The sequence below is a fragment of the Mchenga conophoros genome, linkage group LG9, assembly GCF_057382185.1.
Source record: "Mchenga conophoros isolate Kocher_MC1m ecotype Shallow Benthic linkage group LG9, M_conophoros_male_GT1.1, whole genome shotgun sequence".
Lineage (NCBI taxonomy): Eukaryota > Metazoa > Chordata > Actinopteri > Cichliformes > Cichlidae > Mchenga > Mchenga conophoros.
Window position 1 is genome coordinate 10,363,848 of NC_140534.1, and position 211,188 is coordinate 10,575,035.

A 211,188-nucleotide genomic window follows, 5' to 3' on the forward strand; every position below is an offset into this window, starting at 1 on the left:
TTTTTTATCATCTACTCGAACTAAGGAAAACGTTTGACTAACTCAAAGACAATTTCCACGCCTCCCCTGCCTGACTGCAGAGGCAGTTTTGAATTTAGGAGCGCCAAGATGGCAGCGGCAAACCCTGGCGGCTCTCCGGTGAGTATATATATATATTTTTTTATCTTCAAGTTTGTCTTTTGAAACCTTAATTTTATTTAAATCCGTTGCTCACGTATAAAGTACACAGACGGGGTCTTTGCTCAACTCGTCTGAGGCGTGTCTCACTAAGCGCTACATGCTAGCATCCTGCTAACCGAGCTACCCTTTACATGCTGTGCTTTAGAAAATAGGATACTCGTTAAAAAAAATACTCCGCAGATATTGATTGATAGATAGACGAACACTGCAAATATAATGTTGGAAACGAGAACGGCCTTTAGTGAAGGGGTAAAATACACCATGAATAAAGCCATAGAGTGAATGGCTGCCATGGTTGCAGAACAGCCTGATTTAATGACAAGAATGGGGAAGAGTGAGGTGAAGTGAACCACAGCCACAAAACACGGTCAGACAAGGCGGCAAAAGGGCAGTGATCTGTCCGTCAGTATGAAGTTGGTGTGTGCTTTGGTGAACAAAAACTCCAGACTGGTAGCAGGAAGATGGGAGACTCGTGTTTCACTGGAATAGTGGTGAATTAAAACATCCTTTGTTGGGGACATTTCGGTGTAAATGCATCCATACAGGCAAGACAGAGGCAGACCAGACAGTGAAGAAAACAAGGCAAACATTAGAAATATAAAAACGGAAATATAGGATGAGTCGGGGATGAGTTCCTGCCCCAAGTGGAGGAGTTCAAGTATCTCGGGGTCTTGTTCGCGAGTGATGGGAGAAGGGAGCCGGAGATCGACAGACGGATTGGGGCTGCAGCTGCAGTAATGCGGACGCTGCACCGGTCCGTCGTGGTGAAGAGGGAGCTGAGTGTAAAAGCGAAGCTCTCAATTTACCGGTCGATCTACGTCCCTACCCTCACCTATGGCCTTTACATGACTAACGTCCCCTCTTCTCCCTACCTCACATTAGCCCCCATCTTTCTTCCAGGTGGAAAAGACCCGTCACCTTCTGGGAGTGGCGGCTCCCGTGGGAACAGCTCCCACCACCAAGTCCCTGAGTGAGTCTCTGTCCCCCAGCGTGAGCTCCAGCACTCTGTCCACGTCCACCTCCGCCTCCTCGCAGATCTCCAGCACCACCTTTGAAAGCGTGAGAAGGAGCTGGCCACCAAGGTGAGAAAAACGTGGGCTTAGTGGGCGTTCTTGTTGCTGCCTTCTTCCTTCTCTGCTCGGTCTTGTTCCTGTTGTGTTGTAGTGCCTGCGCCTTCTGACACACACCTTCAATACTGAATACAACCAGCTGGTGAACAGCATCAGTGACTGCAAGGTGAGAAATAATACAAAGAAATAAAAAAATAGCCTTTCTGTGTCACATCAGGGAGTTCCTATATTGACGTCTACCTCATCCTGCTGTTGTTTCACTTCAGCTTTCTCTCATCTCACCGATCGGACGTGATCCATCCGTGACGAGCTTCAGCAGTGCCACCCTCACCCCTTCCTCTACCTGCCCCTCTCTCTCGGACTCGCGCTGTGGCTCCATGGGCCAGAAGTAAACATATTTTTAGGAACATTGACCTCGATCTGCAAACGGTTATTGACAGGTTATCTATTTGATTCTAACTTGGTGTGATTTGTGTTAAAGGACCCCTGAGAACAGCTCACGTGCCTCCAGTCCCTCCTGCTCAGACTGTGAAAACTTCCCGATGGTTCCCACTCTGGAGACCTCCTACCTTGCGCGGGCTGCAAAGAACGAGTTCCTGAACTTGGTGCCTGATATTGAAGAAATGCGACCAGGGTGAGTAATGCCATATTAACCCAAATACTGTCACTATGACATGTGTCTCACAGACCAAATGTAAGTCGACACTCATGTTCTCTAGTTCAAGCAGAAATGATGTGGATCGATTCAAATTCCTGAGCCTGGATGATTTCAGCTGGAAACAAACCAACTCTGCTTCTTCCTCAGATAATTCAATTCAATTTTATTTATATAGCGCCAAATCACAACAAAAGTCGCCTCAAGGCGCTTCATAGATACAGAGAAAAACCCAACAATCATATGACCCCCTATGAGCAAGCACTTTGGCGACAGTGGGAAGGAAAAACTCCCCTTTAACTGGAAGAAACCTCCAGCAGAACCAGGCTCAGGGAGGGGCGGGACCATCTTCTGCGACCGGTTGGGGTGAGAGAAGGAAGATGGGATAAAGACATGCTGTGGAAGAGAGACAGAGGTTAATAACAGATATGATTCAATGCAGAGAGGTCTATTAATACATAGTGAGTGAGAAAGGTGACTGGAAAGGAAAAACTCAATGCATCATGGGAATCCCCGGCAGCCTACGTCTATTGCAGCATAACTAAGGGAGGATTCAGGGTCACCTGGTCCAGCCCTAACTATATGCTTTAGCAAAAAGGAAAGTTTTAAGCCTAATCTTAAAAGTAGAGATAGTGTCTGTCTCCTGAATCCAAACTGGAAGCTGGTTCCACAGAAGAGGGGCCTGAAAACTGAAGGCTCTCCCTCCCATTCTACTTTTAAATACTCTAGGAACAACAAGTAGGCCTGCAGAGCGAGAGCGAAGTGCTCTAATAGGGTGATATGGTACTACAAGGTCATTAAGATAAGATGGGGCCTGATTATTTAAGACCTTGTATGTGAGGAGCAGGATTTTGAATTCAATTCTGGATTTAACAGGAGAAATCTGCTCTCTCTTTCTAGTCCCTGTCAGGACTCTTGCTGCAGCATTTTGGATCAGCTGAAGGCTTTTCAGTGAGTTTTTTGGACATCCTGATAATAATGAATTACAGTCGTCCAGCCTGGAAGTAATAAATGGTAAATGCCCTGTATTTATATAGCGCTTTACTAGTCCCTAAGGACCCCAAAGCGCTTTACATATCCAGTCATCCACCCATTCACACACACATTCACACAATAAATGCATGAACTAGTTTTTCAGCGTCACTCTGAGACAGGATATTTCTAATTTTAGAGATGTTGCGCAAATGGAAGAACGCAGTCTTACATATTTGTTTAATATGTGCGTTGAAGGACATGTCCTGGTCAAAAATGACTCCAAGGTTCCTCACAGCGTTACTGGAGGCCAAGGTAATGCCATCCAGAGTAAGAATCTGGTTAGATACCATATTTCTAAACTTTTCAGGGACGAGTACAATAACCTCAGTTTGATCTGAATTAAGAAGCAGAAAGTTAGCGGCCATCCAGGTCTTTAAGTCTTTAAGACATTCCTGCAGTGTAACTCATTGGTGTGTGTTATCTGGCTTCATGGACAGATAGAGCTGGGTGTCATCTGCATAGCAGTGAAAATTTATGCTATGTCTTCTAATGATGCTGCCTAGGGGAAACATGTATAATGTAAACAGAATTGGTCCTAGCACTGAACCCTGTGGAACTCCATAATTAACCTCAGTGTGTGAAGAGGACTCTCCATTTACATGCACAAATTGGAGTCTATTAGATAGATATGTCACAAACCAAACTGTACACTGGTAAACTGTTACAATAAAAAAGACCGTAATTTTCTTTACTCTTCTTTATTTATGTAACTTTTGTTTTCACTGGCAATTTAGTATTAGGTTAGGACAAAAAACAAATTAGGAAGGTTAAAGACAGAACATTACTAGATTGTGGTTTTAATTAAAATGTAGCCTTTGACAATGCTGAACACATGAGAAGCTACTTTAAGGCATATCACCCAATTTGTAATATTGCTAAACATTTCTTAAGGCAGACGAGTCATGCTGGCTGGGTCAGTGTCATTTTTGTTGTAATTGATGTCTGGTTTGTTCTGTTCCCTAGTGATGGGTAGGGATGGGTACCAGTATCCGGTGTTCTGACATAATCCTTGAAATAGTAATAACACAGTATCCTCAGCAAAGATGAATTAAACAAGTTTTATTTTAATGGAAGTTTACTTCAAGTCTTCAGATTTTTACTGTCTTTTATTTGATTACTTTAAAGTATATGATTACATTAGAGTAATTAAATAAAGACAGTTTTGATGGAGCTCCTGAGCCAGCCCAAGCTCTCTATGAAGACGAGGAAAAACTCCCCTGGGGGGGCCAGACTGACGGGAAGAAACCTCGGGAAAGCCCATTCAAAGAGAGATCCCCTTTCCTGGGATGGCTGGGGGGGGTTTACAGGAATTCCAAAACACTGAAATTTAAAGTGGGCCAATTAAAAAAAATTATTTCCTGAAAAAAAGAAAGGTAATTCATACATCACACATAAATGATAACGTCTGAATTGTGTGTGTGTTTGTGTGTGTGTGTGATAGGCTTATCTCAGCCAAGTGTGATGCTGTAGCTCCTCCAGCGTCGGCCGCGTCTCCGGGACTTTGGTTAAACACGCGTCCAAGAAATCCCGGCAGTCTGGAAAGAAAGGAAAGAGAAAAAACATGAAGATGATAGTTCCAGTGGTCCAAGCCATCAGTCAGTCTTGAAGTGTGACGTTTTCTTACTTTTGGACAGATGTCTTTTGAATTTCAGGCGCTTTTTGAGGAAGCTCGTGGTGTTAAAGTCCCCGGCATGAAGCGCTTCGTACAGAACCACTCCCATTTGCCATACCGTGGTGGGTCCACACCTGTAGCAACTGCGCCCGTACCACTCGGGAGGGGAGTAAATTTCTGTACCTAATAAACAGACACAATTGCAATTTCTTCTAAAACAAAAGGCGAAAATTGTGACATCTGTGAAGAGCAAGAGCAGAATATGTTACCATAGAAGACGCGGTACTGCGACTGCTCCTTAACAAAGCAGCTCAGTCCAAAGTCGATGATACGAACACGCGGTACATCTGAGCCGGTCTCAATTAGAATGTTCTCACTCTTGATGTCCCGGTGAAAGATGTGTTTATCCTCCAGGTGCTTCGCAGCATCAACCAGCTGCTTCAGAATGACCTGGAAATAGAGCAGGGCGATATGACCAAAAATATTTATCACGATATACATTTGAAAAGTTGCGATAACGATATAACTGACGATATAACTGACACTAGACAAAATACTTTACAACGCCACAACTTTATTAGTGCAAAAAACCCCATAAATGTATTTTCACTTAAACAAGCAGCTGTTTTTTTATGTGCATTAAAGTTATATAAAAATGTAACAGTGCAAATGCAAATTCCTCGCTGACAGTTTAACCAAAAGGCATTTCCAGTGGAAATTGGCCGACATATCCTCAGCATAACCATGTAAAATATCCACAAAGCTTAAAAAGAGGTTATACACACACAATACGGTAATATCACGTTGAGGTGCAGTACGTATCACTCCGCGAGGCGCCTGCCTACGATAGCCGTAATGCTCCGACAATCCATCGAGCGGTGCGGCTTTGTAGCTTAGCAAAGTCGCCGTGTACATAAAATCGTTTTGAGGTCAGTAAACACAACCAGAATTCATACATAAGGCACACGGGATTATAAGGGGCACTGTCGAGTTTCAGAAAAATCAAAGGATTGATTTTAAGTGTGCCGTATTTTCCAAACAACACGGTAATAACGGCGGCCCGCTAGCATGCGCTACCAAAAATCGTGCTTTGTTGTGTATCTGACGGACGAAAGCTAAACCAGTTCCACACCACTAAAGTTGCAGCATTTTTACAAACCAGTTCTGGTTCATCCGTTTCATTCAACGATCCACTTTTGCTCTTCTCTTTCTGCGTCACCGCCATCTGCGTATGTAAACATAGGCACTGCGCATGCGCGTTTTACCTATTCTAGCGCGATATTTCATTTTCCTATCGTTGCCCAAAATTACACCGGTATTACCGTGAATGGTATGATATAGCCCAGCCCTACCTGGAAACGATGAAAAAGACAATAATCAATCAATGGGTTAATGTTTCTCTAATACTCTGTGCTTTGATTGAATGATGTACAGTCTAAGACTCTTCTAAGGCAAGTCAACTTGCCTTGGCCTTGTCCTCTGGCAAAAATCCTCCATTTTCTTCTATGTATTTATCCAGGTCCACAGCGGGGACAGGTCTCTCCATCACCAGGATCAGCTCTCTGCCAAAGTCAAACCACTCCAACAGAGACACTGGGGCTGATGTTTCCACTGATCCATCTGCTTCAGCTGCAAGCTTCAGCATGATGGCAACTTCCACTGACACATTCTTCCCGTTATCATCCTGAAATATTTCAACAAAGTGGATGATGAGGCACAGACGTTCCACAGGTGAACGCTGCATGCAATCCACTAATGTAAAAACAATTCAAGTCTTGCACATTTACCTTCACTTTGCAGTACACTTTCCCCTTTGGGATGTGTTTGATGGCCACCTAAAAGACACAGGGCATTGATGAGCATTTCCTCAGTATGACATCATTAAAGGTGTAAAACAGCATACATCTCAGCTTACGATATTATCCCTTATCTGCATTACTGCCTGTCTTACTACCACCATCTGAACACTTACTGGTAAATGATCCTTTATGCGGTAGCCAGCAAACACTGCTCCACAGCCTCCTTCTCCAAGCCGGTGCTCCTCCACGTATCTTGCTTGGAAGTCACCTAAACAGACAAACACAAATTGGGTTTTACTACAGCTGTCACACAAATTACTCTCTGCTGTACCCTAAATGTTCATTTTGCTCTTCACCTGAATATAAAAGCTAAGCTGCTTGCTACTTACGTTTCTGTTCAGCCACTGACTTTTTGGCAACGGTTTTGGTTTTGTCCTGGTCCACGTTCTTTTTCTTAGGTGGGTCCCTGGTGTCTCCCGCAGCTTTCCTTTTGCCAGCCTTTTTGTTTTTACTGCAGCTCTCTGAAATCTCTATGCTGCAGTCTGCAGATGTGGAAAACACCAAAAGCACATCAGCTTATTAGATAATAGACACAAATATCTCCCAAACACTAATATCTTCAAACTAGCAACCAGATGTACACTTAATCTACCCCTCACTCAACTAATTAGCCTACCTTTACCAGTGTCCAACCAGGAAGATGCCTGCCCCTTGTCACCGCTCACATGCTCAAGAAGTTTACGCTTTTTTGCTGTATTGGTTGTCCCCGCTTCATCTTGTTGGACCTTTCGCTTGACTCCCCCGACCACATGAGCATCTGAGCTGGTGGAAGGACCAGCCTGCTCAGTGACCCTCCTTCTTTTTATGGGGGTCGTTTTTTCAGGACTGGCCTTTCTTTTAGCCATCCTGCTCTTACAATCTATAAACAACAACAACACATTAGTGAAAAAGAGCGCTCGACATCAGGACTAGAAGGATTTTGATGTCATTGAATTTTAAATTAGTATTGCTTACAATATAATAACAAGTTTATCCTTTTGATAAAAAACACACCAACACCATACTAGGTCTACTAAGTCTAGATACTGATGACACTTGTTGCTCTGTTTTCACTGCTCAGTCCAAGAATAAACTTGTCACATTATTTTACCAAAAGACAAAGTGCCCCAGTAACCTTTCTTTGATTAGACATGTTGCACTCAGGTTAGTTTCAATCAAAACCAGGATTTAAATCCTCTAAAAATGAATCATTTTATACACAGAGCCTCAACATTGTTAGAAATGTACATTCTGTTATTTAGGGGATTTTATTTTTTACTTACTTTGATCTCCTGGATCTTTCTTATCTGCCTCAGTCGTAACTTTTCTTGTTTCCTTTTTCATCTTAATTTTTAAAATAGAAAATGTCACCTTAATGAGTGAATAGTCCTTCAAATGTCTGGATGCTTGACTTTTCTAACTAAGCTGTATAAGTCAGTTCTGTAAGTGAGCTTTAAAAGTAAACTCCGGAGTCTATGGCAACACAACATTAGAACCTTGCCTTTTAGTGACATCACTAAAAGGCAGTGTCCCAAGTAGTTTAAAGAAAAACACTCTGGCATTTCATATAATTCAGTAATTTCACATTAAACTTTCTTTCATTATCCTTTCATTATTTGTTTAAAGACTTGATGTGTGGATGCTACTATGAAGACTTCTAGTTGAGCAAACACTAATAAACACTGACTAGTTTATCTGAGATAAAATATAACACTTTTTTATTAAGTCAGTGTTAACTCTGTTTTTTTCTGTTAGGATCATTCAATAGTATCAGAAGAGAAAAGAAAAGTATGTTTTGTTTTGTTTTTTTTCTTCAAGATCTGTTCACATGTACTTAGCAAGAGTGAGTACACAGCGTTAAAAAATGGTACTTAGTGTAGTGAGGAAGGCGAAAAGCAAAGAGGGCATATGAAGGTAATATTGAAGAAGGCGCAGTTTTGAAGTGGTGAAAGGCAAAGGCATGAGTGCAAGCGTAATAAAAGGTAATAGGAGAGATGTCGAGCAGGCGGAGGACTTGGCTGGAGCAGGAAAAGGCAAAAGGGGAAACGCGAGTGCACGTCTGAAACTTCTTCACTGTCAGTGAATCCTAATTCTTAAGACTAACTAAGAAGAATAAATCTATGTATGAATGTCGTTTTGAGCACATCTCCTCTTTCTACTGATCAATTCTTCCACCTAGTGGATAGATGATAGTATTGCAGCTTGTCTCGTCACCTGTTGTGTGTTTTGTGTGCTCCAGAACCTGCGTCCTGTTGGAGTACTGTACGTAAAACACACAAACACTGGAGTGAACACAGCTGCTGAACATCTCTATATTCATAACTTCTTCCTGTTATCTCATATCTGTCTCCCTTCATCTGTGTAGGAACGGTGTACAGATGTATGAGTATGTCACTCCTGCTCCTCCACCTAACACCTCCACTCCAAACTAAGTTTGCTCTGCTGCTTTGGTTCACTGATCTGCAAGTATCTGTCATTTGTTTGCAGATGTCTGCAGGAATTATTGTAATGATCCATTAATGGTGCCTGATTTCATTCAGTTTTACAGCTTGTCTCGTGTTTTTGAACTGCTTCCCTCACAGTTGTACACAGTGCTAACATGTGCTCTTACTCTGTGTTTTATTCCTGAAGAAAAAGAAAGTGCCCAGCCCAGCAGGATGAAGATGGGCCATACGTCAAGAAGCCTCCAAATGCCTTCATGCTCTATCTCAAAGAGCAGAGGCCAAAGGTCATTGCTGAACTCAACATCCCTGAAAATGCAGCCGTAAATGCAGTGGTGGGACAGAGAGTAAGTGTGTAACTCTGCATACATTTATGCATCTGTTAATGTTGTCTGCTCATGTTTTTGCATGTGTCCCAGCTGTCCTGTAGTTATGTGTAGTAGCAGTGCTCACAGTGTGTTCTTATGATCTTCTGTCCACAGTGGAAGTCGCTTTCAAACGACCAGAAAGCCAGATATTTCAAGCAGGCTGAAACAGAAAGACAGAATCATGCCAAAGAGCATCCAGCCTGGTCGACCAAAGAAAACTATGTATGTCCAACAATAATTTCATTATAGACGATTGGACTGATTTCAATTGAATTAAACTGTTACTCCTGTTATTTCAACATCTGTCTTTGTGTAAATAAATGAAAAAACAAACAAAAGATGCTTCTGTCATAAGTTACAGCAGGATGAAACAACCTTCATGTAGTTCTTGTTTTTAACACTGCAAACCTTCTTTAGTTCTTTTGTTTCCTTTCATATTCAGCACACATCTGTCAGTGTCCACTAACTGTCAGGGAAAAGCCAGATAAAAACACTGTGGGGTCTTTTGGGACACGTGCTCGTTGGGTTTACTCATAGATATCAGAAATGATCTGTTCTGTATTCAAAGGATACACGAAGGACGTTTGTATTAAATGCAATATAGCGACTGATCATATGCTGCTTTCTTTGGGGGCTTTTCACCAACATGTTACACAAATCCAGTTTCTAACTGAAAAGAAAATCCTTCACCATTTTCTAATCAAATTCCCTGGTTTCCCATGTCAGAGATGTCATGGCTGAAAGGATCATCGCATATTGAGCTCAAAGCTAAACTTTTGTGTAGGGCCTCTTTCCATGTTGCACCATTCATTTTAAAAAGTCCTGGTAACAAGAGACAGAGGTGACTTGATGTATTACAGTTACTTCCCAATTTACAGAAATGATGTGACTTCTGACATTTTCCTAGCAGGAAATGTGCTACTGTGGGACACTGAAAGAATAAACAGCAAGGCACGTTTTGTTTTAATAACTTTTCTTTACTTCATTTGTATGAACTAGGTTTACCTTACAAAATCTTATACTGTATATAATGTTTTATGTTTAATTCATGTCAATGTCAGCTCGTGTTTACTCGGGTGAGCAGTACCGGCCCACAAAGAGAATGCTCTTGGTGGGTTTATGTCAGATGAAGAAGATGAAGTGATGGTCAAAGAACATTTCAAAGCCCACACTGAGAAGTTGTTCAGAAAAAGAAGTTGAACCTGACCAAGATGAAATCCAAAATTGGGAATTAATTGTTTTATTGTATTATTTTTAATGTCACATATGGTGTTGTGTAATCCGTGTATGTATTATGTGTCTCTGCTGATGTGTTTCATGCCTCACTTTCATTTTACTGTAATTAGGCTAGTTTTAAGTTTCTTGAGTATTCTGATAAGGATACTGTGTAGTATGATTTGCAAATGAAGAGGAATCAATTAGTCTTAAATTAATTGACTAAGAGAAATGAAGCGTTGGAAGAATGTTATGTTGATGACTATGAGGTTTCTGGGGTTTATTCAATAGAGCAACAACTGTGTGGGATCTTTATACAAATTCTTATATTCTATTTAGAGCTTGCTTTAAAGTATGTTAGCAAAAAAACAGCGCACGCATTCGTTTTCACGATTTTTGTTCTTCTTTAGTCATTGGGTCTTTTTAGGTGGTACCTCCAGGTACCACAAGGGGAAATGTGGTGGATTTTTGTGTGATATGTATAACTATACACTATATATCTATGTGCACTGAACATATATATTTTAACTTTCATGTAGAGTCTTAAGCACAAGACATTTTGCTTCACCATGGTTTATTAAGGTGGTGCAGTAACAGGGCAGTTAATGCTGCTGAGAGTTCTCCTGCCTAACTCGCTCTCCAGCTAACTAACCTTCCCTAACGTCTTTCATGCAGCACATGTCTGTATCTATTTTTTCTACTCTTTTACAGAGCATCTTTTTGACTGTCTTGATTTTAATTGGATCTAAAAGGGTTGGATCTCCACATCGTTGGTGGAAGAAGATTATCAGGATGGCTTCAAAATTTGCGACTACAGCCCCTCTTCTGTGGAACCAGCTTCCAGTTTGGATTCGGGAGACAGACACTATCTCTACTTTCAAGATTAGGCTTAAAACTTTCCTCTTTGCTAAAGCATATAGTTAGGGCTGGACCAGGTGACCTTGAATCCTCCCTTAGTTATGCTGCAATAGACGTAGGCTGCCGGGGATTCCCATGATGCATTGAGTTTTTCCTTTCCAGTCACCTTTCTCACTCAGTATGAGTTAATAGACCTCTCTGCATTGAATCATATCTGTTATTAACCTCTGTCTCTCTTCCACAGCATGTCTTTTATCCTGTTTTCCTTCTCTCACCCCAACCGGTCGCAGCAGATGGCCCCGCCCCTCCCTGAGCCTGGTTCAGCTGGAGGTTTCTTCCTGTTAAAAGGGAGTTTTTCCTTCCCACTGTCGCCCAAGTGCTTGCTCATAGGGGGTCATATGATTGTTGGGTTTTTCTCTGTATCTATGAAGCGCCTTGAGGCGACTTTTGTTGTGATTTGGCGCTATATAAATAAAATTGAATTGAATTGAATTGTGTTAACTTGTGTAGTTACACAAGTTACACAGGCAGAATGCCGTGTGAACACTGTCTCCAGGTGGAAAACAGAATGAGCGATACACCTGCTGTCAGGCCTGCAGGGTTTCTCCCTGTGATGTTCTTCTCTGTCTTGTGGTTGACATTTTTTTTTTTTACTGGCACAAATAATTTGTGGGGCGTCTTATTGTGACACCTGATTGTTGTAGTATTTTTAAAATGGCTGTGCAAAAAAATAAAAATAAGAACCCCAGATGCATTGCCTGCATTTTTAGATGAATAGTTGTATATAACTTTATTATTTACAAAATTTTTGTTTAATATTAATTTAAAAAAAAAATTACCACTTATATTTGCATTTCAAGTTATGAAAATAATTTACTAAACATGTCTGTGGTTTTTATAGTAAAGAGAAAATATAACTACTACTAGGGTTTTATGTGTTTGTGTGATTTCAGACCAGTTGTTTTAATAACTGTAAATTTGGACGTGTGAGGTTGTGCTGAAAAGAATGATACCAAGAAAGACAAGGTAAAAAAACAACAACAATCAAAAGCAGCCAAAAATGGCCAATTATATTTTGGACCTCAGAATATTGACCCAACAAATCATGAAAAATTAGGTTTCAATAATTGTTTGTGACAGTGCAGCTTTCTGGCAGTAGTAGTCAGTACAATTTGATTTTTTTTCTAACAAAAACAGTATGAAACTTAAGTTAGACTTGTGTTTGGAAATGAGCCCCCGCCCAGTGTTGTGTAGCTTTCTGGATTTTATACTTATTGGTTACATATTTATTTATTATACAGGCTATACAGTACACACATTTTATGTAACTGAAATGTTTAATTATGTGGGCTATAGAAAATAATTAAGTTATAGACCATATTTATATGAAACATATGCTTAATGTATATTAATCATATGTAACACCTGCATATGTCTTTAAAACAAGGCTTTGATTTTGCCACCCCATTTGATTTCCATGCCAGCCTGGAAAAATTTCTCTAGATCCGCCCCTGGACCTGTCCTGGACCAGCAACACCAAATCAGTGACTAAAAGAGCTCAGCAGCGACTGCATTTTAAGAGACGACTGAAGAAGGTGCACATCCCCAAACCCATCTTTAATACTTTCTACAGAGGTACCATGCAGAGCATCCTAACCCGCTGCATCACAGTCTGGTATGAAAACTGTCATGCGTCCAATCGCAGAGCCCTCCAGAGGATTGTGTGGACCGCACAGCGTGTTATTGGCAGCTCTCTACCCAGTCTACAGGATATTTACACCTCACTGGGAAAGCCACTAGCATCATGGCTGACCCGCATCACCCTTCCCATCAACTGTTTACCACACTTCCCTCCAGAAGACGACTGCGTCATCAGGAGCAGGTCGGCAAGATTGTGCAATAGCATTTTCCCCCAAAGCAGTTTGGCTCCTGAACACCATGGTTCCCTCCTCCGCACTGAAAACTTCTTCACACACTTCTTGGACTACATAATACTCTCCTCTAATTATTATTACTATTATGATGTGAACATTTTGTGCACTTAAATCTTACTGTGCTAATGACCCCTGCATCAGCACCTTGTTTGGAATAGCAGTGGAGAAGACATAGATTCAATGCTGCAGACGTCTGAGCAAAGAAAGCTTCTAGAAGAGTAAAGACTAGCTAGAAGAATGAAGATTCACAGAGTAAATGTGAAAATTCATCACAGGGCTCTATGCACTTGATTAACTGACCATGAGCAAGTTTGCTAGTCTGGAGCATTCAGATCCACCACAAAGACTGTTCAGTGCTCACAGAAACTGCACAATACCCAAGAGCTGCATCTGAGCCTCTACAGGCCTTAAACAGCATGTTAATGTTCAAGACAGTTTAATTAGAAAAAGACAAAACAAGTATGGTTGGTCTGGAAGGGCCGCCAGGAGAAAGCTTCTTGTCTCTAAAGAGAACACAACAACTCAGTTGAGGTTTGCAAATTTGCCCTTGAAAGCTTCTGGAGCAACATATTTTTAAAAGATGAGACTAAAGTGGAGGTTTGGTCATAATGCACAGCAGTAACTTCAGCAAAAATCAAACACAGCACAAACACCTCAAATCCACTGTCAAGTACGCTGGTTCAATTGTGGTGATTTGAGCTTGTTCTGCAGACACAAGCAATAAGCACCTTGCAGTCCACGAACTCCTCTGTATGCCAAAGTTTTCTAGAGTCAAATGTGAGGCCGTCTGTCCAACAGCTGAAGCTTCTCCTAAATTAGGCCATGCAACAGGATAATGAGCCCAAGCACAGCAGCAAATCTACTGCATGGAAGTCCAGACCTCAACCTGACAGAAATGCTGTGTATAAAGAAATGCTTGCAAATGTTGATGAATTGAAGTTATTGCTGCTAACTGCTGCTTCTGTAACCGACTCAATCATAGAATGATTATGATATTGAAAAAGACAAATGCCTGAATCCTAAATTGTGGATATCCTTTTGTTGTGATCTAAAATGTAACACTAAATGTGATTAAAACACTAAAAATCTGGACTCTTGGGCTCAACAACTGCAAGGATCACCAGCCCGAGGAAAACACAAAATACACATGACCCGGTGACAAAGACAATTCATTCTTGAATGAAGACATTGATCTGACTTTTTAAAATTTTGCCAATTGTGTTTATTATTAAATTATTGAGGAAATAGAAAGGGGGGAGGGGTTTTAAAGAAGAAGGTAAAGGAAAGGGATAGAAAGGAGGAAAGAGATAGAGGAGAGAAAACCCCAACAATCCCCTCTGAGCAAGCACTAGGTGCGACAGTGGATAGGAAAAACTCCCTTTAAAGGAAGAAACCTATGACAGAACCAGGCTCTAGAGGAGGCAGTCAACTGTCGGGACTGGTTGGAGGGTGAGGGTGAAAAGAGAGAGGGGGGGGGGGGGGAGATGGGACAGGTGATAGGAGTTAAAGGGAGACAGGGGAGGGAGAGGTGTCAGGAGAGAAAGGGAGAGAAAGAGAGAGGAGAGGTGAAAATTAAGATGGAACAGAGGTGGAGGAAGACGAGGTGACATTAGCAGTAGAAAAAGTAGAAAAAGTAGAAAAAGCAGGAGTGTCCCTCCTCCAGAAGAAGCAGAAGCGTTTTTTCTTCTTTTCCATGAGCTTTTCCACGAGCACTTTTTTCTCTAGGATGAGGGTTCTCAACTGATCGATTGTTTCTGCATTCTCCTGCTCAAGTCTCTTGCATGTTTTCTCCACTTCTTCTAATTTGGCTTGTTTGTCTTCGAGCCTTTCTTTCATTTCTTTAGATGTTGCCTCCTGCATTAGCTTTGCCTCGTGCAGCTCTGTATAACTCTGTTGTAATTTGTTGTGCGTGTCTTCCAACTGCTGACTTCTGCTCTCGATTTCTTGAAGTGAACACTGCAGGTCTTCGTTTGTTTTCTCTAGTTGTTGCTTTAGCACCTGTATCTCAGTGTTTTTGCACTTCACGTTGTCTGAAAGTTCCTCGACTTCTGTGTTTTTTCTCAGCATGTCATTGAGCTTACTCTGCATCTCTGAGCATTGGTTTTGCAGTTTTTCCTTTTCCTCTTCCAGTTCAGTTGTTTTGTAGTTCAGTTTGTTATAAAGTTCTTGCAGGTTTTGGTTTTTCCTCTCAAAGTCCTGGAGAATTTCTTTGTCTTCTTTCTGCTTTATTTCCTGTTGTTCTTGGTCTTGAAGCAGCTCTTGATATTTGTGCAGTGTTTCATCAAGCTTTACCTGCAGCGCTCCGTATTGTTCCTGCACACCTTGGAGTTGGCACTGCGTGTCTCTCTGGTCCAGTTTTTCTTTCTCTTCAAGGATTTCTTTATTCTTTTGCAGAGCTTCATCAAGCATTACTTGCGAGCCTTCGTTGTGTTTCTCGATGTTCTGAAGTTTGCAATCCAGATGTTTCTGTTTCATGTCTTGCTGTTCTTTCTCTTGAAGGAAATCTTTATTTCTTTGCAGTGCTTTATCAAGTTTCATTTTCAGCGCTGTGTATTTTTCCTGCACGTCTTCAAGCTTGCAGTCCGTTTGTTTCTGTTTAATTTCTTGTTGCTTTTGTTCTTGAAGCAACTCTTTATTTTTGTTCAGTGTTTTATCAAGCTTTACCTGAAGCGCTTTGTATTTTTCCTCCATGCCTTGGAGTTTGCACTGCTTCATGTCCTGTTGTTGTTTTTCTTGGAGGAGTTCTTTCATTTTTTGCAGAGCTTCATTAAGCTTGATTTGCAAGCCTTTGTTGTGTTTCTCCATGTCCTGGAGCTTGAAATCCATTTCCTTCTGTTTTATCTCCTGTAGCCTTTTTTCTTGAAGAAACTCTTCATTTGTGTGCGGTCTTTCATCAAGCTTTACTTGCAGCTCCTGATTCTTTTTGTCCTTCAGCACTAGTTTTTCTAGTGCTTTATCAAGCTTTGCTTGGAGCTCAAAGTTTCTTCCCTGTCTAGGAGTTCCATTTCTTTCAACTTTTGAATATCTTCCTTTTCTAGAAGCTGGTTGAATGATTTGTCTACTTGATCAGGAAGTTGAATTTTGTCTTCCTGATCACAAAGAGGAGAGTTGGGCTTTACTGTTTTTTTTCTGTTTTCTCTGAGACATGTTTGAATCTGTAAACTGTCACTCTGTTTATATCTGAATTAACTAATTTCAAGAAAGTGTTGAAATTACCTGGACTGCCTCAGCCCAGGTGATGTAACATTAGCAGACAGAGGGTTTGATGTTGCAGAATCTTTGGAGCTGTGCCATGCTGAACTGAAGAGCCCAGCTTTCACCAAAAGGAAGAACTAACTGGGCCCTAGATTGCCCAATCAAATCTCTTAATGCCACCTGCCCTCTCCTACATTAACTGTGGGCTCACCTTGTAGAACAGAGTTGAGTGTGGAAGAAATGGCAAAAAATATGGAGCTGAAAAGCTGAGAGAGAAAAAGAAATGATAAATAAATCAATGTGTCAAATTAACTGACATGTTAGCTGGTAGAGTGCCCACTGCATTATATATATATCATCTCTTTTTTATAATAAATAATCAAAAACTTTATTTAAACTAAGATTTTAAAAAATATGTGCAGTGATTGATGTGCTCTCAGACATGTGCTTCAATCCACACACAAATACAAAACAATCTGACCACACGTACAACTGTTTCACAAACTCTATAAAGCATTCACACTCCAATGGATGCATCAGAAAGCAGCTTGGGATTACAATCTTGTCCAAGGATATTTCGCCTGCAGACTGGAGCAGCCAGGGATCAAACCAGAAAACTTTCTGATCAAAAGCTGACTTGTGCTAAATGCTGAACGGCAGCCAACCCATTTTAGCCATTTAATGAATGTGCCATTTAATCTTGGCTGCAGCCAAGATTAAATGGCACATTCATTAATTACAGAGTTACGGATTGTTACATGGAACTCAAAAGAAATAATGAACCCATCTCGTGTCCTGTGTCTTCTATAGCTGTCTGTACTTTTACTTCCAAAGTTGATCAGCAAACAGTTTGCAGGCCTCTAATTATCAGGCTGTACTCAAGCGCTTGAATTCAACCTAAAAGCTGTGCTGTCATACAGAACCAAGTACCCTCCGCGGAAACTATAGCTAATGTCACAACTGGATCTGATGAGACAGCTATGATTTCTGGACTCGAAGTAAATAATCCTGAATCAATTTATACAACATCAGTTTGTTTGTTTTGCTTTCATAACAAATAGTTTGAGCCATATACAAATACAGAAGTGACAAATGGAAACATATTTACAATCCAAAGTCAGACTAACAGTTTTCAGTAGCACAGTCTTTTATTTACAGTCTGCTTCTCCTGGTGGTAAACCTCTATCACATGTTTGGATTAAAAATTAGGCCTATATAGCTGCTGGTTCCAGCTTAAGCAATATGTTAAAAATACTAAATTCTTCATTGATTTGAGCTGTGGGGTTTGCTATACACTGGCAGAAAATTGTAGAGTAAATGGTGAAAACAAACAAACCAAATAACAAGATCCTTGAATTCCATCTTTTTTATTAACAGAAACTCCAACAAATTTGTGCCCAATTGATGATGTTTGGGACATGAAAAGTCCAGTCCAGCAGGTGGCGGTAATGCGCCTTAAAGCTTTAACCGCCAAAAAATACAAGAGCAGAAGAAGAAGAAGCCGAGTTCCCGCTTTATGGCGTTTTTCCCTCCGATTATTGTCAAGACTGATTTAACACTTAAAGGTAAGCACCGAGCTAATATTAATCCGAGTCTAGTTAATCTTGAGTTTAGCTCCTGAATGAGGCTTTCTGTTGCTCTCCTCGGTGTCTCTTCTCAAGTTTTTGTGAACAAGTTGGAAAAAAAAATCTGACTAAATTGACTCAAGCTGCTTTAAACTAATTTACAGAAAGATATCACCAAAAGGTTGTGAAACACAGAGAAGAAAATAATTTATTAGAAGAAAGCTTTTAAATGAGCTCATTGTAATCAGAGTTTCTGTTGTTTTATTAGCCTGTTATTAAGGCTACTTAGCATCTCTGTGGCACCTGCACAGCTTATGAATGCAGCTTGCTAACTAAGCTAGCTAGCGCCACCCTTCTTCCATATAAGGTCACTTCCGGCTCCAAAAGACCCAACATGTTGGCGGTAAAAGTGCTATAATGAAATACATTTATGAGAAATGTAAAAATAAATGTGTTCCAGGCTAAAACACAGCTGCCTTTATCAGCGCAAAGTTGTGATGAGGCTTACTCAGATGATGGCTCAGATTTCTACACCCACTCGGATATACAGATGAAATCAAGACAAGTACATCAATACAAAAATTCACACGACTGTTCAAAAAATAATAAATTGCATGAATATAGGAAATCTTCCTCTCAGTGACTGAGTTGTCTCATTGTGTCCTCATTTTTTATAAATCAAGGCCGGAGTAACCCAACCTTAAGTGTTCATTAAGGTTTTTGTCACATAGATAGAAAATAAACTCAGAGATTAAGCGGCTGTTATAAACAGAGTGATTAGTTTATGTAAAAAATGTAGTTTGTTGTTGTTCTGGTTTATGTGCTGAAAATGGTTTTATTTGTGTATGTTCAATGTGTTAGACTTGTACATAGTTAAATATATGATCAAATAATGTTGAATCCTGGATATGGATTTGTAAGCAATGAAATTTGAAATAAGGGGGTAGGAACAAGAAAACTTCATCCTACTCCTTTTCGAGCACACACATTCTGTAGACATAGATATTTACATGAAAACTTGATGATTTTTAAGTTTTGTTATTTTTATTTTTTTCTGTTGTTATTTCAATTATATTTGCATGTTTGAAATAGATAGATAGATAAAATTTATCTATCTATCTATCTATCTATCTATCTATCTATCTATCTATCTATCTATCTATCTATCATTTCTCACGGCACACGTATATTGTCGGGTTTTTTCTTGGCCAGGGCATATTTTAAAGAGGAATTGCTCTCCTGGTACTGGTGTGCCATACTGCTGAATTTGGTATCGGTGCTCAAACCTTTTGTGTTTGTTTCAAATAAGTTGTCCACCCAGGGAAGCTAAAATGTGTTCTGTGTGTTCTCAGATGAACATATGAGACACTTTGACTCTTCAGTGCAGTGTGGAGCTTAACAAAGTTCTGTTTTGTGTCCCAGCTGATCAGGAGGAGGAGAAGAGTCTGACGGAGCAGCAGAGGAAATTTCAGCTACTTGGACTCAGCTCAGCCACTGCAGAGAAAACAATGAGCTCAACACAGAAGGTGACAGATACTAGTGTTAAGAAATACTCCATTAAAAGCTGAAGTACTGATATATATATTTTATGCTAAACTAAATGAACCTTGTGCAATATTAATGTAATGTAGAAATAATGTATACAATGTATACAATGCCTACATCTTAGACGGTGACGTTGCCTCTAAACATCAAAATGAGCAGGAAGATGTTAAAGTGGGATTCAGCAGGATTCAACCCTAAAATCAGCTGTAGTGGCTCAGTGTGGGGAAAAGGGTCACAGCTCACAATCATTTCTATTGAGAGCTCCAGTAGATTTTTTTAATGTGCAGGCTGTGATCAGCTGACCTGCTGCTCTCTGTGAATTCAACCAGATGTCAGCAGATGTTTCACGAGTTGTCCTGGCTGATTTCCTTTCTCTACACTGACAGTACACTGTCTTTATATTAGACACTAAACTGTTGGTATGTGGGTGGAGCTCAGTGAATGAATGTCAGCATCATGAGCTTAAGTTTAAGTTAATCTCTGCTACACTTGATGTAATCTAACTCTGACATGAGCACCACAGTCACTGTGCACCACTCACACACTGTTCTTTACTTAAATCCATCACATTACAGTAAACTTGCCTGCTTATCCTGCACTAACCTGCAGAGGATTTTACTGCAGTCTTTACATCACATTGTGAGACAAACTGCACACAAACAGTTTGTGTGTTTGCTGATGTTTGTTGGGCTGATAGAATCGCTGCATTTGAAATTACCTGCCACATAAAAAATATTACTCCATTTATTCTCGCTCGTCTTCTGTATTGCTAACTAGATGTTGAAATACCGCGACCGCAACTTATCAGCACCTGCAGTCGTTCAGGTTCTGGTGGTGTTTGGTGCCACACTCCACCTTCAGGTTTAAAACTAGTGTTAATGGAGGGAGTTTGAAGCTTCAGTTTGTTTAATGACTGCATTTCACTCACTGCCTCTGTTTGTATCTCTGTCACTGCAGGACCAACGTGGACCGAGAAGTCAGCGCTCTCAGGAGGCCGACAAACCTCACAGAAGAAAGAGAGAGAAAAAAAACACCTGTGACGAGTGTGGGAAGGATTTTACCTGGAAGTTTAAACTAAAACAACATCAGCTCATCCACACTGGAGAGAGACCGTTCAGCTGTGACTTGTGTGGAAAGTCGTTTTCCTGGAAGAATTCCCTGAAAAGACACCAAGTCGTCCACAGTGGAGTTAAAGCTTACAGCTGTGATCAGTGTGGCAGAGCTTTTACTCGAAGTAGCAACTTACAGAGTCATCTAGTTACCCACTCTGGAGTTAAGGCATACAGCTGTGACATCTGTGGAAAAACCTTCAGCCAGCTAGGGTACCGAAATATACACCTACGCATTCACTCCGGAGAAGATGTGTACTGGTGTGATCAGTGTGGCAAATACTTTACAACAGACGCACACTTACAAAGCCACATGTTTACCCACACTGAGGAGAGACCTTATCAATGTGACCTGTGTGAGAAGACTTTTAAAACTCCACAGTACCTGAGACAACACCAACAGATCCACACCAGAAAGAGACTCTACAAGTGCAGTTACTGTGAGGTTTGTATTTTTATTTTATTCTTGTAAGTTCAGTCTGACTGTTTGGAACAAGTCTGCTCATTAAATTGTGTTAGCATGTTAGCACTTCTACTGCACCGAAGAGTAGCTCTGAGCCATTATTCAGGTTTTCATTTCATTTAAGTGTAAGTCAGAGGTTACTGTAATATTAAATAAGTATTGCTGTAGTATTATGGTGGTAGTATTGTAGTTATTGTAGCCCAGTAAACTGAGTGTGTTAATTGAAACAGTAAAATGTAATTGGACGTCTGCAGAGATGCTCTTTATTTCAGGCGACTTTCAGGATAAAAGTGTTGAAGGACTGACTTACACTGTCTTTGTGTCTTTGTTTAGAAGCAGAGCGACACAGATGGATCCACTTCTCAACCCTGTCATCGCTGTGGTGGTGGGAAAGACTTTCGTTGTGACATCTGTGGAAAAACTTTCAGTCTGCAAGCCGGCCTAAAAATACATCAACGTAAACACACTGGAGACAAACTGAAATACTGCAAAGAATGTGGGAGAAGCTTCCCCACATCAGCTAAGTTAAAACGACATGAACTCTTTCACAGTGGGGTCAAAAAGCACCTCTGTGATCAGTGTGGGTCATCCTTCACCACTGCAGGTCACCTTAAAACACACAAACGAGTCCACACAGGAGCGAAACCATACAAGTGCAGACACTGTGACAAAAGCTTCTCACAGTCAGGTCATCGTAACGAGCATGAACGTACACACATGGAAGGAAACTACAGCTGTGAGCAGTGTGACAAGAGCTTCAGTAATCTCAGTTCATACTCTGCACACAAACGATCCCACGTTACTAATAAACTGTTTCACTGTTACCACTGTGCCAAAACATTCACTTCATCATCTGCTCTGTGCAAACATCAGCGCGATCACGCAGGGCTGAAATCATTCCCATCACAGGATCAGAGTGAATCTGAAGAGAGGGAAACATCCTCTGGTTTCAGAGTCCAACTTAAAACCCTGGAGATCAGGCTCCACAGAGCTCAGGTCGGCTCTCCTTAAGTTTAAGTTAAAGTTCAAATGAGGCTATGAATCAAACTTCCTGTAGTTCCATTTTAATCTTTATAAATTGTTCTTCTGTTTGTGTTCAGTCGTTACCTTTTTTTTTCAGTGGTTGGATTAAAAATCAGTTTTCTGTTGTTTAAGTTTTTATTGAATGTATTTTGTTAAATAAAGTTAAAAAAATGTTAAATAAAGAATTGTTTGAACGACAAAGATTTTGAGCCATGATGTCATTTCCTGTATTTCAGAGTAAAGACTGAAGTGACGAATGGAAACATGTTTACAGTCATGGAATAAACACTGATGGGTCATCTGTAGGAAGTTCTATTGCTGACCTGACAGACTCGACCTTGTTTACAAAGAAAGAAAGGAACTGATGACATGTGTCAGCAGAGGCTTTCAGGGTTGTTTAGAGTAGAGCTGATAGTCTTAAAGAGAACACGGCGATTATGACAATTTAACACAATGATCTGAGAAAAATGTCTGTTTCTCTCATTTTTACTGTATTCTGATCAAATTTCCAACATTCTTTTAACATTTCAAAAGAATTTGTCTTTCTTCCACTTTCACACTTGGCCCTAAAAACACCAACATCTGTGCATCACCCTTGTGTCAGTCTAATGAACCTAACATGTGAGTGATACATAACACACATTCACACTGGCTGCATATATCAGTCCGGGGGGGGCAGAGCAGAACTCTGTATGAATCAGACGCGCTCACATATTCAGGCTTTCCAGAGGCGTTTACCATCAGAAGAAGCAGAACAATGAATCATCAGCACCCCGCAGAAGAACACAGCAAGCAACAACTCTAACAATAAAGACGTGCTGGAGCCAAAAGATGCAGATAGCGAGTTTTAAACGATAACGCACAGGATCAAAGGGGGAGAGGGTAAAAACCCACTGCCTCCTGAGATAAAGATCAGCAAGTCAAGCTGGCAGCAGACGACACAAAACGCTCTCTGGAGGAGGCGGCGACTGTGGAGCAGGCCGACGGAGAGGCGGATCGGCAGACAGGAAGCTCCCGGGGTCCCACAACAAGATGTTGCACGTCAGACTGGAGCAGGATATCCCCATGTTGGTGACACTGCCCATCGAGGTACAGCCCAACTTGGCAAACCAACCCTTCCCTTTCTTGGACACCACACTGGCTGATCTGGGCATCCAAGACTGAGTCTCACTCCGTGTGGGGACGTTTTTTTGTTTTTGTTTGTTTTTTAAGAAGCAATCATGTGTATATATTCAGCTCAGAGCTGAAGGAGAGGGTGGTTTGGGTTGACACCAAGAAGACCCATCCTAGAGGTACGGCGGTGGGATCCAACTGCAGGGATGTGGTCAGATGGCAGTCTGTGGAAATCAGGTGACAGTGAGAGCAACTTGATTTTCCTATTTTGTCCTTCAGATACGAGTGAAAGCCCAGATGCCAGGAGACAAGCAGCTCCAGGAGGTCCTGTACAGCACCGAGGTCCACACTGACCGCTCCTTCTGCTGCACTGGAATGGATATCCTGCCCTGGAAACAGACGTGTGCAGGTCTAGAAGCAGTTTAAATCCCATACTTTTTTGATCTGTGAGGCTCTTAATGTCACGTCTGCAGCCATGAAAGTCAGCTCAGGGTTTCTTGATTCTGATTTTTCTTTGCTGTGTCACATTTAGCTCATATCTGTATTGCCATGCCCTGAAAACAAGCTGCCGGGCTTTAGTCAGGCTCAGGGACAACGGGAGATCTGAGGAGCAACACGATGAGAACAACTAAAACTGAACAAACTTAACATCTGATTACCTTTTTTATTTGTAAGAAAAAGTTTAACATGAACGCGTCAACTGTCCACAGCAAAGCTTATTATGACAAGACTGCTTTTATTCAGTGATGTCAAAGTGTCATCACTTCATACCTCTGAACTGACATTAGATGTATTGCATACCTTGTTAGAATTACACTGTTGAAGCATTTGTAAAAAGCTTCTGTCCTTGTTAATTTATGTTTTAGGATAAGTTTTTGGGCTGTGTAAGGTCACAGGTTGCATTTCTGAGCAGAGTAGTAAAGGTAAAGTAAGTGTTTTCAAAACTAGCCACTCAGCATGTGTACAAACAGTGAGAAATCTCTGAAGAAAACCGTTTGAAGGAGCAAGAGCACACGCTTTTCTCCACAGGTTAAAGCCCGCTGACTCCCAAAGAGCAATGGGAATGAAAAACTCTCCTTAGCAGATTAAATCCATTACTTCACACTCTTGAGAACAAAGCAAGAAGTGTGTCCAAACCGCGTAAAGAACAGCAGCAGCGATTTATAGTGAAGCAGGAAATCAAAATACAGAACACAGGATGGTGAACCCGAACTCCTAACATAAGAAAAAGTAAACACGGCATGCACGTTAACAAGGGTCTCTGCTGTGCAGGAAGTGAGGTCACAGCTGCTTGGACCTCAGCACTGTGGTTCTGGGCAAACTTTCTCATGAGTGCTACTGAAATGTTCTGGCTTTCTGTGGAGGAGAAACAAACTGAGAGTTAGAGGTCAACACTGGAGACAGATCACTACAAAAGAACCAAATACTGATGAGAGTGCTGTGCACGATGCTAAGAGACATTAGATATGAAGCTCTGAGTCATGAGGGTTCATTCAAAGGAATTTTAACATGCAATCTGATGAGTTATTCTGCATGTGGCCATAGAAATCTTCACCTTTATCAACATCCTTGTTGCCCACGACATGACTGGAAGCAGCAACTATGGGTTTCATTAAATTCACGACCTGAAAGAGATAAAAAAAATAAAATAAAAACATTTAAGAAAAAAGTGTAATTAAAAATATTTTTAAAATTTAGGGACAAAATGCACAATGTGAAGTAGTTCAAGATTTACATCAGAGCATGTCAAAGTTTCTGCATGTGTTGGATTGTAAGAATAACTGATTTAACATTTAATAAAAGAAATGATTGGTTGGAAGTTTTTCCTTTCAAAGCATCTTTCTAAACATGTGAACAGCTGCTCTTTAATAATCAATATGAATCAAAGACTTCTGTCAACACAAAATAAATGTAAGGAAACACACTTTCCTGTGCAACATCCAGTTTCTATAACTGACGACAAGCTTGGACCACAGTGATCTAAACTCATCCTCTACATTGGAAATGTAAACAAATGTAAATGTGGTTTTTACTGTACCAGAGCAGGGCTGTGTGTGTAGAGCACAGCCAGGCAGCTGAACACTGTATTGTTCTCTTTTTGGTCCTCTTCGAGCGGGAGACGAGCCACCAAAGCTGGCAACACCGGTCAGTGAACACATTCAGTTTTCAGGCCCCTCTTCTGTGGAACCAGCTTCCAGTTTGGATTCAGGAGACAAGATTTCAAGATTAGGCTTAAAACTTTCCTCTTTGGTAAAGCATATATTTAGGGCTGGACCAGGTGACCTTGAATCCTCCCTTAGTTATGCTGCAATAGACGTAGGCTGCCGGGGATTCCCATGATGCATTGAGTTTTTCCTTTCCAGTCTCCTTTCTCACTCAGTATGAGTTAATAGACGTCTCTGCATTGAATCATATCTGTTATTAACCTCTGTCTCTCTTCCACAGCAGGTCTTTTATCCTGTTTTCCTTCTCTCACCCCAACCGGTCGCAGCAGATGGCCCCGCCCCTCCCTGAGCCTGGTTCTGCTGGAGGTTTCTTCCTGTTAAAAGGGAGTTTTTCCTTCCCACTGTCGCCAAAGTGCTTGCTCATAGGGGGTCATATGATTGTTGGGTTTTTCTCTGTATCTATGAAGCGCCTTGAGGCGACTTTTGTTGTGATTTGGCGCTATATAAATAAAATTGAATTGAATTGAATTATCTGAGGAAGAAGCAGAGTTGGTTTGTTTCCAGCTGAAATCATCCAGGCTCAGGAATTTGAATCGATCCACATCATTTCTGCTTGAACTAGAGAACATGAGTGTCGACTTACATTTGGTCTGTGAGACACATGTCATAGTGACAGTATTTGGGTTAATATGGCATTACTCACCCTGGTCGCATTTCTTCAATATCAGGCACCAAGTTCAGGAACTCGTTCTTTTGCAGCCCGCGCAAGGTGGGAGGTCTCCAGAGTGGGAACCATCGGGAAGTTTTCACAGTCTGAGCAGGAGGGACTGGAGGCACGTGAGCTGTTCTCAGGGGTCCTTTAACACAAATCACACCAAGTTAGAATCAAATAGATAACCTGTCAATAACCGTTTGCAGATCGAGGTCAATGTTCCTAAAAATATGTTTACTTCTGGCCCATGGAGCCACAGCGCGAGTCCGAGAGAGAGGGGCAGGTAGAGGAAGGGGTGAGGGTAGCACTGCTGAAGCTCGTCACGGATGGATCACGTCCGATCGGTGAGATGAGAGAAAGCTGAAGTGAAACAACAGCAGGATGAGGTAGACGTCAATATAGGAACTCCCTGATGTGACACAGAAAGGCTATTTTTTTATTTCTTTGTATTATTTCTCACCTTGCAGTCACTGATGCTGTTCACCAGCTGCTTGTATTCAGTATTGAAGGTGTGTGTCAGAAGGCGCAGGCACTACAACACAACAGGAACAAGACCGATCAGCTCCGAGCAGAGAAGGAAGAAGGCAGCAACAAGAACGCCCACTAAGCCCACGTTTTTCTCACCTTGGTGGCCAGCTCCTTCTCACGCTTTCAAAGGTGGTGCTGGAGATCTGCGAGGAGACGGAGGTGGATGTGGACAGAGTGCCGGAGCTCACGCTGGGGGACAGAGACTCACTCAGGGACTTGGTGGTGGGAGCTGTTCCCACGGGAGCCGCCTCTCCCAGAAGGTGACGGGTCTTTTCCACTTGGACGAAAGATGGGGGCGAATGTGAGGTGGGGAGAAGAGGGGAGGTTAGTCATGTAAAGTCTGTACTCTAAGAAAAAACTTTTTAGAATAGCACTTTGGTCTTTGAGTTGAAAAGTCATTTTTCCCTCTATGATATTAAACAGATTTATTTCTTTATGAATCTTTTAAGGCCCCACCTCCTGCAGCTGCTCCATCTTCTCCAGCTCCCACTGGTGCTCTAGGATGAGGCTATCTCCTCTGGGCCTCCAGCCGGCCAGGTTCTCCTCTCCACGCACATAAGCCACTGATGTGTCCAGGACCTTCCTCCTCCTCCTCTGCATCCCTGCTCAGGACATGAGCCCTCATTAGGATGAAGCTCTCCACAGAATTATGATAAAACAGCTGCCGTTCTTTAAACATGTTTCATGGCCGCTCACCTGGGCTTCCAGTGTCAGACATCTTACACAAGCTCAGCTCGTAGATCCCAGTCACTCGGTTGCTATAATGAAGCAGAAGTTTTGAACAAGGAAACTTTGTAACAGGGCAGATATCTTTGATTGTGAAACAGAGATGGCCACAGTGCAGCAGCCCAGATTTACCAGTCAGGAGTTTTGGAGTATCCAGTCCCAAAGAGGTTCTTGAGAGAACGGGGTGGGGAAATCTTGGCGTCTCGGGAGTAAAAGACCGTGCAGATGTCTTTGGTGATAATGGCAGGCTGGATGCAATGGTCCAGCTGCAGAGAGGAGATAAAGGGTGTGTGTTAGACACGATGACATCAAGAGACTTAAAAACACGTACAAACAGGTACAACACGGCGGAGCAGCGGCTGACCTCCAGATACGCAGATAAGGTCATGTAGATCTTCTCTCCGTAGGGAGTGACGCGGTTGAGCAGGAGGGAACCTTTTAAGGGTGTTTTTATTTGTGCTCCCTGGCCTGGAAATAAACGGTTTCCGATCAGACCTGCTTCATCTTTGTGCCCTTGGTATCTGACTCGCTTGCTCCCCCATGCATTTTAAAAGAATCCTTCTCTTCAACATGAAGTTCTGGCTCAGCTTTAGTGTCTGCGTTACATGTACACAAAGACAGAAACATTCAATGATAAAAACACACAGTGGAATAAAATTGTAAGACGTCATCAGTTGATGCAGTTTAAGGACACTTGTTGTTCTGTGCAGTCTCACCTGGAGCTCACGCTTCTAGTTCATGCCATCATCACCAAAGATTCTTCAATTAATAGTTTAAAGATGTCCATGAATGCACTGCTAACTGCTCTTCACCCTGATAAAAATCAACATGCATTTAGAATAAGAAACACTTTTACAAAACCAAAAGCTTCACTGTACTTAGTGATTTATACGTCTACAAAACAGGTTCAGTTTGTAACTGAGAGAGCGGCTCAGTGGTGCTGAATTATATTTCCAATAGAAACACAATTTCATATGTTGTAGTAACAACACACTGCCACAAGATGTCAGCCTAGGCCTACTTTACCATGCTGTTCCAGTACAAAAGAAAAAGTGACAGAGCCTTGAAAGAGTGACAGAGACACTTTTTATGAACTCATCTGTAATGTGTCACCTTTTCTGTAGGATGAAGAAGTGCTTCCCTTCTTTTAAAGTAAATACAGGCTTACAAAGATCCTCTAAACATGTTTCTGAAATAATCCTAAACACAATCATTAAATCAAAAATGCAAGAAACTATTTATTTAATCACTCTTCTTAACTTAATTCCTTAACTTAGTAAAAAAATAAATAAAATAGACAAGAACTTTTCTTCTGTCTCACCTCTGTCAGTTTTCATGCTGTTGCAAGAACAGGTGGAGGTGCAGGTGGAACTTTGACTTCAGTGTGGTTTGTATGTGCAGGCAGGAGTCTGACATCTCAGGACAGCAGAGGGTTGTCGAGCACGGTGACTCCTGCTGCGACGCCCCCGTCTGACTGTCCTGAGCTCTTGGTCCTCAGCGTCTGCCCACACACTCATTCATCACCATGTCTTTACCCTGCCTGTAAGAAAACCAAGAAAAGGCTAACATTAGAAACAGCCACCAACCAATCCCTTTTACTCCACCACCCAAAAACCAGTGAGAAACACTAGTTAGTATTAACTTGGAATCAAAGTGCACTAATCCCCAGGCTCCCAGCATAACATACAGTCCAACACAAACTCCACAAACTGTCTTGCTTCAGCTGACTTTCCTTCACCTTCTCTCCAAACAATCTGTTGTGCTCTTTTCAGCACAAAGCCACACTCCTGCTCACTGATCCTCACCTCTTTTTAACCTAGTCTCAGCAACTTTGTCCCATAGCTCGCACATCCTTTCCACCTCCATCTTTCTTCCCAGCCAACTGATACATACCTTTTCTCCTTCCTTAAAAGCCAGCCTAAGAAATACGAGTTCATAAACGCCACAGAGAAATAAATCAGAGGAATAAAATGCAAATAATATTGCTTACACTGAACAGCAACACCCAGGTGAGGATTATCTAATGCCAAATTTTCCAAACAATGAACAAACCGTGCCCTTTTTCTCACCATGTCTAGAGTGTAGAGGTCAGCCAATGTCGCTCGGATCTGCTGCACAGCTTGAGGCTGGTCTGGGAAGAATCTGTCCAGGACTCCAGGTCTGGGGAGCACTTGCTGAACCTTCTTGGTACCAGCCAGGTGAGCGCTGATATCTGGACACAAAACCATAGAAAAAAAAAAGAAAAAAAATGCATCTATTAATCACCTGGATCACCTGTTGAGAAAGAAAAAAGAAAACAAGCAGAAGAGAACAAGAGTAATAGAATAAACAACATCACAATGATATATGGGAATATGACAGTAAATACTAAATATTAAACATTATTGTGCAGCACATAAGATCAACAGAACACAGTGTGCTTTGAGGTAGGAGCCAAAAAGGGTGAAGTTTGTGTGTGTGAGCACCTGTGAGCATGGACGCGCTTGTTTTTTAAAAAGGTTCCTTCATGTAATGATCTGCTAGAGGGTGTGGGGGGGCCACAGCCCCGTCCTCCAGGGCATGAAGCAGGTATGGAGGAGATCAAAACTCCAGACATCCAGAGGCCCCCAGAACACAACAGACCAAGGAAGACCAACAGAGGGGCAGCCGCGCCACTGTCCCAGAAAGAGCTGAGGAGAGTCCCAGATGAGGGCTCACTCAGCAGCCGCGGAGCAGAAGCCAGGGGGAGTTGCAGTGACGCGCCCGTGAGCTCCGCCGGCAGCCAGCCGTGCCTGAGTGACCGAGCCCCAGGCCGAGAGGCCGGGGGCACCCCCACCTCTGAAGGGGCCCGAGCGAGCCCCAGGCTCCAGGCCCCGATAAGCGGCCGCCAAGGAGTGAGCCGGTGTGTACCTGGACGCGCATCCCCGGACACAAAGAACCACCAACGCACCGATGTCTGAGGGAGTCCGCCACTGGCAGGGGAAGTGGTGGTAGGGGGAGATAGGCCTCCAAACCTTGGAGGGCCTGAGATGTCCCCAGAGAGGTGGCGTCTGATACCCAACCTGACATATAGACACAGACATACAGGCACACACAGACACAAACATCCATTCCCACCCTCATGCTCTCATATGTACTTACTTCACACTCAACCAACGTGGAGACAGACATAAAGAGACGCTGTACACACGATCACACTCCCCAAGCGTACTCTACAAACCGGGTCTAGGTACCCTTGCCCCTGGAGGGGGAACTGCACTCAGACCCAGGTGGTGTTACCCTTTTCCCTGCGGTGGGGAGAGGCAGACCACCCCAACTCCGCAGCAGCAGGGAGGCCCCACACTCCAGACCGCAGTCGGACGGCCAACTCCTCCTCCTAGCCCCCCCGCTCCAGCAGGCCGCAGAGAATGGGGGTGAGAGAAGACTCCAAACCTCCCTCAACCCGCTCATTGTAGTGTTGATGCATGTGTGTTCTAAGGTGCATTTAAAACCCAGGAGGGCATGGAGCTACCTGCCAGAGAGCAGCAGGTAAGCGCATAGTCCCTCCTGATAGCCCTCAATGTCTACGTGTATTTAAAATTGAGAGGTGGGCAACGACACCAGGGGTGGGGTGTACATGTATCGTGTATCCATGTATCCATGTATTGTGCCCACCCCCAAGATCCTATATGTATGTGTAATGAGAGTGTGAGTAATGTGAATGTCTAAGTTGTGGGATAAAATTGAGGCAGAGGCAGCCAGAAGGGGACAGAGGGGGGGTAGCCTCCTCTGCACCCTGGTGACACCCCCATACTCCGCGCCCCGCCAGGGAAAGGGGGCCCAGGCCCATCCAGACCGGGGCCCAGTGCAGCAGCGCCTCCCGGCCCCACAGAGCCCGGGACAGTCCACCCAACCCCACCACAGAGAAAACTGCACCCACCCCACCATCCACTCATCTTCCAGACTACATAAGACAATAGACGCCCAGGCTGAGATCTTCCTCCACCTCTCCTGTATCTCCCCCTCCTGCAGAGAGAGTTCCTGAAGAGCGGAAAGCTCCAGAGAGTTGCAGCATGGCCTGGAGGTGTCACTATCACAATCTGCGGGGAGTATGATCATTTGTTATGAAAAAAGAAGACCCAAATGCAGACTCACAGGCTGGCAAGGATAAACTAAAGGCAGCCTGTTTATTTTGGACGGAGAGAATGATATGAAATATCTGACAGGGAACTGAGAAACTCAGAAACCTATACTGGGGGATAACACTAGGAAACATGACCAGTGAAGCTGGGTGACGAAAGGAGAAGATTAAACAATAAACACACAGGACGGTTATTAGGGAAGAGGAGACGGCAGGGACAAATCAGGAGTAATGAGACAGTTACAGCAAAACTCAACATAACCAACAAAATAAAATAGGAAGCACGTGTTTTGATCGCTGGCTCCAGTCTGCATGCTGAAGCTTCCTTTGGTTACAAGATACAGAACCAACGTTAGTGTGAATGAGACTATGAGAATGTTATATAGCATTTGCTCCACTTTGAATTCAGTTTGAAGAAGTAAAGAGACAAACAAACTTAAAAGAGACCATAGGATTAAAAAAAACACAGACACCGCAAAAGGACGAAACACGGGCAAGAAGCAAAGTAAACAGAAAAGGAAGCAAGGAAATAGAAAGATAAGATCCACATGAATAGAATAGACAAAATATGAGTGCTTCAAGCAAACTGTGCAGGAATAAAATATAAATAGCAAACAGCAGAAATAAATAACAAATGGGGGAAAATATGTAGGATGAACAGGAACAAAGACACTGGAGAACAAAGTGGTGAGGGTTACTCAGACCACCATTAACTGATTAAATACATGGGAACTGGCAAAGTGAGACGCGGTCACAGAGAGTGACAAGGTACAAGGCGCACAAAAAGAGGGACTGGCAAAATTAGACGTCTATCAGAAGTACAGAATACAGAGACAGACAGGCAGACAGTGAAACAAACATGGAGACAAAACCTGCTACACACAGAGACAACACTAACACGGCCTGAACATGAAAGGAAACAAATTTAGACCAGCAACTAAGAGGAAGCACTAATTTGGAAGGGAAATAATACCAGACATATGGTGCACTCTGAATATCACCAGTCTGTTGCAAAGCTAACAGAGAGACAGACAAGCATTCACACCTACAGCTAATTTAAAGATACCACTTCAGCGTCACAGCTGGGTCCTTCTCTGTGTTATAAACGACACAGAGAAGGCCCCAGCTGTGACGCCACAGTAGTTCATTTGTTGACTGATACATCGATGTAGTCTCTCAGGAACGAGGGCGAAATGCCAACGACCGCCTGTCTGTTTTCAGGGCTGTATTTGAAGCCATGCTCCAATCAGGCAAAGTTTTAAGTGTTGCACATTTCGATGGGTTTCTTTCAGCTGACATAGTTTCCATTTGGGTCATGTGGTGTTAGATACCCCAGCGTGTGGTCATAGGGTGAAGAGCCCGGACGATTAGTGGGATTTTAGGTGTGGTGTAAAAATGACGCTGCAACTTTAAAAACGTTGTTGCTTTAAGGATTAACGTACAACCATACTTGGGCTGAGTTTGACACTGGTTCTCTTCAGTAATTAAAATAGCTTTAACACATGATAAGATCAAATGTCAGCTACACTGTGACAGTCGAGGGGCCACACTCAGATATATTTATTCGCTTGTTCTCTTTGTGTGATAAGAGTTTCCATCTGAATTTAACCCCTGTGTGGGGCTGATCTTTCATTTCATTTTATTTCAAGCTCAGATTCTTTGCCTTTGGCACATTTTCTGTGACGAGACTTCAAACCATTCCCACCGTCCTTATTAATCAACATGGTGAAGTGATTCTTCGCAAGGTGATGGGATAGGAAGAGTTTCAGAAAATGAGGCCTTTTGTCTTTATTGGAGAGGTCAGTGCAGACAGGACGGATGGGGGGAAGGCGAGGGGGGAATGACACACAGGAAACGGTGTTGGTCAGACCCAAAGACAGGCGTGGGCAGTGAGGACTCTCACCTTCAGACTCACTGTCTAATCAGTCTGACAGTGAGTCTGAAGACAGAGCAACCCAACACACGTTACTATGTTCATCATCATCATCATTGTTTATTTATATAGCACTTTAAAAACACACAAGGCTGACCAAACTGCTGAACAATAGAAACATAATAGATACCATAAGAATAATAAATACGATACAATAATAAACATAGCGAAAAACAATAAAATACAAGTCAGTCAACCACTGAGTCAAAAGCCAGTGAATAAAAATGCTTTTTCAATCTGGATTTAAAAACCAGCACTGATGTCGATTGCCTAATGTGAAGAGGAAGATTATTCCAAAGCTTAGGAGCCACGATAGAGAACGCTCGGTCTCCTCTCAGTTTCAGCCGTGATTTGGGGACTGAGAGCAACAGCTGCTCAGCTGACCGGAGCGAACGAGTGGGGACATAGGGCTTCAGCAGGTGCCAGACCATTTAAAGATTTAAAAACCAATAAAAGAACTTGAAAATGAATCCTAAATTCAATTGGAAGCCAGTGCAGGGAGGCCAAGAGTGATGTTATCACTAAGCAGGACATTAAATCAAATTAATGAGACACCAAAACAAGAGCTGGAGCCCAAGACAGCCATGAAGTCACAGTGTACACAAATACACAAGAAACACAGAAACCAGCTGGGTGGATGTGGCTCGGGAACCTTCTGTTACCTTGAACGTCGGTGTTTTGAACGCTGGCTGCTCCAGTCTGCTTGTATTTGTCCAAGATTTCCCCTCATATCTTGGTTATGGTTATTTTTTCTTTTATTAAACTGATCACACTCCTGTTCATGAATAGAAAAAAACCCCATCAGTGTATTTTCACTTAAACAAGCAGCTGTTTTTTTTGCATTAAAGTTATATAAAAATGTAACAGTGCAAATTCCTCGCTGACAGTTTAACCAAAAGGCATTTCCAGTGGAAAGTAGCCGACATATCCTCAGCATAACCATGTATAATATCCACAAAACCTGAGAAGGTTGGAGAGAAGGTAGGCGAACTCTGCTGGGATCTGCGTTTAACAAAGTGTCTAAAGACGAAACAAAGAAATCTTTCTGTAAATGTTCAGATGCACAGACTGGACTGAAAAAGAGTGAAAAAGCAGCTAACGTCCAAAAATAAGAAAACTTTGAAAGAACTCCAAAAAAACCTGGAGAACTTTTGCTCAAAAAACAGTTTTGTTTTTTTTTTTTATTACAAGGCAATCTGACAAAATGTCATCAAATGAGACTCAAGACTTCTGCAGGTCTCTGCCATGACTCAATTTTTTTTTCTTAACGGCAGAAACAATTGTTCCTTTTTTACTTTGTTTCTATTTTCTCTTCTTGTTTTTATCTGTTGAACAACAAACAACATTCATGCTGATTCACATAATATCCTGTCTCTACTCTCTGGGATTTCCTCGTAGCTCTTTGATGCAAAGAACATCCATCAAACGCTCCAGCTTGTGCTCAACATCATCGTGAACGGTGATGGTACTCTGACGAGAAAATACTCAGTCGACCTTTTGGTTGATTTGTTAAAGAACCCCAAAATAGCTGATTACCTAACAAGGTATGCAGATAATTCACAGCTCTTTTCCTGAATAGCTGCTTTAAAACTCTGCTGAAAGCCTTTGTCCATTTCCAGGTATCCCCACTTCTCAGCATGTGTGTCTCAAGTGTTAGGACTGCTGCATTGGAAAGACCCAGACCCTGCAGCCAAGGTGAGAGACGACAAATATGATAACCCACACCAGCTGTGCTTAACTCTGTAAGTTCCCAGTATTCCCTGAAACCATCACGTGTGACACAGTTTACATCAGACGTGATGCAGCTGACCTCAACACTGACCTTCTTGTGGTAACAGAGACTTAAAAAAATAATAATAAAGCAACAAAGTGGGTCGCTCTTTGACAGTAAATTCCAGTGCGGTCCGCTCCAATCTCCTCAGGCTGACTCTCTTCTAGGCTCTCCTGACTGTTCCCTTTACATGTTGATGATGTGTCTTGTAAATCTGGATCCCTTTCCAGCAGGACGCTCCTCTTTTTCAGACAGTACCTGAGCTGCTCTCTCTCCTGACAGTCAGCTGTCCACCTCTGCATGGCCAGTCGAGCCAGCGCCGAAATTTGAGGCAGAGCTCGGAGCAGAGCGGGCAGCCAGGCTGAGCACGGAGCAGAGGTTGAAGGTCGCAAACTGACATCCACGTCTTCCAGAGAGCCCAGACCTCCTGCTGCAAACAGACTGCACCAACCGTTGTCTCCCACCAAGCTGTTGTAGGACAGATCCAGTGCACGGAGTGAGGAGAGACAGCCCCGTCTGCACACGGCAGCTGCACAGAGGAAGAGGACCCATTGATAACTGATCACTTTATGCCTGTTCACTTTACTGTTTTGTTCACAATGTTTCTGATGGAGACAAAAATAACACCGAATAGTTTCATTGTTTTGTTTTATACGACAGCTACAGATGCTGGCAGCATGAAATAAATGAAAGAAATATCAATTTCCTTCAGGCTTTACTTGTCTTAATATACATTTATGCAGCCTAATGATCCACTACAGACCAAAAAAGAAAAAGTATAATGTCATTGTGTGTTAGTTACCCAGATGTTGCATGTCATCAGTGGTGAGCTCGCAGCTGCAAAGACGGAGCTCGCTGACGACTGATGGCTGCAGAGCATCCAGCAGGAGCGCCAAGTGACCGCCAACCACTTTACACCAGGAAATATCCACCGTGCGCAGATAGGACACCGCCAGGGCTGATGCATAAACACAAAGTTTTCACCATTTCAGGCTAGAGGGTGGAAGAGGTATTCAGGGAGAATGACTTGAAGGAAAACTTCTATAAATAAACAAGTGTGTGTGTGTGTGTGTTACCCAGAGCAGTGAAGGACTCGTTGCTCATGTAGCAGCTGTTGAATGGCAGCCTCCTCATTTGTGTCGCAGGGAGGGCGGAGACCAGCAGGTGGACCACACCTCCCACTTCCTTATTGGATGACACATCAAGCTCGGTCAGTGCAGTGAGAGAGGGCAGCACCTGGACTGAAAAACAACGAGTCACATGACTGCTGCAGCGAGCATGCGATTAGTGTCCGGCGTGTGAGATTGGTAGCAACTGACTCAGAGCCTCTAGATCATCTCGCGTGAGGCAACACAGGTGGAGGTCGAGTCTCTCCAGGTGTGTGACGTGAGCCAGGTGAAAGGTGAGGCGGCTCAGTCCACCAGCTAGAAGCAGCTTTACAGTATATTAATTAGAACAATGCTGCTCTCTAATGTATCTTGGTAAAGTGCAGAAAAATCTAATGTTTTATATGATACAGTGTGATTTCAGTAACATATCATAATGGAGGCTTCAGCAAGTACTTACGAAGGAAATCTTTCCTCTGCTCTTCAGTTAGTTCATCAAATACCTCCCAAAACATCTGTATGGTGGGGTGGCGGTCATGATATCTCCAACCATAACTTGTGTTCTGAAAACAGTGAAAATGACTGTTATAATCATAGAGTTTGTAAGGTCAGGCATACACTATGTTGCCAAAAGTATTCCCTAACACATCCAAATCATTCAATTAATGTGTTCCAATCACTTCCATGGACACAGGTGTATTAAATCAAGCACCTAGGCATGCAGACTACTTCTACAAACATGTGTGAAAGGACGAGTCGCTCTCAGGAACTGAATGAATTCCAGCATGGTAATGTGATAGGATGCACCAGTGCAACAAGTCCAGTCATGAAATTTCCTCGCTATTAAATATTCCATAGTCAGCTGTTAGTGATATTATAACAAAGTGGAAGTAATTGGAAATGACAGCGAGTCAGCTGATGCTAAGGCTCATAGTGCACTTAAGTCACCAATATCTGCAGTCTGCTGTTGTTACAGATGTCCAAACTTCATTGGTTTCCATGGCTGAGCAGCTGCATCCCAGCCTTACACTGACAAACACAATGCAAAGCGTCAGATGGAGTGATTTAAGCATCTCAACACTGGACTCTAAAGCAGTGGAGATGTGTTTACTGGAGTGACGAATCACACTTCTCTGACTGGCAATCCGATGGATGTGTCAGGGTTTGGTGGTTGCCAGAAGTACTTGTCTGACTGCACTGTGCCAAGTGTAAAGTGTGGGCATGTGTGCACATGGCTGGGCACCAGTGCACAATACAAGGTCCATAAAGACATGGATGAGTGAGTTTGGTGTAGAAGAACTGGACTAGCCTGCACAGAGTCCTGACCTCAACCTGATAGAACATCTTTGGGATGAATTAGAGCAGCAACTGTGAGCCAGGCCTTCTCCTCCAACGTCAGTGTCTGACACCACAAATGCACCTCTGGAAGAATAGTCAAAAAATTCCCATAAACACACCTAAACCTTGTGGAAAGCTTTTCCAGAAGAGTGGAAGCAGTTATAGCTGCGAAGGGTGGGCTGACTATTATATTATACTATCATACAAAAGTCTGGATTAAGACTGAGATGTGACACAAGTTCATATTTGTGTTAAAGCAGCCGACTGAATGCTTTTGACAGTATGCAGTACACAGTTATTGTGCTACAGGACAGCTGTGAAACTACAGCCTGTGTCTGTTTGGCTGACTGTACCTGTTTGAACATTTCCCAGTCATGCACGTCCTGGCCGACCAGCACTCCCTGCAGCTCCTCTGGTCGAAACAGCCTCACCAAATCCTGCTCACACACCAGGAAGAAGCCTCGCTTGAACTCCTGGAACAGATTCTCCACTGATGTGTTGAAGGCATGATTCACATAGGCCTCCACAAACTCCTTCCTGTTTAGGAGGGAAAATGTTAAATTAGCAAACATTTCACAGAGACAAAGGTGCTGCAGATGAACCTCACAAACACTTCATGTTTTATATTTACCTCATATTAAGACCTACTAAGGACCTGATTGTTTTTAATTATGTCCTGATACATAAAACCTGAGAGCTCACATAACTGCATATGCTCAGAATAGACAGCACACATGGATACAAATTACTGCCTTGCAGCAGCAATCTTCAGACCATCACTATGAGCTCCATACAAGGTTACACTGTTCCTGTTATTAACAGCAGGGGGCACTATCAGCCACAGACTGGGAGCCAGATATGCTCTGCTGGTGCCTCATTGTTACAGAGGAAAGACTCTATAGTGAGAAACAGCTGAGGGGGAAACACTGATCTGGAAACGTCTGAGTGTTACAGAGGATATACATAGCACTGTGGTTCAGTGTCACACAATCACAAACAAATACAGCAAAGTACTAAAAAGGGTGTTGCCTCCAAAGATTGCTTTTACTGGTTTGGAGCTTAGGAGGCTTAATAACAACAGGCATGAATGAAGACAGATCAGAACAGCTGTTTGATCACAGCATCCAGTACCAACACAATCATCCACACTCAAGAGCCTGTTGGCTTCAGAGTCAGCAGCTGAATGTCTAAAATATCAAATGTCATTTTTGGTCCATCAGCTACAGCATGAACTGCTTAAAGTGAGAAGCAGCCTGAAGCCCGACAGATTCATCTTTCCAGACTGAAAATATCTCAGAGTGAACAGAGTGGTGCGTTTTCAGGGTGATCTCACAAAGTCAAATCCCTTTAATGATGTTCTGTCCTGTCTTCCTCTATCAAAAGCACACAAACACTATAAAACATTGTTTCGGTGCTTTGGGGTTTTGTTTTCTACACAGAGGTATAGCACGACTAGACCCTAAAGGCAGGCTGCTCACCTACAACCAGCTCACGAACATCTTTCCAATGGAGCTCGCTGCCTTTCTCGTGGATGAGGGTCACTGTGATCCTCCGCTGGATCCCCTGCAGCAAACATAACAGGAGCTCAGGATCACAGTGAGCACAGCTAGAGCAACATTACGCTTTAAAAGAAGATATTCAACTGTGTACAAAGGAAGCAGTTACCACTGTGTGAGTAATAAGGAAACAACATGTGCACCAATCCTGTACCTGGTGCAGCAGGTAGGTACCATGACAGGGCAGGCCTCCACTGTGATCCACGATGGCTGGGATGTACCTGTGCATGGAGGGAGGAGGTGACACAACATCCCAACTTATAATATTCTTCCTGGAGATCATTTTATGGTTCCTTTAAAGCTTGTGCGTGAATATAACACTCCAGATGGATACTCACTCTCCAGTGGGCTCCAGCTCGCTGATCTCAAACCAGACCAGCAGGTCGTACTTGCTGACACACTGACCCAGGTTGGATTTGGTGATGGTGTTCAACTTGGAGGCTGCAACTGGCACACACACACACACACGCACACACACACACGCACACACACACACGCACACACACACACGCACACACACACACGCACGCACACACGCACGCACACACACACTCAACGTTAACAAGTGGGAATTTTTCTGGATTTAAGAGAAGGTGAATAAAAGTGAGCAGTATTTACTACATGCTTTGGGTGACTAAATGGAGGATGGATAGGTGACATGAAAACACTACTGACCCTTTATACTGAGCCAATAGCTCACACACTTCTATTAAATCTGTCTAAAGAGCCAGTAATCACAGAGGATAGATACTGGAAGAAAACTGAAATGTTAGGAGGAACTAAATCACACATTACAACACCAGTGGCAGCACCCTGCTGTCTCACACATCGGGATCACGGTCCTGTTGAAGCGGGATAATTGCTAAAGCTCACAGTTGCATTCCTCTATACTCAATATGATCGAAAAAACTATTTTAACAAACAATTAAAAAAGGAACAAGTAAAAGATCTACTATAGCCAAAAGAAGACCATTTACAGACTATAGCCCTGTGAACAAGTATTTGCCTCCTTTCTCATTTCCTATCTTATTCCATATTTGTCACACTTACACCTTTCACATCAATACATTTATAACATTAGACAACAATGTCTAATATTCAACGGCAGTTTTCAAGGGCAAAACGCTATCCAAACATACTTGGTCCTATATGAAAAAGTAATCACACAGAAAACCTGATACCTTGTGTGTCACCTCTGACACCAACAGCTGCAGCAAGCGTTTGGTGCTAGAGGTCACATTTGGACTCTGGACCTCTGTGGAGTGTGCACATGATCTCATTACTGTCTAAAAATCCAAGGAGTGCTGAATCATTGAAAAATACACAGTAACAGGTGTGTAGCATCGCTAACTAGGTAGCAACAAGCCTCTAATTGGATAATCCAAATTGTCACTAGGTGTGAATGTGCAAATGAATGTGAGTGCGAATGGTTGTCTGTCCCTATGTGTTAGCCCTGCGATAGACTGGCGACCTGTCCAGGGTGTACCCTGCCTCTTGCCCTATGACAGCTGGGATAGGCTCCAGTGACCCCCGCGACCCTGAAAAGGATAAGCGGAAGCGAATGGATGGATGGAATTTTTCTTCCTTTATGCTTACAGCCACGCTCTTGACACAATCAGGACAAAATGCCATGGCGACTGTCCCTTGGTGACCTTCTTGGTTACCTCATTGCAGATGTTTTTCTATATTGCATAACTACTTTGGAATGATGCATCAAAAATAAATAAATAAATGAATACATGCCAAAAAAAGAAACATTTGTTTTAATGTGGGGTTTGAAAAAGCCCACCTTTTGAATTATAAGCCGTGAAAAATGACAGACTTTTTCTCATTATTTGGTAAGGATTAAGACGCACAAAGAACCAGTAATTCTTGCCCTTCAGCAGTCACAGAGGTTTAAACCATGCTGGTGAAATTAGTGCCATTATCTGACAGGGAGAGGAGCTGCAATATTTTCTATATGGCTCCAAGAGTGATAAAATGCCTCACAGCGATGTTCATAAATGTCAGTCATGCCCTGGCAGAGAACTCCACTGCTGAATTAATATTATATGTCAAACAATGCTCCATCCAGTTTTATGGGTTGCATACACAGTCTGAGCCTCCAGTCACGCAAACCTGTCCTGGCTTGTAGAGTGAAGCCAGACTAGATGCTAATGGAGCTCTCTAATACTTGAATTTTAGTCAAGCTTGCAGCTTTCTTCACTATGTTGTATAATGCAATGAATAACATGAACATTTTTAGTAAGGTTTGTTTGCTTGTTAACATTTTTCCCTTTAATGTTTTCATTAATAAAATCCAACCTTGAAGCATAACAAACCAACCTTCTACTTTCTTAAGTTCAAGCAAGTCTACAGTTTAAATAAAGGTCTAAAGTCACAAATATTATTCTGACAATAGAAATCCTAGAATAGTGGTAACACTCTGAATACACATGCCAATATAAATTTATCTCGCTGTCATGTGTTATTTTGCCGGGTTGTTTCCTCCCGTTGCCATGTAAACACAAAATAGTGTATATATATGAATATTTTCAAAAAATGCTCTGTGAGTTCCACATCATAACAGTTATTTACTGAGCAGCTCAGTTAGAACTTGCCACTCACACACTGAGCAGCACTCACTAACTTTCTATTTCTAAACAATTTGTTCACTTTTTATCTCAGGCATGTCTGAAAAGACATCAAATAACTTTTTCCATCGCTTTAAAGATTTGATTCAGAGAAAGCGCACAGGTGGAGATGTAAGTAACTAAACATACTCATTCTTGACTTCTCTCCTGATCAAATGTAAATGTTTCTGAGAGATGTGTTATATTTTGCTGCTTTGCACAGTGTAATTTTTGTGTAAGTCACTGTAGACAGAGCAACTGTCAGCGCTTCACCACAGAGTCCAGGATCCTGGACTTTCACAAAGCTCAGAGCAGTAAGACAAATGTGTTCTTTCAACAGGCAGACACATTGCATATCGCACAGAGACCCAGAGATTATGCTGTGCATCTCCCACCTTTACCTGAGCAATGCGCAGGCTCTCCACAGAGAGTCCAGGGAAGCTGGAACTGTTTGGATGACCCCTTTTGGAATCAGGAGGACCCTGAAAGAAGTCTGAGTAGCCTCAGCTCTGCAGACACACACACACCAAGTGATCTGAGGGCCATTCCTTTCATTGTTAGTCCTGTTGAGATGACACCGCTCACTCCAGTTCCTCCACCTCCTCGAGCAGCTTGTCCATCGCAATTGCCTGTTTTCTCTGCTAAACATTCAGGAGCAGGTCGGTTCAAAGGTGATGCTTTTCTTTAGTGGTTACACCTGCTGTTAATCAGTTAGTTTAGATTTTAAAATTTGACACTGTAGATTATCTATTTTAATGCTAAATTACACATTCTTGCTGTCCATTCATTTTATATGCTTTTTTGAAGAAAAAAAAAATCAGGAAGAAAAATGTTTATTGTTGTTTTTGTAAGATGTCAATTTGTAGTTATTTAGTTATTTTTTTGTCTAAACAGACACGAAGGTCATTCGTGGAATAAGAGTCTTGACAGCAAAAGACAAATTTGGGCCTATTTTGGAAAAACTGCAGCATTTCCAGGATGGGATTGTAACCTCACCTGGACACACAGTACCAACCAAAACATTTACTGCAGTAAAGCCTTTGACTCCAAAACCTCCAACAGTTCCCATACCGCAAAAACGAGGACCTCGGCCTGGGACGCTGCTGCGCCGTGCAAAAGTCGTCCCTATAGACGGTAAGTGGTTTTCCTCAGTAACTGTAGAAGATGCTGAATAATCAAACTTTAAATTAAGAGATTTTTTAAAAAGATTTTAATGAACAATTAATCACTGCATCATGCTTCGAATTAGAAGAAATGACAGTTTCTTTTTACTAACCTCGTTGATTATCAGACAAGAAAGCAGACAGTCAGTGCAGTCAGAATAATCCAAGAGAGAGCAGGGTCAAACTCCCGCCTGTAGCTACACCTGTAGAGAGCCTGTCCCACAGCTTTAGTCTGCTGTCTTCAGACGACTGGTAAGAAACGTAGTAAGGAGACATTAAATACTGCACAGAAACAGTGCTGCATAATGTGGCTGTGTTATTTGTGGTGTTCCTGAAGTCGTGTTCAATGTTGTGTTGTGTAAATACAGGATTAAGAAAAGACACGCCTTGCAAACTATTCAGTCTCTGGCAAAGCACCACTCGGACATCCTGAAGACTAAACTACATGAAGTGTGTCTGGTCCTCATTGAGGAGGTATTGCACACTTTATGTTTCTTATATGCGTTTCATGCAGCTAGTTTCCCTTCAAGTGCATACTACAGCCTCAACTGATGATTTTCACTCACATTTTAGGTGAAAAACCAACGCTCAGCAATAGCCTTTGAGGCCATACATGCCATCAATGAGCTCTACATTCAGCTCCAGAGAACAATGGACCCAGAAGTTGAAACAACAGGCCGAGCTCTATTGCTGAAGCTTGCAATGACCAACAACAACTTTCTACATCAGGAGGTCAATCTGGCGCTTGATGCCATGGTGGAAAATTGCAGCCATGGACGGATTCTGAGCGCTCTGTTTAACACAGGACTGACGTAAGAGGAGAGAAGAAGCTGTAGTGATTTTATTAGAAGACATGAAAGAGAGATCATGTTCACTGAGTTGTGTGTCTAATATTGTCCTTGCTCAGCCATCGCTGTGTTGCAGTGAGGAATAGCACGGCTCAACACCTGCACCAGCTGGCTGACAAACTTGGAGCAGCCGTCACCCTGAAAACAGGAACCTTCACTGAAAGATTTCTAATTGCTGCCTCTAGAATGGCAGGGGATGCTGCACCTGAAGCCAGGTGGGTACTTTTAAATGGGTTTGAAGTGCATCAATGTTTTATTTTCTGTGAGTTTACACAATTAATGAAAATTAATGACAACTGTAATCTTCCACAGGTACCATGGGCGAACAATCATTGAGAAACTGACCCTTCACAAGGACTTTATGAATTTGTGGGTGAAGATTGTCCCTGAAAAAGACAGGCGTCCTGTGGAGAAGAGCCTGAAAAAGACAGGCGTCCTGTGGAGCGCCTGAAATTCAAAAGACATCTGTCCAAAAGTAAGAAAACGTCACACTTCAAGACTGACTGATGGCTTGGACCACTGGAACTATCATCTTCATGTTTTTTCTCTTTCCTTTCTTTCCAGACTGCCGGGATTTCTTGGACGCGTGTTTAACCAAAGTCCCGGAGACGCGGCCGACGCTGGAGGAGCTACAGCATCACACTTGGCTGAGATAAGCCTATCACACACACACACAAACACACACAATTCAGACGTTATCATTTATGTGTGATGTATGAATTACCTTTCTTTTTTTCAGGAAATAATTTTTTTTAATTGGCCCACTTTAAATTTCAGTGTTTTGGAATTCCTGTAACCCCCCCCCCAGCCATCCCAGGAAAGGGGATCTCTCTTTGAATGGGCTTTCCCGAGGTTTCTTCCCGTCAGTCTGGCCCCCCCAGGGGAGTTTTTCCTCGTCTTCATAGAGAGCTTGGGCTGGCTCAGGAGCTCCATCAAAACTGTCTTTATTTAATTACTCTAATGTAATCATATACTTTAAAGTAATCAAATAAAAGACAGTAAAAATCTGAAGACTTGAAGTAAACTTCCATTAAAATAAAACTTGTTTAATTCATCTTTGCTGAGGATACTGTGTTATTACTATTTCAAGGATTATGTCAGAACACCGGATACTGGTACCCATCCCTACCCATCACTAGGGAACAGAACAAACCAGACATCAATTACAACAAAAATGACACTGACCCAGCCAGCATGACTCGTCTGCCTTAAGAAATGTTTAGCAATATTACAAATTGGGTGATATGCCTTAAAGTAGCTTCTCATGTGTTCAGCATTGACCTGTATGCATTTTCCCCTTCTCAACCTCATACCAGTGATACTGAGTGGGGTGAGGGAGGAGTAGCTGTCTCTCATTTTTATAGATCCCATACTGGCCCATCAGGCCATTGATGGCAGAACTAGCTTTTCTGTTCCACTACTGGCCATGACCATTGCCTTTGAACATTGACTTGGCGTGATTTTTTTCTTCCACATCCCAAATGGTCAGCACTCTGGGCGTGGCACACGAGTGGCTGATTTAAAATGAAGCAGGTCTCTCTCTGAGAGTCATTGTGAACATTCAGAATGCTAGATCACTTTCTACATGCTCATTTTATGAAGTATTTGAGAGATTCCTTATCTATACTCTGTTTAGGGATGGGTATCGTTTAGGTTTTATCCGATACCGGTACTTTTGAAACTGTGCGGGTGCTTAAATGGTGCTCTAACCGTTGCTTCCTTCTCTCACCCCAACCGGTCGCAGCAGATGGCCCCGCCCCTCCCTGAGCCTGGTTCTGCTGGAGGTTTCTTCCTGTTAAACAGGAGTTTTTCCTTCCCACTGTTGCCAAAGTGCTGCTCATAGGGGGTCATATGACTCTGTATCTATGAAGCGCCTTGAGGCGACTTTTGTTGTGATTTGGTGCTATATAAATAAAATTGAATTGAATTGAATTGCTTAAAGAATGGAGAACACAAACTTTGTCCAAAAACCTCTTATGTTTTTATTTTTAGCAGTCTCTTTTTTCTGCAAAATGATAACCAAGTTAGCCTTTTCTTTTGATACAACATACCTACTTTGTTTGGAACCGGTGAATAATGGAAAACATGTTTAGCTGTTTGTTTTTTTTGTAAAAAGATAACGGTGTTAGCTTTTTCTGCAGCCCTATCAAACAAGAAGACAGTCGCATGTAACTACGACGGTGTTTGCTAGTTCACCTTACATGCATTAATGTAATAACGTGGTTAGCCTACTCAACGTAAATTACACACGAACAACATTAAGCTCCTCACGCAGAGAAGAACGGTTGCTGCTGCATCATCATCCGTCTGCTACACTGGCAGGGCTAGGGGCCAGGACTCTCCTCTTCGGGTTTTTGGGGGATGTTGCTAACTCCAGGTCCAATAACAGGCAACCCACCTGCAGCAGATGTGCTCGGTGTGAAGTCTCGCAGCAAGCTATCAAATACGGCGCATTTCTCTGCTTTTAAAAAAACGCTATTGCGTTGCCAGGTCTTTCATTGGATTCGAGGTGTTACTTCCTTTGCACAGTATCACAGTATCACCTTAAAGCACTTGTTGCTGCTGAGTTTGCATATTTTGCTGTGAAGTACAGCCAGACTTTTGACCGCTTTGCCTTGGACATTTAATCTGTAGCTCTGCTCTCAAAGAACATACGTACCTGGACCCGCCTACTATCCTCGGAAACGTAAAATGATTGGCTAGAATCCAAAGTGTATGACATCTCAAGAAAAAAAAAAGCCACCCGTATCCGGTATACCCGCACCCAATGTTCCCTCTAATTTTTCATGTGTCTGAGCGAACACAGAAACTCCCTGAGCGATCCCTTGGACCACTGTGAGCAACAGCAGACGTGTGCACTGTGGTGACGCCAGCATTGAATCCATGCAAGTTACATGGTTTATTAAAATAATAAAATTACAGCATTTACATTTATGTTAGACTACTTTTAATTAACTATTTTAGCCCACTTACAATGAAAATTTAAAAAAACAAAACAAAAAAATCTTGTTCATGACCTGTGTAGCATGTTAACACTATTGGAAGTAAAAATAACTTGAACTCCAATTTTGAAAACACAAGTTTCTTTTGTTTTTTTTTCATAAAGCTCTGACTTGTATTATGAGTCTGTGGTCTGGGAGAGAGTCTGTAACTCTGTCTGCAAAATACAGTAAATAATGACCAATGTTGGGTAATTAATTATATAGTTACTTCTTCAAAAAAGTAACTGAGTTATGCAAACAACAAAGTTTTTTGCAGCTGTTTACCTAAAAATGCAGCCAAGGCGTTTTTTTAAATAAACATTTTAAATTATTTAGAGAACAATCATCAAATTGCATCAAATCTGATGCCACACAAATTATTTGTGCCACTCCAAAAATAATTTCTGTCAACTATGAGATGAAGGAGAACAACAGCCTGATACCTGCAGGCCTGACAGCAGCAGATGTGTCACTGCTGTAACACCTGTAACACTCAGCAGTCGCCTCATTGTTCTGACACACACTAAACGTCGCCACGCCGCTTTGCTCGCTAAAACACCGGTGTCGGCACATAAGGACGCTGTCAGAGCCTGTCAACGACATTGATTAGCTGCGTATATACGAATGTGAATCGCATTACTGGCTGGATCCCATACGGGAGCAGCCAGTCACTGACTAACACTGCAAAACAGACTTGTTAAAGTATTGATTTTAATTTCAATTCAGGTTAGATTTTTTTTTTTGTGCGCAACGCAGATTTTCTGTGCGCAGAGACCGTGCCAGCAGTGCGCAATTGTGCACACACACAGCTTCGAGGGAACATTGCCGGTACCCATTCCTAACTCTGTTCCACATGTGTTATGTTTCCTTCAGGATTAGCTAAATAAGAGAGGATTATTTTCCATTTATTAAACTGCATTTAGCTACTCTTTCGTATCACATTTACTTTGGGAATGCACCAATTGGTCCACATCCTGTTTATGCAGGGCCCACTTTTAAACGGTAAATTGCTGAAAATGTAGCCATATATAGCGCTTTTCTGTGTCTTGCACTCCTTTGCATAGATTGAAGCATCTGTGTGTTCCTGTTTTGTTGAGTGTATCTGTCTGTGTGGCTGTTGAAGGCTACTGAGAGTGTGACCTTCACAGTTCACCAGAGGACCATCTATTACATTTGTTAGGTTATGCGTTTTTGATATTATTGCATCCTCACTGGCACACTCAGTCCTTAGTGTGGGCTTACCCTGCTCCATACCTTGTTAAGGATAAAGAACTTACAACCTGGAAGTAGATTATATCTCCCATAGTGAGATACAGAGAATGGTTGCTTACCAGGGTAACTCTGGTTTTCTGAAACCCAGGTGATGTTTGGTTTTCACCTCCAAACAATCGCAGTCAGAGATCAGGTGAAAGAGGAAAGAGCAGAGAGCGTCAAAATAAAAGGGAAATTATGGGAGCAAACACCAGAGTTTAACAATTGTTCATCACTAAATACAGTACAGATATTTTAATAAGGAGAGGTTATTTGAAAGAATGAAATTGATTTACTGATGAACAGAATTTAAACAGGTGATTTGCCGTTAGACTCAGATGGCCTATCTCAGCGGAACAGAACCCCGTCTGTGAAAAGGATTAGAGCAGGAGCCCCGAGAGCCTGGAAGCTGGTGGTGGAATGGTTGAATGGAGCATGAGTGATGAGATGAGGCGTGTACAAGGAAGAATAACCGAGGACACAGCATGAATGTTGATTGGCCTGGAGAAGGTGATTGGACTAGACCACTTCAGGAACGCCTTTAGCCACACCTCACCAGGTGTAGACAATCGGCAGTTAAACCTAGGCAACACCTGAAGACAACTGCATTTCCACTGTAAGGAGTGTAAGGGTTGCAATGGGCTGTAACAAAGGACAAGCACAGATGAGTCCACTATCATAGACTGGAACATCATTCATAACTTTTTATGTTATAAAGGGGGTGGCAGTAGAGCTTCTGTGATTGGTCACATCAGAGAGTGCTTGGTTATCAGAGAGTTACCATAGTAACCAAAGGTTTTAAAGATTGCAATATAGCTATTGTTGTCCAGAGGGGCCGATGGTGCGATATGGCAGCCTCGCTTCTGTCAGTCTGCCCCAGGGCAGCTGTGGCTACAACTGTAGCTGCCTCCACCAGTGTGTGAATGTGAGAGTGAATGAATAGTGGCATTGTAAAGCGCTTTGGGTGCCTTGGAAAGCGCTATATAAATCCAATCCATTATTATTATTATTATCAAATCAACAAAATATTAAAGAATCATTAAATATGTGGAATAGTTCATTCTTTCCTTTTTTCATCAGTGGTTTACACACTGGCTTGCAGGCAAAATGTCACTGGTTCGATTGCAACCGGAGATACAAATCAGGGTTGTGCCTGGAAGGGCATCTGGTATAAAACTCTGCCGTATCAAAAGATGCTGAGCTATCAGGTGTGGTGACCCCTTGTGACAAGGGAGCAACTGAAAGTGAAACACTGTTTTGCTTTGTCTTTGTGTAAAGTGTCCTTGAGTGTTTTGAAAGGCGCTTAATAAAATGTATTATTATTATTATTATTATTAATGTTTTGTATAGAATCATAACAAAATGTGAAAAGTTCAAAAGACTATGCGGCTGTTTAGCTGTGCCTGTCCGTCTGCCATCAGCTGAGAGAGATGCCGGTCAACTCTCTGGAGAAGCCGTGGACGGTAGACCCCTCTGAGGTGGCAGAGCGGCGGGATCTTAGGGACAGTCGCCTGGTGTTCAGCATCGATCCACGCGGCTGTGAAGATGTAGACGACACGCTGTCTGTACACAAGCTCCCCAACAGAAGGCTGGAGCTGGGAGTTCACATTGCTGATGTCACTCACTTTGTCAAAGAGGGTTCGCTCACAGACTTGGAGGCACGTTCAAGGTGAGGAACTGGTTGGAGTGGTTGGGTAGAGTAGGTGGGATATAAAAGGATAAAAGAAAATTACAGCATCTTGCATAAGTGTTCAGAGGAACTTTCAGAAGTACAAAGAGGCAAGAAAGTTGTTGCCTGAATTAATGTTGCATCAGCAGCATGCCTTGTAGCGCAATTATAAATAACACAGAGCCACCTTAAATAAGGCTCGTGTCTGATGTGAAGCATTAAGCCTTAAATGTCTATCATTTAATCACATGTAGAAGGACTTCACAGGGTCCATGATGGCTTTGAAAGTATCACTGGCACCAGGAATTGAACCAATGGTCAGCACGTTGTTGGTTCAATCCCTGGTGCCTTCGGGCTTCATGTTAAAGTCACCTTGCACAAAATACTTAACCCCCAAATTTCCCTGGATGCATCCGTTAGTGTGAGTGTGCATGTGAGAGAAAATGCTTAAAGGTATAGACTAACGCGCTGTATGAATATGTGTGCGAATGGACGAATGCTGGTCGTGCTAAAAGGTGGTTGGGGTTCTCACAGTAGAGAACTGCTACACACAGAACACAGTGGTCCATGTTGTTACGAAGAACTTGTGCTCATTTTGAGTACGATGCCATTAACAGGACAGGGGAATGTTTCCGCTGTGGGAAAGCCTGAGTGATTTTCACTGTGGCCTTCATAAACATATATTACTACGGGACATGGCAGCCATACTTGTACACAACATTCAACCAGAAGGTCATGCAGCAAAAAAAGGAAAAATGAGTCCGCTTCCAACTAAATTAGTTTTATTCTACTGAGTGGTAGAAGTAAAGAACAGTGTGTCACACATCATTTGTTTTCAGATCCCCTTTGTACAGTTACGGGTGTCAGGAAAACACCGGAGGTCACATGATGGCATGTGACCTTGAGTACCTGATGTTAATGGTTTGTCTATAATTGGCTTTCAGTGCATCTTATTAATAAAGAGGATGATGATACAAGACAGTTGAACCACAGTAATAGAACAAGAAGATATTCATCTGTGTTTATGTCCAGATATATGCACATGTTCTGATTTATTTATTTATTTTGTGCTGTATTGTACAAATGAATAAAACTGAGTTTAAAATATCTGCAGTAAATGAAGTGAAGGTCGGGGCTGCAAAAGTAATGCTTGCACTTGATCTCCACAAATTTTCCTTCCTGGGAACATGCAGCGATGACACCATGTGACAGGGAAGCAGCCCAAAAAAATTTGTGTCACAGCTGAACGGCCGACAAATCTGCAGCAAATGCATTCTGCTGTCATCTCGGTGTAATCTCGCTATAATCCAAAATCTCTACGGAATTCTTTCAGCACCTTGTTGAGTCTTGGAAGTGAAGAAAGGAGTGTTCAGAAGGCAGAAGTGTCTAACCCAGTGCTAATAAAATGTATCTGATAAAGTGTAGTCTGCAGATAAATTAGTAAGAAGGTCCATGAAGTGCATGTCGTTTTTTAAAGGCAGCAGCAGCAGCAGCAGCAGCATGTACAGAAGATGATTGAGAGCCGAGTGAGGAGAGAAACTCCGTGTAGACTGTTAACAACGTGCACTTATAAAATAATACTGAAATCTTACTATATATTTTTTATGTTGTGATTTTTAATGTAGTTTTGGTCCTCTGCTTTCTCTCTGACTTACTCTAAAATTCCATTTTACATTTCATAGCTGTCCACAAAGCAGCGTGCAGATCACCCACCTGTCCAGCTCGCCTCCACACTTTAAAGAAGTAAATTAAAATCTCATGATTGTGGTTTGAAGCCTTAAATTCTATTTCAGAAAATGGGGAATATTTATTAAATCATAAGAAAAACATTTTGCTTATTTATTTCATCCTTCCTGACTTATTAATAAACAGAAGGATGAAAATGACAAAGGTGGAACAAACTCTGAATATTTAGTACTTATTTTCAAATTATGTCTCACTTTTGATTAGAAAGAAGATGATAAAGCTGCTGCTTTGATCTCATTGCCTTTTTATATTTATTATGTCACTTCTTAAGGGCTACAACCTACTACCTGGCAGACCGCAGGTACGACATGCTGCCTGCTATTCTCAGCGCAGACCTTTGCTCACTGCTGGGAGGTGCTGACAGGTTAGTAGACTTCCCATCACACGTTTCATTTTCATATGCTTAAAATGCATGCTAGTTGTGTAACTGACACTTTCAAATTCAGGTATGCAATGAGCGTGCTTTGGGAGCTTGACGCAGAATCCCTTGAAGTCCAAGAGGTCTGGTATGGTCGTACACTCATCCGCTCCTCCTATCAGCTCCACTACGAGCTGGCTCAGGCGCTCCTCAACGGAGAACAGGTTGAGGTAGCGGAACTGGCCAACCTGGGTCCTCAGGAAAAGGGTTCTAAGCTAGCTCAACTCACTGAGGCACTTGAGATGCTCACACATGTAGCCAGACATCTTCGGGCAAAGAGGGACAGAGGAGGAGCGCTGGAGCTGGAAGGAGTGGAGGTATGATTGGTTTCTTGTATCTTCATAGAGTATTTTGTGTGTTTTGGTAATGTGTGTACTTAACAGTAAGACTATATAAATAAAGACTGCAAACATTTAAGGTTCATGTTCTTAATTGAAAGCGTAAGCATGTTATAGCTGAGTGTCTAACCCTAACACATCGTCACTACTGACGTCTAACATACGACACAAAATGATTCAATGAATCTGAAGTGAATCAAACAAAGTAAACCGTGCACATAGCTTCAGTGGAGAGAAATCCATTCTGCACATTAAAAACTGGAACCACTATCTTTCTCGCACATTTCAGCTGCAGAAGATTCTCCCTTCTAAGCTTCTGTCTAAGTGAAAGTTTGACTTAACCTCTGTGTTTGGTCATTTTGTCAGATGACATCATGGTTAGAAAATTCAGTATCAGTCACCCCGAAACACTTCATACAGCCGAGGGGAGGAAATCAGGTCAAAAGACACCTGTGGAAAAGGGCCAGGGATTAATGATAACTAATGATTAAATGGAGATTGGTCTATAAACATGTAGTCAGTGATAATGATGACAAAGAGGTGATGATGATGTTCGGCGTCATCATGAGAATCCCCCAGCTGCCACGGTCTATTGCAGCATAACTAAGGGAGGATTCAGGGTCACCTGGTCCAGCCCTAACTATATGCTTTAGCAAAAAGGAAAGTTTGAAGCCTAATCTTAAAAGTAGAGATAGTGTCTGTCTCCTGAATCCAAACTGGAAGCTGGTTCCACAGAAGAGGGGCCTGAAAACTGAAGGCTCTGCCTCCCATTCTACTTTTAAATACTCTAGGAACAACAAGTAGGCCTGCAGAGCGAGAGCGAAGTGCTCTAATAGGGTGATATGGTACTACAAGGTCATTAAGATAAGATGGGGCCTGATTATTTAAGACCTTGTATGTGAGGAGCAGGATTTTGAATTCTGGATTTAACAGGAAGCCAATGAAGGGAATCTGCTCTCTCTTTCTAGTCCCTGTCAGGACTCTTGCTGCAGCATTTTGGATCAGCTGAAGGCTTTTCAGCGAGTTTTTTGGACATCCTGATAATAATGAATTACAGTCGTCCAGCCTGGAAGTAATAAATGCATGAACTAGTTTTTCAGCGTCACTCTGAGACAGGATATTTCTAACTTTAGAGATGTTGCACAAATGGAAGAACGCAGTCTTACATATTTGTTTAATATGTGCATTGAAGGACATGTCCTGGTCAAACATGACTCCAAGGTTCCTCACAGCGTTACTGGAGGCCAAGGTAATGCCATCCAGAGTAAGAATCTGCTTAGATACCATATTTCTAACATGTTCAGGACTCAGTACAATAACTGAATGAATTTAGACGCAGGAGTCTTCCAGGTCTTTATGTTTAGTTTGGTTTTTTGCTGTGTTATTTACAGAATTACAGATGGATACCATATATTTCTTTTCATCGATAATAAATTATAGTACGGTCTAATAGAGACGTTATTTTTAAAATCAGGCGTCTAAGCAGAACACGTTCCTCAGCAGAAAACATTTTATCAGAAAGTCATTTCAGTGAGAATATTGGAATAAAGAAACCAAGCACTCCACTGTGAAACCACTGACAGTTTTCACATTAGATCACAGCCATTTATCTACAGCGGCTGGTCGGCCATCTGTTAAAACCTCATATGGACAATTCCTGTTGTTCTATAAGATGCTCTCTAATAGGATGTCTTGGATTTATTTATTATTCAGTTATTGCATTCCTGTTATGGCTGTACGCACACAGAATATTGATATGAAGTAAAAATGATTCTCTCGGGTTGCTTCTGGGATAGTGGAAAAACCAATATATTTCTAAAAGTGTGTTTAATGATTGAGCTGCCACCCAAAAATCAAGTTCTTATCTTGACAAAGCTGGATTATTGACTGCTGGTGAAACATCAGTTGTCCTGAAGGATAAGGACAACAGATGTTTCATCTTGATCTATTATATAAAACGGCCAAAACTGTGTTCAAATCCAAACTTTCTGGCTTCTTTTGGTTCCTGCTGAAGTGCTTTGGGTCCCCTCAGTTCATCCTTAGTCTGAGAAAAGTTTTGTTCTCTCTTTAAGGCACATTTCCTTTGAGCTAACTTAAACTCTGATTGGCTGTCCACTATAAACAAAAAGCATGAACAGCAGATCGGTGGAGTTTCTGTGCCCATGAGCAGAGCTGTGTGCCTGTTAGGGATATGTGTTCTTACTGGTATGATAGAGAGCTGAACGTAGGAAAGACAGTAGACTGTTTTCAGGTTGAGATTCATTCACATTTGGTTCTCCGTGCAGCATTTGTTCCGGTGGAATGGTGCATATTCAACTGAGTTAAAGTAAACTGTAGTAAAATGTGGCCCACTGATGCATTTTCATATTCTTTTTCATTGAAGTCACGTTAGAAGCATTTTCCCTTTTCAGGTGGGTGCCCAGCTGGATGAGGAGAGGAACATTACGGCCCTGGTCCCTCGTCAGCCCCTGGAGGTCCATGAGACCGTGGCAGAGTGCATGATTTACGCCAACCACTGGGTGGCCCGCAAGATCCAGGAAGCTTTCCCCAACCAGGCCCTTCTAAGGTGTCACCCACCACCACAACAGGAGCTATTCAACCAGCTGGTGGACACTGCAAAGGCCAAAGGTTTCACCATTGACACCAGGTAATGTTTTTGACTGTTCAGTATAGAAACTGAGGAAATGCATATTGTAGTCCAACGCACATCATGTTCAGACACACAAGTGTGTGAACCTGAAATGTTTGATAACACGGGGACACACTCAGGTGTCACATGAGCAGTCAGACAAGAAGAAGACATGTTCCTTCAGCTCAGGTTGAGGTTGAAGCCAAATATGCTTCCAAACCAAAGACTAGAACATATGATGAAGCATATCTTGCCTTTGGCTTCAGCTTCACAACAGCTGTCGTGGCAAGGTCGGTCTCCCCGACAGAATTAGTTTCCCCTGCGTCGGGAGCACACGCTGGGCTGTCCAAATCACGGACAAACAGGATCCCACATTCTTGATTTTCAGTTCACAAACACTTCTTATAACGACTAACTACTCCTGAAACTTTGGAGGTTTTAGCTCTTTACACAGTAAAGTTACAGGATAAATATAATTATCAGGCAAAATGTCCTTCGTTTGTTAAAATAATCCCGTCTGATACCACGAGAGGACAATAAATATTTCATTTTCTGTTGTAACCCTTAAACTGAATGGTAATGTAACGACACTCAGGTTTCACTTTTTTACAAAACTAAAACATCACTACTTCCACGTCTGACTGTTTGTAATGGAGGCGGCGTAACCTGGATCCACACTCCGTGCCCAGCGAACGCTCGCCACGCAGGGGGAACACATGCTGTCGGCGATGCCGACCTCGGCACAACGCTGATCCTGCCGCAGTTTGTTCCCCGGTTCAAATCCCGGACAAACAGGATCCCACAGCTGTTTATGCTTTTAAACCCGTTTTGCACAGAGAGCAGTGTTGAATATTCTCACACGGGAACAAAACAAACAACTCAAATAATTAAAGATGGTTTGTTTTTCTGTTTTTTAAAAGAGGCAGTGATTTATTTAATTACAACCTGTAATCTATTACAGTTAACTTTTATTTGTTTAACTGTTTACAAAAGGTCTGAGGATCTGAGGCGTGGAATGAACTGCAATGGAGTTTGAAAACAAAATATGAATGTGCGGTTGGAGGATTGTGGGGGGGGGGTTAAACCAACAGCAGAACCGGTCCCAGGACAAGAGACATGGTGATGCAAGTAGCTTTGTGTCACTGACTGCTGAGATGAGAGGCCTCACTCATCCCTGGTTTCTGGCTCTGTTCCTTCAGGTCCAACAAGGCTTTAGCTGCCTCACTGGACCGAGCTGTGGACCCACAGGACCCCTTGGTGAACAGGTTGTTCAGAATGATGGCCACCACTGCTATGTCACAGGCTCTGTACTTCTCCACTGGTGCTCATCCTCAAGACCAATACTACCATTATGGTACGATACCGCTGCACAGCTTTTATTGGCTGCACTAGAGTTTCAGTGTGACTGTGGGTCAGTCCATCCATCACACGTCTGCACACACTTGTCCAACGTCTGTTGTTTGTGAAGAATTATTCGACTGAGAACTAGAAAGAAGGCTAACGTGCTGATATTTGCTTCGTTGTCGTAGGTCTGGCTCTGGATCGCTACACACACTTTACCTCACCCATCCGTCGGTACGCAGACATTGTCGTGCACCGCCTTCTTACCGCAGCCCTGCACATGCAGAGGGGCGTTGTATCTGGTAAAGCACCAGCCAGTAACAAAGAAGTGGAGGAAATGGCTCACCATGTCAACAGCAAGAACAGGGTCAGGGGTGTTTTATTGTTTGTGTTTTTCAATGATTCACCTCTTACTCTATTAACAGAAGCTGTGCTGACGTCTGTGTTTCATTTGCAGGCAGCACAGGCAGCCCAAATGCGATCCACAGCACTGTTTCAGTGTCTGTTTTTCAGAGAACGAGACCCTCAGACAGACCCGTGCTGTGTGGCTGACGCTGTTGTCTACTCCATTCGAGACAACGGTGTCTTGGTGTTTATCCCAGAGTAAGAACCTTCAGTCCTGTGTTTTGTTCTGCAGTCTTCTTCTTTTCCTTTGTTTAATGGAGCTGTACAGCAGCTCACAGACGGCCAACCACTCGTGTATTTTTAATAGACGAATTCAAAGTTTATGACAATGAATGAATTTGTTGGAAGATGTAATTGCACGCTAATCAATGTATATTTAACAGTATACACGCTAGTTTTATTTTCTCTTAAAAAACCTCAAAATGAGTTTTAAATTGTATAAATTTACTAAACTAATTCCTTAAACATTTATTGTGAGCAGGGAAAATCGGCTAAAACCCCGAATCTTTTCTCTACCAGGCTTTAAATAAGTTAATTGCATTGCTGAAGTTGAGTCTGTGGGGAGGGACGGTGCTTTGGAGCCAGCCTTGTGTTTGTGGCACTTCTACGTTAGCTTAGCTAACCTCTGGAGGTTGCTGCTTGTTTATTGCAAGGAAAGTGTAATTTAATAACATCAGTGTTCTCCATGCTTGTGGTGTTACAGGGATATGCAATATTAACAGTTTATTAAAATGTAACCTGTGGTCATTTTGAGAAGGCTGTAGAATCCATGTAATGATTAAAATCACAGGGCGCAAAGCAGGTTGAGTAATATCACTGAGTAAGTAAGGCTGCCTCTGACCACAGCCATGTTGTTCACAGGTATGGTGTGAGGGGGCCTGTGTATCTGAAGAACAAAGAGGGCCTGGTGGTGGTAGCGGGACAGGACGGCAGCTGTGATTGGCAGGGTGGCACTGTGCGAAAATACCCGGACCGCATTACCACCACCTCCAGCTGTGGCACCTCCACCTTCAAACTGTTTGACCACATCACCGTAAGTCACAGAAAACGCTAATCAATCATTTTAGAAGGTTTCCAGCAATGCAGCGCCTAAAGGCGACGATTCCAAATATATATGCATGAGTGTATATGAATCACAGGTTCATACGACTACTGGATCTTTTGTGGTCCAACATTAAGAGACGTTTTATGATCTTGTTGTGATAAAGTGTTGTGTGGTTGCTGCTTTGTTAGCTAATCTCAAGGTAACAAAACGTCAGTAAGATGAATGAGACGAAAATGATTCCTGAAAATAAATCATTTAAAGTTATTCAGTTTATTGTTTTTAAATATTATATGAAAACAAAAACATAAGTGTGGGGGGGGGGGAGGCTCTCCTCCAAGACAAGAAATGTAATGCTTCCAGTTTGTGGCGTTTCTACACAAACCTTTTTGTAAAGGGAGATAAAAAATGACAGTGGGCGGTAATTGTTTTCACATAAACGCCTTTAAACGCTGCACGGTCGCACTCTCTCTCTCGCACTCGATAAATGATCCATTGTTGCTCTGCACACGTTTGTTACCACAAACGTCGCATGCACTTATGTCATTGTCATGAGACACTCTTGCAAACAAACTCACGGTTTAGTAACACAGTAGAGCAGCGTGTTTACGGGACAGTAACAGTAATCTAATTACCTTTTTTGCAACAGTAATCCCTTACTTTACTCGTTACTTGAAAAAAGTAATCTAATTATGCGTTGCTGCCCATCACTGGCGTCAAGTTATATTAAGTTCAGGCATGTTACACACGATGATTGTGAGGAATAAGTGCATGTGATTTAAGCAAAAAGAGCAGGAAACATTACCCTAAGGTTAGCTAACAAAAAGAAACTGAAGTAACGGTGTGTTATTCTCACATCTTTGGCTTTAAGACATGAAAAAGTGACAGAGTACTGCTGCTTCCACTGTTATCAACATCTTTTCTTTCTTTCATGGACTTATCCTGGGGTCATAAATGTCAAAGGGCAAAGGCAATGCTAACAACATAGCTTACTGATGGATGATGATGGATGACACATGTGGCCAAAACAAGATAGAAAGTGAAGGATATAAAAAAAACAACAACAGCAATAGAATAATATTAAACACAAAGTGAACCCGTCTTCCTTCATTAAATAGGTTCTTTTAGATGTTAAGGAGGAATTGACTTAACCAGGCTGGCGGAGAATGAAGACAACCGGACACCTGCGGCAGATGGGGAATCAGTGAACTTTTATTGAGACAGAGACAACCTCTCAACACAGCTCACATCAGGAGATTCCTAATATTTGCTGTGAGGATGGGTATATATTCTCTAAAACTTACAGGAGGGGGTTGTGAGGAAAGTGCTGCATTAGCAGAAAAACAACTCCATAAAAGGAAAGCGGCCTTGGGTGTTCTAGTCTCTTCGCTTGCAGATATCTTTCGCCTGCAGGATGAGGCGATCGCTTCTTATCGCTCTCAAGGCCAAAGTCGTGAGCACATTTTTATTACACAGTTGCACAGTAACTTTAAAGCTGAACAATATTTAAAGCTGAATAATGTTTGATCAGATTATATTTTCTTCAAATCCCCCTTTTGACCCATCTTAAATGGGTCAACACACAAAAATAAGTAACATTCAAAGGAACACAGAGACGTGTCGAAGCCTGGCTCGAAAAACTCCTCGGGTCTTATCATTTGTCTTTATCTGTCATTGCAGATGAGGAGAAAAGAGTCCAGGCACCACCCTGCCCAGGGGTCGGCTGCAAGCAGTCTCGGTTCCCGACGAAAGCAGTAACAGCTGTCCTGCACACACGGATACAACGAGTTAGTGCAACCAGGGTAGAGACACAAAATTAACAGTTCCTGTAACTCAGCAACCAAAAAACATAAGTAATGATAAAAATGTGGAGAGTACAGAGTATACTATAATAATGAGAGATATAAACGTGAAAATGTGAAAGAATAAATCAACCGTAAAATAAACTCAGAACGGTAACTGCTAAGGACATTCAAAAGTGAATATGGTAAAACGTGAGGAAGGGGTGTGGAATAAAACAATTCATATCCAGTGGTGGGAGTACACATTCGCTCAGGCTTAAGTCCGGAGACCCTGAGAACATCGCTTAACCCTCACAACCCGACCAGACACAGTTCAACCAGATATATCCTTCAAGAGGAAGTGGGTGAGGGAAACAATTAATAACAAGCCTAATACAAAACACCACAGAGAAACAACCATTCTAGAAGCATTTAAACAAGAGAAAGACGATAATGTTCGTCGCCCTCACGATCAGAGTTTTCATCATCCGTTGGCGAGGAGGTAACCGTGTCTCGTTTCTTTCTAAATGGATCGGGCGTGGGCAAAACTGGAGAGGAAGTGGTGGGCAAGACCCTAGGGGCTACATTTGTCAGATTGGGACTGTCAGAAGGGGGCGAAGCTTTTGAACTTGAAGGTGTCAGAAGTGTCGGGGGCCCTTCACAGATCAGGATTATGCCAATGGGAATGAGACCCAGGGCCAGGAAGCAAACAAAGACGCAACATCTTTGCCTGCCTGTCATTTCAGGGGGAAAGGGCCAAGACATGTTTACTTAGCTTGGATGTCTTCTAATAGAGGATGATGGGGCAGAGAAAGGTGGTCCAGTTCCCCCCACCTCGCCAAGGGCGTGTTCTAGGAGTTAAAGAGCAACAACCTGCAATCTGTACCAAAAAATCTTCATAGTCCCACCGGAAAATCATAAGAGTAATAAACGATTCAGCTCAACAGACAAGTATCATGTTCAGGTTTCTCCAATCATTAAATCACTATTATTGCCACAATTTGCTTTATTCACCCTTTGGGCAATGTTATTCCAAGAGAGAGAGAGAGAGAGAGAGAGAGAGAGAGAGAGAGAGAGAGAGAGAGAGAGAGAGAGAGAGCGAGAGAGAGCCCCTAATGGCCAGTTAGTGGGCTCTAGGTCAAACTGTCCCCAAATTTGTTATTTGTTATTATTACTTGTTTTCATGTCACTTGTCTGTTTTCTACTGCACCCCTCTCACCAAAGCAAAGCAAACATTAGCAGCACATTGACCGTAGTCAGGCATCCTCATTCCATAGGTGCTATAAAACATTTCCTGTAAAAGAATCACAGTTTTCAAGACAGGGTGTGTCTCCCCCAACACTCTCACCAGAATACAGTGTAATAGCATCCCCAACTCCTAACCCATAAACACCGTTTCTTCACACATCCGCCCAGAAATCCTGTAATAGAAAAACATTAAAACTGTAACCCTGTAGGGAAGAAAATGTAAATGGTAACGCTGCGCAGTTACCTCTGTAAGCAACACAAGACACAAAAATGGCATTTACAGGTTCACTCATCCTCGAATATTTTGTCATCCTTCTACTCCTGTAAAAGAAACCCACATAAATTCATCCACCCTTTTATCCTATCTAGGTGGAGGTGGTTAACCTTGAGTCATGGTCAAGTCTTGTCATCTTTTACCAGTCAGTCCGTTTGTTTTTATTCCCAGTCTTTCATCCATTCATCCGTTCTTTGCTGATAGTGAAACCTGTCGTCGCATCTAGTTTCCACACTCAGCAAAATGACGTCATCTCAAAAAGAAACAAGAACTTGAGTTTGGATTACCTCGCTGAATCCTTTTTTAAACAGGGACTCTCGTTTCTAATTGTCCCCACAAGTGTTTCCTCCAGGACCCATTTCAATGCGGAGAAACTCACTTACAACAATTTTCTCGCCGACGTGTAATGCTTGTAATTTCCGATGTGCAGATCTGCTTAAAGAAAAGATTCACAAACAAAAATCAGTAAATATAAAACAAAATAAAATGAAAAATAACAAAAACAAAATGCAGACGCCCGGGTCTTAGGACTTGTCACTGAATATTCTTCCCATCAATAAAAATACCAACCTAAACCTACACAGAGTCAAATCAACACCACCTCAACCTTTTCATATTCATAAACCTATATGTTTTGCGTTCGTGAAACAAAATTGAACCATTAAGTAAGTTGAGCTCTTGAAATGTTTTAATTCTCTTAATTCTGCCAGTTTATTTCAACACTTATTCAATGACTTTTATTCAACTGCTACTTGGTCACTCGACTTTTACCTGTTCAAATTGCCTAGGGTTCAACAAAGTCTAGATCCCCGTTATCATGAAACTTGAACGGTGTACGATGATTTACTTACAGTAATTTAGAATCATCACTCAACCTAGCTCTACTACTGGCACTGCGTGACTTTTCTCACACTGGAAACCAGAATTTAGTACAGAACTTTAATGCCTCAGGCAATCGCGTTCAAGGGCTGCCCCCCCTTCTCTTCTTCTTTGTCCGTGTGTTCCTCCTTTATTAAATCTCCATCACAATGACGTGGCGCTCTGAAATAAAACTCACACTGTTAATTCCTCGTTTTCACTCTGCCCCACTGCTCAGAGTGTTTTCTTTTCTTTTTAGTGTAGAGTAAACAATTAAGTCGAGGCCTTAAGCCCCAGATATCTCGCACGGGCATCATTTTCATAACCAAACCGCTCCGGACTCTGCTCCCCAGACCACACAAATGCCCTCTGGGCTTATTATTATAGCAAATTCTGTATTTGACTTTGTTGTGTGCAGCATTGAGCCTTTGTCAGTAAAGCATTCTTCATTGCAGCAGCTGGAGCATTGTGTGTCACTTCTTAGTAAATTAAATCAACATTTTGATTTTAGTGCATGGGTATGTATCAGTTTTTACTCCCTCAACAAGTGCATAAGTGTTCATGTGTGTGTTTCCCTTCATTCTAAGTAGGCGCATGCAGAAGTGTGTGTTCGTGTGTTGGTATATGTTTGTGTTCATCACCTTCCTGTTCTGTAGTTTAGGTAAACCAGCGGCCTGACGCATGGCCTAGGGTCCTCCCCTCCTCTTTGGGTCTGTTTTCATCCGTTGTTGCAGCTGCCTGCATCTTCTCCTTGTACCTTGACCCTTTTGCTTCTGTATGGTCCACGGCCTTCTGCAGCTCTGCTGTTCGGCTCTTCTCAGAGGTCAGCATCCTTCTGCTCACCGTCCCTTTTCCTCCGGGCTTAATGCGCGTCTCGTCACAGCTCTGTCAGCTGACGCAGCCTGGGAATTTCCCCCGTGTAGTGAAACGGGCTTTAGGTTTAGTGCTCTCCGTCTCTGCTGCATGAGATCACTCTTTTGCAGCACTGTTGACATCCTCAAGTTGTTGTTGTGAGTCCAGCTGCTGTGGCCTTCAGGGGTCAAAGGGTCAAAGATGGTCGCGGAGAGGGCAACGATGGTAGAGGGGAGGGTAGGAGTCCAGGTCAGCTTCGGCTCTCAGAAAAAACAAAAACAAAACAAAACAGGCGAACAGGAAAATGATGTTGTGTTGGCTGTGCTGTGTTGGCTGTGTTATCCCGAGAGGGGAGAAACAACGAGATCTCGTCTCCCCCCTTTTTTGTTTTTGTTTTTTTTTTTTTTTTTTTTTCACCATATAATCAACTCATAACCCCTCAAGTTGACAGGACAACACAGGTACGTGTTAAAATTCTTAAGATCCTGTTTAGAAACCTAAAAAGGAATTTCCTATCATTCAGTAGTCATTTGTCTTAAACAATCAACAAAAACATGTCCCAAGTCGACCCTTTTAACCACTAAATTTGTCGTGTCCTCACTTAATCCTCAGACCAGTGTCTTTGTCTTTTGACGTTACGTTGTTGTCCTGCAACCCAAAGCGTTTAATTGTCAGTAATGTATAAACTATATCATTTAAAAACAGGTGTATGTTAAGTGTCGCTACTTTAACCTTGCATGTACGTGCACATGTATGTAAGCTGTTTCTTCATTGCATGTATGGGTGCGTCTGTATATGGGTTACTTTAACTTTTTCTCAAACGAGGCATTTCTCTAACACGCACATGTGTCTGTTCCTCACCCTTCTCATATCTTTCTCTGGTTGTGTGTGGTTTTATTTGTTTCAGTGATTTACCAGGAACATCTTTTCCTTTTCTCCATGTCTTCCGCCAGAGGTTAACACTGGTGAGATTCAGGGACACAGCACCCAGAGCAGTTCAGCGAGAAAAACCCGCCTCAAACTACATTCTCTCTTTTTTGTTTTACCGGGAGGGGTGAGGACAACTCTGGTGTCCAGCCGTGAATTTTAGCCAAAGCTTGGCCTGTCTTCTGCTGCCGTACTCAGGCTTCCAGGTTAAGAAAAAACACCTGTATGAAGACACTAAACATACATTTAGTATTTGTATAAACATAACTGCCTAAATCATTGAACTCTTGAGGAGGGTGTATTTCAGAATCAGAATCAAAATCAAAAACTTTATTGTCATTGTCATGAGACCGACGACATTAAGAATGGTCCCCGATCATTGCATCATCCCTAGTAATATCAAATATAAAAAAACAATAAAATTCAATCAATAAAATAGATAGAATACTTAAAATACTAAGTATTCCCACCGTCATGCTTCAGACCGTGCATAGATTAACACAAGAGTGGCATGGTGGACATTTTTGTAGTATTCACATCTGTTATTGCAGTTGGATAACAGCTGTGTTTGAGTCTATTAGTCCTTGCTCTGATTGCCCTGTACCGTCTGCCTTAGGGCAACAGTTCGAACAGGGAGTGGCCAGGATGTGAGGTGTCTTTTATGATGTTTTGGGCCTTTTTAAAACAGTGGGCGTTGTTTGACTCTTTACTAACTTTAAAACCCCACCATAACAATTTCTCACTGACAAACTTCTATGCATCCATTTAAACATGCGAAGCCAGCACAAAATCACACACATACCCCTACAGCAAAGCTTTAACATAACCACAATGCAACTCCTCCCTTAAACGGGAGAAATCACCCTGAATCAACCAACTCTATATAAAACGTCAAACAAAGATAAACCACAAACATTTCTACACTTCTGTGTCTTCCACGCAGCACAATAGGCAGAAAAACACCGATTACTCACAGTCTACAACAAAAGAAAAACCTGCTCTTTTCACAACTCTCACAGCTAAAGTCAAAACTCTTACCCAGTGCCTCTGAAATAATAAAAAAATCACCAAATACTCGATTACTCTTTTCACTCGCTCCCTCTCACTCCCTTCTTCCTCATACAGCATACACGCTCGCTCCCGCGGACCCGCTCGGCCCCGCGGGCTCACTCGGCCCCCACCTTTTTCCTCTCACAGAGACAGAGAGAGAGACCCTTTTCCTTTTTTTTTTTTTTATTTCTCCAGCACACATACACACACAGAATCCCAACTGAGAGAAAGAGGGAGAGAAGAGAAAAGAGTTGTAGAGAGGAAGTTTTTTAGCAGGAGTTTCAGATCTAACAGATTTATACAACTTATTTACACACACCGGTAATTTATGTTCTATTTATTGATTTTAAAGGAGAATTTGGGCCAGCTGGGTTTCTGCCTCTGTTAGGCACTAACAGCTGGGGCGCTGCTTTAAAGGTGAGTCAGCACTGAAATATCCCTTCAGGTGTTACCAGGCTTCTACCAAACCGGAGTCTGGCGGGTAACCTTGCCTAGAGCTTCCTGATAGGGGTGCTAGTTGGTTGTCACCTTGTTCACACGTCTCATTCACACTTCATACATTACCTGCAGTCACTCATTACCCTCCTTATGTATGTAATAAATGTGTAAAAAAAATTCTATGTGTGGTGTATTATTTTAACCAAAAGAGGAACCTAGTTCCTTTAATTGTGTAATCTGTGAACAACGGAGAACCAAACTGTCCTGCCCAGTGTTCCACAGCAAGCATTCAGCGTGTATTTATGTGTGTCCAATATCAAACAGAACATCAAAACATTTAAAACACTAAAATCATCGGGGTTTTAAGAAGAGATCCGTTTTCTCCTATTGATCAAAGGGACCCCTCCTTTGGACTCCAACCAGTACTTCTCCTTTTTAAGTTTTAGAGGATCTTTTCTAATAAAGTCCTCTGGGCCTTCCTAACCCTTCTGTAGTTTAGAGAATATTACTAAAAAATATTCTCAAGGCCTTTAACCTTTTAATTTGTTTAGAAAGGCGTTACTAATAAACCCTTTCAAGGTCCCAGACCTGCACTGAGGTATTTATCCGACACCGGAGAGCAACCCGTCGGCTGCAACCGTGGTCAGACCTCAGTTCACTCTTATCTTTATTCACTTATTCACTTATTTCTTATTCACTTATCTCTTATTCACTTGTCTGATTCTCAACAAGCCTTAAGTAAGCCAGACAATTTTGGTTATGAATTACTAGGAGTTTGGACACTAAGTATTTTTATAATGTTCAATATAGCAGAAATAAAAGGTCTGCTTACCTTGTTTTTGTGTGCACACAGCTTTTGTCCAAACTCCGTTCACTCAGACCACGGCCGATTTCCTCCCATCCGTTCCAGTTGACCTGGAGCGCATCCTGTTCGTGACGCCAATTGAAGGATATAAAAAAAACAACAACAGCAATAGAATAATATTAAACACAAAGTGAACCCGTCTTCCTTCATTAAATAGGTTCTTTTAGATGTTAAGGAGGAATTGACTTAACCAGGCTGGCGGAGAATGAAGACAACCGGACACCTGCGGCAGATGGGGAATCAGTGAACTTTTATTGAGACAGAGACAACCTCTCAACACAGCTCACATCAGGAGATTCCTAATATTTGCTGTGAGGATGGGTATATATTCTCTAAAACTTACAGGAGGGGGTTGTGAGGAAAGTGCTGCATTAGCAGAAAAACAACTCCATAAAAGGAAAGCGGCCTTGGGTGTTCTAGTCTCTTCGCTTGCAGATATCTTTCGCCTGCAGGATGAGGCGATCGCTTCTTATCGCTCTCAAGGCCAAAGTCGTGAGCACATTTTTATTACACAGTTGCACAGTAACTTTAAAGCTGAACAATATTTAAAGCTGAATAATGTTTGATCAGATTATATTTTCTTCAAAAGAAACATTAGCCCAAACACAAGTTGTCCACCACAGCATTGACTGCTGTCAAGCTATGATCATATCAAACAAAGAGATGATGATGATATTCAACAAACAAATCAACAAAACAACAACCTCACTGTGACACTTGACCGAGGTCACAGTGTTAATGAATGTTTTTCTCCCCCTCTGCTCCAGTCTCCACGTCGTGTGAATGTTAGAAAGCACAGTAAAGAAAGTTCGTGTACGGATGGATGAACGTTTGTTACATTGGATACGTGTGTGTAACATACGTATCCAATTTATCCTATTTATGAACAAAATTGTGGCACAGTCGGAAACTTCTCCACTCTACACCACTGTCTACTTAGCTGTGACGCTGCGCACAGTGCTGAGAGGACTGCTGTTATATATTACGTCACAAACCTTAAGTGGGCCTGTCTTTGCATAGCATTCCATTAGACTATTTTCAGTAGGTGCCATTACTGTGTAGTGATCGAACTGAGGAATACTGTGACTTACGTTCTCTGCTCTCTTCAGGTTCGTATTTCTGTCCACTCTTCAACTTGCCACGCTGACCGTCTAAACCTCGAGGTCATCAGCAACAAGCCTCACCACAGTGCCAAGTCCCAGCAGCCCAGCCCTCAGGGCCGCAGTCAGCTGGTCAAAGAGGTGGTGCGTCAGAATGAAGAGGCGCTGGCTCAGGAGAAGACAGCCCGGCGCCCCAAACTCTCCAAAGAGGAAAGAGAGTTTCGTCAGAGCAAAACTCCCAGTCTGTACTCTATTCTGGAAGAAATCAGAGAGTTGGCTCTGATGGATCTGGAAAGGGCTTCACGCCTCCCGGCAACAACAGCATAGAAACGCTGTAGCCCAGCTTTACCTCCAAGCAGACACTTGTGAGAACTGCACGCTGTGCGCTAACAGAACGGTGATCATTGAAGATCACTCGTGCTGAGTCATCCAGGTCATTCTTGTAGCTCCAGATTGTGTGTGGACAAACCACACGAGTGTGTGAAGTCACAGGAAAGCAAACACAATATTAAGTAAAAACATGTCCCGCCATCTTTTTAGAAACCAGAGTCAAACCGAATCAGTGGATACGTTTTGTAAAAGTTAGTTTTTAAAATCACATCAAGTTAAACTTAGTTGTAAGGAGGATAGGGAACGTGTTAATGCCAGTGAAGTGTCAGCAGTTACTTTGACAAGACCTAGTACTCACTGCAAATGTGGTTCAATCCTGCAGGAAACTAGTCAACTGCAGCAGGTTAAAGAAGTCTGGTAACAAAAGGCTTTTCTCTCAGCACCAGTGATCTCAATATCTCACTGGTGGGATCAATGTCTTGTGTAAATTAAATGTCTTGTGTTATAGAACCATTTTTGGTGAGTTCACACATATTGTACTACCTGTGACCACTTCATACAAAACCCAGCACGAGTATTGTTCTGGAGATGATAAAACGTCCACTCGTCCATTTTCTTCTGCACGTCCTGGAATCTGTCCCAGCTGTCATAGGGTGAGAGGCAGGATACGCCCTGGACAGGTCACCGGACTGATAAAACTTCATGTCACTCATTAGCAGACTTTAAAATAAACCCGTAGAGTAATGAAATACACCTGAGGTTGGTTGTGTTGGAAGTGATGTATAAAACTAGGATGTATTTATCTTATAGTTTGTATATCAAGAGCCTGTATAGAAGACACCAACACCAAGGACATTTTTATTGTTTGAACTGGTAAATAATCAGAAGCGTTTTTTGGTTTGTGGATTTTAAGATCGTTTTCTAGAACTACCAACAGAAATATGAACTGTACATAACTATTTCAATATGTGTGCAGTGGCCTGTAATTAAAAATGGTGTTTTCATTAGCGCAGATGGAGCCACTTCATCGTGTTGCGTTTCATGTCCCTGCAGTAGCTTAAGAAAAAGAACTGTTCATAATTGAACGAGCACTTAATGCTTGGAAGAGGGTGATGGTCAGTTGACAGCTCACATACTACACACACACAGAGGCCTTTTATAGAAACATGTTTGCAACCAAAATTCTGCCAATAGTGAAACTGGAGAAAGAAGATGCATCAGAGCAGGAACTGTGGATCAGTTCAAATATTTTTCTGTAACAGATACCAACACATGGTAAATACGTTTAGGATTTGGACTTTTAAAAATAAGAAAAACATTTATTTCCATTGATTATAAATGTCTTTGCTAACCCAAAGCTGACGTCACAGTAGGAACATGTGCTCAAGATATAAACCACCAGAAATGCACAACATTACTCGAATGAGCAGGCACGAACATTGGGAAACCTTTAAATCTGCTCACTGCCAAAGCTTTTCAGCAGAAACTGCTGCACGTGAACTTTAATCCCCCTCTACACAGTCGTTGCTGAGCTGTTGCTCAGGGCTGAGGCCGGTCTCAGCCTCAGCGGGCTCAGAGTCTTTGGGGGGAAGCGGGCTGGTTTGTTGCGTGGAGGTGTTGTTGGAAGGCTCGAGGTCAGGATCTTCTACAGTTTCATCTCCATCAGTAGAACCTTTGATGACATTTGGTGAGGATGCAGCTGGAGGTTTGTCTCCTAACATGTCAGCAGTCTGAGAGGCTGAAGGGCCTGAAAGGGTTGAGAATTAGAAACAGTGATGGTTTCAGTCAACACAGACACACTCAGTCTACTACGATTTATAAAAGACAGGCAAAGCTGAGATAATGAAAAATGAAACTGTAAACTGCAGGGTTCAAACTCATTGTTCAGGGTCAAATTTAAGCACTTTAAGCACTTTCAAGGTCCATTATCAAGCTTTTCCAGCACATTACCAAAAAAACAGTTTGCATGTTCCACTTTGCATCACCTCAGTAAGACCATGTAAAAATTAAAACAAATCGTCTTAGGTTGACTTAAATGTTCTTTGTTCCTCTTTTGTTAAAACAGAGAAAAATGCACCACACAAAAATACTGAAAAAGGAAATGGTTGTCTTATATGCATATAGTGCACAAACTCAAAAAACTCATTTCTCTCAAAAATGCAGATGTGCAAATGTGAACAAATCAACTTGTTAGAGATGCTCATCTCCACTTGGAAAAAACAACCACACAAAAGAAGAAATCTGCACAAATGAACAAGTCTGCTCATCAGATATTGATGCTTCTTTCCTACGTGACACAACAACAGGAGACAGATGTTTGGTACTTTAACTAGTTAAGCACCCACACCACCAAAAATGGGGGAAAAGAGAGGAGATCACATTTAATCGGTTATAACACGAGGTCAGAAATATAAGTGCAGACATGAGTGTCCACAGAAGCCTCTGAATCTCAGCTGTAAACCATTTCTACAAACACCAAACAGTTAAAAGAGCAGTTACATCACCATGAATCTGTGGACAGGTAACATCCATATTTTGATTTATGATTTTCTGGAGTTAAATGTGACCCAAAGTATATTTTATAGCATATAAGCTATAAAATACTTTTAAAAATTAGGTGAGGGAAATAATCATTTTTTTCTATGTTTGAGTCCCAGTAACTTTGACATAGTAACATCTGCAGTAATATTTACCCCTCTGATGACAGCTCACAAGCGTTAGCTTTATTTTGATACCAAGACTGTTTACACAGAGTTTGTAATTGCAGAGAAATACTCCATTTATTTTGGCCTCTTCATTTTCGAGCAGGAAGCTCAGAAAAGCCCTGGGGGCCTAACAGGTCAAAGTTCATTCCCAATAAAACTAACTGTGAGATGTTTGACTACATTGCTCTCTGGATTATTGTTACAGTCCTAAATGATCAGCTTTAAAGTGTTTGTGCTAATAACACCATGTACAGTAAGTTATAAACTGTAAACACATTTTTATGGGTGAAGGCTCATAATAGAGACCGATCAACAGGTCATTTTCTTTTCTATGGGTCTCATTTAAATCACATTACATCATTTCTGTGGTAAATGAGGACCCTGAAGAACGATTTAATGTCACTGTTAAAGATTTGTAGACAATAGATCGCAGACAGCTGGCTCCGCTTTAACTAAAGAGGAAGTAAAAACAGTTTGGATCACAAGTGTAAGGCAAAAACAAAAATACTACGCCTAATTGAAGCTGACATCAGACAGGCAGTAAAGAAATCAATGTTTTCTACATGCTTTGCCTCTTATTACCAAACTCCACACTAATGTGAGGAATCTCTGGTGGTTTGGACGAACTGTGCAATACGGGAACTCGTCACTCGACCTTCAGGGTTTCTGGTGGATATATACACTAGATCCACTTCACTATATTGTAAGGAGTATTCACTCACCACCCATCATCCAAATCATTGAATTCAGGTGATCCAGTAACTTCCACAGCTGTATAGAATCAAGCACCTAGGCATGCAGACTGCTGCTACTAAGTGGAAGTGTTTGGGAACGACAGCAACTCAGCCATCAAGTGGTGGATCACGTAAAATCCCAGAGTGGGGGTCAGTGGATACTGAGGCGCACAGAGGTTGCTAATTTTCTGTGGAGTCCATCGCTCCAAACTTCACGTGGTCTCCAGATTAGCTAAAGAACAGTGCACAGAGAGCTTCGTGGAATCCATTTCCATGGCCGAGCAGCTGTAGTCCAAGCCTTACATCACAGAGTGCAACGCAAAGCAATGGGACACAGCGGTGTAAAGCACGCCGCCACTGGACTCTAGAACAGGAGAGATGCAGTCTATGGAGCGACGGATCACAGTTCTCAATCTGGAAAGCCGATAGACAAGTCAATTTAGCAGTTGCCAGGACAACAGAGCTCCAGGTTTGGTGGCAGGGGGATTTCGGTGCGGGGTTGTTTTTCAGAAGTTGGGCTCAGTCTCTTCGTTCCAGTGAAAGGAACTCTTAATGCTTCAGCATGCAAAGACATTTTGGCTCCCGACTTTAAGGGAACAGTTTGGGGATGGCTTCTTCCTGTTCCAGCATGACTGGGCACCAGTGCACAAAGCAAGGTCCACAAAGACATGAACTCTGGCATGGGAGTCCTGACCAGAACACCACTGGGATGAATGAGAGCAGAGATTTGGAGCCAGGCCTTCAACATCAGTGTCTGACCTTACAAATGGTCATAAACTCCCATAAACACTCCCAGAAGAGTTGAAGCTGATATAGCTGCACAGGCGGACGTCGTGAATGGGATGTCACTCGAGTTCATATGAGTGTGGGGGCAGATGAGCAAACACTTTTGGCAATATACTGTACATTCAATGTTTTGCTTTTTGTATTTTCATATAAAGTTAATACACCAATGAAGCTAGATGATCCTTATGAACCTTCGCTGGATGTTTTGTAGCAGAATCATTAATTATTTCTGTTATATTGTGTCCCAGCTGTATGATACATTTTTGCCATTCTTACCAATTTGCTGCTGGCGTGCGCGCCTCTTTTCCAGGGCCCGCTGTCTGTTCAGCTCAATACGTTTCTGCTGCTCTTCGGTCAGAGAGGGAGTAGGTGGGGGAGCGAGGGCTTCGGCAATCTGCCCTTGGGGAGCATTAATAAAACTCTCTCTGCTGAACAGATCAGGATCCCCAAATGTTTCCAGTTCACGTTGTACCTCTTCGTCACCAGCACCTGAACACAATTTCAAGCAGTGCTGATAATTAAGTCCTGTGGAATATGGCAAGTATTTCCTATGTGCACCTGCAGGTGTGAATCCACCGTAGGGCTGTTCGATACAACGATATATACAAAAACGTCTATTTCATTTTACGCTATCGTTTGTTTCGTGGTGTCGCAAAATAAACTGTTTACGGCAATATTTCTTCATGGTTCTGATGTCACTGTAGTAAAGTTCTCTCTTTCTCTTATATATAACCACACTACGGACGGACAAGCGCCTGTTTTTATGCGTTGTCGTTAGCAACAACGACGGTAAAACCATCGCGTGTCCGCTTGTTTATGTTCCACATAAACCTTTCAGAATAAAGCTCAAGATCCTGTTGAGGCTTTTCAAAATAAACGGAATCACGTGAAAGAGCAGAGTGTTTACGGATGAGAAGTAAAACAGAGCCGCCAGGTGCTAAAAAATAAACCTTAGACTCAAACGTTAGAACAGGCTTTCCCCCGCAGCACGCCGTGTAATAAATACTCACAAAGAAAACGGCGCCGTTACAACTTCTGTCTAAAAATGTGTCGTTTCATGCATCGGTTAAAACACTCGACTCCAGCTACATGACGCGCAGCTGGAAACACTTCACGCAAGTCGAGATTCACAGAATTGACAGAAAATGTTACATTTCTGTGATTTATATCGTTATCGGACGATAGAATTCTTATATCGGGAGATGAGACTTTGGTCATATCGCACAGCCCTAGTCCACCGTATCCCCATCAGTAATGATTTTTCTTCTTACCATCTGTACTTGTAAAATCTTCATGTGTCAGGGGCATGTCCAGTCGTATTCGTTTAAGACATGTCTATAGAAGAATGAGTAAAAAATTACAAATTCTGAACATTAGGAATCCCACACGCTTGCAGGAAATATTCTACTGCTTCCTCTCACCTGCACTTCCTTTTTGCTGCCGAGCCTTTCCACTTTGTCAATAAAATCTTCAAATTGCAATTTGGGGTACAACCTGTGGGCCCAGTTCTCCATCTTCTGCATCAGCAGCCGCAGGTCTGCAGCCTAATGGGGCAAACATCAAAAACAGCGAGTAGTGATATGAAAGAGGGCTGTGTGTGATAGGACGCTTCTTCTTCCCACTAAAAAATGACTTCCAGTCATTGGAACAAAAGACATCTTAATTTGGTAAACCAACCTCTGGTTCCCCTCACTCATTTTTGACCACGACAGAAAGGGCAACTTTTGACCTTTTAGTCTCAAACCAAATTTAGGACATCTAATTAAAAGCTGACAGGCCAAACAGATTTAGCTCAAAAACCAATGTTCATTCACATCTGGTAATTGGTGGGACAGATGTTATCATATCCTACCTCGTGTCCTTTGCCTTTGAACTGGATATTGTCAAAGAGAGTGCCCAGAGCTGGAAGCCCTCGATCTGATATCAGCCTGGGAAAAAATATTAAGACTAAGTTAAACCATTAATGGATTACAAGCAGGGTTAGCAGCACATCCAGGCGTATTTGGCTTATCCAATTCAGGATCGTGGATGGCTGAAGCCCATCCCAGCAGCCAGGTCGCCAGCCTGTCACAGGGCCAACACAGACAGACCCTCTGAATGGAAATGTCAGTGCCTTCAGATGTACCATGTTCAGAAGGCAGTAGCTTGTTGGGGGGGGGGGGTAGGGTGTTTGGTTTTCAGGGTGCCCACAACCTTTCTTTTCCTACCTGTTTGTACATAAGGCAGTATAATGAGAAATAGTCAAATTTCTCCATCTAAAAATAAAAAATAAAAAATTGCTATATATATATATATATTTATAGCAAAGTTGCAATTAATTTGAATATTTTATCAAATGAAAATCTATGTTTTTCTTTAATACAGCTTGCAAGTTTTATCCTAAGTATAATCGACGTTCTTACTTAAAAGCTTATTTAACATCCTTTGATTTAGTATAACTTAGTTCTGTCCAGGAACATTGTGAACAGAACAGTAACAGAGGAGTGCCACTGGAACACCCACTGGGAGACTACTGGGAACGAGCCTGACTTATGGTTGGCAATACTAACCAGGTTCACACTATAGGTGTACAGAGACTGGAAACATCTTTCTCACACACATCCAGGGATGTCTCCAACGCTCTGACAATTTTCAGTCTGGGAATTTTGCCCATCCAAATGATGAAAACAACAATGGTATTAGAGTCTTTCTTCTTTAAATGACTGGCAGAGTGAAGCTGCACCATCATCACACAGATGCAGTCATTTGTACCCGCCGCTAAAGCGTAAGAAGACGCTGCAGTACTCTGCGAAACGACAGGTGTCGCCACTCAGATAATATCACATCACTTTTTTTGTGCAAAGTTCTTTCCACAAACTTACGTTTTCAAACATTTGCAACAACTCTGTGTGTCAGTGTGTCTCTGAGCCTCTGTGCACGATTATTAGTGAAACGGTGATAAAAACCAGTGCAGTCACAGACTCGTGTTCAACCTGGCTGCAACACTGACAGTCTGCACACGTCAATCAATGATTTTGGCCTCCTTGTGTCCCAGCTCACACAAGATGACATCAAATTCCTATTTAAATGCGCATTTTAATGCATTTCAACCCTCTGTCGTGATATAAATGTCTTTGCTACCTGTGGGAGTCCAGCTTGGGTTGGGGTCTCTTCACGCCTCTCCTTTTAGCAGTAGGGACATCAGCCAGCTGTGATACCTCACCTTCATCTCCTGCATTGAAAACACATGACAACAGGATGTGTTTCTAACTCATTCTGTTGGCAGCGTGGCAAACTTCAAGCTTATCTTTAAATCCAGACAAATTATAGACTGGAGGTTACAGAAGAAATGTGCTGGTTTGAACAGTATCTGATAGGTTTCATTTGCTCACGCAAACAAAAACATGTGTGTTGTTATTGTTAGAAACATCCAGTCTCAGAGAGATGCTGAAAAACCAGTTCATGCATTTGTTAATTCTAGGCTGAACTAACAAATTCATTATTATCAAGCTGTTCCAAAAAGCTTTGTGGAAGGACTATGAGAGGTTGTATTTCTCCCACATTAGCCTTTTTTCCTGAATCTTATTTTTCTATGATTCTTCATTAAACCATGAATTTAAAATACAAAGTTCTGAATCATCACATCTTAAAGACCTCATAGTAATCCTGTAAGAGCACAGCAGCATCTACCATCTGCAAAAGGGTCTCCTTCCTCCTGGCCTCCCCGGCCTGGGGAGTGTGGTGGTGGGAGTGGGGGGAAAGCTTCATCCTCTATGCCGTCATAGTCAGGAATGTCCTGCGGGCTATTTTCCTGTGGGTCAACCATGGTGAGTCGGTCCTGGAGACAAAGTAAAAGACGTGTGAGCCCCAGTCGTCAACAGCATCAGCATTAAGTTACATGAATTTAACTGCAAGTTGAAAAAATGACATTTATTTCTGTAAGAGTAATTCTTTACTGTGTTACAACATCAACATGAAAACCTAAAAAAAACTGGCATTTACTTTTTTCTTTTTTTACATCAACAGGAGGAGCTGTACAGACACTCATCCCACCTGGAATTATACCCCAAATTCAGAAATGTACTATTATGATACATTAATGGTCCATTATGTTTGTTTCACAGTTATATACATAATACAATTTATAGATTTGTATATATTTACATTCTATCAGGGATGAACTGGTTGTGAACCTTTGGGCTGATAATGACATTTAAAAGTTACAATTTGGATGAATTATTACTGCGATACTTCTTTTGGACTCTGTAGTACCACAGAAATATCATTAAAGTAACAGGTTTGTTTTAAAGTCTTTCAGCTGTTCCGTAAGCATCATCGTCATCATCATTTATATAGCACTTTAAAAACACACCTGGCAGACCGAAGTGCTGCACAATACAAATGTAGTAATAAAATAGCAAAAAACAAACATAGCAATAAAGTAAACTCTTGAGCCAAAATGATGTGACACAACTAGGGCTGCCACAAACGATTATTTTGATAGTCGACTAGTCACCGATTATTTATGCGATTAGTCGACTAATCAGATCATCATCCACTGGACGTAAAACTACAGCTTATTGCACCATGCAGCATATGCTCTTATATAACTATCATTAGCTTATAGCTTTAAGCTTTTAAGGTGCTAACTAAAAATAAAGACAAGATGATAGTTTATTCAATTTTAATGAAATTTGCAGATTGTTTCGGTGAAGTTTAATAAACTCCTTGCTATCTAAAATATAACAGGACAACGGAGTATATTCTCCAGCATCTCACACTTCTGATAATCAGCTGTCTGCTTGACGTTTATTCAGCTGTGTAAAAACTATAACTTTAATCTCAGACAAACCGATTTACTCAGGAACAAATAAAATACTAAAAAAAAAAAAAGCCAAACAACAACATTTTTAATTTATCTAAGTGACTCATATATATTTAACCTGAGTAGCGAAAGACGGCGGTGGGTTTGAAAACAATTTGCCTGGAGTCCGGTGTTCTCACCGTGCTAGTGACCTAGCCCCCGGCTAGCTATCGAGCTAGTGGGTAACAGACGACTCTGAAAACGTCGGAGCGCTTTTGAAAATATGTGGTGTCCTGATAAACTGAGCCGATATTTGAGGTTTACACAGCTACATTCTCGGCTGAAAATATGTTAAACGTTTATTTTGTGACCCAGAAAGAATAATAAGAGTAATATTAAAACTAACTAGCTGCCGCCATTGTTGGAAACTGAGCTGGGCCGCGCTATGAATTCTGGGACACAGCTGCTGCTTCTTCTTCTTCTTCTTCGGGGTTTAACGGCAGCTGGCATCCTTGTACATGCAGTGCTGCTATCTTCTGTTTCAGTCCGTTATTACACTCTTAAATCCTGCTACTTATTCCTGCGTCTTTTGGGATCTTACAAAGCTTCAAACGACGCGTCGACTATTAAATCAGTCGTCGACGATTTTGATAGTCGACGTAATCGTGACTAGTCGACAAATCGTGGCAGCCCTAGACACAACACAGACACAAAAGGAAATCTTCTACATTGTTTTGCTGTTCACACAAGTTCTAATGCTACCCTTTGTTTCTGGAAGGAGACGATTTTCTGTCCAGTATTAAAGTTCAAAGAACAGGGTATCCGTCTCCAGTGGGCTGCTAAACAAGTTTACCAGAAAAATCAGACCCACGGTCATGTTGTGTCACTTTGAGTGATTAGTCAGCAGCAATAACAGGGAATGACAAACTGACAGACTTTGGATATAAAACAAACAATTTAAACATTTAGAAGTTAAACATCTTCTCGGATTCCTTTTGCTGCACATGTCTATGTATGTATTTGCTGTACAGTGTCATTTGTTTGGAACATTAATCTTGATGTATACATAAACATTTGATTTAAAAAACGTGTTTAAAAATGAACACTGACACAATTAAACACAACACTGGTGCACGGTGACTGCAAACAGAAGCAGCTGCTTGTATCCTCCTGTGCATGGATCCGTGCTCTCTGTTTATTAATAAAAGCCAAACTTCATTAATGGTAAGTGACAGAGATCTGATGAGTTCTTGCTGGTTTGTATCCACAGGAGGATACAAGTAAAATCCTCTGCAGGTTAGTGCAGGATAAGCAGGCAAGTTTACTGTAATGTGATGGATTTAAGTAAAGAACAGTGTGTGACTGGTGCACAGTGACTGTGGTGCTCATGTCAGAGTTAGATTACATCAAGTGTAGCAGAGATTAACTTAAACTTAAGCTCATGATGCTGACATTCATTCACTGAGCTCCACCCACATACCAACAGTTTAGTGTATAATATAAAGACAGTGTACTGTCAGTGTAGAGAAAGGAAATCAGCCAGGACAACTCATGAAACATCTGCAGACATCTGGATGAATTCACAGAGAGCAGCAGGTCAGCTGATCACAGCCTGTACATTAAAAAAAATCTACTGGAGCTCTCAATAGAAATGATTGTGAGCTGTGACCCTTTTCCCCACACTGAGCCACTACAGCTGATGTTAGGGTTGAATCCTGCTGAATCCCACTTTAACATCTTCCTGCTCATTTTGATGTTTAGAGGCAACGTCACCGTCTAAGATGTAGGCATTGTATACATTGTATACATTATTTCTACATTACATTAATATTGCACAAGGTTCACTTAGTTTAGCATAAAATATACATACTGTATCAGTACTTCAGCTTTTAATGGAGTATTTCTTAACACTAGTATCTGTCACCTTCTGTGTTGAGCTCATTGTTTTCTCTGCAGTGGCTGAGCTGAGTCCAAGTAGCTGAAATTTCCTCTGCTGCTCCGTCAGACTCTTCTCCTCCTCCTGATCAGCTGGGACACAAAACAGAACTTTGTTAAGCTCCACACTGCACTGAAGAGTCAAAGTGTCTCATATGTTCATCTGAGAACACACAGAACACATTTTAGCTTCCTTGGGTGGACAACTTGTTTGAAACAAACACAAAAGGTTTGAGCACCGATACCAAATTCAGCAGTATGGCACACCAGTACCAGGAGAGCAATTCCTCTTTAAAATATGCCCTGGCCAAGAAAAAACCCGACAATATACGTGTGCCGTGAGAAATGATAGATAGATAGATAGATAGATAGATAGATAGATAGATAGATAGATAGATAGATAGATAGATAGATAGATAGATAAAATTTATTTCAAACATGCAAATATAATTGAAATAACAACAGAAAAAAATAAAAATAACAAAACTTAAAAATCATCAAGTTTTCATGTAAATATCTATGTCTACAGAATGTGTGTGCTCGAAAAGGAGTAGGGTGAAGTTTTCTTGTTCCTACCCCCTTATTTCAAATTTCATTGCTTACAAATCCATATCCAGGATTCAACATTATTTGATCATATATTTAACTATGTACAAGTCTAACACATTGAACATACACAAATAAAACCATTTTCAGCACGTAAACCAGAACAACTAATCACTCTGTTTATAACAGCCGCTTAATCTCTGAGTTTATTTTCTATCTATGTGACAAAAACCTTAATGAAGACTTAAGGTTGGGTTACTCAGGCCTTGATTTATAAAAAATGAGGACACAATGAGACAACTCAGTCACTGAGAGGAAGATTTCCTATATTCATGCAATTTATTATTTTTTGAACAATCCTGTGAATTTTTGTATTGATGTACTTGTCTTGATTTCATCTGTATATCCGAGTGGGTGTAGAAATCTGAGCCATCATCTGAGTAAGCCTCATCACAACTTTGCGCTGATAAAGGCAGCTGTGTTTTAGCCTGGAACACATTTATTTTTACATTTCTCATAAATGTATTTCATTATAGCACTTTTACCGCCAACATGTTGGGTCTTTTGGAGCCGGAAGTGACCTTATATGGAAGAAGGGTGGCGCTAGCTAGCTTAGTTAGCAAGCTGCATTCATAAGCTGTGCAGGTGCCACAGAGATGCTAAGTAGCCTTAATAACAGACTAATAAAACAACACAAACTCTGATTACAATGAGCTCATTTAAAAGCTTTCTTCTAATAAATTCTTTTCTTCTCTGTGTTTCACAACCTTTTGGTGATATCTTTCTGTGAATTAGTTTAAAGCAGCTTGAGTCAATTTAGTCAGATTTATTTTTCCAACTTGTTCACAAAAACTTGAGAAGAGACACCGAGGAGAGCAACAGAAAGCCTCATTCAGGAGCTAAACTCAAGATTAACTAGACTCGGATTAATATTAGCTCGATACTTACCTTTAAGTGTTAAATCAGTCTTGACAATAATCGGAGAGAAAAACGCCATAAAGCGGGAACTCGGCTTCTTCTTCTTCTGCTCTTGTATTTTTTGGCGGTTAAAGCTTTAAGGCGCATTACCGCCACCTGCTGGACTGGACTTTTCATGTCCCAAACATCATCGATTGGGCACAAATTTGTTGGAGTTTCTGTTAATAAAAAAGATGGAATTCAAGGATCTTGTTATTTGGTTTGTTCGTTTTCACCATTTACTCTACAATTTTCTGCCAGTGTATAGCAAACCCCACAGCTCAAATCAATGAAGAATTTAGTATTTTTAACATATTGCTTAAACTGGAACCAGCAGCTATATAGGCCTAATTTTTAATCCAAACATGTGACTGTAAATAAAAGACTGTGCTACTGAAAACTGTTAGTCTGACTTTGGATTGTAAATATGTTTCCTTTTGTCACTTCTGTATTTGTATATGGCTCAAACTATTTGTTATGAAAGCAAAACAAACAAACTGATGTTGTATAAATTGATTCAGGATTATTTACTTCGAGTCCAGAAATCATAGCTGTCTCATCAGATCCAGTTGTGACATTAGCTATAGTTTCCGCGGAGGGTACTTGGTTCTGTATGACAGCACAGCTTTTAGGTTGAATTCAAGCGCTTGAGTACAGCCTGATAATTAGAGGCCTGCAAACATGTTTGCTGATGAACTTTGGAGGTAAAAGTACAGACAGCTATAGAAGACACAGGACACGAGATGGGTTCATTATTTCTTTTGAGTTCCATGTAACAATCCGTAACTCTGTAATTAATGAATGTGCCATTTAATCTTGGCTGCAGCCAAGATTAAATGGCACATTCATTAAATGGCTAAAATGGGTTGGCTGCCGTTCAGCATTTAGTACAAGTCAGCTTTTGATCAGAAAGTTTTCTGGTTTGATCCCTGGCTGCTCCAGTCTGCAGGCGAAATATCCTTGGACAAGATTGTAATCCCAAGCTGCTTTCTGATGCATCCATTGGAGTGTGAATGCTTTATAGAGTTTGTGAAACAGTTGTACGTGTGGTCAGATTGTTTTGTATTTGTGTGTGGATTGAAGCACATGTCTGAGAGCACATCAATCACGGCACATATTTTTTAAAATCTTAGTTTAAATAAAGTTTTTGATTATTTATTATAAAAAAGAGATGATATATATATAATGCAGTGGGCACTCCACCAGCTAACATGTCAGTTAATTTGACACATTGATTTATTTATCATTTCTTTTTCTCTCTCAGCTTTTCAGCTCCATATTTTTGCCATTTCTTCCACACTCAACTCTGTTCTACAAGGTGAGCCCACAGTTAATGTAGGAGAGGGCAGGTGGCATTAAGAGGTTTGATTGGGCAATCTAGGGCCCAGTTAGTTCTTCCTTTTGGTGAAAGCTGGGCTCTTCAGTTCAGCATGGCACAGCTCCAAAGATTCTGCAACATCAAACCCTCTGTCTGCTAATGTTACATCACCTGGGCTGAGGCAGTCCAGGTAATTTCAACACTTTCTTGAAATTAGTTAATTCAGATATAAACAGAGTGACAGTTTACAGATTCAAACATGTCTCAGAGAAAACAGAAAAAAACAGTAAAGCCCAACTCTCCTCTTTGTGATCAGGAAGACAAAATTCAACTTCCTGATCAAGTAGACAAATCATTCAACCAGCTTCTAGAAAAGGAAGATATTCAAAAGTTGAAAGAAATGGAACTCCTAGAAATGCAGGGAAGAAACTTTGAGCTCCAAGCAAAGCTTGATAAAGCACTAGAAAAACTAGTGCTGAAGGACAAAAAGAATCAGGAGCTGCAAGTAAAGCTTGATGAAAGACCGCACACAAATGAAGAGTTTCTTCAAGAAAAAAGGCTACAGGAGATAAAACAGAAGGAAATGGATTTCAAGCTCCAGGACCTGGAGAAACACAACAAAGGCTTGCAAATCAAGCTTAATGAAGCTCTGCAAAAAAATTAAAGAACTCCTCCAAGAAAAATAACAACAGGACATGAAGCAGTGCAAACTCCAAGGCATGGAGGAAAAATACAAAGCGCTTCAGGTAAAGCTTGATAAAACACTGAACAAAAATAAAGAGTTGCTTCAAGAACAAAAGCAACAAGAAATTAAACAGAAACAAACGGACTGCAAGCTTGAAGACGTGCAGGAAAAATACACAGCGCTGAAAATGAAACTTGATAAAGCACTGCAAAGAAATAAAGATTTCCTTCAAGAGAAAGAACAGCAAGACATGAAACAGAAACATCTGGATTGCAAACTTCAGAACATCGAGAAACACAACGAAGGCTCGCAAGTAATGCTTGATGAAGCTCTGCAAAAGAATAAAGAAATCCTTGAAGAGAAAGAAAAACTGGACCAGAGAGACACGCAGTGCCAACTCCAAGGTGTGCAGGAACAATACGGAGCGCTGCAGGTAAAGCTTGATGAAACACTGCACAAATATCAAGAGCTGCTTCAAGACCAAGAACAACAGGAAATAAAGCAGAAAGAAGACAAAGAAATTCTCCAGGACTTTGAGAGGAAAAACCAAAACCTGCAAGAACTTTATAACAAACTGAACTACAAAACAACTGAACTGGAAGAGGAAAAGGAAAAACTGCAAAACCAATGCTCAGAGATGCAGAGTAAGCTCAATGACATGCTGAGAAAAAACACAGAAGTCGAGGAACTTTCAGACAACGTGAAGTGCAAAAACACTGAGATGCAGGTGCTAAAGCAACAACTAGAGAAAACAAACGAAGACCTGCAGTGTTCACTTCAAGAAATCGAGAGCAGAAGTCAGCAGTTGGAAGACACGCACAACAAATTACAACAGAGTTATACAGAGCTGCACGAGGCAAAGCTAATGCAGGAGGCAACATCTAAAGAAATGAAAGAAAGGCTCGAAGACAAACAAGCCAAATTAGAAGAAGTGGAGAAAACATGCAAGAGACTTGAGCAGGAGAATGCAGAAACAATCGATCAGTTGAGAACCCTCATCCTAGAGAAAAAAGTGCTCGTGGAAAAGCTCATGGAAAAGAAGAAAAAACGCTTCTGCTTCTTCTGGAGGAGGGACACTCCTGCTTTTTCTACTTTTTCTACTTTTTCTACTGCTAATGTCACCTCGTCTGTTCCATCTTAATTTTCACCTCTCCTCTCTCTTTCTCTCCCTTTCTCTCCTGACACCTCTCCCTCCCCTGTCTCCCTTTAACTCCTATCACCTGTCCCATCTCCTCCCCCTCCCCCCCCCCTCTCTCTTTTCACCCTCACCCCCCAACCAGTCCCGACAGTTGACTGCCCCCTCTAGAGCCTGGTTCTGTCATAGGTTTCTTCCTTTAAAGGGAGTTTTTCCTATCCACTGTCGCACCTAGTGCTTGCTCAGAGGGGATTGTTGGGGTTTTCTCTCCTCTATCTCTTTCCTCCTTTCTATCCCTTTCCTTTACCTTCTTCTTTAAAACCCCTCCCCCCTTTCTATTTCCTCAATAATTTAATAATAAACACAATTGGCAAAATTTTAAAAAGTCAGATCAATGTCTTCATTCAAGAATGAATTGTCTTTGTCACGGGGTCATGTGTATTTTGTGTTTTCCTCGGGCTGGTGATCCTTGCAGTTGTTGAGCCCAAGAGTCCAGATTTTTAGTGTTTTAATCACATTTAGTGTTACATTTTAGATCACAACAAAAGGATATCCACAATTTAGGATTCAGGCATTTGTCTTTTTCAATATCATAATCATTCTATGATTGAGTCGGTTACAGAAGCAGCAGTTAGCAGCAATAACTTCAATTCATCAACATTTGCAAGCATTTCTTTATACACAGCATTTCTGTCAGGTTGAGGTCTGGACTTCCATGCAGTAGATTTGCTGCTGTGCTTGGGCTCATTATCCTGTTGCATGGCCTAATTTAGGAGAAGCTTTAGCTGTTGGACAGACGGCCTCACATTTGACTCTAGAAAACTTTGGCATACAGAGGAGTTCGTGGACTGCAAGGTGCTTATTGCTTGTGTCTGCAGAACAAGCTCAAATCACCACAATTGAACCAGCGTACTTGACAGTGGATTTGAGGTGTTTGTGCTGTGTTTGATTTTTGCTGAAGTTACTGCTGTGCATTATGACCAAACCTCCACTTTAGTCTCATCTTTTAAAAATATGTTGCTCCAGAAGCTTTCAAGGGCAAATTTGCAAACCTCAACTGAGTTGTTGTGTTCTCTTTAGAGACAAGAAGCTTTCTCCTGGCGGCCCTTCCAGACCAACCATACTTGTTTTGTCTTTTTCTAATTAAACTGTCTTGAACATTAACATGCTGTTTAAGGCCTGTAGAGGCTCAGATGCAGCTCTTGGGTATTGTGCAGTTTCTGTGAGCACTGAACAGTCTTTGTGGTGGATCTGAATGCTCCAGACTAGCAAACTTGCTCATGGTCAGTTAATCAAGTGCATAGAGCCCTGTGATGAATTTTCACATTTACTCTGTGAATCTTCATTCTTCTAGCTAGTCTTTACTCTTCTAGAAGCTTTCTTTGCTCAGACGTCTGCAGCATTGAATCTATGTCTTCTCCACTGCTATTCCAAACAAGGTGCTGATGCAGGGGTCATTAGCACAGTAAGATTTAAGTGCACAAAATGTTCACATCATAATAGTAATAATAATTAGAGGAGAGTATTATGTAGTCCAAGAAGTGTGTGGAGAAGTTTTCAGTGCAGAGGAGGGAACCATGGTGTTCAGGAGCCAAACTGCTTTGGGGGAAAATGCTATTGCACAATCTTGCCGACCTGCTCCTGATGACGCAGTCGTCTTCTGGAGGGAAGTGTGGTAAACAGTTGATGGGAAGGGTGATGCGGGTCAGCCATGATGCTAGTGGCTTTCCCAGTGAGGTGTAAATATCCTGTAGACTGGGTAGAGAGCTGCCAATAACACGCTGTGCGGTCCACACAATCCTCTGGAGGGCTCTGCGATTGGACGCATGACAGTTTTCATACCAGACTGTGATGCAGCGGGTTAGGATGCTCTGCATGGTACCTCTGTAGAAAGTATTAAAGATGGGTTTGGGGATGTGCACCTTCTTCAGTCGTCTCTTAAAATGCAGTCGCTGCTGAGCTCTTTTAGTCACTGATTTGGTGTTGCTGGTCCAGGACAGGTCCAGGGGCGGATCTAGAGAAATTTTTCCAGGCTGGCATGGAAATCAAATGGGGTGGCAAAATCAAAGCCTTGTTTTAAAGACATATGCAGGTGTTACATATGATTAATATACATTAAGCATATGTTTCATATAAATATGGTCTATAACTTAATTATTTTCTATAGCCCACATAATTAAACATTTCAGTTACATAAAATGTGTGTACTGTATAGCCTGTATAATAAATAAATATGTAACCAATAAGTATAAAATCCAGAAAGCTACACAACACTGGGCGGGGGCTCATTTCCAAACACAAGTCTAACTTAAGTTTCATACTGTTTTTGTTAGAAAAAAATCAAATTGTACTGACTACTACTACTGCCAGAAAGCTGCACTGTCACAAACAATTATTGAAACCTCATTTTTCATGATTTGTTGGGTCAATATTCTGAGGTCCAAAATATAATTGGCCATTTTTGGCTGCTTTTGATTGTTGTTGTTTTTTTACCTTGTCTTTCTTGGTATCATTCTTTTCAGCACAACCTCACACGTCCAAATTTACAGTTATTAAAACAACTGGTCTGAAATCACACAAACACATAAAACCCTAGTAGTAGTTATATTTTCTCTTTACTATAAAAACCACAGACATGTTTAGTAAATTATTTTCATAACTTGAAATGCAAATATAAGTGGTAATTATTTTAAATTAAAATTAAACAAAAATTTTGTAAATAATAAAGTTATATACAACTATTCATCTAAAAATGCAGGCAATGCATCTGGGGTTCTTATTTTTATTTTTTTGCACAGCCATTTTAAAAATACTACAACAATCAGGTGTCACAATAAGACGCCCCACAAATTATTTGTGCCAGTAAAAAAAAAAAAATGTCAACCACAAGACAGAGAAGAACATCACAGGGAGAAACCCTGCAGGCCTGACAGCAGGTGTATCGCTCATTCTGTTTTCCACCTGGAGACAGGGTTCACATGGCATTCTGCCTGTGTAACTTGTGTAACTACACAAGTTAACACAATTCAATTCAATTCAATTTTATTTATATAGCGCCAAATCACAACAAAAGTCGCCTCAAGGTGCTTCATAGATACAGAGAACAACCCAACAATCATATGACCCCCTATGAGCAAGCACTTGGGCGACAGTGGGAAGGAAAAACTCCCTTTTAACAGGAAGAAACCTCCAGCAGAACCAGGCTCAGGGAGGGGCGGGGCCATCTGCTGCAACCGGTTGGGGTAAGAGAAGGAAAACAGGATAAAAGACATGCTGTGGAAGAGAGACAGAGGTTAATAACAGATATGATTCAATGCAGTTAACTCATACTGAGTGAGAAAGGTGACTGGAAAGGAAAAACTCAATGCATCATGGGAATCCCCGGCAGCCTACATCTATTGCAGCATAACTAAGGGAGGATTCAAGGTCACCTGGTCCAGCCCTAAATATATACTTTACCAAAGAGGAAAGTTTTAAGCCTAATCTTGAAAGTAGAGATAGTGTCTGTCTCCCGAATCCAAACTGGAAGCTGGTTCCACAGAAGAGGGGCTGTAGTCGCAAATTTTGAAGCCATCCTGATAATCTTCTTCCACCAACGATGTGGAGATCCAACCCTTTTAGATCCAATTAAAATCAAGACACTCAAAAAGATGCTCTGTAAAAGAGTAGAAAAAATAGATACAGACATGTGCTGCATGAAAGACGTTAGGGAAGGTTAGTTAGCTGGAGAGCGAGTTAGGCAGGAGAACTCTCAGCAGCATTAACTGCCCTGTTACTGCACCACCTTAATAAACCATGGTGAAGCAAAATGTCTTGTGCTTAAGACTCTACATGAAAGTTAAAATATATATGTTCAGTGCACATAGATATATAGTGTATAGTTATACATATCACACAAAAATCCACCACATCCCCCCTTGTGGTACCTGGAGGTACCACCTAAAAAGACCCAATGACTAAAGAAGAACAAAAATCGTGAAAACGAATGCGTGCGCTGTTTTTTTGCTAACATACTTTAAAGCAAGCTCTAAATAGAATATAAGAATTTGTATAAAGATCCCACACAGTTGTTGCTCTATTGAATAAACCCCAGAAACCTCATAGTCATCAACATAACATTCTTCCAACGCTTCATTTCTCTTAGTCAATTAATTTAAGACTAATTGATTCCTCTTCATTTGCAAATCATACTACACAGTATCCTTATCAGAATACTCAAGAAACTTAAAACTAGCCTAATTACAGTAAAATGAAAGTGAGGCATGAAACACATCAGCAGAGACACATAATACATACACGGATTACACAACACCATATGTGACATTAAAAATAATACAATAAAACAATTAATTCCCAATTTTGGATTTCATCTTGGTCAGGTTCAACTTCTTTTTCTGAACAACTTCTCAGTGTGGGCTTTGAAATGTTCTTTGATCATCACTTCATCTTCTTCATCCGACATAAACCCACCAAGAGCATTCTCTTTGTGGGCCGGTACTGCTCACCCGAGTAAACACGAGCTGACATTGACATGAATTAAACATAAAACATTATATACAGTATAAGATTTTGTAAGGTAAACCTAGTTCATACAAATGAAGTAAAGAAAAGTTATTAAAACAAAACGTGCCTTGCTGTTTATTCTTTCAGTGTCCCACAGTAGCACATTTCCTGCTAGGAAAATGTCAGAAGTCACATCATTTCTGTAAATTGGGAAGTAACTGTAATACATCAAGTCACCTCTGTCTCTTGTTACCAGGACTTTTTAAAATGAATGGTGCAACATGGAAAGAGGCCCTACACAAGAGTTTAGCTTTGAGCTCAATATGCGATGATCCTATCAGCCATGACATCTCTGACATGGGAAACCAGGGAATTTGATTAGAAAATGGTGAAGGATTTTCTTTTCAGTTAGAAACTGGATTTGTGTAACATGGTGGTGAAAAGCCCCCAAAGAAAGCAGCATATGATCAGTCGCTATATTGCATTTAATACAAACGTCCTTCGTGTATCCTTTGAATACAGAACAGATCATTTCTGATATCTATGAGTAAACCCAACGAGCACGTGTCCCAAAAGACCCCACAGTGTTTTTATCTGGCTTTTCCCTGACAGTTAGTGGACACTGACAGATGTGTGCTGAATATGAAAGGAAACAAAAGAACTAAAGAAGGTTTGCAGTGTTAAAAACAAGAACTACATGAAGGTTGTTTCATCCTGCTGTAACTTATGACAGAAGCATCTTTTGTTTGTTTTTTCATTTATTTACACAAAGACAGATGTTGAAATAACAGGAGTAACAGTTTAATTCAATTGAAATCGGTCCAATCGTCTATAGTGAAATTATTGTTTTTCATTAGTTGGCAAAAGATGGGGGTTGTTGACGGCAATTCAGTGAATGCAACAGGGGAGGACGCCAGTTTGGATGGAGGGGAATCAGCAGGACAGATGAGATTTTGTTTAGGAGTCGAGTAGTTGTGTGAATGAGGAGAGGAGAGCACATTAGACTGCTGAGAGACGGGGAGGTAGTCAAGCACTGACCACATGTCTTCTTGGATTTCAGCAAAACAGATGGGCTCATCTCGGTCTTGGAATAATTCAACTCGGGGTTGAACTGATGCAGTTTGAGAGGCATCTACAGGAGAGGCAGGGGTGGGTGAGGGCTGCTGAGACTGCGCAGTGATGGGGAGGGGGTCGAGCTCTTCCAGCACTGACAGCAGTTCTTCCTCACTTCCCATCTTCATCCTGAATGTGTTCACTGACAGGTGTTGCCAGCTGTGGTGGCTTGTCTCGCGCTCAAAGAGGACAAAATAGAGAACAATACAGTGTTCAGCTGCCTGGCTGTGCTTTACACACAGCCCTGCTCTGGTACACCCACTATGCCGGCCTTTGTACACTCTCTCCATCTAATGATAGAGAGGAAGGATACATTCACTACTTCTAGCCTCCACTATTCAAATTGAGTATTTTCACAGTGTCCTAAAAGCTTCCTGAAAAGCCTTTACACTATTTTCCAAAACGCTGCATCCAGAGCACAGTCAGGGACTGGAAGGAGAGAGTATATTTCCCCCATATGGACTTCTCTCTTCATTGGCTCCCAATTAAATCCCAAATAAAAATCCAAATACTTGCCCTCACACACACAAGGTCTTGAATAATCACCCCCAATTTTGTCTACAAGATCTCACAGTGCCATATCATCCCAACAGAGTGCTTTGCTCTCAGACTGCTGTCTTCCGAGGGGATTTAAAAGTACAATGGAAGGCAGAGCCATCACTTTTCAGGCCCCTCTCTGTGGAACCAGCTCCCACTTTGTATTCGGGACACAGACACTTGCTCTCATTTTTTAATTAAGCGTGAAACCTTTTTGCCAAAGTCCAATAACTAGAGAGAGGAGCCAAAGACGTCCTCGTCCCAGATTCGTCCCAAGACAGATTCACACCTATTCTCACCTTGTCTGCTGTGACCTGAAGAACTCGCGTGACCATTGCGACTCTCAAGGTGCTAAAAATCACACAAGAGTTTAAATGCGTGAGAGGCCACACTTGAGTAGCAAAGAAGCTTAGCTGATGAGATTAAATGTGCAGTTGCATGAGAGCACTAGTCTTTTTAGTGATCTACCTTTTGACCAGTTTAGAACCTGACAAGCGAGTAATCACAATGCCCACCTTGTTAATTGTCCTGAAAGCTTCATAAGCCGGACAATGACTCAGTGATGTTGCAGTTTTTCACAGCGATGGTGGTATAGTGGCGAGCATAGCTGCCTTCCAAGCAGTTGACCTGGGTTCGATTCCCGGCCATCGCAGTTGCTTCTCGCAGTGCTGTTCAAGCATGTGGGCTGCGTACTGTTTTACAGTAAAAACGTTCTCCGCTCTTTCTGCAAAGGCTTACAATGTCAGGCCAGGTGCATTCTTCATCGGCCTCGCTGCTACCGTTTGCTGTGGAAAGACACTGTTCACACAGGCTTTGAGTTCTCATCACTTCATACATATACCTTCTTACATGACACTGGGATTGGACACGCTACTTCTTCATAAAGACACCCAGTCCCACTTTAAATATTGTGCTGAATGTTTGGAATGAAGATAACATTTTACTAACCATGTACTGATCAGCTCTTTGCGGTGGCAAAATCATCAGCTGTGTGTGTTACTGTTCATGCAAACAAGCAAGCTAATGTCAGCCAGCTAGCTTCAACCGCAGCTGTGCTGCACCGATCTCACGGAACTGCAAAACCACAAGCTTTCTCACCAAAGTCATGCAGCTACCGCATTTACAATCCAGCGTGGCCGTTGTTGTGCACATCCTACTTGAAAGACGTGTGGCGTAGGACTTGGAAGACGTATGTCTTTCAAGTATGTAGCTCCAAAACCAAATGTGGTTGTTGTGGCCGAGCGGTCAAGGCGATGGACTCGAAATCCATTGGGGTCTCCCCGCACAGGTTCGAATCCTGTCGACAACGGTCAGCTGTTTTGCGGCAGTCCAGACGTTGATTTGAGAAGAAGCCACGGCATGGAGTTCACCTGAGAAGGTGCCAGGAGAAAGAGCCAGGCCTTTGCTTGTGAAAATAGAGCACGCAGAAGCAATGGACCCAGCTATGTCCTGACAAAATTAGGCACATATTCAGTAAACATGGCATCCTTCAATTGCTCTCTTAGCCACCCCAGACGTGTAGTCATCCAGGATCCTGTCTGAGTACCGCCAATGACTGATGCGTCTGACAAATGCTGATTGCTTTGCAAGAGGATCGGGATTGGAGGGACAGCGGATTTCACCGGGAATGGGACAACAGCAGAAATTGCTTCAAACATCAAACATTACTGCATGAAAAGCACAAAGAGTGGACACATTTCATTGTTTGGAACACTGCTTTTCACTTCAGCTCTTTGCATGTAAAAACTTTGCTCTTCTCCACAGCTGGCTGACGGACACGCAAAAGTGCAAGCAAGAGTGGCCACAGACCCACTATGCCGGCCTTTGTACACTCTCTCCATCTAATGATAGAGAGGAAGGATACATTCACTACTTCTAGCCTCCACTATTCAAATTCAGTATTTTCACAGCGTCCTAAAAGCTTCCTGAAAAGCCTTTACACTGTTTTCCAAAACGCTGCTGTGCTGCCCCTTTAATCCTCCCCAGTTCCCTCAGTTTGAGATCCTTCTTGGACTTGGTGTCATGGTACTCCAAGTTTTGCCAAACTTTGCAACTGTTGTAGCCCCTATGTGTGCCTGTGCTAACGACAAGAACACTTTCACATGGACTTCAGGTGCACAAGCGAGCTTTGAAGAAGTAAAAAAACTCCTGGTGAATAGTCCTGCACTGGCACTGTTTGACCCTGCCTTGCGTGTTGTGATCTCTACTGATGCAAGTGACTATGGGCTTGGTGCTGTATTTGCTCAAGTGCAACCTGATGGCACAGAAAAACCTGTGGCGTTTGCTTCCCGCACACTGCCTGCAACAGATCAAAAGTACTCAACTGTTGAAAAAGAAGCTTATGCTTGTGTGTGGGCTGCAGAGAAATGGAGAACGTATTTGTGGGGCCGACGTTTCACTCTGCGGACAGACCACCAAGCTCTGACAACGCTGCTGAGCACCAAAGGGTTTAATAGGGTTGGCATGCGCATCGCCCGCTGGTCTGCCCGCCTCCTGTGTTTTGACTATGATGTTATTTGCCGCCCAGGTTCTCAGAACTATACAGCTGACTGTCTCTCTCGCCTGCCCCTGCCTGTTTCTTCCCATTCCACATCAGATTCAGATCATGAAATGGTAGCCCAAGTTTCTGCTGCCATGTCCTCACTTCCAGTTGCGGGCTTTGACTCTGCCTGTTCAACTTGCCCTGAACTGGTTGCTTTGCGTTCACAAATACAAAGTGGCTGGCCTGCCTCAATCAAAGCACTTGATGTCACGCTTGCACCTTACTACAAAATCCGTAATGAACTCTCAACCCTAAGTGATTATGTTCTCAGAGGCTCAAGGCTCATTGCACCACTTTCAGTGAGACCTAAACTGATTGCACTGGCACATGAAAGTCACCATTGTGCGCACAAAACAAAGATTAAGAGATCTCTACTGGTGGCCAAAAATGGACTCGCAAGTTCAGTCTGCCATAACCTCATGCCTCCTTTGCCAGTCCAATGACAAAACTGCACATACTAATCCTGCTCCTCTCCAACCCGTCCCACTGCCTGATGGACCGTGGAAAAAACTTGGTCTTGACATTGTTGGGCCTTTTGATACTGCAATACCTGCTTGTAGATACGTCATAACATTGACTGACTACTACTCCAAATGGCCTGAGCTTGCCTTTTCACCTTATGCTACTACTGATGATGTCATTCAGTTCCTCTCATCTGTCTTTAGTCGTCATGGCAACCCAGAGAACATCATAACTGACAATGGTGCACAGTTCACCTCTGTAATGTTCACCTCATTCCTCCAGAATAGAGGCATCTCCCACAGCAGAACATCTGTCTACTACCCAGCTGCAAACGGAGCAATCGAACGGTTTCATCGTGCCCTCCGCACCTGTATCCAGACATCAATCCAGCAGTCGAAACCATGGAAGGCGACTGTGCTGGATTGGCTTCAAGTTTACTGTGCAACACCGCATGCAACTACTTCCCTCTACTTCCCTCTCCCTAAGAACTCCTGTGTGGCAGGAAGATGTGTACTATACTGGATGTACTCCCTTTGCCTCCTGCTGTGTCTCCACTGGATACGTTGCACATCACTCAGTTCGGAAATATCAGTTGAAAATGCAACGTTACACTGATGGTAGGCGTCACGCACGGAAACCTTCTTTTCTACCAGGAGAGAGTGTGAGGATAAGGAAACCCCACCATGTTCCCAAAGGACATCCCAGATTTACCCCTCCTGTAACAGTAACAAAAGCCAAAGGCTTGAATGCCTTCTTGCTGAGTGATGGAAAGAGTTGGAATGCCACTCATCTAGCACGCTGTCGCCCAGTGACTGAAAAGAACGCTGACACTGCTAGGCTGCACCACACTCAGACTGGCTCACCTACTGCCAGAAGACTGCCACGCGTCAAGTACAAGCCTCGCTGGCACAAAGACTATATTGTAGCATAATAGGTTGCTTCCTCTCTGTGCAGGGGGATGACTGAAGGGATCACCTTGCTAATCCTTGCTGTCCAAACTGGCCTCATTGAGCTGCAGGTCATCCACAGAGCCTTCCTCCTCTCTATCATCCTCTTTATTGTTGTTGCTTCCATCCTGCAGTCCATGCTGGAGATAGCTGAGTCCTAGCCCTGGGAGCATCTAGAGGCAATTAAGATAATATACCAAAGACTTTTTTCATGTGTTTATTTTTAAGAAAACTCTGTGTCCCACTGTTTGTTTTATTTTTTACTGATCATAAACAACCAGAGGTGTGGACTCGAGTCACATGACTTGGACTCGAGTCAGACTCGAGTCATTAATTTTATGACTTTAGACTTGACTTGAAAAAATGTTCTAAGACTTGTGACTTGACTTGGACTTTTACACCAATGACTTGAATTGGACTTGAACCGGTTTACTTGAAAAGACTTGATATTTCACCCCAAATATAAAATTTAACATGCATATTATATAGAGATTGAAAATGTGACGTCATTCAGGGGTAAAACCGCAAAGGATTCTGGGAACTCGTGGCAAGAGGTACTAGCGCACGCAGGCTTTCAATTGAAATCACAGCGATAAAAAAGAAACACAAAAATGGCAAGAAGCTGTTGTATTATTAACTGCAATAGCCGGTCGCATGACAGCCACGGGAAGCCGACGGGTAAAGAGATCGATTGTTATCGGATTACGTCGTTGAAGAGAAATTGTTCGAGCCATGTTTCCGAAGTAACAAAGAGGCGACGGGTGGCCTGGATTGCAGCCATTCAAAGACCAAATATAACGTCCCAGAACCCTCCAGCTCACAGGTTAGTCTGCTCCAAGCATTTACACAAAGGTCAGTCTGCTGTTGTAGTTAATGCGTCATTTTCATAACATAATTGGTGATATAGGTTACAAGCAAGTCTGGCGCTGAACAGAAATTGTCGCTCCTTTGTTTGTTGTGCATAAATAGTGAATTGTCCTGACACAATATTGCGTTTCGCTTCTGTTATTTTGGTACATTGACAAAAACATATACTTTTATTGACAGGATAAAACAGGTTTTTTGTATCACTAATTGTCCAGTACGATTACAGCATACAGTATTGTTGTCACTGCTACATTTCTGTAACGCGTACCAGAAATTATTTCCACTGCTAATTAATTACCGTTGAGCTTAAAGGTCCTATTAATAAACGGTTAACGATTGTGTATTTATGAAGACGATTTGTGAGACTGGTAAACTTATGATACGTACGATGGTCTTTCGTTCTACACGGTGCATTTCAAGGTCCTGTACCCATCCGTCGGTAAACTGTACCTGGGCTTGTTGCAGTGACCTGAAGTTACTATCGTGCCAAACTAGGTATCCCCGACAGAATTTGTTTCCCCTGCGTCGGGAGCACACGCTGGACTGTCCAAATCACGGACAAACAGTATCCCACATTGTTGATTTTTAGTTTACAAACACTTCTTATAATGACTGACTACTCCTGACATTTTTGAGATCTTAGCTCTTTATACAACGAAGTTATAGTGGGATACAAATAATATCAGGCTGGTCCTGCCACAATTTGTTCCCCCTGTGTAAATCACGGACAAACAGTATCCCACATTGCTGATTTTTCGTTCACAAACACTTCTTATTATGACGCATTTCTCCTGAAACTTTGGAGGATTTAGCTCTTTATATAATAAAGTTACAGGAGAATAAAAATAGTTATTAGCCAAAATGTTTATGGTTTATTAAAATAATCCCATCTGATACCCCGTGAGCAATAAATATATAATTTTCTGTTGTAACCCTCAAACTGAATGGTAATGTAACGATACTAATTTTTCACAAAATGAAAACATCAGTACTTCCTGCATGCTCCCAGCACAGGGGAAACAAATTCTGTCGGGGATACCTACTTTGGCACGACACCGGTCCTACAACCGCATCCAAGAATAACATGCAGCTTATCTCAGAACTGTCGGTGAAAATTATCCTTGGAGCTAGGTTTAATTGAGCTGCATTTTAAAGAGGTGCAATTTCACAATTTGTGTATATTTTCTACGTTCACTATTTTGTCATGTGTTGAGAAAAACACAGATTTAAAAATTACATGGTCTAATATTTACATTTAGCATAACTGCAACATTATTTTTTCGTTTTTTTCTTTTTAAAGACTCGAAAGGACTTGAAATTCAAAATTTCAGACTTGTGACTTTACTCGGACTTTTACACCAGTGACTTGAGACTCGACTCTGACTTGCCTGACATTACTTGAGACTCTACTTGAGACTTGAGGATAAAGACTTGAGACTTACTTGAGACTTGCAAAACAATGACTTGGTCCCACCTCTGGCTTTATCAAGTTTTATTTTCAGCGCTGTGTATTTTTCCTGCACGTCTTCAAGCTTGCAGTCCGTTTGTTTCTGTTTAATTTCTTGTTGCTTTTGTTCTTGAAGCAACTCTTTATTTTTGTTCAGTGTTTTATCAAGCTTTACCTGAAGCGCTTTGTATTTTTCCTCCATGCCTTGGAGTTTGCACTGCTTCATGTCCTGTTGTTGTTTTTCTTGGAGGAGTTCTTAATTTTTTTTGCAGAGCTTCATTAAGCTTGATTTGCAAGCCTTTGTTGTGTTTCTCCAGGTCCTGGAGCTTGAAATCCATTTCCTTCTGTTTTATCTCCTGTAGCCTTTTTTCTTGAAGAAACTCTTCATTTGTGTGCGGTCTTTCATCAAGCTTTACTTGCAGCTCCTGATTCTTTTTGTCCTTCAGCACTAGTTTTTCTAGTGCTTTATCAAGCTTTGCTTGGAGCTCAAAGTTTCTTCCCTGCATTTCTAGGAGTTCCATTTCTTTCAACTTTTGAATATCTTCCTTTTCTAGAAGCTGGTTGAATGATTTGTCTACTTGATCAGGAAGTTGAATTTTGTCTTCCTGATCACAAAGAGGAGAGTTGGGCTTTACTGTTTTTTTCTGTTTTCTCTGAGACATGTTTGAATCTGTAAACTGTCACTCTGTTTATATCTGAATTAACTAATTTCAAGAAACTGTTGCAATTACCTGGACTGCCTCAGCCCAGGTGATGTAACATTAGCAGACAGAGGGTTTGATGTTGCAGAATCTTTGGAGCTGTACCATGCTGAACTGAAGAGCCCAGCTTTCACCAAAAGGAAGAACTAACTGGGCCCTAGATTGCCCAATCAAATCTCTTAATGCCACCTGCCCTCTCCTACATTAACTGTGGGCTCACCTTGTAGAACAGAGTTGAGTGTGGAAGAAATGGCAAAAATATGGAGCTGAAAAGCTGAGAGAGAAAAAGAAATGATAAATAAATCAATGTGTCAAATTAACTGACATGTTAGCTGGTGGAGTGCCCACTGCATTATATATATATCATCTCTTTTTTATAATAAATAATCAAAAACTTTATTTAAACTAAGATTTTAAAAAATATGTGCAGTGATTGATGTGCTCTCAGACATGTGCTTCAATCCACACACAAATACAAAACAATCTGACCACACGTACAACTGTTTCACAAACTCTATAAAGCATTCACACTCCAATGGATGCATCAGAAAGCAGCTTGGGATTACAATCTTGTCCAAGGATATTTCGCCTGCAGACTGGAGCAGCCAGGGATCAAACCAGAAAACTTTCTGATCAAAAGCTGACTTGTGCTAAATGCTGAACGGCAGCCAACCCATTTTAGCCATTTAATGAATGTGCCATTTAATCTTGGCTGCAGCCAAGATTAAATGGCACATTCATTAATTACAGAGTTACGGATTGTTACATGGAACTCAAAAGAAATAATGAACCCATCTCGTGTCCTGTGTCTTCTATAGCTGTCTGTACTTTTACCTCCAAAGTTCATCAGCAAACAGTTTGCAGGCCTCTAATTATCAGGCTGTACTCAAGCGCTTGAATTCAACCTAAAAGCTGTGCTGTCATACAGAACCAAGTACCCTCCGCGGAAACTATAGCTAATGTCACAACTGGATCTGATGAGACAGCTATGATTTCTGGACTCGAAGTAAATAATCCTGAATCAATTTATACAACATCAGTTTGTTTGTTTTGCTTTCATAACAAATAGTTTGAGCCATATACAAATACAGAAGTGACAAATGGAAACATATTTACAATCCAAAGTCAGACTAACAGTTTTCAGTAGCACAGTCTTTTATTTACAGTCTGCTTCTCCTGGTGGTAAACCTCTATCACATGTTTGGATTAAAAATTAGGCCTATATAGCTGCTGGTTCCAGTTTAAGCAATATGTTAAAAATACTAAATTCTTCATTGATTTGAGCTGTGGGGTTTGCTATACACTGGCAGAAAATTGTAGAGTAAATGGTAAAAACGAACAAACCAAATAACAAGATCCTTGAATTCCATCTTTTTTATTAACAGAAACTCCAACAAATTTGTGCCCAATTGATGATGTTTGGGACATGAAAAGTCCAGTCCAGCAGGTGGCGGTAATGCGCCTTAAAGCTTTAACCGCCAAAAAATACAAGAGCAGAAGAAGAAGAAGCCGAGTTCCCGCTTTATGGCGTTTTTCTCTCCGATTATTGTCAAGACTGATTTAACACTTAAAGGTAAGCACCGAGCTAATATTAATCCGAGTCTAGTTAATCTTGAGTTTAGCTCCTGAATGAGGCTTTCTGTTGCTCTCCTCGGTGTCTCTTCTCAAGTTTTTGTGAACCAGTTGGAAAAAAAAATCTGACTAAATTGACTCAAGCTGCTTTAAACTAATTTACAGAAAGATATCAGCAAAAGGTTGTGAAACACAGAGAAGAAAATAATTTTATTAGAAGAAAGCTTTTAAATGAGCTCATTGTAATCAGAGTTTGTGTTATTTTATTAGCCTGTTATTAAGGCTACTTAGCATCTCTGTGGCACCTGCACAGCTTATGAATGCAGCTTGCTAACTAAGCTAGCTAGCGCCACCCTTCTTCCATATAAGGTCACTTCCGGCTCCAAAAGACCCAACATGTTGGCGGTAAAAGTGCTATAATGAAATACATTTATGAGAAATGTAAAAATAAATGTGTTCCAGGCTAAAACACAGCTGCCTTTATCAGCGCAAAGTTGTGATGAGGCTTACTCAGATGATGGCTCAGATTTCTACACCCACTCGGATATACAGATGAAATCAAGACAAGTACATCAATACAAAAATTCACAGGATTGTTCAAAAAATAATAAATTGTATGAATATAGGAAATCTTCCTCTCAGTGACTGAGTTGTCTCATTGTGTCCTCATTTTTTATAAATCAAGGCCTGAGTAACCCAACCTTAAGTGTTCATTAAGGTTTTTGTCACATAGATAGAAAATAAACTCAGAGATTAAGCGGCTGTTATAAACAGAGTGATTAGTTTATGTAAAAAATGTAGTTTGTTGTTGTTCTGGTTTACGTGCTGAAAATGGTTTTATTTGTGTATGTTCAATGTGTTATACTTGTACATAGTTAAATATATGATCAAATAATGTTGAATCCTGGATATGGATTTGTAAGCAATGAAATTTGAAATAAGGGGGTAGGAACAAGAAAACTTCATCCTACTCCTTTTCGAGCACACACATTCTGTAGACATAGATATTTACATGAAAACTTGATGATTTTTAAGTTTTGTTATTTTTATTTTTTTCTGTTGTTATTTCAATTATATTTGCATGTTTGAAATAAATTTTATCTATCTATCTATCTATCTATCTATCTATCTATCTATCTATCTATCTATCATTTCTCACGGCACACGTATATTGTCGGGTTTTTTCTTGGCCAGGGCATATTTTAAAGAGGAATTGCTCTCCTGGTACTGGTGTGCCATACTGCTGAATTTGGTATCGGTGCTCAAACCTTTTGTGTTTGTTTCAAACAAGTTGTCCACCCAGGGAAGCTAAAATGTGTTCTGTGTGTTCTCAGATGAACATATGAGACACTTTGACTCTTCAGTGCAGTGTGGAGCTTAACAAAGTTCTGTTTTCTGTCCCAGCTGATCAGGAGGAGGAGAAGAGTCTGACGGAGCAGCAGAGGAAATTTCAGCTACTTGGACTCAGCTCAGCCACTGCAGAGAAAACAATGAGCTCAACACAGAAGGTGACAGATACTAGTGTTAAGAAATACTCCATTAAAAGCTGAAGTACTGATATGTATATTTTATGCTAAACTAAGTGAACCTTGTGCAATATTAATGTAATGTAGAAATAATGTATACAATGTATACAATGCCTACATCTTAGACGGTGACGTTGCCTCTAAACATCAAAATGAGCAGGAAGATGTTAAAGTGGGATTCAGCAGGATTCAACCCTAAAATCAGCTGTAGTGGCTCAGTGTGGGGAAAAGGGTCACAGCTCACAATCATTTCTATTGAGAGCTCCAGTAGATTTTTTTTAATGTGCAGGCTGTGATCAGCTGACCTGCTGCTCTCTGTGAATTCATCCAGATGTCTGCAGATGTTTCATGAGTTGTCCTGGCTGATTTCCTTTCTCTACACTGACAGTACACTGTCTTTATATTAGACACTAAACTGTTGGTATGTGGGTGGAGCTCAGTGAATGAATGTCAGCATCATGAGCTTAAGTTTAAGTTAATCTCTGCTACACTTGATGTAATCTAACTCTGACATGAGCACCACAGTCACTGTGCACCAGTCACACACTGTTCTTTACTTAAATCCATCACATTACAGTAAACTTGCCTGCTTATCCTGCACTAACCTGCAGAGGATTTTACTGCAGTCTTTACATCACATTGTGAGACAAACTGCACACAAACAGTTTGTGTGTTTACTGATGTTTGTTGGGCTGATAGAATTGCTGCATTTGAAATTACCTGCCACATAAAAAATATTACTCCATTTATTCTCGCTCGTCTTCTGTATTGCTAACTAGATGTTGAAATACCGCGACCGCAACTTATCAGCACCTGCAGTCGTTCAGGTTCTGGTGGTGTTTGGTGCCACACTCCACCTTCAGGTTTAAAACTAGTGTTAATGGAGGGAGTTTGAAGCTTCAGTTTGTTTAATGACTGCATTTCACTCACTGCCTCTGCTTGTATCTCTGTCACTGCAGGACCAACGTGGACCGAGAAGTCAGCGCTCTCAGGAGGCCGACAAACCTCACAGAAGAAAGAGAGAGAAAAAATACACCTGTGACGAGTGTGGGAAGGATTTTACCTGGAAGTTTAAACTAAAACAACATCAGCTCATCCACACTGGAGAGAGACCGTTCAGCTGTGACTTGTGTGGAAAGTCGTTTTCCTGGAAGAATGCCCTGAAAACACACCAAGTCGTCCACAGTGGAGTTAAAGCTTACAGCTGTGATCAGTGTGGCAGAGCTTTTACTCACAGTAGCCACTTGCAGAGACATCTAGTTACCCACTCTGGAGTTAAGGCATACAGCTGTGACATCTGTGGAAAAACTTTCAGCCAGCTATGGTACCGAAATATACACCTACGCATTCACTCCGGAGAAGATGTGTACTGGTGTGATCAGTGTGGTAAATACTTTACAACAGACGCACAGTTACAACACCACATGTTTACCCACACTGAGGAGAGACCTTATCAATGTGACCTGTGTGAGAAGACTTTTAAAACTCCACAGTACCTGAGACAACACCAACAGATCCACACCAGAAAGAGACTCTACAAGTGCAGTTACTGTGAGGTTTGTATTTTTATTTTATTCTTGTAAGTTCAGTCTGACTGTTTGGAACAAGTCTGCTCATTAAATTGTGTTAGCATGTTAGCACTTCTACTGCACCGAAGAGTAGCTCTGAGCCATTACTCAGGTTTTCATTTCATTTAAGTGTAAGTCAGATGTTACTGTAATATTAAATAAGTATTGCTGTAGTATTATGGTGGTAGTATTGTAGTTATTGTAGCCCAGTAAACTGAGTGTGTTAATCGAAACAGTAAAATGTAACTGGACGTCTGCAGAGATGCTCTTTATTTCAGGCGACTTTCAGGATAAAAGTGTTGAAGGACTGACTTACACTGTCTTTGTGTCTTTGTTTAGAAGCAGAGCGACACAGATGGATCCACTTCTCAACCCTGTCATCGCTGTGGTGGTGGGAAAGACTTTCGTTGTGACATCTGTGGAAAAACTTTCAGTCAGCAAGCCGGCCTAAAAATGCATCAACGTAAACACACTGGAGACAAACTGAAATACTGCAAAGAATGTGGGAGAAGCTTCCCCACATCAGCTGAGTTAAAACGACATGAACTCTTTCACAGTGGGGTCAAAAAGCACCTCTGTGATCAGTGTGGGTCATCCTTCACCACTGCAGGTCACCTTAAAACACACAAACGAGTCCACACAGGAGCGAAACCATACAAGTGCAGACACTGTGACAAAAGCTTCTCACAGTCAGGTCATCGTAACGAGCATGAACGTACACACATGGAAGGAAACTACAGCTGTGAGCAGTGTGACAAGAGCTTCAGTAATCTCAGTTCATACTCTGCACACAAACGATCCCACGTTACTACTAAACTGTTTCACTGTTACCAATGTGCCAAAACATTCACTTCATCATCTGCTCTGTGCAAACATCAGCGCGATCACGCAGGGCTGAAATCGTTCCCATCACAGGATCAGAGTGAATCTGAAGAGAGAGAGACATCCTCTGGTTTCAGAGTCCAACTTAAAACCCTGGAGATCAGGCTCCACAGAGTTCAGGTCGGCTCTCCTTAAGTTAAAGTTCAAATGAGGCTGTGAATCAAACTTCCTGTAGTTCCATTTTAATCTTTATAAATTGTTCTTCTGTTTGTGTTCAGTCGTTACCTTTTTTTTTTCAGTGGTTGGATTAAAAATCAGTTTTCTGTTGTTTAAGTTTTTATTGAATGTATTTTGTTAAATAAAGTTAAAATATTGTTAAATAAAGAATTGTTTGAACGACAAAGATTTTGAGCCATGATGTCATTTCCTGTATTTCAGAGTAAAGACTGAAGTGACAAATGGAAACATGTTTACAGTCATGGAATAAACACTGATGGGTCATCTGTAGGAAGTTCTATTGCTGACCTGACAGACTCGACCTTGTTTACAAAGAAAGAAAGGAACTGATGACATGTGTCAGCAGAGGCTTTCAGGGTTGTTTAGAGTAGAGCTGATAGTCTTAAAGAGAACATGGCGATTATGACAATTTAACACAATGATCTGAGAAAAATATCTGTTTCTTTCATTTTTACTGTATTCTGATCAAATTTCCAACATTCTTTTAACATTTCAAAAGAATTTGTCTTTCTTCCACTTTCACACTTGGCCCTAAAAACACCAACATCCATGCATCACCCTTGTGTCAGTCTAATGAACCTAACATGTGAGTGATACATAACACACATTCACACTGGCTGCATATATCAGTCCGGGGGGGCAGAGCAGAACTCTGTATGAATCAGACGCGCTCACATATTCAGGCTTTCCAGAGGCGTTTACCATCAGAAGAAGCAGAACAATGAATCATCAGCACCCTGCAGAAGAACACAGCAAGCAACAACTCTAACAATAAAGACGTGCTGGAGCCAAAAGATGCAGATAGCGAGTTTTAAACGATAACGCACAGGATCAAAGGGGGAGAGGGTAAAAACCCACTGCCTCCTGAGATAAAGATCAGCAAGTCAAGCTGGCAGCAGACGACACAAAACGCTCTCTGGAGGAGGCGGCGACTGTGGAGCAGGCCGACGGAGAGGCGGATCGGCAGACAGGAAGCTCCCGGGGTCCCACAACAAGATGTTGTGTGTCAGACTGGAGCAGGATATCCCCATGTTGGTGACACTGCCCATCGAGGTACAGCCCAACTTGGCAAACCAACCCTTCCCTTTCTTGGACACCACACTGGCTGATCTGGGCATCCAAGACTGAGTCTCACTCTGTGTGGGGACGTTTTTTTGTTTTTGTTTGTTTTTTAAGAAGCAATCATGTGTATATATTCAGCTCAGAGCTGAAGGAGAGGGTGGTTTGGGTTGACAACAAGAAGACCCATCCTAGAGGTACGGCGGTGGGATCCAACTGCAGGGATGTGGTCAGATGGCAGTCTGTGGAAATCAGGTGACAGTGAGAGCAACTTGATTTTCCTATTTTGTCCTTCAGATACGAGTGAAAGCCCAGATGCCAGGAGACAAGCAGCTCCAGGAGGTCCTGTACAGCACCGAGGTCCACACTGACCGCTCCTTCTGCTGCACTGGAATGGATATCCTGCCCTGGAAACAGACGTGTGCAGGTCTAGAAGCAGTTTAAATCCCATACTTTTTTGATCTGTGAGGCTCTTAATGTCACGTCTGCAGCCATGAAAGTCAGCTCAGGGTTTCTTGATTCTGATTTTTCTTTGCTGTGTCACATTTAGCTCATATCTGCATTGCCATGCCCTGAAAACAAGCTGCCGAGCTTTAGTCAGACTCAGGGACAACGGGAGATCTGAGGAGCAACACAATGAGAACAACTAAAACTGAACAAACTTAACATCTGATTACCTTTTTTATTTGTAAGAAAAAGTTTAACATGAACGCGCCAACTGTCCACAGCAAAGCTTATTATGACAAGACTGCTTTTATTCAGTGATGTCAAAGTGTCATCACTTCATACCTCTGAACTGACATTAGATGTATTGCATACCTTGTTAGAATTACACTGTTGAAGCATTTGTAAAAAGCTTCTGTCCTTGTTAATTTATGTTTTAGGATAAGTTTTTGGGCTGTGTAAGGTCACAGGTTGCATTTCTGAGCAGAGTAGTAAAGGTAAAGTAAGTGTTTTCAAAACTAGCCACTCAGCATGTGTACAAACAGTGAGAAATCTCTGAAGAAAACCGTTTGAAGGAGCAAGAGCACACGCTTTTCTCCACAGGTTAAAGCCCGCTGACTCCCAAAGAGCAATGGGAATGAAAAACTCTCCTTAGCAGATTAAATCCATTACTTCACACTCTTGAGAACAAAGCAAGAAGTGTGTCCAAACCGCGTAAAGAACAGCAGCAGCGATTTATAGTGAAGCAGGAAATCAAAATACAGAACACAGGATGGTGAACCCGAACTCCTAACATAAGAAAAAGTAAACACGGCATGCACGTTAACAAGGGTCTCTGCTGTGCAGGAAGTGAGGTCACAGCTGCTTGGACCTCAGCACTGTGGTTCTGGGCAAACTTTCTCATGAGTGCTACTGAAATGTTCTGGCTTTCTGTGGAGGAGAAACAAACTGAGAGTTAGAGGTCAACACTGGAGACAGATCACTACAAAAGAACCAAATACTGATGAGAGTGCTGTGCACGATGCTAAGAGACATTAGATATGAAGCTCTGAGTCATGAGGGTTCATTCAAAGGAATTTTAACATGCAATCTGATGAGTTATTCTGCATGTGGCCATAGAAATCTTCACCTTTATCAACATCCTTGTTGCCCACGACATGACTGGAAGCAGCAACTATGGGTTTCATTAAATTCACGACCTGAAAGAGATAAAAAAAATAAAATAAAAACATTTAAGAAAAAAGTGTAATTAAAAATATTTTTAAAATTTAGGGACAAAATGCACAATGTGAAGTAATTCAAGATTTACATCAGAGCATGTCAAAGTTTCTGCATGTGTTGGATTGTAAGAATAACTGATTTAACATTTAATAAAAGAAATGATTGGTTGGAAGTTTTTCCTTTCAAAGCATCTTTCTAAACATGTGAACAGCTGCTCTTTAATAATCAATATGAATCAAAGACTTCTGTCAACACAAAATAAATGTAAGGAAACACACTTTCCTGTGCAACATCCAGTTTCTATAACTGACGACAAGCTTGGACCACAGTGATCTAAACTCATCCTCTACATTGGAAATGTAAACAAATGTAAATGTGGTTTTTACTGTACCAAGGCAGGGCTGTGTGTGTAGAGCACAGCCAGGCAGCTGAACACTGTATGGTTCTCTTTTTGGTCCTTCCTCGAGCGGGAGACGAGCCACCAAAGCTGGCAACACCGGTCAGTGAACACATTCAGTTTTCAGGCCCCTCTTCTGTGGAACCAGCTTCCAGTTTGGATTCAGGAGACAAGATTTCAAGATTAGGCTTAAAACTTTCCTCTTTGGTAAAGTATATATTTAGGGCTGGACCAGGTGACCTTGAATCCTCCCTTAGTTATGCTGCAATAGATGTAGCCTGCCGGGGATTCCCATGATGCATTGAGTTTTTCCTTTCCAGTCTCCTTTCTCACTCAGTATGAGTTAATAGACGTCTCTGCATTGAATCATATCTGTTATTAACCTCTGTCTCTCTTCCACAGCATGTCTTTATCCTGTCTTCCTTCTCTCACCCCAACCGGTCGCAGCAGATGGCCCCGCCCCTCCCTGAGCCTGGTTCTGCTGGAGGTTTCTTCCTGTTAAAAGGGAGTTTTTCCTTCCCACTGTCGCCAAAGTGCTTGCTCATAGGGGGTCATATGATTGTTGGGTTTTTCTCTGTATCTATGAAGCGCCTTGAGGTGACTTTTGTTGTGATTTGGCGCTATATAAATAAAATTGAATTGAATTGAATTGAATTGAATTATCTGAGGAAGAAGCAGAGTTGGTTTGTTTCCAGCTGAAATCATCCAGGCTCAGGAATTTGAATCGATCCACATCACTTCTGCTTGAACTAGAGAACATGAGTGTCGACTTACATTTGGTCTGTGAGACACATGTCATAGTGACAGTATTTGGGTTAATATGGCATTACTCACCCTGGTCGCATTTCTTCAATATCAGGCACCAAGTTCAGGAACTCGTTCTTTTGCAGCCCGCGCAAGGTGGGAGGTCTCCAGAGTGGGAACCATCGGGAAGTTTTCACAGTCTGAGCAGGAGGGACTGGAGGCACGTGAGCTGTTCTCAGGGGTCCTTTAACACAAATCACACCAAGTTAGAATCAAATAGATAACCTGTCAATAACCGTTTGCAGATCGAGGTCAATGTTCCTAAAAATATGTTTACTTCTGGCCCATGGAGCCACAGCACGAGTCCGAGAGAGAGGGGCAGGTAGAGGAAAGGGTGAGGGTGGCACTGCTGAAGCTCGTCACGGATGGATCACGTCCGATCGGTGAGATGAGAGAAAGCTGAAGTGAAACAACAGCAGGATGAGGTAGACGTCAATATAGGAACTCCCTGATGTGACACAGAAAGGCTATTTTTTTATTTCTTTGTATTATTTCTCACCTTGCAGTCACTGATGCTGTTCACCAGCTGCTTGTATTCAGTATTGAAGGTGTGTGTCAGAAGGCGCAGGCACTACAACACAACAGGAACAAGACCGATCAGCTCCGAGCAGAGAAGGAAGAAGGCAGCAACAAGAACGCCCACTAAGCCCACGTTTTTCTCACCTTGGTGGCCAGCTCCTTCTCACGCTTTCAAAGGTGGTGCTGGAGATCTGCGAGGAGACGGAGGTGGATGTGGACAGAGTGCCGGAGCTCACGCTGGGGGACAGAGACTCACTCAGGGACTTGGTGGTGGGAGCTGTTCCCACGGGAGCCGCCTCTCCCAGAAGGTGACGGGTCTTTTCCACCTGGACGAAAGATGGGGGCGAATGTGAGGTGGGGAGAAGAGGGGAGGTTAGTCATGTAAAGTCTGTACTCTAAGAAAAAACTTTTTAGAATAGCACTTTGGTCTTTGAGTTGAAAAGTCATTTTTCCCTCTACGATATTAAACAGATTTATTTCTTTATGAATCTTTTAAGGCCCCACCTCCTGCAGCTGCTCCATCTTCTCCAGCTCCCACTGGTGCTCTAGGATGAGGCTATCTCCTCTGGGCCTCCAGCCGGCCAGGTTCTCCTCTCCACGCACATAAGCCACTGATGTGTCCAGGACCTTCCTCCTCCTCCTCTGCATCCCTGCTCAGGACATGAGCCCTCATTAGGATGAAGCTCTCCACAGAATTATGATAAAACAGCTGCCGTTCTTTAAACATGTTTCATGGCCGCTCACCTGGGCTTCCAGTGTCAGACATCTTACACAAGCTCAGCTCGTAGATCCCAGTCACTCGGTTACTATAATGAAGCAGAAGTTTTGAACAAGGAAACTTTGTAACAGGGCAGATATCTTTGATTGTGAAACAGAGATGGCCACAGTGCAGCAGCCCAGATTTACCAGTCAGGAGTTTTGGAGTATCCAGTCCCAAAGAGGTTCTTGAGAGAACGGGGTGGGGAAATCTTGGCGTCTCGGGAGTAAAAGACCGTGCAGATGTCTTTGGTGATAATGGCAGGCTGGATGCAATGGTCCAGCTGCAGAGAGGAGATAAAGGGTGTGTGTTAGACACGATGACATCAAGAGACTTAAAAACACGTACAAACAGGTACAACACGGCGGAGCAGCGGCTGACCTCCAGATACGCAGATAAGGTCATGTAGATCTTCTCTCCGTAGGGAGTGACGCGGTTGAGCAGGAGGGAACCTTTTAAGGGTGTTTTTATTTGTGCTCCCTGGCCTGGAAATAAACGGTTTCCGATCAGACCTGCTTCATCTTTGTGCCCTTGGTATCTGACTCGCTTGCTCCCCCATGCATTTTAAAAGAATCCTTCTCTTCAGCATGAAGTTCTGGCTCAGCTTTAGTGTCTGCGTTACATGTACACAAAGACAGAAACATTCAATGATAAAAACACACAGTGGAATAAAATTGTAAGACGTCATCAGTTGATGCAGTTTAAGGACACTTGTTGTTCTGTGCAGTCTCACCTGGAGCTCACGCTTCTAGTTCATGCCATCATCACCAAAGATTCTTCAATTAATAGTTTAAAGATGTCCATGAATGCACTGCTAACTGCTCTTCACCCTGATAAAAATCAACATGCATTTAGAATAAGAAACACTTTTACAAAACCAAAAGCTTCACTGTACTTAGTGATTTATACGTCTACAAAACAGGTTCAGTTTGTAACTGAGAGAGCGGCTCAGTGGTGCTGAATTATATTTCCAATAGAAACACAATTTCATATGTTGTAGTAACAACACACTGCCACAAGATGGCAGCCTAGGCCTACTTTACCATGCTGTTCCAGTACAAAAGAAAAAGTGACAGAGCCTTGAAAGAGTGACAGAGACACTTTTTATGAACTCATCTGTAATGTGTCACCTTTTCTGTAGGATGAAGAAGTGCTTCCCTTCTTTTAAAGTAAATACAGGCTTACAAAGATCCTCTAAACATGTTTCTGAAATAATCCTAAACACAATCATTAAATCAAAAATGCAAGAAACTATTTATTTAATCACTCTTCTTAACTTAATTCCTTAACTTAGTAAAAAAAAAAAAAAATAGACAAGAACTTTTCTTCTGTCTCACCTCTGTCAGTTTTCATGCTGTTGCAAGAACAGGTGGAGGTGCAGGTGGAACTTTGACTTCAGTGTGGTTTGTATGTGCAGGCAGGAGTCTGACATCTCAGGACAGCAGAGGGTTGTCGAGCACGGTGACTCCTGCTGCGACGCCCCCGTCTGACTGTCCTGAGCTCTTGGTCCTCAGCGTCTGCCCACACACTCATTCATCACCATGTCTTTACCCTGCCTGTAAGAAAACCAAGAAAAGGCTAACATTAGAAACAGCCACCAACCAATCCCTTTTACTCCACCACCCAAAAACCAGTGAGAAACACTAGTTAGTATTAACTTGGAATCAAAGTGCACTAATCCCCAGGCTCCCAGCATAACATACAGTCCAACACAAACTCCACAAACTGTCTTGCTTCAGCTGACTTTCCTTCACCTTCTCTCCAAACAATCTGTTGTGCTCTTTTCAGCACAAAGCCACACTCCTGCTCACTGATCCTCACCTCTTTTTAACCTAGTCTCAGCAACTTTGTCCCATAGCTTGCACATCCTTTCCACCTCCATCTTTCTTCCCAGCCAACTGATACATACCTTTTCTCCTTCCTTAAAAGCCAGCCTAAGAAATACGAGTTCATAAACGCCACAGAGAAATAAATCAGAGGAATAAAATGCAAATGATATTGCTTACACTGAACAGCAACACCCAGGTGAGGATTATCTAATGCCAAATTTTCCAAACAATGAACAAACCGTGCCCTTTTTCTCACCATGTCTAGAGTGTAGAGGTCAGCCAATGTCGCTCGGATCTGCTGCACAGCTTGAGGCTGGTCTGGGAAGAATCTGTCCAGGACTCCAGGTCTGGGGAGCACTTGCTGAACCTTCTTGGTACCAGCCAGGTGAGCGCTGATATCTGGACACAAAACCATAGAAAAAAAAAAGAAAAAAAATGCATCTATTAATCACCTGGATCACCTGTTGAAAAAGAAAAAAGAAAACAAGCAGAAGAGAACAAGAGTAATAGAATAAACAACATCACAATGATATATGGGAATATGACAGTAAATACTAAATATTAAACATTATTGTGCAGCACATAAGATCAACAGAACACAGTGTGCTTTGAGGTAGGAGCCAAAAAGGGTGAAGTTTGTGTGTGTGAGCACCTGTGAGCATGGACGCGCTTGTTTTTTAAAAAGGTTCCTTCATGTAATGATCTGCTAGAGGGTGTGGGGGGGCCACAGCCCCGTCCTCCAGGGCATGAAGCAGGTATGGAGGAGATCAAAACTCCAGACATCCAGAGGCCCCCAGAACACAACAGACCAAGGAAGACCAACAGAGGGGCAGCCGCGCCACTGTCCCAGAAAGAGCTGAGGAGAGTCCCAGATGAGGGCTCACTCAGCAGCCGCGGAGCAGAAGCCAGGGGGAGTTGCAGTGACGCGCCCGTGAGCTCCGCCGGCAGCCAGCCGTGCCTGAGTGACCGAGCCCCAGGCCGAGAGGCCGGGGGCACCCCCACCTCCGAAGTGGCCCGAGCGAGCCCCAGGCTCCAGGCCCCGATAAGCGGCCGCCAAGGAGTGAACCGGTGTGTACCTGGACGCGCATCCCCGGACACAAAGAACCACCAACGCACCGATGTCTGAGGGAGTCCGCCACTGGCAGGGGAAGTGGTGGTAGGGGGAGATAGGCCTCCAAACCTTGGAGGGCCTGAGATGTCCCCAGAGAGGTGGTGTCTGATACCCAACCTGACATATAGACACAGACATACAGGCACACACAGACACAAACATCCATTCCCACCCTCATGCTCTCATATGTACTTACTCCACACTCAACCAACGTGGAGACAGACATAAAGAGACGCTGTACACACGATCACACTCCCCAAGCGTACTCTACAAACCGGGTCTAGGTACCCTTGCCCCTGGAAGGGGGAACTGCACCCAGACCCAGGTGGTGTTACCCTTTTCCCTGCGGTGGGGAGAGGCAGACCACCCCAACTCCGCAGCAGCAGGGAGGCCCCACACTCCAGACCGCAGTCGGACGGCCAACTCCTCCTCCTAGCCCCCCCGCTCCAGCAGGCCGCAGAGAATGGGGGTGAGAGAAGACTCCAAACCTCCCTCAACCCGCTCATTGTAGTGTTGATGCATGTGTGTTCTAAGGTGCATTTAAAACCCAGGAGGGCATGGAGCTACCTGCCAGAGAGCAGCAGGTAAGCGCATGGTCCCTCCTGCTAGCCCTCAATGTCTACGTGTATTTAAAATTGAGAGGTGGGCAACGACACCAGGGGTGGGGTGTACATGTATCGTGTATCCATGTATCCATGTATTGTGCCCACCCCCAAGATCCTATATGTATGTGTAATGAGAGTGTGAGTAATGTGAATGTCTAAGTTGTGGGATAAAATTGAGGCAGAGGCAGCCAGAAGGGGACAGAGGGGGGGTAGCCTCCTCTGCACCCTGGTGACACCCCCATACTCCGCGCCCCGCCAGGGAAAGGGGGCCCAGGCCCATCCAGACCGGGGCCCAGTGCAGCAGCGCCTCCCGGCCCCACAGAGCCCGGGACAGTCCACCCAACCCCACCACAGAGAAAACTGCACCCACCCCACCATCCACTCATCTTCCAGACTACATAAGACAATAGACGCCCAGGCTGAGATCTTCCTCCACCTCTCCTGTATCTCCCCCTCCTGCAGAGAGAGTTCCTGAAGAGCGGAAAGCTCCAGAGAGTTGCAGCATGGCCTGGAGGTGTCACTATCACAATCTGCGGGGAGTATGATCATTTGTTATGAAAAAAGAAGACCCAAATGCAGACTCACAGGCTGGCAAGGATAAACTAAAGGCAGCCTGTTTATTTTGGACGGAGAGAATGATATGAAATATCTGACAGGGAACTGAGAAACTCAGAAACCTATACTGGGGGATAACACTAGGAAACATGACCAGTGAAGCTGGGTGACGAAAGGAGAAGATTAAACAATAAACACACAGGACGGTTATTAGGGAAGAGGAGACGGCAGGGACAAATCAGGAGTAACGAGACAGTTACAGCAAAACTCAACATAACCAACAAAATAAAATAGGAAGCACGTGTTTTGATCGCTGGCTCCAGTCTGCATGCTGAAGCTTCCTTTGGTTACAAGATACAGAACCAACGTTAGTGTGAATGAGACTATGAGAATGTTATATAGCATTTGCTCCACTTTGAATTCAGTTTGAAGAAGTAAAGAGACAAACAAACTTAAAAGAGACCATAGGATTAAAAAAACACAGACACCGCAAAAGGACGAAACACGGGCAAGAAGCAAAGTAAACAGAAAAGGAAGCAAGGAAATAGAAAGATAAGATCCACATGAATAGAATAGACAAAATATGAGTGCTTCAAGCAAACTGTGCAGGAATAAAATATAAATAGCAAACAGCAGAAATAAATAACAAATGGGGGAAAATATGTAGGATGAACAGGAACAAAGACACTGGAGAACAAAGTGGTGAGGGTTACTCAGACCACCATTAACTGACTAAATACATGGGAACTGGCAAAGTGAGACGCGGTCACAGAGAGTGACAAGGTACAAGGCGCACAAAAAGAGGGACTGGCAAAATTAGACGTCTATCAGAAGTACAGAATACAGAGACAGACAGGCAGACAGTGAAACAAACATGGAGACAAAACCTGCTACACACAGAGACAAAGCTAACACGGCCTGAACATGAAAGGAAACAAATTTAGACCAGCAACTAAGAGGAAGCACTAATTTGGAAGGGAAATAATACCAGACATATGGTGCACTCTGAATATCACCAGTCTGTTGCAAAGCTAACAGAGAGACAGACAAGCATTCACACCTACAGCTAATTTAAAGATACCACTTCAGCGTCACAGCTGGGTCCTTCTCTGTGTTATAAACGACACAGAGAAGGCCCCAGCTGTGACGCCACAGTAGTTCATTTGTTGACTGATACATCGATGTAGTCTCTCAGGAACGAGGGCGAAATGCCAACGACCGCCTGTCTGTTTTCAGGGCTGTATTTGAAGCCATGCTCCAATCAGGCAAAGTTTTAAGTGTTGCACATTTCGATGGGTTTCTTTCAGCTGACATAGTTTCCATTTGGGTCATGTGGTGTTAGATACCCCAGCGTGTGGTCATAGGGTGAAGAGCCCGGACGATTAGTGGGATTTTAGGTGTGGTGTAAAAATGACGCTGCAACTTTAAAAACGTTGTTGCTTTAAGGATTAACGTACAACCATACTTGGGCTGAGTTTGACACTGGTTCTCTTCAGTAATTAAAATAGCTTTAACACATGATAAGATCAAATGTCAGCTACACTGTGACAGTCGAGGGGCCACACTCAGATATATTTATTCGCTTGTTCTCTTTGTGTGATAAGAGTTTCCATCTGAATTTAACCCCTGTGTGGGGCTGATCTTTCATTTCATTTTATTTCAAGCTCAGATTCTTTGCCTTTGGCACATTTTCTGTGACGAGACTTCAAACCATTCCCACCGTCCTTATTAATCAACATGGTGAAGTGATTCTTCGCAAGGTGATGGGATAGGAAGAGTTTCAGAAAATGAGGCCTTTTGTCTTTATTGGAGAGGTCAGTGCAGACAGGACGGATGGGGGGAAGGCGAGGGGGGAATGACACACAGGAAACGGTGTTGGTCAGACCCAAAGACAGGCGTGGGCAGTGAGGACTCTCACCTTCAGACTCACTGTCTAATCAGTCTGACAGTGAGTCTGAAGACAGAGCAACCCAACACACGTTACTATGTTCATCATCATCATCATTGTTTATTTATATAGCACTTTAAAAACACACAAGGCTGACCAAACTGCTGAACAATAGAAACATAATAGATACCATAAGAATAATAAATACGATACAATAATAAACATAGCGAAAAACAATAAAATACAAGTCAGTCAACCACTGAGTCAAAAGCCAGTGACTAAAAATGCTTTTTCAATCTGGATTTAAAAACCAGCACTGATGTCGATTGCCTAATGTGAAGAGGAAGATTATTCCAAAGCTTAGGAGCCACGATAGAGAACGCTCGGTCTCCTCTCAGTTTCAGCCGTGATTTGGGGACTGAGAGCAACAGCTGCTCAGCTGACCAGAGCGAACGAGTGGGGACATAGGGCTTCAGCAGGTGCCAGACCATTTAAAGATTTAAAAACCAATAAAAGAACTTGAAAATGAATCCTAAATTCAATTGGAAGCCAGTGCAGGGAGGCCAAGAGTGATGTTATCACTAAGCAGGACATTAAATCAAATTAATGAGACACCAAAACAAGAGCTGGAGCCCAAGACAGCCATGAAGTCACAGTGTACACAAATACACAAGAAACACAGAAACCAGCTGGGTGGATGTGGCTCGGGAACCTTCTGTTACCTTGAACGTCGGTGTTTTGAACGCTGGCTGCTCCAGTCTGCTTGTATTTGTCCAAGATTTCCCCTCATATCTTGGTTATGGTTATTTTTTCTTTTATTAAACTGATCACACTCCTGTTCATGAATAGAAAAAAACCCCATCAGTGTATTTTCACTTAAACAAGCAGCTGTTTTTTTTGCATTAAAGTTATATAAAAATGTAACAGTGCAAATTCCTCGCTGACAGTTTAACCAAAAGGCATTTCCAGTGGAAAGTAGCCGACATATCCTCAGCATAACCATGTATAATATCCACAAAACCTGAGAAGGTTGGAGAGAAGGTAGGTGAACTCTGCTGGGATCTGCGTTTAACAAAGTGTCTAAAGACGAAACAAAGAAATCTTTCTGTAAATGTTCAGATGCACAGACTGGACTGAAAAAGAGTGAAAAAGCAGCTAACGTCCAAAAATAAGAAAACTTTGAAAGAACTCCAAAAAAACCTGGAGAACTTTTGCTCAAAAAACAGTTTTGTTTTTTTTAAATTACAAGGCAATCTGACAAAATGTCATCAAATGAGACTCAAGACTTCTGCAGGTCTCTGCCATGACTCAATTTTTTTTTCTTAACGGCAGAAACAATTGTTCCTTTTTTACTTTGTTTCTATTTTCTCTTCTTGTTTTTATCTGTTGAACAACAAACAACATTCATGCTGATTCACATAATATCCTGTCTCTAATCTCTGGGATTTCCTCGTAGCTCTTTGATGCAAAGAACATCCATCAAACGCTCCAGCTTGTGCTCAACATCATCGTGAACGGTGAAGGTACTCTGACGAGAAAATACTCAGTCGACCTTTTGGTTGATTTGTTAAAGAACCCCAAAATAGCTGATTACCTAACAAGGTATGCAGATAATTCACAGCTCTTTTCCTGAATAGCTGCTTTAAAACTCTGCTGAAAGCCTTTGTCCATTTCCAGGTATCCCCACTTCTCGGCATGTGTGTCTCAAGTGTTAGGACTGCTGCATTGGAAAGACCCAGACCCTGCAGCCAAGGTGAGAGACGACAAATATGATAACCCACACCAGCTGTGCTTAACTCTGTAAGTTCCCAGTATTCCCTGAAACCATCACGTGTGACACAGTTTACATCAGACGTGATGCAGCTGACCTCAACACTGACCTTCTTGTGGTAACAGAGACTTAAAAAAATAATAATAAAGCAACAAAGTGGGTCGCTCTTTGACAGTAAATTCCAGTGCGGTCCGCTCCAATCTCCTCAGGCTGACTCTCTTCTAGGCTCTCCTGACTGTTCCCTTTACATGCTGATGATGTGTCTTGTAAATCTGGATCCCTTTCCAGCAGGACGCTCCTCTTTTTCAGACAGTACCTGAGCTGCTCTCTCTCCTGACAGTCAGCTGTCCACCTCTGCATGGCCAGTCGAGCCAGCGCCGGCATTTGAGGCAGAGCTCGGAGCAGAGCGGGCAGCCAGGCTGAGCACGGAGCAGAGGTTGAAGGTCGCAAACTGACATCCACGTCTTCCAGAGAGCCCAGACCTCCTGCTGCAAACAGACTGCACCAACCGTTGTCTCCCACCAAGCTGTTGTAGGACAGATCCAGTGCACGGAGTGAGGAGAGACAGCCCCGTCTGCACACGGCAGCTGCACAGAGGAAGAGGACCCATTGATAACTGATCACTTTATGCCTGTTCACTTTACTGTTTTGTTCACAATGTTTCTGATGGAGACAAAAATAACACCGAATAGTTTCATTGTTTTGTTTTATACGACAGCTACAGATGCTGGCAGCATGAAATAAATGAAAGAAATATCAATTTCCTTCAGGCTTTACTTGTCTTAATATACATTTATGCAGCCTAATGATCCACTACAGACCAAAAAAGAAAAAGTATAATGTCATTGTGTGTTAGTTACCCAGATGTTGCATGTCATCAGTGGTGAGCTCGCAGCTGCAAAGACGGAGCTCGCTGACGACTGATGGCTGCAGAGCATCCAGCAGGAGCGCCAAGTGACCGCCAACCACTTTACACCAGGAAATATCCACCGTGCGCAGATAGGACACCGCCAGGGCTGATGCATAAACACAAAGTTTTCACCATTTCAGGCTAGAGGGTGGAAGAGGTATTCAGGGAGAATGACTTGAAGGAAAACTTCTATAAATAAACAAGTGTGTGTGTGTGTGTGTTACCCAGAGCAGTGAAGGACTCGTTGCTCATGTAGCAGCTGTTGAATGGCAGCCTCCTCATTTGTGTCGCAGGGAGGGCGGAGACCAGCAGGTGGACCACACCTCCCACTTCCTTATTGGATGACACATCAAGCTCGGTCAGTGCAGTGAGAGAGGGCAGCACCTGGACTGAAAAACAACGAGTCACATGACTGCTGCAGCGAGCATGCGATTAGTGTCCGGCGTGTGAGATTGGTAGCAACTGACTCAGAGCCTCTAGATCATCTCGCGTGAGGCAACACAGGTGGAGGTCGAGTCTCTCCAGGTGTGTGACGTGAGCCAGGTGAAAGGTGAGGCGGCTCAGTCCACCAGCTAGAAGCAGCTTTACAGTATATTAATCAGAACAATGCTGCTCTCTAATGTATCTTGGTAAAGCGCAGAAAAATCTAATGTTTTATATGATACAGTGTGATTTCAGTAACATATCATAATGGAGGCTTCAGCAAGTACTTACGAAGGAAATCTTTCCTCTGCTCTTCAGTTAGTTCATCAAATACCTCCCAAAACATCTGTATGGTGGGGTGGCGGTCATGATATCTCCAACCATAACTTGTGTTCTGAAAACAGTGAAAATGACTGTTATAATCATAGAGTTTGTAAGGTCAGGCATACACTATGTTGCCAAAAGTATTCCCTAACACATCCAAATCATTCAATTAATGTGTTCCAATCACTTCCATGGACACAGGTGTATTAAATCAAGCACCTAGGCATGCAGACTACTTCTACAAACATGTGTGAAAGGACGAGTCGCTCTCAGGAACTGAATGAATTCCAGCATGGTAATGTGATAGGATGCACCAGTGCAACAAGTCCAGTCATGAAATTTCCTCGCTATTAAATATTCCATAGTCAGCTGTTAGTGATATTATAACAAAGTGGAAGTAATTGGAAATGACAGCTAGTCAGCTGATGCTAAGGCTCATAGTGCACTTAAGTCACCAATATCTGCAGTCTGCTGTTGTTACAGATGTCCAAACTTCATTGGTTTCCATGGCTGAGCAGCTGCATCCCAGCCTTACACTGACAAACACAATGCAAAGCGTCAGATGGAGTGATTTAAGCATCTCAACACTGGACTCTAAAGCAGTGGAGATGTGTTTACTGGAGTGACGAATCACACTTCTCTGACTGGCAATCCGATGGATGTGTCAGGGTTTGGTGGTTGCCAGAAGTACTTGTCTGACTGCACTGTGCCAAGTGTAAAGTGTGGGCATGTGTGCACATGGCTGGGCACCAGTGCACAATACAAGGTCCATAAAGACATGGATGAGTGAGTTTGGTGTAGAAGAACTGGACTAGCCTGCACAGAGTCCTGACCTCAACCTGATAGAACATCTTTGGGATGAATTAGAGCAGCAACTGTGAGCCAGGCCTTCTCCTCCAACGTCAGTGTCTGACACCATAAATGCACCTCTGGAAGAATAGTCAAAAAATTCCCATAAACACACCTAAACCTTGTGGAAAGCTTTCCCAGAAGAGTGGAAGCAGTTATAGCTGCGAAGGGTGGGCTGACTATTATATTATACTATCATACAAAAGTCTGGATTAAGACTGAGATGTGACTCAAGGTCATATTTGTGTTAAAGCAGCCGACTGAATGCTTTTGACAGTATGCAGTACACAGTTATTGTGCTACAGGACAGCTGTGAAACTACAGCCTGTGTCTGTTTGGCTGACTCTACCTGTTTGAACTTTTCCCAGTCATGCACGTCCTGGCCGACCAGCACTCCCTGCAGCTCCTCTGGTCGAAACAGCCTCACCAAATCCTGCTCACACACCAGGAAGAAGCCTCGCTTGAACTCCTGGAACAGATTCTCCACTGATGTGTTGAAGATACCATATTTCTAACATGTTCAGGACTCAGTACAATAACTGAATGAATTTAGACGCAGGAGTCTTCCAGGTCTTTATGTTTAGTTTGGTTTTTTGCTGTGTTATTTACAGAATTACAGATGGATACCATATATTTCTTTTCATCGATAATAAATTATAGTACGGTCTAATAGAGACGTTATTTTTAAAATCAGGCGTCTAAGCAGAACACGTTCCTCAGCAGAAAACATTTTATCAGAAAGTCATTTCAGTGAGAATATTGGAATAAAGAAACCAAGCACTCCACTGTGAAACCACTGACAGTTTTCACATTAGATCACAGCCATTTATCTACAGCGGCTGGTCGGCCATCTGTTAAAACCTCATATGGACAATTCCTGTTGTTCTATAAGATGCTCTCTAATAGGATGTCTTGGATTTATTTATTATTCAGTTATTGCATTCCTGTTATGGCTGTACGCACACAGAATATTGATATGAAGTAAAAATGATTCTCTCGGGTTGCTTCTGGGATAGTGGAAAAACCAATATATTTCTAAAAGTGTGTTTAATGATTGAGCTGCCACCCAAAAATCAAGTTCTTATCTTGACAAAGCTGGATTATTGACCGCTGGTGAAACATCAGTTGTCCTGAAGGATAAGGACAACAGCTGTTTCATCTTGATCTATTATATAAAACGGCCAAAACTGTGTTCAAATCCAAACTTTCTGGCTTCTTTTGGTTCCTGCTGAAGTACTTTGGGTCCCCTCAGTTCATCCTTAGTCTGAGAAAAGTTTTGTTCTCTCTTTAAGGCACATTTCCTTTGAGCTAACTTAAACTCTGATTGGCTGTCCACTATAAACAAAAAGCATGAACAGCAGATCGGTGGAGTTTCTGTGCCCATGAGCAGAGCTGTGTGCCTGTTAGGGATATGTGTTCTTACTGGTATGATAGAGAGCTGAACGTAGGAAAGACAGTAGACTGTTTTCAGGTTGAGATTCATTCACATTTGGTTCTCCGTGCAGCATTTGTTCCGGTGGAATGGTGCATGTTCAACTGAGTTAAAGTAAACTGTAGTAAAATGTGGCCCACTGATGCATTTTCATATTCTTTTTCATTGAAGTCACGTTAGAAGCATTTTCCCTTTTCAGGTGGGTGCCCAGCTGGATGAGGAGAGGAACATTACGGCCCTGGTCCCTCGTCAGCCCCTGGAGGTCCATGAGACCGTGGCAGAGTGCATGATTTACGCCAACCACTGGGTGGCCCGCAAGATCCAGGAAGCTTTCCCCAACCAGGCCCTTCTAAGGTGTCACCCACCACCACAACAGGAGCTATTCAACCAGCTGGTGGACACTGCAAAGGCCAAAGGTTTCACCATTGACACCAGGTAATGTTTTTGACTGTTCAGTATAGAAACTGAGGAAATGCATATTGTAGTCCAACGCACATCATGTTCAGACACACAAGTGTGTGAACCTGAAATGTTTGATAACACGGGGACACACTCAGGTGTCACATGAGCAGTCAGACAAGAAGAAGACATGTTCCTTCAGCTCAGGTTGAGGTTGAAGCCAAATATGCTTCCAAACCAAAGACTACAACATATGATGAAGCATATCTTGCCTTTGGCTTCAGCTTCACAACAGCTGTCGTGGCAAGGTCGGTCTCCCCGACAGAATTAGTTTCCCCTGCGTCGGGAGCACACGCTGGGCTGTCCAAATCACGGACAAACAGGATCCCACATTCTTGATTTTCAGTTCACAAACACTTCTTATAACGACTAACTACTCCTGAAACTTTGGAGGTTTTAGCTCTTTACACAGTAAAGTTACAGGATAAATATAATTATCAGGCAAAATGTCCTTCGTTTGTTAAAATAATCCCGTCTGATACCACGAGAGGACAATAAATATTTCATTTTCTGTTGTAACCCTTAAACTGAATGGTAATGTAACGACACTCAGGTTTCACTTTTTTACAAAACTAAAACATCACTACTTCCACGTCTGACTGTTTGTAATGGAGGCGGCGTAACCTGGATCCACACTCCGTGCCCAGCGAACGCTCGCCACGCAGGGGGAACACATGCTGTCGGCGATGCCGACCTCGGCACAACGCTGATCCTGCCGCAGTTTGTTCCCCGGTTCAAATCCCGGACAAACAGGATCCCACAGCTGTTTATGCTTTTAAACCCGTTTTGCACAGAGAGCAGTGTTGAATATTCTCACACGGGAACAAAACAAACAACTCAAATAATTAAAGATGGTTTGTTTTTCTGTTTTTTAAAAGAGGCAGTGATTTATTTAATTACAACCTGTAATCTATTACAGTTAACTTTTATTTGTTTAACTGTTTACAAAAGGTCTGAGGATCTGAGGCGTGGAATGAACTGCAATGGAGTTTGAAAACAAAATATGAATGTGCGGTTGGAGGATTGTGGGGGGGGGGGGGTTAAACCAACAGCAGAACCGGTCCCAGGACAAGAGACATGGTGATGCAAGTAGCTTTGTGTCACTGACTGCTGAGATGAGAGGCCTCACTCATCCCTGGTTTCTGGCTCTGTTCCTTCAGGTCCAACAAGGCTTTAGCTGCCTCACTGGACCGAGCTGTGGACCCACAGGACCCCTTGGTGAACAGGTTGTTCAGAATGATGGCCACCACTGCTATGTCACAGGCTCTGTACTTCTCCACTGGTGCTCATCCTCAAGACCAATACTACCATTATGGTACGATACCGCTGCACAGCTTTTATTGGCTGCACTAGAGTTTCAGTGTGACTGTGGGTCAGTCCATCCATCACACGTCTGCACACACTTGTCCAACGTCTGTTGTTTGTGAAGAATTATTCGACTGAGAACTAGAAAGAAGGCTAACGTGCTGATATTTGCTTCGTTGTCGTAGGTCTGGCTCTGGATCGCTACACACACTTTACCTCACCCATCCGTCGGTACGCAGACATTGTCGTGCACCGCCTTCTTACCGCAGCCCTGCACATGCAGAGGGGCGTTGTATCTGGTAAAGCACCAGCCAGTAACAAAGAAGTGGAGGAAATGGCTCACCATGTCAACAGCAAGAACAGGGTCAGGGGTGTTTTATTGTTTGTGTTTTTCAATGATTCACCTCTTACTCTATTAACAGAAGCTGTGCTGACGTCTGTGTTTCATTTGCAGGCAGCACAGGCAGCCCAAATGCGATCCACAGCACTGTTTCAGTGTCTGTTTTTCAGAGAACGAGACCCTCAGACAGACCCGTGCTGTGTGGCTGACGCTGTTGTCTACTCCATTCGAGACAACGGTGTCTTGGTGTTTATCCCAGAGTAAGAACCTTCAGTCCTGTGTTTTGTTCTGCAGTCTTCTTCTTTTCCTTTGTTTAATGGAGCTGTACAGCAGCTCACAGACGGCCAACCACTCGTGTATTTTTAATAGACGAATTCAAAGTTTATGACAATGAATGAATTTGTTGGAAGATGTAATTGCACGCTAATCAATGTATATTTAACAGTATACACGCTAGTTTTATTTTCTCTTAAAAAACCTCAAAATGAGTTTTAAATTGTATAAATTTACTAAACTAATTCCTTAAACATTTATTGTGAGCAGGGAAAATCGGCTAAAACCCCGAATCTTTTCTCTACCAGGCTTTAAATAAGTTAATTGCATTGCTGAAGTTGAGTCTGTGGGGAGGGACGGTGCTTTGGAGCCAGCCTTGTGTTTGTGGCACTTCTACGTTAGCTTAGCTAACCTCTGGAGGTTGCTGCTTGTTTATTGCAAGGAAAGTGTAATTTAATAACATCAGTGTTCTCCATGCTTGTGGTGTTACAGGGATATGCAATATTAACAGTTTATTAAAATGTAACCTGTGGTCATTTTGAGAAGGCTGTAGAATCCATGTAATGATTAAAATCACAGGGCGCAAAGCAGGTTGAGTAATATCACTGAGTAAGTAAGGCTGCCTCTGACCACAGCCATGTTGTTCACAGGTATGGTGTGAGGGGGCCTGTGTATCTGAAGAACAAAGAGGGCCTGGTGGTGGTAGCGGGACAGGACGGCAGCTGTGATTGGCAGGGTGGCACTGTGCGAAAATACCCGGACCGCATTACCACCACCTCCAGCTGTGGCACCTCCACCTTCAAACTGTTTGACCACATCACCGTAAGTCACAGAAAACGCTAATCAATCATTTTAGAAGGTTTCCAGCAATGCAGCGCCTAAAGGCGACGATTCCAAATATATATGCATGAGTGTATATGAATCACAGGTTCATACGACTACTGGATCTTTTGTGGTCCAACATTAAGAGACGTTTTATGATCTTGTTGTGATAAAGTGTTGTGTGGTTGCTGCTTTGTTAGCTAATCTCAAGGTAACAAAACGTCAGTAAGATGAATGAGACGAAAATGATTCCTGAAAATAAATCATTTAAAGTTATTCAGTTTATTGTTTTTAAATATTATATGAAAACAAAAACATAAGTGTGTGGGGGGGGGGTGGGGGGGGGAGGCTCTCCTCCAAGACAAGAAATGTAATGCTTCCAGTTTGTGGCGTTTCTACACAAACCTTTTTGTAAAGGGAGATAAAAAATGACAGTGGGCGGTAATTGTTTTCACATAAACGCCTTTAAACGCTGCACGGTCGCACTCTCTCTCTCGCACTCGATAAATGATCCATTGTTGCTCTGCACACGTTTGTTACCACAAACGTCGCATGCACTTATGTCATTGTCATGAGACACTCTTGCAAACAAACTCACGGTTTAGTAACACAGTAGAGCAGCGTGTTTACGGGACAGTAACAGTAATCTAATTACCTTTTTTGCAACAGTAATCCCTTACTTTACTCGTTACTTGAAAAAAGTAATCTAATTATGCGTTGCTGCCCATCACTGGCGTCAAGTTATATTAAGTTCAGGCATGTTACACACGATGATTGTGAGGAATAAGTGCATGTGATTTAAGCAAAAAGAGCAGGAAACATTACCCTAAGGTTAGCTAACAAAAAGAAACTGAAGTAACGGTGTGTTATTCTCACATCTTTGGCTTTAAGACATGAAAAAGTGACAGAGTACTGCTGCTTCCACTGTTATCAACATCTTTTCTTTCTTTCATGGACTTATCCTGGGGTCATAAATGTCAAAGGGCAAAGGCAATGCTAACAACATAGCTTACTGATGGATGATGATGGATGACACATGTGGCCAAAACAAGATAGAAAGAAACATTAGCCCAAACACAAGTTGTCCACCACAGCATTGACTGCTGTCAAGCTATGATCATATCAAACAAAGAGATGATGATGATATTCAACAAACAAATCAACAAAACAACAACCTCACTGTGACACTTGACCGAGGTCACAGTGTTAATGAATGTTTTTCTCCCCCTCTGCTCCAGTCTCCACGTCGTGTGAATGTTAGAAAGCACAGTAAAGAAAGTTCGTGTACGGATGGATGAACGTTTGTTACATTGGATACGTGTGTGTAACATACGTATCCAATTTATCCTATTTATGAACAAAATTGTGGCACAGTCGGAAACTTCTCCACTCTACACCACTGTCTACTTAGCTGTGACGCTGCGCACAGTGCTGAGAGGACTGCTGTTATATATTACGTCACAAACCTTAAGTGGGCCTGTCTTTGCATAGCATTCCATTAGACTATTTTCAGTAGGTGCCATTACTGTGTAGTGATCGAACTGAGGAATACTGTGACTTACGTTCTCTGCTCTCTTCAGGTTCGTATTTCTGTCCACTCTTCAACTTGCCACGCTGACCGTCTAAACCTCGAGGTCATCAGCAACAAGCCTCACCACAGTGCCAAGTCCCAGCAGCCCAGCCCTCAGGGCCGCAGTCAGCTGGTCAAAGAGGTGGTGCGTCAGAATGAAGAGGCGCTGGCTCAGGAGAAGACAGCCCGGCGCCCCAAACTCTCCAAAGAGGAAAGAGAGTTTCGTCAGAGCAAAACTCCCAGTCTGTACTCTATTCTGGAAGAAATCAGAGAGTTGGCTCTGATGGATCTGGAAAGGGCTTCACGCCTCCCGGCAACAACAGCATAGAAACGCTGTAGCCCAGCTTTACCTCCAAGCAGACACTTGTGAGAACTGCACGCTGTGCGCTAACAGAACGGTGATCATTGAAGATCACTCGTGCTGAGTCATCCAGGTCATTCTTGTAGCTCCAGATTGTGTGTGGACAAACCACACGAGTGTGTGAAGTCACAGGAAAGCAAACACAATATTAAGTAAAAACATGTCCCGCCATCTTTTTAGAAACCAGAGTCAAACCGAATCAGTGGATACGTTTTGTAAAAGTTAGTTTTTAAAATCACATCAAGTTAAACTTAGTTGTAAGGAGGATAGGGAACGTGTTAATGCCAGTGAAGTGTCAGCAGTTACTTTGACAAGACCTAGTACTCACTGCAAATGTGGTTCAATCCTGCAGGAAACTAGTCAACTGCAGCAGGTTAAAGAAGTCTGGTAACAAAAGGCTTTTCTCTCAGCACCAGTGATCTCAATATCTCACTGGTGGGATCAATGTCTTGTGTAAATTAAATGTCTTGTGTTATAGAACCATTTTTGGTGAGTTCACACATATTGTACTACCTGTGACCACTTCATACAAAACCCAGCACGAGTATTGTTCTGGAGATGATAAAACGTCCACTCGTCCATTTTCTTCTGCACGTCCTGGAATCTGTCGCAGCTGTCATAGGGTGAGAGGCAGGATACGCCCTGGACAGGTCACCGGACTGATAAAACTTCATGTCACTCATTAGCAGACTTTAAAATAAACCCGTAGAGTAATGAACACACCTGAGGTTGGTTGTGTTGGAAGTGATGTATAAAACTAGGATGTATTTATCTTATAGTTTGTATATCAAGAGCCTGTATAGAAGACACCAACACCAAGGACATTTTTATTGTTTGAACTGGTAAATAATCAGAAGCGTTTTTTGGTTTGTGGATTTTAAGATTGTTTTCTAGAACTACCAACAGAAATATGAACTGTACATAACTATTTCAATATGTGTGCAGTGGCCTGTAATTAAAAATGGTGTTTTCATTAGCGCAGATGGAGCCACTTCATCGTGTTGCGTTTCATGTCCCTGCAGTAGCTTAAGAAAGAACTGTTCATAATTGAACGAGCACTTAATGCTTGGAAGAGGGTGATGGTCAGTTGACAGCTCACATACTACACACACACAGAGGCCTTTTATAGAAACATGTTTGCAACCAAAATTCTGCCAATAGTGAAACTGGAGAAAGAAGATGCATCAGAGCAGGAACTGTGGATCAGTTCAAATATTTTTCTGTAACAGATACCAACACATGGTAAATACGTTTAGGATTTGGACTTTTAAAAATAAGAAAAACATTTATTTCCATTGATTATAAATGTCTTTGCTAACCCAAAGCTGACGTCACAGTAGGAACATGTGCTCAAGATATAAACCACCAGAAATGCACAACATTACTCGAATGAGCAGGCACGAACATTGGGAAACCTTTAAATCTGCTCACTGCCAAAGCTTTTCAGCAGAAACTGCTGCACGTGAACTTTAATCCCCCTCTACACAGTCGTTGCTGAGCTGTTGCTCAGGGCTGAGGCCGGTCTCAGCCTCAGCGGGCTCAGAGTCTTTGGGGGGAAGCGGGCTGGTTTGTTGCGTGGAGGTGTTGTTGGAAGGCTCGAGGTCAGGATCTTCTACAGTTTCATCTCCATCAGTAGAACCTTTGATGACATTTGGTGAGGATGCAGCTGGAGGTTTGTCTCCTAACATGTCAGCAGTCTGAGAGGCTGAAGGGCCTGAAAGGGTTGAGAATTAGAAACAGTGATGGTTTCAGTCAACACAGACACACTCAGTCTACTACGATTTATAAAAGACAGGCAAAGCTGAGATAATGAAAAATGAAACTGTAAACTGCAGGGTTCAAACTCATTGTTCAGGGTCAAATTTAAGCACTTTAAGCACTTTCAAGGTCCATTATCAAGCTTTTCCAGCACATTACCAAAAAAACAGTTTGCATGTTCCACTTTGCATCACCTCAGTAAGACCATGTAAAAATTAAAACAAATCGTCTTAGGTTGACTTAAATGTTCTTTGTTCCTCTTTTGTTAAAACAGAGAAAAATGCACCACACAAAAATACTGAAAAAGGAAATGGTTGTCTTATATGCATATAGTGCACAAACTCAAAAAACTCATTTCTCTCAAAAATGCAGATGTGCAAATGTGAACAAATCAACTTGTTAGAGATGCTCATCTCCACTTGGAAAAAACAACCACACAAAAGAAGAAATCTGCACAAATGAACAAGTCTGCTCATCAGATATTGATGCTTCTTTCCTACGTGACACAACAACAGGAGACAGATGTTTGGTACTTTAACTAGTTAAGCACCCACACCACCAAAAATGGGGGAAAAGAGAGGAGATCACATTTAATCGGTTATAACACGAGGTCAGAAATATAAGTGCAGACATGAGTGTCCACAGAAGCCTCTGAATCTCAGCTGTAAACCATTTCTACAAACACCAAACAGTTAAAAGAGCAGTTACATCACCATGAATCTGTGGACAGGTAACATCCATATTTTGATTTATGATTTTCTGGAGTTAAATGTGACCCAAAGTATATTTTATAGCATATAAGCTATAAAATACTTTTAAAAATTAGGTGAGGGAAATAATCATTTTTTTCTATGTTTGAGTCCCAGTAACTTTGACATAGTAACATCTGCAGTAATATTTACCCCTCTGATGACAGCTCACAAGCGTTAGCTTTATTTTGATACCAAGACTGTTTACACAGAGTTTGTAATTGCAGAGAAATACTCCATTTATTTTGGCCTCTTCATTTTCGAGCAGGAAGCTCAGAAAAGCCCTGGGGGCCTAACAGGTCAAAGTTCATTCCCAATAAAACTAACTGTGAGATGTTTGACTACATTGCTCTCTGGATTATTGTTACAGTCCTAAATGATCAGCTTTAAAGTGTTTGTGCTAATAACACCATGTACAGTAAGACAGGCATGGAGAACAGCACTGACGGGAGGCTTTGAACAGATGACACACTCAGTTCAATTCAACATATAAGACTTTAAAAACGCACAAACATCGACCTAAAATCTATTTATTCAGTCCATCACCTGTCATAGAATTATGTCAAATAATAATGTATTGTTCATCTCCCTTAAATAAACAGGCAGCCTTAAAGTATGAAACATTCATTCATTAAAACACTAAAATGTGTCTGTCGTCTCCGTGGCTGATAGAGCCCCACAGGCATCAATGTGAGCTTAAAGCCATTTATAATTTTTAAATGGTTTAATGTGTCGGTGCTCACGATAAACACATTTTGAATGAAAGCCAGGGAACTTCAGCAGCACAAGAAATGGCTTCTTTGTGCCCACATGCATCAGTCCCTCTTTTTACCAGTTTTTCTTTAAGGCTTAAGTTGGCTAGTTAAGTGTCGGACTAACGATTAAAGCTTTCACTTGAGTGAAGTCACTAATATTACTGCTACTGCTAAGTAATGTTAGCCAAGTTTAAAGCACACTGCATAAATCACCATGCCATAACTAACTGCTGTGCTAGCACTGCCGTACTCTATCACACTCAGTGCATTTCAATCATTTCTCCAGCAAGTTTGATAGCTAGCAAAATAATAATCATAGTTTTAAACATTAGCCTGTGTTATGTACACATACTCGAAATTATTTACTGTCATGTGACTCAAGAGTACAAATTCCTTCAGTGTCGTTTTCCATCGAACACTCATTAAAACAGCACGAACCCTGAAACTGCTTATTAAAATAATATGTATGTAAATAATAGTATGTTGCATTATAAAAAATTAAGCTTTTGACTGCCCTCCAGAGTTCACGTTAACTTCAGATCTCTGGAAGCTACACTACCCGAATGATGTCAGCTGTTTAGTTTCTATACTGGACAGAAAAAAAAAAGGGGGGGGGGGTGGATTGGCTCCTCTTAAGGAGGACTAATGACTAAAATGTGAAAGTTTAAAGTCGATGAGTAAATCATGCTCAGGTAATACAATGGAAACGGTCTCATATCACCATCTAGTGTTATAAACTGTAAACACATTTTTATGGGTGAAGGCTCATAATAGAGACCGATCAACAGGTCATTTTCTTTTCTATGGGTCTCATTTAAATCACATTACATCATTTCTGCGGTAAATGAGGACCCTGAAGAACGATTTAATGTCACTGTTAAAGATTTGTAGACAATAGATCGCAGACAGCTGGCTCCGCTTTAACTAAAGAGGAAGTAAAAACAGTTTGGATCACAAGTGTAAGGCAAAAACAAAAATACTACGCCTAATTGAAGCTGACATCAGACAGGCAGTAAAGAAATCAATGTTTTCTACATGCTTTGCCTCTTATTACCAAACTCCACACTAATGTGAGGAATCTCTGGTGGTTTGGACGAACTGTGCAATACGGGAACTCGTCACTCGACCTTCAGGGTTTCTGGTGGATATATACACTAGATCCACTTCACTATATTGTAAGGAGTATTCACTCACCACCCATCATCCAAATCATTGAATTCAGGTGATCCAGTAACTTCCACAGCTGTATAGAATCAAGCACCTAGGCATGCAGACTGCTGCTACTAAGTGGAAGTGTTTGGGAACGACAGCAACTCAGCCATCAAGTGGTGGATCACGTAAAATCCCAGAGTGGGGGTCAGTGGATACTGAGGCGCACAGAGGTTGCTAATTTTCTGTGGAGTCCATCGCTCCAAACTTCACGTGGTCTCCAGATTAGCTAAAGAACAGTGCACAGAGAGCTTCGTGGAATCCATTTCCATGGCCGAGCAGCTGTAGTCCAAGCCTTACATCACAGAGTGCAACGCAAAGCAATGGGACACAGCGGTGTAAAGCACGCCGCCACTGGACTCTAGAACAGGAGAGATGCAGTCTATGGAGCGACGGATCACAGTTCTCAATCTGGAAAGCCGATAGACAAGTCAACTTAGCAGTTGCCAGGACAACAGAGCTCCAGGTTTGGTGGCAGGGGGATTTCGGTGCGGGGTTGTTTTTCAGAAGTTGGGCTCAGTCTCTTCGTTCCAGTGAAAGGAACTCTTAATGCTTCAGCATGCAAAGACATTTTGGCTCCCGACTTTAAGGGAACAGTTTGGGGATGGCTTCTTCCTGTTCCAGCATGACTGGGCACCAGTGCACAAAGCAAGGTCCACAAAGACATGAACTCTGGCATGGGAGTCCTGACCAGAACACCACTGGGATGAATGAGAGCAGAGACTTGGAGCCAGGCCTTCAACATCAGTGTCTGACCTTACAAATGGTCATAAACTCCCATAAACACTCCCAGAAGAGTTGAAGCTGATATAGCTGCACAGGCGGACGTCGTGAATGGGATGTCACTCGAGTTCATATGAGTGTGGGGGCAGATGAGCAAACACTTTTGGCAATATACTGTACATTCAATGTTTTGCTTTTTGTATTTTCATATAAAGTTAATACACCAATGAAGCTAGATGATCCTTATGAACCTTCGCTGGATGTTTTGTAGCAGAATCATTAATTATTTCTGTTATATTGTGTCCCAGCTGTATGATACATTTTTGCCATTCTTACCAATTTGCTGCTGGCGTGCGCGCCTCTTTTCCAGGGCCCGCTGTCTGTTCAGCTCAATACGTTTCTGCTGCTCTTCGGTCAGAGAGGGAGTAGGTGGGGGAGCGAGGGCTTCGGCAATCTGCCCTTGGGGAGCATTAATAAAACTCTCTCTGCTGAACAGATCAGGATCCCCAAATGTTTCCAGTTCACGTTGTACCTCTTCGTCACCAGCACCTGAACACAATTTCAAGCAGTGCTGATAATTAAGTCCTGTGGAATATGGCAAGTATTTCCTATGTGCACCTGCAGGTGTGAATCCACCGTAGGGCTGTTCGATACAACGATATATACAAAAACGTCTATTTCATTTTACGCTATCGTTTGTTTCGTGGTGTCGCAAAATAAACTGTTTACGGCAATATTTCTTCATGGTTCTGATGTCACTGTAGTAAAGTTCTCTCTTTCTCTTATATATAACCACACTACGGACGGACAAGCGCCTGTTTTTATGCGTTGTCGTTAGCAACAACGACGGTAAAACCATCGCGTGTCCGCTTGTTTATGTTCCACTGAAGCCCATCCCAGCAGCCAGGTCGCCAGCCTGTCACAGGGCCAACACAGACAGACCCTCTGAATGGAAATGTCAGTGCCTTCAGATGTACCATGTTCAGAAGGCAGTAGCTTGTTGGGGGGGGGGGTAGGGTGTTTGGTTTTCAGGGTGCCCACAACCTTTCTTTTCCTACCTGTTTGTACATAAGGCAGTATAATGAGAAATAGTCAAATTTCTCCATCTAAAAATAAAAAATAAAAAATTGCTATATATATATATATATTTATAGCAAAGTTGCAATTAATTTGAATATTTTATCAAATGAAAATCTATGTTTTTCTTTAATACAGCTTGCAAGTTTTATCCTAAGTATAATCGACGTTCTTACTTAAAAGCTTATTTAACATCCTTTGATTTAGTATAACTTAGTTCTGTCCAGGAACATTGTGAACAGAACAGTAACAGAGGAGTGCCACTGGAACACCCACTGGGAGACTACTGGGAACGAGCCTGACTTATGGTTGGCAATACTAACCAGGTTCACACTATAGGTGTACAGAGACTGGAAACATCTTTCTCACACACATCCAGGGATGTCTCCAACGCTCTGACAATTTTCAGTCTGGGAATTTTGCCCATCCAAATGATGAAAACAACAATGGTGTTAGAGTCTTTCTTCTTTAAATGACTGGCAGAGTGAAGCTGCACCATCATCACACAGATGCAGTCATTTGTACCCGCCGCTAAAGCGTAAGAAGACGCTGCAGTACTCTGCGAAACGACAGGTGTCGCCACTCAGATAATATCACATCACTTTTTTTGTGCAAAGTTCTTTCCACAAACTTACGTTTTCAAACATTTGCAACAACTCTGTGTGTCAGTGTGTCTCTGAGCCTCTGTGCACGATTATTAGTGAAACGGTGATAAAAACCAGTGCAGTCACAGACTCGTGTTCAACCTGGCTGCAACACTGACAGTCTGCACACGTCAATCAATGATTTTGGCCTCCTTGTGTCCCAGCTCACACAAGATGACATCAAATTCCTATTTAAATGCGCATTTTAATGCATTTCAACCCTCTGTCGTGATATAAATGTCTTTGCTACCTGTGGGAGTCCAGCTTGGGTTGGGGTCTCTTCACGCCTCTCCTTTTAGCAGTAGGGACATCAGCCAGCTGTGATACCTCACCTTCATCTCCTGCATTGAAAACACATGACAACAGGATGTGTTTCTAACTCATTCTGTTGGCAGCGTGGCAAACTTCAAGCTTATCTTTAAATCCAGACAAATTATAGACTGGAGGTTACAGAAGAAATGTGCTGGTTTGAACAGTATCTGATAGGTTTCATTTGCTCACGCAAACAAAAACATGTGTGTTGTTATTGTTAGAAACATCCAGTCTCAGAGAGATGCTGAAAAACCAGTTCATGCATTTGTTAATTCTAGGCTGAACTAACAAATTCATTATTATCAAGCTGTTCCAAAAAGCTTTGTGGAAGGACTATGAGAGGTTGTATTTCTCCCACATTAGCCTTTTTTCCTGAATCTTATTTTTCTATGATTCTTCATTAAACCATGAATTTAAAATACAAAGTTCTGAATCATCACATCTTAAAGACCTCATAGTAATCCTGTAAGAGCACAGCAGCATCTACCATCTGCAAAAGGGTCTCCTTCCTCCTGGCCTCCCCGGCCTGGGGAGTGTGGTGGTGGGAGTGGGGGGAAAGCTTCATCCTCTATGCCGTCATAGTCAGGAATGTCCTGCGGGCTATTTTCCTGTGGGTCAACCATGGTGAGTCGGTCCTGGAGACAAAGTAAAAGACGTGTGAGCCCCAGTCGTCAACAGCATCAGCATTAAGTTACATGAATTTAACTGCAAGTTGAAAAAATGACATTTATTTCTGTAAGAGTAATTCTTTACTGTGTTACAACATCAACATGAAAACCTAAAAAAAACTGGCATTTACTTTTTTCTTTTTTTACATCAACAGGAGGAGCTGTACAGACACTCATCCCACCTGGAATTATACCCCAAATTCAGAAATGTACTATTATGATACATTAATGGTCCATTATGTTTGTTTCACAGTTATATACATAATACAATTTATAGATTTGTATATATTTACATTCTATCAGGGATGAACTGGTTGTGAACCTTTGGGCTGATAATGACATTTAAAAGTTACAATTTGGATGAATTATTACTGCGATACTTCTTTTGGACTCTGTAGTACCACAGAAATATCATTAAAGTAACAGGTTTGTTTTAAAGTCTTTCAGCTGTTCCGTAAGCATCATCGTCATCATCATTTATATAGCACTTTAAAAACACACCTGGCAGACCGAAGTGCTGCACAATACAAATGTAGTAATAAAATAGCAAAAAACAAACATAGCAATAAAGTAAACTCTTGAGCCAAAATGATGTGACACAACTAGGGCTGCCACAAACGATTATTTTGATAGTCGACTAGTCACCGATTATTTATGCGATTAGTCGACTAATCAGATCATCATCCACTGGACGTAAAACTACAGCTTATTGCACCATGCAGCATATGCTCTTATATAACTATCATTAGCTTATAGCTTTAAGCTTTTAAGGTGCTAACTAAAAATAAAGACAAGATGATAGTTTATTCAATTTTAATGAAATTTGCAGATTGTTTCGGTGAAGTTTAATAAACTCCTTGCTATCTAAAATATAACAGGACAACGGAGTATATTCTCCAGCATCTCACACTTCTGATAATCAGCTGTCTGCTTGACCTTTATTCAGCTGTGTAAAAACTATAACTTTAATCTCAGACAAACCGATTTACTCAGGAACAAATAAAATACTAAAAAAAAAAAAGCCAAACAACAACATTTTTAATTTATCTAAGTGACTCATATATATTTAACCTGAGTAGCGAAAGACGGCGGTGGGTTTGAAAACAATTTGCCTGGAGTCCGGTGTTCTCACCGTGCTAGTGACCTAGCCCCCGGCTAGCTATCGAGCTAGTGGGTAACAGACGACTCTGAAAACGTCGGAGCGCTTTTGAAAATATGTGGTGTCCTGATAAACTGAGCCGATATTTGAGGTTTACACAGCTACATTCTCGGCTGAAAATATGTTAAACGTTTATTTTGTGACCCAGAAAGAATAATAAGAGTAATATTAAAACTAACTAGCTGCCGCCATTGTTGGAAACTGAGCTGGGCCGCGCTATGAATTCTGGGACACAGCTGCTTCTTCTTCTTCTTCTTCTTCGGGTTTAACGGCAGCTGGCATCCTTGTACATGCAGTGCTGCCATCTTCTGTTTCAGTCCGTTATTACACTCTTAAATCCTGCTACTTATTCCTGTGTCTTTTGGGATCTTACAAAGCTTCAAACGACGCGTCGACTATTAAATCAGTCGTCGACGATTTTGATAGTCGACGTAATCGTGACTAGTCGACAAATCGTGGCAGCCCTAGACACAACACAGACACAAAAGGAAATCTTCTACATTGTTTTGCTGTTCACACAAGTTCTAATGCCACCCTTTGTTTCTGGAAGGAGACGATTTTCTGTCCAGTATTAAAGTTCAAAGAACAGGGTATCCGTCTCCAGTGGGCTGCTAAACAAGTTTACCAGAAAAATCAGACCCACGGTCATGTTGTGTCACTTTGAGTGATTAGTCAGCAGCAATAACAGGGAATGACAAACTGACAGACTTTGGATATAAAACAAACAATTTAAACATTTAGAAGTTAAACATCTTCTCGGATTCCTTTTGCTGCACATGTCTATGTATGTATTTGCTGTACAGTGTCATTTGTTTGGAACATTAATCTTGATGTATACATAAACATTTGATTTGAAAAACGTGTTTAAAAATGAACACTGACACAATTAAACACAACACTGGTGCACGGTGACTGCAAACAGAAGCAGCTGCTTGTATCCTCCTGTGGATACAAACCAGCAAGAACTCATCAGATCTCTGTCACTTACCATTAATGAAGTTTGGCTTTTATTAATAAACAGAGAGCACGGATATCTATGGAAGAAATATAGTATCATCAGAATTCAAGTATTTTTAGACATTGAATTTATGACACTGAATTTTTATCCTCCAAATTTCCCTGCAAAAATATTCACCTGCAAAAATTCACCTGCAAAAATTCACCTGAAAAAAATTCACCTGCAAAAATTCAACTGCAAAAGTGATGAACTTTAATGACCCAAGCCAGAGCAATCAGCACCAGATCGAGTCGAGTGGCTCTCAGCCAATTAAATTACGCTGTTTGATCACATGACACCGTTAGCCAGCAGTGTGTCTCCTAAAAGAGAGCTGTTTAAAGGTGAGTGATTAAGTTTTTCTCCTAAATAGAGATCATTACAGAACGCCTAGTCCTACTTAAAATCCCATTTATTATTATTATTTTTTTTATCATCTACTCGAACTAAGGAAAACGTTTGACTAACTCAAAGACAATTTCCACGCCTCCCCTGCCTGACTGCAGAGGCAGTTTTGAATTTAGGAGCGCCAAGATGGCAGCGGCAAACCCTGGCGGCTCTCCGGTGAGTGTATATATATATATTTTTTTTTTATCTTCAAGTTTGTCTTTTGAAACCTTAATTTTATTTAAATCCGTTGCTCACGTATAAAGTACACAGACGGGGTCTTTGCTCAACTCGTCTGAGGCGTGTCTCACTAAGCGCTACATGCTAGCATCCTGCTAACCGAGCTACCCTTTACATGCTGTGCTTTAGAAAATAGGATACTCGTTAAAAAAAATACTCCGCAGATATCCGGTTGTTCAGTCTGACGTCACTAGCCGTGTCTGGGTCTAAACTCCGCTGCAGGTCCATATATCAAACGATCACTGTGGCATTACTGAGAGTTGAAAAACTGTCTAAAGTCTTTCATCTTTAATAAAATGATCAGCGTTCTGCTCTACCAGGTGTAACAATTGAGTTTAACATCCAGGCATCCATGAAAACGGAATTTATGACATTTAATGGAGTTAGAAGTTAGCAGGGAGTTAGCTCGCTAGCTTCTATCTAAATACAATATAGCATGTCCTGACTGCAGGGTTTTGGAAACAAATTAAAACATACAGCTCTGTTATCACTTCCAGCATAAATGAAGACAGAAAACTAAACAGCAGTGACGTTTGTAGGGTTACTGAAGTTGGGCTAGCTGGTATATAATGATGTGCTACGTGACCGCTAGCGACATAGCTATGTTAGCATAATATAAACAAGCTAACTTTTTTTTCCACTCGATAAAAGTTAACGTGAGTGTTCTCGGTGGTCAGAAACAAATGTAATCGCATGGCAGGATGCTGTAAAAGGACCAAACTTCAGCCAGGAGAACAACTGAGATAATCCATCCACAATACGAGGTTAGTCATTCATATACTGCTGCATGGGCTGGGCTGTAGTTACATCGTAAGGTTTTAAAAACTGAGCTTAAATAAATGATTAGCGGTAATAAAAGCCGAGGGAGGTCAACAGGGATCACTGACTGTTTTAGGAGCTTTTTGAGATCAAATAGAAGAAAATACATAACATTAAACATGTTAACAACACAAAAGCCATATTAAACGCAGACTACTTTAGACCCGGAAGTAGGATTCGTCGCGTCATCACTGAACAACCGGATAGATAGATAGACGAACACTGCAAATATAATGTTGGAAACGAGAACGGCCTTTAGTGAAGGGGTAAAATACACCATGAATAAAGCCATAGAGTGAATGGCTGCCATGGTTGCAGAACAGCCTGATTTAATAACAAGAATGGGGAAGAGTGAGGTGAAGTGAACCACAGCCACAAAACACGGTCAGACAAGGCGGCAAAAGGGCAGTGATCTGTCCGTCAGTATGAAGTTGGTGTGTGCTTTGGTGAACAAAAACTCCAGACTGGTAGCAGGAAGATGGGAGACTCGTGTTTCACTGGAATAGTGGTGAATTAAAACATCCTTTGTTGGGGACATTTCGGTGTAAATGCATCCATACAGGCAAGACAGAGGCAGACCAGACAGTGAAGAAAACAAGGCAAACATTAGAAATATAAAAACGGAAATATAGGATGAGTCGGGGATGAGTTCCTGCCCCAAGTGGAGGAGTTCAAGTATCTCGGGGTCTTGTTCGCGAGTGATGGGAGAAGGGAGCCGGAGATCGACAGACGGATTGGGGCTGCAGCTGCAGTAATGCGGACGCTGCACCGGTCCGTCGTGGTGAAGAGGGAGCTGAGTGTAAAAGCGAAGCTCTCAATTTACCGGTCGATCTACGTCCCTACCCTCACCTATGGCCTTTACATGACTAACGTCCCCTCTTCTCCCTACCTCACATTAGCCCCCATCTTTCTTCCAGGTGGAAAAGACCCGTCACCTTCTGGGAGTGGCGGCTCCCGTGGGAACAGCTCCCACCACCAAGTCCCTGAGTGAGTCTCTGTCCCCCAGCGTGAGCTCCAGCACTCTGTCCACGTCCACCTCCGCCTCCTCGCAGATCTCCAGCACCACCTTTGAAAGCGTGAGAAGGAGCTGGCCACCAAGGTGAGAAAAACGTGGGCTTAGTGGGCGTTCTTGTTGCTGCCTTCTTCCTTCTCTGCTCGGTCTTGTTCCTGTTGTGTTGTAGTGCCTGCGCCTTCTGACACACACCTTCAATACTGAATACAAGCAGCTGGTGAACAGCATCAGTGACTGCAAGGTGAGAAATAATACAAAGAAATAAAAAAATAGCCTTTCTGTGTCACATCAGGGAGTTCCTATATTGACGTCTACCTCATCCTGCTGTTGTTTCACTTCAGCTTTCTCTCATCTCACCGATCGGACGTGATCCATCCGTGACGAGCTTCAGCAGTGCCACCCTCACCCCTTCCTCTACCTGCCCCTCTCTCTCGGACTCGCGCTGTGGCTCCATGGGCCAGAAGTAAACATATTTTTAGGAACATTGACCTCGATCTGCAAACGGTTATTGACAGGTTATCCATTTGATTCTAACTTGGTGTGATTTGTGTTAAAGGACCCCTGAGAACAGCTCACGTGCCTCCAGTCCCTCCTGCTCAGACTGTGAAAACTTCCCGATGGTTCCCACTCTGGAGACCTCCTACCTTGCGCGGGCTGCAAAGAACGAGTTCCTGAACTTGGTGCCTGATATTGAAGAAATGCGACCAGGGTGAGTAATGCCATATTAACCCAAATACTGTCACTATGACATGTGTCTCACAGACCAAATGTAAGTCGACACTCATGTTCTCTAGTTCAAGCGGAAATGATGTGGATCGATTCAAATTCCTGAGCCTGGATGATTTCAGCTGGAAACAAACCAACTCTGCTTCTTCCTCAGATAATTCAATTCAATTTTATTTATATAGCGCCAAATCACAACAAAAGTCGCCTCAAGGCGCTTCATAGATACAGAGAAAAACCCAACAATCATATGACCCCCTATGAGCAAGCACTTTGGCGACAGTGGGAAGGAAAAACTCCCTTTTAACAGGAAGAAACCTCCAGCAGAACCAGGCTCAGGGAGGGGCGGGACCATCTTCTGCGACCGGTTGGGGTGAGAGAAGGAAGATGGGATAAAGACATGCTGTGGAAGAGAGACAGAGGTTAATAACAGATATGATTCAATGCAGAGAGGTCTATTAATACATAGTGAGTGAGAAAGGTGACTGGAAAGGAAAAACTCAATGCATCATGGGAATCCCCGGCAGCCTACGTCTATTGCAGCATAACTAAGGGAGGATTCAGGGTCACCTGGTCCAGCCCTAACTATATGCTTTAGCAAAAAGGAAAGTTTGAAGCCTAATCTTAAAAGTAGAGATAGTGTCTGTCTCCTGAATCCAAACTGGAAGCTGGTTCCACAGAAGAGGGGCCTGAAAACTGAAGGCTCTGCCTCCCATTCTACTTTTAAATACTCTAGGAACAACAAGTAGGCCTGCAGAGCGAGAGCGAAGTGCTCTAATAGGGTGATATGGTACTACAAGGTCATTAAGATAAGATGGGGCCTGATTATTTAAGACCTTGTATGTGAGGAGCAGGATTTTGAATTCAATTCTGGATTTAACAGGAGAAATCTGCTCTCTCTTTCTAGTCCCTGTCAGGACTCTTGCTGCAGCATTTTGGATCAGCTGAAGGCTTTTCAGTGAGTTTTTTGGACATCCTGATAATAATGAATTACAGTCGTCCAGCCTGGAAGTAATAAATGGTAAATGCCCTGTATTTATATAGCGCTTTACTAGTCCCTAAGGACCCCAAAGCGCTTTACATATCCAGTCATCCACCCATTCACACACACATTCACACAATAAATGCATGAACTAGTTTTTCAGCGTCACTCTGAGACAGGATATTTCTAATTTTAGAGATGTTGCGCAAATGGAAGAACGCAGTCTTACATATTTGTTTAATATGTGCGTTGAAGGACATGTCCTGGTCAAAAATGACTCCAAGGTTCCTCACAGCGTTACTGGAGGCCAAGGTAATGCCATCCAGAGTAAGAATCTGGTTAGATACCATATTTCTAAACTTTTCAGGGACGAGTACAATAACCTCAGTTTGATCTGAATTAAGAAGCAGAAAGTTAGCGGCCATCCAGGTCTTTAAGTCTTTAAGACATTCCTGCAGTGTAACTCATTGGTGTGTGTTATCTGGCTTCATGGACAGATAGAGCTGGGTGTCATCTGCATAGCAGTGAAAATTTATGCTATGTCTTCTAATGATGCTGCCTAGGGGAAACATGTATAATGTAAACAGAATTGGTCCTAGCACTGAACCCTGTGGAACTCCATAATTAACCTCAGTGTGTGAAGAGGACTCTCCATTTACATGCACAAATTGGAGTCTATTAGATAGATATGTCACAAACCAAACTGTACACTGGTAAACTGTTACAATAAAAAAGACCGTAATTTTCTTTACTCTTCTTTATTTATGTAACTTTTGTTTTCACTGGCAATTTAGTATTAGGTTAGGACAAAAAACAAATTAGGAAGGTTAAAGACAGAACATTACTAGATTGTGGTTTTAATTAAAATGTAGCCTTTGACAATGCTGAACACATGAGAAGCTACTTTAAGGCATATCACCCAATTTGTAATATTGCTAAACATTTCTTAAGGCAGACGAGTCATGCTGGCTGGGTCAGTGTCATTTTTGTTGTAATTGATGTCTGGTTTGTTCTGTTCCCTAGTGATGGGTAGGGATGGGTACCAGTATCCGGTGTTCTGACATAATCCTTGAAATAGTAATAACACAGTATCCTCAGCAAAGATGAATTAAACAAGTTTTATTTTAATGGAAGTTTACTTCAAGTCTTCAGATTTTTACTGTCTTTTATTTGATTACTTTAAAGTATATGATTACATTAGAGTAATTAAATAAAGACAGTTTTGATGGAGCTCCTGAGCCAGCCCAAGCTCTCTATGAAGACGAGGAAAAACTCCCCTGGGGGGGCCAGACTGACGGGAAGAAACCTCGGGAAAGCCCATTCAAAGAGAGATCCCCTTTCCTGGGATGGCTGGGGGGGGTTTACAGGAATTCCAAAACACTGAAATTTAAAGTGGGCCAATTAAAAAAAATTATTTCCTGAAAAAAAGAAAGGTAATTCATACATCACACATAAATGATAACGTCTGAATTGTGTGTGTTTGTGTGTGTGTGTGTGATAGGCTTATCTCAGCCAAGTGTGATGCTGTAGCTCCTCCAGCGTCGGCCGCGTCTCCGGGACTTTGGTTAAACACGCGTCCAAGAAATCCCGGCAGTCTGGAAAGAAAGGAAAGAGAAAAAACATGAAGATGATAGTTCCAGTGGTCCAAGCCATCAGTCAGTCTTGAAGTGTGACGTTTTCTTACTTTTGGACAGATGTCTTTTGAATTTCAGGCGCTTTTTGAGGAAGCTCGTGGTGTTAAAGTCCCCGGCATGAAGCGCTTCGTACAGAACCACTCCCATTTGCCATACCGTGGTGGGTCCACACCTGTAGCAACTGCGCCCGTACCACTCGGGAGGGGAGTAAATTTCTGTACCTAATAAACAGACACAATTGCAATTTCTTCTAAAACAAAAGGCGAAAATTGTGACATCTGTGAAGAGCAAGAGCAGAATATGTTACCATAGAAGACGCGGTACTGCGACTGCTCCTTAACAAAGCAGCTCAGTCCAAAGTCGATGATACGAACACGCGGTACATCTGAGCCGGTCTCAATTAGAATGTTCTCACTCTTGATGTCCCGGTGAAAGATGTGTTTATCCTCCAGGTGCTTCGCAGCATCAACCAGCTGCTTCAGAATGACCTGGAAATAGAGCAGGGCGATATGACCAAAAATATTTATCACGATATACATTTGAAAAGTTGTGATAACGATATAACTGACGATATAACTGACACTAGACAAAATACTTTACAACGCCACAACTTTATTAGTGCAAAAAACCCCATAAATGTATTTTCACTTAAACAAGCAGCTGTTTTTTTATGTGCATTAAAGTTATATAAAAATGTAACAGTGCAAATGCAAATTCCTCGCTGACAGTTTAACCAAAAGGCATTTCCAGTGGAAATTGGCCGACATATCCTCAGCATAACCATGTAAAATATCCACAAAGCTTAAAAAGAGGTTATACACACACAATACGGTAATATCACGTTGAGGTGCAGTACGTATCACTCCGCGAGGCGCCTGCCTACGATAGCCGTAATGCTCCGACAATCCATCGAGCGGTGCGGCTTTGTAGCTTAGCAAAGTCGCCGTGTACATAAAATCGTTTTGAGGTCAGTAAACACAACCAGAATTCATACATAAGGCACACGGGATTATAAGGGGCACTGTCGAGTTTCAGAAAAATCAAAGGATTGATTTTAAGTGTGCCGTATTTTCCAAACAACACGGTAATAACGGCGGCCCGCTAGCATGCGCTACCAAAAATCGTGCTTTGTTGTGTATCTGACGGACGAAAGCTAAACCAGTTCCACACCACTAAAGTTGCAGCATTTTTACAAACCAGTTCTGGTTCATCCGTTTCATTCAACGATCCACTTTTGCTCTTCTCTTTCTGCGTCACCGCCATCTGCGTATGTAAACATAGGCACTGCGCATGCGCGTTTTACCTATTCTAGCGCGATATTTCATTTTCCTATCGTTGCCCAAAATTACACCGGTATTACCGTGAATGGTATGATATAGCCCAGCCCTACCTGGAAACGATGAAAAAGACAATAATCAATCAATGGGTTAATGTTTCTCTAATACTCTGTGCTTTGATTGAATGATGTACAGTCTAAGACTCTTCTAAGGCAAGTCAACTTGCCTTGGCCTTGTCCTCTGGCAAAAATCCTCCATTTTCTTCTATGTATTTATCCAGGTCCACAGCGGGGACAGGTCTCTCCATCACCAGGATCAGCTCTCTGCCAAAGTCAAACCACTCCAACAGAGACACTGGGGCTGATGTTTCCACTGATCCATCTGCTTCAGCTGCAAGCTTCAGCATGATGGCAACTTCCACTGACACATTCTTCCCGTTATCATCCTGAAATATTTCAACAAAGTGGATGATGAGGCACAGACGTTCCACAGGTGAACGCTGCATGCAATCCACTAATGTAAAAACAATTCAAGTCTTGCACATTTACCTTCACTTTGCAGTACACTTTCCCCTTTGGGATGTGTTTGATGGCCACCTAAAAGACACAGGGCATTGATGAGCATTTCCTCAGTATGACATCATTAAAGGTGTAAAACAGCATACATCTCAGCTTACGATATTATCCCTTATCTGCATTACTGCCTGTCTTACTACCACCATCTGAACACTTACTGGTAAATGATCCTTTATGCGGTAGCCAGCAAACACTGCTCCACAGCCTCCTTCTCCAAGCCGGTGCTCCTCCACGTATCTTGCTTGGAAGTCACCTAAACAGACAAACACAAATTGGGTTTTACTACAGCTGTCACACAAATTACTCTCTGCTGTACCCTAAATGTTCATTTTGCTCTTCACCTGAATATAAAAGCTAAGCTGCTTGCTACTTACGTTTCTGTTCAGCCACTGACTTTTTGGCAACGGTTTTGGTTTTGTCCTGGTCCACGTTCTTTTTCTTAGGTGGGTCCCTGGTGTCTCCCGCAGCTTTCCTTTTGCCAGCCTTTTTGTTTTTACTGCAGCTCTCTGAAATCTCTATGCTGCAGTCTGCAGATGTGGAAAACACCAAAAGCACATCAGCTTATTAGATAATAGACACAAATATCTCCCAAACACTAATATCTTCAAACTAGCAACCAGATGTACACTTAATCTACCCCTCACTCAACTAATTAGCCTACCTTTACCAGTGTCCAACCAGGAAGATGCCTGCCCCTTGTCACCGCTCACGTGCTCAAGAAGTTTACGCTTTTTTGCTGTATTGGTTGTCCCCGCTTCATCTTGTTGGACCTTTCGCTTGACTCCCCCGACCACATGAGCATCTGAGCTGGTGGAAGGACCAGCCTGCTCAGTGACCCTCCTTCTTTTTATGGGGGTCGTTTTTTCAGGACTGGCCTTTCTTTTAGCCATCCTGCTCTTACAATCTATAAACAACAACAACACATTAGTGAAAAAGAGCGCTCGACATCAGGACTAGAAGGATTTTGATGTCATTGAATTTTAAATTAGTATTGCTTACAATATAATAACAAGTTTATCCTTTTGATAAAAAACACACCAACACGAGTGGACCATACTAGGTCTACTAAGTCTAGATACTGATGACACTTGTTGCTCTGTTTTCACTGCTCAGTCCAAGAATAAACTTGTCACATTATTTTACCAAAAGACAAAGTGCCCCAGTAACCTTTCTTTGATTAGACATGTTGCACTCAGGTTAGTTTCAATCAAAACCAGGATTTAAATCCTCTAAAAATGAATCATTTTATACACAGAGCCTCAACATTGTTAGAAATGTACATTCTGTTATTTAGGGGATTTTATTTTTTACTTACTTTGATCTCCTGGATCTTTCTTATCTGCCTCAGTCGTAACTTTTCTTGTTTCCTTTTTCATCTTAATTTTTAAAATAGAAAATGTCACCTTAATGAGTGAATAGTCCTTCAAATGTCTGGATGCTTGACTTTTCTAACTAAGCTGTATAAGTCAGTTCTGTAAGTGAGCTTTAAAAGTAAACTCCGGAGTCTATGGCAACACAACATTAGAACCTTGCCTTTTAGTGACATCACTAAAAGGCAAGTAGTTTAAAGAAAAACACTCTGGCATTTCATATAATTCAGTAATTTCACATTAAACTTTCTTTCATTATCCTTTCATTATTTGTTTAAAGACTTGATGTGTGGATGCTACTATGAAGACTTCTAGTTGAGCAAACACTAATAAACACTGACTAGTTTATCTGAGATAAAATATAACACTTTTTTATTAAGTCAGTGTTAACTCTGTTTTTTTCTGTTAGGATCATTCAATAGTATCAGAAGAGAAAAGAAAAGTATGTTTTGTTTTGTTTTTTTTCTTCAAGATCTGTTCACATGTACTTAGCAAGAGTGAGTACACAGCGTTAAAAAATGGTACTTAGTGTAGTGAGGAAGGCGAAAAGCAAAGAGAGCATATGAAGGTAATATTGAAGAAGGCGCAGTTTTGAAGTGGTGAAAGGCAAAGGCATGAGTGCAAGCGTAATAAAAGGTAATAGGAGAGATGTCGAGCAGGCGGAGGACTTGGCTGGAGCAGGAAAAGGCAAAAGGGGAAACGCGAGTGCACGTCTGAAACTTCTTCACTGTCAGTGAATCCTAATTCTTAAGACTAACTAAGAAGAATAAATCTATGTATGAATGTCGTTTTGAGCACATCTCCTCTTTCTACTGATCAATTCTTCCACCTAGTGGATAGATGATAGTATTGCAGCTTGTCTCGTCACCTGTTGTGTGTTTTGTGTGCTCCAGAACCTGCGTCCTGTTGGAGTACTGTACGTAAAACACACAAACACTGGAGTGAACACAGCTGCTGAACATCTCTATATTCATAACTTCTTCCTGTTATCTCATATCTGTCTCCCTTCATCTGTGTAGGAACGGTGTACAGATGTATGATTATGTCACTCCTGCTCCTCCACCTAACACCTCCACTCCAAACTAAGTTTGCTCTGCTGCTTTGGTTCACTGATCTGCAAGTATCTGTCATTTGTTTGCAGATGTCTGCAGGAATTATTGTAATGATCCATTAATGGTGCCTGATTTCATTCAGTTTTACAGCTTGTCTCGTGTTTTTGAACTGCTTCCCTCACAGTTGTACACAGTGCTAACATGTGCTCTTACTCTGTGTTTTATTCCTGAAGAAAAAGAAAGTGCCCAGCCCAGCAGGATGAAGATGGGCCATACGTCAAGAAGCCTCCAAATGCCTTCATGCTCTATCTCAAAGAGCAGAGGCCAAAGGTCATTGCTGAACTCAACATCCCTGGAAATGCAGCCGTAAATGCAGTGGTGGGACAGAGAGTAAGTGTGTAACTCTGCATACATTTATGCATCTGTTAATAGAAGACACGGTACTGCGACTGCTCCTTAACAAAGCAGCTCAGTCCAAAGTCGATGATACGAACACGCGGTACATCTGAGCCGGTCTCAATTAGAATGTTCTCACTCTTGATGTCCCGGTGAAAGATGTGTTTATCCTCCAGGTGCTTCGCAGCATCAACCAGCTGCTTCAGAATGACCTGGAAATAGAGCAGGGCGATATGACCAAAAATATTTATCACGATATACATTTGAAAAGTTGTGATAACGATATAACTGACGATATAACTGACACTAGACAAAATACTTTACAACGCCACAACTTTATTAGTGCAAAAAACCCCATAAATGTATTTTCACTTAAACAAGCAGCTGTTTTTTTTATGTGCATTAAAGTTATATAAAAATGTAACAGTGCAAATGCAAATTCCTCGCTGACAGTTTAACCAAAAGGCATTTCCAGTGGAAATTGGCCGACATATCCTCAGCATAACCATGTAAAATATCCACAAAGCTTAAAAAGAGGTTATACACACACAATACGGTAATATCACGTTGAGGTGCAGTACGTATCACTCCGCGAGGCGCCTGCCTACGATAGCCGTAATGCTCCGACAATCCATCGAGCGGTGCGGCTTTGTAGCTTAGCAAAGTCGCCGTGTACATAAAATCGTTTTGAGGTCAGTAAACACAACCAGAATTCATACATAAGGCACACGGGATTATAAGGGGCACTGTCGAGTTTCAGAAAAATCAAAGGATTGATTTTAAGTGTGCCGTATTTTCCAAACAACACGGTAATAACGGCGGCCCGCTAGCATGCGCTACCAAAAATCGTGCTTTGTTGTGTATCTGACGGACGAAAGCTAAACCAGTTCCACACCACTAAAGTTGCAGCATTTTTACAAACCAGTTCTGGTTCATCCGTTTCATTCAACGATCCACTTTTGCTCTTCTCTTTCTGCGTCACCGCCATCTGCGTATGTAAACATAGGCACTGCGCATGCGCGTTTTACCTATTCTAGCGCGATATTTCATTTTCCTATCGTTGCCCAAAATTACACCGGTATTACCGTGAATGGTATGATATAGCCCAGCCCTACCTGGAAACGATGAAAAAGACAATAATCAATCAATGGGTTAATGTTTCTCTAATACTCTGTGCTTTGATTGAATGATGTACAGTCTAAGACTCTTCTAAGGCAAGTCAACTTGCCTTGGCCTTGTCCTCTGGCAAAAATCCTCCATTTTCTTCTATGTATTTATCCAGGTCCACAGCGGGGACAGGTCTCTCCATCACCAGGATCAGCTCTCTGCCAAAGTCAAACCACTCCAACAGAGACACTGGGGCTGATGTTTCCACTGATCCATCTGCTTCAGCTGCAAGCTTCAGCATGATGGCAACTTCCACTGACACATTCTTCCCGTTATCATCCTGAAATATTTCAACAAAGTGGATGATGAGGCACAGACGTTCCACAGGTGAACGCTGCATGCAATCCACTAATGTAAAAACAATTCAAGTCTTGCACATTTACCTTCACTTTGCAGTACACTTTCCCCTTTGGGATGTGTTTGATGGCCACCTAAAAGACACAGGGCATTGATGAGCATTTCCTCAGTATGACATCATTAAAGGTGTAAAACAGCATACATCTCAGCTTACGATATTATCCCTTATCTGCATTACTGCCTGTCTTACTACCACCATCTGAACACTTACTGGTAAATGATCCTTTATGCGGTAGCCAGCAAACACTGCTCCACAGCCTCCTTCTCCAAGCCGGTGCTCCTCCACGTATCTTGCTTGGAAGTCACCTAAACAGACAAACACAAATTGGGTTTTACTACAGCTGTCACACAAATTACTCTCTGCTGTACCCTAAATGTTCATTTTGCTCTTCACCTGAATATAAGTACCTGGGTATGTGTCAGCCAGTCTTACAGGACTAACACAACCATTCACACTCGCATTTCTGCATTCACACCTATGGGCAATTTAGTGTTTCCAATTAACCTGTCACCACTAACTGCATGTCTTAAAATGCAGTTAGTGGTGATGTCATTAAAATGAATGCAACTTGTCTGCGTTGTTAACTATCCCCAAACACGGCACCTGCTTCCTGAAATGCTCAGAGTAGCTCATCTGCAACCAGTAACCAGCCGTGCTCAAAGTCTTTTAAACGACTTTCCTCCCCATTCTGATGCTCTGTTTGAAATGTTGAGTTGCATTCATAATCAAGCTGTTAGCTGTGTGCCCAGCTTAACCTAGCTACACATGTCTGTAGACATTGACCAGGGGTCAGCCTCATTATATCAGAGCTCTGCTGACAAAGCTGAAAGAGACGCAGCCTGTGACTTGAAATATGTGTCCAGCATAAACATGCAGGAGCGCTTTGGACAAACTTGATGAGCACTGTAAATAAGAAGTCCCACGTGAACTCGGGTTTCAGTCCAGTTTATTCCTGATTTGTGCTCACACAGCCATTTTAGAGTGTTGCATCATTAATGTGATGAGGCTTCACTTTGATAGCGTTAGGTGGACATCTGGTGAAACATACAGAGTTGTCATACTGAATCACTACTTACTGTTTTCCATTGAATTTAACGTACACAGCAAAGAGAAAAAAGCTTCATCGTGGACTCTCTTTGCAGTTTCACTTTGCAGAATCGCTGAATTTTCTATACATCATCTATATTAACTCAACTAGTGATCGGGGCATTTGTAGGCCTTTATTTCTTATTTCATCTGTTTGATCAGTACAAGTGTTCATTTTTAGTGTGAAACAGCTACTACATGTACTCTGAAATGTGCCACGTTAAAGTTAGTGCAGTATAGTGTTCACACATAGTCAACATGTTTCAGAAAAAAGCAATCTGCTGCTTTAGTTCACCAACTGGGCTTTTATTGTGAAACTCAAAGGATAACAAAGCCAGGTGTCATCCTCTTTCAATAATTTCAGATCAGGATCTTATGTTTAGGTCTAATGCATATTATCTGACAGACAAGTCTTTGTTTTATTTTGATTTTTACAAACAAGAGTGAATTTAAAAAATGAGCCAAAATGAACAAAGGAACATAAATTATGTTAGGAAAAGTCAACATACGTTGGTCTATTTTTTCTCCCTCGTGCTTCAGGGTTAACGTTCTCCTAACATCCCCACCATTCTCCCAAACTAATGAGAGGCTTTCTTGAGTGTAATTTATGATTTTATTGAATGTACTTGTTTTTGTAATGTGCGTTTGTGCAGATATTACAAGCGGCTGCAAACCCTTGTCAAAGACCCTCGACACGACTGCGTGCTGTTTGCCAATGAATTTCAGAAGTACTCTTACTGTCCACGAGAGAAGGGCGAGAGCCAGGAAAAATGGCAGACCAGGTCAGTGCTCATTATTTACCACACTCACTGAAGTGTACAGTCAAGTTGCTGCAGCACATGTAGCATAGAAATAGAGTCTATAGAGTCTTTTCCTTTCTCATTTTTTCCTCTTTGTCATGTTTTTTCTTCTACTTATACTTCTTTGACTTCATTTTGTTTTTCTGGGTCAAAGTGTGACGTTACATGTTTCACTAGGTGAAATTTGTAAATCTCATTAATTATAATGGAGATTATGCTAATAAAACATATTCAGTTCTTCAGTAAAGATGAAATACTTGCACCATGGGAAGTCCCCAATCTTGCCTATTGCAGCGTAACTAAGGGAGGATTCAGGGTCACTCAATCCAGCCCTAACTATAAATCAAAAAGGAAAGTTTTAATCCTAATCTTAATAGTGAGAGGGCGTCAGTCTCCCGTGTGCAAATAGGAAGCTGGTTCTACAAAAAAGGGCATGAAGGCTGATGCTCTGCCTCCCATTCTACTTTTGTAAACCCCACAAATAAGCCCGCAGCCTGAGAGTAAAGTGGGTGTGTAAAAGGGGTTTGATTATTCAAGACTTTTCTGTGTAAGAAGATTTTAAATTAAATTCTGGATTTAACAGGGAAGCCAGTATGGGAGAAATATGTTCTTTTGTTCTTGGACTGGATTAACTGAAGGTTTTTCAAATGATGCTTTTAGGACATCCTGATAATCATCCAATCACACAAAATGTCTTTGACTGCACCTGCTGACTACTTCTGCTCAGCAACTCTTGAAAGGAAATTGTGTTTCTAAAAATGTTAAGTCTCTGGGTTTAAAAAATATTTTGTGAAAGTGACATAAATGTATAGTTCACACGTGTGCAAAATTCATCTGGGAGATTTAAAAATGTAAACATTACATTTGAACTTTCTTTCAAATTGTGCAACAGGCCAGCGGTGCAGATGCATATGGCACTTAGAGCACACGTACTGGCTAAGATGTCAATCGAGCATTCATAGTGTTTTGTCCCAATAGGGGTTCAATGGGTAAAGGGGTCATTTTAACATTTTCAAAAATGTTTTTCCTCCACTTCAGGTAGAAAACAAGTGCAGGAACAAAGAAGTCAGGAGGACTTGTGAATGGCAGCTTAAAAGTGATTAATATTTATACCAGTTTAATAGAGAAAAGCACCAAAAGGATTTGAGTGTTTTTAATAATAGAGACTTGGTTGTAATGTTAATCACGATCTGACAAACTTTTATGTTGTGCCAACAAATGAAGCTAGAAGTGCAGTGTGTTCTCATGAAATGTGTTTATTATATAGATAAGGCACTCAATTATTTATTTTTTATATTCTTTCTGTGGAAGCACCATTTGAATTACAAGTAGTGTGAAATCATAACTTCCACCTACAAAACAGCAAAAACTTAGTGGGATATGTTAAAGATTATTGCTTTAGCGGGCAATTTGCTTTCATGCATCTTATGCTAAACTTGTGAGTTCATTTAATGTGTGTGTGTGTGTGTGTGTGTGTGTGTGTGTGTGTGTGTGTGTGTGTGTGTGTGTGTGTGTGTACTCAGCTGCAGTGTGGTACTACAACCACCTGGCAGGAATGATGAATATAGTGATGATCACTGAGGATCCTGAGGCCGTAGCTCAGTTCAGCAGCCTGACGTCTGGAGTGTACGTCATCTCCGTCCAGGTATATGAAATACCTTTATAATACCATCTACTCTATATCGGCTTCTTATATGTAGCCACCTTACAGGGATTTATCATCATGCATTTAGAGAAACACGTGGTTTGAACACCTAAAACTGAAAGTCAGCTCTTTGTGTTAAAGTCGTTGTGTTGGAGCCTATATGATGGAACAGTTGGTTGGTCTGTATTATTTCACTAATCTTCAGTGGGACTATTGTAGCATGTAGCAGGCATGGGTTTTTGAAACACTTACATTTTTGGCAGCAGTATTAGAACAGTCTCACTTAGAAGTGAAATTGGTGGTTGTTGTCAAACTTTCGGTCATTACACATGATTTCTTGGTTAAGTGACAAAATGTAAATATATGTGGCATTTAGTCTGTTTACATACGGAGAGCTGCACTTTGTTTTTCAATTCATGTCAGCCTAGCAAGCATGCTGTGGTTGTATAAAACACAGTGACAATGAGTCAGAAAACTATTAAACTAGTATGTAAATGAGAATTTCGCTAAAGGTGAAGGTCACAGCCTTGTTTGTAATTGCACTGATTGATCCGAGCTCTGTCAGAAAAAAACAGTTACACTTTTTACCTATTTGTCGATACACTGGTATCGCCATTTAAAATGGTCAATAAATGACAGTTAAAGTAAAGAAGAGAGGTTAGAAACAGCCTTTAGCCATGTTATGGGTATTGATATTATATGTTTGGCTTCACAGGTACTCTGCATCTTCCCTCTTGGCAACGTGTTTGGAACGCCGCAAACACGAGTCGGTCAGAGAGTAAACTCATTGCTCAATAAGGACTGATATCAAGTCTGATGTTTATTTAAAGGAAAAAGAGCAGTACATGCTAGTAGCCATGAAATTAATATTACAACGCTTTCTATTGTGATACATTTTTGATACATTGCTGCCAGATTTGTATATTTTTATCCAAACATACGTACCCGGGTATTTTTGAAAACGCAGATTTTTCTATGTGTTTGCGCCTTTCGTCCACACGTAAACGGCGTTTTCGGTCACTGAAAACAGAGATTTTCAACCAGAATTGGTAGAATTCATTTAAATTGGTTGGTTTCCTAAAACGGTCGTGGCGTTTAAGCACGGTCCAACAATTAACAACAGGGTTGAGGTTGTTGCTTTGGGAAGCCCATTCCAAAAACTCGCTTTATTTATTCTGAAACCAGTTCTTATATCTATTTAACTATTATTGTAATACTAATACTGAGGACGTCTAACTGTATCAAAAGGTTTAAGCATCTGGCTGTTGATTTGAGGTGAATTTGAAAGATTTTACTCTATTTCTCTTTCTCGAACCTGATAAGGTTAAGTGGAAGAGGATCCAAAACTTAGGCCCTTGAAGGGATGTTACTGGAACTAAGAAGGCCAACTGAAGTAATTTATTTCTTGACCTGTGTGTTTTTCCTTTGCCAGGATTATTTGCAAAGCTTCTGGTCAGATCTGCAGGCAGCCCATGAACTGTTTAGCTCCATTTCTCAGGCACAACAAGAGACAGAGGGCGACGATGGGGAGAAAGAGTTTCCCGAACATCTTCCCGCTGAAGTCCTGGAGGCTGGTATAAAGTCTGAACGTTACATTCAGGTAAAAATGTACCAACCTGTTGTTGGGTCTAACGCTCAAACCCCGCTGACTCCGCGCTTTCTTTTACTTGCTGCAAGGGGAGAAGGTCTTCATCTGATCTTAGCCCAACTCCAGCCTTCCCTCAAAGCCCTTTTATTAACTTCAGTGGTCACACAAACATCAACATTAATGATGCGACAGATAAGACACGCACATGTGAACGTGTGTCTCTGCAAGAGTGAACATGTGATGTGTGTGTATGTGAATGTGTCTCTGTGAGCATGTGATGTGATCAGTGATGTGTGTGTGTAGAAAACAGAGGTGAGCATTCATGCTAAAGATCTGATCATCTTGTGCAATGACAAACATATTGATCCACAATTCTCTAACTCCTGTTTTAAGTATACCGGATCTCTCTTTAAAACACGAGTTTAAAACAACTGCAGGAACAACGTTTAAATATTTTAGTAGCTTTAAGCCTGTTCATTTTTCAGAGAAACTGCAGGTACCTTTAATACATATACTAATCTATACTAACGAAATACACTGATGAGTGTAGGGAGTGTGCTGAGGAGGTAGGAGTATTTGAGGGGCTGACGAATAAAGAAAATGAGATGAAGAGCAGGACTGTTATTGAATGAAGAAGATATGAACTGTCTCTAAGTTTTCTTGCAGTTTAATTTTAAAGGAGAGAGACAGAAAAAACACATCATTATTATTATTATTATTATTTTAAAAAGTCATAAAGGGATTGGCAAGTTACTTTCAGTGAGTCCCCAAGCAAAACATGGCTTAGTATTTGGGGTAGAGACCTTTGTTGCCAGTGGTAAGACTTTTCTTGGTATCAAGTGGAGTAGTCAGAGGGTGACGATGGGGAGAAAGAGTTTCCTGAGGCAGATGGACATCTGCGTCTAAAGGTCAAAGGTCACTCTTTCGAGGATGCCAATGTTCACATTTTGGACAGAGAGGACAGATGGTTTGAAAGAGGAGTGAAAGAAGCCATCTATGTCCACTGTGAGCGACCATCTTTGAACAGAGGCGGGGCTTACGACACCAACTCTCTGCCATCTATAATCCAGTTTTGAGATCCTTCCCAGACGCCTTAACGCCCACTCACATCCTGGGCCATCTGACCTCAGGAATTCGCATGATAAGGTGGGGCCAGGTTTCACAATGAACACACCCGAAACTCTGGCTGATTGGGACCCACACCCAGTTTCACACCTTGGCTCAGGCGATTAGAGGATCATCAGGGGGTCCTTTTGTCCCTCTGTGGGGGGATACTCCCTCTAGGTTTATATCTGGGACTCTCCACCATTTGACCTTAGAACTGAAGAAGCTTCTCGGATGAGAGGTGAAACGTCTTCAAGCAACTTAAAGAAGTCCAGACGCTTTTCTTTGCAAGCTCCTTTGACTACGATGACCTGGATGACTGAGAACCTTCACAGACAGTTTTTGGTTGATATTCTATCGCTCTCCATTAAATGAAACTAACATTAAAGAAATAACATGAATAATTGTTCTTTCTTTGTAACTGAGGAAACCTACAAATTCAGCAGTGATAATTATTTCCCCAACTGTACCTGAGCAGGTATGGAGATGTCACAAAGAGAAGGCAGTGGAGTTTTTCACCAGATTGTTTAACACAACCTCAGTGGCAGAAGAGTAAATGTCTTGTTTCATTCCTTTTTACTAGGGTACACTGAATGTTAACAAGCATCGGGCACAGAACGAGGCTTTCGTCAGGCCGAAGAACTTCTCAACCAAGAGCACAGGTGAAAACACCTTACATTTTCAAAACAGGTGGAACAGACACATTAAACTTATATTTGCTAGACGTTTCTGATCTCTTCTCCCGACTTTGACCCCCCCCTATCCATCTTAGATCTGACTTGGGATGTGCTTGTGTATGGTCGAAAAAATCGAAACAGAGCGGTGCATGGGGACGAGGTTGTGGTGGAGTTGTTGCCCAAGAACGAGTGGAGAGGGAGGGACACAGCCCTGACTGATGGGGATGAAAAAACTGGAGAGGACAATGAGAGTACACCTCTGCCAACAGGTGGGAATGTTTGTACTCCATTCATTCACATTTGATTTATTTTTGTATTTAATGATATTTTGTGTATTATATTTTCTGTCTGATTTGCCTAAAATATGTTCAGGATATCTCACAAATAAGTAATGAAAACAATGAAGCATCTTGATCGAACCACATGAATGGTTCGATCCGTGGCTCCCCGAGTCTGCAAGCCGAGTATCTTTGGGAAAGATACTAACCCCAAGTTGCTCTCCGATGCATCCATTGGAGTATAGTGAGTGTGAATGTTGCTTAGTAAGCACTTAAACGCATAGAAGGAAGTGCTTGTGTGAATGGGGTGATTGGGTGAGAGTAGAAAAGAGCTGTATAAGAATTAGTCCATTCACCATTCTTGTTTATATCACCTGCATGAAGCAACATTATAAGAACATATTTGGGTGAAATAACATTTGGAAGCTATTTTCTGGACAGGCATTCACAATTAAACTTTTTTTAAAGTTGCTACTGATTTTTATTACAGTTCTGGTGTAATTTGGCACAACTGAACCTCTTCTCCATGGTTCCATTCGTCAGGGAATAGCTTCTTGACAGCCACATTTCCAGAGATTCAAATAACGATGAAGTTTCGTCGAACAACTCAAGGGCCAAATGCATCTCTCAGGTTCTGTGTCACGTCTTTGCTGGTTTTTCCTGCTTTTTAATGACATGGCAGATATTGTTCATCTTCTGTAGAATTTTTTTTACGTCTGACACCTTTTCTTTCGTCCAATACAAAAGAAAGTTTTAAGTCTAGGAGACACAAATGGCAGGGAACGCATCCTGAGCTTCCACTAACATACAGTTCCCTTTACCAAACACAACAGAACAGAGACAGACGGGGCCCCGTAAGTTTGCCAGTGTAACCTCGCAAATGACAAAAGAGAGAAAGAAAGAAAAACACTAATTAATTAAGCACACAACTCAGGGCCCAGTATTCAAAAGGCGAGGAACACTCCTGCAACTATACACGTGGACTCGCACAAATAATCAATAATCTTTTCAGCTGTGGCAGACCTAGAACAGGGAGGGATAGTTCAGGTGCAAAAATACTGTTTTAGCTTGTCACACTTTTAATTTGGCTAATGGGAACACCCTGTGTTTTTACATAAAAAATATGCAACACATAAAATACATTTTAATCTAACTGGAGGCAATTGACCATTGTTAACCCTTCTTATTGTTATTATTTTTACACACGAGGTCCTAAGGACAAAAAACTTCCCCCCCCTGCGGGCGGTCAATCCTTCAAGCTCAGGTCCTCTACCAGAGGCCTGGGAGCTTGAGGGTCCTGCGCAGCATCTCTGCTGTTCCCAGGACTGCGCTCTTCTGGACAGAGATCTCAGATGTTGTTCCCGGGATCTGCTGGAACCACTCGCCTAGCTTGGGAGTCACCGCACCGAGTGCTCAGGTTACCACGGGGACCACTGTTACCGTCACCTCCACATCTTCTCAAGCTCTTCTCTGAGCCCTTGGTACTCTAGCTTCTCATGTTCCTTCGTCCTGATGTTCCTGATGATTGCTAAATCTGTCACTACAGCCGTCTTCCTCTGCTTGTTCACCACCACTATGTCCGATTAGCCATCACCATTTTGTCCGTCTGTATCTGGAAGCCCCGAAGCATCTTAGCTCGGTCATTCTCCATCACACTAAGGGGCGTCTCCCGTTTTGACCTCGGGACTTCCAGGCCATACTCGGCACAGATATTCCCTTTATACTATGCCGGCCACTTGGTTATGGCGTTCCATGTATGTCTGCTAGCATCTTGCACCCTGTTGTTATGTGCTGGATTGTCTCAGGGGCATCTTTACGCTTGTATCTGGGGTCTTGACTGACTGGTCTGGTAGACCCCAGCCTCTATGGATCTTGTACTTATGGCTTCATGTGCTGCCATTATTAGTGCCTCTGTGCTCTATTTCAGTCCAGTCCAGCCACTGGTAGGATTTCTGGATGTGAGCTAGTTCTTTTATCTGTTGGTGGTACTGTGCAGGATCCTGTCCTTCCATGATGGTTCCTCTTCTTGCTCCTCTTTCTTGGGTTTCTGGTGCCTGAGGTATTCACTAAGCACACCTGAAGCCCCTACCAGTCAAAAGTGTGGACACGCCTTTTTTTTAGTGGTTTTTCTGTCATGGCCTGGTACTTCTACATAGTAGATTCTCACTGAAGGCATCAAAACTATGAATGAACACATATGTAATTATGTAGTACATATGTATATACCGGCTCCCCCCCAGTGCTGCGTTCTTTCTCCTCTGCTCTTCTCCCTGTACACCAACTGCTGCACCTCCACCCACCAGTCTGTCAAGCTAATCAAGTTTGCAGATGACACCACCGCTATTGGACTCATCTCGGACGGGGATGAGTCTGCCTACAGGAGGGAGGTTGAACGTCTGGTGTCCTGGTGCAGCCACAACAACCTGGTGCTGAATGCCCAGAAGACAGTGGAGATTATTGTGGGCTTCAGGAAGCACACAGCCCCACTCCCCCCCATCATCCTGACTGACACCCCCATCACCTCTGTGGACTCATTCCGCTTCCTGGGTACCACCATCACCCAGGACCTGAAGTGGGAGCCTCCGTCACCTCCGTCATAAAGAAGGCTCAGCAGAGGATGTGCTTCCTGAGGCAGCTGAAGAAATTCAACCTGCCAACACGGACGATGATGCAATTCTACATCGCAATCATCGAGTCCATCCTCACTTACTCCATAAATGTCTCTCTGTACTGATGTCTGACATTTAACCCCACAGGTCGTATTGTAGGGATCCTGCAGAGGAACTGGAGAGACTACGTGGTAACTTTCCCCACTAGGGATGGGATTCAGTCCCAGAGCAGGAATTCCCAGCGGATACTGACCATACCTTGGGACCAGCGTATTCCTAAAATCCGCATCAGTACTCAACAGGCTGAAGCTCTGCAGGTCTGACTTGACTTACATCTATAGGTTGATTTTATTTTCATGATGTACATTATGGCTTAGTCACATGAGTAAAAATAGGACGGCACCTGCCTTGTAACAAAGAAAAAACGCTGCTTTTCCAGTGATTGCAGTGAATATTTTGCATTCAGCGTTCAATTACAAGTAGTTACGGCAACCAACTGGTCGATCAAAGGTTGAGAATACAACACTGTCAACCTCTGGATGAACGCTTTCAAGGTGATTGCCTTGAAAAGCAGGACTCTATCTCCAGACCATCTTATCACCATTTGATTGGTGTTTTGCACCCTTTAAATAAAAGTAACTGACTGAGAGTAGTTGCAGAATTAGTCCCCGTCTTCCAAAGAAGCATTTCAAAGCCAACAATATTGCAAATTCATTGCACATAGCAACACCGATCTTGTTTGCGCTCCAGTCTCTAGTGTTACTATAGCATTATGCTTTTGTCTCATAGTGTGACCAGTGTTTACTAAGTGCTGTCTCATTTCTATCCCTGTCTTCTCATCCTCACCTAGGACCACAGAGTTGTGGTGCGCATTGATTCATGGGAAAGCACGTCATTCTATCCCAACGGCCATAGTGTACGGGTTTTGGGTCGAGCTGGAGAGCTTGAGACTGAGGTCCAGACCATCCTCCTAGAGAACTGCATCCATATTCTTCCTTTCTCAGACGCACAGGTGAGAGCACCTACGTTAGAGATAAATTCAAGTTTTTACATCTCTAAAAGGCAAATTCCACAAGCCTATATAGTATGTTTCACCTTTCGTATTTAGCTGTTGTGAACCCATCAGCAATTATTGTGAATATAAATATTATGATAAAATGTGATTTTTTTTGATGTCTATAAATTGCAATTAAACAGTTAAATTCAACCATAATTGACGCAAATGGTGGCAAATACCCATCTACACAGTTTGGAAATACTTTGGTGAGTAATTTGCTTCATCCTGTGTGATAAAACTTGCAGGATTCTAGTAAGTTAAGTAATTTCAGAAAATATGTTTTTGTTACTAATTCCCAGCTCTGGTTGTACTTTGGATGTAGGTTTTTGATTGTTAAGGATTAATAAGCTTCAGAATTGTCCAAAAACAGCTGGACATTATTAAAACATTATTACCAAATCACCAAGCAGTGAAAGAACCCTAGCAGCTCCATATACCAAAAGCTTGGGGAAAAAAAGAGTCTGGACTTTTTCTTGAAGATGTTTCACCTCTCATCTGAGAGGTTTCTTCAGTTCTAGGAGAAACTGGTGCAGAGTCCCAGATTTTAAGCCCTATGGGAGTGTCCCCCAGGAGAGATGGACCCCCTAATGATCCTCTACCTAATCACACGAGCCAAGGTGTGAAAATGGGTGTGGGTCACAATCAGCCAAGTATTCGGGTGAACCCACTGTGAATCCTAGCCCCAGCCTATCATGTGATTTCCTGAGGTCAGATGGCCCAGGATGTGAGTGGAAGCGTCTGGGAAGGGATCTCAAAACTGGATTATAGATGGCAGACAGTTGGTGTCGTAAGCCGCTGCCTCTGTTCAAAGATGGTCGCTCACAGTGGACATAGATGCCTCTTTTACTTCTCTTTCAAACTATGTCTTCTGACAGCTGAGTCTTGTCTCATTTTAAGAGCTTCCTTTACATGTGTGTGTTCCCTCTTTTTTCCTTCAGGCTTAGAGGGAACATGTTCTGCCCGGTGGTGTAGGGTCCTGATTACTCAAAGTTTGTGTTCCAGAGGGTGATGGGAGTCAAACAGGAGGTACTGGTCCATGTGTGTGGGCTTCCAGTAAACTTCATGTTGAGGTTTCCGTTCTCTTTAATGTGCACGGCAAAGTCCAGGAATGGCATACTGTTATCCTTTGTGTCTTCCCTGGTGAACTTTGTTTTTATCCACAGCGTTGATGTAAACAGTGAAGGATTCTACTTCCTGGGTTTTGATTTTGACCCATGTGTCATCAACATATCTGTACCAGTGGTTAGGTACTGTCCCTTTAAAAGAGCCAACAGCCTTTCTTTCCACCAGTTACTCCTAGACCTGAAGAAGCTTCTGACAGGTGAAACGTCTTCAAGGAACTTATAGAAGTTTGGACGCTTTTCTTTCCAAGCTCCTTAGACTACGATGACCTGGATGACTGAGAACCTTCACAGACTTATATGACCAAAAGGTTTGCAAGTTGACAGCTCGGTCCATAATAACCCTTAATGTGGTCACCCTACTGTCAGCTTACTTGGCTAAGCTCTTTCAGGACATTGGCCACCTGCTTGATAAGGGCACCTGTATGCATTTTCCCCTTCTCAACCTCATACCAGTGATACTGAGTGGGGTGAGGGAGGAGTAGCTGTCTCTTATTTTTATAGATCCCATACTGGCCCATCAGGCCATTGATGGCAGAACTAGCTTTTCTGTTCCACTACTGGCCATGACCATTGCCTTTGAACATTGACTTGGCGTGATTTTTTTCTTCCACATCCCAAATGGTCAGCACTCTGGGCGTGGCACACGAGTGGCTGATTTAAAATGAAGCAGGTCTCTCTCTGAGAGTCATTGTGAACATTCAGAATGCTAGATCACTTTCTACATGCTCATTTTATGAAGTATTTGAGAGATTCCTTATCTATACTCTGTTTAGGGATGGGTATCGTTTAGGTTTTATCCGATACCGGTACTTTTGAAACTGTGCGGGTGCTTAAATGGTGCTCTAACCGTTGCTTCCTTCTCTCACCCCAACCGGTCGCAGCAGATGGCCCCGCCCCTCCCTGAGCCTGGTTCTGCTGGAGGTTTCTTCCTGTTAAACAGGAGTTTTTCCTTCCCACTGTTGCCAAAGTGCTGCTCATAGGGGGTCATATGATTGTTGGGTTTTTCTCTGTATCTATGAAGCGCCTTGAGGCGACTTTTGTTGTGATTTGGTGCTATATAAATAAAATTGAATTGAATTGAATTGCTTAAAGAATGGAGAACACAAACTTTGTCCAAAAACCTCTTATGTTTTTATTTTTAGCAGTCTCTTTTTTCTGCAAAATGATAACCAAGTTAGCCTTTTCTTTTGATACAACATACCTACTTTGTTTGGAACCGGTGAATAATGGAAAACATGTTTAGCTGTTTGTTTTTTTTGTAAAAAGATAACGGTGTTAGCTTTTTCTGCAGCTACAGGGCATGTATGGTATCACTCTATCAAACAAGAAGACAGTCGCATGTAACTACGACGGTGTTTGCTAGTTCACCTTACATGCATTAATGTAATAACGTGGTTAGCCTACTCAACGTAAATTACACACGAACAACATTAAGCTCCTCACGCAGAGAAGAACGGTTGCTGCTGCATCATCATCCGTCTGCTACACTGGCAGGGCTAGGGGCCAGGACTCTCCTCTTCGGGTTTTTGGGGGATGTTGCTAACTCCAGGTCCAATAACAGGCAACCCACCCGCAGCAGATGTGCTCGGTGTGAAGTCTCGCAGCAAGCTATCAAATACGATGCATTTCTCTGCTTTTAAAAAAACGCTATTGCGTTGCCAGGTGTTTCATTGGATTCGAGGTGTTACTTCCTTTGCACAGTATCACAGTATCACCTTAAAGCACTTGTTGCTGCTGAGTTTGCATATTTTGCTGTGAAGTACAGCCAGACTTTTGACCGCTTTGCCTTGGACATTTAATCTGTAGCTCTGCTCTCAAAGAACATACGTACCTGGACCCGCCTACTATCCTCGGAAACGTAAAATGATTGGCTAGAATCCAAAGTGTATGACATCTCAAGAAAAAAAAAAGCCACCCGTATCCGGTATACCCGCACCCAATGTTCCCTCTAATTTTTCATGTGTCTGAGCGAACACAGAAACTCCCTGAGCGATCCCTTGGACCACTGTGAGCAACAGCAGACGTGTGCACTGTGGTGACGCCAGCATTGAATCCATGCAAGTTACATGGTTTATTAAAATAATAAAATTACAGCATTTACATTTATGTTAGACTACTTTTAATTAACTATTTTAGCCCACTTACAATGAAAATTTAAAAAAACAAAACAAAAAAATCTTGTTCATGACCTGTGTAGCATGTTAACACTATTGGAAGTAAAAATAACTTGAACTCCAATTTTGAAAACACAAGTTTCTTTTGTTTTTTTTTCATAAAGCTCTGACTTGTATTATGAGTCTGTGGTCTGGGAGAGAGTCTGTAACTCTGTCTGCAAAATACAGTAAATAATGACCAATGTTGGGTAATTAATTATATAGTTACTTCTTCAAAAAAGTAACTGAGTTATGCAAACAACAAAGTTTTTTGCAGCTGTTTACCTAAAAATGCAGCCAAGGCGTTTTTTTAAATAAACATTTTAAATTATTTAGAGAACAATCATCAAATTGCATCAAATCTGATGCCACACAAATTATTTGTGCCACTCCAAAAATAATTTCTGTCAACTATGAGATGAAGGAGAACAACAGCCTGATACCTGCAGGCCTGACAGCAGCAGATGTGTCACTGCTGTAACACCTGTAACACTCAGCAGTCGCCTCATTGTTCTGACACACACTAAACGTCGCCACGCCGCTTTGCTCGCTAAAACACCGGTGTCGGCACATAAGGACGCTGTCAGAGCCTGTCAACGACATTGATTAGCTGCGTATATACGAATGTGAATCGCATTACTGGCTGGATCCCATACGGGAGCAGCCAGTCACTGACTAACACTGCAAAACAGACTTGTTAAAGTATTGATTTTAATTTCAATTCAGGTTAGATTTTTTTTTTTGTGCGCAACGCAGATTTTCTGTGCGCAGAGACCGTGCCAGCAGTGCGCAATTGTGCACACACACAGCTTCGAGGGAACATTGCCGGTACCCATTCCTAACTCTGTTCCACATGTGTTATGTTTCCTTCAGGATTAGCTAAATAAGAGAGGATTATTTTCCATTTATTAAACTGCATTTAGCTACTCTTTCGTATCACATTTACTTTGGGAATGCACCAATTGGTCCACATCCTGTTTATGCAGGGCCCACTTTTAAACGGTAAATTGCTGAAAATGTAGCCATATATAGCGCTTTTCTGTGTCTTGCACTCCTTTGCATAGATTGAAGCATCTGTGTGTTCCTGTTTTGTTGAGTGTATCTGTCTGTGTGGCTGTTGAAGGCTACTGAGAGTGTGACCTTCACAGCTCACCAGAGGACCATCTATTACATTTGTTAGGTTATGCGTTTTTGATATTATTGCATCCTCACTGGCACACTCAGTCCTTAGTGTGGGCTTACCCTGCTCCATACCTTGTTAAGGATAAAGAACTTACAACCTGGAAGTAGATTATATCTCCCATAGTGAGATACAGAGAATGGTTGCTTACCAGGGTAACTCTGGTTTTCTGAAACCCAGGTGATGTTTGGTTTTCACCTCCAAACAATCGCAGTCAGAGATCAGGTGAAAGAGGAAAGAGCAGAGAGCGTCAAAATAAAAGGGAAATTATGGGAGCAAACACCAGAGTTTAACAATTGTTCATCACTAAATACAGTACAGATATTTTAATAAGGAGAGGTTATTTGAAAGAATGAAATTGATTTACTGATGAACAGAATTTAAACAGGTGATTTGCCGTTAGACTCAGATGGCCTATCTCAGCGGAACAGAACCCCGTCTGTGAAAAGGATTAGAGCAGGAGCCCCGAGAGCCTGGAAGCTGGTGGTGGAATGGTTGAATGGAGCATGAGTGATGAGATGAGGCGTGTACAAGGAAGAATAACCGAGGACACAGCATGAATGCTGATTGGCCTGGAGAAGGTGATTGGAGTAGACCACTTCAGGAACGCCTTTAGCCACACCTCACCAGGTGTAGACAATCGGCAGTTAAACCTAGGCAACACCTGAAGACAACTGCATTTCCACTGTAAGGAGTGTAAGGGTTGCAATGGGCTGTAACAAAGGACAAGCACAGATGAGTCCACTATCATAGACTGGAACATCATTCATAACTTTTTATGTTATAAAGGGGGTGGCAGTAGAGCTTCTGTGATTGGTCACATCAGAGAGTGCTTGGTTATCAGAGAGTTACCATAGTAACCAAAGGTTTTAAAGATTGCAATATAGCTATTGTTGTCCAGAGGGGCCGATGGTGCGATATGGCAGCCTCGCTTCTGTCAGTCTGCCCCAGGGCAGCTGTGGCTACAACTGTAGCTGCCTCCACCAGTGTGTGAATGTGAGAGTGAATGAATAGTGGCATTGTAAAGCGCTTTGGGTGCCTTGGAAAGCGCTATATAAATCCAATCCATTATTATTATTATTATTATTATCAAATCAACAAAATATTAAAGAATCATTAAATATGTGGAATAGTTCATTCTTTCCTTTTTTCATCAGTGGTTTACACACTGGCTTGCAGGCAAAATGTCACTGGTTCGATTGCAACCGGAGATACAAATCAGGGTTGTGCCTGGAAGGGCATCTGGTATAAAACTCTGCCGTATCAAAAGATGCTGAGCTATCAGGTGTGGTGACCCCTTGTGACAAGGGAGCAACTGAAAGTGAAACACTGTTTTGCTTTGTCTTTGTGTAAAGTGTCCTTGAGTGTTTTGAAAGGCGCTTAATAAAATGTATTATTATTATTATTATTATTAATGTTTTGTATAGAATCATAACAAAATGTGAAAAGTTCAAAAGACTATGCGGCTGTTTAGCTGTGCCTGTCCGTCTGCCATCAGCTGAGAGAGATGCCGGTCAACTCTCTGGAGAAGCCGTGGACGGTAGACCCCTCTGAGGTGGCAGAGCGGCGGGATCTTAGGGACAGTCGCCTGGTGTTCAGCATCGATCCACGCGGCTGTGAAGATGTAGACGACACGCTGTCTGTACACAAGCTCCCCAACAGAAGGCTGGAGCTGGGAGTTCACATTGCTGATGTCACTCACTTTGTCAAAGAGGGTTCGCTCACAGACTTGGAGGCACGTTCAAGGTGAGGAACTGGTTGGAGTGGTTGGGTAGAGTAGGTGGGATATAAAAGGATAAAAGAAAATTACAGCATCTTGCATAAGTGTTCAGAGGAACTTTCAGAAGTACAAAGAGGCAAGAAAGTTGTTGCCTGAATTAATGTTGCATCAGCAGCATGCCTTGTAGCGCAATTATAAATAACACAGAGGGCCACCTTAAATAAGGCTCGTGTCTGATGTGAAGCATTAAGCCTTAAATGTCTATCATTTAATCACATGTAGAAGGACTTCACAGGGTCCATGATGGCTTTGAAAGTATCACTGGCACCAGGAATTGAACCAATGGTCAGCACGTTGTTGGTTCAATCCCTGGTGCCTTCGGGCTTCATGTTAAAGTCACCTTGCACAAAATACTTAACCCCCAAATTTCCCTGGATGCATCCGTTAGTGTGAGTGTGCATGTGAGAGAAAATGCTTAAAGGTATAGACTAACGCGCTGTATGAATATGTGTGCGAATGGACGAATGCTGGTCGTGCTAAAAGGTGGTTGGGGTTCTCACAGTAGAGAACTGCTACACACAGAACACAGTGGTCCATGTTGTTACGAAGAACTTGTGCTCATTTTGAGTACGATGCCATTAACAGGACAGGGGAATGTTTCCGCTGTGGGAAAGCCTGAGTGATTTTCACTGTGGCCTTCATAAACATATATTACTACGGGACATGGCAGCCATACTTGTACACAACATTCAACCAGAAGGTCATGCAGCAAAAAAAGGAAAAATGAGTCCGCTTCCAACTAAATTAGTTTTATTCTACTGAGTGGTAGAAGTAAAGAACAGTGTGTCACACATCATTTGTTTTCAGATCCCCTTTGTACAGTTACGGGTGTCAGGAAAACACCGGAGGTCACATGATGGCATGTGACCTTGAGTACCTGATGTTAATGGTTTGTCTATAATTGGCTTTCAGTGCATCTTATTAATAAAGAGGATGATGATACAAGACAGTTGAACCACAGTAATAGAACAAGAAGATATTCATCTGTGTTTATGTCCAGATATATGCACATGTTCTGATTTATTTATTTATTTTGTGCTGTATTGTACAAATGAATAAAACTGAGTTTAAAATATCTGCAGTAAATGAAGTGAAGGTCGGGGCTGCAAAAGTAATGCTTGCACTTGATCTCCACAAATTTTCCTTCCTGGGAACATGCAGCGATGACACCATGTGACAGGGAAGCAGCCCAAAAAAATTTGTGTCACAGCTGAACGGCCGACAAATCTGCAGCAAATGCATTCTGCTGTCATCTCGGTGTAATCTCGCTATAATCCAAAATCTCTACGGAATTCTTTCAGCACCTTGTTGAGTCTTGGAAGTGAAGAAAGGAGTGTTCAGAAGGCAGAAGTGTCTAACCCAGTGCTAATAAAATGTATCTGATAAAGTGTAGTCTGCAGATAAATTAGTAAGAAGGTCCATGAAGTGCATGTCGTTTTTTAAAGGCAGCAGCAGCAGCAGCAGCAGCATGTACAGAAGATGATTGAGAGCCGAGTGAGGAGAGAAACTCCGTGTAGACTGTTAACAACGTGCACTTATAAAATAATACTGAAATCTTACTATATATTTTTTATGTTGTGATTTTTAATGTAGTTTTGGTCCTCTGCTTTCTCTCTGACTTACTCTAAAATTCCATTTTACATTTCATAGCTGTCCACAAAGCAGCGTGCAGATCACCCACCTGTCCAGCTCGCCTCCACACTTTAAAGAAGTAAATTAAAATCTCATGATTGTGGTTTGAAGCCTTAAATTCTATTTCAGAAAATGGGGAATATTTATTAAATCATAAGAAAAACATTTTGCTTATTTATTTCATCCTTCCTGACTTATTAATAAACAGAAGGATGAAAATGACAAAGGTGGAACAAACTCTGAATATTTAGTACTTATTTTCAAATTATGTCTCACTTTTGATTAGAAAGAAGATGATAAAGCTGCTGCTTTGATCTCATTGCCTTTTTATATTTATTATGTCACTTCTTAAGGGCTACAACCTACTACCTGGCAGACCGCAGGTACGACATGCTGCCTGCTATTCTCAGCGCAGACCTTTGCTCACTGCTGGGAGGTGCTGACAGGTTAGTAGACTTCCCATCACACGTTTCATTTTCATATGCTTAAAATGCATGCTAGTTGTGTAACTGACACTTTCAAATTCAGGTATGCAATGAGCGTGCTTTGGGAGCTTGACGCAGAATCCCTTGAAGTCCAAGAGGTCTGGTATGGTCGTACACTCATCCGCTCCTCCTATCAGCTCCACTACGAGCTGGCTCAGGCGCTCCTCAACGGAGAACAGGTTGAGGTAGCGGAACTGGCCAACCTGGGTCCTCAGGAAAAGGGTTCTAAGCTAGCTCAACTCACTGAGGCACTTGAGATGCTCACACATGTAGCCAGACATCTTCGGGCAAAGAGGGACAGAGGAGGAGCGCTGGAGCTGGAAGGAGTGGAGGTATGATTGGTTTCTTGTATCTTCATAGAGTATTTTGTGTGTTTTGGTAATGTGTGTACTTAACAGTAAGACTATATAAATAAAGACTGCAAACATTTAAGGTTCATGTTCTTAATTGAAAGCGTAAGCATGTTATAGCTGAGTGTCTAACCCTAACACATCGTCACTACTGACGTCTAACATACGACACAAAATGATTCAATGAATCTGAAGTGAATCAAACAAAGTAAACCGTGCACATAGCTTCAGTGGAGAGAAATCCATTCTGCACATTAAAAACTGGAACCACTATCTTTCTCGCACATTTCAGCTGCAGAAGATTCTCCCTTCTAAGCTTCTGTCTAAGTGAAAGTTTGACTTAACCTCTGTGTTTGGTCATTTTGTCAGATGACATCATGGTTAGAAAATTCAGTATCAGTCACCCCGAAACACTTCATACAGCCGAGGGGAGGAAATCAGGTCAAAAGACACCTGTGGAAAAGGGCCAGGGATTAATGATAACTAATGATTAAATGGAGATTGGTCTATAAACATGTAGTCAGTGATAATGATGACAAAGAGGTGATGATGATGTTCGGCGTCATCATGAGAATCCCCCAGCTGCCACGGTCTATTGCAGCATAACTAAGGGAGGATTCAGGGTCACCTGGTCCAGCCCTAACTATATGCTTTAGCAAAAAGGAAAGTTTGAAGCCTAATCTTAAAAGTAGAGATAGTGTCTGTCTCCTGAATCCAAACTGGAAGCTGGTTCCACAGAAGAGGGGCCTGAAAACTGAAGGCTCTGCCTCCCATTCTACTTTTAAATACTCTAGGAACAACAAGTAGGCCTGCAGAGCGAGAGCGAAGTGCTCTAATAGGGTGATATGGTACTACAAGGTCATTAAGATAAGATGGGGCCTGATTATTTAAGACCTTGTATGTGAGGAGCAGGATTTTGAATTCTGGATTTAACAGGAAGCCAATGAAGGGAATCTGCTCTCTCTTTCTAGTCCCTGTCAGGACTCTTGCTGCAGCATTTTGGATCAGCTGAAGGCTTTTCAGCGAGTTTTTTGGACATCCTGATAATAATGAATTACAGTCGTCCAGCCTGGAAGTAATAAATGCATGAACTAGTTTTTCAGCGTCACTCTGAGACAGGATATTTCTAACTTTAGAGATGTTGCACAAATGGAAGAACGCAGTCTTACATATTTGTTTAATATGTGCATTGAAGGACATGTCCTGGTCAAACATGACTCCAAGGTTCCTCACAGCGTTACTGGAGGCCAAGGTAATGCCATCCAGAGTAAGAATCTGCTTAGATACCATATTTCTAACATGTTCAGGACTCAGTACAATAACTGAATGAATTTAGACGCAGGAGTCTTCCAGGTCTTTATGTTTAGTTTGGTTTTTTGCTGTGTTATTTACAGAATTACAGATGGATACCATATATTTCTTTTCATCGATAATAAATTATAGTACGGTCTAATAGAGACGTTATTTTTAAAATCAGGCGTCTAAGCAGAACACGTTCCTCAGCAGAAAACATTTTATCAGAAAGTCATTTCAGTGAGAATATTGGAATAAAGAAACCAAGCACTCCACTGTGAAACCACTGACAGTTTTCACATTAGATCACAGCCATTTATCTACAGCGGCTGGTCGGCCATCTGTTAAAACCTCATATGGACAATTCCTGTTGTTCTATAAGATGCTCTCTAATAGGATGTCTTGGATTTATTTATTATTCAGTTATTGCATTCCTGTTATGGCTGTACGCACACAGAATATTGATATGAAGTAAAAATGATTCTCTCGGGTTGCTTCTGGGATAGTGGAAAAACCAATATATTTCTAAAAGTGTGTTTAATGATTGAGCTGCCACCCAAAAATCAAGTTCTTATCTTGACAAAGCTGGATTATTGACCGCTGGTGAAACATCTGTTGTCCTGAAGGATAAGGACAACAGATGTTTCATCTTGATCTATTATATAAAACGGCCAAAACTGTGTTCAAATCCAAACTTTCTGGCTTCTTTTGGTTCCTGCTGAAGTACTTTGGGTCCCCTCAGTTCATCCTTAGTCTGAGAAAAGTTTTGTTCTCTCTTTAAGGCACATTTCCTTTGAGCTAACTTAAACTCTGATTGGCTGTCCACTATAAACAAAAAGCATGAACAGCAGATCGGTGGAGTTTCTGTGCCCATGAGCAGAGCTGTGTGCCTGTTAGGGATATGTGTTCTTACTGGTATGATAGAGAGCTGAACGTAGGAAAGACAGTAGACTGTTTTCAGGTTGAGATTCATTCACATTTGGTTCTCCGTGCAGCATTTGTTCCGGTGGAATGGTGCATGTTCAACTGAGTTAAAGTAAACTGTAGTAAAATGTGGCCCACTGATGCATTTTCATATTCTTTTTCATTGAAGTCACGTTAGAAGCATTTTCCCTTTTCAGGTGGGTGCCCAGCTGGATGAGGAGAGGAACATTACGGCCCTGGTCCCTCGTCAGCCCCTGGAGGTCCATGAGACCGTGGCAGAGTGCATGATTTACGCCAACCACTGGGTGGCCCGCAAGATCCAGGAAGCTTTCCCCAACCAGGCCCTTCTAAGGTGTCACCCACCACCACAACAGGAGCTATTCAACCAGCTGGTGGACACTGCAAAGGCCAAAGGTTTCACCATTGACACCAGGTAATGTTTTTGACTGTTCAGTATAGAAACTGAGGAAATGCATATTGTAGTCCAACGCACATCATGTTCAGACACACAAGTGTGTGAACCTGAAATGTTTGATAACACGGGGACACACTCAGGTGTCACATGAGCAGTCAGACAAGAAGAAGACATGTTCCTTCAGCTCAGGTTGAGGTTGAAGCCAAATATGCTTCCAAACCAAAGACTAGAACATATGATGAAGCATATCTTGCCTTTGGCTTCAGCTTCACAACAGCTGTCGTGGCAAGGTCGGTCTCCCCGACAGAATTAGTTTCCCCTGCGTCGGGAGCACACGCTGGGCTGTCCAAATCACGGACAAACAGGATCCCACATTCTTGATTTTCAGTTCACAAACACTTCTTATAACGACTAACTACTCCTGAAACTTTGGAGGTTTTAGCTCTTTACACAGTAAAGTTACAGGATAAATATAATTATCAGGCAAAATGTCCTTCGTTTGTTAAAATAATCCCGTCTGATACCACGAGAGGACAATAAATATTTCATTTTCTGTTGTAACCCTTAAACTGAATGGTAATGTAACGACACTCAGGTTTCACTTTTTTACAAAACTAAAACATCACTACTTCCACGTCTGACTGTTTGTAATGGAGGCGGCGTAACCTGGATCCACACTCCGTGCCCAGCGAACGCTCGCCACGCAGGGGGAACACATGCTGTCGGCGATGCCGACCTCGGCACAACGCTGATCCTGCCGCAGTTTGTTCCCCGGTTCAAATCCCGGACAAACAGGATCCCACAGCTGTTTATGCTTTTAAACCCGTTTTGCACAGAGAGCAGTGTTGAATATTCTCACACGGGAACAAAACAAACAACTCAAATAATTAAAGATGGTTTGTTTTTCTGTTTTTTAAAAGAGGCAGTGATTTATTTAATTACAACCTGTAATCTATTACAGTTAACTTTTATTTGTTTAACTGTTTACAAAAGGTCTGAGGATCTGAGGCGTGGAATGAACTGCAATGGAGTTTGAAAACAAAATATGAATGTGCGGTTGGAGGATTGGGGGGGGGGGGGGGGGGTTAAACCAACAGCAGAACCGGTCCCAGGACAAGAGACATGGTGATGCAAGTAGCTTTGTGTCACTGACTGCTGAGATGAGAGGCCTCACTCATCCCTGGTTTCTGGCTCTGTTCCTTCAGGTCCAACAAGGCTTTAGCTGCCTCACTGGACCGAGCTGTGGACCCACAGGACCCCTTGGTGAACAGGTTGTTCAGAATGATGGCCACCACTGCTATGTCACAGGCTCTGTACTTCTCCACTGGTGCTCATCCTCAAGACCAATACTACCATTATGGTACGATACCGCTGCACAGCTTTTATTGGCTGCACTAGAGTTTCAGTGTGACTGTGGGTCAGTCCATCCATCACACGTCTGCACACACTTGTCCAACGTCTGTTGTTTGTGAAGAATTATTCGACTGAGAACTAGAAAGAAGGCTAACGTGCTGATATTTGCTTCGTTGTCGTAGGTCTGGCTCTGGATCGCTACACACACTTTACCTCACCCATCCGTCGGTACGCAGACATTGTCGTGCACCGCCTTCTTACCGCAGCCCTGCACATGCAGAGGGGCGTTGTATCTGGTAAAGCACCAGCCAGTAACAAAGAAGTGGAGGAAATGGCTCACCATGTCAACAGCAAGAACAGGGTCAGGGGTGTTTTATTGTTTGTGTTTTTCAATGATTCACCTCTTACTCTATTAACAGAAGCTGTGCTGACGTCTGTGTTTCATTTGCAGGCAGCACAGGCAGCCCAAATGCGATCCACAGCACTGTTTCAGTGTCTGTTTTTCAGAGAACGAGACCCTCAGACAGACCCGTGCTGTGTGGCTGACGCTGTTGTCTACTCCATTCGAGACAACGGTGTCTTGGTGTTTATCCCAGAGTAAGAACCTTCAGTCCTGTGTTTTGTTCTGCAGTCTTCTTCTTTTCCTTTGTTTAATGGAGCTGTACAGCAGCTCACAGACGGCCAACCACTCGTGTATTTTTAATAGACGAATTCAAAGTTTATGACAATGAATGAATTTGTTGGAAGATGTAATTGCACGCTAATCAATGTATATTTAACAGTATACACGCTAGTTTTATTTTCTCTTAAAAAACCTCAAAATGAGTTTTAAATTGTATAAATTTACTAAACTAATTCCTTAAACATTTATTGTGAGCAGGGAAAATCGGCTAAAACCCCGAATCTTTTCTCTACCAGGCTTTAAATAAGTTAATTGCATTGCTGAAGTTGAGTCTGTGGGGAGGGACGGTGCTTTGGAGCCAGCCTTGTGTTTGTGGCACTTCTACGTTAGCTTAGCTAACCTCTGGAGGTTGCTGCTTGTTTATTGCAAGGAAAGTGTAATTTAATAACATCAGTGTTCTCCATGCTTGTGGTGTTACAGGGATATGCAATATTAACAGTTTATTAAAATGTAACCTGTGGTCATTTTGAGAAGGCTGTAGAATCCATGTAATGATTAAAATCACAGGGCGCAAAGCAGGTTGAGTAATATCACTGAGTAAGTAAGGCTGCCTCTGACCACAGCCATGTTGTTCACAGGTATGGTGTGAGGGGGCCTGTGTATCTGAAGAACAAAGAGGGCCTGGTGGTGGTAGCGGGACAGGACGGCAGCTGTGATTGGCAGGGTGGCACTGTGCGAAAATACCCGGACCGCATTACCACCACCTCCAGCTGTGGCACCTCCACCTTCAAACTGTTTGACCACATCACCGTAAGTCACAGAAAACGCTAATCAATCATTTTAGAAGGTTTCCAGCAATGCAGCGCCTAAAGGCGACGATTCCAAATATATATGCATGAGTGTATATGAATCACAGGTTCATACGACTACTGGATCTTTTGTGGTCCAACATTAAGAGACGTTTTATGATCTTGTTGTGATAAAGTGTTGTGTGGTTGCTGCTTTGTTAGCTAATCTCAAGGTAACAAAACGTCAGTAAGATGAATGAGACGAAAATGATTCCTGAAAATAAATCATTTAAAGTTATTCAGTTTATTGTTTTTAAATATTATATGAAAACAAAAACATAAGTGTGTGGGGGGGGGGGGGAGGCTCTCCTCCAAGACAAGAAATGTAATGCTTCCAGTTTGTGGCGTTTCTACACAAACCTTTTTGTAAAGGGAGATAAAAAATGACAGTGGGCGGTAATTGTTTTCACATAAACGCCTTTAAACGCTGCACGGTCGCACTCTCTCTCTCGCACTCGATAAATGATCCATTGTTGCTCTGCACACGTTTGTTACCACAAACGTCGCATGCACTTATGTCATTGTCATGAGACACTCTTGCAAACAAACTCACGGTTTAGTAACACAGTAGAGCAGCGTGTTTACGGGACAGTAACAGTAATCTAATTACCTTTTTTGCAACAGTAATCCCTTACTTTACTCGTTACTTGAAAAAAGTAATCTAATTATGCGTTGCTGCCCATCACTGGCGTCAAGTTATATTAAGTTCAGGCATGTTACACACGATGATTGTGAGGAATAAGTGCATGTGATTTAAGCAAAAAGAGCAGGAAACCTTACCCTAAGGTTAGCTAACAAAAAGAAACTGAAGTAACGGTGTGTTATTCTCACATCTTTGGCTTTAAGACATGAAAAAGTGACAGAGTACTGCTGCTTCCACTGTTATCAACATCTTTTCTTTCTTTCATGGACTTATCCTGGGGTCATAAATGTCAAAGGGCAAAGGCAATGCTAACAACATAGCTTACTGATGGATGATGATGGATGACACATGTGGCCAAAACAAGATAGAAAGAAACATTAGCCCAAACACAAGTTGTCCACCACAGCATTGACTGCTGTCAAGCTATGATCATATCAAACAAAGAGATGATGATGATATTCAACAAACAAATCAACAAAACAACAACCTCACTGTGACACTTGACCGAGGTCACAGTGTTAATGAATGTTTTTCTCCCCCTCTGCTCCAGTCTCCACGTCGTGTGAATGTTAGAAAGCACAGTAAAGAAAGTTCGTGTACGGATGGATGAACGTTTGTTACATTGGATACGTGTGTGTAACATACGTATCCAATTTATCCTATTTATGAACAAAATTGTGGCACAGTCGGAAACTTCTCCACTCTACACCACTGTCTACTTAGCTGTGACGCTGCGCACAGTGCTGAGAGGACTGCTGTTATATATTACGTCACAAACCTTAAGTGGGCCTGTCTTTGCATAGCATTCCATTAGACTATTTTCAGTAGGTGCCATTACTGTGTAGTGATCGAACTGAGGAATACTGTGACTTACGTTCTCTGCTCTCTTCAGGTTCGTATTTCTGTCCACTCTTCAACTTGCCACGCTGACCGTCTAAACCTCGAGGTCATCAGCAACAAGCCTCACCACAGTGCCAAGTCCCAGCAGCCCAGCCCTCAGGGCCGCAGTCAGCTGGTCAAAGAGGTGGTGCGTCAGAATGAAGAGGCGCTGGCTCAGGAGAAGACAGCCCGGCGCCCCAAACTCTCCAAAGAGGAAAGAGAGTTTCGTCAGAGCAAAACTCCCAGTCTGTACTCTATTCTGGAAGAAATCAGAGAGTTGGCTCTGATGGATCTGGAAAGGGCTTCACGCCTCCCGGCAACAACAGCATAGAAACGCTGTAGCCCAGCTTTACCTCCAAGCAGACACTTGTGAGAACTGCACGCTGTGCGCTAACAGAACGGTGATCATTGAAGATCACTCGTGCTGAGTCATCCAGGTCATTCTTGTAGCTCCAGATTGTGTGTGGACAAACCACACGAGTGTGTGAAGTCACAGGAAAGCAAACACAATATTAAGTAAAAACATGTCCCGCCATCTTTTTAGAAACCAGAGTCAAACCGAATCAGTGGATACGTTTTGTAAAAGTTAGTTTTTAAAATCACATCAAGTTAAACTTAGTTGTAAGGAGGATAGGGAACGTGTTAATGCCAGTGAAGTGTCAGCAGTTACTTTGACAAGACCTAGTACTCACTGCAAATGTGGTTCAATCCTGCAGGAAACTAGTCAACTGCAGCAGGTTAAAGTCGTCTGGTAACAAAAGGCTTTTCTCTCAGCACCAGTGATCTCAATATCTCACTGGTGGGATCAATGTCTTGTGTAAATTAAATGTCTTGTGTTATAGAACCATTTTTGGTGAGTTCACACATATTGTACTACCTGTGACCACTTCATACAAAACCCAGCACGAGTATTGTTCTGGAGATGATAAAACGTCCACTCGTCCATTTTCTTCTGCACGTCCTGGAATCTGTCCCAGCTGTCATAGGGTGAGAGGCAGGATACGCCCTGGACAGGTCACCGGACTGATAAAACTTCATGTCACTCATTAGCAGACTTTAAAATAAACCCGTAGAGTAATGAACACACCTGAGGTTGGTTGTGTTGGAAGGGATGTATAAAACTAGGATGTATTTATCTTATAGTTTGTATATCAAGAGCCTGTATAGAAGACACCAACACCAAGGACATTTTTATTGTTTGAACTGGTAAATAATCAGAAGCGTTTTTTGGTTTGTGGATTTTAAGATTGTTTTCTAGAACTACCAACAGAAATATGAACTGTACATAACTATTTCAATATGTGTGCAGTGGCCTGTAATTAAAAATGGTGTTTTCATTAGCGCAGATGGAGCCACTTCATCGTGTTGCGTTTCATGTCCCTGCAGTAGCTTAAGAAAGAACTGTTCATAATTGAACGAGCACTTAATGCTTGGAAGAGGGTGATGGTCAGTTGACAGCTCACATACTACACACACACAGAGGCCTTTTATAGAAACATGTTTGCAACCAAAATTCTGCCAATAGTGAAACTGGAGAAAGAAGATGCATCAGAGCAGGAACTGTGGATCAGTTCAAATATTTTTCTGTAACAGATACCAACACATGGTAAATACGTTTAGGATTTGGACTTTTAAAAATAAGAAAAACATTTATTTCCATTGATTATAAATGTCTTTGCTAACCCAAAGCTGACGTCACAGTAGGAACATGTGCTCAAGATATAAACCACCAGAAATGCACAACATTACTCGAATGAGCAGGCACGAACATTGGGAAACCTTTAAATCTGCTCACTGCCAAAGCTTTTCAGCAGAAACTGCTGCACGTGAACTTTAATCCCCCTCTACACAGTCGTTGCTGAGCTGTTGCTCAGGGCTGAGGCCGGTCTCAGCCTCAGCGGGCTCAGAGTCTTTGGGGGGAAGCGGGCTGGTTTGTTGCGTGGAGGTGTTGTTGGAAGGCTCGAGGTCAGGATCTTCTACAGTTTCATCTCCATCAGTAGAACCTTTGATGACATTTGGTGAGGATGCAGCTGGAGGTTTGTCTCCTAACATGTCAGCAGTCTGAGAGGCTGAAGGGCCTGAAAGGGTTGAGAATTAGAAACAGTGATGGTTTCAGTCAACACAGACACACTCAGTCTACTACGATTTATAAAAGACAGGCAAAGCTGAGATAATGAAAAATGAAACTGTAAACTGCAGGGTTCAAACTCATTGTTCAGGGTCAAATTTAAGCACTTTAAGCACTTTCAAGGTCCATTATCAAGCTTTTCCAGCACATTACCAAAAAAACAGTTTGCATGTTCCACTTTGCATCACCTCAGTAAGACCATGTAAAAATTAAAACAAATCGTCTTAGGTTGACTTAAATGTTCTTTGTTCCTCTTTTGTTAAAACAGAGAAAAATGCACCACACAAAAATACTGAAAAAGGAAATGGTTGTCTTATATGCATATAGTGCACAAACTCAAAAAACTCATTTCTCTCAAAAATGCAGATGTGCAAATGTGAACAAATCAACTTGTTAGAGATGCTCATCTCCACTTGGAAAAAACAACCACACAAAAGAAGAAATCTGCACAAATGAACAAGTCTGCTCATCAGATATTGATGCTTCTTTCCTACGTGACACAACAACAGGAGACAGATGTTTGGTACTTTAACTAGTTAAGCACCCACACCACCAAAAATGGGGGAAAAGAGAGGAGATCACATTTAATCGGTTATAACACGAGGTCAGAAATATAAGTGCAGACATGAGTGTCCACAGAAGCCTCTGAATCTCAGCTGTAAACCATTTCTACAAACACCAAACAGTTAAAAGAGCAGTTACATCACCATGAATCTGTGGACAGGTAACATCCATATTTTGATTTATGATTTTCTGGAGTTAAATGTGACCCAAAGTATATTTTATAGCATATAAGCTATAAAATACTTTTAAAAATTAGGTGAGGGAAATAATCTTTTTTTTCTATGTTTGAGTCCCAGTAACTTTGACATAGTAACATCTGCAGTAATATTTACCCCTCTGATGACAGCTCACAAGCGTTAGCTTTATTTTGATACCAAGACTGTTTACACAGAGTTTGTAATTGCAGAGAAATACTCCATTTATTTTGGCCTCTTCATTTTCGAGCAGGAAGCTCAGAAAAGCCCTGGGGGCCTAACAGGTCAAAGTTCATTCCCAATAAAACTAACTGTGAGATGTTTGACTACATTGCTCTCTGGATTATTGTTACAGTCCTAAATGATCAGCTTTAAAGTGTTTGTGCTAATAACACCATGTACAGTAAGTTATAAACTGTAAACACATTTTTATGGGTGAAGGCTCATAATAGAGACCGATCAACAGGTCATTTTCTTTTCTATGGGTCTCATTTAAATCACATTACATCATTTCTGCGGTAAATGAGGACCCTGAAGAACGATTTAATGTCACTGTTAAAGATTTGTAGACAATAGATCGCAGACAGCTGGCTCCGCTTTAACTAAAGAGGAAGTAAAAACAGTTTGGATCACAAGTGTAAGGCAAAAACAAAAATACTACGCCTAATTGAAGCTGACATCAGACAGGCAGTAAAGAAATCAATGTTTTCTACATGCTTTGCCTCTTATTACCAAACTCCACACTAATGTGAGGAATCTCTGGTGGTTTGGACGAACTGTGCAATACGGGAACTCGTCACTCGACCTTCAGGGTTTCTGGTGGATATATACACTAGATCCACTTCACTATATTGTAAGGAGTATTCACTCACCACCCATCATCCAAATCATTGAATTCAGGTGATCCAGTAACTTCCACAGCTGTATAGAATCAAGCACCTAGGCATGCAGACTGCTGCTACTAAGTGGAAGTGTTTGGGAACGACAGCAACTCAGCCATCAAGTGGTGGATCACGTAAAATCCCAGAGTGGGGGTCAGTGGATACTGAGGCGCACAGAGGTTGCTAATTTTCTGTGGAGTCCATCGCTCCAAACTTCACGTGGTCTCCAGATTAGCTAAAGAACAGTGCACAGAGAGCTTCGTGGAATCCATTTCCATGGCCGAGCAGCTGTAGTCCAAGCCTTACATCACAGAGTGCAACGCAAAGCAATGGGACACAGCGGTGTAAAGCACGCCGCCACTGGACTCTAGAACAGGAGAGATGCAGTCTATGGAGCGACGGATCACAGTTCTCAATCTGGAAAGCCGATAGACAAGTCAACTTAGCAGTTGCCAGGACAACAGAGCTCCAGGTTTGGTGGCAGGGGGATTTCGGTGCGGGGTTGTTTTTCAGAAGTTGGGCTCAGTCTCTTCGTTCCAGTGAAAGGAACTCTTAATGCTTCAGCATGCAAAGACATTTTGGCTCCCGACTTTAAGGGAACAGTTTGGGGATGGCTTCTTCCTGTTCCAGCATGACTGGGCACCAGTGCACAAAGCAAGGTCCACAAAGACATGAACTCTGGCATGGGAGTCCTGACCAGAACACCACTGGGATGAATGAGAGCAGAGACTTGGAGCCAGGCCTTCAACATCAGTGTCTGACCTTACAAATGGTCATAAACTCCCATAAACACTCCCAGAAGAGTTGAAGCTGATATAGCTGCACAGGCGGACGTCGTGAATGGGATGTCACTCGAGTTCATATGAGTGTGGGGGCAGATGAGCAAACACTTTTGGCAATATACTGTACATTCAATGTTTTGCTTTTTGTATTTTCATATAAAGTTAATACACCAATGAAGCTAGATGATCCTTATGAACCTTCGCTGGATGTTTTGTAGCAGAATCATTAATTATTTCTGTTATATTGTGTCCCAGCTGTATGATACATTTTTGCCATTCTTACCAATTTGCTGCTGGCGTGCGCGCCTCTTTTCCAGGGCCCGCTGTCTGTTCAGCTCAATACGTTTCTGCTGCTCTTCGGTCAGAGAGGGAGTAGGTGGGGGAGCGAGGGCTTCGGCAATCTGCCCTTGGGGAGCATTAATAAAACTCTCTCTGCTGAACAGATCAGGATCCCCAAATGTTTCCAGTTCACGTTGTACCTCTTCGTCACCAGCACCTGAACACAATTTCAAGCAGTGCTGATAATTAAGTCCTGTGGAATATGGCAAGTATTTCCTATGTGCACCTGCAGGTGTGAATCCACCGTAGGGCTGTTCGATACAACGATATATACAAAAACGTCTATTTCATTTTACGCTATCGTTTGTTTCGTGGTGTCGCAAAATAAACTGTTTACGGCAATATTTCTTCATGGTTCTGATGTCACTGTAGTAAAGTTCTCTCTTTCTCTTATATATAACCACACTACGGACGGACAAGCGCCTGTTTTTATGCGTTGTCGTTAGCAACAACGACGGTAAAACCATCGCGTGTCCGCTTGTTTATGTTCCACATAAACCTTTCAGAATAAAGCTCAAGATCCTGTTGAGGCTTTTCAAAATAAACGGAATCACGTGAAAGAGCAGAGTGTTTACGGATGAGAAGTAAAACAGAGCCGCCAGGTGCTAAAAAATAAACCTTAGACTCAAACGTTAGAACAGGCTTTCCCCCGCAGCACGCCGTGTAATAAATACTCACAAAGAAAACGGCGCCGTTACAACTTCTGTCTAAAAATGTGTCGTTTCATGCATCGGTTAAAACACTCGACTCCAGCTACATGACGCGCAGCTGGAAACACTTCACGCAAGTCGAGATTCACAGAATTGACAGAAAATGTTACATTTCTGTGATTTATATCGTTATCGGACGATAGAATTCTTATATCGGGAGATGAGACTTTGGTCATATCGCACAGCCCTAGTCCACCGTATCCCCATCAGTAATGATTTTTCTTCTTACCATCTGTACTTGTAAAATCTTCATGTGTCAGGGGCATGTCCAGTCGTATTCGTTTAAGACATGTCTATAGAAGAATGAGTAAAAAATTACAAATTCTGAACATTAGGAATCCCACACGCTTGCAGGAAATATTCTACTGCTTCCTCTCACCTGCACTTCCTTTTTGCTGCCGAGCCTTTCCACTTTGTCAATAAAATCTTCAAATTGCAATTTGGGGTACAACCTGTGGGCCCAGTTCTCCATCTTCTGCATCAGCAGCCGCAGGTCTGCAGCCTAATGGGGCAAACATCAAAAACAGCGAGTAGTGATATGAAAGAGGGCTGTGTGTGATAGGACGCTTCTTCTTCCCACTAAAAAATGACTTCCAGTCATTGGAACAAAAGACATCTTAATTTGGTAAACCAACCTCTGGTTCCCCTCACTCATTTTTGACCACGACAGAAAGGGCAACTTTTGACCTTTTAGTCTCAAACCAAATTTAGGACATCTAATTAAAAGCTGACAGGCCAAACAGATTTAGCTCAAAAACCAATGTTCATTCACATCTGGTAATTGGTGGGACAGATGTTATCATATCCTACCTCGTGTCCTTTGCCTTTGAACTGGATATTGTCAAAGAGAGTGCCCAGAGCTGGAAGCCCTCGATCTGATATCAGCCTGGGAAAAAATATTAAGACTAAGTTAAACCATTAATGGATTACAAGCAGGGTTAGCAGCACATCCAGGCGTATTTGGCTTATCCAATTCAGGATCGTGGATGGCTGAAGCCCATCCCAGCAGCCAGGTCGCCAGCCTGTCACAGGGCCAACACAGACAGACCCTCTGAATGGAAATGTCAGTGCCTTCAGATGTACCATGTTCAGAAGGCAGTAGCTTGTTGGGGGGGGGGGGTAGGGTGTTTGGTTTTCAGGGTGCCCACAACCTTTCTTTTCCTACCTGTTTGTACATAAGGCAGTATAATGAGAAATAGTCAAATTTCTCCATCTAAAAATAAAAAATAAAAAATTGCTATATATATATATATATTTATAGCAAAGTTGCAATTAATTTGAATATTTTATCAAATGAAAATCTATGTTTTTCTTTAATACAGCTTGCAAGTTTTATCCTAAGTATAATCGACGTTCTTACTTAAAAGCTTATTTAACATCCTTTGATTTAGTATAACTTAGTTCTGTCCAGGAACATTGTGAACAGAACAGTAACAGAGGAGTGCCACTGGAACACCCACTGGGAGACTACTGGGAACGAGCCTGACTTATGGTTGGCAATACTAACCAGGTTCACACTATAGGTGTACAGAGACTGGAAACATCTTTCTCACACACATCCAGGGATGTCTCCAACGCTCTGACAATTTTCAGTCTGGGAATTTTGCCCATCCAAATGATGAAAACAACAATGGTATTAGAGTCTTTCTTCTTTAAATGACTGGCAGAGTGAAGCTGCACCATCATCACACAGATGCAGTCATTTGTACCCGCCGCTAAAGCGTAAGAAGACGCTGCAGTACTCTGCGAAACGACAGGTGTCGCCACTCAGATAATATCACATCACTTTTTTTGTGCAAAGTTCTTTCCACAAACTTACGTTTTCAAACATTTGCAACAACTCTGTGTGTCAGTGTGTCTCTGAGCCTCTGTGCACGATTATTAGTGAAACGGTGATAAAAACCAGTGCAGTCACAGACTCGTGTTCAACCTGGCTGCAACACTGACAGTCTGCACACGTCAATCAATGATTTTGGCCTCCTTGTGTCCCAGCTCACACAAGATGACATCAAATTCCTATTTAAATGCGCATTTTAATGCATTTCAACCCTCTGTCGTGATATAAATGTCTTTGCTACCTGTGGGAGTCCAGCTTGGGTTGGGGTCTCTTCACGCCTCTCCTTTTAGCAGTAGGGACATCAGCCAGCTGTGATACCTCACCTTCATCTCCTGCATTGAAAACACATGACAACAGGATGCGTTTCTAACTCATTCTGTTGGCAGCGTGGCAAACTTCAAGCTTATCTTTAAATCCAGACAAATTATAGACTGGAGGTTACAGAAGAAATGTGCTGGTTTGAACAGTATCTGATAGGTTTCATTTGCTCACGCAAACAAAAACATGTGTGTTGTTATTGTTAGAAACATCCAGTCTCAGAGAGATGCTGAAAAACCAGTTCATGCATTTGTTAATTCTAGGCTGAACTAACAAATTCATTATTATCAAGCTGTTCCAAAAAGCTTTGTGGAAGGACTATGAGAGGTTGTATTTCTCCCACATTAGCCTTTTTTCCTGAATCTTATTTTTCTATGATTCTTCATTAAACCATGAATTTAAAATACAAAGTTCTGAATCATCACATCTTAAAGACCTCATAGTAATCCTGTAAGAGCACAGCAGCATCTACCATCTGCAAAAGGGTCTCCTTCCTCCTGGCCTCCCCGGCCTGGGGAGTGTGGTGGTGGGAGTGGGGGGAAAGCTTCATCCTCTATGCCGTCATAGTCAGGAATGTCCTGCGGGCTATTTTCCTGTGGGTCAACCATGGTGAGTCGGTCCTGGAGACAAAGTAAAAGACGTGTGAGCCCCAGTCGTCAACAGCATCAGCATTAAGTTACATGAATTTAACTGCAAGTTGAAAAAATGACATTTATTTCTGTAAGAGTAATTCTTTACTGTGTTACAACATCAACATGAAAACCTAAAAAAAACTGGCATTTACTTTTTTCTTTTTTTACATCAACAGGAGGAGCTGTACAGACACTCATCCCACCTGGAATTATACCCCAAATTCAGAAATGTACTATTATGATACATTAATGGTCCATTATGTTTGTTTCACAGTTATATACATAATACAATTTATAGATTTGTATATATTTACATTCTATCAGGGATGAACTGGTTGTGAACCTTTGGGCTGATAATGACATTTAAAAGTTACAATTTGGATGAATTATTACTGCGATACTTCTTTTGGACTCTGTAGTACCACAGAAATATCATTAAAGTAACAGGTTTGTTTTAAAGTCTTTCAGCTGTTCCGTAAGCATCATCGTCATCATCATTTATATAGCACTTTAAAAACACACCTGGCAGACCGAAGTGCTGCACAATACAAATGTAGTAATAAAATAGCAAAAAACAAACATAGCAATAAAGTAAACTCTTGAGCCAAAATGATGTGACACAACTAGGGCTGCCACAAACGATTATTTTGATAGTCGACTAGTCACCGATTATTTATGCGATTAGTCGACTAATCAGATCATCATCCACTGGACGTAAAACTACAGCTTATTGCACCATGCAGCATATGCTCTTATATAACTATCATTAGCTTATAGCTTTAAGCTTTTAAGGTGCTAACTAAAAATAAAGACAAGATGATAGTTTATTCAATTTTAATGAAATTTGCAGATTGTTTCGGTGAAGTTTAATAAACTCCTTGCTATCTAAAATATAACAGGACAACGGAGTATATTCTCCAGCATCTCACACTTCTGATAATCAGCTGTCTGCTTGACGTTTATTCAGCTGTGTAAAAACTATAACTTTAATCTCAGACAAACCGATTTACTCAGGAACAAATAAAATACTAAAAAAAAAAAAAGCCAAACAACAACATTTTTAATTTATCTAAGTGACTCATATATTTAACCTGAGTAGCGAAAGACGGCGGTGGGTTTGAAAACAATTTGCCTGGAGTCCGGTGTTCTCACCGTGCTAGTGACCTAGCCCCCGGCTAGCTATCGAGCTAGTGGGTAACAGACGTCTCTGAAAACGTCGGAGCGCTTTTGAAAATATGTGGTGTCCTGATAAACTGAGCCGATATTTGAGGTTTACACAGCTACATTCTCGGCTGAAAATATGTTAAACGTTTATTTTGTGACCCAGAAAGAATAATAAGAGTAATATTAAAACTAACTAGCTGCCGCCATTGTTGGAAACTGAGCTGGGCCGCGCTATGAATTCTGGGACACAGCTGCTTCTTCTTCTTCTTCTTCTTCTTCTTCTTCTTCTTCTTCTTCGGGGTTTAACGGCAGCTGGCATCCTTGTACATGCAGTGCTGCCATCTTCTGTTTCAGTCCGTTATTACACTCTTAAATCCTGCTACTTATTCCTGCGTCTTTTGGGATCTTACAAAGCTTCAAACGACGCGTCGACTATTAAATCAGTCGTCGACGATTTTGATAGTCGACGTAATCGTGACTAGTCGACAAATCGTGGCAGCCCTAGACACAACACAGACACAAAAGGAAATCTTCTACATTGTTTTGCTGTTCACACAAGTTCTAATGCTACCCTTTGTTTCTGGAAGGAGACGATTTTCTGTCCAGTATTAAAGTTCAAAGAACAGGGTATCCGTCTCCAGTGGGCTGCTAAACAAGTTTACCAGAAAAATCAGACCCACGGTCATGTTGTGTCACTTTGAGTGATTAGTCAGCAGCAATAACAGGGAATGACAAACTGACAGACTTTGGATATAAAACAAACAATTTAAACATTTAGAAGTTAAACATCTTCTCGGATTCCTTTTGCTGCACATGTCTATGTATGTATTTGCTGTACAGTGTCATTTGTTTGGAACATTAATCTTGATGTATACATAAACATTTGATTTAAAAAACGTGTTTAAAAATGAACACTGACACAATTAAACACAACACTGGTGCACGGTGACTGCAAACAGAAGCAGCTGCTTGTATCCTCCTGTGCATGGATCCGTGCTCTCTGTTTATTAATAAAAGCCAAACTTCATTAATGGTAAGTGACAGAGATCTGATGAGTTCTTGCTGGTTTGTATCCACAGGAGGATACAAGTAAAATCCTCTGCAGGTTAGTGCAGGATAAGCAGGCAAGTTTACTGTAATGTGATGGATTTAAGTAAAGAACAGTGTGTGACTGGTGCACAGTGACTGTGGTGCTCATGTCAGAGTTAGATTACATCAAGTGTAGCAGAGATTAACTTAAACTTAAGCTCATGATGCTGACATTCATTCACTGAGCTCCACCCACATACCAACAGTTTAGTGTATAATATAAAGACAGTGTACTGTCAGTGTAGAGAAAGGAAATCAGCCAGGACAACTCATGAAACATCTGCAGACATCTGGATGAATTCACAGAGAGCAGCAGGTCAGCTGATCACAGCCTGTACATTAAAAAAAATCTACTGGAGCTCTCAATAGAAATGATTGTGAGCTGTGACCCTTTTCCCCACACTGAGCCACTACAGCTGATGTTAGGGTTGAATCCTGCTGAATCCCACTTTAACATCTTCCTGCTCATTTTGATGTTTAGAGGCAACGTCACCGTCTAAGATGTAGGCATTGTATACATTGTATACATTATTTCTACATTACATTAATATTGCACAAGGTTCACTTAGTTTAGCATAAAATATACATACTGTATCAGTACTTCAGCTTTTAATGGAGTATTTCTTAACACTAGTATCTGTCACCTTCTGTGTTGAGCTCATTGTTTTCTCTGCAGTGGCTGAGCTGAGTCCAAGTAGCTGAAATTTCCTCTGCTGCTCCGTCAGACTCTTCTCCTCCTCCTGATCAGCTGGGACACAAAACAGAACTTTGTTAAGCTCCACACTGCACTGAAGAGTCAAAGTGTCTCATATGTTCATCTGAGAACACACAGAACACATTTTAGCTTCCTTGGGTGGACAACTTGTTTGAAACAAACACAAAAGGTTTGAGCACCGATACCAAATTCAGCAGTATGGCACACCAGTACCAGGAGAGCAATTCCTCTTTAAAATATGCCCTGGCCAAGAAAAAACCCGACAATATACGTGTGCCGTGAGAAATGATAGATAGATAGATAGATAGATAGATAGATAGATAGATAGATAGATAGATAAAATTTATTTCAAACATGCAAATATAATTGAAATAACAACAGAAAAAAATAAAAATAACAAAACTTAAAAATCATCAAGTTTTCATGTAAATATCTATGTCTACAGAATGTGTGTGCTCGAAAAGGAGTAGGGTGAAGTTTTCTTGTTCCTACCCCCTTATTTCAAATTTCATTGCTTACAAATCCATATCCAGGATTCAACATTATTTGATCATATATTTAACTATGTACAAGTCTAACACATTGAACATACACAAATAAAACCATTTTCAGCACGTAAACCAGAACAACTAATCACTCTGTTTATAACAGCCGCTTAATCTCTGAGTTTATTTTCTATCTATGTGACAAAAACCTTAATGAAGACTTAAGGTTGGGTTACTCAGGCCTTGATTTATAAAAAATGAGGACACAATGAGACAACTCAGTCACTGAGAGGAAGATTTCCTATATTCATGCAATTTATTATTTTTTGAACAATCCTGTGAATTTTTGTATTGATGTACTTGTCTTGATTTCATCTGTATATCCGAGTGGGTGTAGAAATCTGAGCCATCATCTGAGTAAGCCTCATCACAACTTTGCGCTGATAAAGGCAGCTGTGTTTTAGCCTGGAACACATTTATTTTTACATTTCTCATAAATGTATTTCATTATAGCACTTTTACCGCCAACATGTTGGGTCTTTTGGAGCCGGAAGTGACCTTATATGGAAGAAGGGTGGCGCTAGCTAGCTTAGTTAGCAAGCTGCATTCATAAGCTGTGCAGGTGCCACAGAGATGCTAAGTAGCCTTAATAACAGACTAATAAAACAACACAAACTCTGATTACAATGAGCTCATTTAAAAGCTTTCTTCTAATAAATTCTTTTCTTCTCTGTGTTTCACAACCTTTTGGTGATATCTTTCTGTGAATTAGTTTAAAGCAGCTTGAGTCAATTTAGTCAGATTTTTTTTTCCAACTTGTTCACAAAAACTTGAGAAGAGACACCGAGGAGAGCAACAGAAAGCCTCATTCAGGAGCTAAACTCAAGATTAACTAGACTCGGATTAATATTAGCTCGATACTTACCTTTAAGTGTTAAATCAGTCTTGACAATAATCGGAGAGAAAAACGCCATAAAGCGGGAACTCGGCTTCTTCTTCTTCTGCTCTTGTATTTTTTGGCGGTTAAAGCTTTAAGGCGCATTACCGCCACCTGCTGGACTGGACTTTTCATGTCCCAAACATCATCGATTGGGCACAAATTTGTTGGAGTTTCTGTTAATAAAAAAGATGGAATTCAAGGATCTTGTTATTTGGTTTGTTCGTTTTCACCATTTACTCTACAATTTTCTGCCAGTGTATAGCAAACCCCACAGCTCAAATCAATGAAGAATTTAGTATTTTTAACATATTGCTTAAACTGGAACCAGCAGCTATATAGGCCTAATTTTTAATCCAAACATGTGATAGAGGTTTACCACCAGGAGAAGCAGACTGTAAATAAAAGACTGTGCTACTGAAAACTGTTAGTCTGACTTTGGATTGTAAATATGTTTCCTTTTGTCACTTCTGTATTTGTATATGGCTCAAACTATTTGTTATGAAAGCAAAACAAACAAACTGATGTTGTCTCATCAGATCCAGTTGTGACATTAGCTATAGTTTCCGCGGAGGGTACTTGGTTCTGTATGACAGCACAGCTTTTAGGTTGAATTCAAGCGCTTGAGTACAGCCTGATAATTAGAGGCCTGCAAACTGTTTGCTGATGAACTTTGGAAGTAAAAGTACAGACAGCTATAGAAGACACAGGACACGAGATGGGTTCATTATTTCTTTTGAGTTCCATGTAACAATCCGTAACTCTGTAATTAATGAATGTGCCATTTAATCTTGGCTGCAGCCAAGATTAAATGGCACATTCATTAAATGGCTAAAATGGGTTGGCTGCCGTTCAGCATTTAGTACAAGTCAGCTTTTGATCAGAAAGTTTTCTGGTTTGATCCCTGGCTGCTCCAGTCTGCAGGCGAAATATCCTTGGACAAGATTGTAATCCCAAGCTGCTTTCTGATGCATCCATTGGAGTGTGAATGCTTTATAGAGTTTGTGAAACAGTTGTACGTGTGGTCAGATTGTTTTGTATTTGTGTGTGGATTGAAGCACATGTCTGAGAGCACATCAATCACGGCACATATTTTTTAAAATCTTAGTTTAAATAAAGTTTTTGATTATTTATTATAAAAAAGAGATGATATATATATAATGCAGTGGGCACTCCACCAGCTAACATGTCAGTTAATTTGACACATTGATTTATTTATCATTTCTTTTTCTCTCTCAGCTTTTCAGCTCCATATTTTTGCCATTTCTTCCACACTCAACTCTGTTCTACAAGGTGAGCCCACAGTTAATGTAGGAGAGGGCAGGTGGCATTAAGAGGTTTGATTGGGCAATCTAGGGCCCAGTTAGTTCTTCCTTTTGGTGAAAGCTGGGCTCTTCAGTTCAGCATGGCACAGCTCCAAAGATTCTGCAACATCAAACCCTCTGTCTGCTAATGTTACATCACCTGGGCTGAGGCAGTCCAGGTAATTTCAACACTTTCTTGAAATTAGTTAATTCAGATATAAACAGAGTGACAGTTTACAGATTCAAACATGTCTCAGAGAAAACAGAAAAAAACAGTAAAGCCCAACTCTCCTCTTTGTGATCAGGAAGACAAAATTCAACTTCCTGATCAAGTAGACAAATCATTCAACCAGCTTCTAGAAAAGGAAGATATTCAAAAGTTGAAAGAAATGGAACTCCTAGACAGGGAAGAAACTTTGAGCTCCAAGCAAAGCTTGATAAAGCACTAGAAAAACTAGTGCTGAAGGACAAAAAGAATCAGGAGCTGCAAGTAAAGCTTGATGAAAGACCGCACACAAATGAAGAGTTTCTTCAAGAAAAAAGGCTACAGGAGATAAAACAGAAGGAAATGGATTTCAAGCTCCAGGACCTGGAGAAACACAACAAAGGCTTGCAAATCAAGCTTAATGAAGCTCTGCAAAAAAATTAAAGAACTCCTCCAAGAAAAATAACAACAGGACATGAAGCAGTGCAAACTCCAAGGCATGGAGGAAAAATACAAAGCGCTTCAGGTAAAGCTTGATAAAACACTGAACAAAAATAAAGAGTTGCTTCAAGAACAAAAGCAACAAGAAATTAAACAGAAACAAACGGACTGCAAGCTTGAAGACGTGCAGGAAAAATACACAGCGCTGAAAATGAAACTTGATAAAGCACTGCAAAGAAATAAAGATTTCCTTCAAGAGAAAGAACAGCAAGACATGAAACAGAAACATCTGGATTGCAAACTTCAGAACATCGAGAAACACAACGAAGGCTCGCAAGTAATGCTTGATGAAGCTCTGCAAAAGAATAAAGAAATCCTTGAAGAGAAAGAAAAACTGGACCAGAGAGACACGCAGTGCCAACTCCAAGGTGTGCAGGAACAATACGGAGCGCTGCAGGTAAAGCTTGATGAAACACTGCACAAATATCAAGAGCTGCTTCAAGACCAAGAACAACAGGAAATAAAGCAGAAAGAAGACAAAGAAATTCTCCAGGACTTTGAGAGGAAAAACCAAAACCTGCAAGAACTTTATAACAAACTGAACTACAAAACAACTGAACTGGAAGAGGAAAAGGAAAAACTGCAAAACCAATGCTCAGAGATGCAGAGTAAGCTCAATGACATGCTGAGAAAAAACACAGAAGTCGAGGAACTTTCAGACAACGTGAAGTGCAAAAACACTGAGATGCAGGTGCTAAAGCAACAACTAGAGAAAACAAACGAAGACCTGCAGTGTTCACTTCAAGAAATCGAGAGCAGAAGTCAGCAGTTGGAAGACACGCACAACAAATTACAACAGAGTTATACAGAGCTGCACGAGGCAAAGCTAATGCAGGAGGCAACATCTAAAGAAATGAAAGAAAGGCTCGAAGACAAACAAGCCAAATTAGAAGAAGTGGAGAAAACATGCAAGAGACTTGAGCAGGAGAATGCAGAAACAATCGATCAGTTGAGAACCCTCATCCTAGAGAAAAAAGTGCTCGTGGAAAAGCTCATGGAAAAGAAGAAAAAACGCTTCTGCTTCTTCTGGAGGAGGGACACTCCTGCTTTTTCTACTTTTTCTACTTTTTCTACTGCTAATGTCACCTCGTCTGTTCCATCTTAATTTTCACCTCTCCTCTCTCTTTCTCTCCCTTTCTCTCCTGACACCTCTCCCTCCCCTGTCTCCCTTTAACTCCTATCACCTGTCCCATCTCCTCCCCCTCCCCCCCCCTCTCTCTTTTCACCCTCACCCCCCAACCAGTCCCGACAGTTGACTGCCCCCTCTAGAGCCTGGTTCTGTCATAGGTTTCTTCCTTTAAAGGGAGTTTTTCCTATCCACTGTCGCACCTAGTGCTTGCTCAGAGGGGATTGTTGGGGTTTTCTCTCCTCTATCTCTTTCCTCCTTTCTATCCCTTTCCTTTACCTTCTTCTTTAAAACCCCTCCCCCCTTTCTATTTCCTCAATAATTTAATAATAAACACAATTGGCAAAATTTTAAAAAGTCAGATCAATGTCTTCATTCAAGAATGAATTGTCTTTGTCACGGGGTCATGTGTATTTTGTGTTTTCCTCGGGCTGGTGATCCTTGCAGTTGTTGACCCCAAGAGTCCAGATTTTTAGTGTTTTAATCACATTTAGTGTTACATTTTAGATCACAACAAAAGGATATCCACAATTTAGGATTCAGGCATTTGTCTTTTTCAATATCATAATCATTCTATGATTGAGTCGGTTACAGAAGCAGCAGTTAGCAGCAATAACTTCAATTCATCAACATTTGCAAGCATTTCTTTATACACAGCATTTCTGTCAGGTTGAGGTCTGGACTTCCATGCAGTAGATTTGCTGCTGTGCTTGGGCTCATTATCCTGTTGCATGGCCTAATTTAGGAGAAGCTTTAGCTGTTGGACAGACGGCCTCACATTTGACTCTAGAAAACTTTGGCATACAGAGGAGTTCGTGGACTGCAAGGTGCTTATTGCTTGTGTCTGCAGAACAAGCTCAAATCACCACAATTGAACCAGCGTACTTGACAGTGGATTTGAGGTGTTTGTGCTGTGTTTGATTTTTGCTGAAGTTACTGCTGTGCATTATGACCAAACCTCCACTTTAGTCTCATCTTTTAAAAATATGTTGCTCCAGAAGCTTTCAAGGGCAAATTTGCAAACCTCAACTGAGTTGTTGTGTTCTCTTTAGAGACAAGAAGCTTTCTCCTGGCGGCCCTTCCAGACCAACCATACTTGTTTTGTCTTTTTCTAATTAAACTGTCTTGAACATTAACATGCTGTTTAAGGCCTGTAGAGGCTCAGATGCAGCTCTTGGGTATTGTGCAGTTTCTGTGAGCACTGAACAGTCTTTGTGGTGGATCTGAATGCTCCAGACTAGCAAACTTGCTCATGGTCAGTTAATCAAGTGCATAGAGCCCTGTGATGAATTTTCACATTTACTCTGTGAATCTTCATTCTTCTAGCTAGTCTTTACTCTTCTAGAAGCTTTCTTTGCTCAGACGTCTGCAGCATTGAATCTATGTCTTCTCCACTGCTATTCCAAACAAGGTGCTGATGCAGGGGTCATTAGCACAGTAAGATTTAAGTGCACAAAATGTTCACATCATAATAGTAATAATAATTAGAGGAGAGTATTATGTAGTCCAAGAAGTGTGTGGAGAAGTTTTCAGTGCGGAGGAGGGAACCATGGTGTTCAGGAGCCAAACTGCTTTGGGGGAAAATGCTATTGCACAATCTTGCCGACCTGCTCCTGATGACGCAGTCGTCTTCTGGAGGGAAGTGTGGTAAACAGTTGATGGGAAGGGTGATGCGGGTCAGCCATGATGCTAGTGGCTTTCCCAGTGAGGTGTAAATATCCTGTAGACTGGGTAGAGAGCTGCCAATAACACGCTGTGCGGTCCACACAATCCTCTGGAGGGCTCTGCGATTGGACGCATGACAGTTTTCATACCAGACTGTGATGCAGCGGGTTAGGATGCTCTGCATGGTACCTCTGTAGAAAGTATTAAAGATGGGTTTGGGGATGTGCACCTTCTTCAGTCGTCTCTTAAAATGCAGTCGCTGCTGAGCTCTTTTAGTCACTGATTTGGTGTTGCTGGTCCAGGACAGGTCCAGGGGCGGATCTAGAGAAATTTTTCCAGGCTGGCATGGAAATCAAATGGGGTGGCAAAATCAAAGCCTTGTTTTAAAGACATATGCAGGTGTTACATATGATTAATATACATTAAGCATATGTTTCATATAAATATGGTCTATAACTTAATTATTTTCTATAGCCCACATAATTAAACATTTCAGTTACATAAAATGTGTGTACTGTATAGCCTGTATAATAAATAAATATGTAACCAATAAGTATAAAATCCAGAAAGCTACACAACACTGGGCGGGGGCTCATTTCCAAACACAAGTCTAACTTAAGTTTCATACTGTTTTTGTTAGAAAAAAATCAAATTGTACTGACTACTACTACTGCCAGAAAGCTGCACTGTCACAAACAATTATTGAAACCTCATTTTTCATGATTTGTTGGGTCAATATTCTGAGGTCCAAAATATAATTGGCCATTTTTGGCTGCTTTTGATTGTTGTTGTTTTTTTTACCTTGTCTTTCTTGGTATCATTCTTTTCAGCACAACCTCACACGTCCAAATTTACAGTTATTAAAACAACTGGTCTGAAATCACACAAACACATAAAACCCTAGTAGTAGTTATATTTTCTCTTTACTATAAAAACCACAGACATGTTTAGTAAATTATTTTCATAACTTGAAATGCAAATATAAGTGGTAATTATTTTAAATTAAAATTAAACAAAAATTTTGTAAATAATAAAGTTATATACAACTATTCATCTAAAAATGCAGGCAATGCATCTGGGGTTCTTATTTTTATTTTTTTGCACAGCCATTTTAAAAATACTACAACAATCAGGTGTCACAATAAGACGCCCCACAAATTATTTGTGCCAGTAAAAAAAAAAAAAATGTCAACCACAAGACAGAGAAGAACATCACAGGGAGAAACCCTGCAGGCCTGACAGCAGGTGTATCGCTCATTCTGTTTTCCACCTGGAGACAGGGTTCACATGGCATTCTGCCTGTGTAACTTGTGTAACTACACAAGTTAACACAATTCAATACAATTCAATTTTATTTATATAGCGCCAAATCACAACAAAAGTCGCCTCAAGGTGCTTCATAGATACAGAGAACAACCCAACAATCATATGACCCCCTATGAGCAAGCACTTGGGCGACAGTGGGAAGGAAAAACTCCCTTTTAACAGGAAGAAACCTCCAGCAGAACCAGGCTCAGGGAGGGGCGGGGCCATCTGCTGCAACCGGTTGGGGTAAGAGAAGGAAGACAGGATAAAGACATGCTGTGGAAGAGAGACAGAGGTTAATAACAGATATGATTCAATGCAGAGAGGTCTGTTAACTCATACTGAGTGAGAAAGGTGACTGGAAAGGAAAAACTCAATGCATCATGGGAATCCCCGGCAGCCTACATCTATTGCAGCATAACTAAGGGAGGATTCAAGGTCACCTGGTCCAGCCCTAACTATATGCTTTACCAAAGAGGAAAGTTTTAAGCCTAATCTTGAAAGTAGAGATAGTGTCTGTCTCCCGAATCCAAACTGGAAGCTGGTTCCACAGAAGAGGGGCTGTAGTCGCAAATTTTGAAGCCATCCTGATAATCTTCTTGCACCAACGATGTGGAGATCCAACCCTTTTAGATCAAATTAAAATCAAGACACTCAAAAAGATGCTCTGTAAAAGAGTAGAAAAAATAGATACAGACATGTGCTGCATGAAAGACGTTAGGGAAGGTTAGTTAGCTGGAGAGCGAGTTATGCAGGAGAACTCTCAGCAGCATTAACTGCCCTGTTACTGCACCACCTTAATAAACCATGGTGAAGCAAAATGTCTTGTGCTTAAGACTCTACATGAAAGTTAAAATATATATGTTCAGTGCACATAGATATATAGTGTATAGTTATACATATCACACAAAAATCCACCACATCCCCCCTTGTGGTACCTGGAGGTACCACCTAAAAAGACCCAATGACTAAAGAAGAACAAAAATCGTGAAAACGAATGCGTGCGCTGTTTTTTTGCTAACATACTTTAAAGCAAGCTCTAAATAGAATATAAGAATTTGTATAAAGATCCCACACAGTTGTTGCTCTATTGAATAAACCCCAGAAACCTCATAGTCATCAACATAACATTCTTCCAACGCTTCATTTCTCTTAGTCAATTAATTTAAGACTAATTGATTCCTCTTCATTTGCAAATCATACTACACAGTATCCTTATCAGAATACTCAAGAAACTTAAAACTAGCCTAATTACAGTAAAATGAAAGTGAGGCATGAAACACATCAGCAGAGACACATAATACATACACGGATTACACAGCACCATATGTGACATTAAAAATAATACAATAAAACAATTAATTCCCAATTTTGGATTTCATCTTGGTCAGGTTCAACTTCTTTTTCTGAACAACTTCTCAGTGTGGGCTTTGAAATGTTCTTTGATCATCACTTCATCTTCTTCATCCGACATAAACCCACCAAGAGCATTCTCTTTGTGGGCCGGTACTGCTCACCCGAGTAAACACGAGCTGACATTGACATGAATTAAACATAAAACATTATATACAGTATAAGATTTTGTAAGGTAAACCTAGTTCATACAAATGAAGTAAAGAAAAGTTATTAAAACAAAACGTGCCTTGCTGTTTATTCTTTCAGTGTCCCACAGTAGCACATTTCCTGCTAGGAAAATGTCAGAAGTCACATCATTTCTGTAAATTGGGAAGTAACTGTAATACATCAAGTCACCTCTGTCTCTTGTTACCAGGACTTTTTAAAATGAATGGTGCAACATGGAAAGAGGCCCTACACAAGAGTTTAGCTTTGAGCTCAATATGCGATGATCCTTTCAGCCATGACATCTCTGACATGGGAAACCAGGGAATTTGATTAGAAAATGGTGAAGGATTTTCTTTTCAGTTAGAAACTGGATTTGTGTAACATGGTGGTGAAAAGCCCCCAAAGAAAGCAGCATATGATCAGTCGCTATATTGCATTTAATACAAACGTCCTTCGTGTATCCTTTGAATACAGAACAGATCATTTCTGATATCTATGAGTAAACCCAACGAGCACGTGTCCCAAAAGACCCCACAGTGTTTTTATCTGGCTTTTCCCTGACAGTTAGTGGACACTGACAGATGTGTGCTGAATATGAAAGGAAACAAAAGAACTAAAGAAGGTTTGCAGTGTTAAAAACAAGAACTACATGAAGGTTGTTTCATCCTGCTGTAACTTATGACAGAAGCATCTATTGTTTGTTTTTTCATTTATTTACACAAAGACAGATGTTGAAATAACAGGAGTAACAGTTTAATTCAATTGAAATCGGTCCAATCGTCTATAGTGAAATTATTGTTTTTCATTAGTTGGCAAAAGATGGGGGTTGTTGACGGCAATTCAGTGAATGCAACAGGGGAGGACGCCAGTTTGGATGGAGGGGAATCAGCAGGACAGATGAGATTTTGTTTAGGAGTCGAGTAGTTGTGTGAATGAGGAGAGGAGAGCACATTAGACTGCTGAGAGACGGGGAGGTAGTCAAGCACTGACCACATGTCTTCTTGGATTTCAGCAAAACAGATGGGCTCATCTCGGTCTTGAAATAATTCAACTCGGGGTTGAACTGATGCAGTTTGAGAGGCATCTACAGGAGAGGCAGGGGTGGGTGAGGGCTGCTGAGACTGCGCAGTGATGGGGAGGGGGTCGAGCTCTTCCAGCACTGACAGCAGTTCTTCCTCACTTCCCATCTTCATCCTGAATGTGTTCACTGACAGGTGTTGCCAGCTGTGGTGGCTTGTCTCGCGCTCAAAGAGGACAAAATAGAGAACAATACAGTGTTCAGCTGCCTGGCTGTGCTTTACACACAGCCCTGCTCTGGTACACCCACTATGCCGGCCTTTGTACACTCTCTCCATCTAATGATAGAGAGGAAGGATACATTCACTACTTCTAGCCTCCACTATTCAAATTGAGTATTTTCACAGTGTCCTAAAAGCTTCCTGAAAAGCCTTTACACTATTTTCCAAAACGCTGCATCCAGAGCACAGTCAGGGACTGGAAGGAGAGAGTATATTTCCCCCATATGGACTTCTCTCTTCATTGGCTCCCAATTAAATCCCAAATAAAAATCCAAATACTTGCCCTCACACACACAAGGTCTTGAATAATCACCCCCAATTTTGTCTACAAGATCTCACAGTGCCATATCATCCCAACAGAGTGCTTTGCTCTCAGACTGCTGTCTTCCGAGGGGATTTAAAAGTACAATGGAAGGCAGAGCCATCACTTTTCAGGCCCCTCTCTGTGGAACCAGCTCCCACTTTGTATTCGGGACACAGACACTTGCTCTCATTTTTTAATTAAGCGTGAAACCTTTTTGCCAAAGTCCAATAACTTGAGAGAGGAGCCAAAGACGTCCTCGTCCCAGATTCGTCCCAAGACAGATTCACACCTATTCGCACCTTGTCTGCTGTGACCTGAAGAACTCGCGTGACCATTGCGACTCTCAAGGTGCTAAAAATCACACAAGAGTTTAAATGCGTGAGAGGCCACACTTGAGTAGCAAAGAAGCTTAGCTGATGAGATTAAATGTGCAGTTGCATGAGAGCACTAGTCTTTTTAGTGATCTACCTTTTGACCAGTTTAGAACCTGACAAGCGAGTAATCACAATGCCCACCTTGTTAATTGTCCTGAAAGCTTCATAAGCCGGACAATGACTCAGTGATGTTGCAGTTTTTCACAGCGATGGTGGTATAGTGGCGAGCATAGCTGCCTTCCAAGCAGTTGACCCGGGTTTGATTCCCGGCCATCGCAGTTGCTTCTCGCAGTGCTGTTCAAGCATGTGGGCTGCGTACTGTTTTACAGTAAAAACGTTCTCCGCTCTTTCTGCAAAGGCTTACAATGTCAGGCCAGGTGCATTCTTCATCGGCCTCGCTGCTACCGTTTGCTGTGGAAAGACACTGTTCACACAGGCTTTGAGTTCTCATCACTTCATACATATACCTTCTTACATGAAACTGTGATTGGACACGCTACTTCTTCATAAAGACACCCAGTCCCACTTTAAATATTGTGCTGAATGTTTGGAATGAAGATAACATTTTACTAACCATGTACTGATCAGCTCTTTGCGGTGGCAAAATCATCAGCTGTGTGTGTTACTGTTCATGCAAACAAGCAAGCTAATGTCAGCCAGCTAGCTTCAACCGCAGCTGTGCTGCACCGATCTCACGGAACTGCAAAACCACAAGCTTTCTCACCAAAGTCATGCAGCTACCGCATTTACAATCCAGCGTGGCCGTTGTTGTGCACATCCTACTTGAAAGACGTGTGGCGTAGGACTTGGAAGACGTATGTCTTTCAAGTATGTAGCTCCAAAACCAAATGTGGTTGTTGTGGCCGAGCGGTCAAGGCGATGGACTCGAAATCCATTGGGGTCTCCCCGCACAGGTTCGAATCCTGTCGACAACGGTCAGCTGTTTTGCGGCAGTCCAGACGTTGATTTGAGAAGAAGCCACGGCATGGAGTTCACCTGAGAAGGTGCCAGGAGAAAGAGCCAGGCCTTTGCTTGTGAAAATAGAGCACGCAGAAGCAATGGACCCAGCTATGTCCTGACAAAATTAGGCACATATTCAGTAAACATGGCATCCTTCAATTGCTCTCTTAGCCACCCCAGACGTGTAGTCATCCAGGATCCTGTCTGAGTACCGCCAATGACTGATGCGTCTGACAAATGCTGATTGCTTTGCAAGAGGATCGGGATTGGAGGGACAGCGGATTTCACCGGGAATGGGACAACAGCAGAAATAGCTTCAAACATTACTGCATGAAAAGCACAAAGAGTGGACACATTTCATTGTTTGGAACACTGCTTTTCACTTCAGCTCTTTGCATGTAAAAACTTTGCTCTTCTCCACAGCTGGCTGACGGACACGCAAAAGTGCAAGCAAGAGTGGCCACAGACCCACTATGCCGGCCTTTGTACACTCTCTCCATCTAATGATAGAGAGGAAGGATACATTCACTACTTCTAGCCTCCACTATTCAAATTCAGTATTTTCACAGCGTCCTAAAAGCTTCCTGAAAAGCCTTTACACTGTTTTCCAAAACGCTGCTGTGCTGCCCCTTTAATCCTCCCCAGTTCCCTCAGTTTGAGATCCTTCTTGGACTTGGTGTCATGGTACTCCAAGTTTTGCCAAACTTTGCAACTGTTGTAGCCCCTATGTGTGCCTGTGCTAACGACAAGAACACTTTCACATGGACTTCAGGTGCACAAGCGAGCTTTGAAGAAGTAAAAAAACTCCTGGTGAATAGTCCTGCACTGGCACTGTTTGACCCTGCCTTGCGTGTTGTGATCTCTACTGATGCAAGTGACTATGGGCTTGGTGCTGTATTTGCTCAAGTGCAACCTGATGGCACAGAAAAACCTGTGGCGTTTGCTACCTGCACACTGCCTGCAACAGATCAAAAGTACTCAACTGTTGAAAAAGAAGCTTATGCTTGTGTGTGGGCTGCAGAGAAATGGAGAACGTATTTGTGGGGCCGACGTTTCACTCTGCGGACAGACCACCAAGCTCTGACAACGCTGCTGAGCACCAAAGGGTTTAATAGGGTTGGCATGCGCATCGCCCGCTGGTCTGCCCGCCTCCTGTGTTTTGACTATGATGTTATTTGCCGCCCAGGTTCTCAGAACTATACAGCTGACTGTCTCTCTCGCCTGCCCCTGCCTGTTTCTTCCCATTCCACATCAGATTCAGATCATGAAATGGTAGCCCAAGTTTCTGCTGCCATGTCCTCACTTCCAGTTGCGGGCTTTGACTCTGCCTGTTCAACTTGCCCTGAACTGGTTGCTTTGCGTTCACAAATACAAAGTGGCTGGCCTGCCTCAATCAAAGCACTTGATGTCACGCTTGCACCTTACTACAAAATCCGTAATGAACTCTCAACCCTAAGTGATTATGTTCTCAGAGGCTCAAGGCTCATTGCACCACTTTCAGTGAGACCTAAACTGATTGCACTGGCACATGAAAGTCACCATTGTGCGCACAAAACAAAGATTAAGAGATCTCTACTGGTGGCCAAAAATGGACTCGCAAGTTCAGTCTGCCATAACCTCATGCCTCCTTTGCCAGTCCAATGACAAAACTGCACATACTAATCCTGCTCCTCTCCAACCCGTCCCACTGCCTGATGGACCGTGGAAAAAACTTGGTCTTGACATTGTTGGGCCTTTTGATACTGCAATACCTGCTTGTAGATACGTCATAACATTGACTGACTACTACTCCAAATGGCCTGAGCTTGCCTTTTCACCTTATGCTACTACTGATGATGTCATTCAGTTCCTCTCATCTGTCTTTAGTCGTCATGGCAACCCAGAGAACATCATAACTGACAATGGTGCACAGTTCACCTCTGTAATGTTCACCTCATTCCTCCAGAATAGAGGCATCTCCCACAGCAGAACATCTGTCTACTACCCAGCTGCAAACGGAGCAATCGAACAGTTTCATCGTGCCCTCCGCACCTGTATCCAGACATCAATCCAGCAGTCGAAACCATGGAAGGCGACTGTGCTGGATTGGCTTCAAGTTTACTGTGCAACACCGCATGCAACTACTTCCCTCTACTTCCCTCTCCCTAAGAACTCCTGTGTGGCAGGAAGATGCGTACTATACTGGATGTACTCCCTTTGCCTCCTGCTGTGTCTCCACTGGATACGTTGCACATCACTCAGTTCGGAAATATCAGTTGAAAATGCAACGTTACACTGATGGTAGGCGTCACGCACGGAAACCTTCTTTTCTACCAGGAGAGAGTGTGAGGATAAGGAAACCCCACCATGTTCCCAAAGGACATCCCAGATTTACCCCTCCTGTAACAGTAACAAAAGCCAAAGGCTTGAATGCCTTCTTGCTGAGTGATGGAAAGAGTTGGAATGCCACTCATCTAGCACGCTGTCGCCCAGTGACTGAAAAGAACGCTGACACTGCTAGGCTGCACCACACTCAGACTGGCTCACCTACTGCCAGAAGACTGCCACGCGTCAAGTACAAGCCTCGCTGGCACAAAGACTATATTGTAGCATAATAGGTTGCTTCCTCTCTGTGCAGGGGGATGACTGAAGGGATCACCTTGCTAATCCTTGCTGTCCAAACTGGCCTCATTGAGCTGCAGGTCATCCACAGAGCCTTCCTCCTCTCTATCATCCTCTTTATTGTTGTTGCTTCCATCCTGCAGTCCATGCTGGAGATAGCTGAGTCCTAGCCCTGGGAGCATCTAGAGGCAATTAAGATAATATACCAAAGACTTTTTTCATGTGTTTATTTTTAAGAAAACTCTGTGTCCCACTGTTTGTTTTATTTTTTACTGATCATAAACAACCAGAGGTGTGGACTCGAGTCACATGACTTGGACTCGAGTCAGACTCGAGTCATTAATTTTATGACTTTAGACTTGACTTGAAAAAATGTTCTAAGACTTGTGACTTGACTTGGACTTTTACACCAATGACCTGGGACTTGAATTGGACTTGAACCGGTTTACTTGAAAAGACTTGATATTTCACCCCAAATATAAAATTTAACATACATATTATATAGAGATTGAAAATGTGACGTCATTCAGGGGTAAAACCGCAAAGGATTCTGGGAACTCGTGGCAAGAGGTACGAGCGCACGCAGGCTTTCAATTGAAATCACAGCGATAAAAAAGAAACACAAAAATGGCAAGAAGCTGTTGTATTATTAACTGCAATAGCCGGTCGCATGACAGCCACGGGAAGCCGACGGGTAAAGAGATCGATTGTTATCGGATTACGTCGTTGAAGAGAAATTGTTCGAGCCATGTTTCCGAAGTAACAAAGAGGCGACGGGTGGCCTGGATTGCAGCCATTCAAAGACCAAATATAACGTCCCAGAACACTCCAGCTCACAGGTTAGTCTGCTCCAAGCATTTACACAAAGGTCAGTCTGCTGTTGTAGTTAATGCGTCATTTTCATAACATAATTGGTGATATAGGTTACAAGCAAGTCTGGCGCTGAACAGAAATTGTCGCTCCTTTGTTTGTTGTGCATAAATAGTGAATTGTCCTGACACAATATTGCGTTTCGCTTCTGTTATTTTGGTACATTGACAAAAACATATACTTTTATTCACAGGATAAAACAGTTTTTTGTATCACTAATTGTCCAGTACGATTACAGCATACAGTATTGTTGTCACTGCTACATTTCTGTAACGCGTACCAGAAATTATTTCCACTGCTAATTAATTACCGTTGAGCTCAAAGGTCCTATTAATAAACGGTTAAGGAATGTGTATTTATGACGACAATTTGTGAGACTGGTAAACTTATGATATGTACGATGGTCTTTCGTTCTACACGGTGCATTTCAAGGTCCTGCACCCATCCGTCGGTAAACTGTACCTGGGCTTGTTGCAGTGACCTGAAGTTACTATCGTGCCAAACTAGGTATCCCCGACAGAATTTGTTTCCCCTGCGTCGGGAGCACACGCTGGACTGTCCAAATCACGGACAAACAGTATCCCACATTGTTGATTTTTAGTTTACAAACACTTCTTATAATGACTGACTACTCCTGACATTTTTGAGATCTTAGCTCTTTATACAACGAAGTTATAGTGGGATACAAATAATATCAGGCTGGTCCTGCCACAATTTGTTCCCCCTGTGTAAATCACGGACAAACAGTATCCCACATTGCTGATTTTTCGTTCACAAACACTTCTTATTATGACGCATTTCTCCTGAAACTTTGGAGGATTTAGCTCTTTATATAATAAAGTTACAGGAGAATAAAAATAGTTATTAGCCAAAATGTTTATGGTTTATTAAAATAATCCCATCTGATACCCCGTGAGCAATAAATATATAATTTTCTGTTGTAACCCTCAAACTGAATGGTAATGTAACGATACTAATTTTTCACAAAATGAAAACATCAGTACTTCCTGCATGCTCCCAGCACAGGGGAAACAAATTCTGTCGGGGATACCTACTTTGGCACGACACCGGTCCTACAACCGCATCCAAGAATAACATGCAGCTTATCTCAGAACTGTCGGTGAAAATTATCCTTGGAGCTAGGTTTAATTTAGCTGCATTTTAAAGAGGTGCAATTTCACAATTTGTGTATATTTTCTAAGTTCACTATTTTGTCATGTGTTGAGAAAAACACAGATTTAAAAATTACATGGTCTAATATTTACATTTAGCATAACTGCAACATTATTTTTTCGTTTTTTTCTTTTTAAAGACTCGAAAGGACTTGAAATTCAAAATTTCAGACTTGTGACTTTACTCGGACTTTTACACCAGTGACTTGAGACTCGACTCTGACTTGCCTGACATTACTTGAGACTCTACTTGAGACTTGAGGATAAAGACTTGAGACTTACTTGAGACTTGCAAAACAATGACTTGGTCCCACCTCTGGCTTTATCAAGTTTCATTTTCAGCGCTGTGTATTTTTCCTGCACGTCTTCAAGCTTGCAGTCCGTTTGTTTCTGTTTAATTTCTTGTTGCTTTTGTTCTTGAAGCAACTCTTTATTTTTGTTCAGTGTTTTATCAAGCTTTACCTGAAGCGCTTTGTATTTTTCCTCCATGCCTTGGAGTTTGCACTGCTTCATGTCCTGTTGTTGTTTTTCTTGGAGGAGTTCTTAATTTTTTTTTGCAGAGCTTCATTAAGCTTGATTTGCAAGCCTTTGTTGTGTTTCTCCATGTCCTGGAGCTTGAAATCCATTTCCTTCTGTTTTATCTCCTGTAGCCTTTTTTCTTGAAGAAACTCTTCATTTGTGTGCGGTCTTTCATCAAGCTTTACTTGCAGCTCCTGATTCTTTTTGTCCTTCAGCACTAGTTTTTCTAGTGCTTTATCAAGCTTTGCTTGGAGCTCAAAGTTTCTTCCCTGCATTTCTAGGAGTTCCATTTCTTTCAACTTTTGAATATCTTCCTTTTCTAGAAGCTGGTTGAATGATTTGTCTACTTGATCAGGAAGTTGAATTTTGTCTTCCTGATCACAAAGAGGAGAGTTGGGCTTTACTGTTTTTTTTCTGTTTTCTCTGAGACATGTTTGAATCTGTAAACTGTCACTCTGTTTATATCTGAATTAACTAATTTCAAGAAACTGTTGCAATTACCTGGACTGCCTCAGCCCAGGTGATGTAACATTAGCAGACAGAGGGTTTGATGTTGCAGAATCTTTGGAGCTGTGCCATGCTGAACTGAAGAGCCCAGCTTCCACCAAAAGGAAGAACTAACTGGGCCCTAGATTGCCCAATCAAATCTCTTAATGCCACCTGCCCTCTCCTACATTAACTGTGGGCTCACCTTGTAGAACAGAGTTGAGTGTGGAAGAAATGGCAAAAATATGGAGCTGAAAAGCTGAGAGAGAAAAAGAAATGATAAATAAATCAATGTGTCAAATTAACTGACATGTTAGCTGGTAGAGTGCCCACTGCATTATATATATATCATCTCTTTTTTATAATAAATAATCAAAAACTTTATTTAAACTAAGATTTTAAAAAATATGTGCAGTGATTGATGTGCTCTCAGACATGTGCTTCAATCCACACACAAATACAAAACAATCTGACCACACGTACAACTGTTTCACAAACTCTATAAAGCATTCACACTCCAATGGATGCATCAGAAAGCAGCTTGGGATTACAATCTTGTCCAAGGATATTTCGCCTGCAGACTGGAGCAGCCAGGGATCAAACCAGAAAACTTTCTGATCAAAAGCTGACTTGTGCTAAATGCTGAACGGCAGCCAACCCATTTTAGCCATTTAATGAATGTGCCATTTAATCTTGGCTGCAGCCAAGATTAAATGGCACATTCATTAATTACAGAGTTACGGATTGTTACATGGAACTCAAAAGAAATAATGAACCCATCTCGTGTCCTGTGTCTTCTATAGCTGTCTGTACTTTTACTTCCAAAGTTGATCAGCAAACAGTTTGCAGGCCTCTAATTATCAGGCTGTACTCAAGCGCTTGAATTCAACCTAAAAGCTGTGCTGTCATACAGAACCAAGTACCCTCCGCGGAAACTATAGCTAATGTCACAACTGGATCTGATGAGACAGCTATGATTTCTGGACTCGAAGTAAATAATCCTGAATCAATTTATACAACATCAGTTTGTTTGTTTTGCTTTCATAACAAATAGTTTGAGCCATATACAAATACAGAAGTGACAAATGGAAACATATTTACAATCCAAAGTCAGACTAACAGTTTTCAGTAGCACAGTCTTTTATTTACAGTCTGCTTCTCCTGGTGGTAAACCTCTATCACATGTTTGGATTAAAAATTAGGCCTATATAGCTGCTGGTTCCAGCTTAAGCAATATGTTAAAAATACTAAATTCTTCATTGATTTGAGCTGTGGGGTTTGCTATACACTGGCAGAAAATTGTAGAATAAATGGTGAAAACAAACAAACCAAATAACAAGATCCTTGAATTCCATCTTTTTTATTAACAGAAACTCCAACAAATTTGTGCCCAATTGATGATGTTTGGGACATGAAAAGTCCAGTCCAGCAGGTGGCGGTAATGCGCCTTAAAGCTTTAACCGCCAAAAAATACAAGAGCAGAAGAAGAAGAAGCCGAGTTCCCGCTTTATGGCGTTTTTCTCTCCGATTATTGTCAAGACTGATTTAACACTTAAAGGTAAGCACCGAGCTAATATTAATCCGAGTCTAGTTAATCTTGAGTTTAGCTCCTGAATGAGGCTTTCTGTTGCTCTCCTCGGTGTCTCTTCTCAAGTTTTTGTGAACAAGTTGGAAAAAAAAATCTGACTAAATTGACTCAAGCTGCTTTAAACTAATTTACAGAAAGATATCAGCAAAAGGTTGTGAAACACAGAGAAGAAAAGAATTTATTAGAAGAAAGCTTTTAAATGAGCTCATTGTAATCAGAGTTTCTGTTGTTTTATTAGCCTGTTATTAAGGCTACTTAGCATCTCTGTGGCACCTGCACAGCTTATGAATGCAGCTTGCTAACTAAGCTAGCTAGCGCCACCCTTCTTCCATATAAGGTCACTTCCGGCTCCAAAAGACCCAACATGTTGGCGGTAAAAGTGCTATAATGAAATACATTTATGAGAAATGTAAAAATAAATGTGTTCCAGGCTAAAACACAGCTGCCTTTATCAGCGCAAAGTTGTGATGAGGCTTACTCAGATGATGGCTCAGATTTCTACACCCACTCGGATATACAGATGAAATCAAGACAAGTACATCAATACAAAAATTCACACGACTGTTCAAAAAATAATAAATTGCATGAATATAGGAAATCTTCCTCTCAGTGACTGAGTTGTCTCATTGTGTCCTCATTTTTTATAAATCAAGGCCTGAGTAACCCAACCTTAAGTGTTCATTAAGGTTTTTGTCACATAGATAGAAAATAAACTCAGAGATTAAGCGGCTGTTATAAACAGAGTGATTAGTTTATGTAAAAAATGTAGTTTGTTGTTGTTCTGGTTTATGTGCTGAAAATGGTTTTATTTGTGTATGTTCAATGTGTTAGACTTGTACATAGTTAAATATATGATCAAATAATGTTGAATCCTGGATATGGATTTGTAAGCAATGAAATTTGAAATAAGGGGGTAGGAACAAGAAAACTTCATCCTACTCCTTTTCGAGCACACACATTCTGTAGACATAGATATTTGCATGAAAACTTGATGATTTTTAAGTTTTGTTATTTTTATTTTTTTCTGTTGTTATTTCAATTATATTTGCATGTTTGAAATAAATTTTATCTATCTATCTATCTATCTATCTATCTATCTATCTATCTATCTATCTATCTATCTATCTATCTATCTATCATTTCTCACGGCACACGTATATTGTCGGGTTTTTTCTTGGCCAGGGCATATTTTAAAGAGGAATTGCTCTCCTGGTACTGGTGTGCCATACTGCTGAATTTGGTATCGGTGTTCAAACCTTTTGTGTTTGTTTCAAACAAGTTGTCCACCCAAGGAAGCTAAAATGTGTTCTGTGTGTTCTCAGATGAACATATAAGACACTTTGACTCTTCAGTGCAGTGTGGAGCTTAACAAAGTTCTGTTTTGTGTCCCAGCTGATCAGGAGGAGGAGAAGAGTCTGACGGAGCAGCAGAGGAAATTTCAGCTACTTGGACTCAGCTCAGCCACTGCAGAGAAAACAATGAGCTCAACACAGAAGGTGACAGATACTAGTGTTAAGAAATACTCCATTAAAAGCTGAAGTACTGATACAGTATGTATATTTTATGCTAAACTAAGTGAACCTTGTGCAATATTAATGTAATGTAGAAATAATGTATACAATGTATACAATGCCTACATCTTAGACAGTGACGTTGCCTCTAAACATCAAAATGAGCAGGAAGATGTTAAAGTGGGATTCAGCAGGATTCAAACCTAAAATCAGCTGTAGTGGCTCAGTGTGGGGAAAAGGGTCACAGCTCACAATCATTTCTATTGAGAGCTCCAGTAGATTTTTTTTAATGTACAGGCTGTGATCAGCTGACCTGCTGCTCTCTGTGAATTCATCCAGATGTCAGCAGATGTTTCACGAGTTGTCCTGGCTGATTTCCTTTCTCTACACTGACAGTACACTGTCTTTATATTAGACACTAAACTGTTGGTATGTGGGTGGAGCTCAGTGAATGAATGTCAGCATCATGAGCTTAAGTTTAAGTTAATCTCTGCTACACTTGATGTAATCTAACTCTGACATGAGCACCACAGTCACTGTGCACCAGTCACACACTGTTCTTTACTTAAATCCATCACATTACAGTAAACTTGCCTGCTTATCCTGCACTAACCTGCAGAGGATTTTGCTGCAGTCTTTACATCACATTGTGAGACAAACTGCACACAAACAGTTTGTGTGTTTACTGATGTTTGTTGGGCTGATAGAATCACTGCATTTGAAATTACCTGCCACATAAAAAATATTACTCCATTTATTCTCGCTCGTCTTCTGTATTGCTAACTAGATGTTGAAATACCGCGACCGCAACTTATCAGCACCTGCAGTCGTTCAGGTTCTGGTGGTGTTTGGTGCCACACTCCACCTTCAGGTTTAAAACTAGTGTTAATGGAGGGAGTTTGAAGCTTCAGTTTGTTCAATGACTGCATTTCACTCACTGACTCTGTATCTCTGTCACTGCAGGACCAACATGGACCGAGAAGTCAGCACTCTCAGGAGGCCGACAAACCTCACAGAAGCAAGAGAGAGAAAAAATACACCTGTGACGAGTGTGGGAAGGATTTTACCTGGAAGTTTAAACTAAAACAACATCAGCTCATCCACACTGGAGAGAGACCGTTCAGCTGTGACTTGTGTGGAAAGTCGTTTTCCTGGAAGAATTCCCTGAAAAGACACCAAGTCGTCCACAGTGGAGTTAAAGCTTACAGCTGTGATCAGTGTGGCAGAGCTTTTACTCGAAGTAGCCACTTGCAGAGACATCTAGTTACCCACTCTGGAGTTAAGGCATACAGCTGTGACATCTGTGGAAAAACCTTCAGCCAGCTATGGAGCCGAAATATACACCTACGCATTCACTCCGGAGAAGATGTGTACTGGTGTGATCAGTGTGGTAAATACTTTACAACAGACGCACAGTTACAACACCACATGTTTACCCACACTGAGGAGAGACCTTATCAATGTGACCTGTGTGAGAAGACTTTTAAAACTCCACAGTACCTGAGAAAACACCAACAGATCCACACCAGAAAGAGACTCTACAAGTGCAGTTACTGTGAGGTTTGTATTTTTATTTTATTCTTGTAAGTTCAGTCTGACTGTTTGGAACAAGTCTGCTCATTAAATTGTGTTAGCATGTTAGCACTTCTACTGCACCGAAGAGTAGCTCTGAGCCATTATTCAGGTTTTCATTTCATTTAAGTGTAAGTCAGATGTTACTGTAATATTAAATAAGTATTGCTGTAGTATTATGGTGGTAGTATTGTAGTTATTGTAGCCCAGTAAACTGAGTGTGTTAATCGAAACAGTAAAATGTAATTGGACGTCTGCAGAGATGCTCTTTATTTCAGGCGACTTTCAGGATAAAAGTGTTGAAGGACTGACTTACACTGTCTTTGTGTCTTTGTTTAGAAGCAGAGCGACACAGATGGATCCACTTCTCAACCCTGTCATCGCTGTGGTGGTGGGAAAGACTTTCGTTGTGACATCTGTGGAAAAACTTTCAGTCACCAAGCCAGCCTAAAAATACATCAACGTAAACACACTGGAGACAAACTGAAATACTGCAAAGAATGTGGGAGAAGCTTCCCCACATCAGCTGAGTTAAAACAACATGAACTCTTTCACAGTGGGGTCAAAAAGCACCTCTGTGATCAGTGTGGGTCATCCTTCACCACTGCAGGTCACCTTAAAAGACACAAACGAGTCCACACAGGAGCGAAACCATACAAGTGCAGACACTGTGACAAAAGCTTCTCACATTCAGGTAGTCGTAACGAGCATGAACGTACACACATGGAAGGAAACTACAGCTGTGAGCAGTGTGACAAGAGCTTCAGTAATCTCAGTTCATACTCTGCACACAAACGATCCCACGTTACTAATAAACTGTTTCACTGTTACCAATGTGCCAAAACATTTACTTCATCATCTGCTCTGTGCAAACATCAGCGCGATCACGCAGGGCTGAAATCGTTCCCATCACAGGATCAGAGTGAATCTGAAGAGAGAGAGACATCCTCTGGTTTCAGAGTCCAACTTAAAACCCTGGAGATCAGGCTCCACAGAGCTCAGGTCGGCTCTCCTTAAGTTTAAGTTAAAGTTCAAATGAGGCTGTGAATCAAACTTCCTGTAGTTCCATTTTAATCTTTATAAATTGTTCTTCTGTTTGTGTTCAGTCGTTACCTTTTTTTTTCAGTGGTTGGATTAAAAATCAGTTTTCTGTTGTTTAAGTTTTTATTGAATGTATTTTGTTAAATAAAGTTAAAAAAATGTTAAATAAAGAATTGTTTGAACGACAAAGATTTTGAGCCATGATGTCATTTCCTGTATTTCAGAGTAAAGACTGAAGTGACAAATGGAAACATGTTTACAGTCATGGAATAAACACTGATGGGTCATCTGTAGGAAGTACTATTGCTGACCTGACAGACTCGACCTTGTTTACAAAGAAAGAAAGGAACTGATGACATGTGTCAGCAGAGGCTTTCAGGGTTGTTTAGAGTAGAGCTGATAGTCTTAAAGAGAACACGGCGATTATGACAATTTAACACAATGATCTGAGAAAAATATCTGTTTCTTTCATTTTTACTGTATTCTGATCAAATTTCCAACATTCTTTTAACATTTCAAAAGAATTTGTCTTTCTTCCACTTTCACACTTGGCCCTAAAAACACCAACATCTGTGCATCACTCTTGTGTCAGTCTAATGAACCTAACATGTGAGTGATACATAACACACATTCACACTGGCTGCATATATCAGTCCGGGGGGGCAGAGCAGAACTCTGTATGAATCAGACGCGCTCACATATTCAGGCTTTCCAGAGGCGTTTACCATCAGAAGAAGCAGAACAATGAATCATCAGCACCCTGCAGAAGAACACAGCAAGCAACAACTCTAACAATAAAGACGTGCTGGAGCCAAAAGATGCAGATAGCGAGTTTTAAACGATAACGCACAGGATCAAAGGGGGAGAGGGTAAAAACCCACTGCCTCCTGAGATAAAGATCAGCAAGTCAAGCTGGCAGCAGACGACACAAAACGCTCTCTGGAGGAGGCGGCGACTGTGGAGCAGGCCGACGGAGAGGCGGATCGGCAGACAGGAAGCTCCCGGGGTCCCACAACAAGATGTTGCGCGTCAGACTGGAGCAGGATATCCCCATGTTGGTGACACTGCCCATCGAGGTACAGCCCAACTTGGCAAACCAACCCTTCCCTTTCTTGGACACCACACTGGCTGATCTGGGCATCCAAGACTGAGTCTCACTCCGTGTGGGGACGTTTTTTTGTTTTTGTTTGTTTTTTAAGAAGCAATCATGTGTATATATTCAGCTCAGAGCTGAAGGAGAGGGTGGTTTGGGTTGACAACAAGAAGACCCATCCTAGAGGTACGGCGGTGGGATCCAACTGCAGGGATGTGGTCAGATGGCAGTCTGTGGAAATCAGGTGACAGTGAGAGCAACTTGATTTTCCTATTTTGTCCTTCAGATACGAGTGAAAGCCCAGATGCCAGGAGACAAGCAGCTCCAGGAGGTCCTGTACAGCACCGAGGTCCACACTGACCGCTCCTTCTGCTGCACTGGAATGGATATCCTGCCCTGGAAACAGACGTGTGCAGGTCTAGAAGCAGTTTAAATCCCATACTTTTTTGATCTGTGAGGCTCTTAATGTCACGTCTGCAGCCATGAAAGTCAGCTCAGGGTTTCTTGATTCTGATTTTTCTTTGCTGTGTCACATTTAGCTCATATCTGCATTGCCATGCCCTGAAAACAAGCTGCCGGGCTTTAGTCAGGCTCAGGGACAACGGGAGATCTGAGGAGCAACACAATGAGAACAACTAAAACTGAACAAACTTAACATCTGATTACCTTTTTTATTTGTAAGAAAAAGTTTAACGCGCCAACTGTCCACAGCAAAGCTTATTATGACAAGACTGCTTTTATTCAGTGATGTCAAAGTGTCATCACTTCATACCTCTGAACTGACATTAGATGTATTGCATACCTTGTTAGAATTACACTGTTGAAGCATTTGTAAAAAGCTTCTGTCCTTGTTAATTTATGTTTTAGGATAAGTTTTTGGGCTGTGTAAGGTCACAGGTTGCATTTCTGAGCAGAGTAGTAAAGGTAAAGTAAGTGTTTTCAAAACTAGCCACTCAGCATGTGTACAAACAGTGAGAAATCTCTGAAGAAAACCGTTTGAAGGAGCAAGAACACACGCGTTTCTCCACAGGTTAAAGCCCGCTTTAATAATCAATATGAATCAAAGACTTCTGTCAACACAAAATAAATGTAAGGAAACACACTTTCCTGTGCAACATCCAGTTTCTATAACTGACGACAAGCTTGGACCACAGTGATCTAAACTCATCCTCTACATTGGAAATGTAAACAAATGTAAATGTGGTTTTTACTGTACCAGAGCAGGGCTGTGTGTGTAGAGCACAGCCAGGCAGCTGAACACTGTATGGTTCTCTTTTTGGTCCTCTTCGAGCGGGAGACGAGCCACCAAAGCTGGCAACACCGGTCAGTGAACACATTCAGTTTTCAGGCCCCTCTTCTGTGGAACCAGCTTCCAGTTTGGATTCAGAAGACAAGATTTCAAGATTAGGCTTAAAACTTTCCTCTTTGGTAAAGTATATATTTAGGGCTGGACCAGGTGACCCTGAATCCTCCCTTAGTTATGCTGCAATAGATGTAGCCTGCCGGGGATTCCCATGATGCATTGAGTTTTTCCTTTCCAGTCTCCTTTCTCACTCAGTATGAGTTAATAGACCTCTCTGCATTGAATCATATCTGTTATTAACCTCTGTCTCTCTTCCACAGCAGGTCTTTTATCCTGTCTTCCTTCTCTCACCCCAACCAGTCGCAGAAGATGGCCCCGCCCCTCCCTGAGGAGGTTTCTTCCTGTTAAAAGGGAGTTTTTCCTTCCCACTGTCGCCAAAGTGCTTGCTCATAGGGGGTCATATGATTGTTGGGTTTTTCTCTGTATCTATGAAGCGCCCTGAGGCGACTTTTGTTGTGATTTGGCGCTATATAAATAAAATTGAATTGAATTGAATTATCTGAGGAAGAAGCAGAGTTGGTTTGTTTCCAGCTGAAATCATCCAGGCTCAGGAATTTGAATCGATCCACATCATTTCTGCTTGAACTAGAGAACATGAGTGTCGACTTACATTTGGTCTGTGAGACACATGTCATAGTGACAGTATTTGGGTTAATATGGCATTACTCACCCTGGTCGCATTTCTTCAATATCAGGCACCAAGTTCAGGAACTCGTTCTTTGCAGCCCGCGCAAGGTGGGAGGTCTCCAGAGTGGGAACCATCGGGAAGTTTTCACAGTCTGAGCAGGAGGGACTGGAGGCACGTGAGCTGTTCTCAGGGGTCCTTTAACACAAATCACACCAAGTTAGAATCAAATAGATAACCTGTCAATAACCGTTTGCAGATCGAGGTCAATGTTCCTAAAAATATGTTTACTTCTGGCCCATGGAGCCACAGCGCGAGTCCGAGAGAGAGGGGCAGGTAGAGGAAGGGGTGAGGGTGGCACTGCTGAAGCTCGTCACGGATGGATCACGTCCGATCGGTGAGATGAGAGAAAGCTGAAGTGAAACAACAGCAGGATGAGGTAGACGTCAATATAGGAACTCCCTGATGTGACACAGAAAGGCTATTTTTTTATTTCTTTGTATTATTTCTCAACTTGCAGTCACTGATGCTGTTCACCAGCTGCTTGTATTCAGTATTGAAGGTGTGTGTCAGAAGGCGCAGGCACTACAACACAACAGGAACAAGACCGATCAGCTCCGAGCAGAGAAGGAAGAAGGCAGCAACAAGAACGCCCACTAAGCCCACGTTTTTCTCACCTTGGTGGCCAGCTCCTTCTCACGCTTTCAAAGGTGGTGCTGGAGATCTGCGAGGAGACGGAGGTGGACGTGGACAGAGTGCCGGAGCTCACGCTGGGGGACAGAGACTCACTCAGGGACTTGGTGGTGGGAGCTGTTCCCACGAGAGCCGCCTCTCCCAGAAGGTGACGGGTCTTTTCCACCTGGACGAAAGATGGGGGCGAATGTGAGGTGGGGAGAAGAGGGGAGGTTAGTCATGTAAAGTCTGTACTCTAAGAAAAAACTTTTTAGAATAGCACTTTGGTCTTTGAGCTGAAAAGTCATTTTTCCCTCAATGATATTAAACAGATTTATTTCTTTATGAATCTTTT

General features: G+C 41.9%; 14 protein-coding genes, 3 long non-coding RNA genes and 4 other non-coding genes across 33 annotated transcripts in view; 12 read left to right on the plus strand and 9 right to left on the minus strand.

The window, feature by feature from the left end:
- The window catches only part of LOC146566743 (transcription factor 7-like 1-B), an 11,425-nt gene extending 99 nt beyond the window's left edge, over window positions 1–11,326 (plus strand). The window contains exons 1-4 of one of the 3 annotated variants that reach the window (XM_085286442.1): window positions 1–138; window positions 1,081–1,262; window positions 9,022–9,178; window positions 9,314–11,326. The exon at window positions 1–138 is cut by the window's left edge and continues 99 nt beyond it. In XM_085286442.1, the coding sequence (XP_085142568.1) occupies window positions 109–138; window positions 1,081–1,262; window positions 9,022–9,178; window positions 9,314–9,448 (504 nt within the window). In that variant the 5' untranslated portion in view covers window positions 1–108 and the 3' untranslated portion in view covers window positions 9,449–11,326. Of the gene's footprint in view, window positions 139–1,080; window positions 1,263–6,145; window positions 6,284–8,755; window positions 8,853–9,021; window positions 9,179–9,313 lie in introns of those variants that run through there. The other 2 variants (XM_085286441.1, XR_014893829.1) reach the window with 2 other exon arrangements.
- On the minus strand, window positions 3,980–7,866 carry LOC146566744 (uncharacterized). The gene is made up of 5 exons (XM_085286429.1): window positions 7,674–7,866; window positions 7,028–7,270; window positions 6,741–6,893; window positions 6,525–6,619; window positions 3,980–6,387 (listed from the first exon to the last, which is right to left on the minus strand). The coding sequence occupies exons 1-5, from the start codon at window positions 7,732–7,734 to the stop codon at window positions 6,247–6,249; spliced, it is 693 nt and encodes a 230-aa protein (XP_085142555.1). The 5' UTR covers window positions 7,735–7,866; the 3' UTR covers window positions 3,980–6,246.
- Window positions 11,327–19,392: 8,066 nt separating the features above from the next.
- LOC146566745 (uncharacterized) lies at window positions 19,393–22,312 on the plus strand. The gene is made up of 3 exons (XM_085286453.1): window positions 19,393–19,492; window positions 20,469–21,065; window positions 21,417–22,312. The coding sequence occupies exons 1-3, from the start codon at window positions 19,475–19,477 to the stop codon at window positions 22,092–22,094; spliced, it is 1,293 nt and encodes a 430-aa protein (XP_085142579.1). The 5' UTR covers window positions 19,393–19,474; the 3' UTR covers window positions 22,095–22,312.
- Window positions 22,313–23,940: 1,628 nt separating this feature from the next.
- LOC146566746 (uncharacterized) lies at window positions 23,941–25,360 on the minus strand. The gene is made up of 3 exons (XR_014893747.1): window positions 25,258–25,360; window positions 24,775–24,844; window positions 23,941–24,575 (listed from the first exon to the last, which is right to left on the minus strand). It is a non-coding gene; the product is annotated as an uncharacterized LOC146566746 (long non-coding RNA).
- Window positions 25,361–33,420: 8,060 nt separating this feature from the next.
- LOC146566747 (leucine-rich repeat-containing protein 31-like) lies at window positions 33,421–37,972 on the minus strand. Of its 3 annotated transcripts, none has more exons than XM_085286331.1 (6): window positions 37,951–37,972; window positions 37,586–37,681; window positions 36,720–36,822; window positions 36,230–36,394; window positions 35,956–36,111; window positions 33,421–35,682 (listed from the first exon to the last, which is right to left on the minus strand). In XM_085286331.1, exons 2-6 carry the CDS (start codon window positions 37,601–37,603, stop codon window positions 35,225–35,227), a joined length of 900 nt encoding a protein of 299 aa, XP_085142457.1. In that variant the 5' UTR covers window positions 37,604–37,681; window positions 37,951–37,972; the 3' UTR covers window positions 33,421–35,224. The 3 variants fall into 3 exon arrangements, with proteins under 3 accessions (XP_085142457.1, XP_085142458.1, XP_085142460.1); XM_085286332.1 differs by having other exon boundaries at window positions 37,569–37,681; window positions 37,951–37,967; XM_085286334.1 differs by lacking the exons at window positions 37,586–37,681; window positions 37,951–37,972 and adding an exon at window positions 37,208–37,554.
- A 3,751-nt stretch (window positions 37,973–41,723) lies between these two features.
- Window positions 41,724–44,787, plus strand: LOC146566748 (uncharacterized). Of its 2 annotated transcripts, none has more exons than XM_085286382.1 (9): window positions 41,724–41,897; window positions 42,106–42,436; window positions 42,660–42,899; window positions 43,057–43,180; window positions 43,297–43,402; window positions 43,502–43,740; window positions 43,836–43,991; window positions 44,089–44,251; window positions 44,341–44,787. In XM_085286382.1, exons 1-8 carry the CDS (start codon window positions 41,823–41,825, stop codon window positions 44,225–44,227), a joined length of 1,410 nt encoding a protein of 469 aa, XP_085142508.1. In that variant the 5' UTR covers window positions 41,724–41,822; the 3' UTR covers window positions 44,228–44,251; window positions 44,341–44,787. The 2 variants fall into 2 exon arrangements, with proteins under 2 accessions (XP_085142508.1, XP_085142509.1); XM_085286383.1 differs by having other exon boundaries at window positions 41,727–41,897; window positions 42,106–42,424.
- Window positions 44,788–49,022: 4,235 nt separating this feature from the next.
- Window positions 49,023–68,059, plus strand: LOC146566749 (DIS3-like exonuclease 1). 2 transcript variants are annotated; one of them, XM_085286336.1, is made up of 9 exons: window positions 49,024–49,677; window positions 51,695–51,787; window positions 51,870–52,158; window positions 54,591–54,826; window positions 56,008–56,162; window positions 56,338–56,516; window positions 56,607–56,752; window positions 57,416–57,587; window positions 66,999–68,059. In XM_085286336.1, exons 1-9 carry the CDS (start codon window positions 49,439–49,441, stop codon window positions 67,314–67,316), a joined length of 1,827 nt encoding a protein of 608 aa, XP_085142462.1. In that variant the 5' UTR covers window positions 49,024–49,438; the 3' UTR covers window positions 67,317–68,059. The 2 variants fall into 2 exon arrangements, with proteins under 2 accessions (XP_085142461.1, XP_085142462.1); XM_085286335.1 differs by having other exon boundaries at window positions 49,023–49,677; window positions 56,338–56,752.
- Window positions 68,060–71,226: 3,167 nt separating this feature from the next.
- On the minus strand, window positions 71,227–89,704 carry LOC146566750 (uncharacterized). Its single transcript, XM_085285809.1, has 10 exons — window positions 89,607–89,704; window positions 89,356–89,407; window positions 88,445–88,538; window positions 84,786–84,917; window positions 78,252–78,355; window positions 75,214–75,361; window positions 74,665–74,755; window positions 73,397–73,472; window positions 72,966–73,088; window positions 71,227–72,879 (listed from the first exon to the last, which is right to left on the minus strand). The coding sequence occupies exons 1-10, from the start codon at window positions 89,702–89,704 to the stop codon at window positions 72,793–72,795; spliced, it is 1,005 nt and encodes a 334-aa protein (XP_085141935.1). The 3' UTR covers window positions 71,227–72,792.
- trnag-ucc (transfer RNA glycine (anticodon UCC)) lies at window positions 89,637–89,708 on the plus strand. Its single transcript has one exon. It is a non-coding gene; the product is annotated as a tRNA-Gly (tRNA).
- A 575-nt stretch (window positions 89,709–90,283) lies between these two features.
- Window positions 90,284–90,365, plus strand: trnas-cga (transfer RNA serine (anticodon CGA)). The gene has a single exon. It is a non-coding gene; the product is annotated as a tRNA-Ser (tRNA).
- Window positions 90,366–98,764: 8,399 nt separating this feature from the next.
- Window positions 98,765–101,961, plus strand: LOC146566753 (uncharacterized). The gene is made up of 3 exons (XM_085286388.1): window positions 98,765–99,102; window positions 100,080–100,676; window positions 101,028–101,961. Exons 1-3 carry the CDS (start codon window positions 99,085–99,087, stop codon window positions 101,703–101,705), a joined length of 1,293 nt encoding a protein of 430 aa, XP_085142514.1. The 5' UTR covers window positions 98,765–99,084; the 3' UTR covers window positions 101,706–101,961.
- An 886-nt stretch (window positions 101,962–102,847) lies between these two features.
- On the minus strand, window positions 102,848–104,994 carry LOC146566754 (uncharacterized). Its single transcript, XR_014893832.1, has 3 exons — window positions 104,863–104,994; window positions 104,380–104,449; window positions 102,848–104,180 (listed from the first exon to the last, which is right to left on the minus strand). It is a non-coding gene; the product is annotated as an uncharacterized LOC146566754 (long non-coding RNA).
- Window positions 104,995–107,103: 2,109 nt separating this feature from the next.
- LOC146566755 (uncharacterized) lies at window positions 107,104–109,399 on the minus strand. Its single transcript, XR_014893838.1, has 4 exons — window positions 108,286–109,399; window positions 107,682–107,778; window positions 107,330–107,561; window positions 107,104–107,231 (listed from the first exon to the last, which is right to left on the minus strand). It is a non-coding gene; the product is annotated as an uncharacterized LOC146566755 (long non-coding RNA).
- A 3,989-nt stretch (window positions 109,400–113,388) lies between these two features.
- LOC146566756 (leucine-rich repeat-containing protein 31-like) lies at window positions 113,389–117,776 on the minus strand. 5 transcript variants are annotated; one of them, XM_085286405.1, is made up of 6 exons: window positions 117,563–117,776; window positions 117,198–117,293; window positions 116,332–116,434; window positions 115,842–116,006; window positions 115,568–115,723; window positions 113,389–115,294 (listed from the first exon to the last, which is right to left on the minus strand). In XM_085286405.1, exons 2-6 carry the CDS (start codon window positions 117,213–117,215, stop codon window positions 114,837–114,839), a joined length of 900 nt encoding a protein of 299 aa, XP_085142531.1. In that variant the 5' UTR covers window positions 117,216–117,293; window positions 117,563–117,776; the 3' UTR covers window positions 113,389–114,836. The 5 variants fall into 5 exon arrangements, with proteins under 5 accessions (XP_085142531.1, XP_085142533.1, XP_085142534.1 ...); XM_085286407.1 differs by having other exon boundaries at window positions 117,181–117,293; window positions 117,563–117,774; XM_085286408.1 differs by lacking the exon at window positions 117,198–117,293 and having other exon boundaries at window positions 117,563–117,775.
- A 792-nt stretch (window positions 117,777–118,568) lies between these two features.
- On the plus strand, window positions 118,569–124,763 carry LOC146566757 (DIS3-like exonuclease 1). 2 transcript variants are annotated; one of them, XM_085286391.1, is made up of 6 exons: window positions 118,569–119,080; window positions 120,265–120,419; window positions 120,595–120,773; window positions 120,864–121,009; window positions 121,673–121,844; window positions 123,425–124,763. In XM_085286391.1, the coding sequence occupies exons 1-6, from the start codon at window positions 118,932–118,934 to the stop codon at window positions 123,740–123,742; spliced, it is 1,119 nt and encodes a 372-aa protein (XP_085142517.1). In that variant the 5' UTR covers window positions 118,569–118,931; the 3' UTR covers window positions 123,743–124,763. The 2 variants fall into 2 exon arrangements, with proteins under 2 accessions (XP_085142517.1, XP_085142515.1); XM_085286389.1 differs by having other exon boundaries at window positions 120,595–121,009.
- Window positions 124,764–139,085: 14,322 nt separating this feature from the next.
- Window positions 139,086–144,649, minus strand: LOC146566758 (serine/threonine-protein kinase pim-1-like). The gene is made up of 6 exons (XM_085285811.1): window positions 144,339–144,649; window positions 144,108–144,246; window positions 141,124–141,342; window positions 140,036–140,108; window positions 139,671–139,898; window positions 139,086–139,581 (listed from the first exon to the last, which is right to left on the minus strand). The coding sequence occupies exons 1-6, from the start codon at window positions 144,551–144,553 to the stop codon at window positions 139,490–139,492; spliced, it is 966 nt and encodes a 321-aa protein (XP_085141937.1). The 5' UTR covers window positions 144,554–144,649; the 3' UTR covers window positions 139,086–139,489.
- LOC146566759 (DIS3-like exonuclease 1) lies at window positions 144,352–173,692 on the plus strand. 2 transcript variants are annotated; one of them, XM_085286357.1, is made up of 17 exons: window positions 144,352–145,784; window positions 147,555–147,683; window positions 149,225–149,346; window positions 150,779–150,946; window positions 152,622–152,700; window positions 152,811–152,984; window positions 155,750–155,919; window positions 156,453–156,614; window positions 162,615–162,862; window positions 164,882–164,974; window positions 165,057–165,345; window positions 167,778–168,013; window positions 169,201–169,355; window positions 169,531–169,709; window positions 169,800–169,945; window positions 170,609–170,780; window positions 172,354–173,692. In XM_085286357.1, exons 1-17 carry the CDS (start codon window positions 145,760–145,762, stop codon window positions 172,669–172,671), a joined length of 2,865 nt encoding a protein of 954 aa, XP_085142483.1. In that variant the 5' UTR covers window positions 144,352–145,759; the 3' UTR covers window positions 172,672–173,692. The 2 variants fall into 2 exon arrangements, with proteins under 2 accessions (XP_085142483.1, XP_085142482.1); XM_085286356.1 differs by having other exon boundaries at window positions 169,531–169,945.
- Window positions 173,693–175,828: 2,136 nt separating this feature from the next.
- LOC146566760 (TIMELESS-interacting protein-like) lies at window positions 175,829–193,977 on the minus strand. The gene is made up of 9 exons (XM_085285812.1): window positions 193,775–193,977; window positions 192,160–192,172; window positions 190,106–190,256; window positions 183,623–183,726; window positions 180,566–180,713; window positions 180,017–180,107; window positions 178,749–178,824; window positions 178,318–178,440; window positions 175,829–178,231 (listed from the first exon to the last, which is right to left on the minus strand). The coding sequence occupies exons 1-9, from the start codon at window positions 193,975–193,977 to the stop codon at window positions 178,145–178,147; spliced, it is 996 nt and encodes a 331-aa protein (XP_085141938.1). The 3' UTR covers window positions 175,829–178,144.
- Window positions 193,978–194,966: 989 nt separating this feature from the next.
- trnag-ucc (transfer RNA glycine (anticodon UCC)) lies at window positions 194,967–195,038 on the plus strand. Its single transcript has one exon. It is a non-coding gene; the product is annotated as a tRNA-Gly (tRNA).
- A 575-nt stretch (window positions 195,039–195,613) lies between these two features.
- Window positions 195,614–195,695, plus strand: trnas-cga (transfer RNA serine (anticodon CGA)). Its single transcript has one exon. It is a non-coding gene; the product is annotated as a tRNA-Ser (tRNA).
- A 7,107-nt stretch (window positions 195,696–202,802) lies between these two features.
- Window positions 202,803–207,240, plus strand: LOC146566763 (uncharacterized). Its single transcript, XM_085286371.1, has 4 exons — window positions 202,803–202,926; window positions 204,349–204,452; window positions 205,431–206,027; window positions 206,379–207,240. Exons 1-4 carry the CDS (start codon window positions 202,878–202,880, stop codon window positions 207,054–207,056), a joined length of 1,428 nt encoding a protein of 475 aa, XP_085142497.1. The 5' UTR covers window positions 202,803–202,877; the 3' UTR covers window positions 207,057–207,240.
- The last annotated feature ends 3,948 nt before the right edge of the window (window positions 207,241–211,188 follow it).

What these genes read in the sequence shown, in the direction of transcription:
- LOC146566757 (XM_085286389.1), top strand. Translation starts at nt 118,932, where the DNA reads ATGATTTACGCCAACCACTGGGTGGCCCGCAAGATCCAGGAAGCTTTC. An exon ending in GTCTTGGTGTTTATCCCAGA is followed by an intron (nt 121,010 to 121,672) that starts GTAAGAACCTTC and finishes TGTTGTTCACAG; the next exon opens with GTATGGTGTGAGGGGGCCTG. An exon ending in AACTGTTTGACCACATCACC is followed by an intron (nt 121,845 to 123,424) that starts GTAAGTCACAGA and finishes TGCTCTCTTCAG; the next exon opens with GTTCGTATTTCTGTCCACTC.
- LOC146566749 (XM_085286335.1), top strand. Translation starts at nt 49,439, where the DNA reads ATGCCGGTCAACTCTCTGGAGAAGCCGTGGACGGTAGACCCCTCTGAG. An exon ending in GTCTTGGTGTTTATCCCAGA is followed by an intron (nt 56,753 to 57,415) that starts GTAAGAACCTTC and finishes TGTTGTTCACAG; the next exon opens with GTATGGTGTGAGGGGGCCTG. An exon ending in AACTGTTTGACCACATCACC is followed by an intron (nt 57,588 to 66,998) that starts GTAAGTCACAGA and finishes TGCTCTCTTCAG; the next exon opens with GTTCGTATTTCTGTCCACTC.
- LOC146566750 (XM_085285809.1), bottom strand. Translation starts at nt 89,704, where the DNA reads ATGGCCGGGAATCGAACCCAGGTCAACTGCTTGGAAGGCAGCTATGCT. An exon ending in TTCAGGTCACAGCAGACAAG is followed by an intron (nt 88,539 to 89,355) that starts GTGAGAATAGGT and finishes CCTCTCCTGTAG; the next exon opens with ATGCCTCTCAAACTGCATCA. An exon ending in TCAAAGGCAAAGGACACGAG is followed by an intron (nt 73,089 to 73,396) that starts GTAGGATATGAT and finishes TTGCCCCATTAG; the next exon opens with GCTGCAGACCTGCGGCTGCT.
- LOC146566744 (XM_085286429.1), bottom strand. Translation starts at nt 7,734, where the DNA reads ATGAAAAAGGAAACAAGAAAAGTTACGACTGAGGCAGATAAGAAAGAT. An exon ending in GAAAGATCCAGGAGATCAAA is followed by an intron (nt 7,271 to 7,673) that starts GTAAGTAAAAAA and finishes TGTTGTTTATAG; the next exon opens with ATTGTAAGAGCAGGATGGCT. An exon ending in CTGGTTGGACACTGGTAAAG is followed by an intron (nt 6,894 to 7,027) that starts GTAGGCTAATTA and finishes CCACATCTGCAG; the next exon opens with ACTGCAGCATAGAGATTTCA.
- LOC146566763 (XM_085286371.1), top strand. Translation starts at nt 202,878, where the DNA reads ATGGCGTTTTTCTCTCCGATTATTGTCAAGACTGATTTAACACTTAAA. An exon ending in GACTGATTTAACACTTAAAG is followed by an intron (nt 202,927 to 204,348) that starts GTAAGCACCGAG and finishes TTTGTGTCCCAG; the next exon opens with CTGATCAGGAGGAGGAGAAG. An exon ending in CAATGAGCTCAACACAGAAG is followed by an intron (nt 204,453 to 205,430) that starts GTGACAGATACT and finishes CTGTCACTGCAG; the next exon opens with GACCAACATGGACCGAGAAG.
- LOC146566753 (XM_085286388.1), top strand. An exon ending in ACAAGTGCAGTTACTGTGAG is followed by an intron (nt 100,677 to 101,027) that starts GTTTGTATTTTT and finishes GTCTTTGTTTAG; the next exon opens with AAGCAGAGCGACACAGATGG.
- LOC146566760 (XM_085285812.1), bottom strand. Translation starts at nt 193,977, where the DNA reads ATGAAGATGGGAAGTGAGGAAGAACTGCTGTCAGTGCTGGAAGAGCTC. An exon ending in CTTTAATACTTTCTACAGAG is followed by an intron (nt 183,727 to 190,105) that starts GTACCATGCAGA and finishes TTTGTGTCCCAG; the next exon opens with CTGATCAGGAGGAGGAGAAG. An exon ending in AGGAGACCCTTTTGCAGATG is followed by an intron (nt 180,108 to 180,565) that starts GTAGATGCTGCT and finishes TTTTCAATGCAG; the next exon opens with GAGATGAAGGTGAGGTATCA.
- LOC146566758 (XM_085285811.1), bottom strand. Translation starts at nt 144,553, where the DNA reads ATGTATATCGTGATAAATATTTTTGGTCATATCGCCCTGCTCTATTTC. An exon ending in TTTGTTAAGGAGCAGTCGCA is followed by an intron (nt 144,247 to 144,338) that starts GTACCGTGTCTT and finishes CTGCATTTCCAG; the next exon opens with GGATGTTGAGTTCAGCAATG. An exon ending in CTTCAGGAATAAAACACAGA is followed by an intron (nt 141,343 to 144,107) that starts GTAAGAGCACAT and finishes GAAATATTTCAG; the next exon opens with GATGATAACGGGAAGAATGT.
- LOC146566756 (XM_085286405.1), bottom strand. An exon ending in CGAGTCCTTCACTGCTCTGG is followed by an intron (nt 115,724 to 115,841) that starts GTAACACACACA and finishes TTTATGCATCAG; the next exon opens with CCCTGGCGGTGTCCTATCTG. An exon ending in TGATGACATGCAACATCTGG is followed by an intron (nt 115,295 to 115,567) that starts GTAACTAACACA and finishes TCCTCTGTGCAG; the next exon opens with CTGCCGTGTGCAGACGGGGC.
- LOC146566745 (XM_085286453.1), top strand. An exon ending in ACAAGTGCAGTTACTGTGAG is followed by an intron (nt 21,066 to 21,416) that starts GTTTGTATTTTT and finishes GTCTTTGTTTAG; the next exon opens with AAGCAGAGCGACACAGATGG.
- LOC146566748 (XM_085286382.1), top strand. Translation starts at nt 41,823, where the DNA reads ATGTCTGAAAAGACATCAAATAACTTTTTCCATCGCTTTAAAGATTTG. An exon ending in GAAAGCGCACAGGTGGAGAT is followed by an intron (nt 41,898 to 42,105) that starts GTAAGTAACTAA and finishes TTCTTTCAACAG; the next exon opens with GCAGACACATTGCATATCGC. An exon ending in CTGTTTAACACAGGACTGAC is followed by an intron (nt 43,741 to 43,835) that starts GTAAGAGGAGAG and finishes GTCCTTGCTCAG; the next exon opens with CCATCGCTGTGTTGCAGTGA.
- LOC146566747 (XM_085286331.1), bottom strand. An exon ending in GCAGAGGAAAGATTTCCTTC is followed by an intron (nt 36,395 to 36,719) that starts GTAAGTACTTGC and finishes GTTGTTTTTCAG; the next exon opens with TCCAGGTGCTGCCCTCTCTC. An exon ending in TGATGACATGCAACATCTGG is followed by an intron (nt 35,683 to 35,955) that starts GTAACTAACACA and finishes TCCTCTGTGCAG; the next exon opens with CTGCCGTGTGCAGACGGGGC.
- LOC146566759 (XM_085286356.1), top strand. Translation starts at nt 145,760, where the DNA reads ATGATGAGGCACAGACGTTCCACAG. An exon ending in AACAGGCTGAAGCTCTGCAG is followed by an intron (nt 155,920 to 156,452) that starts GTCTGACTTGAC and finishes ATCCTCACCTAG; the next exon opens with GACCACAGAGTTGTGGTGCG. An exon ending in AACTGTTTGACCACATCACC is followed by an intron (nt 170,781 to 172,353) that starts GTAAGTCACAGA and finishes TGCTCTCTTCAG; the next exon opens with GTTCGTATTTCTGTCCACTC.